Source organism: Carcharodon carcharias, chromosome 30, assembly GCF_017639515.1.
Source record: "Carcharodon carcharias isolate sCarCar2 chromosome 30, sCarCar2.pri, whole genome shotgun sequence".
Taxonomy (NCBI): Eukaryota; Metazoa; Chordata; class Chondrichthyes; order Lamniformes; family Lamnidae; genus Carcharodon; species Carcharodon carcharias.
In genome coordinates, this window is record NC_054496.1 from 15,955,204 (window position 1) to 16,243,561 (window position 288,358).

Sequence of the window (288,358 nt, forward strand, 5' to 3'; positions counted from 1 at the left end):
TTGAGCGCAAACATAAAGGCTGGCGTTCCAAAATGGAACTCGGGAGAGCCTTGTTTACCCAGAAAGTGGTCAGAACGTGAAATTTGCTACCACAGGGAGTAGTTGAAGCGAATCTTGTAGATTGTTGAATGTAGGCGGTAATTGATTGGGATGAAATCGAAACATAAGGAGAGCATTTTGTTAATAAAAATCTTCAATTTTTTAAAGTCTTAAAGCGAATAAATAATGGGTCAGTGTTGTCAAAGTAGTCAGTGCCTGCACAAAATTGTATAGCTTTCTTCTGTGTTAGAAGAATAGGATGGGTTTTTGATTTGTGAAATGCCCACATGCTATTATTTGGCAAAAAAATAGAACTATATGCAGCAAATAATCTTTGAACCGGGAATGTGGTTTGATATTTTTAGATAATTTCTTAATATCTGGCATTTTATTTTTAGAGGTCAATTTATTTCAATCTCTACAACAGAAGAGGAAATGCTTTATTCAATGAGAATGTGCACTGTCAGCAATGGAGTTGGCTTTAGTATCTGGCATATAAGTTTGATTCCTGTCAACTTGATTAAACTGATGAGCATTTTTGCATCGGCCTCAGAAGGATTGATAGTTTGAGTCCCGCGTCGAGGGCACAAATTAGGCTGGCAGTCTGTTGTCGAGGAGGTAATACAATGTTAGAGATTTGCTCCTTTCTGTGAGATGGTGATTTATAATCTAGGCTGACAGTGCATTATCAAGGAGGTAATACGTTGTTCAAATTGTGCTCCTTTTGGTGAGATGGAAATTCACAACTATTACAGGCGATGTTGAAGAAACCATAGCATTATCCAGTGCCCAGGTTAACATTGTACAAAAAACTGGATCTTCCTCTGTTGCTCGTGAGACATTGCTGATGCTAATTAGCTGTATTTTCTGCTATGTGTAAGTCACTGCATTCAAAGTAGCTCATTCCTTGAGTTAATTCACTGATAAAATGTTGTGTAAATACATTCTTGATTGCTTACGCCCCAATGTGAGACTTGCACGATTATACAAATCTGGGCAATTCTTTTGGAGACAAAGCAGTCGATGTGTTTTAATTCAGATTGAGCAGCAGATTCTCTCTGATTTTGCCATTTTCTGTATCATCAGATGTTACTTTACCTGTCGTTCCCTGTGACAGTGTTTTGGATCTCCAATCAAGCAGAGTATTTTGAGGAATATGTAGTCAAAAGAAAGGTCAGTGAATGACAGGCTGTATTTTGCAGTCATTCAAAAGATGACATTGAAACATGTAAAAGTATCGGCATTTGATGTGATATGTTGCATAGCCATCTATGCCACACATCCAGTTTTGTGTCAGTCATCCCCCTCAAGAGAAAGATCGAACGTCGAGTAGCCCACAACCTTGTACATTTCCAGGTGGTCGCATTGGAAGTAAAGGACACCTGGGGCATGATCTTCCTTCTGTGGGTGGGAAACAAGCTTGTTTCTAGATCCTGAACCTACCCGGCCCATCACCCCCTCTCCACCTGGGGAGAAACAGTCACTCATTGAGAGTTTCACGGGGCTGCCCCCTTAATTGGCCTGAAGACAGGCTCACTATCCAATTAAGGTTGGCAGGTGGGTTTTCAGAGCTGGAGGGTCAATCAGAGGCATTCCAGCTTGAAAGGAACAGCAGGCTGCAATTGAGAGTGGCACCTAAACTGGCTCCATTGCTGCCTGTGGGAACCTGGCGGCTGACTGGAAAATCCCCCTTGACCTTTAATAGGTCACTAGGCTCTTAAGGTGCACATGGGGAGTAGCCCTGCCACTGGGTCCCAGCTGCCTGGGTCCAAAGCTCTGATTTTTTTTTTAAAAATTAATTTACGAGATGTGGCCAGCATTTGGGATTGAATGGTTGTGGAAGGGGTGCCAGTCAAGCGGGCTACTTTGTCCTGGATGGTATCAAGCTTCTTGAGTATTGTTGGAGCTGCAGTCATTCACGCCAGTGGAGAGTATTCCATCACACTCCTGACTTGTACCTTGTAGATGATGGACAGGCTCTGGGGAGTCAGGAGGTGAGTTACTCACTGCAGGATTCCTAGCCTCTGACCTGCTCTTGTAGCCATTTATATAGCTTGTCCAGTTCAGTTTCTGGTCAATGGTAACCCCCCCCCCCCCCGCCCCGCCCCGGATGTTGATAGTGGGGGATTCAGCGATGATAATGCTAATGAATGTCAATGGTTAGATTCTCTCTTGTTGGAGACGGTCGTTGCCTGGCACTTGTGTGGTGTGAATGTTACTTACCACTTGTCAGCCCAAGCCTGGATATTGCCCAGGTCTTGCTGCATTTGGACAGGGACTGCTTCAGTATCTGAGGAGTCACGGATGGTGCCAAACCTCTCCATTTTCTCCCAGTATACTGTCTTTAAAATTTATCACTTTGACCAGGCGTTCGGTCATCTGTTCAAATATCTCCGAGTGGCTTGGTGTCAGTTTTTATTTGTTAATGCTCCTGTGAAGTGTCTCAGGATGTTTTGCTACAATTAGAAGCACTATAGAATTGCAAGTTGTTGTAATTGGGCCAGAAACAAAACGCTAGTCCAGAGGCAATGTAACTCGCTACAGCAGAACCATTATCAGCACCTGCTGTGTGAGAAAATGGGAGTTGTATCATCTAAAGTGGTTGATCTCAATGTTGAGACCAAAAGGCTGTAAAATGCCTAGTCCAAAGATGCATGACTGTTCCTTAAGCTGTGATAAACCAGAATTGAAGGCCAGGGACAGAATAGTTTGGAGAATTAAAGGCAAGTGACTTGAAGCTCAGTGTCATCCTTGTGGTCTGAACGTAGGTGCTAGGTAAAGGAATCACCCAATCTGCGTTTGATCTCCCCCTGGTGTAGTATGGTGATATATTACAACAACAACAATTTCCATTTACGTAGTGCTTTTTAAGTAATAAACTGGCTGAAGGTGTTTCACTTTCTAATCTGAAAATGTTGACATGTTCAAAGAAGGTGATATCAGGGCTGATGTACAGTCAAATAGAGAGGTTATAAATGGCATCTTAAAAAAGTGTAAGGTATGGAGAAGGATTTCTAGAGTTTGGGCTCTAAATTCATTCTTCTGCAAAAAGCAAGTGGCACAAATCATAAGGTCACTAATTTTCACCACTTCCTCTATCCGCCTCTCCATTCCAGCCTCTTGCTGGGCTTTGAAAAACAATGGGAAATTATATTTTCTTTGTGAGGGATACATTTACTATAACTCTGCAATGTACATTCTGTATTGTTGAGCAAACCTTCCACTTTGTATTTTTCAGAGAGAGATCTATCCGCCAGAAGAGAAGATGCGTGTAAGTATCTGAACTCCTGAACCAATGTGTCGCATAAATGTTTTGGGCCATACTATCACCAGGTTATAAATGAACAGTGAACATTTCAGCCCACTTTTCTCATAAAATACTTTTTGCATTTACAACAGCAGTTGAACTTTTTGATTATACTTAGTATTTTGAATGAATGTTCCGTTCTTGTACTTGGCATTTACCTTCAACAGCTGCAGATTGGTTGCTTTTTCGTTAAAATAGGGTTGCTTTTCACATCTGCATTTAACTTTTGCAGCCTATCCCTCACATTAATACACTGGCTGAATTAAGAATCAGTTTATTTTTATTGCTTTGTACCTACTTACTCCAGGTAAAGGAGTTTCTCCTGAATTTCTTATTGGATTTATCGATGACTACCTTATGTTCACGGCCCATAGTTCCAGTATCCCTCGCAAGTGGAAACATCTTCTCTGCGTTTCCCTATCAAATTCTGTCACAACCTTACTCTAGCAGCCACCCCTCAGATTTCACTTTTCTAGAGAAAAGAGCCCTAGTCTGTTCAGTCATTTCTGATAGGTATAACCTCTCAGTTGAAGAAAAACTTTTTACCCTGGCTCCCAGTCCTGAGCAACATTGCCCCTCCCCCTGCTCATCAGGAGGGTAATTGCCACAGGTAAGCTATTGGAGAAGGTCTATTAAGGACCTCCTTAACCTACCAGCAGTACACCTTCCCTCATGCTAACCCATATGGTTACTCACCATGCCAAGGATTAACAGCTGAGGACCTTTGGTAGGAGGGTTGTCAGAAGAAGACATCCACCAGAAACCACAGTCTCATCGTAGACCCCACTAATCGACCACCTGGCTTTGATCTCCCATGACGACAATGGGCCCTTTAAACAGTTTCCAGACTGGTCAAGGCCTCTATGCAGCCACCCAAAATCAATGGAGTGGCCAAGACTATCCAGGCTGCAGTTGTGGTGCCATCCAAATAATCACTCACATTGTCGAGGTGTGTCCGCTGACTAAACTTCAGGGCGGGCTTAAAGAACTCCATCTAGCCATCAACAAGGCTATTGTTTGGCTCTGTGACTATGCATATGCTAAATAAAATAAATGAATACCAGAGAGTGATGTGAATGTGGAACTCGTTACCACAAGGAGTAGTTGAGATTAGTAGCATCGATGCATTTAAGGGGAAGTTAAATAAACACATTAGGTAGAAAGAATAGAAGGATATATGTTGATGGGGTGAGATGAAGAGGGCTGGGAGAAGGCTCCTATGGTGTATAAACACCACATGAATCTGTTGGGCTGAGTGGCCTGTTACTGTCTTATAAATACTTGGTAACTTTGTAAAAGCTTATGGAAATCGATGGAAAGGAGGAGAGTTGAGATTCTGGTAAATAATCAAAATGGTGAAATGAGGCTTGATTTCAAAACCATGAAAGTAAAGAGCATATTTGGGGCTTGAGGGAATGAGAGGAGTTTCAATGGTAAAATAGTCATACTAGGATCAATAAAACAGACAAGAAAGGTTGTGACGCTGTAATCTCATGAAAAGAAAGGTAGCCTCAGGTATCAAACTGTTGTTATCTCAGAATGGTCCAAGAGGAGTCTTCTCAAATAAGAGAGCAATTGTCAAGTTTTTACTGGAGTGAGACTTCAGAGGGGTAAGGCAATTAGGTAGAAACAAAACATTTCAACATTCTTATTTTTGAAATGTATAAGTTAAAACTTTCCTAACAGCAACTCATTAGGCCTTTCCAAGACCTGCAATGTAGACAGGTTAGGGGGTGGACAGGAGCTTGGGCAGATGGAATTACAATGTGGAAAGTGTGAAGTTATCCATTATGCAAGGAATAATAGAAACATATAATGTTTTTTTTAAATGGGCAGAAACTAAGAAATGTTGATATTCATAGGGACCTGGGTGTCATTGTACAGAAAGTTAACATGCAGGTACAGCAAGCAATTGGGAAAGCAAATGGTTTTGTTACCCTTATTACAAAGCATTTAGAATATAAGAATGAAGAAATCTTAATGCAGTTGTATAAGACCTTAGTGAGAAAACACTTGGAGTGCACAGTTTTGATCTTCTTACCTAAGGAAGGATATACTTGCCTTGAAGGGAATGCATGGAAGGTTTATGATTATTCCTGGGATGGAGATATTGTCCTGTGTGTAGAGATTGAGTAGACTAGGCCAATCTCTCCTTGAATTTAGGAAAATGAGAGGTGATCTCATTGAAACATACAAATTTCTTAAGGGACTTGATAGGGTAGTTGCTAGGCAGATGTTTCCCCTCGCTGGGGAGACTGGAACCTGTGATCATAATGTCAGAATAAATAGTTGGCCATTGAGATATGCAGAAATTTCTTCACTAAAAGGGTTGTGCATCTTTAGAGTTCTCTACCTCAGACACCTATAGATGTTCAGTCATTAAGTTTATTCAAGGCATTGGCGTCATCCTTCCATCTATGTAAGATGATGGACATGCGGCAAATCAAATCCGTTGGGGATGTGGTTGTTTCATATGGTGCACTTTTGCTGATTGCTGAAGAGACCAATCCATGAGAGGCAGGTTCAGCCACAGGTGCCACATACAAAGTGGTTATCAGGTGGTGTTGTGGGTTGTTTTCGATGTTGGCACCTGTTGTCAAGCCTCTGTAAGTATTGACCATCACGGCGGTGCACAGCGGCCCACAGGTGTCACCATTTCCCTTTTTTTTGTCAGCTGTTGACTCCCAGGTGCAAGAATCGATGTTTGTGGCCTTCATAATCATGCTTTCAAACATCTTTGAGGCCAGGAGCCTTGGGAGACGTGTTGGTCATCTGGCTCCAGCTACCTTGCCATACAGAAAATCCTTAGGTATGCGACCACCTTTGATCCTGCAAACGTGCCTGAGCCAGCGACATCGCCTCTGCTTCACGAATGCCAGCATTCCTGATTTTGTCCTTCCATGAAGTGCCCAGAATGTACCACAAGCAGCAAAGTTGAGAGTTGTTGACCTTCCTTTCTTGGTAGCTCATTCAAGACAGATCAATATACTTTTGGATACCAAGGGAATCCAAGGATATGGGGATAGTGCAGGAAGACAGATTGAGGTAGAAGATCAACCATAATCTTATCGAATAGCAGAGCAGGTTCGTGGGGCTGAATGGCCTGTTCCAGTTCCCATTTCTTAAAATCCAATGACTAAAAAATAATTCTGTATTCGGTAGTCCTCAGCAAGAAGAGTGACAGAATTTTCAAAGAAGGCTTCTGCAGAATAATGTTCTACTTTCTAATTTCCTATCTAACATCCCTTGGCATTCATTTATTTTCATTATCACTCTAGAAAAGGCAACAACTATCATTCTTAGATTGACATTGTTGAACTTTCACAAGTAAACTAGATTCCTTCTTGCTGAGATTTTGTTTTATTGCTTTGGGAGATGCAATGATCTTCCGTGCATCAACAATATTTCATAATATAAAAGCCACCCATTGTGGTATTGTATGTTAATAAAAAAGCATGCACCTCTTTAAACTACTGCACAACTTCAGAGTTGATTCTGATATTGCTTTTTTTTCTCCTTGATTACAGCGGAAAGAGTTGGAAGACTTCAAGGAACGAATGAGGGAGAAGCGAGAACAGAAACTACTGCATCACCTAGAAACCCAGAAAATGCAGGAAAAGTGAGCGTCAATACTGCAGAAGCTGCCTGCATTTATCACCAGATCTTCAATTAATTCAAGTGTTGGAACTTTGAAAGACTATTTTTCTCTCTGAGAAGCTTTATTAGCTGTTAATTATTATATAAAAATCATTTTGTATATGATGACCTGATCTTAAGTTATTTTTTACACAATGAAACTAATGAGTAGTTATAACTGATGTTGGAAAACAATTGGTTTATAGAATCTTACATATACCTTACCCATCATGAAGCATTTGCGCTTTTGACCACATTGTGCTTTTTTGAAATTTGCATTGGTACATTAGACTCATTGGCATACCAACTGAGGTAATTGTACATTAATGCACTGAGGAACTTGTTTGTGGTAAACAGGCACTATTTGAGCTTGGGAAGCATAATTCAACTGGCAGTTGTCCTTAGACCATTGTCCTTTGCTGAACTTAACTACCTCTGGTAAAAACAAAAAAACTGCGGATGCTGGAAATCCAAAACAAAAACAAAAACAGAATTACCTGGAAAAACTCAGCAGGTCTGGCAGCATCGGCGGAGAAGAAAAGAGTTGACATAACGTCAACTCTTTTCTTCTCCGCCGATGCTGCCAGACCTGCTGAGTTTTTCCAGGTAATTCTGTTTTTGTTTTTGTTTTTAACTACCTCTGGTATTGATCAGCATTTACTTGCTATAACAGTTTGATGTTGATGCAACATTTAGACCTCTTAGTTACCTTGTACTACTTTCGTTCCAAGTCAAGGCTGATTGGGTTGTATGCCATATGCTTGCTTTATCTCAAGCCATAACCCTTGTAGCATCTGCCAGTGACTGCTGTGCTTATCTATATAATTGTGGCAGAGTGTCTGAAATTATAAAATGGTAAGGTTTTCTGAATACAAAGATTTAGAGTCAATTTCAAGGTTAAATCATTTGCGATGGTCAGTCAGTTGCTGATTCACAGCGATTGTCACTCCCTCACTGCGCACGATTACTGGAGTCCAAAAATAACTTCTTAAAAAGCAATCTTAAATTGAATAGCTCCTTTTTATACGGACATGCAATTCCAGAAAATTGTTGAACAGTATGAACTGTGAGTGAACAATGAGTAATAGAATTTTTTGGAACCACTTCTTAAGTCAATAAGAAGGGGATGGAGACAGGAAGGAAGTGATGTGCGTATAATGAAAAATGCACTTTGTTAATAAGGGCATGGAGTTAATGACCATAATTGATCAGGGAAATGTAGACTCATTCAGGGAAACAAGAGGAATCTATAGTTCAAACAAGTATAATTATGTTACTATTAATTTCACTTGCGCTGTGACCTAGAAGCTAGGTTATAAGAAATGGTGATGACAAAACAGCGTTTTAGCTAAATATAAAACATTTTGGTTTTGCTAAAAGGAATCTACATTTTAAAGAGGTGTAATTATTGTTTTTATCTTTTCTGTTAAAGATCTGATTAACATTTTATGAATTAAATGGTCCAAGAGGCTTTACATTAATTCTAATTTCTACCACTTACGTAGGTGGCTAGAATAACAAATTAGTGACCATTACCTCTGTTGAGCAGTGGTTTCCTCAGTCTGGTAAGTGACAGTGTATTGCCCTTTATAATGATACACTTAGACAAGAGTATTGACATTTTGTGCCAATGTCTTATTTAAAGCAGTGAATAAAATATTGTGTTAGTTATCAGTATGTTCTCTCTATGAAAGGCTCAGGAACATTTCCCTTATGTGGAAATGATGGTTACTGGTTCTTAGAGAAGATTAGACAGAACTACTATTTCCCACTTGATGATTGGCGCAATAACTTTTGCATTGATTGCCTGGTTAACCTACAGGCACAAACATCAAGGCTTGGCATTTGCATGTGATAGCAGCTTTCAAACTTCTTTATGTAGGGAAGAACTCTACAAATATGGATTGTTCCAAGGGACCCCTCCCCTGCAGATACTGACACTCCCAGGCATCGCCATAATAACTATATTGTAGGTTATTGTAACAAACATTTGTTAGAGTTACAGGAACTGAAGTACTGTGCAATTAAATCAAATACATATAGATTACATGATTTTTGATGCTGACGATGCTATACCAGCATCCCTGAGATCTCCTGACAGGAGCACTATGCTGCAAAGACCACAGTTTAGAAATCTAAGATTTATGATAAAATGGGCCACAATATAAGCATCAGATCCAGAGATGGACAGTAAAGCAGCACCAGAAAAGGACAGTCCAAAACCAGTAGCCACCTGGTTGTGGATGTGTGTATGCTCTTATTTCCTCACCAACTCTTAAAAATTATTTTAGGAATACAGCTAATTGTGGTCACCTTTAAAACACTTTTTTGAAAACAAGAAATGTAACGTAGAAATCATGGAAGGCACATGCAGCTGTACTTCTGTCCTGGGTGTGATTTCAGCCCCGATACAATGGGCTGAATGGCTGTAAGATTCTGATTCCATAAAAGTCTTTGATACACCCCTTTACTCTTTTCAACTTTGGTGGTATTTTCTTAAATGAGAAATTGGAGAACACCTGTTTTTCTGTATAGTTAAGGACCTACAAATAAAATTATACTCAGAAATAATAAGTTTCAAAGCAAATTACTGTGGATGCTGGAAATCTGAAATAAAAACAAGAAATGCTGGAAAAACTCAGCAAGTCTGGCAGCATCTGTGGAGAGAGACAGAGTTAATGTTTCAAGCCTGTATGACTTCAGAGCTGGAGAAAGGTAGAAATATGACGGGTTTTATGCTCTTAAAGAGAGGGCATGGAGCAAAATAGAGTAAAACAGGCTAGGGATAAGTTGGAGCGCAGGAGAGATTAAATGACAAAGATGCCATGGACACAAGACAAAAGGGTGGTAATGATAGTGTTAAAGACTAAGGCAGGTGCTGTTAGTGGCATAAAGGTCATTCTGACATGTGTTAATAGCAGAACAAGGATCAGCACTTTCTGCAAGCAAAACATGAGAACAATTTACAAACTGGCCACTGGGGTAGAGGAAAGGGGTTGGAAGAAAAAACAAAATGGAGGACAGCTCATGATCTGAAGTTGTTGAGCTCAATGTTAAGTCCAGAAGACTGTAAAGTGCCTAATCAGAAGAGTGAGGTACTGTTCCTCCAGCTTGCGTTGGGCTTCACTGGAATATTGCAGCAGGCTGAGGACAAATGTGAGCATGGGAGCAAGATGGTGAATTGAGATGACAAGCAAAAGAAAGGTCAGGAATGAAGGTGTTCCGCAAAGCTATCACCCAGTTTGCGTTTAGTCTCCCCAGTGCAGAGGAGACCGCCTTGTGAGCAGTGAATGCAGTAGACTAAATTGAAAGAAGTGCAAGTGAATTGCTGCTTCACCGAGGAGGAGTGTTTAGGGTCTTGGATGGTGAGGAGCTAAAGGGGCAGGTGTTACACCTCCTGTGATTACATGGAAAGGGGGTGAGATGTTGGGGGATAGAGGAGTGGACCAGGGTGATATGGAGGGAACTATCCCTACAGGAGACTGACAGGGGAGTTGAGGGGAAGATGTGTTTGCTGATGGTATCATGCTAGAGTTGGCAGAATTGGCAGAGGATTATCCTTTGAATACAGAGGCTGGTGGGGTGGAAAGTGAGGACAAGGGGAACCCTATCGTGGTTCTGGGAGGGAGGAGAATGAGTGAGAGCAGAAGTATGGGAAATGGGCCGGATACAGTCAAGGACCCTGTCAACCACAGTGGTGGTCAGGAAAAAGGAAGACATGTCAGAAGTGCCATTGTGGAAAGTAGCAATATCAGAACAGATGCAATGGAGACGGTGAAACTAGGAGATTAAATTGGAGCTCTTACAGGAAGCATGGTGTGAGCGTATGGTCATTGATGTATCGGAGAAAGAGTTGTGGGACTCAAACAAAGAATGTTCCACATGCTTCCCAAAAACACTGGCATAACTGGGGCTGTGCATGGACCCATAGCCATTTTGGAGGAAGTGAGACAAGTTAAAGAAGAAACGGTTCAAGGGAAAACAATTTCAGCCAGCCGGAGGAGAGTGATGGTGGACGGCGGTTGCATGGGCCTCTGTTCAAGGAAGAAGTGGAGAGCTCTCAGACCGTTCTGGTGGGGCATGGAGGTGTAGGGCGTTGGACGTCCATAGTGAAGAGAAGGCAGTTAGGACCATGAAACTGGAAATTGTCAAAATGACATAGGGTGTCAGAAGAATCACGAAGGCAGGTGGGAAGAGACGGAACAAGGGGAGAGACAATAGAGTAAAGATAGGAAGAAATGAATTCTGTGAGGCAGTAACAGGCTGAAACGATGGGTCAGGACAATGCTCTTTGTGGGTTTTGGGAAGGAGGTAGAAGTGGGCTGTGTGGGTTTGGGAAACTGTGGTTGGAGGCTGTGGAGGGAAGATCTCCAGAAGAGATGAAGTCAGTGAGAATCACGGAAACAATGGCTTACGTTTGGTGGTGGGGTCATGGTCCGGGGGAGGTAGGAAGAAGTGTCTGAGAGTTGGCGCTCACCCACTGCATGGTAGAGGTCAGTGCGCCAGACAACAGCAACGCCACCCTTGTCAACAGCTTTGATGATAAAGTCAGGGTTGGACCTGGGAGAACAGTTTCAAAACAATTTTTTTGGTGGGCTAATTGCAGGGGGAAAAAAAATAGGCAGCCTCCTATTACTCAGTAAAAGGAATGTTACTCCTCAAAGAGAGGATTAAGGGATGAAGTACAATTATTCATACTTTAAAAGGTTGTGGATTGGAGGAGGAGGGATGGAAAGGGGATAAAGTAGAATAAAAGAGCTTGCCTTTATGAAATTCCTTTCACATGCCAAGGAGTGCCTTATGGACGATAGGTTACTTTTGAAATGTACTCACTATTGTCATGTAAAGAAAATGAAAACTATTAAAGAATTGCATTTACATTGCACCTTTAACAATATCAGAAGGTCCCAAAGTGCTTTACAGCCAATGAAGTATCTCTGAAGTGTAGTCACTTTTAATGTGAGAAACGTGGCGACCAAAATTTGCGCATGGCACGTGCAGCATTGAGATACACAACCAAATAATTTGTTTTAGTGACGTCGGTTCAGAGATAAATATTGGCCAAGACATGAGGGGGCAACTTTGGTTGTCTTTGAGATAGTGCCATGGGATCTGCATGTCCACTTGAGAGGGTGGATGGGGCCTTGATTTAATGTCTCATCTGGAAGGTCATGCCTCAAATTGTAGCGTACACTCAGTGCTACACTGTAATCTCATTCTTGATTATATACACCAGGCTAGGAGATTACTGCTTTGTGTTGAATACTAAGACGACATTCTTTGCGTTCATTAGCTGGGAATATGTACATATTAGCATTGCTATAAGATTCTAGATTTAAAATACATGCAAACGGCTGAAGATTGTGTTGATTGAATAGTTTTATATTTTTTGAAAATCACACCTATGAATACAAACACCTAAACAACTGTGTAAGTCTAAATTGTATTTAATGATTCTTTTAATTGGAATTATTGTCACACAAAACATTCATTTGACTGCTTCAGTGGCATTGGTTAATTAAACCTATACAACAAAATGTTGATCGGCATTTATTTGGGCTGTGCGCTGTTAGTATTTACTACAACGTCTATGGTTGTTGGAGGCTATATGCAAAACAGTTATCATTGGCAGGCTCAGAGAAAACCTTTGGTTGGTGGTGGACACCACAGAAAGCAAAATATGTTATAAACTTCTTCAATGTTATACACTGGACTGTTAGACATGTTGAATATCTGAATATGGTGGCTCTGAAAACAATTTAAAAATCACATATTATTTTCCTAACGACTATCAAACATAGGAGGTCGGTTAACTCAGCTGGCTAGATGGTTAACATGGGGTGCAGAATAATGCCAACAACATAGGTTCTTTCCCTGTATCACTGAGGTAGCTCTTGAGGCCTGCCTCCCAGCCTTGCCCCATAAAATTATGGCATTAGCCTGATTGAGCAACCTCAGACATTAAGTACGGTACATGAGAGAGAGATCAATCATACTCCTCTATCTCTTAATGTAAAGAGGGCTTCCAAATGGGGCAGAAGAAGCAAAAAGTTGTTTTATGCATTCTAGCTCTTGCATCTTCAGTATATTTCTCCCTCCATATTTCACAACTGACGGCAAGCAACCTCACCAGTCATTTACAAGTGATATATAATAATGGATTGCTGGAATTTGAGACAGTAAACTCATAACCACAGAACAGAAGGAGGCCATTCAGCCCATCGTGTCCACGCTGGTCAACGAAGATCTGACTACACTAATCCCATTTTCCAGCGCTTGGCCCATAGCCCTGGAGGCTATGGCAATGCAAGTGAATATCTAAATACTACTTATGAGAGTTTCTGACTCAACCACCCTTTCAGGCAGTGAGTTTCAGACTCCCACCACCCTCTGGTTGAAAAGATTTCTCCTCAACTCCCCTCTTAGCCTTCAATCTCTTACCTTAAATCTATGCCCCCTGGTTATTGACCCCTCTACTAATGAAAAAAGTGCCTTCCTACCCACCCTATCTATGCCCCTCATTGTCTTATACACCTCCATCAGGCCACCTCTCAACCTTTGCTGCTCCAAGGAAAACAACCCCAATCTATCCAATCTTTCCTCATAGCTCAGACCCTCCAGCCCAGGCAGCATCCTGGTAAATCTCTGCACCCTCTCCAGTGCAATCACATCCTTCCTGTAATGTGGTGACCAGAACTGCACGCAGTACTACAGTGGTGCCCTAACCAGCGTTTTATACAGTTCCATCATAAACTCCCTGTTCTTGCATTCTATGCCTCGGCTAATAAAGGCAAGTATCCCATATGTTTTCTTAACCGCCTTATCTACCTGCCCTGCTACCTTCAGCGATCTAGGGATATGCACACCAAAGTCTGTCTGATCTTCAATACTTTTCAGGGTCCTACCATTCATAGTGTAATCCCTTGCCTTGTTAGCCCTCCCCAAGTGCATTACCTCACACTTTTCTGGATTGAATTCCATTTGCCATTGCTCTGCCCACCTGAGCAGTCCAATAATGTCCTCCTGAAGTTTACGGCTATCCTCCTCACTACTTATCACCCTACCAATTTTTGTGCCACCCGCAAACTTCTTGATCGTACCCCCTACAGTGATCCAATCCAGATAGAAGAACGATGCCGAAACCAAATCAGGCTGCTGACCCTGACAGCATTCATTTGAGAGAGCTCAAAGAAATGAAAGTTGTGCTGTACAAACCCCTTGCTCACATATTTAATAGCTTGGCCAGGCCCCTCCCCATCTCTGTAATCTTCTCCAGTTCTACAACTCAGATATCTGTGCTTCTCCAGTTACAGCATTTTCAGCATTCCCAATTGTAATCACTCCGCCATTAGTGGCCAAGAGGTCTGGAATTCCCTCCCTAGACTTTTCCGCCTCTCTATCTCATTTTCCTCCATTAAGATGCTCCACAAAGCCAACACCTTTGACCAAGCTTTTAGTCATCTGCCCTAACATCTCCTTGTGGCTTATATTTTGTTTTGCAATGCCTCTGCCTAGTAGCTTGGAACATTTCATTACGTTGAAAACATTTCAAATACAAGTTGTTGTCCCCATTGTCTGGAGGAAGCCTCTGGTGGTGTAATATTCAACAAGGGCAATTAATCAGATTAAATACAGGTCCACACACATCCAGTTTCTGACTCTGGTTATTGGCAAGTTGTGAAAAGGGATCATTAGAGATACCCTTTTTGTTCATCTGGACAGAGAATGGGTTATTACAGATTCTCAATAGAGCTTCTGGTAAAGAAGTACATGTCTCACCCAGCTAGTTGAATTATTTGAGGAAATTACTAAATTGGTGGATGCAGGTGGTTTAATTAACATTATATGCTGGAGTTTCATAAAGCTTTTTGACAAAAGTGCCACACAAATGGCTACTGTTTCTTCATCACTTCACGCACACTTCTTTTCCTTCATGGGAAAGGCATTAGCAGGCAGCTTATCAACCTGTTGAAGCATGTCATGAATGCCCCTTCTGTGACCAATGAGTCCTTGAGTGGAACTTGAACCTGGAGCTTCTAGCTCAGAGACAGGGGCTCTACCTTCTGAGCCACAAGAACTCCTAACTTAATAAGAAAGAGTCTTTAGTAAGACAAGATTGGCAGATTTTGGATTGAATAAGGAATTGATTGCATTCTTGGAGGCAGAAGGTTTTTATTTATTATAGGTGTTCTATATGGCCACTAGTTATTTGTGGAGTCCCTTGGTGAGGATCGATGTTAGGGCAGTTAGTCCTCATCACCTTTGTTCAAAATACTGACAGTATCTGGAAACTGACTGAAGTTCAGAAACGATACAAACATTTGTACAGATTAAACAAATTAGATAAAGCCTGTGACAGGCACAGTCACGATGGACCAAATGGCCTCCTGGCGTGTTGTAACATTCTATGACAGTGAAGGCTGCACCAGTCATGTCCCAGTTTTGCATAGCACAGCAACAATGACGTCTAGTTGCTTTGTGAAGACCAGCCATACCCCTAACATTTGAACAAAAACCTTCATCCAGTGCTTTTCTCTCTGCCTGGAAAATATGGATAGAATTTCACCATTGGTACTTTTAAAGCAAAATTCAACTTCCAAACAACAATAATTAAGTGCATAATGCATTCCTATTTTTAGTCATTTTTCAGAGAGAATCTTATTTATGCAAATACTGGTGACATTGAAAGCGATATGTATAGGAAAGGTTATTAAAACTTGCAGTGTGAAGGTGCCAGTTCAACAGCAATAGACAATCATTAATGTAGAGTGTTCTAACACTTATTTTAATTGACTGCAATAATTAAACTCTCTCACATTTTGAGACATTAACTCTTCCCAGCCCCTTACCCTCAGGAAATGCTGAGAACTTTCGCAGCTATTCCATTTTCCCCATATTTATTTTTAAAAAGTAGAGCTTGCATTTATACAGTGCCTTTCACAACCCAGAAGCTCCTTCCAGTAAATGAACTGTAGTCACTGTTGTAATGCAGGAAATGCAGATAGGATCGAAGGAGGCCATTCAGCCTCAAGCCTGAGCCACCATTCAGTTAGACCATCTGTATTTTCATCTACCACCTTGGTTCTATAACCCTTAACACCTTTTTTTAACAAAAATCTATCAATCTCAGCTGTAAGATTTTCAGTTGACCCCCATTCTCAATAGCTATTTAGGGAGAAAGTTTCAAGTTTCAGTCCTGCGAAGTGTGTATTGAATGCAGTAGATTCGGTCAAAGGCTTTCTAAATAACCATGAATGCTGCATCCTTATCTGTCCTGGAACTATACACCCCGCCCCCCCAACCACCCCCAACTGAGGAGGGCACCACTAATACCATATGTGTATAAATGGTGTCTTCAAACTAAAAGCAGCATTTAAAATTAGACAAAATAAGTTAAATGATAATTATCAGTGAGTTCCCAGGCCAAGAAGGAGAGCAGTCAGCTCCAGTTTCCACATCTGGTTGCTACAAAGTACACAGGGGCAAACATCTGATGAAAATGGGAACTGGCTTAGGCTTGATGCCCCATAGAGTCGAATAGCTTCCTGGCACTCTTTGCCTTGACATTAAATTAAAGAACAGCTATTTGTTAGGTGGTAGAAGGCTGCTGGCACTCGCCAGCAAGATTCAACACAGTCAAGGAGAGAACATGTCCAGGAAAAAAATTATCTGATGCGAATTATCTTTGTAACACTTCTATCCATGTGTTGGTGCCTCGAAAGTAGTCAGTATGCTTTAGACAGAACACAAGTAAAACTTGCTTATTATTGGTCAAATATGAAACAAAGATTTTAAATTTATGGATTCTCTTTGATGTTCAAAAAAACTCCAACTTAGTGTTGGCTTTGTATAACATCACAGTCACTGTGGTTGGACAGCTGCTGCATTATTCATGGACAATTGTCTTTTCACTTGCATTTTCACAAACAAAATTGTTAAATTGATCAGTCTTGAATTATCCACCATTTGCACTGGGTACAGGTGCGGACAGACATCAGAGGAAAAAAATTCTCTTCCTTCTTTGTATTATAGGTGACTCTTAAAGAAGTTATTGAAATAATATTAAGATGAATTAAATATTTTTAAATTGATATACAAGCTAGAACTTGTTCGTTTCTAAGTTAGACGAAGAAAACAGCTAAATAATTCTCCATAAAAGTTTCAAGTTAAAAGGATATAATTTTAAAAACCTTGTATCAAAAGCACGTAAAAGAAAGAAAGACTTGCATTTAAATAGCAGCTTTCCTGATCCGAGGACATCCCAAAGCACTTTACAGCCAAATAAGTACTTTTGAAGGGATGGTTGCCAAATTTGCTGATGACACAAAGATAGGTAGGAAAGTAAGTTGTGAAGAGGACGAAAGGAGGCTACAAACAGATATAGATAGGCTAAGTGAGTGGGCAAAGATCTGGCAGAACGAGCATAATATGCGATTGACACCCTCAGCCAGCCAGCCCCTCAGCTCCATCCAGGTCCTCCCCTCCAACCAAGGGGACACCTCCTCCATTGAACAGCTGGAAATTTACAACCTGGAAGACCCGTCACAGCGCTTACCCACACCCTCCACCAGAGGAGAAACACACACTTCGGTGTGAGAAGATTTACCAAACTAATACCTGGAATGGGCGGGTTGTCTAATGAGGAAAGTTTGGATAGACTAGGCTTGTATTCACTGCAGTTTAGAAGATTAAGATGTGACTTGATTGAAACCTATAAGATCCTGATGGGTCTTGATAGGGTGGGTGTGGAAAAGATGTTGTGGAAGAATCGAGAACTAAGGGTCACTGTTTTAAAATAAGGGGTTGCCCGTTGAAAACAGAGATGAGGTGAAATTTTTTCACCCAGAGGGCTGTGTGTCTTTGAAGCTCTCTTCCTGAAAAGGTGGTGGAAGCAGAGTCTTTGAATATTTTTATGGCAGAGGTAGATTGATTCTTGGCAAGCAAGGGGATGATAGATTATCGGTGGTAGGTGGGATGCCAATTTCAGGTTACTATCAGATCAGCCATGATCTCAGTAAATGGCAGAGCAGGCTCGAGGGGCTGAGTGGCCTACTCCTGCTCCTTGTTCTTATGTTCGTAAGAGCTTCGCCTAGCTCATTTCACTCAGCCCTCTCAATGAACATCAGAATGTGGAGTTTTTAAATACATCGAAGTTTCAGTTGAAAGCTGGTAATAGAAGTCAGAGGCTAATGTTTTGACAAGCTGCAGCACCCAGTCCTTGCTTATTCTCCAGCTGAGATCAAAGTGTTAAAATGCCCCTAGTCATTTGTAAATTAGACTAGCAGACATACATTATACCTTACCTGCATGAAGTAAATCAGGTTAAAACTAATCTTCGGACATGCAATGCAAAGCCTGCCTGTCACAAATGCAAGTGAGAACAAGCCAAGTTTACAGAAGAAATAATTAATTTTCCTATGATTATGTGACAAGAATGAAATGAGTCACCTTAAAAGGTTCTCATCCCCATTCCAATCACTTACAAAACGAGCAGTTGAACTTCAAAGTCTTTATTCCAGTTCTTAAAGGCTGGAATTATTTCCCTGGCTTTCACAAAGTGATCATTTGGCCGAGGCACAGTACCCAGTGTGAAGCCTCATTAGACAGGAGTGCAGGTCACGGAATTAGCCCAATAGAATCGTGGCCCTGTCCCTGACTTGCCATAGAGTGATTTACAGCACATTCAGCCCTCTGAGCCAGCTCCCTGCAGACCAATCCAAGCAGTCCCACTCCCCCACTCAGACCCACAGCCCTGAAAGTTTATTTCACTCAAGTGCCCACCCAATTTCCTTTGGTAGATGACCTATATGCATCCCTCATTTAGCCTCGTCTAGTGAGGCTACAGGTTGGGAACAGAGCCTCAGGAATTACCCCATGTGTATGCTTCTTCGATTTCACTACAATAAAGGAACAAAGTGACAGCGTTAAGCTGATTGCCGTTAAGCCTGCGCAAATTTGTTAATTGTGACAGCCCTTGATTTATTCAGTATCAATTCCTCGCTCATTGTCTATATCTCTTGCTTAGTACTTTTTCCAAGTAGCCTTTGATTTCCCTTCAATTTCCTTCTTGGCCAGTATATCCCACATTCTCACAGCCCTTTGGTACAAAGAAACTTTTCCTGGATTTCTGGAAATTCTCAGTGAAACTCTTGTTGAATTTGCTTGTGTCATGACAGAGCAAACTATTCCCAGTAACTACAGAGTTCCATATACAAGTCCCCCGAGCCTGATCTGCCATTCAATGCCATTGATCTACCTGAAATGCACTTTCCCACCCTATACCTATATCCCTTGATTCCTTTAGGGTCCAACAATTTAGCAATCCCAGTCTTGAATATAGTTAATGATTGAGCATCCAGAGCCCTCTGGTGTACAGAATTCCAAAGATACACATTCCTCTGAATGAAGAAATTTCTCCTCATCTCGCTCGTAACGGTCGACTCCTAGTCTCGAGACTACCCCAGTTCTAGACTCTTCAGCCAAGGAAAACGGCCTTTCAGCACCTACCACATCAAGCACTCTAAAAATTTTATACATTTCAGTGAGATGATATATTTGATTATATCTGAAGATATTATTTTGTACTTTGATTGGTATTCATTATTTTCTGAAAGCCATTTGACAAACTGTATAGGGTAATAAACATGGCATAAATAATACTTTCAGTGCCATACTTTATAAGTCAAAAATGAATATGTTTAAAAGAACATTTAATTGGAATTCATTTAAAGGTCTACTCAAGGCTCTCTCCAATTGCGAAGGAAAACAGGTTATGAAGTGATAATCCAGGAGCGATAGTAAAACCATGCTTTCTTTCTCTGAAGAGCTGTTAGAACTCAAATAGCCAAGCAGAACCTGGTTGTTATACCCTTATATCATACAACCAATGTCCACACTTTCAACCTGCTCCTATATATACTCCTTGGAGTACCAAATTAGCTAATAAACAAATAAAATTAACAGCCCCAAAACACCCTTGTAATATAGAGACAAAACTTTAAAGGAAACTAATCAAATTAAAGTAATGTTTCCAGGGATGCTGATACACTCCAGTCCCTGTAGCACCCACCAGTCCTAGAAGGCCTCAAACATACTGGTGGACCCCACATGCCTGCAAATATATAGACTCTTTGAGTAAACCAATGGAACAAAAATAAACTAATTAACAAATGAACTAATTAAATTGACAGCTATATATATATATATATATGTGTGTGTGTGAGCCCCCAATTAATGCCCTCTGTTAATTATTTGGGGAGGCAGTAGCGTAGTGGTATTGTCACTGGACTAGTATTCCAGAGACCCAGGGTAATGCCCTGGGGACCCTGGTTTGAATCCCACCAAAGCAGATGGTGAAATTTGAATTCAATAAAAATCTGGAATTAAAAAATCAAATGATGACCATGAAACCATTGCTGATTGTTGTAAAAACCCATCTGGTTCACTAGTGTCCTTTAAGGAAGGAAATCAACTGTCCTCACCTGGTCTGGCCCGACATGTGTCTGAAAGAGGGCAATTAGAATGGGCAATAAATGCTAGCCAGCGATGCTCACATCCCATGAATGAATTTTTAAAATGGTATACATCAAGGTTACGTATATACAGTCGGAGGGCATTCATTCAATCATTACTTGAGCACATATAAAGGGACATTACTCCTCCCCGCCTTCTGATTTATCGATTTTTAGTGTAATTTGTTGATTTTGTTTCTCAAAAGAGTATAAAGAGACATTTATGGACAATGGTGGTGGGGAGTAGAGTTAGGAACTACATATTAGTAATGTGAATAAATCTAAAACTGAGTAAATTGACTTCTGGTCTCCTCCTTCACCAACCGGCTGTCAAAAGTTTAACACCCACCACCTGAATATAATTAACCCCAGTTGATATACATTTAACACAACTGACTATTATTATTGCCTGTAATTCTTCAGAATTAAGGACCTATTGTGCAATTTATTTCACAGCCATTTTCAAGAGATCCACTTTTCCTTTTGTAATACCGTACAAGACATTGTGTAAAGTTGACACTGATACATATGCAAATACAGAGTGAGAAAAGGCAACTTGTTCATTAAAATGTGTACAATCTTCACTGATTGCTTATCACAAATTTATTATATAAGGTGGATGAAAAGGCGGAGTAAGAAAATAGTCATCAAACCCAACCCTTCCATAGACAATGGACAATCTACGCCTTCAGGCACTATACTTCATTTTTCCTTGATCTATGAAAAATAAAGGAAAAGCCAGGATTTTCCAGCCCCATCGTGTTGGTGCCCACTGTGGGAGATTTGGCCCAGCCTAAAGTCCATTGACTTTCAACAGGACTGGACAATCCTGGCAGGAGACGGGGCTGGAAAATCCTGCCCAAAGCTTCTCCCTGACCCGAACAAAATTACAATCTCCATCCAGCCACTACCTATCTGCTATGGTACTTTGGCTGGTTGCTTTCTACCAAGCTACTCAGCTCTAGTCTCATCGTCACCTTGAACCAGACATGGATACACAAGAGGGAAGAGTAACTGCCCTCGACATCAAAGCTGCATTTGACTGAATAGGACACCAAAAAAGGCCTGGCAAAATTGATCAGTGGGATCAAAGAGTAAACCCATCATCCTGGAGTTACCATCAACCTAAACTTGAACTGGACCAGCCAAATCTATGCTAAGGCTACAAGGGAATGGCAAAGTTTGGTTACTCTGCAATGAATGGCACATTTCCGTCTCCTCAAAACATCTCCACCATCTACAGTCCTCAAATTAGGAGTGTGATGGAGTATTCACACTTGCCTGAGCAGGTGCAACTTCAACAATATTCACAAGGTTCAACACCAGAGTAGTCCGCTTAATTGGTGTTCCTGCCCCTTGGTTTAATTTCCCTCCAATCCACCACTGGTGCACCCTGGCTACATTAACATTGCTTCAACAGCACCTTCCTCCCCTCAACCTCTGTTGCCAAGAACAACATGAGCAGCAATGTTGTGGGAGCACCTTCACCCTCAAGCTTCCCTCCAAGTCATATACCATCCTGACTTGGACATACATCACTGATACTGGGTCAGAATCACTACCTAAGGGTGTTGTTGGAGAACCATCAACACAGCAGTGTACCATCTGGGGTTAAGAAGAATGAGAGGTGATCTCATTGAAACATAAAAGATTTTGAAGGGGGCTTGACAGGGTGGACACTGAGAGGTCGTTTCCCCTGACTTGGAAACCAAAAACACGGGGCACAGTCTCAGGTTAAGGAGGCACTGCCATATTGTCAATGAGGTCTTTCAATAACCAGGAACATTCCTGGTATTTTTGGGCAGTTGTTCTCACTTCCTCTGTGTGTCTCCTGCAGGCAGTGGTAATCACACTGCAACTCATTGCATAATGTAGCGAGGATGTTTTGCTTAGCTACAGCGAACCCTTCAATGTTAGCAAATATAACAGTCAATGCCGGCCTTGAAAAAGACCCCTGTTTCTGACATCGACGACTTCTGTCTTCAGGCATGATGTTGGTACTTGACCAAATCAGCGGTATGAAAATGTTGTATACACTACTTGCTGTGCGTGGTGGTGGTAGAATTGGTTGAACCAGGGCCACAATGTGAACGCTTCTATCTTGGCCCCTATTTAGGACTAAGATGAGGAGAAATGGGGAAATAGTGGGAAAGTGGAGTTCAGGATGAATATCATTAACGATCTTACTGAATAGTGGCGCAGATTCTAGGGGCTGCATGGTCTAATTCTGCTCCTATTTCTTTGCTCTTAAGCATTTCAAGGACTGAATCCACATTCACTTGTTCATGGTAACTAGGAATGGACAATAATGGACAATAAATGTATCCTTGCCTGTATTGTCACAGCAGCACAGAATGAGGTGCCTGAAGAAGGGTCATACGGACTCGAAATGTTAACTCTGTTTCTCTCTCCACAGATGCTGCCAGACCCGCCAAGTTTTTCCAGCATTTTCTGTTTTTGTTTCAGATTTCCAGCATCCGCAGTATCTTTCTTTTATCGAGGTGCCATATGTTGTTTGATTTTCTCTATCAATGTCATCAACAAAAACAAGTGAAGAACTTGTTGCCACTTTCCTTAACAATTTAACTTCATTCATTATTTTAAAGAAAACATTCGGTTTTTGCTGTTTTGCAGACTGAGATTTGGTTGAAAAGTACAAGGTACCAGCGTCAGTTTCATTACTTGGACCAATCCAATCTACCAAGATTCAGGAATATAGCTCAGGTGCAAAGGAATGAAGAGCAAATGACAAAGTTAAATTATATTTGCAAAAAAAAAAAAATTAGGTTTGCAATCTTCCTGTGATACCAGCAGGTGGGTTGATGTCTCCACTTGCAGACAAGTCCAGAACTAGGGCTCATAATTATAAGATAGTCACTAATAAATGTACTAGGGAATTCAGAGGAAACTTCTTTTCCCAGAGTGTTGAGAATGTGGAACTTGCTACCAATGGAGCGATTGAGGTGAATTGTATTGACGTGTTTAAGGGGAAGCTAGGTAACTACATGAGGAAGAAAGATTTAGAGGGTTATGCTGACAGGGTTGGATGAAGAATGGTAGGAGGAGGCTCATGTGGTGCATAAACACCAGCATGGACCTGTTGGGCTGAATGGCCTGTTTTTGAACTGTTACGGACAGGAGGGGGGTTAATTTAAACAGCACTAATTTCTCCTCTCACCACCCATCTCTGTAAATAGCAAGGTGCTTTTATTTGTTTCCATCTTTATAAGCAGTAATGTATTTCCCCAACCCTTTGGCTTTTGTCCGATCCAAGTTTCTATTAGTAACCCCACAGCAAACTCGAGATAGGATGAACTCAAAGGGATATTTTATTTGCACACTCTCAAAGTGCAGGAAGGAGGGCCCGCACTCCACTCAGACATTAAAGAGAGAGACAGAGAATAGAAGGTTTTACAGTACAGAGACCATAAAGAAAATAAGTTCCAGAGTCCAGAATGAAAGTCCAATGAGACAGTCCTTCATGGAGGTCAGCAGGTTGAAAACTGATGATGTAGAATTCAGTTTTCTGGTGGCATTGATTTCACAAGATGAGATGGGCATGGAGAGATGAATCAGTCTTGGAGGTGATGGCTTAGAGCTTCCTACAGAAGCAGGTGCTCAACGTGGGCAGAGCTCCTATTGTGCGGCCTGCCAGACAGATGTAAAAGCAGCAGATTGAGCTACATTTCAGCAAGGCAATGTTAGTTGTTCCACAAGCCAGAGGCCTAGGCCACATGACCCCCACCTCTCTACCAGGTCTTCGAGAAAGGATGTATACTCATCATCTGGAATTTGGCTGGGTCTCAAAGACTGCTAAATGTCCCAGCCATTGTGAGATGAAAGGAATGCTTGCGGGGCCTTTTGTCTTAGCAGACCCTCTGTTTCCTGCTGGCAAGCCTGGCTTACCAAATATAAATGGTCTTTGTATAGCTCCCTTTTAAATTGGGCTGTGCAGCCCCCAAGAGATTGTTAGTGGCTCGTCGGAGATAATGAGGTGTGAATTTTCCCAATACTGCAAAGTAGCTCCTTTAATTCTAGGGTCACAAACAGACACAGGTTCAGCCATTTTGAGGATTGTGTTCAGCCAAGGTCCAGTGTTAAAATTTAGAAATAGCAATGAGTATATATATAAGAGAGAGAGGGAGAGAAGAAATCAATATTCTGCTAGTTTCATGAAATAGTTTCAGAGAAGATGGAAAGTTCTCTGCCTGTAGGCAGTTGGCACCAAAGTGGTGGGTATTTTCTCATTGACCTAAAGGCTAATTCAAACATCCTCTGATCCAAAAAGTATTGGGAGGGGAGGAGTGAGGTAGAGTTAGAACTTCACCTTCTGCAAAAAACCCTCATTGGTTCAATCAAATCAAGCAATGACTCTGATATTTTCCACAGTGATATCTAGGAGCCTTTCTGTTAAGTGAATATTTAAGGTTAACTAGGTGTGACAATCTAGTTAATCTTTCACTTCTTAACATTTATGTTTAACGGACTCAGAATAGAAACTTGGTTTATGAGAACTAAAGCACCCATGATTTTACAGCGCTACCATCAAGTGCATTAAATTAATTTGCTAGTTACTGAATGATTCATTGCATAGTTAGCAGCCAGATAACACTCTCTGCAATACTAATTATGCTTTGGATTCGTCAGTGGTAGCTACTTGGCTTTGGTTTTATTGCCAGTCACAATGTGAGGAAGAGCAGAACTGAGGTTAAACAGGATTTAGAGAGGGTAGATTTGACCAATGTAGCTTAAGCTCATACAACAGACCTTGACCAGAGCAGGGGGGCGGGGGGGTGGAGCAGAATCAACATGGGGAAGAATATTGATTCTCCTCTCAGAATGATTACCGAGGTGTCAGAAACAGGGCTGGGAGCCAAAACTTCATTCTACTCAGCAGAAATCAGCCAGTTGCACCCATTAAGATGAAGGATGTCCATGCTGAGGAACTGAACACTTTCCCACCTTGTCAACCATTGTCAACACAGTACCCTCTCATCCCAGTAATCGGTTTGAGCCAAGACACCAAGTAAGGTTCTGTCTACTTGGCCCTGATCAAAAGTCTTGGAGGTGGTGGTGGTGGGGGAGGGAGACTTTAACACTCTGACCTGATTTTTTTATTGGGGGGGCGTCAGGAGCCCAACATGGGGACTAGCTCCATGTCCCAACCCTGCACAGTGTGTTATGGGTATGCCCTTAGTGGTTTTGAAACTGGAGCAAATTATGGATGTGGATGGGTTCCCGACGCTAAAGGGACAATGGGAAGCCCTCCAGTAATTCCAGATTGGAAGCTCCACCAACCGAGTGTAAGCTGCAGATCTGAAATTGGACACAGTGAGGATGAGGGTCTTTGATTTTTAAAAGGGCCACTGCCACCCTGAACCCACCAGTTGGTTGGTTTGAGTGAGGAGTAGTCACAAATATAAAAACAAAAAAACTGCGGATGCTGGAAATCCAAAACAAAAACAGAATTACCTGGAAAAACTCAGCAGGTCTGGCAGCGTCGGCGGAGAAGAAAAGAGTTGACGTTTCGAGTCCTCATGACCCTTCGACAGAAGGGTCATGAGGACTCGAAACGTCAACTCTTTTCTTCTCCGCCGATGCCGCCAGACCTGCTGAGGAGTAGTCACGTTGTCTGTGGTTAGTTGTATTGAGACAGGAGGGTTGTCAGGTTAAGTGGGGGGTGGGGGGGTGGTGCGCAGTAGTTGTGTCAGGTCAGGTCGGGGGATATGGGGGAGATGGGTGGTCAGGGGGGTAGTCAGGTGGTCAGGGGGGGCTACTCAGGTAGTTGGATCGGTTTTGGGATGTAGTTAGGTGGTCTAGAAGGTAGTCGGGTGGCCGGGGGGGATGGGGGGGTGGGGTGGTAGTTGGGTTGGGACAGGGGAGTAGATGGGGGCTCAGTATGAGTGATTGGGGGGGGGGTCAGTTCTGTAGGTACCCAGGAGTTAGGCTAGGTTTTAATCTGTCTAAAGTTCCCTGGGTAACTATTCAGGTAAGTACATCGGAACTGTCCGAAGCTTCTGAGTCTAACTCAGAATCAGAGACATTTGCCTAGGGTCCTGGGGAGCAGGGGAATTGTCCATCCAAAGCTGAAACTTCCTAGGCAATTCTCACATGTAAGCAGACATGGGCAGTAGATTTTACTCTGACTCTTGACAATTTTTAGGGAGTTTTTACATTATATGCCCTGTAGTAAGCTAACAAAGTCAAGACGCCATTTTGTACAAACACTGTGCTAACAAAGCCATTTTGTATTCTGTACTTTATATTCATTCACATGTATTAATCAAAATTACTGTATAATTAGTAACCAGCCAGCAACAGATGGTCAAAAAGTAGTGAGCCTCAGGGTATCATTGAAGAATAAATAATTAATCAAGTAGTTACCAAGGCTGGTTAATTCTAATATTTGAAATGTAAAATATTAATTTGCTACTGGAAGCACTGTCAGTGGGAACATTCAGATACCACGGGGAGCATGGGCTTCACTCGTCCTTGGACATCTGGGGTAGGTGCAGGAGAAATAATGAAGACTTGTCCAAATTCAGATGCAAGAAAGATCATGGACCACCTCATTGTTTCACTACCCTAAAGTGCAAAAATGGCCAAATCCAATAAAATTAACCTAGTAACAACAAAATGGCCAATTGGCTAATTACAACAGGCCTGACTCGAGATGGGGTAATGCTAATTCAAGGGCTACGGGTAGGTTTCGAGAACCATTTTGCTGCTTGCAAATTAGTCAGGGGGGCTACTGCCATCCCTCAGCTTGACTGGCAAGCATACCAAAACCAAGTTGTGGAGGTACTGAGTGCTCAGGATTTTAGGAAATCACTATTGGTTTGGGAACGTGAGGAAGATTTACACTTCTACCTGGGGTGCTCGCCCGATTAAGTTTGTGAAAGTCGGTCGTGTATTTTTTTTAATTCATTCATGGGATTTGGACTTTGCTGGCTGGGCCAGCATTTATTGACCATCCCTAGTTGCCCTTTCATATGTATACCTTTTTCTTTTAAATAAACTTTGATATTATTTGCTGTTTCAGTGTCCTGTCTTGCCTTATGGTTCAGTGTCCTTTGTGCCAAAGTGTTTTAGAGGGTCAGTTTGGAATGGAATAATTAGGAGCATGCAACCAAATTAAACTGAATCTAAATTTTAATTATATACCCCTTTAAAACTGACACACATAGGTCAACACATCAGGGCTTCTATAGGGTCCCGATGGACATCTCAGCTGTAAGTTTAGTCTATGACAACCTAGAGACCTTAAGATTTGGGTCCATATTTCTAGAAAATGCACATTCCTGGTGGTTGTTAATGATGCAGAATCTCAGAGTAAGGGGAATTTATCTCCTCCTCACCACAAATCGCTGGACAATTGACCCATGAATAAACACACCATCATTTTTGGTGGCAAAATCTATGTTATTGCCTTTTAATGTTGTGTGCTAACATTAAATATGACTTCTTTGATACTATGTTATAGATTCATCGAGTTAAGCCCTGAAGCTTTCATTTTAAAGAGGAAAATATTTGACTGTCTAAAAACTTTTTGAAGTGCAAAATTTAATTGAGTTTAATTTAAACATCCACTCAATTGAAAAGTGTCATTATTTAATATGATTCATGCAAATAAAGCCTTTGGGATGATCCAGGTGTCGCATATCAACTAAATTGCCAGAGGGTGAAAAAAATCATTAGGATTATACAATTATCAGTATCCATCAAGACAAATCACTTTAAGTCAGAGCAGAAAATGTTTGAAATCAAACTGTACGCAGCAACACTTAATTAAGGTTTCATGTAATTAAACACAAGGGAAGAACAGGCTCCGCAGCATAACAGTGCAGAACAGCTCCTGATTGCGTTCTAAACAGGGATGCTTCACAATCATAGAATCGTACAGCATAGGAGGCCATTCAGCCCATTGTGCCTATGACGACCCTATGAAAGAGAAGTTCAATTACTCCAAACTTGCCAGACCAAATGTACTCCATAGATGCAATGAAATATCAGAAAGATAAAAAGCCAGGAGCTACTTTCTTATTCAGGCCAGACAGAAGTATTTGCTCCAGCTAAGAAGTTAGTGACTCACCACTAGCATGGTGATCTTATCCAGTCAATGTTTGAGTAATACAGCTTAGCATAGTAATTGTGGTTCTTCTTGTACAAACACTTCATGCACTTACCCTAAGTTTCCCTGTTCAAAAGAATTTTGGTGGATCTATGATGCCATGTGTTGACATTATGGAGTGTAACTGAGGTAGAGAGGACTGTGTGCCTGGAGACTAGGTTGCCAACTCTGGTTGGGCATACACCTGGAGATTCCTTACTTGATTTTCTGCCCCCAGCAACCCCACCGAAACAACTTTTTACCCAACCTTTAATATTTTTATAATTAATAAACAAAAGTATTTAAACAAAAACAAAAACACAGTTATTGTTTAATTACTCTTGGCTGTTGCTCACAGCAATACCTAGGAGATTAATCTTTAATTCCTGGAGGCTCCAGGGCAATCCTGGAGGGTTGGCAACCTTACTCTGCAGTCCCTGCTTGGCTTCAGTCGAAAACCTTTTTCGTGGATGTCTCAGAAAACCTCTAAAGTCTCAGCAGTCCTTCATAGTGCAAAAATCCATCAAAAAATTGAGCTGGCTGAAGGCAAACTGGCCTTTTACAATTCATCTGCCTTATGGATTTGAAACCAGCCATTTGAACAAAGGATCTCTCCATTGTATCCTGGTACCGTAGAACAGTTCCGCCTCGGCACCACTGCTCCAACCGCCTCCCCCTCTCACTGCAATTTCTAGATGAATTAAGTGTCACCAGAGATAAAGAAAGAACTTGCATTTATATAGCACCGTTCACAACCTCAGGATGTCCCAAAGTGCTTTACACCTTTGGCATTCTTTGAAGTGTGGTGACTGTTGTGAACACCCACATCCCATAAATTAGTTTTTAAAAAAGGAACATAGGAGCAGGACTAGGTCATTCAGCCCAATGAACCTGGTCTGCCATTCAGTTAAATCATGGCTGATCATCCACAGCAACGCTACTTTCCCACCCTATCTCCATACCCCTGATGTCATTAGTCTCCAGAAATCTATTGATTTCTGTCTTGAATGTGCTCAATGATTGAGCTTCCGCAGCCCTCTGGGGTAGAGAATTCCAAAGATTCACCACCCTCTGAGCGAAGAAACTCCTCCTCATCTCACTCTTAAATGGTTTGCCCCTTATTCTGAGGTTATGTCCCCCTGGTTATGGGCTCACCAGCCAGGGGAAACATCCTGACCACGTCCACCCTGTCACACCCTGCAAGAATTTTGTAAGTTTCAATGAGATCACCTCTTGGTCTTTGAAACTCTAGAGAATACAGGCCCAGTCTCCTCAATCTCTCCTCATAAAACAACCCCACCATCCCATGGGTTAGTCTGGTGAACTAGGAAACATAGCCAATTTGCGCAAGCTAGCATGGACAATAACGAGATCATGACCAGATAATCTGATTCAGTGATGTTGATTGAGGGATAAGTATTGGGCTGGACAATAGTGCTGTGGGAACTTTGATGTCTACCTGAGAGGGAAGATGAGGCCTCGGTTTAACCTGTCACACAAAAGACGGATGATAGAAAGACATGATGTGTGATATTTGAATCAAATCATTTGTTTTTAGATTAAATACAGTTTCTCTGCTTTGGGGCATTCTCTTAAGTGGTGCATTATAGACTGGTTGATTATCGAGGCAATTCTGCTGCTCAATTATTTTCCCTGAGTGTCGTCTCTAGTTACACAAGAGACAACAGGAAGCTACACATAATTTAACAATTTAAATTCACAATTTTAGTAAAAGCACTAATTTGAGAAGAATATTAGGTTTGTTAAGAGCCCTGACAGAAACATATGGAAAAGAATAATCCAAATGAGTTAGAGGAGTGGGATCTGGAGGAATAATTGGCTCCACCTGGTTCCCTAATGTCCTTTAGGGAAGGAAATCTGCTGTCCTTACCTGGCCTGGCCTACATGTGACTCCAGACCTACAGCAGTGTGGTTGCTTCTTAAATGCCCTCTGAAATGGCCTAGCAAGCCATTCAGTTCAAGGGCAATTAGGGATGGGCAACAAATGCTGGCCTTGCCAGCGACACCCACTTCCCATGATTAATTACTAATCATTAAAAGTAGCAACACAGATTAATAAGGCCATTAGAAAGGAAAACAAAGCACTGGAGTCGCAAAAGGGTGTGGAGGCATTAGAAAGGTCTAAGAAAATTACTAGGATGATACCAGAACTGAGGGGTTATAACTATCAGGAAAGATAGAACAGGCTGGGACTCTTTTGTTGAAAGGAAAAAACTTGAGGGGGTGACCTGATCGAGGCCTGTAAGATTATGAAAAGGTTTGTTAGGGAAGACGTGGAAAAGATGTTTACACTTGCTGAGCAGACTGAACTTAGAGACCACAAATATAAGGTAGTCACTAATAAATCCAACAGGATAACACGTCTTTACTCAGAGAGTCATGAGAATGTGGAATTTGTGACGACAAGGAGCAGCTGAGGCAAATAGCTTTAGATGCACTTAAGGGGAAGCTAGATAAATATATGAGGAAGAAATAAATAGAAGATTAATGCAAGGTGAAGTAGGCTCATGGGGGGCCTTAAAAAAACAGCATAAACCAATTGGCCACACTTCCAGGACGGACGCAAATGGAATACCTTTCATGGCCTTGCACACAAAGGTACATGGAACAAGAAACCAAGAAAGACCAAGAAATCTATTCAAAACAAAAATGCTAAGAGTAACTTGTGCCATGAAGGGAAACGAATGAAGCAGCCAGTCTGGTGCAGAACAATTTTGGCTCCATTATCGCAGCTGAGTTGACAGTCGAGAATTTAGTAATCAAAGTATTGTACAAAAATAAGGTCAGTACGTTTGACTAGAATGCTATGATCTAATGATTCCCTACGCAATATAAGCTATTTCACTTGATAACTGCTGTTGGTTTTAAATCCCTGGGTGCAATGTTGAAGGGTCGTTCGGACTCGAAACGTTAATTGTGTTCCTCTCCGCAGATGCTGCCAGACCTTCTGAGTTTTTCCAGGTATTTTTGTTTCTGTTTTGGATTTTCAGCATCCCCAGTTTTTTGCTTTTATCTAAATATTTTAGATATTTGGATTTGAAAAGGCGAACTGTCCCCATACACCAAATGCTGCTCTTCATCTTTCACACTTGTTTGCAAATTGCAAGGTCCACCTATTTGATGTCACAATCAGATTAAATGTTCAAAGCTCACTTTGTACAAGGCAATAAGATCCAGTTGGCGACACTTGCACCTTCCGAATCAAAAGGTTGTGCACTCATAGGCAATCAACATGCTTCAAAACAGATTATCTGGTCATGAACCCACTACTACTTGTGGGAGCTTGCTGCGCGCAAATTGGCTGCCAAATTTCCTACACTACAAAAGTCACTACACTTCAAAAATACTTCATTGGCTGTAATGTGGTCATGAAAAACATTATATAAATGCAAGTCTTTCTTTTTGCATTTTTCCATCTCTTGCAGTGAAGCCAGTGTCCAATGTGTAGTTCCTAACCTTTATTACAAAGCATGAGACTATTTCTACAGCCCGATATTACCTCTATGCAGAGGAGGGTGTTTGCCTTTCAGAACTGAGCATATGATCCAGGCTGACAGTCCAGTGCAGTCCCAAATAGTGTAAAATTGTCCTATAGATGAGACTGTAGAAGATCCTATAGATAAAACTGCAAAAGAAATGTCAAACAGACATCCAATCCTCCATTCAGGTAGATGTTAAAGATCCCATGGCACTACTTAAGAAGAGCCAAGAGGTTGTTTGGCTAACATGTCCTCAATGAATGCCAATCATAGATTCATTGTTTATTCATTTTGTGCCTATATGTGTGGTAAAAGCAAGTGCTATACTACAAAGTCACCCATTATAGTTGAAGCACTTTCTGGGATCCTGAAAGAGGATAAAGCACCATAAAGATGTGAGCCCTTTTCATTCTTTAATAATTAAGAAATCCTCAGATCATTATTTTCTGATTTTGGCCTGTTTCACCCTTTGCATCTCTCACCAGCAGCACTCAATTTCAGCTGGAGAGGCCAGAAGGGCAACATTGGCCCGAATGCCCAGTCCCAATTGGCATTGGGCTTCACGGAGGGGTGGAGGGAGGACAACATGGCGAGAATGCCAAAAATCGGTTTCACGCTGTCGTGAAACCACTTTGCGAAGATCCGCTCCACCAATCAATGGCGGGCTGCATATCCCACTGCCACACATCGGGAGCATAATTTCAATATTTTAGAATCTCATTACGAGCCCTGCTCGCTGGAATCATCCCCCTTGCGCTGGATCATCTGGGCATGTCAGTGTGATTGCACACTAGCGTGATTCACAACTGTACATAAACTTGGGACTTCGAGGTCTGTTTGCCCACCTTGCTTCAGACAGCACTCGCAGTCATCAGCGCCAGGCTTCACAGGCAGCACCACATCTCTTATAGGGAGAGCTCACGGGCGGGTCTCTACCCACCAGACCAGCTGTAAGGCGGGGGTGGCTTTTCAATGGCTGCAGGGCTAGGGCTTGCTGGGGGAAGGAGGAGAAGTGGCCTCAGGCAAGGGAAGAGGCTGCAGGGCGAGGGCTGTACTGGGGAAGAGGGGTTATCCCAGCGAGTGTGAGGGGGCACAAGTTAATCTGTGTAAGTGGCCTCAAGATGGTGAGGGCTGAGGAGGCAGTCACCATAGGAGATGAGGCCAGATGGAGATGTGAGAGTGAGTGGTGAAGTCCCTTGAGCTGGCAGTGAGTGAGATGCCAGTGAATGTGTGATGGGCTTGTGAGTGTGAGAGTTTAGAGTGATAAGGTGGCTGCCTTACCCTGGTGGCATCGATGGGATCATTCAATCATTTTCTGTACTAGATGGCCAACCTCTTGTGTGCAGCGTTGGCACTGACCACTTCTGCCCCCCAAGCAGGAGTGCTGAGGCTGATGGGCCTCCTGCGGCCAGAGCAGAGATAAAGGATATCGCAATGGGCCTCCACAGTGTCCAGAAGGCATCTCAGGGATGCGCCACTAAATTAGAGGGCGGGGGGGGTGGTGGGGTTGCACTCCTCTTGTCTTTTGGGGCCAGCTCTTCACCATCAGTTTCATGTCCGCTCCCGAGCACACTGATCACACACACGGGATGAGTGAAAAATTCAAGCCCAGGATTTAAGCCCAACAGTCAAGGTTGACATTCAATGCAGTACTGTCTGAGGTCTCATTTTTATCATAGGATGTTACACCAAGGATCTATCTGCTCGTTCAGGTGGACGTGACATGACAAGTGTCACTATTTTGAAGAAGAGTAAGGGAACTCTGCCTGGTGTCCTAGCCAATATTGATCCCTCAATCAACATCATGTGGGAGCTTTCTGTGCGCAAATTGATTGCCACATTGCCTACACTACAACATTGATGACACTTCAAAAGTACTTCATTGGCTGTGATGTCCTGAAGTTGCGAAAGGTGCTATATAAATGCAAGTCTTTCTTTTTACACCTTTTGCATTGAAGTCAATGTCAAAGTGTAGTTCTTAGACTTTATTACAAAACATGGGGGTTTTTTCTACAGGTCCAGTATTACCTCTATCCGGGAATGATGTTTGGTTTGGGACGCCTGCATTTTACTAGATAATGGTAGGCAGGACCCCTTTTCACTGAATTTGCTCTGGGCATTGGGCTGGCTCAAGGTTCCCATGCAGTTGTATGAATTATGCAGTCCTTAAGCCAAGTCAAATTGCTACGGGATGTCTTAAAGAGGTGCTATGCAAATACAATACAAAATACACTCTTTAACTGGTTTTCAAGGTCATGAAGGAATTGAGCAAATTGAGCAGTGAAGGTGTTTGAACACCAGGGACATTGGTTACAAAGAGAGAACTTTAACACCTGTCTCCATTTGTCAAGCACTTTTTGGCCAAATAGGGGTGCAGAATGTGTTATAGGAGACTGCCATTGAAGTTGACAGGAAGAAAGAACTTGCGTTATATAGCACCTTTTACAACTTCAGGACGTTTCAAAACACTTTCTAGCCAACAAAGTACTTCTGAACTGTAATCTCTGTTGTGATGTTGGTCACGCAGAGGTCAGCTTGCATGCAGCAAGTTCCCACAAACAGCAATGAAATTATGATCAGATAGTCTGATTTAGTGACATTGGTTGAGTGATAAATATTGGCTAGGGCACCAGGAACAGTTCCCCTTCAAAATAGTGGTCATATTTTTTACATCAACCTGAGAGGACAGAGACAGGCCTTCGTTTAACATCTCATCCAAAGGACAGCACATCAGACTACTCTGGAGTATTAGCCTAGATTCTGCGCTCAAGTCCCGACAGTGGGACTTGAACCCACATCCTCCTGATTCAAAGTCTAGAGCTCGAGCTGTTGCTTCTTCTGGCAGGAAGGAAAAAAAAGCAGCTTATTATCTAAATGGTGAGTGCAGAGCTCTGAGATTCAGAGGGGTGTCCCAGTGCATGAATCACAAAAGGTTAATATGCAGATGCAGCTAGTAATTAGGAAAGCTAAGAGAATGTTATTGTTTATTGAGGGGAATTGATTACCATGGAAGGGAGGTTATGCTTCAGTTATACAGGGCACTGGTGTGACCACATCTGGAGTACTGTGTACAGTACTGGTCTCCTTATTTAAGGAAAGATGTAGATGCATTAGAAGCAGTTCAGAGAAGGTTTATCAGACTAATACCAGGAATGGGAAGGCTGTCTTCTGAGGAAAGGTTGGACAAGTTAGACTTATATCCACTGGAGTTTAGAAGAGTAAGAGGCGACTTGACTGAAACATGTAAGATCCTAAGGAGTCTTGACAGGGTGGATATGGCGAGGATGTTTCCTGTTGTGGGAGAATCTAGAACTAGGGGTCACTGTTTATAAATAAGAGGTCACTCATCAGAGACAGAGATGAGCAGATTTTTTTTCTCTCAGAGGGTCATGAGTCTTTGGAACTCTCTTCCTCAAAAGGTGGTGGAAACAGAGTCTTTGAATATTTTTAAGGCAGGGCGAGATAGATGCTTGATTAACAAGAGGGTGAAAGGTTATCGGGGGTAGGCAGGAATGTGGGGCTGACGTTACAATCAGATCAGCCATGGTCTTATTGAATGGCCGAGCAGACTCGAGGGGCCAAGTGACCTACTCTTGCTGCTAATTCGTGGGCAGAATTTTCTGCCTGTCGGGCAGGCGGTGCAGAAGTGGGCGTGGGCAGGTGTGGACCCAATCGTTGCCCCAGGTCGGGTCCGTGCCGCCATTTTACTTGGGTGGGCCAATTAATGCCCACCCAGCGTGACACGTGCCTGGAAGTGCTGAGCGCTCCCTGTGCGGTCGGGGGGGGGTGGGGTGTTGCCTGAGTCGGAAGTGTCTCTTTCGCGCATGCATCTGAAAGAGCGCAGAAATCTCCCTGAGGCACAGAGAAAAATGCAAAGGCCACCTGGGCTCTTCGCCTACCCGCCAACATTAAGGTTGGACGGGCAGCTCAGGTAATTGCTTAAATGGCTTTTTAAATGGCCTTAACAGGCCTTTGACAGCTCGGCCCGCTGAACTGAAAATCTAAATGACACACGCCCGATGTCATCCCGTGTCATTTTACACTTCGGCGAGCGGGCCCCAAACCCACTTGCCGAGCCGAAGATTCTGCCCCCTATGTTTATCACAAACAAACCCATCCTATAACGAGGATTGGTAAAACAATAATGCGGGTTCTTTATTTGAAGATAAGACTATACAAAGACAATGGTAACCGGGAGGCTATGTAGACACGTCTGACCCGTGGGACTGCTGCTATATTCTGACTACAGAATCATGGGATTATAAATCACATCCTATTTCATGGTGGATAGCGATGGACAGCAGTTTAAGAAACACCCCTTAGAGGTACATGTATCTCTACCATGGCTGGCAGTGTAACAAGGGACAATAGGATGCATTTCTGGAGAGGGGAGGAAGTGGAGAATATGGTAAGTGGAGCACATTTTGAAAAATATTAGTCCAATTTGTTGTTGAGTCTAATGACCTTGTTTTGTAACCTAAGCAAGCAGAAAGCAATTAGGAAAGCTAATGGAATGTTATCATTTATTGCGAGGGGAATTGAATACAAGAGTAGAGAGATTATGCTTCAGTTACACAGGGCATTGGTGAGACCATATCTGGAGTACTGTGTACAGTATTGGTCTCCTTATTTAAGTAAGGATGTAAATGCGTTGGAAACAGTTCAGAGAAGGTTTACTAAACTAATACCTGGATTGGGCAGGTTGTCTTCAGAGGAAAGGCTGGACAGGTTAGGCTTGTATCCGCTGGAGTTTAGAAGAGTAAGAGGCGACTTGATTGAAACATATAAAATCCGAAGGGGTCTTGACAGGATTGATGTGGAGAGGATGTTTCCTCTTGTGGGAGAATCTATAATAGGGGCCACAGTTTAAAAATAAGAGGCCACCATTTAGGACAGAGATGAGGAGGATTGTATTACTCTCAGGAGGGTTGTGAGTCTTTGGAACTCTCTTCCTCAAAAGGCAGTGGAAGCAGGGTCTTTGAATATTTTTACGGCAGAGGTGGATAGATTCTTGATTAGCAAGGGGGTGATAGGTCATCAGTGATAGGCGGGAATGTGGGGTTGAGGTTACAACCAGATCAGCCATGATCATATTGAATGACAGAGCAGGCCTGAGGAACCCACTGGCCTAATCCTGCTCCTAATTTCTATGATCGTATGTTCATATTCCTTGTGCTCCTGTTGGCCAGCGTTCCCTGCAGATGTGATTGAATCAATATTCTACCCTTGTCTTTCATAGTTGATTGCAGTGAATTCACTCAAAAAGAATGGTGGAACTGGTACAATTGCGTACTGATTTTTCTCATTTCTCTTTCTGGGTAAATGATTCCAATAAATTTTTGCCAGGTGGCAAAAGATATTATTTGTGCGAATCAATCATTGCACGATAAAATTGGATCTTGCTACAGGAAGGCAATCCAACAGATGATTTGTACAAGGTGGTTTCATGTTGCTGCACCACCTGCTTCATTGCTGCAAAATTAATTGACCGCTGAAGTAACCAAAAGGCTTCATCAGAATTTCAAACGTGGATTGTGTGGCTTATTTGCACCAATTGTTGAAGCAGAGAGTGTTAATCCTTCTGGAGAATGTGGGGAGCTCTTCATCACAGCCCAGCAACAGCTCTGTCGAATGTTCTAATCTAAAAGGGGTGACCTCCCATCTGCTATTAATGCAGGGTGTAGAGGCATTGTTGCTGGTTTAGCAATCCTGAGGCCTGGACTAACAGTAATATATAAGACCCTGAGGGGTCTTGACAGGATGGATGTGGAGAGGATGTTTGATCTTGTGGGAGAATTTATACTAGGGGCCACAGTTTAAAAACAAGGGGTCGCCTGTTTAGGACAAAGATGAGGAGATTTTTTCCTCTCAGAGGGTTCCCTGTCTTTGGGGAACTCTCTTCCAGAAGGCAGAGTCTTTGAATATTTTTAAGGCAGAGGTAGATAGATTCTTGATATGAAGGGGGTAATAGTCCAGCTGGATGTGAGTTCAAATCCCGCCATGGCTGCTGGAGAATTCAGTTTTTAGAAATTAAAAAGGTACCGCTCATGAAGGATTTCAAAGCCTTTGAGAGGGTGCGGAGGAGGTTTATCAGAAAGACTCCAAGGAGGAGGGAGTTTTCTTTTTTATTCTTTCACGGGACATGAGAGTTGCTGGCTAGGCCAGCATTTTTATTTCCCATTCCTCATTGCCCTTGAGAAGGTGGTGATGACCTGCCTTCTTGAACCCGCTGCAGTCTGTATGGTGTAGGTACACCCTGCTGATAGGGAGGGAGTTCCAGGATTTTAACCCAGCAACATTGAAGGAACAGTGATATAGCTTAGCTACAAGGTTAGGTTGGAGAAGCTGGTATTTGTCTCCTTGAACCAAAGGAGATTGAGGGGAGATTGGAGAGAGGTGGACAAGATTATGACGGGTTTAGATAGGTAGACAAACAGAAACTGATCCCATTAGCTGATGGTACAATGATTAGGGGGCACAGATTTAAGGTTTTGGATATGAGAAACAGGGGGATTAGTTGTTAAGTACACGACTGCCTTTCATCAGAAAAAGCCACTGTTTCCTTTGGTTCACTGTGCTCGCCCTTTTTATCAACTTCACTATTGGCAACAGACTGAATCAATAGCACCATCTGCTGGGATCTGGAAATTGGGCAGTTAAACTTCATCACTTTCTCCCACTAAAACTGTTTTGACAATATTATAGAATCATAGAATTACTGAACAGTTACAGCACAGAAGGAGGCCATTCACTTGTCGTGACCTCTGCAAGAACAACTGGCCTAGTCCCACTACCTTGCGTTTTCTCCATGCCCCTCTGAACCTTTTCTCTTCGGATAGTTATTCAATTCTCTTCTGAAAGCCATGATTGAATCTGCCTCCACCACACTCTCAGGTAGTGCACTCCAGATCCTAACCAATCGCTGCGTGAAAAGGCTTTTCCCCATGTCATTCTTTTGCTTTCACATTAAAATGGTGTCCTCTAGTTCTTGAGCCTTCCACCAACGGGTACAGTTTTTACCTATCTACTCTGTTCAGGTTCTTTATGGTCTTAAACACTTCTATTGGATCTCCTTTCAACCTTCTCTTTTCTAAGAAGGACAGTCCCAGCATCTCCACTCTATCCATATAACTGAAGTCTCTCATCCCTGGAACCCATCCACATGAATCTTTGCTGAACCTGTACATCCTCTCAAAGTGTGGTGTCCAAAATTGGACACAATACTCCACTTGAGGTCGAACCATTATTTTATAATGGTTCACCATAACTTCCTTGGCTTTTGTACTCTAGACCCTCTTTATAAAGCCAAGGATCCTTATTAGCCTCTTTCTCAACCTGCCCTTTCAACATCAATGAATTGTGTATGTATACCGCCAGCCCCTCTGCTCCTGCATCCCCTTTACAATTCTACCCTTTATTTTATATTGCGTCTCCTTGTTCTTCTTACCAAAAGGTATAATTTTCACACTTCCCTGCTTTAAATTTCATGTCCTACGACTCCACCCATTCCACCAACCTGTCTCTTTTGAATGCATTCACTGTCCTCCCCACAGTTCACAACACTTCCATGTTTTGTGTCATTCACAAATTTTGATATTGTGCCCTTCACACCTACCTACATTCACATGTAAATTCTGATCGCTAATGCGAGTTGACATTGACAATTTTGGGTACTGATGCGCTTTTGTGATTTGGAAACTGCAGCTACTTGGCACTGAAGAACCTTTCTTGCTGGTACAATGTAATTCCTCCAGTCTGAAAATCCAAAATCCGAAAACATCAGATGTCTGGAATTTCTTTGAACCGGCCCACACATCTCACTGACGCAACTCGCGGCACTGCAATAAATCACAAAAGGATTTGATTGGCTTTCTGGTTATTTCAATGGTCCTGTTTCTACTGTGTACAGCACCACATCTGAATTGGGAATGGGTAATTGTTGCTGAAGATAAGAGTAATGGCCTTTGACTGTCTCAATGGGAAGACTGCAGGAGAGAGAGTGAGACAAGAAGGCTGAGGGAGGAAGAAAAGTCGGCTAATTAATTAAGAATCAAAATTGTGGTCAGGCATTCTAATGTATTCTAATGCAGAAAATCTCAATATCGAGAAATGCCTTAGCCCCAAACATTCCAGACTGAAGAGGTTACGGTGTATTTCAGTGAGTACTCAGTTATTTAATATGCTTCCAATAGGTTAAGAAAGAATTAGTCTTTGTACATGATACAGAGAGCAGTATTCACTATTCACTTTGGGACGTTTTACTTCATGAAAGGAGATACATCAAGATATGTTGCAGAAGAAGATGTTCCTGTTTTGAGGCTGTGGTCTACTCTATTTATATCACCCAGCAGATTAAAACATCAATTTCACACACAGGCAATCGTACATACAAAGGGAACACTACTCCTGGCTAAAATCATTCAGTAAAGCTCAGGCTGAGGAAACAGTCAACATGTTTGAACATGATTAAAAATCCACACACATTTATCTTGTAAAGAGAATGACTTTAGTTAAATATTACACAAAATCTATTGTACATATGCACACGCAGACACACACAGTCACAATGATGTGTCTTGTGCATGAGTGATATCAATCTCTAATTTCATGAGCTGATCAAACATATATTGAACTGTTTAAAAAGGACTTTTTAAAAGCAAGAAAATCCATTGACGAAAGCTGGCTGCCAGAAGTCACCTGATGTCTGGTATTGCAAGTGATCAGTTTCTGGCAAGTTCCAATGTGAGTTACACTTCAGACATGCCACAACACCCTCATGGAATTTTACACCTGCTGATGTCAGGAACTACTTTGAAAGGATTTACTGAGAACTGTACAGGACCTCACATTTGTATTTCTATAAGGCTACTTCTAAAGCGGAGACAGAAAATCCACTAGGACAATACCTAGATGGAAAGGTTATAGATCATAGAATAATAGCCGCAGTCATTTCCAACTTGAGCTAAACAAATACCTTCTGAAATTATTATGGGGAGAGAGATGTCATGTGACTGCATAACCATTTTTGAAACCTCTTTAATAAAGCACGTAAGCTGCTAAAACACTTCCTCGCGCAGGGCACCATATTTAAGCAGCTGCTGTGCACACACTTCTCAATGCTTGCAGCCCAGGAGTGCTCCGGTGAAGACATGTTGCCAAAAGCCAAGATGAGTGCCGCCTGCCAATTCAGTGACGCATCCCTGGGATGCCTTCTGGATGCCTTAGAGGCCCGCTGTGAAGTCCCCTATCCCCGCTCTGGCCACAGGAGGCCCATCAGTCTCACCACTCCGGCTTGGGAAGCGATGGCAGAGGTGGTCAGTGCCAATGCTGCACACAAGAGGTCAGCCATCCAGTGCAGGAAATGGATGAATGATCTCATCTGTGCTGCCAGGGTAAGGCAACCAGCTCATCACTCTAAACTCACACACTCACAAGCCCATCACACATTCACTGGTATCTCACTCACTGCCAGCTCAAGGGACATTACCACTCACTCTCTCACACACACACCCTCACATCTCCATCTGGCCTCATCTCCTCTGGAGACTGCCTCCTCACCATTTTGAGACCACTTGCACAGATCAACATGTGCTTCCCCCCCACCCCCACAAACACCCTGGGATACCCTCCTTCCCCAGGACAGCTCTCGTCCTGCAGCCTCTTCCCTTGCCTGAGGCCATTTCTCCCCCTTCCCCAAGCAAGCCCCAGCCCTGCAGCCAACCCCGCCTTATGGCTGGTCTGGTACACAGACACTTGCCCATGAACCCACTCTAAAACTGACGTGGTGCTGTCTGTGAAGCCTGGCGCTGATGACTGCGAGTGCTGCCCGAAGCAAGGTGGGCAAACAGACCTCGAAGTCCCGAGTGAAGTGCAGCTCGCCAAGTGCATGTCACTTATGTACAGTTGTGAAACACCTTGGCGTGCAATCATGCCAACACGCCTGGATGATCCAGCGTGGGGGATGGTTCCGGTGAGCAGGGCCTATAATAAGATGCTAAAGTATTGAAATTAGGTTCCTGACATGTCGCAGCGGGAAACGCAGCCCCACCCATGATGGGCAGAGTGGACGATCGCAAACTGGCTTTACGAATGCATGAAACCAATTTTTGGCCTTCTTGCCACATTGTCCCTTCCTGCCAGCCCGACACAAACGGGGCCGGAAAATTCCAGCCAAAGTGCTGGAAAATCTCTTAGCAGGTCAGGCAGCATCTGTGGAGACAGAAACAGAGCTAACGTTTCAAATCCGACATGTCTCTACTTCGGAACTGGTCAAATTGGACTCAATGCGTTCACTCTGAATATTTCCAGCACTTTCTATTTTTATTTCAGATTTCCAGCATCTGCAGTATTTTGCTTTCATTAAAATTACAAATATGTCCAACTTCCCACTAATGTAAAAAATACACACATAACTTCCCCAGACATGCCCAAAAAGAAATAAAATGTTAGCGTATCAGTTGTTAAAACTTTGCTGAGTGGAAAAAAAAAGGTAGTCAGAAAAATTATTCATGGATTGTCTAAATGTTTGTTCACCGCTAGAGAGTCATTTTCCACAGTGGCTGCTGGTACTTTGGTTTCTCACTGAAGCAGTCGCTCTGCAGTTGTGGCTGTTTTTTTTTTTCTCTCTTGAAGACAATGGTATTGAGTTGGAGTCCTTCTTTAAGAACTCTCAGTTGGCAGCAATGAGGTCTTCTGGTGGGTTTTCAAACCACAAACAGGGCTCAGCTTTGTTGAGAGAGGTTTTGGAGGGAGGTGCAGGGCGGTGGGGAAGGCTGCCCTTTCTCCTACTGTACCTTTGGCAGTCTCTGTCTGTTGGTTCAAATACAGTACATTTTGCATCCAAGAGCAGGGTCACGTGACCTCTCTCTCTCTCTAGTATCAATCTGCGGCTTATCTTAGCCATTGTCTCTGAGAGCTCTGTAGACTCTGTTTCTCCATAAGTGGCTTGTGGCTTCACAAATGCAACTTAGTAGCTGCTGTGGGCCAGTGTCCTTTGTTTAGCACAAAATGTTCTTTTCAAAAAGTTCTTTACGTATATATATGTATGTGTGTGTATATATATATATATATGTATGTATATATATACTAATTAATATTCTGTATAGCACATCTTCATAATAAGTTAGATGGATTTTGATCTACAAGGAAGTCAAAAGTTAAGGGGGGAGGCGGGAAGAAAAGTGGAACTTCTGATCTTATTGATTTCCAGAGCAGGCTTGAGGGACCAAATGGCCTATTCATGCTCATATTTCTTGTGTTCCTCTGTTCAATCAAATCTCCCCTCAACCTTCTCTGCTCTAATAATGACACCAGCACATGCACAGTCCCTTGTTATAAATGAAGTCCCTCATGCCTGGCACCATTCTAGAAAGTCTCCTCTGCTTAATGGCCTTCTACTCCCAAGATAGCTTAAAAAAAAAGATTCTGCTCTTGCTCATTGCTATTCACCAGCCTTTTCTCACATTAAGTGCTTGAATTGCCTTGAGCTGAACTCAAATCCTAACCCTGTTCTCCTGAGAACTATTGTCTCTCGGTCATTAACTATTATAGGAAAATTAATTACAAAATTTAGAGTTTCTGAATTGTCAGATATGTTTGGACGAATTAACCCATTTTGCCCTGAGCAGAATGGACCTTTTGTGTTTGTTTTACAGATATAACTTCAAGTGGAACAAGATCTGCAGTGGCTTCAAGAACTTGTGAATTTATCTGCAGACTTTCAATGTCACAGCATAGTCATGGACTAAAGGCTATGTGTTTTTTTAAAAGAAAACTCAGAGGAATTTGGCCTAAACCCATTCAGGCCACTTGTTATTCCCAGAAATAAAAGGCCAGGATTTTCCATTTGTCAGGCGAGCTTGGCGGGAGCTGACCGCCGCCCCCAACTGGCTCCGCACCGCGATTTCGCGCGGGCAGGCCAATTAAGGCCAGCCCTGTGTGGATCACGAGCAGTAGCGCTGAGCGCCACCTGTGCAGGAGGGAGAGTTGGGTCAGTGCTCTTCCGCACATGCGGTGAAAGAGCGCTTCAACCTCCCTGAGGCAGCTCCGTGTCTCAGGGAGATGGAAGCGCTTTTTAAAAAAATAGCTAAATGCATTAAGAATTTAATGAAACATTAAACATCAAGTGACCGTGTCACATGAGATGGGACATGTTATTATTTTTCGAAGAAAGTTTTTATTTAATTTGTAATAGCTTTAGGAAACCTCCTCCCGCTCGTGGATGAGTATTCCTAAAAAACGTAAAGGCCGCTTGGCCTTTTCGTTTGCCCGCCAACTGTAAGGTTGGACGGGCAGCGTAAAATTCAGCTTAATTACCTTGTTAATAGCCTTAATCAGCCTTTCAATTATCCGCGGGCGCCTGAAGAACGAAATATTGCGCAAGTTTGCGATGGCGTCAGGACGCTTGGCCAATGTCATCGTGCATCATTTTATGTTCCGGTGTGTCGGGTATGTGTCCATACACTGAATGTAAAATTCTGCCCAAAGTGTTTGCGTATGGAAAATCTGATGTGTAATTTAGCAAGTTACTTCTGAAAAATTCTGATTTCATCTAAGGTACAGAACAAACAAGTAAAAGATGTTAATGCTTGGAATCAAATAAAAATGTTTGACTTCTGTTTTCAAGATATAATCAGAATATTTTATTGGACTGTAAAATTTCTTCAGGGCTCATAAATGTAACGCAATAGTAACTAGTGGGATGTGTGAAATTAGAGGAGAGGAAGTAAGTGAGGGGACAAAATAGAGAGAGGAAAACACAGGAACAAATGGGAATTGGAATAATCTATTTTGGGTCTAATTCAATGGAATATCTCAATCTGATATATTCTAGCAAGAGGAAAAAGTGTAGATGAGGCTAGTAAACTGGTAACTTTCTCTTGGTGATGCTTGTGTCCTAGTCTATGTTTCTCTTTAAGAATTGTATTTGATTTTCTGGTCACCACCTGAGGCACAGGACCATACTTGGAGAGATAAGAAAAAACTTTGAGATCTTTTGAGAAGATCACATGAGGGTCAAGAACATGTGGCATGACATTTGGGACACTGCATATGTGTGCAGATGAGTTATGTGTGAAATAATTAATATGCAGGAAATCAGTTCAAAAAGGGCTGGTCCGAAGATTTAGAAGTACTTGGAGAAATGCACTGAAGGACAGGGCTCAGGCATGTGCACTACTTGACAAACAGTATGGCATGAAATAGTGAATGTAGCCAGTAGAGTGAGACAACACCTTTAAATCATCAAGGCACTGACACACACTTCATAGAGAAACTGACTTTAAAACAATCAGGATAGAATTAAACACACTGATACCTGTCAAAGTGAGCAACATTAGAGTAAAAGGGTGAAAGGTTTGGATTGAAACAATGAAGGGCCTGGGAGTAAGTACATGTAGTAGGAAGTATCCACAAGATGGATACAGATGAAAATGAGCTGGAGAATCTTTTAAGTCAACGCATGTTGATATTTTAATGTTATTGAGTAAGGTAATCTGCAGGTGGGGAGTGTCAGGCTGAAAGGAGCATCAATTGACACTGACGTTATTCAGAGATCATATTCAAGTTACAATGGAAAATGAAATTTAATATTGGAACAGGATACTGAGATGAACATTCAACAGTGGGGAGAGGAACATGCTAAGTATTTATATTTGCTAATGTGAATTTACTGTGTCACAGCTAACACCCTAAAAATGAGGCATGGCTCCAAATGGTGTCCTATTTCGAAACCCACATGCTGTTTTAAACCTACACAGATATCAGGTGTTGGGGATAATATTCTGTTTCCAGTACCTGTACATAATATCAACGAACTCAGAGTTAACTTTGGGATGCAAGAGGAAGCACTAAAAGTAATAGTTCAGTTAGGACACCCTATACCCTCTCTATCCTTAAATTTGAGGTCCATAAATAGAAAGAACTACCTCATCTCAGAATCACTTGATAAAGAGGCAACAAAACAATGAGGAAAGAGGAATTAGAGAGTTATGAGCCCAATACAGCTGGGAAACCGTCATGAATTGGTTAAAAACTCTATCCACAATATTTGTCTTCTTACAAGCAGTGACAATTATTGGGATAATACTGAGACTCTGCTACCTGAGACACCTCACCTGGAAACTGTGGAGCTGCACCATTGATTTGGGCTGGGCTGCTGTGAAAAACAGATAGATTTGTTGTGAGGCATCAAATGCCAAGCATTTTAGCCTCAAGGTGGGGGCATATTTAGGAAAATTGATGTTTAATGAGTAGTTTCAGCCTGGATCACACAATCAAAGTATATTGATCAATTAACCTTATGGTATACTATCCTTTTAATCTGTAACCAAAAGAAGACTCCAGAGATAAAAACAAAAAACTGCGGATGCTGGAAATCCAAAACAAAAACAGAATTACCTGGAAAAACTCAGCAGGTCTGGCAGCATTGGCGGAGAAGAAAAGAATTGACGTTTCGAGTCCTCATGACCCTTCGAAAGAACTTCTGTCGAAGGGTCATGAGGACTCGAAACGTCAACTCTTTTCTTCTCCGCCAATGTTGCCAGACCTGCTGAGTTTTTCCAGGTAATTCTGTTTTTGTTGTAGAAGACTCCAGCATTTAATATCATGTGGCTCTGCTTAGCTTCATTTAACAGAGAAAAGCACCACAGGATTTTAGATACAATGAGGTAACATACTAATGAGTTAATTACAGAACAACTGCTGAAGACACTCCAGTTGCACTTATCTCCATGTCACAGAAACACCTTCAAGATTAAATGGGCAAGCTTACATCCCCTCACTCATAGAACCTTATCAGAACCTGGTGCTATCAGGACAGGAAAGTTAAGAGGGATTTATTGCATAGAGAGGAGGGAGACAATAACAACAGCTGTGTTCTACATTAAGTTAGTTTTAATTTGTAGTGTTTTAGAAGAAAGCAATTACATTTGGCTCAATGTATTTTTTGTATTAAGAGCAACCTTTGTAACAATATGTGACTAGTTTTGTAACTGTATAATTATTTTAGACTTTTATCACTCAAGACTATGTATTAATTGAATGTATAAGGAGACTTTACTATCTTACATTTTGAACACTGATTACTGCTATGCGCTTATATTTTACGCACACTGTATAACTTTTAAGTATTACCTATTTTGTAATCATTTGTATTAGTACTTTGCAATAATGTGTATTAGGCCTACTTAGTTTTAAGGTTAAAAGAAGCTTCTGCAAATCATTATTTTGTTTTAAAAGTAAAGTATCTCATTCCAATTACCAACAAGCACAGGGAGAAAAACATCACCTAGCAGATAGCCTGTAAAGACAGTTACTGATAAAAGTTCTGATTTAATGAGGAACCTGTGCCAATTAAGCAGAGTCTGAGACGATAAGCTCAACGTATCATTCATGAGGACACGACAGCATAACTCCCCAATCCTGAAGAAATGGTCAAAGGAAGACATAATAAAACATCCTTTAATCTTAGGAAGAAATTATTAAAATAACAGAAATAAACTTTAATGAGGAGGGTAGTCCTACAGTTAATTAGCATATTAAGAAACCAGTCAGATAATAGTGAGAAGTGATATCAGTTGATGACTATCACCCTTGGGGATCAATCACAGACTGATCACGCACCCCTTAAGCCTATTAGAATTTAGGCCACTCAGAATACAAAAGCATCATTGATCATGCTGTGGGTTGTGGACTGACCAAAGAGAGAAAGAGAGAGAGATAGAGAGAACACCTGTTCTTTTCCAGCATTAAATTGGTCAGAACCAGAACCCTGAGACTGGTTCTCAGTCAACAGCGAACTCCGTGGAGCAGGATGAGACGTGCTCACATTTCTTCTTCCAAAAGGTACACAGAGAGAGCTCTGTGATCAGCAGCCTGAAGGAAGAAGATGGCTCAGTAAAGTCATCACAGTCCCACATTTTGAGGATCAGCAAATCCTTTTATGCCGGATTATATGATGTGAAGCCCACAGACAGCACGGCCTCCCAGTCCTTCCTGTCCTCTATCACAGAGGTCTTAGACGACAGTACACGGGAGAGCCTGGACAAACGCTAACTCCTGATGAACTGACTGAGGCCCTTGAGTCCTTCGAGAAGAATAAAACTCCCAGAAGCGACAGCTTGCCGGCGGAGTTGTATTCGGCTCTGTGGGATTGGATGGGCCCGGACCTGCTAGAAGTGTACGAGAGTATGCTCCTGGCCGGCAGTATGTCAGAATCCATGAGGAAAGGTATTATCACCCTCATCTACAAGCACAAGGGGGAAAGGGAGGAAATTAGAAATTGGCGACCCAGTTCACTGTTAAATGTGGACTATAAGATTCTGTCCAAGGTCATCACCAATCGGGTCAAATCCGCTCTGGAATTGGTGATTCAGCCTGACCAGACCTGCACTGTGCCGGGCAGCAAGATCTCTGACAGCCTCGCGCTGCTCAGGGATACGATTGCCTATGTACAGGACAGGGATGTGGACACCTGCCTCATCAGCCTGGATCAGGAGAAGGCCTTTGACAAAATATCGCACACCTACATGGTGGATGTGCTCTCCAAAATGGGGTTTGGGGAGGGAATTCGCAATTGGATCCAACTGCTCTACTATAACATCAGTAGTGCAGTCTCAATCAATGGGTGGGAATCAGATAGCTTTCCTATTAAATCTGGAGTCAGGCAGGGCTGCCCTTTCTCCCCTGTCCTGTTTGTGTGTTGCATAGAGCCCTTTGCTGAGTCCATCAGGAAGGATCCGGGCATAAGAGGAGTGACGATCCCAGGTAGTGGAGGCACTCAGATCAAAGTCTCCCTGTACATGGATGATGTCGCCGTTTTCTGCTCGGATCCGCTGTCGGTGCACAGACTTATCCACATCTATGACCAGTTCGAACTGGCCTCGGGAGCCAAGGTAAATCATGGGAACAGCGAGGCCATGTTCTTTGGGAAATGGGCTGACCGATCCTTTGTCCCCTTCACTGTCAGGGCTGACGGCCTGAAGGTGCTGGGGATATGGTTCAGAGGGACCAGGGCACGTGTTAGAAACTGGAAGGAGCGAGTGTCTATGGTGAAAAGGAAACTGGGCATGTGGGAGCGACGCTCCCTCTCCATTGCGGGTAAGAACCTGGTCATATGGTGTGAGGCACTCTCGCTGTTGCTGTACGTGGCGCAGGTCTGGCCCATTCCACACTCCTGCATGCTGGCGATCACCCAAGCCATCTTCTGCTTTATCTGGAGGTTGAAAATGGATCGTGTCCGCACGGACACGATGTACAAGCCTCTAGATAAAGGGGGAATAACGTGCCCAACATTACCCTCATACTGATGGCCACCTTGGTGTGTGGCTGCATCAAGCGGTGCGTAGACCCTCAGTATGCAAACACCAAGTGTCACTACATGCTGAGGTTCTACCTGTCCCCGGTGTTGCGAAGGATGGGTCTGGCCACGCTGCCACGGAACACTCCAAGTAGTTGGACCGTGCCGTACTACCTGTCCCTTGTGGGAAAATTTATGCAGAGAAACAGCTTTGACCACAAGTCCATCAGGCAGTGGTCGGCACATAACGTCTTAAAGGCCCTGAGGGAAAAGGAGAGGGTGGATCCTGTGGGATGGTTCCCTGAGCAGACTGACAAAGTCATTTGGCAGAATGCCTCATCACCAGAACTTTCCAACAAGCACCAAGACGTAGCTCGGCTGGTGGTGAGAAAGGCCCTCCCCATCAGATCCTTCCTACACGCCAGGAGTCTCACCCCCTCTGCAAGTTGCCCTCGAGGTGGCTGTGGTGGGGAAGAGACTGTTGTTCACCTCCTTGTAGATTGTGTCTTTGCGAAGAAGGTCTGGAGAGAGATGCAGTGGTTTCTGTTGAGGTTCATCCCGAGCAGTTCTGTGACAGAGGACTCTGTGCTCTATGGGCTGTTCCCAGGGACACACACCGAGACAAACATCAATTGCAGCTGGAGGATCATCAACTCGGTGAAAGACGCTCTTTGGTCTGCCCGAAACCTGTTGGTTTTCCAGCGCAAAGAGTTGTCCCCGACCAAGTGTTGCAGACTGGCACATTCCAAGGTCCAGGACTACGTGCTGAGGGACACAGTTAAGCTTGGGGCAGCCACCACAAAGGCGCAATGGGGAAGGGTCGCTGTCTAAGACCCTTCTGTCACAGTGCACTGGGGGGGCTGGGAACTGTAAAGAGCCCCTCAGGCTGTACAGCTTAAAATGAATGTCTGCCAATGATTGTAATATTCATTGTTTGTACTGATACACCTTGTGATTCATGTTGTAAAAGTTGAACCTGATTGTATTTTTGTAATGGTGATTTTGAAATGGTTCCAAATGTTTTTGAAGATTTATGAATAAAGTATATTTTTGCAAAAAAAAAGTCAACAGCGAACTCTGTGTAAGATCAAGAATGGGTTTAATGACAACAACAACCTATATTCATAAAGCACCTTTAACATAAGAAACCATCCCAAGGTGCTTCATAGGTGCCTCATCAAGAAAAAATAAACATTGCGCCACATGTGGCAATATTAGGGCAGACAGCCAAAAACTTAGTCAAAGAGTTGGGTTTTAAGGAGCTCCTCAAAGGAAGAAAGAAAGATAGACAGACAGAGAGGGAGTCCAGATCCTAGGGCCCAGGCAGCTAAGTCATGGTCATCAATGGTGCAGCAATTAAAATCAGGCATGCTCAAGAGGCCAGAATTGGCAGAGTGCAATGATCAAGGTTGTAATTTAAGAACCTAAGAAATAGGGGCAGGAGTAGGCCATTTGGCCCCTTGAGCCTGCTCCGCCATTCTGTCATATCATGGCTGGTCTGTGTGTGGCCATAACTTCACTTTCCTGCCTGTTTTTCCCATATCACTGGACTCCCTTGGAGATCAAAATTCTGCCTTACTTAGCCTTGAATATATTCAATGACCCAGCCTCCAGTGATCTAGAGAATTACAAACAATGACTCACTGAGAGAAGAAATTCCTCCTCATCTCTGTCTTAAATGGGAGGCCCCTTATGTTTAAACTGTGACTCGTGGTTCCAGATTCCCCCAGACAGGGAAACATCCTCTCAGGATCCACCCTAACAAGTGCCCTTAGATTCTTACATGTCTCAATATGAACACCTCTTATTCTTCTAAACTTCAGTCAGTACAGGTCCAACCTGATCAGTGAAACAGCCCTTTTCTCCCATTTTCAATTTTTTATATCTGCATAAAGAAAAATGCCTTTAAAAATTACAAAAAGAACAATATTTTTTAATGTTCTGATGATTTTTCTCCAGGGTTGCACACAGCAGCGTCCTGGAGTTTGATCTTCAATTCCTGGGAGACTCCTGGCCAGTCCTGGAGGGTTGGCAACCCTAACCGATGTGATCTTATCAATAAACTGTGCAGTTGTAGCAAGACTTCCATTCTTTTATACTTCATTCTCCTTGCTGGGGGGCAGATTAGAGAAATAGGGAGAAATGAGGACATGTTCATGGGATCTTGCTGTGCTTAAACTGGCTGCCCATACTCACCGGCAACTAGTGACCATGCCGTAAACTATCATTGAGCATGAGTGCCTAAGTAATCTGGCTTTCCTTAATCAACTTGCATTTGTCCATGTGAATATTAATTTTGGCTCTAATTATTGTTTCTATTGGTGTAGCAGGGCAGTGCATCACAAGGATGGATGTGCTGGCCGACCAGTGGCAAGAGTGTGGGTACAAGTCATGTGATGAAACCTCCAGGGATACATTAAATCACTACAAAAACAAAAATATCTGGAAAAACTCAGCAGGTCTGGTAACATCTGCGGAGAGGGACACATTTAACGTTTCGAGTCCGTATGACTCTTCAACAGAACTAAGGAAAAATAGAAGAGAGGTGAAATATAAGCTGGTTTAAGGGGGGGAGGTGGGGGGGGGGGGACAAGTAAAGCTGGATTGAGGGCCAGTGATAGGTGGAGATAACCAAAAGATGTCATAGACAAAAGGACAAAGAGGTGTTGAAGGTGGTGATATTATCTAAGGAATCTGCTTGGCAGCCCTAGAATGAGGCTGTGCTTGTGAGATCTTGCTGTGCTTAAGCCGGCTACCCATACTTACCTTCAACTAATGACTGCACTGCAAAATATCATTGACCGCGCATGCCCTAATAGTTTTCCCCACCATGCAGCCACTGTGTGGCATGTTCAGGGTATTTGAAGGCCCATTCCAATTGAGGAAGATGTGAGAGGGGGCAATAACAGGCCACAGTGAACCGAACAGGAATGGATGACGTCATTCGATAGTTGGGCAATGAGGTCACCCAGAAATTGGCGGTGACGTCATCCGCAATGACGTCACAAAGGGAAGCGACGCACCTCTATCGCGAGAGGCGGAAAAGTCAAGATGGCGCCGATTGGGTTGAAGGCAGTCGTAGGGGAAAGTAAGTCCATTTTCGCTGGCGTTCGTCCTCCCTTTCCCATCCCCCTCCCGCCCAAACCTTCCCCAACCCGGATCAGAGCGAGCTCGAAAAATTTTCCTTCCGGCTCCGGGGAACGTGCGAACCATAATAACACGTTTAAGATCAAATTGACAGCGATCCTTCCGACTGCTCCCCGCCGCCGCCCGGGCAGATGGGGATGGGGATGGGGAGGCGGCGAGGCCCCGCCCGCGCTCTCCTTCTCGTCGCCGATTGGTTCGCCCTCCTGTCACACCTTCTGCTCTCCTTTCTTGATTGGCTGCTGGGGCTGTCGATCAAACCGGGCTTCCTGTGACACGACCTGCTGCAGAGGGTTGGGACTGGCTGAGTAGGGGAGCTTTAAAAAAATAAACTCTGGGGTGTGGTTTTTGGAGCTGGAGTTCTGTTATTTGCAAATTATTAATTTATATACATAACATATAAATAAATACAAACAGGGTTTGAGGCTTAATAGGTTTTTTTTAAAAGTTTTTTTTTAAAAAGAGGAAGGTGTTGGAGCTGCTGTCCAGTGTGGTTCCTGCTAAAATTCTTTAATTGTTTATCTGTCAAGAGCTGTTGGGTTAATGTCGCTCAGGAAGTTTCCTGCCTGGCGGAACTTGTGAAATACAGCTTTTATATTTTAGTTTTTAATAACATTCTGATTCTCAAGAGGGGAAGGAGGTATTAGCCTTTTGGGGGGAGCAGGGTGGAAAGAATAAGATGTCCTCCTGATGTAAATTTAGTGAAGAATAGCACCCAGTGTATGCGTGGCTCTGGTTTTTTCCAAGCTGTTACCCAGCTCACAGATCAAAAGATTCTTGTTTTTTTGTTGCGTGAGTTGGCTTTTTTGGTAAAGCCTAGTTGTTTCTAACTGGTAATGGAAGTTTGGTAATAGTATTCAGTGCACAAAATGTGTAATGTTTTCACATGGAGTCTTTTGAAATGGTTTTCTGTATCTGTATTGGTGAAATTTTTGTGCTGCGTTCGGTTAAAGTTAGAATATTAGTTTAAGGCTTGAATTATCCTTATGTCCCATTTTGCTGTAAAGGCAGCTTACTTATTACCGTCATTTTGAATCAGTTTATGACATGCCACCTGATCTGTTGTTCCATATCTTTTTGAGGTACTTGCAGTGGAAGAACTTAATATTCCTCTGGCATTTGTATTTAATTTCTAAATTGACTCTGCCTTAATTTTTTCTTAAAATTGGCTCAACTCCACAAGCTGGAAGTTAGGATGGTTTCATACAAGTTCATTTGAGAGTAGAATCTAGGACAAAAATCCTGTAACTCCCTTCCTAACAGCACTGTGGGTGTACCTACACCACATGTTCTGCAGCGGTTCAAGAATGCAGCTTATCACTACCTTCTCAAGGGCATCTAGGGATGGGTAATAAATGCTGGCCCAGCCAGTGAATGAATAAAAAAAATGATGCAAAGCTAGTTAAATGAGTTTAAAAGAACGAACCAGTGTGTTCTTACATTTTCATGTGTGCAACATGTATATTCTATGTGCCTTCTACTGTGGGAATTGTGAATTTTTTTTCAGCAATTATCCCCTACACTCTGGAATTCCCTTGCCCAGGATCTTTATTGCCATCAACCTCATTTACCTGCCTTCTAAAGTATCCTTAAGATCCTGTTCTTTGTTCATGCTTTTTCTTCTTCCCTTCTCTTTCTTTTTCCTTTCTGCTTGCCCTGCACTCTTTGTCCACCATTTTGTGCCATACTCTGAGATGTGTTCTCCGTTCGTGAATTCCAGGTAGGAGTCACAGCACCAGTGCCACAATCAGTTCTGTATTCCGGCAAGGAGGGAAATGCTTTTAAGCAATCAAGTTGGAGATGTGGTTAACGAGGTGCCCAAAGAATTGTAATTTGCTTCTCTCCCTCTTTAACAGCACTGTGAATAAAGTGAATAGTTCAAACAAGATGTATTGGCCTATACTTCACATTATTCAAAGCACTCTTGAAGTGAAAGTGGCAGGAGAATTCCATGTTTGGTTTTGAATGCACTAAAGTGAAGAAATATACAATATCTGAGGGAGGTCGCCCTGCACCACTTGGTCATATGTGGAATATGTTAAACAAGTGCTCAGACAGTTAAAGATCTCTTGTGGAATGTTATAAATTTATTCCAGATTACCCTTTAATATTTTAAGGAATCAGAAAGCCCTCCTGACGCGACCGAAAAATCAAAACATTGCAGGTCAGAGAGTGGAGCTTGTAGAGTTAAATACCTGTAAAGTTGCCACCTGGCAGTTAGGGCATGATTCACAGCTACAGGCAACCACAATATAATGGGACCTTTCCATCGTGCTTTGCCATTGTTGTACTTGGGTGGATAGTGCGGTATAATTGCAGCCTCCAACACTCGGCAGGTTCAGTGAAACTAACTGGGCCAGCTCATTTGTTTAATTTCTACTTTGCATGCTGTGATACCAAGAGACTAATTTAGCAATAAAGTTTCTGAAGCTTTAGTATTTTAATTAATATGGATCCTAATGCACTAAATCAAAGACCTGCAATGCAATTTTGATAAATTTTAAGCACTTTACCTATGCACACCCTTTCTTTCAGTTTTACCAGTTTTCTCTTTCCCCTATTTTTATGTAATGCGTAATTGTGCTGATTTTGTTCAGTTTAAAATTTTTGATCAGCTAACTGTAGAGATTCACAAAGGGCATCAAATAACTCTTTTTGGAAGATATGGACATCAGTATCTAAATTATTATCGGACTTTGAAATGTAAATTAGCAACCCGATTGATTCCAGCATCACAGCCTACTGAATGTTAGGCAGAAAAACACTTTAGGAGCAGTTCAGTCCACACCGATTTCAATACTTCGAGTTGTTCCTGATCTAATCCCACTCAAGTTCTTCAGTTCCTTTGGCAGCTGTGGAGAAATTGTTTGTTAATGGTGGCTGCAGTTAGTCCAGGAATGGCGGCCAAAGCCAAAAGGGGCTTTGAGAACTTGGTTACTAGGGAGTAACTCTCAGGTATCAGGTGAGTATCTAGTATCATGAAGTCCTTCCTGTAATATAACCAAAAGTGAACACATTGCTCCAATGGGGGAGAGCCAAAACCCCTTATAGGTTTAGTGCCATGTTCTGTGATTCGTCTGCTGTATTCTATGAGCTGAACAACTTTTTCCTGTTTGTCTTATTTGTCAATATTCATGGTTTTGAAACACTGTTCACCAATACTTTGAAACATTTTTCCTGTGCTTTATCCCTTTTAGATGAACAGTTCTGTTTATTTTTCATCACTAGTGTGCACTTGTCAACACTGAATTTTATTTGTCATTTCACAGCCCAACTTCCCATTCTATCTACATTTCCCTGTATTTCATCAATGTGCTCCTGATTTTGTAGAGCCCTTTACCTCTCAATTTTCATTGAACTGTTTTGTGCTAACTCAACTCCAAAGTTATTGGTAAATAGTTTGAACAGCAAAGGCCCTTGCACTAACCCTTCAGTTTCATCACTAAACACTTTCTACCAGTTCAGTGCAGCTGAATGAACAGCTAATGTCTGCTCCTTTGCAACTAGTTACAAGTGCATTTTGTTTACTGCCCAGCTAATGTCTGCTTTTCTACCTAATAACCAACTTGCTGTGCTGTACTGTTTCAAAAGCCCTGCCTAAGTCAAGATAAACGCTAACAATAGAGATCCTTTTATCCTTATGCTCTGGTTCCTACGGTAATTTGAGCCAAATGCACTTTCTTCCACAACCACTCATCAAATCTATTCTGGTTTCCCCTGATAACCAAATATGACTAGCTGTTTTGAAATACCCTTCTTTGGGATAGCATCTAACATTTTACACATGAAAAGTTGTCCACATTGTAATAGCGAATACACTTGTAATGTACTTTATTGGCTGCAAAGTGCTTTGGGATACCCTAGGATCATGAAAAGCACAATAAAAATGCAAGTTATTTTTTTAAAGCAAGTTTGTTGTGTCCATTTATCTTGCGTGGAAGATGTTGCCATAGTAATAACATCAGAACAGTTGTGTTTCAGGGACTTGGTTTACTCTCTTTCACTTGCAGTGCTAAGAAATGTAGAAAAAGAAAACTGATTTTGTGACAAGATTTTAACTTAATACAAGGTATCCTCTCATCCTTCAGTAACTCGTGGCACAGGGACACCAGAGAAGAGGAGATAATTTCTCATGGTCAGAGGGAAGGAAAAAGGATCATGAAAAAACAGCCCTAGCAGAGTAACAGGAGATGTTATAGTCCTGGGAATCAAAGACCCTCCAAATAAGTGGTATTACAATTGCATAGCAGTTAGCAACATCAAAGAATTAGTGATTTCCATGCTTCAACAAATGACCAAAGCTTGCATTTTAGTGTCTTTACCATATTTGTATTGTGATGTATTATAGGAAAAATTCCTCTTAAACTGATGTACTTTAATGTTGTGTTTGGCTGTTGTGAGCTACTCAATTTCTCACCTTTTTTTTATTCACTCATGGGATGTGGGCATTGCTGGCTAGGCCAGCATTTATTGCCCCATCCCTAATTGTCCTTGAGTAGGTGGTGCTGAGCTGCCTTCTTGAACCACTGCAGTCCATGTTACAATCCAGATTACTCCCATTGTTGCTACCAGTACCAGTGACAGACCTATCATTGCCAATATTTCACTCTTAATGGTCCAGATAGCCTTACTAATTTTCAAGTGGATTTTTAGTGAAAATTTCACCATCATTACTCAGATCTCAGTGACAGGATTGATGTAAACTGTAGGACAGTGAAAAAGGATATTTTCAGGAAGTTGGAGAGATGGTTTCATGATAATCTTGTCACAAAAATCTGTTTCCTGTTTCTTCACTTCTGGGCATTGTGAGTGACAAGCTAGTAAATGAAGTCCCTGAAACATGTTCTTGAGCTGCTTATGATTCTATAAACATTCCAGTGCCATTCACCTGTGCAAGATAAATGGCTATGTCAGTTCTATACAACAGTGCTGTCTACATACTTGTCAATTATGTAATTAGTCAAGCAATTGGGTAATGTTTTGCATTTTTCCCTTATTACTTTGCAATGAATGTGCTAGCAGAGAAGAAATATGAAACTGATTTTTGTGTAAATAACTTTGTTCTACCTCCTTTTTAAATTGTTTTTGGGTTTTTTCCTTTTAAGGTTCATACCACCCCATAATCAATATTTAATATGAGAATCCTGTCACAATGAATGTCACTGAAGTATAATAGCTTTTGAAATTTCCCCACTAGGCCCACTTAAACTGAGAAATGCTGTCAATATAATTATAGTTTTTGTCCTTTCTTGCTCGAGTTCTCCGAGAATCAAAGGCGAATAAAATAGTGTTTATGTAGCTGACTGTTACAGGGCTGTTACTGATTTTAGAAGGAGTTTGAAGTGATGAGTTAAGAGAATGCACAATATCAAAGCATATTGACTTGTGTGATTCTTTTCCTTCTCTAATATTTTTGTGCTGTCTGGATTTGTTTTGATGTGTTTATAAATATTTGATTTTGGCAGAAAGTTGAGGAAGGTATCTCAAAAGCCAGACCAGCCCACATTCCATCAGAGTTAACATTTCCTGGTCAAAACAGACAATAGGTGTTACTGCTGGTCAATATGGTGTGCAACCATTTTTGACCATGGTGTCTTCATTCTAGTTTTGGAGAGGTATCGCAGGATGCATATATGCTGCTTGCTCCAGTTCAGCTGTGTGAGCCAAAAAACAGTGAGAAAGAATACCTCATGGAATTCGTCTCTTGTGTAAACCTTTTCATCCAAAGTGACTGAAGAGAACTGTGAAGTTTTTGTAAGTTCTATTGTTTGTAAAACTGGCCAAGCTGAAGTTTTATAGTGTGACCAAATCTACTATTTTTCTATTCTTGATAGCCAAATATATAAATTGGTAATTTCTAATCTGGCAGTCTGATGTTTGGCAGTCCAAGTGATCAAAGCTGGTGGGTGTTACAGATGCTTTCCAGTTCAAGCCTTAGTGGTAAAAATGATTTATTATGCTCTCCTACTCTAAATATCTTGTGCACCAGTTTTGGTTCATGGGAAATGTGTATTTGCCTACAAACTTAGAGTGAGCACAAGTTGAGAGAGCCCAAATCATAACATTCTGCTCTGCAGAGGAAGTTTTGCTCATCTGTGCCTAATCTCACCTGAAATGTTTCACTCCTCCATCTGGCGACTACAGTTTAAAACAGTGTAAACTGTTGACAGGTGGATCGAGGGGTAAATGGGGCAGTTCTAGAAGTTGAGCAGAGGTAATGATCAGCTTTTCTATGTGGCAGCAAGAGAATAACATCTGTTACGGTGTTACGATTAGACTGGTCTTTGTTTCATGGGGAGTTTTAATACTCCTTACACTTGTGGGTAGCTTTATTTTCCAATTTAATGAGTTTTCCCATAAGCATTGTGTGTTTGTAAGGAGTGATCGATTTATGGAGAAATGGTCACTTCAAGTGATTGAGTTTAGAGACACCTGTGTTTGGATCACAAAGAAGGGTAAGCTTAAAGCACTCTGAGCAGCTTCAAGCGGCAAAGTACTTTTGAGGAAAAAGTACTACCAGTTCTGAAGATGAGTCACATTGGACTTAAACGTTAACCCTGTTACTCTTTCCGCAGATGCTGCCAGACCTGTAGAGTTTTTCCAGCACTTCATTTTTATTTCACATTTGCAGCATTTGCAGTCCTTTGCTTTTATTTTTGAGGATTACTGTGCTTTAATTGATATTTTTGCCGAGAGGTGTGCTTTTTTTAAAAAAAAAAGCACACTCTTACCTTGCCCAGACCGGCATTCTTGAATGCAGATGATCTGCATTGTGTGCATTCCTGTCACTCGTTTGCCTCTCCCTATGTCCTCAGGAGCATAACCATGACGGATATGAGGTTTAATATTGTCGAGGTTGGAGTTGGGTTTTTTTATTTTTGGGTTATGTAAGCTAAATGGAAGAATATTAGTTTTAAGTATTTTCAGATTTATATTGTTGCTGCTAATCAGCATCAACCATTCTTCACTTGGTTGTGATTTCTTTTTGCCTCCCTTTTTATGGTAGTCCTTTCAAAAAGTCTTGCAACATCTAGAATCTGGGTAAGGAATTTTATTTTTTGGTCCATTTATAAAAAAAAACTGGGTATCCTACAGTTTTACCAGAATAACTTTATTTCTGTGCAGTAGCACTAAAGTTACTGGTTGTAGTTTGCATAATAAAATAAAGTATATGTGACTGCACTAAATCAGAAGGACCCCTCATCTAACCTCAATTAACTGGTCTTAAGTTTGACAAAAGCCGAGTGGCTGTCTTGTAACTGCTGGTAGGGAGCAGTTGCAAGACAGCCCTAATGTCTGAAGATTTGCTTAGTAACTAGATGAAAACTATAAAACTTACTTTTGGGCTGCTCTTCACGTTCTCCAGTATGGCTAGCACATTCATAATGGTTACTCAGCCATTGCTTTTTATTGTTTTCCACACCCATCCAGCCCATTGGAGTTTAGAACATAAGAAATAGGAACAGGAGTAGATCATTTGGCCCTGCGAGCCTGCTCCACCCGTCAATAAGACCGTGGCTGATGATCTTGTTTTGATTTCCACATTCCCATTTAACTTCGATAACCTCTGATTCCCTTGCGTAACAATAATCTATCTACCTCTGCCTTAAAAATATTCAGTGACTCCCACTTCCACCACCTTCTGAGGCAGAGAATTCCAAAGCTGCACAACTCTCTGAGAGAAAAAAAATTCTCCTCATCTCTGTCCTAAAAGGGCGACCCCTAATTTTAAACAGTGCCCCCTAGTTCTGGACTCAACCACAAGAGGAAACATCATTTCGATGCCCACCTTGCGAAGACCGTTCAGGATCTTGCATACTTCAATCAAATCACACCTCACTCTTCTAAACTCCAAACCCAGTCTGTCCAACCTTTCCTCATAAGACAGCCCACTCATTCCAGGCATCAATCTAGTATACCTCCTTTGAACCTCCTCCAATGCATTTACATCCTTCCTTAAATAAGGAGACCAAAACTGCACACAGTATTTGAGGTGCAGTCTCACCAATGCCCTGTATAACTGAAGCATAACATCCTTACTTTTATGTTCAATCCCTCCCATAATAAAATATAGCATCCCATTAGCCACCTTAATTACTTGCTGTATCTGCATAGTAACTTTTTGTGACTCATTACACCTAGATCCCTCTGCACCTCAGAATTATGCAGCCATTCTCCATTTAAGTAACACTGCTGTTTTGTTCTTCCTGCCAAAGTGAACAACTTCACATTTTCCCACATTAAACTCCATTTGCCAGATCTTTGCTCACTTTCTCAATCTATCTGTATCTATCTGCAACCTCCTCATGTCCTCTTCCTGCCTATCTTTGGGTCATCTGCAAATTTAGTTACCATGTCTTCACTCCCCTCAACTAAGTCATTGATGTAAATCGTAATAAGCTGATGCCCCAGTACAGGGACTCCACTTATCACATCCTGCCAATCAGAAAAAGACCCATTTATGCATACTCTCTGCTTTCTGTCAGCCAGCCAATCTTTTATCCATGCTAATATGTTACCCAGGATACCATACGCTTTTATTTTCTGTAATAATCTTTGATGTGGCACCTTATCAAATGCCTTCTGGAAACCCAAGTACAGTATGTCTATAGGCTCCCCTTTATCCACTGTACATGTTACTCCTTCAAAGAACTCCAATAAATTGGTTAAACATGATTTTCCTTTCACAAAACCATGCTGACTCTTCCCTATTGCCTTGAGCTCTTCTAAATGCCCAGCTATAACCTCCTTAATGATCGATTCTAATAACTTCCCCGTGACAGACGTCAAGCTAACCGGCCTATAGTTTCCTGTTTGCTGCCTCCCTCCCTTCTTGAATAGAGGAGTTATGTTTGCTACTTTCCAATCTGATGGAACCTTTCCATCTAGCGAATTTTGGAAAATTAACATCAGTGCATCAACAACCTCATTAGCCACCTCCTTAAAGACCCTAGGATGGAGTCTGTCGGGACTCGGAGACTTGCCAGCCTGCAGCTCCCATCAGTTTGCTCAGTACCATTTCCCTAATGATTTCAATTTCACCAAGTTCCTTTTTCCCGTTCACCTCCTGATTTGCAGCAATTACTGAAATGTTTTTTATATCCTCTATAGTGAACACAGAAGCAAAATATTTGTTCATTTCTTCCGCCATTTCCTTATTATTTACTATTAACTCCCCACTGTCACTCTCTAGAGGACCAACACTACTTACTCTTTTCCTTTTTAAATACCTGTAAGAATGGATAGCAAGAGTTTATACATTTCTAGCTAACTAGTTTGCAAAATAAGATTGGGGTCTGTCATAAGGGATACTGGGTGTCCCAGGAATAACCCAAGAGTAGCTTTGTGGGACACCCTTGTATTTAGGAATCCCATCGCCACAGCAGCAGAAGCCCCCTTCCATTTCATCTGCATACCATCCACAGACCTGCAAATCCAGTGCTGCCTCCAGCATAGAAGCCCCAGAAAAAGACGTGTAAAGAGGGTATCATATGCAATCTCTATTCTCCTGGTGATCTCCAGGATGGGTGATTTTGGGGTTGGGGTGAAGGTTTAGGGACGTCTGTTGATGGATCACAGGTGAAGCCAAGGTTATGTTTTGCTGTGATGATTCATGACTGCCTCCCTAACACATTTCATCTGGGCATGCAAATGATTGGTAACTGAATAGCTGATTTTATCTTGTTATTCCATATACCCCATCCTGTTGTTTGAAAGAACTGGATTCTGTCATCAGGGTCACTGTTGTGGGTGGCTATAATTCAAAGTCAAGAATCGTTTTGCTGCTAAGCAGGAGCTTTGAATAGGTCTGGTACAATTTCTTGTAACTTCTATTAAAGTCAGTGTTCTGCAGATGGTCTATTTCCTCTTCACACTCCAGTCATAACTTAAACGTGATGAAGAATAAAGTATAAAGAGGGAATGAGTGAAATTATAGTTCAGCCTTTTTCAATAAATGTGTTGACCAGATTGTAGTGGGCTGCTTCTGTCCCCAGTATGCCATTGTTTCTGTTATCCTACCTATTCTTTCAGTTGAATCGCTGTTCATCAGATTAAATGTAGGTAGGATACAAGAAGAGCTGCCATCCAAGCTTCCCATTAGAAATAACCAGCTTCAGAAATCAGTTACTTGTTCAAGGAACCACTGTTATTGCTTGTGCTTCAGTTGAGTCTGTTATAACATAGAATTGCAGTGAATCTAATGTGGTTTGCAGCTACTTTTCTGTTTACTTGGTTTGTGTCGATAATTTTATTAAGGACACCGGCTTAAGGATATTGCAGAGCCCAATTAGTTCCCTTGATATAACTGAAGTTTCTTAAAGACTCTGGACTGATAATGAACTCGACTTCTTTTTCACTGAACTTGTCTAAACCATGTTGTTACCACACCACCGAATTCCTCCACCTGTCATCACAATTTTTATTCCTGTTGTGGACTTTGTGTTTTACGTTCTGCATGGTGAGATTTTACTTTAACCCTTTGCATGTTACATTTAATTAGATATTTATTTTGGGTACCTCGCTGATGTTAGACTACGTGGTTTTCAAATACTGTGGCAAATTTGACATTGCATTCAGTTACATGTTGTCACTTGACCATGTTAGATTAAATTTTGACTCCTTTGGTTTTTTCTATTCCCCTGAGAAAGTGGATTCTTGCTGAAATACAGTTCTTGGACGTTGGCTGGCCAGCCTTCAGTGCTTTGCCCAAACAGTCCGCCTTTATTGTGAACTTGGGTGGTGGGTGTCAGTGTGATACTTGACCGTAGAGGACATTATAACTAGACCTAATCCTCCTGGTCTCACCTGACGAGCACACTTGCACTTTGCAAAAGTGATCACTGAGCAGCAGCCAAAAATGGGAAGGGTAGGAGCAAAGGAGGAAATAAAATCTGCCAGAGTATGCTGTGACCAGTTATAACTGCCCAAGTGCTGTGCAGCTGAGATCCACTAATGCTGCTCTGCGATTTAAACCTGAACCCCTATTTTGTGCACCTTCGAGCTATTTAGAGGTGCTATAATTGGCTGATGCTTTGGGAAAAATAAACAAGTTCACAAACAGAGCCATAGAGTTTTACAGCACGGAAAGAGGCCATTTGGTTCATTGTGTCCACGCCAGCCATCAAGCCCCTATCTACTCTAATTCCATTTTTCCAGCACTTGGCCCGTGGCCCTGTATGCTGTGGCATTTCAAGTGTTCGTCTAAATACTTCTTAAATGTTGAGGGTTCCTGCCTTTACCATCCTTTCAGGCAGAAAGTTCCAGATAATCCCCACCCTCTGGGTGAAAAAAAAATCCTCAAATCCCCTCTAAACCTCCTGCCCCTTACTTTAATTCTATGCCCACTGGTTATTAACCTCTCCACTAAGGGGAAAAACAATGGGATCTAGGTGATTTGAAATGTGTTTGGGAATGTTGATGCAAAAGAAATAGGATAGTAGTCCATATTCTAATGTGTACAGTTTATTTAGGGCTATTAATGACATCCAGCACCTTACAGTATGCAGGAGCCTCAACTCGACTGAGAAATCAAGGAGCAAACTGCTAATTTAAAGCAGTATAGCCTAAGTGACAAGAGCTGTGTGCTTCCACCGTTCTGCACAGTTAATGTCTTTGTGTATTGTAGCCTCTTGGACTTTGGCCCATGACACAGGAAATTGCAAGAATAAAAATGTGTCTGCATCAGCAGGTCCTGAAGTGGCTACATGCACATAACTGGGTGTGCACTACTCAAGTTTTTTGTAGGACGAATGCTGTTTTGGCAAGTGTGAGGCTATACCACAGGTGTTAACTGAAATAGAGAGGATGTGCAACAGACTAGAATTTGAAGAGAGGCGGAGACTTGGGAATGGAGGTGGTTGCAAAGATAGCGAGGGGCGGGATGGAGGTTGGCGAGGGGCGGGGTGGAGGTTGGCGAGGGGCGGGGTGGAGGTTGGTGAGGGGCGGGGTGGAGGGGGGGGGGCAGGGTGATAGATACTGACATTTTGTCCAGGATAGGCTGCAGATGGAGAATTCTGAAATTTAGCTGCAGATTGGGAGGCAATGGAGAATGGATTTCAATTCCTTATAAAACCTCGATTATGTCACTGCATGGAAATACCCCTGTTGAATTCCAAAGCAGTTTTCTCTCCATTTTGATGAGGCTTTTGTTTTCATGTTGGCAATAAAATAGCCTGATGTAAAATGGCAAAGCATGCTGACTAAAGGCAGTAACTAAACCAGAGTGGGCAACTTTTTTGAATTCCTGATACACCCCCCCCCAATATGTTGATTCTGGTGAGGTAAAAATCCCTAGGAACCTCTCTCTACCTGCTCATAGCCCACATACGATGAATGAGGGGCTGAGCTAGTGAGTTTAAGTAGGCCAAGGCTGCCCAACCCATGAAACCCAAGCCACTCTGGCCTTTTATTTCTTTCCAGCTAGTTTGTCCTGCTTGAATTTTGTGGGCCTGGATGGCTTCATTTGTGGGCAAGCCCTAAATCAGAATCCCTAGGTTTGTTGGTACTTATAGTTAGGATTTAAAAAAAAATATTTGTTCATGGGATGTGGGCGTTGCTGGCCTAGCCAGCATTTATTGCCCATCCCTAATTTCCCTTGTTCAGGGGGCATTTAACAGTCAACCACATTGCTGTGGAATATGCTTCCTTAAAATGCTCAGCCAAAAAAACTCAGCTAGGTTCCTGATGTGAATATTAAACTGAAATAGTTGCATGTATAAATTGAGTTTTTTTTTAGGTTTCCAGTGTAACACATTCTCATTCTCAGCGTACATGTGCTTTTGATGATCATTCTACTGATGGTGTGTGATATCTTCAGTTCATTGTTGCTGCTGCAGCGCATGGTGGTTCCATTTCTGTGGAAACTGGCAACAATTATCTTAATCACTTCTGAATGTTTGTGATTGCCTAAGATTGCTCTTGTCTGAACAGCTTGAAAATGTTAGAGGCATTTTCAGAACACTTTTATGGATAATTGCATCTCAATACTTCTTATCTGACTGGTATTTAAAACAGTGTGACACCATCATCCTTTAATGGAACTGCTGAAATATTGAACTGCTGCAAAGGAGACAGGCTGTTGTCAGTATTAAAACGCTATCCCTGTTGCAGGAAGGGTAACAGATCCTTGGAAAGGGTATGTTGAAAACTCAGAATTATATGGCCTGTTTCTGTGCTGAATAAATCTGGCCCAATAAATCTCCACAGCAGCCCCCTCCTACCTTACATCATTTTAACCCTCTCTGCATTTCCTTCTATTCTTACTCATGTACTTTTCTAGTTTCCCCTATATTACCAATATAAATCCAGGGTTGAGAGCTTAAAGACAAGATAAGAGCATTCAGACTTTTCCTCACACAGGAGGTTAAGGGAAGGACTAAAAGAAAGTACTTACAGGCCATTGATGGTAATGACCCATTGGCCCATATGGAAGTGCCGAAAGTCAGCCTGCCTATGACACCATACATGTGCTGTTGATGGTTTAATGCCATTGCTAATTTCCAGTTGGAGGCAGCTACTGATCCTCTTTCCTAAGTAGGGTTTTGCTGCTTCTGATTGGCATCAAGTTATTTGGGTTTGCCCTTGACTATGAGAAATGGAATTTTAATGTTCTTTCTGCACTGGGATATTTTAGAAGTGCTCAAAGCTTTGTTTTGGGTGGTGTTTTGGTTCAAAAACGGATACATGTCAAGTCAGAAGTTTCCACTGTGATGATTGGCATACAAGAAGTCAAGCACTACCTTTAAAGAGTTACTTCAGAAGTTAGTGTAAGAACGATGTGTGTTTGTTTTCAAGAGGATTATTAAAGTTTGTAAATACTGTAACAATCCAGTTTGATTTTCTGCTAACGTTCAATAAATTGGTCTGGTGGCTTGAGGCACAATCTGTGTATATATCCTTCTAACTACCAAAGACAAGATCACATAGCACATGACATATTCCAGTGAGCCAGATACATTGTGCAGCGTTCTCTATTTGCCACATTTACCTGGGTGTGGAACAGGTCTTATTTATATAACATCCTTAACATAATGAAATGTCCCAAGGCAATTCAAAGGAGCATTATAGTGTGACACCAAGCCGCACATAACATTGGGTCAGATAAACTAAAGCTTGGTTCAGGAGGTAGGCTTTAAGGATCATCCCAAATGAGAAAAGTGGAGCAGGAATGTAAAGAGGCATAGGGAGGGCATTTCAGAGTCCAGTCAACTATAGACATGGCCACTAATGGTGGAGCAACCAAAATTGGGGATGTGGAAATGGGCAGAGTTAGATGAGTGAAGACATCTCAGAAGGCTGTGGGACCTGAGGAGATTACTGAGGTAGGGAGGAAGGGAGAGAGAGAGAGGCCATGGAGGAGCCCGAAAACAAGGCTGAGAATTTTAAAATCAAGACGTTGCTTGACTGGGAGCCAACGTAGGTCAGTGAACACAGGGGGTGATAAGGGAATGGGAGTTAATGCTAGTTAAATCACAGGCAACAGACTTTTGGTTGAACTCAGGCCTAGAGGGTAGAATGCTGAAGATCAATCAGGAGTGCGTTGGAATAGTTGAGTCTAGAGGTAACAAAGGCATGAAGATGGTTTCGGAGGCAAATGAGCTGAGATAGGCGAAGTTGGGTGGTGTTTTGGAGGTGGAAAGGGCGTTCTTAGTGATGCACGATTGAGGTCAGGAGCTTATCTCTGGTTTAAATGAAACACCAAGATTGTGAACAACTAGCTTAATCTCAAAGTGCACGCAGATTCACGCACATGGAAGGCCCACTTGTGGAAGCAGCTAGCCCCATTGAACCCAAGAAAAATACCTAGATTAAAAGCACAAGAACATAACAGGTTTGGATTGTTTCCCAAACAGCTTGCTGTGTAAATTCAAAATTTGCACCAAATTAGTGTGAATTTGGATCACCAAAAACATCTTTAAAAAAACTTTCATGAGGTTTTGGTGTCATTGGTAAGACACCATCTCTTGAGATGATCTTGAGTAGATAGTGGTGAGCTGTTGCCTTGAACCGCTGCAGTCCATGTGGTGTAGGTGCACCCACAGTGCTGTTAGGGAGGGATTTCCAGGATTTTGACCCAGTAACAATGACGGAACAACGATATATTTCCAAGTCAGGATGATGAGTGGCTTGGAGAGGAACTTGCAGGTTGTGGTGCTCCCATGTGTCTGCTGCCCTTGTTCTTCTAGGTGATAGAAGTTGTGGGTTTGAAAGGTGCTGTCGAAAAAGCCTTGGTGAGTTGCTATATAGTACACACTGCTGCCACAGTACCTCGGTGGTAGAGGGAGTGAATGTTTAGATTGTTGAATGGGGCACCAATCAAATCGGCTGCTTTGTCCTGAATAGTGTTGAGCTTCTTGACTGTTATCCCAATAAGTAGAGAGTATTCCACCACACTCTTCCTTGTGTCTTGTAGATAGTGGACTGGCTTTGGGGAGTGAGTTTTAACTCGGGAGGTGAGTTACCTAACTTAGAATTCCTAGCCTCTGACCTGCTCTTGTAGCCACAGTATTTAAATGGCTGGTCCAGTTCAGATTCTCGTCAATGGTAACATCCCAGGTGGTTGATAGTGGGGGGTTCAGCAATAGTAATGCCATTGAATGTAAAGGGAGATGGTTAGATTCTCTCTCTTTGAAGATGGTGAGTGCCTAGCACTCGTGTGGTGCAAATGTCACATGCTACACAGCTCGAGCGTAAATGCTGGCCAGGTCTCGCTGCATTTGAGCTGGAACTTCTTCAGTATCTGAGGAGCTGGATATGTTGCTGAACATTGTGCAATCATCAGTGAATATCATCAGTGAATATCCCCACTTTTGACCTTGCAGTAGGAAGGTCATTGGATATGGTTGGGCCTAGAACACCATCCTGAGGAACTCATGCAGCGATGTCCTGGAACTGAGGTGATTGACCTCCAACAACCACAACCATCTTCCTTTGTGCTAGGTATGACTCCAACCAGTTTTCACCCTGACTCCCATTAACTTCAGTCTTACCAGGGTTTCTTGATACCACACTTGGTCAAATGCTGCCTTGATATCAAGGGTAGAGACTCCGCCTCTGGAATTCAGCTCTTTTGTTCATGTTTGGGCCAAGGCTGTAATGAGGTCAGGAGCTGAGTGGCCTTGATGGAACTGATATGGCAAGTGGAAATGCTGAATAGGGATAGTAATCATAAATCATTTCAATAGACGTGTTAGGTCAGAACTGAAAAGGGAAAAACTTGTGGCCTGTATTTTGGAAATTGCATTTTAAAATCTAGAGTCTTTAACTTGATCCTGTAGTTGAAATGGTTGCTTCTCCATTACCCTTTTTAGTTGGTAAAATACTGGAAATTAAATTAATCTTTATGTAATAGACATATGTGTGAATAAAATGGCGCTAAACTGAAGCTAGAGAAGGCCCTGGGAGGCTTCATTTGTGCAATATGTGTTATAGTACATACAAAGGCTATATAAACCCAGCAATGTACTTTACCAATTATTGAGTTTTAAATAAAGACTGCTGAGAGAAACTTAAGTGCACCTCACTTGCAATTTTTTTTTTGCCCTTTAGCATTTTTGGGTCAGTAGTTCTTGCCTGCTCATCTGTCATTTGTGTAACTTGTTATATTTATATTTTGCTTGAAGACTTTAGCTGATCGAGGGCCTGCTTTGTTTCCTTTTGTTTAATGTCACACACGTCCTTGATGCATTACCATGTAAAGGCAGGAAAAGAAACCTTCACCCAGGACTTCAATATTTCATAACCTTAACTGGAGTTTTCCTTCTTTCACAGAAATTTTAACTGGAGTGATCAAGAATCTGAAGAAGGAGGGAGAATGGAAGGTATGTGAGAGCTGTTTGGATCTGAATAGTTTAGCTTAGAGAAGGAAGAGAGATGGTTACCTTCAAGCAGCATTTTTTATTTCTCATGTATTTGAGCTTCTCCAGTGGTTCAAAGGCCAGATTTTGAAGCTGGTACAAGAATTGTTTGAACCTTGTGGGTGATGATAGGCAGTTGTCTTTTCCTAACCTTGCTGTGTCATCCTTTGAGTAACTTGGTGCTTGAATTACAGCAACGCTTCTACTGGAATTATGTAAAATATAACTGAATTTGTTCTTTTAAAATGCAAAGTACCCAAAAAGTTCTTGGTGCCAAACTGGGGGGCCGGTGGGGAGGTGGTGGTAAGTGAGGAGTGCGAGCTGTGGTCAACTCCATCTATTTATTTATCATCTGGAGAACGAATTTGAATTAATCTTACAAGAAGGTGACTTTCAAATCTGATAAATGCAAGTGGAATAAGTTAAATAAAATGTCTGCACTCTTGGCTTGCACATATGGGTGTCAGGACAGTGATAAATCTTTTACAATCAATGACTAGGTGGAATGGTGTGTCATAAAGGATATTTAAATGATTTATGGTTCTTGCACTTTCCAAAATCTTGTGATCATACTCTGGATGAGATGCTGCTGCATAGGCTTAAGGAATCCATGGCTGGAAAAAAAAAATGGCTGTAGAAATCGTCGCTTAGAAGAGCGGAGGGAAACCAAGGGCGGAATTTTACACTGGCAGAATTTTCCGGTCCTGCCAAAACCAATGGACTTTGGAATGGCTCGCTGCGTTTTAAAGCTCTGTCCCCACTGTGACAGGGGCATAAAATTCCACCCCAGGTACTAGTTAGGATTGGAACGGAGTAGATCCTGAGGGACTGTCCAAGAAGAGTTGTTGTTAGGAATCCCAAGAATCCAAGGAAGATCACGCAAAATTGCAGGCAGGCAGAATTGAAACAAGTAAGTTAAAACAGGTTAAGTGCAAGGCATTACATCGAAAGAGAATGAAAGGCACTCATTCGGTGAATTGCTTTGAATGAGAGAGGTGAGCTGAAAGACCTGCCAACGAGTGTGTGCTTAGTTTGCCCAGTCATATAGGCAGTACTCTGAGGCAAAACACACTGAGCTATACTACTAAGTCAGTAGAGTTTAATGTCTGAGGCATTGCTGCAAAAATGGCAGGGCATTCTGATCAGTGTGATTGCAAAGGAAACCTCGAAGCTCAGGAAATAGTACAAAAGACTCCCTACACCCCCATCCATACACCCACCCACACTAAACACGAGTGCCAGGAGATTAAATGATGCGAATGGGCATGAAAACCTCAAATTTAGCTCCTTGTGAGATTGATAATAAGGGTACTCTAGAGATTCATTAAATACCAAATGGAAAAGAAGAGTCAAATTAATGAACTTTTTAAGTGCCGGACAAAACTAGCCAAGAGCAAAATTACCATGAAACAGTTTATACAGTGATCAACTTCAGCATAGTGTAGAAAGGGGAAAAAATCCTGATATATTGAAAACTGCAGGAGGAAGAAAGTCGATGGACCAAATGACTTCCCTCATTCTCGTTGATCTTGGATGTTTAAGGCTAACTCTGGTGATTCCTCACACACAAACTAGTGATGATGCAGCTTTTGAAAGTGGTGGTAACTTGTTTAAGAGGAATTGGAGAAGCTGAAGCTGTACATTCCAGAGAGAAAGAATGAGAGTTAAGTGGGGGCGGGTGGGAGGAGGGAATTTATCAATGTAAAATATGAAATGATGTAGACACGGTAACCTCAGAATATCACTTCAAAGTTGAGTTAGACCAGCAGGATAAAGAATGTCAAAGTAAATTAGTTGAAAACATTTGAAAACTGACTTTAGAAAGAACTCCTTTAATGAAGATGATAAATGTTTGGGCTAAGGCAGCATCCTGGAGATGAAAACATAGGAGATTTTCTATTGCTACCCCACACAAAGACAACTCCAATTATTATTCACTATAAACTGCTTCCCAATATATATTTTATCCCTTGGCAATTTGTACCCATGTCCCATTGCCCTTGTACTTAAATTTAACAGCAAATGTTTAACACCCACATTTGGCATCACCTAACCACTGCTTTTTAAAAAATATTTCTTCAACTCCACAATATCAGCCTTGTTTTTAATGCCTTTTCCAAAAAGTATAAAAATTAATTCAATGTAACTTTGCCTAAACCTCTCCCAGGTGCTGCTTGTGGATCATTTGAGCATGAAGATCTTGTCCTCCTGCTGCAAGATGTCGGACATAATGGCGGAAGGCATAACCAGTAAGTAAAGTAGAGCTTTAGTGCAACCATTTATTTGAACCCTACCCAGAAGGGATTGGGTGGAAATTGAAAGTATCAATATAGATGACTGGAGTTTCAATTTAAGATCGTATATGAGGATCAAAAAATTCTGGTAAATTGTAATTCACAGAATCTTTACAGTGCAGGAGGTGGCTATTTGGCCCATTGAGTCTGCACTGGCTCTCTGAAAGAGCTCTCTACCTCGCCCCACCCCCCTGTCTTATCCCCATAATCTTGCACATTCTCTCTTTTCAAATAGCAATCCAATTTCCTTTTGAATACCTTGATTGAACCTGCCTGCACCACCCTCTCAGGAAACTCATTCCAGACTCCAACCTCCATCTCAGTGAAAAAATCTTTCCCCGCAACACTTTTACTCCTTGTGCCAATTATTTTGAATCTGTACCCTCTAGTTCTTGATGCTTCCTTGAGTGAGAGCAGTTTCTCACTATTTACCCTGTCCATGCCCCTCAGGATCTTGAATACCTCTATCAAGTCTCCTCTCAGCCTTCTTTTCTTTAAGAAAAGCAGCCCCAACCTCTCCAATCTATCCGCATCGCTACAGTTCTTTATTCCTGGAAGCGTTTTTGTGAATCTCCTCTGTTCTCTCTCCAATGTCTTCACGTCCTTCCTCAAGTATGATGCCCAGGACTGAACACGGTACTCCAGATGAGGCCTAACTAGTGTCTTATACAATTTCAACATCCCTTACTCTTGTGCGCAATGCCCCTGTTAATAAAGCCTAAGATATTATATGCTTTATTAACTGCTCTCTCAACATGCCCTGCCATCTTCAGTGACTTATGTACATATACACCAATGTCCCTCTGTTCCTGCACTTCCTTTAGAATTTCTCCTTTTATTTATACTGTGTCTCCATATTCTTCCTGCCAAAATGAATCACCTCGCAATTCTCTGCATTGAACTTCATCTTCCACTAGTTTGCCCAATCCACAAACAGTCTATGTCCTTTTGAAGTTCAAGACTATCCCCACACAGTTGACAATGTTTCTAATCTTCGTATTATCTGCAATTTTGATATCATGCCCTGAACACCACAGTCTAGGTCATTAATATAAGTGAGGAAAACAAGAGTTGCAGCACTGACCCCTGGGGAACTCGTCTACAGCCTTCCTCCAATCTGAAAAACAACCATTTATCACTACTGTGTTTCCTGTCACTCAGCAAATTTCTTATCCAAGTGCCTACTTTCCCTTTTATTCCATGAGTTAAAATGTTGTGTGGCACTGTATCAAATGCCTTTTAAAAACCCATATACACCACATCAACATCAGCATTGCCCTTATCAACCTTATCTGTTACCACCTCAAAAAAACTCCAGCAAGATATTTTCCCCTCTTACTTTTTAAACAAAGCTGTAAGTATTGTATGCATTTGTTAAAGCCAGTTTGCAGAGAAAAACATCAGGATTAGCTCTCTTGGCAAAAATAAATACTTTATTGCTGTGAATGATTTAAAAATACCATCCCTAATTTGAGAGTGAAATCTGCTTTTTTTCCCTCCTTGCTTGGGGCCTAGGTTGTGCAAGGTGTTTGCAGCTTGCATTACATTTTCGCATAGCAGACTAATATATCTAAATATCAGCAAAATACTGCAGATGGAAATCGGAAATATAAACAGAAAATGCTGGAAAATCTCAGCAGGTCTGAGAGGAGGGGAGAGGAGGAGGGGAGGGGAGAGAGAAACAGAGCTAATGTTTTGAGCCCATATGACTCTTCTTCAGACTAATATATTTGCCACCTGTGTACTGCAGTGTTAATTATCATACAGCAATACTTGAAATCCTGTTAGAGCATTGCTCTCACTTTTTATTCCAGTTGTTGAAGATATCAACAAGAGGCGGGAGCCGATTCCCAGCTTGGAAGCCATCTATTTGATTACACCATCGGAAAAGGCATGTGCTGCAAGTATAAACGCTCAGATCACCACTGAGCTCATTATGGTTGTGTTTGTCAAAATGTTCAGTAATCTTTTTGGTACTGGGTGTGGCACACATCTATTGCAATGCAGATCTCCTACGTTGCTGAAGAATGCATCTCCAGTCCAGTTGAAGGAAAACCACACTGGTCTCCTAGTGATTGGATTGAGAGCATCTGATGCTAGGTTTGATTTGTATTGCAACTATTCACATTCAAGAGGTTCCTTTTTATGTTGATTGCTACAGCTGTAGAACCTCCCCATTTATATTGTGGGAGAATTCCATATCACCACCAGCAACTTTACATCAGCTCTGAGTAAAAATACAAAGAACATAAGTAAATGGCACTACAACTGTGGAAAATTAGTAAGCGGTTTATTAAATGAACAAGTAGGGGCTAGTGGAGTGGCATGCCTTAAATCCCTTTTTTCTGTGTTGAATTTAAGCTCTGTTCAAACCTGTTCTGACATTCTTTTCTTAAAATATTGTCATTGCCAGAGCAAATTCTGGCTCTTTTTTTTAAAAAGAGCAAATTGAAAAATAGACATGATCTTCCAGTGTAGTCTCAGAATAGCAGAGACTGTGTTAATATTTGTCTCTTAAAAACTTAAAGACACTAAAAAATGCTAGCCCTGGTTATAAATGATGCATTGCTATGTGAGCCACTTCTGTTACCTGTACAGCTCTAGGAAGGACTTCTTTGGCTGCAGTTGGTGGCTATATCAGATAATTAAACCAGTAATCCCAGGACTAGAAATTTGGCACTCTACAAGTGAGTCTGAAATTCCCATCTATATGTCACCACCACCCCCCCTCTCCTCTCTCCTCTATTTTTAAGACCACCTTTGACCTACTTTTTAGTCACCCCCTCATATTTTCTTTGACTCAGTAGGTTTTAATCTGATGGTGTGTCTGTGAAGAGCCTTGAGGTGTTTTCCTATGTTAAAGGCACTATAAAAATGTATTTTTGTAATGTATTAGTAAATCTGCTTTAACATTTTTGGAAAGACCCATAACGATGGGCCTCTCCCTTTCACAGATACTGCCATGTTTGCTCACTGGCTGCTGCTGGCTGTGTGAGATCTGCATGTCAGGAGCCAACTCCATTATCACAGGACTTCAGTGCAATATAAATTGGTTTAAAGGTGTTTGTCATGCATGCTTATATGTGGAATTTGCAGTATCCAAATTCTTAATGATCTGTCAGTTAGCTTCTTTTCACAGAAAAGCAATGGTCAAATACCTGCATGAACAGATTGAAGGTTAATTGTAGAAGTTTAGGATCAAATCTACCACAGAAAAGTATGGTTTACAAACCAGTTGGGATTTTAGAAAGGCAGCAATCAAAGCTGAATAATGTAGATTGCAATATTTGATATCTTGGAGCTTTTATTTGATTGGTCTTAGTAAGAAACTTGATTATGGCTTGCTTTCTTGAAAGTTTTCAGAGGTTTTTACATTTTGGTTGCATCTCCCCTGTAAGTGGTGTTCAATGATAGCCCCGTGCTACATAAACCCCACATTTACTTCTCCTTTTGTTGCAGCTTCGAGTTGTTAAATTCGTCGTTTGTGGGTAGAAGGCAATAAAAACCTGTCTCCGTGCATCTTGTGGGGCCCTCGAATGTGGTTCTCCAATATCGTCTGGCCTCCAGATGTCCCCTGTTTCTTCTTAGTAAATGCCAGCAGGAATGCTGTATTCCAGCCTCCACAGCACTCCTCGGTGTAGAAATGCTTCTGTGCTCTCAAGTGTTTAAATAAATTGGGGTGGAGCAAATCGCAATGCAAGTTTTCACGCCTCTCTGATCGGGTCAGGTTTGAAGGCCTGGATGGTCTTTATTGGTTTTGCCCTTCCATTAATGATGCAATCCAAGTTAACTGCCTAATAGTGTAATTTTGTAGGGTATGTACCCTTTCTACTAGATTTTCATTTTTTTTCACTGTGTACAATAATCTTGTTTTCTGATCCTGGGTGGAAACTATTAAAACTTGTCCAGTGAGTTTACTTTTTGCACTATTGTTGTCAACTTCTGACTTTGAGTCTTGGACCTTTAATAGTACTTCCCAGTATAAATTGCTACTTTACCTTGTCCTGGTTATAGTGAAAACCCACTTTTCCTGGGTACCTAGATTTGCCCTCCAGTAGAACTCTCTTGTCCATGGACCTAGTATGACGGAAGGGGCCTTACACTCAAGGCTCATCCCTACCAGGATACAAATGCAAAATTGCCTTGTAGATGATTAACCTGACTGTTGCCTGTCTGGAAGCCTCTGCCCTTCCACAACAAGCCTTGCAACTTTTTTTTTAAGTGAGGGATAACATCTTGGTCAAGTGTTTGGAGTGAGGGTATAGGCAGATTTACTGGAAATTCCCATCTGCTTTAGGCTCCAAGAGTTTTGGATTGTCACAAGCCCTATTGGGCATTTCCTTTTTGATTTGTGACCCTGTTGTTCCCTTTATTTTGCTACCTCTTCTCTGTGCTGAGCTTTATTTCAGTCGCATTTAGCAGATCATTTACCTTGGTCAGTCTACATTTGTTTAGTGGAAAGACAAGCTTAATGTTTTGAGTTCAGAGCTGAAACATAATTGAAATTAAAATGTAAAATTCTGGAAATAAACGACATGTCAGTCAGCACCTGTCAAAAGAATGGATGGATTTTGTAAATTTCAGCTGTCAGGGATAGTTCTGCCCTTCAGAAAGATACTTGCCAAAAATCTCAATGAACCTGTTGAATTTTGACAAATTGACTGTCTTCAAGTTGGCTCCCAATCCACGAAATTACCAGATTTATTGAATTCAATTTCATACCATGATGGGTTTGAATTCTAAGCCTCTGGGTTGCTGGTCTAATACAATAAACACTAAACTAGTGCCCCACTGCTTCACATTCAGTAGTGGAGTGGTTGCCCATTGTATGTATAAGGGTTGTAAGTTACAATTTACAGTATGCCTATGTATTTCTGTTTTATTTTTGTCCTAGGTGATTTATTTGTTCTTTTTCTTTTTTCTTTCCCAGTCTGTGCGAGCCCTGATTAATGACTTCAAAGATACACCAACATTCATGTACAAAGCAGCCCACATATTCTTCATTGATTGTAAGTGTTGATGTTTCAGGTTTTGTTCTCAACATGAGCAAATAGAAATTGGTCCTGGAGTATTGGAACAACCAATGCCATTCCAAATGCTGTGCTTTCTTTATACATGGTTCGGACCCTTTTGAAAGAGCATTTGGAAGAATGTGTATGATTTCCATACTTCTGCATGAGATCCAGGAAACATATGCTGCGTGGTTTAATTTATTTAATACAGCTATTGGAAACTAAGTGGCTGCTGAGGCAGCAATTAACAATTATAAGAGAATAGGATAAGAATTTGAAAAGGATATGGTGTCAAGGTATATGGGATTAGAGTAGATGGCTCCAAGTGAATTGCTGCTACCTGTAAAGCTGAATTTGGCTGGACAGCCTCCTGGGCTGACTTCTATGATGTATTCTTTGTGCCTCTTGTAATTAAGGTAAGGTCTATTTCGTGTACTGCATTCAATATGAGGCTGCTTTGACATCTTACCATTATAATACCTGTTTGGGCCAGCTTGCTTCTCTCCAAGCCTTCATCCAGGTACAAAGTTGTCCAGTTAGATTAACTTGTGTTAAATCTATGTACAATGCGAAAATTGCATGTCACCTTTTTTTCTTTTTTGCCCATCTCCCACCCCCACCCCGCCGCCAAAGACTTGCAAGTACTGTCTTCATCCTTTATACTGGTAGATTGGAAATTGAGAAATAAAAACTTAAGATGATTGTACATTTTGGCACTCTGTCTCATGCCACAGGGTATTGGCAGTACTAGGTTTCCCACATATTTTTCAACCTCAAGAGGAAATATCCAGGAATGATTGCCCAAATATTTTCTTAATCTCTGACATAAAGGTGGAGCTGATACTTATCTAGAATTAGACCTCTACTTTAACCTCATCCTGGGATTGTTTATACCTCGGAGGGGCTCTGCCTGTGGGTGGAGTGGATTTCAGAAAGAAAATGAGAGAAACCTAAAGAAGGCAGGTTTTATTTCAAATTATAGCAAAATGAAACCTTTTTAAAAAGTATGATGCCCATTTTTCATATTGAATAGTTCAATACAAGTTACACCATCTTTGCACACTCTATGTAACTGGCCATGGCCCCTACTTGTAAGTTAACTATTGCGAAGACAGATAATTTATCGAAAAAGTTATGCTGAGCATTGATCAGTCTGGTTTGGTTTCAATCCCAACTCTTGCTCCCCACAGCCTGTCCAGAGTCACTGTTTACCGAGCTTGGAAGATCACGGTGCACAAAAGTAGTCAAAACCCTCAAAGAAATCCATGCGTCTTTCCTTCCTCTTGAATCCCAAGTGAGTAATTGCAGGAAACCTGCTTTAATAATGCATCATTTGACCTTGTACAGCAAATCCTGATGCTGCAGTAAATATGGATGAATGGCAGTTGCATTTTACCATACTAATGATACAAAAGACTTTTCAAATCAAGGTGAATAAAAAGAAAATCTGACTTGCCTTTACAGTTTCTTCTCTAACAAAGTTTAAAAACAGTCAAAATTGTGCTAATTAACTTAAAAAGGAATTATAAATCTGTTCGGGAGACTGTAGATTAAAAATAAAACCCACTTTTACTTGAGAGAAATTTTGATTTGACTTTTTTTAACTTCTAACTATACTTTGTTATACGCTTTTACTTACCCAAAACTGAACACTTTCAAATATCTATAAAATAAAAAAAAAACAAAAACAGAATTACCTGGAAAAACTCAGCAGGTCTGGCAACATTGGCGGAGAAGAACAAAGTTGATGTTTCGAGTCCTCATGACCTCCCCCCCCGCCACCACCACCTTAAACCAGCTTATATTTCACCCCTCTCCTATTTTTACTTAGTTCTGTTGAAGGGTCATGAGGACTCGAAACGTCAACTTTGTTCTTCTCCGCCGATGCTGCCAGACCTGCTGAGTTTTTCCAGGTATTTCTGTTTTTGTTTTGGATTTCCAGCATCCGCAGTTTTTTGTTTTTATCTTTAAAATAAACTTGCGTTCTTGAGGCCAGAGGGCTCTCCAGTGTTTCAGGAATGAAAAGATTACAGACTCATGGCAGCTCCACAGATATTGCTGCCTTCTAGGGCAATCCGCTTATTAAAGTTGTTAACAAGTGCCTTTTGACATGATAAATCTAATCCCTTGAGCTGCTTTATTACAGTAATAATTTTGCATTGTTAAAATAGAGAAAATTTAATCTATTTCTGTGGCAGGCTGGATAAATACAAATATTTTTGTTTTAATTTAATAGCTTAACTTATGTTCTGTCAAAAGTACATCTTCGTGTTTCATATTTTTCTTGAATAAAATACTTATTTCACAACATACTTGTCTATAGTATAGCTTTTTTGTGCCCAATGCTGGCATTCAGTGACTGTGTGTGTGTGTGTGTGATCTCCATAAGGTGTTCTCGCTGGATTCTACAGATTCATTCTATCACTTCTTCAGCGCTCACACTGCAAATGGCAATAGTACCCTGCTGGAGGATCTGGCTGAACAGATAGCAACATTATGTGAAACCTTGAAGGAATATCCAGCTGTGAGATATAGAAAGTAAGTCTGTTCGTAATTCACATTTGAGGTCAGTGTACAGTTTCCCCTTATTGACATACCCATGTGATGGGCCAAGGTCTGTGCAAACCTGGAACATTCTCTATCTCTTTCCCCCATTGTGCCCCTCACCACCTCCCAAAAAAAATTGAGTCTTGTTCAAAACTGAGCTTGCTGGGTTTTTGTATTCAAGGCTATGGAACCAAGATGTAGATGAAATTAAGATACTCATTGGTCGTGCTCTAATTTAGTGGTGGAAGTAAAGAAGGAATGCAGTCCGATTGGCCCCTCACCTTCCCACCTGCATAAATTACAACTCCTCTGAACTTCTACTGCTCAAACCCTGCAGAAAGCATTGGAGTAGTTGTGCTGAAGGTGATAAAGCTATGAAAGAGGGTCTTGGCAGTGGATGTGTGGAGCTAGAGGAGGTGGTTTTTCTAATGAAGAAGACATATTGTTAGAAGTAGTTTCCTTTCTCCTTTAGCTAGCAAAGTTAGCAAAACCTGTTGTAATTCAGGCCAATAAAGTGTCTGAAGTTATACTGCTTAAATCCTTTCCCACATTGTTCTCACATCATTTTTGCTGGCCTTTTTGGTTTCTGGTCCTCCAATTAAAAATCCATCTTGTCTTTAAATCCTTCGATAGCTTCCAACTCTCATCCTTTTGCCCCATAATTGGTGATTGTGCCTCCAGCCACTCTGAAATTCCCTCTGTCTCTCCACTGCCCTCATACTTTAAAAAGTGCCCTTTAAAGCCCAGCACTTTGAGCAGGCCTTTGGTCACCCCTATCCAATCTCTCTTCTGGCTGTATGCATTTTCTTCATATTCTGTGAAATGCATTGGAACTTTTTTAAAGGTTATAGCAGTTACATAAATGCAGAGTAGTAGTTGCAGTCTCTCCCCTCAAGCCTCTGAATCTAAAAAAGCGAGCACCATGAAAGAAAATACAAGTTTTCGTTTTCTCCTACAATTATGTTTTTTTTTCCAAAATAGTGTACCTTTTTTAAATTACAAATTGCAATTTGAAGGGCTTATCAATGCAGTGGACTATACAATGTCCTTTCATCGAAGTATGCAGCACAGGAGGAGGCCATTCAACAGACTAATGCTGTGAAAGTCTCCTCAAAGGTCTGTTGGGAATTGAGCTTGGGCAGTTATTAGCTGGCTCCCAGTGGCTGCAAGCCCACAGCACAAAAGCTTTCCATATAAATTGGTAATATATCATGCTCAGGGAAATGGCATGTGTAGGAAATTGAAAACGTGCACTGATGCAGCAAATGGGAGAAGTGATGCTCTCCAAAGCTTGGAAGAGGAGAAAGCTTTACATTTCACCCCTGCTCTGTTTGGCCTGTTTGTGTTTGCTGATACTGATAGCGTGCTAAAACTGTTCCTCAGGAATGGTATTCCTTTGGAGTGCACCAGAAACTGGTGCAGTTGCGTCGCAAATTAAATTCTGGGGATTTAATAGTGACATTTAACAATTGTGTGCCTAAAGTACTGTACCCTTCTCAATTCCACTCTCGATCTTTGGTTGATTCAGTGACACTCTTGGGTTTAATGTTAACCCATCCTCCCCCAACCACAGCCACTCAGTCCTAAGATGTGATAAAGCATGTCATTTGAGGTGTGAATTTACCTTCTTCTTATGCTTCTAGGGGCCCAGAAATCAATTCAACATTGGCAAATCTAATTCACGACAAACTGAATGCATACAAGGCTGATAATCCCAGCATGGGGGAGGTGAGCCACATCATTACTGATTCAACTGTCATTTATGCACCTTATTGTTTTAATTTTGCTTTTTCTTTTTGCTGACATCATTTGTAAAATCATCAACACTGGAGGGCAAGTGGCAAACAAGAATGAGAACATCAGGTTTAAAGGAACACATGAGAACTGGCCATCAAAGCAGGGCCTGGTACTTGAACATACGAAATAGGAGCAGAAGTAGGCCATTCGGCCCCTTGAGCCTGCTCCGCCATTCAATAAGATCATGACTGATCTGCTTGTGTTTTGAATTCTGCATTCCCAACCACCCCGATAACCTTTGATTCCCTTGCATAACAAGAATCTATTTACCTCTGCCTTAAAAATATCCAGTGACCCCCACCTCCATCGCCTTCTGAGACAGTGTTCCAAAGTCACACAACCCTGGGAGAGAAAAAAAATTCTCCTCATTTCTGTCCTAAAAGGGCTACCCCTAATTTTAAAACAGTGCCCCCTAGTTCTGGACAGACCCACAAGAGAAAACATCCTTTCCATGTCCACCGTGTCAGGACCATTCAGGATCTTGTATACTTCACTCAAGTCACCCCTCACTCTTCTAAACTCCAGTGGAAACAAGCCCAGTCTGTCTAACCTTTCCTCATAAGACAACCCACTCTTTCCAGGTATCAATCTAGTAAACCTCTGAACTGCCTCCAATGCGTTTGCATCCTTAAACAAGGAGACCAAAACTGCACACAATATTTGAGATGTGGCCTTACCAATGCCCTGTATAACTGAAGCATAACATCTTTGCTTTTATGTTTAATTCCTCGCACAATAAAGGATAGCATTCAATTAGCTGCCTTATTTACTCGCTGTACCAGCATACTAACTTTTTGTGACTTATGCACTAGAACACCTAGATCCTTCTGCACCTCGGAATTTCTGCAGCCGTTCTTCATTTAAGTAGTACTCTACTTTTTTTATTGTTCCTGCCAAAGTGAATAACTTCACATCTTCCTACATTAGACTCCATCTGCCAGATTTTTGCCCACTCGCTCAACCTATCTATATCTGTCTGCAACCTCCCTATGTCCTCTTCACAACATACTTTCCTACCTACCTTTGTCATCTGCAAATTTAGCTACCGCGCTGTCACTCCCCTCATCTAAGTCATTGATATAAATTGTAAAAAGTTGAGGCCCCAGCACAGACCCTTGTGGAATTCCACCCATCACATCCTGCCGATCAAAAAAAGACCCATTTATGCATACTTTCTGCCAGCCAGCCAATCTTCTAATGCTAATATGTTACCCCCTACTCCATGAGCTTTTATTTTCCACAGTAACCTTTGATGTGTCACCTTATCAATTGCCTTCTGGAAATCCAAGTACAGTACGTCTACAGGCTCCCCTTTATCCACAGCTCATGTTGAACGGTCCTTGTACTAAATCTGTTGGGCGTTATCTTTTTTTGGATGTTGTGGGCGTTTAAATTGGAGATAAGTTTTTATCCTCTTGGAATTTAGTATAATTTTCACTTTAAAGTACCTCTTAAAGCTGCTTTAAAAATGTTGTATGCTGAAGCATGCCTTTGTGTTTGGGAGATTCCTCGTTATTGCCATTAAGTATTGGGATTGATGGTCGAGGAAAAGGAGAGGCACTGAAGAGTAATGGGTGTGTTAATAACCTTAATGGAGTGACTTGCTGAGAGGGCTTTACTGTGTTTGCACTGTGAAGAAGCTGAACTAGCAGTATAAAGCCATTGACTCAGGATGTCAAAGAAATTATATTTTCTGCTTTTAGCTCTGATTCTAATCTCAGTTGCCTATGCAAGTTCAGCAGCTGCTCTGAGCCAGAGTTTTTCCATCAAATATTACTGCAGCTTGCAATTCTTTTCTAAACAGAATTTTTAAATGACCTGAGTTTGGATTTATCCAGATAGATCAGTCCAGAGCTGTTGTGCTAAATTTTACAGTTTTAACACGAGTTATTATGGCTTGACTGACTCTCGTTTACCACTGAGGGCAGTTGTTGTGCCGAGTGTCCGTGAGATTTGACCTGCAACCACTGTCTGATGGTTTCAGCGGAACAATTCCCAGAAATCAAATACCTGGACAAGGAGGGTGAAGCAGAATAAAAATGGAAATATCTCATACCTCAAAGTATATAGCTCCTCCTCCTCTTCCTCCGCACCCTTTAAAATGCCGAGTTTCAGGAACTCCTACTGCCCCCACCCCAGTCTGTCTCTCTCCCGCGCACCCCCCCCCCCCCCCCCCCCCCCCCCCCCCCAAAAAAAAAAAAACCATAGTCTATTGGGTAAAGCTTGAGGAGGAAAACCAGCTAAGGCCCTTGCTAATGACTTGCTTTCCAAAAATACATGTTTGAAACTTGACACTAGGAACCAACAGGATTGGATTCTGATGTGATGCCCTTGGCAGTTGAATAGTCAGTGCACTAGTATTTTGGTTGGTAAATGAAGAATGGCCACTTAGCAGAGGACAGTCACCTGTGAAATGTAACCCAACAAAAGTCAGATGGGAGTAATTTGTTTTGTACTTCTCCCCATCTTATCTTTCTTGACTTCTGATTTTGTTTTTTAATCCATTCTCAGCTGTTGCTGCAAAATTCGAATGTGGTGAATAATTGGCCATTTTGACAAATAACTTAATGACTTATTAATGATGTCACAGTGACTTAACTCCCAACTTTGAGAATATTTTTAAGTATTCCTTTTTATATAGATGGGAGAAAATTAGGAGCTTTGTTACACCTGGAAAATAATCTTTTCTTAAAATAAAGAAAGCCAGGGCGGTGACCTGAAAGCTGAAAACGATTATAATTACAGGTCTATCTCAATTACCCAGATTTGCCCAGACAGAGGGTTTAATCAATGTTGAAGCTCATGAACAGTGAAACACTGCAATCATGCTCCAGACCACCTGGGAGCAATACCGTAGGAGATCAGCGAATAATTTTTAGGAAGTAGACTTAACCTTGCAGATTGTGTTAAAAAGTTGTGTGCGAAAGTGCTCTGGAAAGCCTATGAAGTGAACATGATGGGGCATGGTCTTAATTTATCCATCTGCATTGCAGTGTTTCTTACTTTCTTTTTAAACTGTTTTCTTTTCTCTCTTCCTTCTGTCCCTTCCTTCCTTGTCCATTTCCAGTTTCCTGTCCCTTTTCTTCCAGAATGCGAACAGTCACTACATTTCAGCCAAGGGTAAATAAGCACACATTTATTTCTGTGGATGTTACTGTGTGAGTCTCTTTTTGTCCAGCAGATTCAGGAGCAGTTCTTGGTAATAGCTTTCTACATACATGTTAAATGTAAGTGGTATCAGTTTGCACATTTTGCAAAGCGTGTAGTCTCCTTGTAAAAGTGACAGCCTTGCACTTCGCTCGTTTGGGACTTTTAAATTGGGTATTCTCTGAAGGAATAGCAGCAGAATAGGAGGAAAACATTTATTTAAACATGCTGTGCTACTTAAAAAAAAAATGTCCTGGAACATAATTTGTCTTTTTAACTTATTTGAAAAACTTTCATGAGTCAAAATAGATGTTTGAGACATTGAGAGATCAATTACTGGGAGGGCTAAGAAAGATGCTCCTACAAGGAGACGTTGACTCCAATAATAAATGTCCAATATGGATGTGGGATATGAATTACAAGAAAGAATTTGTATTTAAATAGTATCTTTCAAATCCCCTCACTGTCCCAAAGAGCTTCAAGGTCAATTAATTATTTTTGACGTATAGTCACAACTGTTGTGTGGGCAGCTGGTCCAAAAACCAAGATAAATGACCAGTTATGCTGCATTGCTGATTGTTTATGGATAAATGTTGGCCAGGACACTAAGCAAGCTTCTTGCTTTTTATCAAATAGTTACATTGCACACATTACATCCACATAAATAGGCAAAAAAGACCTCGGTTTAACATCTCATCTGAAGGTCAGCACCTCTAACAATGCAGCACTCTCTCAGCAATGCAGTGAGCTGCTGCCCTAGATTACTTGCCCAAGTCTTAGTTCGAAGCTTCTGCCTCAGAGGCAATTGGGACACTTTTGTGATGACGGTTAAATGAGATTTAAAGACATTAAAATCATTTTGAAACATGCAGGGTTCAGAGATTAAAAGCACCCGAAAGTAACACTAATCTCTACCAAAACAGCACCCCGAGCCAGAACGCACAATTGAGCAACTCTGACTAAAACCAACCGTTGAGCACCTTCACAACACGGGTTGTAATTTATTCCATAACCTAGCCGTGGAAGAGAGTATCTAATAAATATGTCTTTGCTGTTGCTTGAATGTTTATGTACTTAGTTCAATGTATTATATAAATGGAGACTTAGTGAAGATGTAGCTAGCTAATTAATTGGATTCATTACTTTATTGCTGTGTGCGTTACTAGCTGACATTGTCATTAATCACAGACCTACATGCTGTGTTTAACTGAATATCATGTTGAGAAAGATTTGAATTTACTTTCTAGATGCAGTTGGAAAATATCCCTCATGGCAGATAGCAGTGTTACAAAGTTAAATAGGTTTATTTCTGCTGTCCCAAAACTTTCTTAATTTCCTGATGCTGATAATATATCTATCTTGCTGAATCCAGAAATGATGATACACCTATTAGTAATGAGGGTTTCAGCAGGCTTCTGGAGATGAATGCTGAAAGCAATATTAAAGGGCAGTCACCTAGGTGCCATTTTATTCTGATTATGCATACAACCATACAGGCCAGCTACTTGGCCTTATATCGCTTCCTCCCCTTCCATCCTCCTCAACACTGCTGCTCCCACACATCAGACAGATGCAATATAGTTGACTCCTAAATGCCCTCTGAAATGGCCTAGCAAGCCACACAGTTGTGTCAAAAGCTACAAAGTCTGTAAGAAATAAAACCGGACAGACCACTCAGCATCGACTTACAGCAACAGCAAACTCAGCCCTGTCGACCCTGCAAAGTCCTCCTTGTGCCGAAATTGGGAGAGCTGCCCCACAGATTAGTCAAGCAACAGCCTGACATAGTCATACACTCAGAATTGTACTTTACAGATAATGTCCCAGGTACCACCATCACCATCCTGGGTATTTCCTGTCCCACCGGCAGGAAACTGAGTTGGCTGAAGACTGGCATCCAGAGGAGGCGCAGATGGATCGTCCACTCAGGACTTCTGGCTGAAGCTTGTTGCAAATGCCTTATCTTTTGCACTGATGTGCTGGGCTCCCCCATCATTGAGGATGGTGATATTAGTGGAGCCTCCTCCAGTGAGTTGTTTAATTGTCCACCACCATTTGCGACAATGGCAGGACTGCAGGGCTTAGATCTGATCCGTTGGTTGCGGAACCACTTAGTTCTGTTTATTGCATGCTGCTTATGCTGTTTGGCACGCAAGTAGTCTCGTGCTTTAGCTTCACCAGGCTGGCACCTTATTTTTAGGTATGCCTGGCGCTGCTCCTGACATGCCCTCCTGCACTCTTCTTTGAACCAGGGTCGATCCCCTGGCTTGGTGGTAATGGTAGATGGGGGGGAATATACCAGGCCGTGAGGTTATAGATTGTGGTTGAGTACAATTCTGCTGCTGCTGATGGCGACACTGCCTCATGGATGCCCAGTCTTGAGTTGCTAGATCTGTTTGAAATTGGCCCAGCAGAGATGGTGACACAGTGGTATACAGTCAGGAAGAAGTTGCGCTGGAAGTCTCAAAGTTGACTCCGGACCCCATGAAGTCTCATGGCATCAGGTCAAACATGGGCAAGGAAACCTCCTGCTGATTATCACGTACCCAACTCCATCAGCTGATGAATCAGTGCTCCCCCACTTGGGGGAAGCATTGAGGGTGGCAAGGATGCAGAATGTACTCTGGGTGGGGGACTTCAATGTCCATTACCAAGAGTGGCTCAGTAGCACCACTACTGACCGAGCTGGCCGAGACCTAAAGGACACAGCTGCTAGACCAGGTCTGTGGCAATGTTGAGGGAACCAACAAGAGGGAAGAACATATTTGACCTCATCCTCTGCCACAGATGCATCTGTCTGTGATGGCATCAGTAGGAGTGACCACCGCACAGTCCTTGTGGAGACGAAGTTCCGTCTTGACACTGAGGATGCCCTCCGTTGTGTTGTGTGGCACTACCACTGTGTTAAATCAGCAACAGTCGTGTCACTATATTGCAGCAAAGCAGGTGAAATTCCTTCCTGGTGTCCTAGCCGATATATATCCCTCAGCCAACATTTCCCCAAAAAAAGGTAGGTTCTTTGGTGATTTAACTCATTCCTGTTTTCGGGAGCTTGCTATTGCACAACAGGCTGACATGTTTCCTATAGAGCAGCAGTGACCACTCTTCAAAAATTTGTTAATGACAGTAAAGCTCTTTTTGGAAAGTCCAGAAGTTGTGCAGGAAGTATTTATCAGTGCAGATCTTTCTTGCTTAACTAGCCTGTAGCATTTACTGTTTGAGGCTTCTGAACTCATAATGGTGTCATGATCGAGGTAAAAGACAGTGTCTGTAATCTATCTTCAGTGAGGAAATCAATGTCTTGAGGATAGGACAGTAAAATGTTAGGTAAGGAGGGAGTATTCCCATTGTGGTTTAATTACAAGTGCATATTGTAAATGTTGCCATACCTTCACCAAAGAGACCCCCCCAGCTTTACAAACCTCTTTATTAAAAATTGAACAGTTGTATAATAAAACATTCACTTAGCTCCATCTGGTGTTCTACCATTTGAATAGCAGGCGGGGAAGAGTGTTCCACTGAATGTTCTACATCTGAGTTCTTCCGAAAAATTTCTAAATCTGACAAAGTATTTTAGATCGATCTTGGTTCAGAGCACAAGCTTACATCTGAGGGAGGTGGATTTGAGTTGCAATGTAAAGTGGAAGAGTCAGTTCAGACTTGTGGAGATGGAAATCTTCAATTTGTGTATGTAAAGCCGTTGTTAGGTTGGTAATTTAATGCTCTTAATAAGAGGAAGTAATGGGCAAGACTGTATATCTGGAGGTGCCATTAACCTAATCTTGCTTTGGGAAAAACTTGTGTACCTACACAGAACCCTGGTTAATCATATCGCAGTGTTATACATTGCAGCTATTTCAGTTTACACCTTAAAAATATTTTCTAACTCAACTATCATCATCATGTGTAACTTATTTCCACAGTCCATCTCTGCTAATTTCAGCATCCAGTTTACACACTGTGTTTTCTCCCTTCACAGATTATGGTATATCTAAATAAACATTCCTTAGATTTGGTGTTGCAATCTAGTAAAGACATTTATCGTAGAAACGTTCATGAAATATTTTCGCTTACTGATTTGTTTATTGCTACCCTACCAGAGGAAAAAGTCACATTTTGGTGCTTTTGAGAAGTGCAACCAATTCTTTATATTTTCCTAAGCTTCCATTTTAAAATAAGATACTTTTGGATTTCAGTAAAGCAGACTCCTGCTGCTTAGGTCAAAAAACGCTCATAACCTATAAGAGCACAGGACACAAGAACTAGGAGCAGGAGTAAACCATATAGTCCATTGAACATGCGCTGCCATTCAATATAATCATGGCTGATCTTGGGCTTGAACTCCAGTTTCCCACCTGTTCCCCATATCCCTTGATTCCTGAGAGACCAAAGATTTGTCTATCCCAACCTTAAACACATCCGACGATGGCGCATCCATCCACAGCCCTTTTGGGGTAGAAAATTCCAAAGGTTCACAACTCTTTTGAGTGAAGTAATTTCTCCACATCTCAGTCCTAAATGATCAGCCCCTTATTCTGAGACTCTGCCCCTGTGTTTTTGATTCCTGACCAAACCTAACTTGAACGGGAGTAAAGGTGAGTAAATGAATTTGCTAAGCACTAGGTAGAGATTGAGCATTTCCCTGTACCATTGTACTGAGTGATGATTTACTGTGCAATAGTGCCCTCCACCTGGAGGTTTTGAGCATTGCAAAACACAGTCACTTCTCTAACCTGTAAGGAAGTATTCTACTACAAATGGCCTTCTATTGCAGTAACATTGACTCTACAAAAAATATAATCTGGATATTAGTTTTTTAACAGAAACTCATCTTGATCAGCACTTCTATAGAATACAAATAGATAAACAACTCTCTTTGTAAACTGACTTTATTTTTCTTTGACTGCTTTTCCATTTCATAGAAATAGCATTTCCTAATACAAAGCAATTTTTATTCAGTCTTATTTGAAGTAGTCCTGCGTTCTGGGAATTGCTTCGAGTCCCAGCTGCTGTCTTAATGCTGCCAGCAGGATTTCAGTCGGGTGCGATGGTAACCCTTTAAAACAGTGTCCACACAAACTGTCAAAACATCCAGCATTTCAATTGTAAACCTCATCCAAATTTGACTGGCATCTGAAGCTCTGTAACAGGGAAGTGGGGTGTTTGTGGTTCCAGGTATGTGGTGGGGGGAAGCATCCACTTCATGAGTTAAGCTGTTGGTTTGCATGCCACTCTTTCTTTACCATACCGATACCAATAACTCTGAGCCCATAAACCATAAGGACACTCGGTAGGATTTATGCAATACATTGTGACCTCGTGTCGTTGTATAGACTGGGGTTCTCTTTTGGATAGATGAATCGAGATGGGCCAAACGGTCATAATCTTGTTGCTAATTTTTATATTTTTTTCACTCAAACTTCCAATCTTTTGTCTAGGGGCCTGAAAAGTCACGTTCACAGCTGCTGATATTGGACCGGGGCCACGACCCTGTGTCACCAATCCTGCATGAGCTGACCCTCCAGGCGATGGCCTATGATTTGTTACCAATCGATCAGGATATTTACTCGTAAGTTTTTTTTTCAATCCACTCCAAGAAAAGAAGTTATGTTGAGGCTTCATCAAAAGCTTTCCGTGATCCTCGTTCTGTGGTACATTATATTGAAAGTTGTAACAGAGATGTAAAGGAGTCCCATTCAAATTGAGAATGGTACTATGTACGGTAATGGCCAATTTGAACAGAGCATTTAAAACTTTTAAAACCTGGCAGTCAGAAATCCTTGCCCAGTATTCCAGAGTTCCACTTGAGGCCTTGGAGAAGTTTTGTTCCTGGTTTATTGTGTGTTTCAGAGGGCATTCAGTGTTAATAGTAGTTATTCATGGCTCCATTGTAAACTAAAATTAGACGGTTCTTTTTGATTTTTAGTTACTAATTTTACTTTTTCAATGTAAGAGAAAATGTCTTGGGTGATTGTTATCCCTGAAAGTAGTGTAGATGTTGAAGATATAGCTAGTTGGGTGGGAGAAGAAAAAGCAGGGGAATTACATCCATATTAAAGAGATCCATTATGATTTCTTTGCAGTATTTTTGGGTACACATGTGGAGACCTTGTTGCTTTGTTTTTCAGGTATGAAACTGCAGGAGTTGCGGAGTCTCGGGTAAAAGATACACTCCTTGATGAGGATGATGAGCTCTGGCTTCAGCTGCGCCACATGCACATTGCTGACGTCTCCAAGTATGTTATTGAGTGGTTTGTTATTGAGCGATTTAACACTTATCTCTTGGTGTTAGATGTGGTTTGATGATGACTCTCTCACCCCTGAGTCAGAATATTGTCAGTTCAAAAAGATAAAAACAAAAAACTGCGGATGCTGGAAATCCAAAACAGAAACAGAAATAGCTGGAAAAACAGCAGGTCTGGCAGCATCGGCGGAGAAGAGCACAGTTGACGTTTCGAGTCCTCATGACCCTTCAACAGAACTAAGTAAAAATAGGAAAGGTGTGAAATATAAGCTGGTTTAAGGGGGAGGGGGGGGTTTGTTGGGACAAGCAGCCAGTGATAGGTGGAGATAACCAAACGATGTCACAGACAAAAGAACAAAGAGGTGTTGAAGGTGGTGATATTACCTAAAGGAATGTGCTAATTAAGAGTAGAGAGCAGGACAAGCAAGGTACAGATAGCTCTAGTGGGGGTGGGGTGAAATAATACTAAAAGGGCATAAAAGGTATAGATAAACAATTGGTGAAAATACATTTAAAAATAATGGAAATAGGTGGGAAAAGAAAAATCTATATAAATTATTGGAAAAAACAAAAAGCAGGGGGAAGAAACGGAAAGGGGGTGGGGATGGAGGAGCGAGTTCAAGATCTAAAATTGTTGAACTTAATATTCAGTCTGGAAGGTTGTAAAGTGCTTAGTTGGAAGATGAGGTGCTGTTCCTCCAGTTTGCGTTGAGCTTCACTGGACCAATGCAGCAAGTCAAGGACGGACATGTGGGCATGAGAGCAGGGTGGGGTGTTGAAATGGCAAGCGACAGGGAGGTCTGGGTAATGCTTGCGGACAGACCGAAGGTGTTCTGCAAAGCGGTCACCCAGTCTGCGTTTGGTGTCTCCAATGTAGAGGAAACCGCATTGGGAACAACGAATGCAGTAGACTAAGTTGGGGGAAATGCAAGTGAAATGCTGCTTCACTTGGAAGGAGTGTTTGGGCCTTGGACGGTGAGGAGAGAGGAAGTGAAGGGGCAGGTGTTGCATCTTTTGCGTGGGCATGGGAAGGTGCCATGGGAGGGGGTTGAGGAATAGGGGGTGATGGAGGAGTGGACCAGGGTGTCACGGAGGGAATGGTCCCTACAGAATGCCACCAGGGGAGGGTGAAGGGAAGATGTGTTTGGTGGTGGCATCATGCTGGAGTTGGCGGAAATGGCGGAGGATGATCCTTTGAATGTGGAGGCTGGTGGGGTGATAATTGAGGACAAGGGGGACCCTTTCATGTTTCTGGGAGGGAGGAGAAGGCATGAGGGCGGATGTGCGGGAGATGGGCCGGACACGGTTGAGGGCCCTGTCAACTACCATGGGTGGAAAACCTCGGTTAAGGAAGAAGGAGGACATGTCAGAGGAACTGTTTTTGAAAATGGCATCATCAGAACAGATGTGATGGAGGCGAAGGAACTGAGAGAATGGGATGGAGCCCTTACAGGAAGCGGGGTGTGAGGAGCTGTAGTCGAGGTAGCTGTGGGAGTCGGTGGGCTTGTAATGGCTATTGGTGGACAGTCTATCACCAGAAATTGAGACAGAGGTCAAGGAAGGGAAGGGAAGTGTTAGAGATGGACCACGTGAAAATGATGGAGGGGTGGAGATTGGAAGCAAAATTAATAAATTTTTTCAGGTCCCGACGAGAGCATGAAGCAGCACTGAAGTAATCATTGATGTACTGGAGAAAGAGTTGTGGGAGGGGGCCGGAGTAGGACTGGAACAAGGAATGTTCCACATACCCCATAAAGAGACAGGCATAACTGGGACCCATGCAGGTACCCATAGCCACACCTTTTATTTGGAGGAAGTGAGAGGAGTTAAAGGAGAAATTGTTCAGTGTGCTCCTCCATCCCCACCCCTTTCCATTTCTTCCCCCTGCTTTTTGTTTTTTCCAATAATTTATATAGATTTTTCTTTTCTCACCTATTTCCATTATTTTAAAATGTATTTCCACCCATTGTTTATCTTTACCTTTTATGCCCTTTTAGTATTATTTCACCCCACCCCCACTAGGGCTATCTGTACCTTGCTTGTCCTGCTCTCTACTCTTAATTAGCACATTCCTTTAGATAATATCACCACCTTCAACACCTCTTTGTTCTTTTGTCTATAACATCTTTTGTTATCTCCTCCTATCACTGGCTGCTTGTCCCAACAACCACTCCCCCCTCCCCGCCCTTAAACCAGCTTATATTTCACCCTTTTCCTATTTTCACTTAGTTCTGTTGAAGGGTCATGAGGACTCGAAACGTCAACTGTGCTCTTCTCCGCCAAAGCTGCCAGACCTGCTGAGTTTTTCCAGGTATTTCTGTTTTTGTATTGTCAGTTCAAGCTGCACTCTAGGTACTGGATACAGGCTGGCACTCCAGTGCAATACTGAGGGAATGCTGCACGTCAGAGGTGTTGTCTGTTGAATGGGATGTTAAAGTCAGGACCTATCTTCTCTCTTGGGTGGACATAAAAGATCTCATGCCACTATTTTGAAGAAGAGCAGAGGAGTTCACCCCAAAGTTGTGCCAACATCACTAACACAGAATATACGATCACTATTGTGCTGCTGTTTGTGGAACCTTCCTTTGCAACTGTGAGACTATACTTCAAAAGTACTTAATTTACTTAAATTACTTTGGGATACTCTGAGATCATGAAATATGCTATATAAGTGCAGGTTTAGAACAAGGTGTGTATTTCTTCTACTCAGGATAGCAGATTCACACACATTATCATTATTTCCAGCCTAGTCCTGACTTCTACCAAACAGATTGTCAATATATAATAACCACTTCCTTTAGCCCCTAAGGAATGTAACCCAGAACAATAAGTAGTAATTATTTAGCACACATCAGCTGTGTTAAAAAATGAGTGTAGTAAAGAGGTTTTGTAATAAGAATAACAAAGAAAGACACTTGTTTACAGAGCACCTTTCACACCACCGGATGTCTCAAAATGCTTTAAAACCATGGAAATACTTTTGAAGTGTAGTCACTGCTGTAATGTAGTAATTCTACACACACAAGCTAATTCCACTAATAGTAAAACTGCAACCTAATTCTCAGAACTTTCCTATGCCCTCCTATTTCGAGTTGATTTCCTGTAGGGAATACAGTATTGCAATGGGAAAAAATTTGACAAAATCGCATTTAATTAATTTTACACATGAACACACTGAAAGGCAGGTGTCTCCTTCAGGTTCATCCTGGTGTTCACTGATAAGCACTGCCATTGTCACCTGATGTGGAGGGATTGGGGGGAGATGGGATATAAGTAGTTTGTTACAAAGCTGGGAAGTACGGAAAGTTGTCATTGAATTCTTAATCCAGATTCTCAAGCTTGCTTAAAATATCATTCCAGTTTGTATAATTTAAGACATTTTTAAAATCTGAGTAGGTTAATCATGCAAAAGTTTAGATTGCTCTGTGGAATCCTCCTGCTTCAATTGCAGTGCAACCTCCGTTTATCCCCCATTTTGATCACCAAAATTTTCCCAGGGCAAAGCCTTGTGTCTCGACATTTTGTTGTACAACAACTTTTGTTATTTATGTATCATCACTTTTCTTTGAATAAAACTGCAAAATGCTCTTTTCTCATCTATATTGCACTTTCCCATGTTCATTGTATGAAAGATTAGAATTTGGGGACTTGATTATTCTGAGGGGGTGCCATTATGTACAAATTAATGTAAACAATTTGTGTTTATAAAACACTTTTTAACATAGAGAAACTTAGCAAGCCATTCCAGAGTTGCGTTTTTTTTTTTAAAATACTTAATAATGGGAGAATGAAGTGACAGCTAGGCTTTTAAAGGCAAGGATTGAAATAGAGTGGCACCTGGGTTTGGAGGAGAGGGCAGGGAGAATGAACTCTGCCGTGGGCGAGCTGAAGAAATGGACGAAATGCTCAAAAGGCTAAAGTTGGGAGGATTGAAAAGTGCTCCAGGTCTATTCTGATAGTGTGACAATAACTGTTTATTACAGACTTCGCAAACAGCATCCACAGCGCTCCTAAAACGATGGAAATGTAACCTCTTTGGAGTCCTGTGCTGAGTAAATTTAAAATGTTACAGCTCAATGCATCATACAAATGGAAACGTGCAGACTTCTCTCCTGAGAGTTTGCTTTGTAATCAGGTTCTGCAAGGCTGGGCCGTTAGTATAAATACATCGTTTAACCCTACACTGTTGTTCTGTTAATAGATTTGCATATTTCCATACAAGAGCCTGCACCATATATCTACCTTGCATGTTTTTTTTCCCCTCCTAACACACAGGAAAGTAACAGAGTTATTAAAGACATTCTGTGAAAGCAAAAGGATGACGACTGATAAGGTGAGCAGCGTTTTCTTGAGTGTTCACGACAGTTCACATACCTCTCCACATAACACACTTCCTTAATTATAAATCCAATTCTAAAACCCATTTCTTTCACTTTTTTTTGTTGAGGGGGCAGTTTTACGGTAGAACATAAAAAACAGGGAACTACAGTTAGAGAAAGAAAGGTGTGCCACGTGCAGTGGAAATACTTGCATCTATATATAATGTACCGAAGAGAAAGATATGCTGAAAGGTTAAGATGAGGTAAATGGAATAGGAGACTCATGTGGAGTATAAATAACAGTACAGACTAGTTGAGTTGAATGGCCTACTCTGTATATGAGCTGCAACTCCATTTTTGACTGGATTTTCTTTTGCGTCTTTCAAACCTTCTCTTCTGCTAAGCTTATATAAAGAAATATTACCTAATTTTAAACTTAATTCTTTACTGTCCAACGTTACTCTACATTTTTGTAAAGGTAGGTTATTCACACCAGTGTTGAACTTGCTGAGGTGGCAGTAGATACGTTACTGAACGTGGTGACATTCTGAAGCAATCGGCTACATCAAAAATGCCTCTGAGTTTGTTTTCGTCAATCAAAGAAACATAATGTTGTTTAATGTTTAGTTGGAATATTGGAGGCAGCAGTGCTGGCTAACAGGTGCTGATACTCCAATGTTCTGACAGTATATGCCATGAAGTTTGTCCCATGACATTTCTACCCACTGTCAAAGTGGCATTGCTGCCAGACCCATGTGTATTTCTCTCTGTCTGATCAGTGCAACGTCACCACATTACAAGTTTTGGTATGTGCAGATTTAGCATTGATGCATTATAAAATTTCCCCTCTCTACATAACATTATAGGCTAAGTATGGATGAGGAAGGCCATTCAGCCCATCCTTTTTTACATTCATCCATAAAGATCCTACGCTTACCCATTCTGTTCTCTGCCCCCTCCCCCAATCCCATTGCAGTGTCAATTGTTTTCTTAAGTTAGTCAGGATATTTACTTCCGCTATTCTCAAGTCCATATACCAATCACTCATGGAGAAGATGTTCCTGATACCTGTATGAAATTTACTGTTAATTTCAATTTTAAAATTTAATTTAATTTAATTTTAACCAGTGACGCCCTCACTATTGTTCTTGCAATTGCTTTAAAATAATATTCTGGAATGATCCCCTTACAAAGATCATCTGAGGCCCCTTTTCCCATTGAAGACCCAAACTTCTACCAACATTTTCTCGTAACTTGGACCTTTCACCTTTGCTATTTTGAAATCAAGATCATTGCACTAACTCCTACAGCAGTGTAGGACCCCGACGCCCATCAAACTTGTGGCAGTCATCAACATGATACAAAGTCTTGTAACAACCTCCCAGAGATGAACTGGCATTGAGGGAAAGGACTAAAGATGAGCAAAAGTGTACTGAACTGTGACAGCAGCTCTGTCAAATAATTTTAGTAGCAGCAACTAACCACTATATCCAGTTGTGGTGTATCAATTAAAATATTTCAACATTCTGTACCGTAAATTACTGACTGTATGATTTCACTTCTTCAATGGGGGCCTGTTTACTCCATACCTTAATGAAGCTAGACCACAGTTGTTTAATGTTAAGGATTGGTTTTTTTTCTGCAGGATTTTCTGTTTACTTTCAACATAGCTACGGTCTGTGACAGACAGAATCTGGAACCAGGTCCTCAGTCTAATGGGCTGCCGCAGGGTTCTAATGTCCATCTGATTAAAAGCAGTCTCAGCTGGTGAAGAGCATCAGTTCACCAGATGTGGCGAGTGTATTGGACAGCACTGTTCTATATGAATTCATTCTTGACCAAATACTTCAACATTATGGAACTTGTCCCTGATCTCCTACAATACACTAACTTTAGATGAAGCTTAGCATCACCTAAGCACTCTCAATTTATTATTTCCTTTTCCCCAACTGCTGATGTATTGCTTGGTTAATCTTGACCCAGGCTTATCAACATTGAAATTTGGGTGGGGTGGGGTGAGTGCAGAAATCAATACATAAATGTAAAGGAAGTTGACTCTTTACCCTGCCGTTTTGAGTGGGCAGGCCAATTAAGGCCCGCCCAGTGGCCTGTCTGACAGGAAGCACTATGCCCTTCATGTAACAATGTCACACAAGATGGGACATGTTAATAAGAAGCACATAAAGTTTATTAAATTTTTTAAAAACGGACATGAAACTTCATCCCGCCTGTGGATGAAGTTTCATGAAATTTTGGAGCCCGCTGGGGCTCCTGGCCTGCCCGCCAGCCTTGAGCTTGAACAGGCAGGGTCTTTAACAAGGTTAATTAGCCTGTCAATGGCCGTAATTGGTCATTGACAGGTCGGCGGGCGGACAGCTGATTTTGCTGTCCACCTGCCTTCTTGAAGATTTAAATAGACTGGGATGACGTCGGGGGTTCCTCCCAACATCATCCCGTGTCATTTTCCCCTCGGCAAGCGGGCCCCGCCCCCAAATCGCCAAGGGGAAAATCCTTCAGTATATGTTTCTCTCTTTTTAATATGTAAATTCTTTTGTTCTATATGTCTTTGAAAATGTATTTTCCTCAAAAACTATCATGTTGCCAATATTGTCAGTAACTTTGGGAAAAATAAACACCCTTCTTAGCCTTGGCTAGTTGTAAACAGACTAAAATCCCATTGAAATCCGAATCTCTTTTATCTAAAAATGCAAATTCCCTTACATGCTAAGCCAGCATCTGTTTTACCCATTTGAATGTCAAGCACCAAGCTTCTTTTGATGATTCCAAGATTTCAGTTACTTGACTCCAAATGTAATTAAACCACACAGACCCAACTATAATTACACTCATACATAAACCTACTCCACAATAAATGAGAAAAATATTATGAAAATTATTATACTTTTGTCACACAGGTGTGGACAGGATCAGATTCAGCTGTGAAGCTCACCTACCCTAATGACTGTCAAGAAGTCCAGCACTTCATGTTGAGGCTGTAATGTGAAGAATGACTGTTTAGCCTACAATACCTTGAGAAGGGAAGGGGAGAGAACTGAAGTTTTTTTTTAAAGTGCCAAAAACGCTTGTTTTTTTTTACTTTCAGGCTAACCTGCGGGATCTTTCTCAAATACTAAAGAAAATGCCTCAATATCAGAAGGAGCTCAGCAAAGTGAGTACCACTATAGTTTGCCATCTCTGTGAAGAGGGTAGAGAACAAACGAGCACATGTATTTTTAGTTCAAAAACACCAACAACCAGAGCTAAAATATTGGAGGAAAAAGAGTTTAAGATACCCAATAAATTGCACCCTGTTGAATAAACTATACCAGTTAGCTTGATGTTTTTAGTAGTTAAAAGGGCAAGTTCTGAATAAAGAAACAACCCTATTTATATTTGATAAATGTACACTGTCTACAAGAAGCAGTGTAAATTAGTTATGATTAAGGGTTATGCAGTACTATGTAATCTGACTGAACCCTCAGTAGTAGGTGGGAAGGAAGGAACACAATTCAGTTCAAGAACTTGTAATTTTTGACTGTTGGACTTCAAGATCTATTTCCCTTGCAATTAATTTTAAATTAAGGATAAGGATTGATGAATCCCTGTTTTATGTACAGTAGTCCTGCTAGTGTCTTATTTCTCAGTTATTTGCATCCCTGTGACAAGAGTGCAGCTGTCCTCGTGATAATGTCCCTCCTGTTGTTTTTCCTTCTAGTACTCCACACACTTGCACTTGGTTGAAGACTGTATGAAGCACTTCAAGGGCTCAGTTGAAAAGATGTGTAAAGTTGAGCAGGTCAGTGCATAGAATGTGTGCACCAGTCTGGAGTCAATACTAGTGGCAGGTAATATTTTGGTCACTGATTCACAGTGACAGTAACAGTGATATTTGAAGTCTTGTTAATTGATGCCTTTCAAAGTGTGTCTCATTGTATTTTGACATTTCTGGGATATATTCCAAACTGCTACAAAATTGAATTTTTCTTTGCAATTGCTCTGTATAGAAACCTGTTGTTATGTAGAATATTTGTACATCAGATTAATAACACAAACTTGTTTCCTGCAAACAGGACCTTGCTATGGGGACTGATTCAGAGGGGGAGAAGGTTAAAGATCCCATGAAAATAATTGTGCCAATCTTACTGGATACTAGCATCAAACCCTATGACAAGATCAGGATTATCCTTCTATACATCTTCCTCAAAAATGGTGCAGTATAACTTGTGCTATTTTTATATTAGTTCAAATAGTTTTGCACTGCTCAGTGGTCACCAATTTTCACCCGCTTTACACAACAGACCAGTCACACTGTAGTTTTAGCATTGAAGTTACAAATCTTTCATTTTTGCCTCAGTGTAAAGATGCAGCATAGTTTTGAAGTAAAGTAATTAAGTTGACAACTGGTATCATTTTGGCAAGGTTTGAGATCACTTCAGTGAGGACATTCGGCTTTGTGGCAACATAATTTAAGAAGTGGGCTGGGGAACTTGAGTGGTGGGATAGCTTAGAATTGGCCTCTTGCCTTCACATCCTGGGCTTAAATCCAACCAAATTAACAATTTGCTGGTCCAGTATGAACCGGAGTTGGGCAGTCAATTCCCTCTGTAGTGGTCATGAGCCTCCACTAACAGTTGGCCCAGATTCTCTGCTAATTGTCCATGTCTTTGCAACGAAATGTATTATGCAGTAAGTAGGGCAAAGAGGCAAGTGGGTGCTCTTTTGAGGTCGGGGCTGAGGCACGTTGTAGGGTAAGAATAGGTGGAGCCATAATCTGCATTGTGCTGAGCAATGCTAACCAGGGAGTGCTTGCTGTTGACACTGGTTGCCTGAAATAGACAAGCATTCCTTTCCGTAGAATCCCATTAACTTAAGCACAAAAATTTATTATTATTATAGCATTTTAAATAAAAGATGAACTGATGTGATTTGACGAACGTTTGCTAAGTAGTAAGGTGGCTCTTTGAGCTTTTAAGTAGAAAGTCTCTTAAAAATCTGACTATCTGAAGTCTCATTTAAACTTGAACATATTGTATGTTAAGTCACATACCCCAAGTTATTAAGTTTAATGCAACATCCTCCATTTGTAACTGTCCAGTCACACTAATTTCAGCATTGGTGTGTTATCAAGGTCATTCTCTAGCTGAGTTAATTGATCTCAGTGTTGGGCTTAGAGCCTTTGGGCTTTGGAGAACATTAACATTAGTTGCTAATCGCTGTCCAATTACCCCTGCTGGAAAGTCATTGTCTAGGTGTTGGGCAAGGACAAGTGTGGGCTTGATGGGGGTGTCTTCCCCATGCAAACAGCCTGCCAGTGTCTCTCATTGAAACGTGGAGGATTCTGAGGGCTTGACAGCATAGATGCTGAGAAACTGTTACCCCCTCACCCCCAACTAGAAAGTCTAGAACTAAGGAGCATAGTTTCACAATAGGGGGCCAGCCATCTAGGCTGAGAGGAGGTGAATCTTTGGAATTATCTACCCCAGACAGGATGACTAACTCTCACGGGGAAAATTAAGGGAAACTCTGGCATTAGAGCATGTTGCCAAGAGAGAGGGGGAGTGTTTGCTGCTAGAGTTGTGAGAGTTACTGCAGTTGCACAAGATTTACAGGACAAACAGTGTCCCAGATGCATGCAACCCAAGATACCGGGCTCAGTTTTGGGACAATCCCATAAAATAAAGGACAGTTGTCACCCTGACCCCAGAGGGCTGGGGGTGCTCAATCAGTGAGTATAGTCAAAGGTTGAATCACTTAGATTTTTGGGCAATAAGGGAATCAAGGGAAATGGGGATAGGGAGGGCAAGAAAGGTAGGGTTCATATGAAAGACCAACCGTGATCTTATTGAATGGTGATGCAGGCTTGAGGGACCGTAAGGCCTACCCCCTCTCCCTTCTCTTATATACAAAATCCACTGTTGTGAGACCAATGTGAAAAATGGCTGTTACTGGTTCTTGTGGAAGCTTTTGTGAGGTAAGGGGGAAAGGTATAAGAAATATTTTCTTTATTACTGTGTTTATATTATCTAATTTCCTTTGGTTGAACCTGTTCGGTTTGGTCATTTCAGGGATCACAGAAGAGAACCTCACCAAACTTATACAGCATGCAAATATCCAGGAAGACAGCAATATAATCCGAAACTATCAGAATCTGGGTGCAACAATCATAGCTGGGGTATGCATCACTTAAATTGACCAACTTCCTTATTTTAGTTTTGCTTTAAATGTGTGCAGAAACCTGGAAGGTAGTAATTAATTTTCTTGAGCAAAGGTATAAGAATTTAGTTTTCCATATGTATAACTGTAAGGCAGTGCCAATAATCACTATCTGAGTTCAATTGTAACAAGTGTGTTCCTGAATTGTGGTAAGGTTTTATGGTAATACCTAAAAACATAAAATGCTGGCAATACACAGCAGATCAGTCTGCATCTGTCCGGTCAATGACCTTCCATCAGAACTGGAAAAAGTTAAGAGATATAACAGGTATTTAAACAAGTACAGAGGCTGGGGGAGGGGGAGGACAAAAGGGAAGGTCTGTGACAGGGTGGAAGGCAGGAGAGATTAAATAACAGAAGGGATGATGTTGCAAGGCAAAACGGGGTAGTAATGGGCCAAAAGATGGGCTAGGAAGATGTTAAATTGGTAGTAATATATCTGATTTTCCTACATGTCCCGTGTTCAGCCACATTGTAGACGTTGTAAAGTGTGATTATTGTGCTACAATTTAGGAACACACTTGGTCGCTTCACTGCGGTATTAACTTATACTGCATCAGCTATTTGTGAAAGTTGGGAGGTTAGTGAGTGATGCGTTAGAAAATTTGAGTTCAGAGGTGACTAAAGTACAAATAAAATTTTCTGCTGATTTGGGTATGAGGTGCAAATGGAGGATGTTGCAAAGGTGGACGTTTCATTTGGTGATGAATAGAAGGAAGTGGGATTCAGAAATCGGGTCCTGGTCGAACACACGGTCTGGCAGAAGAACAGAAAATGTCATTGTACACTGAATTGATTTTTAAGTGGCAAAGAAATGTAGTTTTAGGGCAAATGTGGAAATGTTTTGGATATATCCCTCTGGATTTACTTCAAATCACAAAGATTTTAAGGGATTTTAAAAGTGGAAAAAGACCAAATGTTGGCACCTGAAATTAGAGAAGTTAATGTGTACTTTTTTTTTAAACTTCATTTTAAGAGCGGATTATCTTCAAAGTCTAAACCAGAAAGAAAATTACGAACAGAATCAACTTACCAGCTCTCCAGGTGGACTCCAGTCATCAAAGATATTATGGAGGTACTGTAGTGTGAATAAAATGTGGGCCTCCGATCTACAGAGGAAACTGTTAATTTATGATTGCCACATATTCACCAGTCAGGGAAAGTGAGCTGTGTTTCTCTGTTTTATTCCGTGCCGATACCTCAAGGTTTCATAAGCGTGAAATATATTTCTTTTGACTAGCAAAATTAGAAGGAGGGAATGCAGTGTTAATTTGTCTATAATAGAGAATGAACAATTCTCTGGAATATTAAAGCTGTAAAAATGATGGCAGAAGTGGTGCAGTTCATAATGTCTCTATTGGATATTGCACATTACTATATGAAGTTTACGTATTTAAAATCTCGATTGAAAAATGGATTGTCCTGTACTGCAAATCATCATCCATTGATTTACAACAGTATGCATTTTTGATGTAACAACTTGTAATTCCTACAGGAAGCTACAGAAGAAAAGCTTTGCAAAAAGCAATGGCCGTTTGTGTCGGACCCTGCCCCAAGTACAGCAACTCAGACAGCCGTGAGGTATGTGAGTGATGAGCTCCCTGCATCCAGTCTGCTGGGGCTGAACACTCTTGAGCCAATTTGGCAATTTCTCATCTTCTTTGAAGAAAATGGGTCACTTTCTTTCTGTTTAAAGTCACTGTACATATTAGAAAGGGTATATGGATAGTATAGAAATTGTTACTCATCTCGTAATCCATAGGACGAGTTCAAAACCCACCCTGGCAGTTTGAGAATTTAAATTGAAGCTTTAAAAATCCGTAAATTTTTAAAAAAAAACTGATTCCACAAAGTGACCATGAAGCTGCCTGGTGTAAAAATCCAATTGGTTCACCAATGTCCCTTAAGGGGAGGTACCTGATGTCTTTGCCTGATCTGGCCTATATGTAACCCCCAGTGCCACACCGATGTGGTTGATTTTTACCTGCCTTCTGAAGGTACCTTCTTCTGAGCAAGCTACTCAGTTGCATCAAACCATTACTCTGGGCAGCTAGGATGGTCAATAAACGGTCACCTTGCCAGTGTCGCCATCAGCCCAAAGTGATGTTTACTCCTCCGTTTATGAGGATGAGATTGTTTGCATGTTGTTACCCCGGCACTGAGACTCCATAAGACATAGGAGCAGAAATTAGGCCATTCGGCCTATCAAGTCTGCTCCGCCATTCAATCATGGCTGATATGTTTCTCAACACCATTCTCCCGCCTTCTCCCCGTAACCTTTGATCCCCTCTTGCAACCCTGAGACACCCTTTGTTAATCGCACATGGGAAAACTTTAATAACGTGAATTTTTGTTACTTCCTCAAGCGCCCGCTTTGGTCATTGGCACAAGAACAAGACTCCAACAGAGTATAGAACTGGGCCCCGGCTCATTGTTTTTGTTATTGGAGGGGTTTCCATGTCTGAGATGCGCTGCGCATACGAAGTAACAAAGGCCACCGACAACAAATGGGAGGTGTTGATTGGTAAGTTTTGTCAGCTTTGTTACTTCCTGTACTGAGTTTCGACCATCATTTGCCCCGCTAAAAATACACTGAACCTCAGTGCAAAACATATTGGCACTCGAACTTATCTAATGGGCACTGTTTAAAACGGAGTGAATATTGACATTGAATTGGAGGTAGGGTGGGAGTTATGGTTTTAATTTATTTATAAACTACAGCAAACAGTCTCCGAGTTGGTAACTGAAACTACAGCAAACAGCATCACCTGAGTACGGCAGGATTATTTGTCCAGCCCAATGCAGTGAGTTAATAGTTAATTAATAAAAGTTGCATCCGTGAAATTAGTTCTAGCTGCTTATAGCAGTTGTTGCTCCAGGCTTGATTAATGGGAGCATTCCTTCATCAAGTCCATTCTGGTTGGTATTTGTATCACTATAGGCAACCTATTTAAAATGGTAACACCCCCTACACCCCGTGTTTCTTTGTTAACTATATTATTGCTTTTGTCCATTTACCGCTTTATTATACTCATAGAGACAACCATGAAAGATTTGACATTGGCAGAGTTAAGTGTGTAGAAAATAGCTAGTGTAGATTTTAGATCATTTTAAATTTATCCAGATGGAGCTTGCAAAAACCTGCAGGAATCAGATTGGAATTTGGAAGCACCATTCCTGATTTTGGGGGTGGTGGGGGAGGAGGAGGAGGAGGAAAAGACAAGTTTGACACTTAAGGCATTAAGTGTATGAAATGAAATTGGACAGCACTTGTTCACCAAATGATAAATGGTTTTTGAAGTAAGTGACTTGGGAATCCCATTGCAGTGGCTGCTGGAATTGGGTCAAGAGCAATTGAATTCAGAAGAACAAAAGGTTTAAAGGCTTTGATGCAAATCTAGTAGAGGCATTCTGATCCTGTGGATCAGAGAGCTGGTTTCTGAGGCTAATGGCTTTTTCCTTTGCCTGAAAGCTTTCCATAGGAGAGCTCTTCTTCAGAAAGGTCAGCTTAGGTAAAACATTCCACAATTTGATCAGTACCAGAACAACATGTCCACCTTTTGCCTCCACCACAGGCTCCACTCACATCCTGACTCCTGAAAGATTCCTGGACAGTCTGAAGAATTTAGACAAGCCTCTGGAGACTCAAAGCTGAAACTACTGTTGGATGTTGCCAACCCTGCCGCCAACCTGTAATTTTCCAACTGTGATTAAATCCACAAAAAGGTGGAATAGTGACTCTAAATCAACTGGTTGTATGTTAAGCTCACAGAATTAGATGTAATTATTTATTTATCTTTAAATTGAAGTTTACAGTTATCTCCCTTCTTTACTTGTCAAACATGGGTGCATCAATGCTAATTTACTTGCCACTTAGTGAGTTGCACATTCTTCTCTTCTGCCCGCAACCCATTTTCTCCCCTTGAAGATGCAGATTTTTGACTGGGCTGTGATTTATAAGATGCTGCCAGCCCTCCGGTTCTTCAATCCTACCCTCATCTGATGTTTGTGCTTTCACGCACCCTTCCAACAAAGAGAATTTCTTTTTAAATAAATTAACTTTGGCAAGTTTGTTGTCATCCAGAGACATGCAGATTAGGGAGCTCCTTGGCTCTGTCCCTGGCCTGCATCAAGTTTGTTGACCTCAGCCTGGATAGCACATGGGAGGACAAACAATTGACCTTTAACACCTGGGCTAGGAGTGAGGAGCCAGCCTAGTTATTTCCTCGTCCTCAAGCTGAGATGAGAAGATTTAGTATAGGCTAGAGTTTGTACCTCGCCCCTTCCTAGTCTGTCTGCCTCTATATCATCATAAACCTGTTGAAGCTAACTCCTCCCATTGCCATTAAAACCTTTTAACCTGCAGAAACTCATCCCAAGAAGGACCTTGCAGCACCTTTGGTATAGTGGAGGTGCTGATTCATCGGATGGAGCATGAGTTACAACAGTTGCAAAGAGCCAGTGTACAGTAAACAGTTGAAGGTGTAAAGATGATAAGATGCACCGATGCTACCAACTAGCTTGTGAAGTGCTTTGATTTCAAGCTCAACCAAAGCTGCCACCTGGTTGGTTGTTCCTACTCCTGTTACACCTGAGGTTAAAAAGCCTTCCTACCCGCATATAATCGCATAGCATTCCTCTCGACCAATGGAAACATCCCATGTTATTTTTACATTATAAATTTTAATGCACTTTGCATTGTTTGTAAACTGGAAGCAAGGACGAAATCATAAAGGATTGTATATTTGTAGTGTGTTGCATAATCTTTTACTTTACCTCTTTGCTTGCAGTTGTTCTGCAATCCGAATAGGCAATTAAACTTGTATTTTTAATTATTTAGATTCGATAGGTTGAGATGAAGGCCCTTCAGATCCGTTAGACCTGATCCTGCAGAATAGCAATGCTACAGCCTTCCCATTATTGCTTTATATAGGCATATGGACCTCTGCTTAACATTTACTGAATGACTTATATTAAATAATGAAAAATCAAATTTAGGACAAAATTATGTTTTAAGATCAAGCCTCGATGGGACAGATGTTGAGTTTGGCCACCACAATCACAATGAGCAGATGTTAATCTGAGGCCAAAAAAAAATTGCAGATTACATGTAACAGCTTTCATACCCATAATATTTTCCATCACCAGTAATCCTTCATAAATTGACAGCCTGTTGGATTATGGTGATTTACATATCTGTTGATGGCACTTCACAGTGTTGGGTTTTCTGACTTATTCAGGATTTTGTGTGTGTTGTCTTCCGCTCCCCCCTTTAGAATGGGTTCTGTCCATCCCCCGGCACTTTTTTCTGCAGTGAGCAAGTCATCTACTATTTCCTTTTGAGGCTGCTTAAAGGAAGTAGACGAGGGGGGCCAGGACAAACTTGTGCTCTCAACTTTCCTTCTTTCCCTCCCTAAGGGGAAGGATCCAACTTCCTCTCCCTCCCCTTGCCCCCTCCACCTCCTCCATTAACACTGCCAAACTCAGGAGCTTGCTGTACGTGGAATCATGGTATAAACTTACATCCTCCCACTGGATGGCACCATGCATCACAGCAGCAGGCACAACACAGTATCCCATCAACGTAAAACAAGAGATGTTGAATCAATTTTTAGATCACATAACCTAGTAAAGCTCACTAGTATATCCAAAGATATTTACATCTGAACACTTATTACCTCAAGACAAACAATTACTGGATAAATTTCTATTACTAGAATGAAATTTTGCCTTTAGGGAGTATTTCAGTTTGCATTCATTTGTTAGTAAGCTCCCTAGAGAGTATGGTGCCTGGAGAATTCTCTTCTCCCCTATCCTCAATCGAATCCAGTTTTCTGAGATAACAGTCCTGTGTTCTCGATCAGCCATAGCAGTCTCTGGTGTTGCACAATTTTGTCTCTTTTGTCTTTTGACACGAAGGCGACTCGTTGCAATAACTGCATTCGCCGAACTTCACACCGAAGGGATATTACAACGGTTGCAACACAAAACTAGTCTGGCGAAAGCGTTTGGGAACTCCACCTCCCCTGGATCTCCTCAGGAGAGTGGCGATACCGTTTGGTCCCTGCTACACCTTAATTCTGTGTGTCGGTGTAGATTGCATTGAATTCACTTTTGTTTTTGAAGCTTTATTGCACTAATTAAATGCAGCCTCTGCACAAGTTTCTATCACCAGACTGTATATGGGAATTTTTGAATTTTTCAATGCATGTTTGTAAATTTGTTTTAAGTGAAGCTGTTTGCAAATGCATTAGTCAACATTGAGATTTATTTTTAAAATGATACATAGATGGTTTGGTGGAACCTTCTGGCCTTGGATAACATTATAATGCAATCTTTGTTTAAAGTATCACTGAGAATACCTTGTGTGCTACTGTTAATTTTTGTGCATTTCTCTATGCTTATGACCTGTGTTCTGTTTAGTTAAAATGTACCTTTTGAATTGCAGAACATCCCCCCCCCCCCCACCCCACTCCCAATCTCAATTCTGAAAGGGACGTTGAACAGGATGGCACATGCACTCTGGGCCCTAGAAAGATTGTTCAGATTTGAGTAAAGGAAATTTCTGAAACATGATATTTTTACCTCCGAGCCTTTTAAGGAAGCCAGTGGTAAGCCACCTGATGACTTACATGCCATTTACAGTTCAAGTCACATTTGGGCAGAACTGTCATGTCTGGACAAATACAAGATTTTCTTTGGATTGTGCGCTGTGTCTGGCTGTCAATCGCATACTGCCCGCCAGGAAGAAGCTCTCCCACGTGTGCTTACACACACACACACACTCCTTTTCTGAGGGGGATACTTAAAACATAGTCCACTTTCTCATGATATTTAAACAAGTTCTGCAGTGAATTTCTAGGTTTACCAGGACCTTTGTGCACTTTTAAAATCCTAGCTTCACACTGGTATATTCCATATGGTGCCATGCCCTGTAATGGTTCAGCCCCACTCCCAACCCCCTCCTCTTGCCCCTCTGCTTTCCCCAGGTGTCCATCTCACACCATTTGGCTTCGTTACATCTCCAAATCTAATCAGTACTTCATTCTCTCTGTGGCCCTGCTACCACATTACATTGGTGTATGTGGTATAACTGCAGCCTTAATATTAACTAGGGTTTCTGGTTATAAACCTGACCTACTTAACGAATTGGTCTGAGGTCAATTATTCTTTATGAAGTGCCCACTCTCTTGCCATGGAACAGTTCATCACATGATTGGGGAGGGGGCTAATTAACTTTATTTTCTGACCTATTTGAATCTTTTGTTATCCAGCATGTAATCTGCCTATAGATTCAATGGATTTAATTTCATTGTGTTTATGATTTATCTAGATGGCAAAAGTTGATGTAAATATTTCCTCTTTAGTAGTAGCCAGAATAACTTCCCTATGTATATGCATTGAATAATTAAAGTCCTATAAACTCTCTCAGTTTATGGTGTGTGCGCAACCTATCTTCATGTAATAAGTTACCTTTTTGGTATTTACTTATTTGATTCCATCTCCTGTAGGCTATGTATTTATAGTTTTTTTAAAAAAGTGATCTTGCATTTGTGTAGTGCTTCTGCCAGTTCAGGATGCCTTGAAGCATTTCATGTCTAATTGAAGTGTGGTCACGGTTGTGTGGAAATGTGGTCCCAACTTGTGTGCGCACACCTCCGATAAATGTCCAGATAATGTGACTCCCTTGGCACCACATCCCTGCTCTGAAAAGCCTCTTCGAGGTCCTGACTCTCCCTGCAACTCATTGTTTTCCTTTATCTCTGCTGTCCTGTGTCCACTTGTTGGCCACTGAAGCGACCAGAAACATCTCTGTATGAAGCTGAGCTGGGATTTATTGGCCATTCCTAGATGCCCTTAAGGTGGTGGTGAGCTGCCACCTTGGACAGCTGCTGTCCCCATGCCATTGACATGATCACAGTGCTGTTAGGGACTCCCTTAATTTTCAGCCAGTGGCAATGAAGGAATGATTATATTTCCAAGCTAGGATGCTGTGAGACTTGGAGGAGAACTTGGAGTAGGTATTGTCCCATACAACTGATGCTCAGCCTTCTAGGTGATGCAAGTCATGGGTTGAGAAGGTGCTGTTGAAGCATAGGTGAGTTGCTGCAGTTCATCTTGTAGATGATGCATACTGCAACCAACCACTCTGCTCCTGTGGTGAAGGTGGTGGACGGGGTACCAGTCAAAAGGACTACTTTGTCCTGGATGGTGTTGATCTTCTTGACTGTTGGAGCTTTTTTTTCCCATTTACAGGATGTGGGTGTTGCTGGCTAGGCCAGCATTTATTGTCTGTCCCTAATTGTCTTTGAGCTGCAGCGTTGAACTGCTGTAGTTCCTGTGGGCACCCTGTAGGTACACCCACAGTACTTATCCAGGCATGTGGAGACATTAAGTTCCTGAATTGTGCCTTGTAGGTGATAGGCTTTGCAAGTCAGGAGCTGAATCATTACCCAGCCTCTGACATACTCTTGCAGCCACAGTATTTATGTGGCTGATCCAGTTTCTAGTCAATGGTGATCTCCAGGATGTTGACAGTGGACGATAACTGTCAGTTGGAGATGGCTAGATTCGGTGAAGAAATTGGTTGCATGACTCTTGTTTATTGCAAATGTCACTTGCCCAACCCTGGATGTTGTACAAGTCTTTCTGCATGTGGGCGTGGCTGTTTCATTTTCCGAAGAATTACGATTGGAACTGAACACTACAATTATCAGCATACATCCCCAGTTCTGACCTTTTGATGGAGGGAAGGTAATTGAGGAAGGTCATTGATTCCTCAAGGTGGTTTGGCCTAGAAATCTGCCCTGAGGAACACCAGCAGTGCTGTTGCATCATCTAATGAAACCCCTTTTTTCAGTGATATCCATTATATAATGAGCTGTCTAAAACTGCACTGGACTTAACCACTGACACACAATTTCATTATTTTTTTTATTCATCAAATGTAAAGAGTATATTGTTTATAGACCAGGAAACACCAAATTAAACACCCTAGCAGAAATGAGCTGTGTTTTGAAAATTAGGTGGGTGTGCGGAAGGAACAGACATACTGCTTTAAGCGTGTGTAGGTTGACTTGAGCTCTCCCCTGCTGTTGGAATAGTGCAATGGCATCTTTTGCATCCTCTGATTTTAAAATCTCATTCGCGAGACTGCACCACCGACAGTGCAGCACTCCCTCAGTACTGCACCGAGAGGGGCTTCTAGATTTTGTGCTCAAAGCTCTGGAGTGGAGCTATGTATCTGTGAACCTTGAGTCGGAGATAGGACTACTACAAACAGAACCATGGCCAATATCAAGTGACCTTTGACCATCTCCTTACCGGCCTTGTGTTTTAATGGAGTAGCTCTTTGATTTTTAAATGAGATCCTTGAAACTTCAGCCTTGCAGTACAATCCAGACAGGGTTTGGGATACATTGAGAGCACCATTTAATTGCCTTGCAGAAAATTGTTAGTTCACAAAAATAGACCAATTACAAAGCAGGTGAGAATAATTGTCACACTTTTAATTTATAAAGCCATGACATGCTATGAAGGAAAGTGGTGATGTCATAATAGGATAAGCAGTTACATTGCAAAGCAATAGAGAAACCTCGAGTTAGTGCAGTGGTTTTCAGAATGGCCATCCTGATATTTTTGTTGCTAACGTTAAAAAAATGAAATTGGCTTATATTTATCTATTTATTTGGAACTTACTAGATGGTTGGTGTTACCCTGGTAAGCATGAGTTCTGATTGTTTCGGGTTAATGTTTAGAATGTGTAGGGGAGCTGCAGGTCAGTGCAGCAGGACAGTTCTATGGCCTGATGTTCCACCATAATGTGCCTAAGGTATCCTGAAAAGCAGCAAAATACGGCTCCATATCCCTTCAGATCAAGTCTCCCAGTTTAAAATCAGGGAGACAGATCGTCTGCCCTTATTGACCAGCTACCCGCGCCCCCTCCCCCCCCCAAAAAAGGATAAAACCCATAAATATGTCTCCAGTGCATTTGAAAAGTTTTGTATGTTCATTACCTAGACTTGCTGTGAAAATAAAAGAGATCCTTTAAAATATTTTTTCCCAGAAATATACTTTATTCATAAAATTTGTAAGAGTACATTACAATTACAAAAGTACATTACTCCAAACGAAAGGTTATAGAAAGTGCAATAAAATTGAACTTTTTTCAATACAGCATGTTCTGCTCTGAGGTGCCTCAAAGCAATTGCAATACTCTTGATATTTACCATATACGTTCCACGTCAGACATACAGCTCAAGGGTGAAACGTTTAAAATTGAATATTATAGAAAATGCAATTGAGTTAAACTTTTCTCCAGTCAGCATGTTTCTCTCTAAGGTGCCTCAATACAATTTCAATGTTCTTGATATTCGCAATATATGTTCCTAGTTAGGCATTGAACTGTGGGATTCTACAACATGTCCAGCTCCTTGGTGTACTATGGCTGAAAGGCCTTGGACAGTGACCGTTCATTGTGCTTCTGCGGTGGCTGCCCCAAGCTTTAGTGCATCCCTCAACAGATAGTTCTGGACCTTGGAATGTGCCAGCCTGCAACACTCAATCAATCAACACTGGAAGACCATGTTTAGGCAGGTTAAAGAGCATCTTTCACTTGAGTTAATGGTCCTTCAGCTGCAATTGATGTTTCTCTCGGTGTGTCCCTGGGAACAGCCCATAAAGCACCAAGTCGTGTCATGGAACTGCTGGGGATGAACCTCGACAAAAATCACTGCATCTCTTTCCAAATCTTGGCAAAGGCGCTTTCCAGCAAGAGGTGGCCAACCTTCTCTTCCTCACCACAGCACCTCGGAGGCAACGTGCGGAGGCGGTGAAGCTCTGGGTGTGTTGGAAGGATCTGACAGGGAGGGCCTTTCTCACCACCAGCCAAGCTGCATCTTGGTGCTTGTTTGAAAGTTCTGGCGATGAGGCATTCTGCCAAATGACTGACAGTCTGCTCGGGGAACCATCCGAAGGGACCCATCATTTCCTTTTCCCGCAGGCCTCTAGGACATTACCTGATGGACCTGTGGTCAAAGGTATTTTCTGTATAAACGTTTCCACGAGGAATAGGTGTTATGACATGGTCCAACTGTTTGGAGCATTCGCGGCTAGACCCACCCTTCACAACACTGAATTTTTTTTTTAAGTAAAATGTTTTCACCATGAACAGCGCTTTCTTTAGAATTTCTATGCAAATAAAAAATAATCACATTACACAAGCAATATGTCTGACCATCCAAGCCTGATCCAATTCCCATCTTACATTCAGGACTTTTTCTAGCAGAAGATGACATGTGCGGCAGGATTTTCTGCACCCTCCCGCTGCCACGATCTCCCGGTCCCGCCACAAGTCGGCGGACTTCTGGCTGGGGCGCAGCCTCACTCGAGGCGGGGCTAGAAAATCCAGGCCTAAGGCCGCTTGTTCTTCCTTTAACCACCACCACCACCACCACCACCCCCCCGCCCCCCATCGTCCCTGCCTAATTTGTGCTATTTTTAGAAAACACTCCAACTGTCCTGGCTGAGATTAACCAATGCCATTGGGACCTTATGTCTACACAGTTTAATTACACACTAGGCAGTTAACAATACATGATCATTCAGCTGGTGTAGTTGTGAATGTATTAGCTTTGAAGCGAGTGTAAAAAGTGGACACGAGGTCCTGAACCTACCAAGTCTCTGCTAAATCTTTACAGGATGTGGTGTGCCAAATATAAAATATGAAAACAACTTTGCCAGAGTGATGCGTCCTGGAGAGTTCCCATGGCAAGTCCAATTGCAGTTTAACTGGAAGTATTTATGCGGTGGTGTTATTCTGGATAGATGGTGGGTTTTGACAACAGCACATTGTGTTTTCATGTTGTAAGTATCACTGTATTTTGGGACTTTCATAGTTTTTGCTTGCTGAGTTTTATAAGCAACCTGCAACAGTTACCAAGCGACAGCAACCAGCTTCTAACTGAATGTAAGATTACCTAATTAGATCAATTCTAGGGTCTGGACTCAGGGAGAAACTGTTCCCATTTGTGGTAGGATCAAGATCCAGAGGTCACAGGTTTAAGTTTATTGGCCAAAAAACAATGGAGATGTGAGGAAAAACTATTTCATGCGGTTAGGATCTGGAATGCGCTGCCTCTGAGTGTAGTGGAGGTAGGTTCAGTTGAGACACTCAAGGGGGAAATTGGATTGTTATCTGTAAAGGAAGAATGTACAGGGCTAGGTAGAGATGGTGGGAAAGCAGCACTAGGTAAATTGCTCCTTTGGAGAGCCAGCCCAAACACAAAAGGCCAAATGGCCTCCTTCTGTGCTGTAACCATTCTACAATTCTATAAAGGAAGTAGTTCAGTAGGTAGAAGATTATATTTCTGCTCTGCTTTGGTTGTGGCCTTAATGGGAAACTTGAACACGGTCACCGCTTCAACAGCAAACAACTTAAAAGATGTCTCACCGCACATTGATTGGGAAATAGCTATTGAAGTGTAAACATTCCCTTCATCATCCCTTATAACACGTTGTGTTATCATATAATACACCTGTTACAAAGCAGTGTATCTTCTGACTTGTCATGGCTAAGGACCTGGGAGCTCTTTTTTTTATTCGTTCACGGGATGTGGGTGTCGCTGGCTAAGCCAACCTTTATTGCCCATCGCTAATTGTCCTTGAGAAGGTGGTGGTGAGCCGCCTTCTTGAGCCGCTGCAGTCCACGTGGTGTAGGTACACCCACAGTGCTCTTAAGCAGAGAGTTCCAGGATTTTGACCCACCTCACAACATAAAAAAGATAAAACTTGCATTTCTACAGCACCTTTTGTGAACTCAGAACATCCCAAAGCACTTTAAATTTTACCTTGAATTTGACATAAATGCAGAAATTGGTGGAAATACTGGACAGGATTGACAGCATTAGTGAAGAGAGAGAAACGAGAGTTAACATTTCAAGTCAATATCCGCTCACATCTCGGTTGTTGTAACTTAGTTCAAATTTTCGCCTAGTTGGCAGTACTTTGAGTCAGCATCTATTTCCTCGTTTAAGTAAATGAAACCAAGAGAGGGATGAGGTTCCACCAAGCACTAATGGGAAAATTCTCTGGAAAATAGGTAGGAGGTAATGGTGGCTGCAGCACTTACCATATGCTATTTGGAAACCACATTAGTGCTTTTGGACATTAACAAAACCCCAAATTAAAATGGAAAATGTTGAAAATCCACCAGCTTCATCTAAGGGTTAGATTAATGGCTCGGGTGTCAAGGCCATTCATCTCGAACTGGGTTCAGAGATAAGAAAGTCTCTTTGCCGACTGAACAAAATGAGGAGCGTAAGAAAGAACAGGCAAGAACTGTGTAGACTATCTCTCGTCACAATGGATTTTTAAAGTGGTTGAACAGCGCTAAGTGATAAGATCATCTTAAAACAGACAGTGAGAAGGAATCCGAAAGGTAAAAGAGGTAAAATCTGCTCCAAATTGCAGGGAGTTAAGTGGATGATAGATGGAGGAAGTGGATGGGAAAAGGCGTTGGCTGAAATTGCTCAGTTCGGATATTAGTTGGACTTGCTGTTTCTCGAACCTCTCACTTCAGGTTTTCAGCACCTGCAGTGCGTGCGTTTTTACTCTTCGCTGAAACCCTATTTCAATACTTGTTTTTCACGTTCCTCAGCAGCTCCGGGGAACTCTATCCAAACCTAGTCATCGTCGCCGGGACCCTTCAGCTGGACGACGTGCAAATTATTTATAACGTTCACAAAATCATTTTGCACGAATATTTTGTCTACGATTTGTTTGGGGTTAAAATCCCAGACAACGATATTGCTCTCGCTCTGGTGAGAGAACCATTTATTTTCAATAACCTGGTGTCACCAATCTGCCTACCGGATGACCGACACTTTGACATGGACACTGTGGGAAATTGCTGGGTTACTGGATGGCAATTGAAAAGTGCAGGTAATTAATTTGAGTTTTATTTCAATTATGTCCGTTTGTTTCCCCTCTTTACACCTCACCCACCATTGGCAACTTAGTCCAGTGGTGCATTTGCAGGAAATGTGCAATAGTGATATGGAGTGGTGTCCCTATCAAACATCACTCCCTCCTTTAGTAGCAGAGTGTCTTTATCTCCTAGTGCTTTCTAGGCAATATTGTATATAGGAAATAGTCATGGTGGATGTTAGTATCAGAGAATTTGATGAGGTGGATACAGTGGTACCACTTCCTTGGACACCATGGGATGTAACCCTAAAACTAGATAGAGCTGAGCCAGTCAGGGGTGATGTCAGGAGAACTTGGAGTGTTGCTGAAAAAAGAAACATGTCAAAGCTTTGCATCTTGCACTCATCAGGACACTTCACAAGAATACCAGTATAAGGGGAAAACAACAATTCATACTGTATGTGAAGACAGCACTGATTGATGGCAAATGGACTCTGCTTGGTAGAGACGTTGCCATGGAGAATGCACCAATGATGGTGACTGACAGTTAACTGTCAAGCATTGTAGCTTGGGGTGGCTTAACCTGGGTTTGAGTCCTAGCAGTGGTGCATCGACTCTGCTGGGACTTAAAACCCAGAACGCCTTCTGCCGCTAGAAGTTCAACATGCTATCCATTATGCCAAGGAGTTTTCCATATGTGAACGTGCAATTGCCATTAGTGGCACTCGACTTTAAACAAATTACTTCATTCAAAAAGGTACTGGATACTTGGAAAAGAAAGTTGTAAAAGGGTATGGGAAGAGAACAGGGAAATGGGATGGTCTAAAACCAGCCTGGGTTAGGGGCTTAAATTCGGTCTGAAAGGAAGCCATTAGTCTGCGTAAATCTATACAAGGCTGTTCTTATTACAACATTATGATTTTTCTTCTCACACGTTTGAACTCAGTTTCAGAGAGTCAGGCTCAGTGTTAAATACAGTTGATTTTCTTGTGGATTTGACCCTGTTTGCTTTGTGTGTACAGCTCGAGGTCCCATGCCTCCAATTTACCACATGGTAAAGCAGAATGTAGGGCATCAGACGCTTGCAACTTGCAGGAAATTCTACCCTGAAAACTTGAGGAAAAACGTGATTTGCGTGATGAATTGGGATAAGAAACAGTCTCTCTGCTTGGTAATGTTTTATTCAATGCTTGCCATTCTATTATCTGAGCGCTATGGGTGGAGTACCTCAATATAGAGGTGATCCTGAGCACTTCTCACATTTTGTATCAGACATGATAAACAGTTTTTCTACATTTGGAAGAGTGAGGGGTGATCTCATTGAAACATTCTTAAGGGGCTTGACAGGGTAGGTGCTGGGAGAATGTTTCCCCAGGGTGGGGAATGTAACGCTGCAGGCCATAGTCTGAGAACAGGGGTTCAACCATTTAGGACAGAGATGAGGTGAAATATCTTCACTCCAAGGGTTGTGAATCTTTGGAATTTTCTATTCTACAGGTCTGTGGAATATCAGACATTGAGTATATTCAAGTGAGAGATGGATACATTTTTGCGTATAAAGGAATACAAAGATAGCGTGGGAAGACGCAGCTGAGGTATCGGCCACAATCTTACTGCTTGGCAGAGCAGGGCTTGAAGGGCCAAATGGCCTACACCTGCTTCTTATGTAATTCTCCTCCTCATGTAGATTGTGCAACTGTCTCCAGTAGATCAGCAGTTCCTTATCCCAGTGACAATTTTATTTTTATGTGTGAACCTAGGATGAGGAGTTTTGGCGGGCTATTTGTAAATTGGGTTGGATATTGGAGACATCAGAGGCCAATCTTATCTGCATTTAATAATCACATCCAGCTTTTGCAGGCAAAAGGCATCAGGAGTCCATATCCTACTTGATTTGGTTTTCTTTCTTACCCCAGAGTACTGAGGCAGATTGTAGTACCCATCCTGTCACCACAGCCCAGGGTGGGAAATGCTGGTTTTAAGGGGGTTTGTCAGGGTCTGAGGTACAGAACATAAAAAAATACACAGAACAAGAAAGGTCATTCAACCCATTCTTTTCATTGAGCATGTATGATCTTTGTCAACCTTGGATCTTCTGAAGGGAAGTTCTATATAGGTGTTCCCTATTATGGATTCCAAAGATGATCGAGGAAAATTCAACAGTATTCATATATCCCGACGTGTGGATGATGGGAAAGAATCTGATGTGATTTCCACTGCCCCACTTGTTGGTGTTCATTGTGTAGACTCCTATATGGTGGAAGCCCACAGGTTGGGATGGGTTGTCTGTTGAATTGTACTCAATAGGGTCAACATTTAAGGGGCTTCGCACAGTATTATTGGTTCCAGCTCTTCTTTTTTCCTAGGGAGGTTACGGAGCCCCCTTGAATGTCAGGACAAGCGCACGAAAATTTGGATTATAGCCGGGGCAGCAAGCTTCTGCAAACAATCGTGCAACTACGCCGCCCTATTCACCAGGTACTCTCACTACCTTAACTGGGTGCAAACAAGCACCATCTTAGAGGGGAGGCCGTTCTTTCCTGTTGGACTTCCCCCTAAACCTACAGTACCTTGCCAGAAAATTAGGCACTCCATGGACAGGAGCTCAAGAAAGAAATCGACGGGGAAATAGGAACAAAGAAGGAATTGGAAAAAGAAACGACCGCACAAGGTCATCTTTGGAAGCAACGCGTCAAACTCGCAGCGGGACCCCTGGCGAGCCCTTACCTGTCTTATACAACTTGTGCTGCTACTCAGGAAACTAAACTGAAAGGTGCAATGAAGCAGAGGTGATTGAATACTTAAAGATTGCACTGTCTCATTATAGTACTGGACAAGCCAACCCTGTTGTCTTGAGTTCAGGTTCCACCATAGCAAGTCTTGAATTCAATAAATCCGGTCATTTGTGGAAGTGTCTCCCTTGATTATCCATTCTGGAGTAGGTCTCAAACCTTCCGATTCAGGGGCAGGAGTGTTACTCACTGACCCACAACATAACATCTTCCAATATTGGGACAGGAGAGGGAGTAAGAATCAATAGGTGGGGCATATGTCTGGAAGGGGTATTGAGTTTGGAAGGAGTGAGACCATGAAAGAATTTGGAAAACGCGGCCAAGAGTCTTAGAGCGGAGTTTTAGGGGTGTGAGGGAAGGGATTGGGACACAGCTTTTAATATGTGAGAACGCAAGATGTGGAACTCTCGCTGATTTATAGATTTATACAAGGGAAAAAAGAATTACATTTGAAAATCATCATTAATGATGATTGATGAATAAACCATCACTGTAGTTAGCAAGTAAAAATGTAACGGCACATCAATAGTTTATAATTGCAGAAGAGTATGCGAAATGAAGGGTAGTCTTTCATTGTCAAGTCTCCCAAGTGAAATATGTTTGGCAGGCAGAACCCAGTTCTACTTCCCAGGGACTTGAATTCACCGCATGAATAATGCCAATAATTTGCCTTTAATTAAGCAACCTAGTTCAAAGAGGCCAGAGGGATCACATTTAAAGGGAATGGAAAGAAGTAGGGTGGAGGAGTTGAGGGGTCTCCTCTGTGGATTTCCTTGAGCTAAGTTGTTGAAATAAAAAGGAAGACTTGCATTTAAATAGCAACTTTCGCAATCTCGGGATGTCCCAAAGCACTTGACAGCCAACAGAGTACTTCTGAAGTGTAGCCACCATTATAATGTAGGAAATACAGCAGCTTATTTGCACACAGCAAGCTCACACAACAGTAATGCGATAATGACCAGATAATCTGTTTTTGTGATGTTGACTGAGGGATGATTATTGGCTAGGGCACTGGAGAGGAAGCTTCCCTGCTCTTTTTTTCAAATAATTCCATTGAATTTATGGAAGTATTATGATGTGGAGAGTGTAATTTGGGTTATTTCAATCATTTTATGAATGAACATTTAAGAGTTTAATGACCTTAGGTCCCTTTTAAGCTGAAGATCCTCTGTTAACTAACCAGGTCATGTTTCAAGGAGCACTTTGCAATAATTGCCTCCCCAGATGGCAGAATAGACTCATTAGGTTGTAACTTAAATTCTCATGTCTCAGGGCACATGAGGGGATTGAGCTTTTCATTCCCTTGTTACTTGGTTCATAGAAGTTTGGGTATTTCCATGAATTAGTCATTATGGATTTAACTATTGGTACTGCTTGAAATTGCGATTGCTAAATGCATAATTTTTCAGTGAAGCATATGTGACCTACTTTTCTTTAGAATTAGTGTGTGTGTGTGTGTGTGTGTGTGTGTGTGTGTGTGTATGTGTGTGTGTGTGTGGGGGGGGGGGGGTGGTGGTGGTGGTGGTGGTGGGTGTGGTGGGTGGTGGAGGAAGAACATTCAACCTTCAAGGGATCAGAGCACTAGAGCATACGCAAGCAAACAGGATTTCCCAGATTACCGTACAAAGTTGCTTGCCATAGTCACATCACATTAAGGCAACTTTCGTTAACTGCAGGGTGAAGCTGTGGCGGGTGGCAAGCCAAAGAATGAGATAGTAAAGGATGGCAGATATCCACAGAAACGTAAGGTAAGGCCCGGCAGTGTGAGTGATGCTTGTGGGACTGCACTTTACTGTGATTCACTGAAGGGGTGGAGGAAATTGGTGAAACAAGTACACACAAAAAAAAGGGGGGAGATGGTGGTGTAGTGGTAATGTGATAATGTCACTGGGCTAATAATCCAGCTGCCCACGCTAATGCTCTGGGGACATGGGTTCAAATCCCACCAACTGCAGCTGGTGGAATTTGAATTCAATTCATAAAATCTGAAATTGAAATCTAGCCTCAGTAGGTGGTGACTATGAAACTATCAGATTGTTGTAAAAGCTCAACTGGTTCACTAATATCCATACCTGATCAGGCCTACTCATGACTCCAGACCCACCAGCAATGTGGTTGACTCTTAACTCCCCCTCTGAATTAGTCCAGCAGGACACTCAATTCAAGGGCAATTTAGGGATGGGCAACAAACTCTGAGATGGCCAATTTTAAGAGCAAGCCTTGGAATAGGTCAGAGAATTCTGTCAGTTCAGTGGCAGGATGGGGCTGGGAACCCACGAGGTCGGAAAGCAGACAGTTTGGAAAATAACTGGAGCCCAGCGTTTTAAAAATATTGACATTTAGATAATCCAAACTTTGTGTCTGACTCATTTGAATTTTCAGGTGTGTTAATATCAAACGGAGTTTCATTTCTGTCCAAAGCCCTATAATTTTCCATATGGACCTGTTCAATGTGACCAGTTTCATACCTGGATTTAGGGCAGATTGTTTTCCAGTTGTAGAGTAACAAGTTATATTTCTAACTTTGTGAATTAAATTTGATTGTGATTTTAACAAGCACAAAATGTTTAACTAAGCAATTACCATAGAGATGGAATATTCTGACAGCAACCAAAGGCCCCTTATAACTGATAAGCAGCTCTACCTGCCCTAAAGCTAATGTAATTTCTATTGTAATGTATTTTCCATCCTAGCAACTTTTTTTTCATTCATGGGATGTGGGCATCGCTGGCAAGGCCGGAATTTATTGCCCATCCCTAATTGCCCTTGTTCAGAGGGCGTTCATGAGTCAACCACATTGTTTGGGGTCTGGAGTCACATGTAGGGCCAGACCAGGTAAAGACGGCAGATTTCCTTCCCCAAAGGACATTCGTGGACCAGATGGGTTTTGACGACAATCAGCAATGCTTTTGTCGTCATCATCATCAGACATTTTAATTCTATATTTTTATTGAATTCAAAGTTCAACATCTGCTGGGGTGGGATATGAACCCAGATCCCCAGAACATTAAGATAAAAGCAAAAAACTGCGGATGCTGGAAATCCAAAACAAAAACAAAAATACCTGGAAAAACTCAGCAGGTCTGACAGTATCAGCGGAGAGGAAGACAGAGTTAACGTTTCGAGTCCGTATGACTCTTCAACAGAACTAAGGAAAAATAGAAAAGAGGTGAAATATAAGCTAGGTTATGGGGGGTGGGACAGGTAGAGCTGGATAGAGGGCCAGTGATAGAACAAAGAAAAGTACAGCACAGGAACAGGCCCTTTGGCCCTCCAAGCTTGCGCCGATCATATTGCCCGTCAACTAAAACATTTTGCACTTCCGGGGTCCGTATCCCTCTATTCCCATCCTATTCATGTATTTGTCAAGCTGCCTCTTAAACACAACTATCGTACCTGCTTCCACCACCTCCTCTGGCAGCAAATTCCAGACACTTACTATCCTCTGCGTAAAAAACTTGCCCCGCACATCACCTCTATAGCTTTCTCCTCTCACCTTAAATCTATGTCCCCTAGTAATTGACTCTTCCACCCTGGGAAAAAGCTTCTGACTATCTACTCTGTCCATGCCACTCATAATTTTGTAAACTTCTATCAAGTTGCCCCTCAATCTCCGTCGCTCTAGTGAGAACAATCCGAGTTTCTCCAACCTCTCCTCATTGTTAGTAACCTCCAGACCAGGCAGCATCCTAGTAAACCTCCTCTGCACCCTCTCCAATGCCTCCATATCCTTCTGGTAATGTGGTGACCAGAATTCCACGCAATATTCCAAGTGTGGCCCTACCAAGGTTCTATCCAGCTGCAGCATGACTTCCCAGCTTTTATACTCAATACCCCTGCCGATGAAGGCAAGCATGCCATATGCCTTCCTGACTACCTTATCCACCTGCGTTGCCACTTTCAGTGACCTGTGGACCTGTACACCCAGATCCCTCTGCCCGTCGATGCACTTAAGGATTCTGCCAATTACTGTGTAATTACTGCCAGTATTAGACCTTCCAAAATGCATTACGTCGCATTTGTCCAGATTAAACTCCATCTGCCATTTCTCCGCCCAAGTCTCCAACTGATCTATATCCCGTTGTATCCTTTGACAATCCTCTTCACTATCTGCAACTTCTCCAACCTTAGTGTCGTCTGCAAACTTACTAATTAGCCCGGTTACATTTTCCTCCAAATCATTTATGTATACCACAAACAGCAAAGGTCCCAGCACTGATCCCTGCAGAACTCCACTAGTCACAGCTCTCCATTCAGAAAAGCACCCTTCCACTGCTACCCTCTGCCTTCTATGATCAAGCTAATTCTGTATCCATCTTGCCAGCTCACCTCTGATCCCGTGCGACTTTACCTTCTGTACCAGTCTGCCATGAGGGACCTTGTCAAAGGCCTTACTGAAATCCATGTATCTAACATCCACTGCCCTTCCATCGTCGATCATATTTGTCACTTCCTCGAAAAACTTGATCAAGTTAGTGACACACGACCTCCCCTTCACAAAACCATGCTGCCTCTCTCTAATATGCCCATTTGCTTCCAAATGGTAGTAAATCCTGTCACGAAGAATCTTCTCCAATAATTTCCCTACCACTGACGTAAGGTTCACCAGCCTGTAATTTCCTGGATTATCCCTGCAACCCTTCTTAAACAATGGAACAACATTGGCCATTCTCCAGTCCTCTGAGACCTCACCCGTAGCCAGTGAGGTTACAAATATTTCTGTCAAGGACCCAGCAATCTCCTCCCTTGCCTCCCTCAGTACTCTGGGGTAGATCCCATCTGGCCCTGGGGACTTATCCACCTTAATATTCCTCAAGACGCCTAACACCTCCTCTTTTTTGATCTCAACATGATTCAGGCTATCTACACACTCTTCCGTAGACAAATCGACCACTAAGTCCTTCTCTTTGGTGAATACTGATGAGTAGTATTCATTTAGTATCTCTCCCATTTCTTCTGGCTCCACACACAGATTCCCACCTCTGTCCCTGAGTGGGCCCACCCTTTCCCTGGCTACCCTCTTGCCGTTTACATATGTATAAAAGGCCTTGGGATTTTCCTTAATCCTGGTTGCTAATGACTTTTCATGACCCCTTTTAGCCCTCCTGACTCCTTGCTTAAGTTTCTTCCTACTTTCTTTGTATTCTCCACGGGCTTCATCTGTTCCCAGCCTTCCAGCCCGTACAAATGCTCCCCTTTTCTTTTTGACTAATCTCATAATATCCTTCGTTATCCAAGGTTCCTGAAACTTGCCATGCTTATCCTTCATCCTAGCAGGAAACATGCCAGTCCTGAATTCTTATCAACTGACGTTTGAAAGCCTCCCACAGGTCAGTTGTTGATTTGCCCTCAAACATTCGCCTCCAGTCTAGATTCCTCAGTTCCTGCCTAATATTGTTATAATTAGCCTTCCCCCAAATAAGCACCTTAACCCGAGGACTCCTGTTATCCTTATCCACCAGTACCTTGAAACTTACTGGATTATGGTCACTTTTCCCAAAATGCTCTCCTACTGAAGCTTCGACCACCTGGCCGGGTTCATTCCCTAATACCAGGTCCAGTATTGCCCCTTCCCTAGTTGGACTATCCACATATTGTCTCAAGATGCACCTTACAAATTCTGCACCATCCAAACCCCTAGCACTAAGTGATTCCCAGTCAATATAGGGAAGGTTAAAATCACCCACCACAACAACCCTATTGCACTTACATCTTTCCAAAATCTGCCTACATAACTGTTCCTTAATCTCCTGCTGGCAATTGGGAGGCCTATAGTAAACCCCAACATTGTGACTGTACCCTTCCCATTCCGGATCTCTACCCATGCTGCATGAGCCCACCGAGGTGTCCTCCTGTCGTACAGCTGTGATATTCTCCTTAACCAGCAGTGCAACTCCCCCACCTCTTCTACATCCCTCTCTATCCTGCCTGAAACATCTAAATCCTGGAACATTTATCTGCCAATCCTGTCCATCCTTCAACCAAGTCTCTGTAATAGCAATAACATCATAGTCCCAAGTACTAATCCAAGCTCTAAGCTCATCTGCTTTGCCTGTTATACTTCTCGCATTGAAACAAATGCATTTCAGACCCCCAGTCCCACTGTGTTCAGTAATTTCTCCCTGCCTGCCCTTCTTCTTAGTCCTACTGGCCATATTCACTGGTTCCCAGTCCTTTATTTCACCTGCTGACCTATTGCTCTGGTTCCCACCCCCCTGCCATACTAGTTTAAACCCTCCCGAGTGACACTAGCAAACTTAGCCAGGATATTGGTGCCCCTCCAGTTTAGATGCAACCCGTCCTTCTTGTACAGGTCCCACCTGCCCCGGAAGAGATCCCAATGATCCAGATATCAGAAACCCTCCCTCCTACACCATCTGTTCAGCCACGTGTTTAGCTGCACTATCTTCCTATTTCTAGCCTCACTGGCACGTGGCACAGGGAGTAATCCTGAGATTACAACCCTAGAGGTCCTGTTTTTTAACTTTCTGCCTAACTCCCTGAACTCCCGCTGCAGGACCTCGTCACTCTTCCTGCCTATGTCGTTAGTACCAATGAGTACCACAACCTCTGGCTGTTCTCCCTCCCCCTTCAGAATGTCCCGTACCCGATCAGAGACATCCTGGACCCTGGCACCAGGGAGGCAACATACCATCCAGGTGTTTCTTTCCCGACCACAGAAGCGCCTATCTGAGCCCCTGACTATAGAGTCCCCTGTGACAATTGCTCTTCTGTGCTTTGACCACCCCCCCCCACAACAGTATCCAAAATGGTATACCTGTTAGAGAGGGGGACAGCCACAGGGGATTTCTGCACTGACTGCCTGCCCCTTCTAGCGGTTACTCATCTATCTGTCTGTACCTTGGGTGTGACCACGTCTGTAAAACTCCTGTCAATGACGCTTTCTGCCACCTGAATGCTCCTAAGTGCATCCAACTGCTGCTCCAACCGATCCACGCGGTCTGTGAGGAGCTGCAGTTGGATACACTTCCTGCAGATGTAGTTGTCTGGGACACTTGAAGCATCACAGATTTCCCACATCCCATAGGTGAATCACCTCACCCCAGCAACTGCCATTGCTAGAACTATTTAATAAATCAATTTAAATCTAATAACTGCTTCTTGACTCCTTATTAACTATACGTTCCCTAGGGCTAGATTTCTACTATAAGTGCTAACTTCTAAGAACAGTATTTGCCTGATTCTGGTCCAGATACCCTCTACTTATAGTTGGAGATAGCCAAAAGATGTCATAGACAAAAGGACAAAGAGGTGTTGAAGCTGGTGATATTACCTAAAGAATGTGCTAATAAAGTCTGGGTCTCTGGAATACTAGCCCAGTGACAATACCACAATGCGCCACGTCCTCTCCAGAGAAGATCAAGAACAACTGTATCACAGGAGCAGCATCGCTTGGAGTTTGCCTCCAGGTTGCCCATTATTCTGAGTTGTCATTCCTTCATGCACAATGGGTCAGCAACAACTTCCCTTTATATTTTCGCTTCATTCTTTCATGGGATGTGGGCATTACTGGCAAGGCCAGTATTTATTGCCCATCCCTAATTGCCCTTGAATGGCGTGACCTGCTCAGCCATTTCTGAGGGCAGCTAAGAGAAGAATGAGAGGTGCACTTAATTGAAATATATAAGATTCTGAGGGGCCTTGACAGGATAATTGCTGACAGGATGTTTCCAGTCTTGTGGGAATCTAGGCCTAGTGGGGCACCGTTTAAAGATAATGGGCCTCATATTTAAGACAAGAGATGAAGAGGAATTTCTTCTGAGTATTTTTTTTAAATTTTCATGAGATATGGGCATCGCTGACAAGCATTTGTTGCCTGTCCCTAATTGCCCTTGAACTGAGTGGCTTGCTAGGCCATTCCAGAGGGCAGTTAAGAGTCAACCACATTGCTGTGGGTCTGGAGTCACATGTAGGCCAGAGCGGGTAAGGATGGCAGGTTTCCTTCCTCAAAGGGCATTAGTGAACCAGATGGGTCAGGTCATTAGTATGTGGAACTCTCTTCCCCAGAAAACAATGAGTCATTGAATTTATTCAAGGCTGAGTGAGACAGATTTTTGATAGACAGAGGGGTCAAGGGTTATAAAAGACCAAGTGGAGTGGAGACCACAACCAGATCAGCCATGATCTTATTGAATGGCGGAGCAGGCTCGAAAGGTCAAAAAGCCTACTCCTGCTCTAAGTCCAACGCCACTATTACTGAGACGAGATTTCAATTCCAAATTTATTAACTGAATTTAAATTCCACTAGTTGCCATGGTGAGATTTGAACCCATGTCCCCAAAGCATTAGCCTGGGTCTCTGGATTACTGGTCCAGGGATCTCCCCAAGTGCTTTAAAACATAGCAAAGCATCTAAAGGTGCTTCTTAGAAGAGTTATCAAACAAAATGAGCAGTCAAATATAAGTCACATAAAAGGTATGGGACAGATGACAGAGATAGGCTTTCAGTCTTAAAAGGAGAGAGAGAAGAGATTATAGAGGCGGAGAGATTTAGTGAGGGACTTCCAGAGATTAGGGCACAGCCACAGGTAGGGAAGAGGCAGGTCCCAAATCCACCTGAGCCAGATTGGGGATTGAACCCCATGCTGTTGGCACCAATCTGATCCACACTGGCCAACAAGCCTGACTCTTTTTATATTCTTTCAAGCGTAACAAAATAAAAATAAACAACTAATGAAAGAAAACTAAAGAACCACCTCTTAAAAGGGGGAGGTTGAACCAAATTACTCAAAGAAGTGACCACAGCAGGACTTGAACTCAGTTATCTAATGGCATCATAATTCTCACTAAAGTCAGATGCCTTATTCATTAGGCCACATAGTCACCTGATTTGCTCTGCTCTTTTGAACACCAATAAAAATAAACTAACTAATTAACAGCCCCTTAAAGGGGCAATGTAATAAGTAAAATTTACAAAAATAAATAAAAATTACAAAAGAAAACCTATCTAATTAAGCAAATATGTCATTCCCAGGGCTGGTGATGCACTCCAGCGGCCTTGGTGCCCACTGGTCAGTGCAAGCCTCGAGTGTACCAGTGGACACCACGTGCTCGCGCTCCAGGGACACTCGGCTGCAAACATAGCCACGGAAGAGGGGCAGACCGCCAGGTCAGACGACCCCCTCAATCGCCCACTGCCTGGACTTGTTGACGGCCACCTTGGCCAGGCCCAGGAGCTGGCTAACAAGGAGGTTCTCCCTCCCTCCGCACCGCGTGACCAAAGACCAGGAGCGTGGGGCTGAAGTGCAACCAGAATTTGAGGAGCAGCCCCTTCAAGTAGTCAAAAAGGGGCTGCAACTTCTGGCAATCTCTATAGACATGGAACACAGACCCCTCAAGGCCACAGAAAATACAGGTGTCCTGCAAGTCCGTGAACCATCTTAACCTCCTATTGCACAGAGCTGCTGCTCGCAAAGCCCTTCACGCCAGGTCCTGACTCTCTTTGTACTCTTGTGTATGACTTTAAGCAATTGGTCAAATTAAAAAGTTAATGAATTAAATTAATGTGATAGCACCTTAAAGGGGCACTGTGACAAAAGACAAAACCTTAAATGAAACTTATTAAATTAAAATAAAATGTCACCTTGAGTGCTGATGATGTACTCCAGCCCCCACAGTGCCCACCAGTCACAGAAGGCCTCAAGTAAACCAGTGGATACCACATGCTCTCTCTCCACGGACACCCAGCTGACTCTCTTTATATTCTTTTGAACATCGGTAAAACAAATTAACCAAGTAACCAATTTTTTAAAAAAAATTGATAGCCCCTAACAGGCACTGTAACTAAGGAAAAATTTAAAGGAACCGTACCATATTAAACCCAAACATGGTTTTGGGGGCCAGTGAAGCACTCCATCCCCACTGGTGCCCACTGGTCACAGCTGGCCTCAAACACAGCAGTGGACCCTGCATGCCCCCTCTCCAGGGATACCCGGCCTACTGTCTTTATATGTGCTCTCAGTCCTTAATAAAATAATGCCCTTCACCCGTGTGTCAATAACAACATAATCAACCAACCATTAACACTGTTTTCCACAAGGAAAAATTGAAACAGAGTAAGGTAAATATTTAAATAAGAAGATGATAAAGAGCTATGCAGAGGGAAGCAGAGCAGTGGCACATGTATGGGGTTATTCTAACAAAGAGGTGGCTAAAATACGATGGGCTGAATGGCCTCCACCTTTGCCGAAAACCTCGACAGTTCAATAACCTATGTGGATAAACCTGCGGCTAATTATAATTATGATAGAGTCACTGTTGCTGCCGAGTTGAATATCTCCTCAATGTAGCCCATGCTCACAGCATACATTTCTAATTTCCACGTCCCATTAATGTAAGTGCTGCAAAGCCAGGATTTACAGAGTGTTTACCCTAAAGCCAGGATTTACTAAATCTGAATACAAAAGTGAGGATTAGCTAAACATAGAATTAAGATGGGATTTAATGAGTCAGAATGGGCAGAGTTTACACAACAGCTGACTGTTTCTCTTAAACAAATATTGTAATAAGATATGATATTGAAACAGCAATGTACAGTTAACATCAGTAGGCATTTTAAGTTTTTGAGTGTAGAATTATTTATTATGGAGTCAGGATTTTCAGTGCAACTTAAAGAGAAATTGGTGATATTTTGGGTGATATTTCATTTCAGCCTTCTCAATTTTGAGACGGTACCACTCAAAGTCAGCGAAGTTTGTGCTGAGGTAATATTTGTTGCAATGGAAACATCAGCATTGTTTTTATGGGAAAATTTAACTGCTTCTGTTTCCTTTATTTCTTCCCCAATTGCGTTTCATCCTCTCCTAAAGCTATAGGGAAGTAATTTATATTGATCTGCACAGGTAATGCACATGGACTTCCAATTGTCACAACTCACTAGGGATAGTGCACTCCTCCCCAAGCCGTGACAAATGTGAGAAGTTTACTCAGATCACCGAATTACCCCAACCCTGCCTAACTGTTCAACTTAGGTTAAAAGAATCCGAGCACCAAGTTTGTAAACTTAACAAGTAAATAACTGTTTATTAAACAAATTGTCTGCAACCAGTGGCAAAAGAAAGAAAGAAATATGAACTGCTAACTTTTAACTCTATAACTTAAACTCTACCCCTTCTTAAACCCCAACACACAAACACACACACACATACACACACACATGACACACAAGACATGGATTTTAAGAGTGAGATGAAACAGCTCATTAGCACCAATCCAGAATTCAAGATTAGATGGGTTAACTTTGATTTCTTTCTCCAAATTTCTTGCAGGAAGACAGTCTGTGGTTCTCAGATTGAAACTCGCTTTTAATGTCTCTACTGGTGATTTTTTTTCTCCTTTTCTTCCTGACTGGGGTTTCTCAAAGAAAGTAGGATACAGCGATATGAGGAATAGCCAGCCAGCTACTATGGCAGGATTACTGGAGTCTTAGAAAACACAGGAGAGAGATTTCTGGTCTTTCCTCTTTTCAGGCTAGGAGCTGATTCACTGCACTAACCTCACACAGAACCTGGCCAATTGGTCAGGAGCCAATCAAAACCCTGGCGCTAGGCAGTTCCCTCTTAAACCAGGTCTCCATTCCAGCACCATTCTGTCCAACCTGGCACACATTGTTCCAAGAGAGAGCAACTTCATAGATTTTCTTCTTCCTGCTCCATTGGACCACTTTTAAAATATGGCCATGGTAGTTTTTAAAGCCACAGTCCAAGAAAAAAATAAAATAGGCTATTTACACAACACAGAGTGAGGAGGGAGTGGGTATGGAGGGAATTGGAAAGATCTCGGAGGAAAGAGGCTCTGCAGCACCAGAAGTGGTGGGACCGTGTAATTACAGCATGACAAGTTTACATAGGTATTTTCTGCTACATATAAATATGGACATGGGGCTTTATGGTGAAATATAAGTAGGGAAGCTGGGGTTAAAGATGCATGCATCAGTAAAGTAACAACTCAGGTTAAAAAGACTATCAGAAAATGCGAAGAAAGGGTTTATTTCTAGAGAAATATAATTGAAAAGCAGGGAAGGTAGATGCTGTATGGAAGCTTGGTTATACCTTACTTGGGATACGGTGCTCAGTACTAGTTCTCATATGACAAAAAAGATACTGGAGAAGGTGAAAAAAGATTTACAAGGATGATGTCAGAACTGACAAGTTTCAATTATCTGGATAGACTGAATAAGATGGGATAAAAACAAAAAACTGCGGATGCTGGAAATCCAAACCAAAAACAGAATTACCTGGAAAAACTCAGCAGGTCTGGCAGCATCGGCGGAGAAGAGGGACTTTTTTCTCTGGGATTTTAAAAAATGATAGTCACGAGTAAGATGGTCTCAGAGTAAGAGATAGGCCATTTAGGAACGAGATGAGAAGGAATTTCTTCACTCAGAGGGCTGTGGAGGCTCAGTCATTGAGTATGTTCAAAGCAGAGGTTGATAGATTCCTAGATGCCAATGACATTAAGGGATATCGGGATAGTGCGGGAAAATGGCATTGAGGTAGAAGATCATCCATAATCTATTTAAATGGCGGAGCAGATTTGAGGGTCTGAAGGGCTTACTCCTGCTCCTATGTTCCTACAAAGCCCAATAATGAATTCAAGAGAAACTTCTTTACCCAGAGAGCGGTTCGAATGTGGAACATGCTACCGCATGGAGCAGTTCAGGAGAACAGCATAGATTAATTTAAGAGGAAGCTGGATAAGCCACATGAAGAAGAAAGGAATAGAAGGATATGCAGATAAGGTTAGATGAATTTGGGTGTGTTGATTCCTGTGGAGCATAAATACCAGCACAGACCAGTTGATCTGAATGCAGTTTCTGTGCTGTAATTTTTTTCTAACGTGATGTAGTAAGGACAGAATGCATTAATTTTTTAAATGAAGACTATATTAGCAGCAATACTTTCTGATCCAATTATCCCTGTACTGTAGCCACACCTCACCTGAAGACTACACAGTCATGACTCCCTGTGTGCAATGCCACACAAGAGCAACGAGTAGACAAAGGTGTATTTGCTGGGGCCAATTGAGGATGAAGACTACTTTGTGTTGTTCTTAGCGATGCTGCCAATATCCTAAAGCACTCAACTGTGGCTGAACACTGAGCTGCTGTAGAGAAGGAATTAAAGGAGGTGAGCGATTTTAGAGAGAACATGGCAGGAGCTGGGGAAAGACTTAGGGAGGTGAAGGATTTGGGAAGAGAGTTCTGGAGTGTGAAAGTATCTACAAAACTGGGAAAGATTGACACCTTCTTTCACCACTGCTGGTGCTAAGAATCTTGTACCTAATTACCTGGTAAGCTGTCAGTCAGAATGTGTGAGCACTGCTGGGGTGACTGCCTCTCATTGAGAATAGCCTGTCTCATCCCTGAACTCCAAACAGAAGCTGAAGGATTACTCTACAAAATAAGGAGGCTGTGCAAATCTTACTGTAAGGTAGACGTAAATACTTCACACTGAAGCTACTTCAACCCCAGTTACCTTAGCTTTGAAGGCAAACTTTCATAAATCTCTATTTTGGTCCATTTTATGCACAGAACACAGACCAGTTTTGAGTCTCCTGCATTGGACTGTACCTTGCTAAATTCAGTTATATGGCATGAAGGGTACAAAGTGTCTAAGCATGATATTAGTGTTGGGCAGGACTGATAAATCAGCTGTCTTTTCCCTCATCTCAATACCAAAAATTGCACTCAACTCAGAAGGTGTAACAAAAGGAAAAAGCGGTAGCGGTGTGCACAGTTCACTCAGGGAGTCTGAGTAGCTGTAGCCACATGTACTAGCATGCAGTAGCCCAGAGTTATAGGTAGTGATGGTAGAGGCTCCAACATTCTCTCCATCACGTGGCTGATCAGGAATCTCTCCCGCTCTTACCGCCTGCTATTAGCGTGTGTTGGAAGGATTTGTGAGTTGATAATAAACCTGTTTGGCCGCATTATGAACGCACCTTCCTCGGTAATCAGGTAGGGTTGCCAACTGATGAAATGTGTTCCTGGAGGATTAATCACTTGACTTGCCCAATACTTCAGCCATTAGTCGGCCAACACATCCATCCTTGTGACGGACTGCCTTCCTAGGCCCTTGGAAAGCAAAAATACTTATTACCCAATTGGATGATGCCCAATTGGATTCCCAATGGGAAACAGCCTACCGCCCCCCCCCCCTCCAATTTTCAATATTTTTACACCTGGCAAAGAGAAATGTTCAAAGGAAATGACAAAAAAAGTATTTTTTTTAGTGTCCATATGGTTTTTCTCCAGAATTGTACAAAACAGCATCCTAGAAACTCCAGGCCAATGCTGGAGGGGTGGTAACCTTGCCATCAAATCCTAGAGTTGGACTTGTATCCAGTGCTGTTAAGGTCAGAGTCAAGGATACTACCATTGCACCACAAGACTTCCTCCAAAGGAAAGGAAGTACTCACGTATTAATTTTGAATTCAAAATTACAACATACTAGGGTGGATTCTGAACTCTACACCTGTTTCTTTCCCCTCTCAAACTCCCAATAACTATTGATCCCTTTTCATTGTTGTCAAGACTCTGGATAATTATAGAAGCAGATGATAAAATACTCCTCAGGACACTATAGTTTCTGTGCTATTAAGGTCCGGGCCTGTTGTTCATTGTGGGCTTCAACAAATAGATTGAGGGGCGCATTATAGACAAGTTTAGTGAAAACCAACTTCACTTACCAGGTTCTTTTTATATTTAAGCCTCTGACAGAGGGTAGCTCAGGGAGGTTTCTCTTTCTAAATAGGAAGAAGAAAAATAGGCAAAAACCACTCCTCAATGAATGCATTGTAACTGACAGTGGATTACATACTATGTGCAGGCACCTTGGTTTATGCCAGTATTAATGCTCTACATGACCCTCCTTCTATATCCCCTTCAACTATCAGTCTAACCTTCTATTCCTTTGTTCCTCACCTGTTATTCTAGCATCGATACCGCTCACCTCAACTATTCCCCCTGAGAGCAAGTTCCACATTCTCACCACTCTCTGGGTAAAAAGGTTTCTTCTGAATATCCTATTGCAGATATTAATAACTTTTTTATATTTATTGCCCGTAGTTTTCCTCATCTCTCATATGGTCTATCAAACCTTTCTGCAATCTTAAAAGCTCGAACAGACCATGCCTCAGCCTTCTCATTGAGAGAAGAGACATTATAGCTCCTGTGCTGCAAGGGTGTAGGATTGTTGGTCATTGTGGACGTCAGCAAGAGATTAAGGTGATACATCAGTCTTTAAAGATAACTTTAGTGAAAGCCAATAGCCTCTACACTTAGAGGCCCTGGTCAATTTTTCCTGTCCTATCAACGGGAGTGATAGTGGTGTAGTGGTAATGTCACTAGACTAATAATCCAGAGGCCCCAGGCTGGTAATCTAGGGACATGGGTTCAAATCCCAGGAATTTAAATTCAATTAATAAATCTGGCATTGAAAGGTCAGCCTTGGTCATGGTGACCAATAAAACTGGTTCACTAATGCTCTTTAGGGAAAGAAATTTGTCATCCTTACCCGGTCTGGCCTACATGTGTCTCCAGACCCACAGTGATGTGGTTGACTCTTAACTGCCCTCTAAAATGGCCTAGCAAGCCACTCATTTCAAGGGTAATTAGGGATGGGCAATAAATGTTGCTCTTGCCACCAGCGCCTCTCATCCCATGGAAGAATAAAGAAAATAAATCTCCCCTGTGAACCTCCTCCACTAAGATGGAAATCAAAACTGTGCACAGTACTCTATAATCATGGTCTCACTTACTAGCTGTTTATTACATATCTGAAAGAGTTAATCACTTTTTAGCTTATCAATTGTGCGTCGGAGATAAGCTGCCTGCCGGATTAAACAGGTTGGGTGTTTACCAAAGATTCCTTAGGCTTGTTATGTGAATATGGGCTGCAGCATTGTATAGAGAGGATTGGAGGATTTATAAGCCTGTACCGGAGTGGGTTTTTTTGCATTGAACTAAGATTGTCAGTTGTAGGATCTGACTAGGTCTGCATGTATCTGTGATACCGGTGCCTCGGTAGTGCAGGCTACACATCATTATTGCTGGAGGTGCAATAAGGTGAGCAGGAGATGAATGACATCCCCCGAAAGACAATGATGAAGATTTATTGAGCGGCTCATTGCTGAAGAATTGGAGGGGATACTGTGCACAACCTCTGTTCGGTCTGAAAAGGCATCACCTCTGTGAGCTGCGGCCCATCTCTCCCAGCAATGAGCCATAGCGGTGAGATGCTCCAGAATAGTCCGCCCACTAATAATGTTGATACAATCAACAGAGTTGATGTTGAGACTGACTGCAAGGAGGAAACACCTAGTGCCATTGACAGTGAATTGGTAAGTATTTCAATCTGTATCACTCCTTTCTCTCTTCAATCTGCATAACTCTTTTAATAGAAATAGTAGGCAAGATGGGCCATCGAGCCTGCTCCTTCATTCAATAAGAGGCTGATCTTTTACGCCAACTCCGCTTTCCTGCTTTATCCCATATCCTTTCATTTCCTCAGTACCTAAAAATTGATGGATGTCAGTCTTGAGTGTGGCCAATGAGCATCCACAGCCCTCAGGAGTAGAGAAACCTTTGAGTGAAGAAATTTCTCCTCATCTCAGTCCTAAATGGTTGGCCCCTTATCCTGAGTCTGTGAACCCCTAATTCTAGACTCTCCAGACATGGAAAACAGCCTCTTAGCACCTACACTGTGAAAAGCCTTAAGAATTTTATACACTTCGATGAAATCGCATCACATTTTTCTAAACGGTGGGAAATATAGGCCTGTTCTACTCAATCTCTCCTCATAGGACAAATCCCTCATTCTCAATCCATAGTGAACTTTTGTTTTGCTGCCTCCACAGTAGGTATGTTCTTCCTTAGATTAGGAGACTAAATCTGCACATAGTAGCCCAGAAGCGGTCACACCAAATAGTTCGATCCATAAAACTCCTTTGGTTGTTTCTTGGCTGATGTTTTTCCTCGCATAGGTTTCAATAATTAGCATTTTAAAATTCAGTGCTCATGCCACAGATTGTGCACGCTGTTGTGTTTTGAATCGAGAAAAGCTGCTCGTAAAGGTTCCTGAAACAAATCTAAATATCCTCCCGTGTTTTTTTTTTGTTTAAGACCCTGATTCTTTCTTTCTGCAGAGAGCGTACCCACCTCCTTCCCCTCCCTGGTAACTCACCCAAGTGGCTATCCTTCAGGTGTGACCCACTCAACATGCACACTCCTTGCTGCTTGTTTTTCCACAGGAATCCTGCAAGCAGGCTCCCAGCCCTTTAAAAACTTCCATATGGGAACACAAAGCACGAGGCAAATATCACGGGCTGAATTCTACGCCGGCAGGATTTTATGGTCCTGCCGAAGTCAATGGACTTTTGAGCGACTTGCCGCATTTTACGACCCCTCCCCCACCACACCGAGGCCATAAAATTCTGCCCTGTGACACAGTCATAAGTGCAACCATAGCACCAACTTTCACAGTGGCCTAATTATACCTTAAATCTGTATTTATTTTAATCAGGATTAATAATGCATTACCAAAATGGAATTGCGTAGTATGGCTTGATGCCCTTCATGAAGGGAAATTTTGTTATAAGTAAGCTATTGCAGATAATTTGATTGTCTAAATATCTTGAGCAGGTCATAAAATTCAAAATCGGGTCAAGGACATTCAGCCCATTTAACGTCATTCTAGCTCTCTTAACTCTTCCAGAATTGCATCTCGCTGCATCTGACCTCCAGAACCCTGTCCGAACATTTGTCACTCTTTGATTAAGAAAGATTTTCCCAATATCTCTTTAACTACTGGTAAAAGCCCTAGCTCTGGATCCATCACATCAGAAGAAAGGTTATCTGACCCAGCTGCAGGTGTGCCCTGGACCAGACTGGAAACCCCAGATTCTCTTTCATTCATGTGTGTGCTGCAGCAGCTCCTAGCAGGACCTTCTCTCCACCCAATCTAGACCTCTTTCACTTGATCATGGTGCTCACATCCAGCCCCCTACACACAACCTGCTACAGGTTTAAAAAGTTAAAAGATACAAATTCAAGAAAACCATAGGACCAAAGATGCTTGTGGCCCAGAAAGAGCCTCACTGCTCCATCAGGTGGATATGAGAGGTCCTCTGGCAATATTTCAAAGAAGAATAAGGAAGCTATCCATGGCGTTTGCCAATGAGCTATAATATTTAAGATTCCAAGGGGGCTTGAAAGGCTAGATGCTGAGAGAATGGGCTGAATGGCCTACCCCTGCTCTTATTTCTTAAGATCTTATTTATCCCACAATCAACATCACAAAAGCAAATTCCTAGTTATTTTCACACAGCTGTTTGTGGGAGCTTGCTGTGCATAAAGTGGCTGCCGCGTTTCTTGCATTGCAACACTGGCTACACTTCAAAAAGTACTCCATTGGCTGTAAAGTGCTTTGGGATATCCTGAGGTGTGGAAAGGCGCTATATAAAACCTAAGTCCACACTGTGTTTTTCTCACTGCTGCAAGTATGTCCAGACTCTTTAAGCAACCCATAACCAACCCCAATAACCTGCACTCTCCCAGTAAAGGAATATGTGCGATGGGCACATGGAAACAGCAGGAGATATCCACAGAAGGAAGGGGGTGGGGGGGCAGAGAAAGAGTGACATAAAGAATTAGGGAGAAATGAAAAGATACAACAATGTGAAAAGGTGAGAATTAAACAGGAAGGAAGAGTGGAAGAGAAGGAAAGTGAGTTATGGGAAAGGTTATATTCTTCATTTTAATCATCTTTGAAGTCAACTATTATATAGAATGTATGGTACAGAAACAAGTCATTTGGCCCAGCTGGCCCTTATGGTCCACATGAGCTTCCCCATACCCCTATGTCATCTAACCCTTTCTGTTCCTTTTCCCCTCAACTATCTATCTAGCTAATTCCCCTTAAATTCTTTCTGAAAACGCGTTCAGGACAGTGCAGTCCTCCTTACTGGGATGACATTGTGCTGGTAATTTATAGAAGTGACCTCAGTGAGAGCATGGAACAGGGAGAAAATCAGACCTAACTATAGGTACTGAGGGTATCCAGAAGGTAAGGGGAGGATCACAGTATTGCTGCTGACTGCGTGACGAAAGGACATCTGCTTGACTCCCACTCTGCTAACTTCCCAAGTCCAATGTTGGCCTTTATTGCAAGGGGACTGGAGTGCAAAGGGAAAGGAATGAGGCTAAAATTATACAAAGATTCCATTTAAAGTACTGTGTTGTGTTCTGAGCGGCTGCGCCTCAGAAGAAAACACACGAACGCAAGAGCTAGGAGGAGGAGTAGGCCATTCAGCACCTTGAGCCTGCTCAGCCATTTGATAAGATCATGGCTGATCTGACTGTGGCCTCAACTCCACTTTCCTGTCTGGCCCCCATAACCCTGGACTCCCGGTCGATCAAAAATCTAATTAACTCAATGACACTCAACATCCACTGCTCTCTGAGGAAGAGAATTCCACAGACAAACGACCCCCTGAGAGAAGAAATTCTTCGTAATCTCTGTCTTAAAAGGGAGACCCCTCATTTTTAAATTGTGCCCCCTAGTTCTAGACTCCCCCACAATTGGGGAAACACCCCTTCAGCATCTACCCTATCAAGTTCCCTCAGAAACTTATGTTTCAATAAGGTTGCCTCTCATTCTTCTAAACTCCGATGAGTATAAGCCCAACCTGCTCAACCTTTCCTCATAAGATAACGCCTTCATCCCTGGACTCAGCCGAGTGAACCTTCCCTGAACTCCTTCAATTATATCCTTTCTTAAGTAAGGAGACCAAATACTGGCTTTGGTAGGGGTGTGCAGCGCAGATGCACAAGGTAGATAGCTGGGGCTAAACAGATGGCATAGATATTACAGTCTTGTATACCCTTGAGACTAGATGATTAAGGGGTGATTGAGTTGAGCTACTTAAGATGATTAATGGAGCTGATGGTGTAGCTAGAGAGCAACTATTGCCTCTGGCGAGGGAGTCCAGAATTTGGAGCACAAACTTAAAATTACAGCCAGGCTATTATGCGGTGATGTCTTACATCATACAATGGAGCGTGGGATTTGAGAACTCTTGTCCCCAAAAGCTACTGTGGAATTTGAAAATTCCAAAACTTGGATTGGCAGATTTTTTTTGAGTATTGCTATTCAAAGGGTTAAGATACAGGTCAGCTGTGACCTAACTGAATGACGGAACAGGTTAGAGGGGCTGAATGCTAGCCAACTCTTTTTTTCCTAAGGGAGGAGGCTTCATGCTGAGGTTACAGGATCTCCCAGGAGAAGGAGGGAAAAAGAAGATGGTAGAAGGGGAGCTTTAGGTTTGGGGGTTGGGGGAGGGCCACTGGGGGGAAGGTGCTCACATCTCTGAAAGCTTTGGTAACTGGTAACATATTGAGGTATTTTTGGCCACCTACAATGGATGGGCCTGGCATTCACATTGAGGACGAGTCAGAGCTAATAGGCAGAGCAAGGCGGGGGTGGGGGGGGAAATGGGAAACTTTTTCAACAATAGAAGTTGTCATAAGCAATTCTTTTTTAAATGCAATAATCTAAAAGGTGGATGAGTTGAGGTGAAAGTCATAGGCCTGAATTTCCGCTCCCAGATCAGGAGCACAGCGTTGGGACAGTTCCCGACTCGGCAAACCCAACCCAGGAAAATGCGCCCTGGAAGGCTGGGTTGTCGGTCTGGAGTGGCGGAGGTTGTTAAGGGGTATGGGGGCCTTAAAATAGGAGTCGTGGCGGGCTGGGTGCAGAGGCAGGCTGGGCAAAATGCCGACCTGAAATAAACAATCAAACCAAAAAAGCCTTCCAGCCCTCACCCCTCACACCCCCACATGCCTCCATGCCTTACTCATGCCAACCCATAACACCTCATACCTCAACCCAACCCCCATGGACCTTCATATCTTCCATACCAACCTATGTCCTTCAACCCGTGCTCCATGCCTCCATACCCTCTATGTCAAGCTAAGCCCTTCCATCCACCCCACCATGGCCACTCAAACCCTTCATGCCAACCTATGTCCCTCCACCCACCCTCCAAGGCCCCTCATACCCTCCATGTTAACCTATGCCCCTCCACACAAACCCTCCATGGCCCTTTATAACCCATGCCAACTTAGCACCAACTCATGCCAACTCATCCAGTATCCACCATGGGCAGACCTCAGGACCCATGCTGAGATTAAATAATGTTCTTAAGTGTCTATTGATGAATTCACTATTTTAGAAAACACTCTCATTGATTAAGAACCCATTCACTACATTTAAATTCCTTTAATCCCTTATGAAATCAAGCATTTGTATTCAAAGAGTTTATCACCATTTGAAGCTGTCAATCACCCTGAACTGACAGGTGCCCTACTGTGATAACAAAAGATTGTAAAATCAGTCATGCAGCACTAACCTTGTAATGATAACCCTCAGTCTATGTCAACAGTGAAACAGCAAAAACTGATTTTTGTAATACTGCAGGCTGTTTTATTTAGTTTAAAGGGCAGAATATTTAAATCACTTGACAGCTTAACAGTTCTCTCAACAGTTCCACTGAGTTTATCCACTTTTTACACATTCAACTGTACTTTTAATAACCTGGAAGGAGACTTTATATCTCCCAAAGGACACCATACCTTGCCCAAAGGTGTCCTGGGACCACATCCAATAGGGTACCCTACCTCTCCAATAGGGTACCCTACCTCTCCAATAGGGTACCCTACCTCTCCAATTGGGTACCCTACCTCTCCAATAGGGTACCCTACCTCTCCAGTAGGGTACCCTACCTCTCCAATTGGGTACCCTACCTCTCCAAAGAACTCCAGCAGATATAGACCTTCTCCTACTTTGAATAAAGTGCCACACATCATGTTTTAGACATACCACTAGCCAAAATCAGAATGAATGAGGCAACTGCACTTTAACATTGTGAACCACGGATGATTGAATTAGAACCTGCCCCCAATCACCGCTGCAAGGATGATGGGAGCTGCACTCAGGGGCGGGACTTCTGGATCCAGACCACCACCACCACTTTCACCAAGGTGGAGAACCTCTCCATCTGCGTGACAATTCAGGCCCTAATTTTAATGAAGGAACAAATAGATAAGATATGCTGATAGAGTCAGATGAAGAGGGATGGGAGGAGGCTCATGTGGTGAATTAACACCAGCATGGACCACTTGGGCAAGTGGCTGCACTTGGTGTTTATACTGAAGTAATGAATTCTGCAGGACTATTCACCGATATACCGTGTGGGCCTAACCCTCTCTGTGTGAAACTCATTGACATCTCACGCTACATAAATAGGAATTCTATCAAAGCTGAAAAATTAAATATTTATAGCCAGTAGCTTGAAGAAATCCTACAAGCACTGGGGATTAAGTTTGCTATATTGGCTTTTAATTCCATCGTCAGCCTTGAAATACTCATTTGTCAAACAGCTTGAATGTTTCCCTCAAGTCTTCCTCATCTTGCCTGTACATGTCTTTTTTTTTATTCCTTATTAATTCCCCGTTTAATTTTATCCCCTTCCACTCCTGAAGGTGCTGGTCCATGTTTCTGGCTATGGGTCCAGTTGCTTCAGCAGCCAGTGCCTTGTGGCTATTCTTCCTGTGTGTGCCTAGACTGTGAACGTTGACAGATAATTTCATCCTGGGAAGCTTCACTGTCCTCCCCGATGTCCAGCATTTACCGGAAGAAGTCTCAGATGGGAAGCCTGAATGATTTTCCACTCCACTTGACCCAGGACCATTGAGTTAGCTGCTACAAACAGATTCAGTCCAGCTAAGCCAAAGAAATGTGTGGCTCAGGATCACTGTAATCTACACACTGAGCCATTGATTATCCTTATCCTTGTCTTTAAAAGCCTCCATGGCCACTCCTTTTCTCTGTAAACTCCTCCTGTCCTATAAGGCCATCTGTTCCTCCAACATTTAATTCTGATGCTTCCCTCCACCTCCCCCGCCCCCATCACCATTCACTTTCCCACCAATTTTGGCCCATCCTCTAGAAGACCCTCCCTACACATCTCCACCCCTACCTCTCCTCCTTTGACCAAGATGTTGGCCATCTCTTCTAATCTCTCGTCTTTTGGTTCTGTAACTTTGGGACAATTTTCTACGTGACAGGTGCTAGTTTTGTTTAATATATAAAGTATGAATGGAAGAATTAGTGGCAAAGCTAAATTTGCAACCTTTTTTGTAGATTAAGAAGAAGGTGTCAGGGTGCTTTACGAGTGGGGAGGAAGGTCAGCTACAGAATGCAAGGAATGGCAGCAAAACAGTCAAAAAGATAGGTTTTCAATCATTTCTTGAAGGAAGGAGAGATCCACTGAAGAGATGCACCAGAAGAGTGTTTCAAAGGATGAAGTATGAGAACTGAAACTGGAATATTAGAGATCGTAAGATCATAAGGAAAGGAGCAGGAGTAGGCTATTCAGCCCATTGAGCCTGCTCCGCCATTCAATAAGGTCATGGCTGACCTAACAGAGGCTTTAACATCACTTTCTTGCCTATTGCCCATAACCCTTGACTCCCTTGTCGATCAAAAACCTGTCTACACAGCCTTGAAGATATTCAATGACCCAACCTCCACTGCTCTCTGGGGAAGAGATCTAAGCTGAAGTGGTCAACTTCAGGAGAGATCCTATTAGAATAGGATTACTTGCTCCACAAGGAGTTTCTAACATCCCAAATGAAACTCTCGGAATTCCAGTTACATGTCAGAAGGAATGCCAAATGAGATGACACCCAAAATCAAACACTACACCAGTCTCTCTGAGAGAGACTGCTTATTTGCAACCTTAATATACATATTAGTGAGTCAAGCAATGCACTTATTTTGTGCATGAAAAATCCTTGGAGGAAGTACTTTTTGCTGATGCCCAGAATTACTGTCTAAACAGGACAACAGTGGGACTTATTTGCAATAGGCGCAGTTTGGAGGGGCTGAATGGCCTACTGATGTTCCTATCACAGAATCCTAGGGCTATTTGATAAATGCTCAGCACCTGTTATTTCTTCCCCCCCACAGGAAATTGATCCCAATGAGGCAGAAAATGAAGGGTTCTTCGACATGGTGAGTCATGCTCAGAGTAACCGAATGGATGACCAGCGATGCAATCTTGGACGAAATGAGACACCTTCTAAAAAATCAATTATTGACATAAACAGTAAGTGCAGTGCAGGAACCGTACTGGCAATGTCACACAGAATGACATTCCCTAGAGCTGGCATACTGGGTTGGCACCTGAGGGCACTCATTGAATCCAGGTAGTTTGATGGGGTCATACGAACGAACATATGAATTAGGAGCAGTTGTATGCCATTTGGCCCTTCAAGCCTCCCCTGTCATTCACCTCAATTCCACAATACCGCCAACCCCCTGGTAATCTTTCATCTCCTTGCTTATCAAGAACCTAGCTACCTTTTCCTTAAAAATATTCAAAGACTCTGCTTCCACCTCCTTTTGGGGAAAATGTGTTCCACAGACCCATGATCCTCTGAGAGAAAAAAAATCCTCATCCCTGCCCTAGATGGGTGACCCCTTATTTTTAAACAGTGACCCTGAGTTCTAGATTCTCCCACAAGAAGAAACATCACTCTCCACATCAAAGCAGTTGTCCTTTTCCCAGTTCAAGGGTTGTAAACAAGCTGGTCACAGTGTGGCCTCAATTCAATTCAATCGGCCGAGCTCCACAAGCAGTGTTTGGAGATAGTTCTGATCGTATTATTTGAAGCAACATAGAGGGAGCTGTGCTCCATGTGTGCCTGTGTCTGTGTGCGTGTGTGTGTGTGTGTGTGTGCCCATGTGTGTGTGTGTGTGTGTATGTGCCCATGTGTATGTGTGTGTATGTGCCCATGTGTGTGTGTGTGTGTGTATGTGCCCATGTGTGTGTGTGTGTGTGTGTATGTGCCCGTGTGTGTGTGTGTATGTGTGTGTGTATGTGTGTGGGTGTGTGTGTGTATGTGCCCATGCGTGTGTGTGTGTGTGTGTGTGTGTATGTGCCCGTGTGTGTGTGCGCATGTGTGTGTGTGTGTGTGCATGTGCATGTGTGTGTGTGCCCGTGTGTGTGTGTGTGTGCCTGTGTGTGTGTGTGTGCCTGTGTGTGTGTATGTGCCCATGTGTGCCCATGTGTGTTTGTGTGTGTGTGTGTGTGTGTGTGTGTGTGTGCCTGTGTGTGTGTATGTGCCCGTGTGTGTGTATGTGCCTGTGTGTGTGTGTGCCTGTGTGTGTGTGTATGTGCCCATGTGTGTGTGTGTGTGTATGGGCCCGTGTGTGTGTGTGTATGTGTGTGTGTATGTGTGTGGGTGTGTGTGTGTATGTGCCCATGCGTGCGCGTGTGTGTGTGTGTGTGTGTGTATGTGCCCGTGTGTGTGTGTGTGTGCCCATGTGTGTGTATGTGTGTGTGTGTGCGTGTGCGTGTGCGTGTGCGTGTGTGTGTGTGTGCGTGTGTGTGTGTGTGTGTGTGCCCATGTGTGTGTGTGTGTGTGTGTGTGTGTGTGTTTGCTTCACAACTGATCTCTAAGTGTCTGTTGCCGAAATATGGAAGTGGCGCTTCCTCTTATGGTTCATTGGCTCTTGCATTTATTTTGAATTCCTTTGTTTTAACACCCAGTTGCAAACTTTTTGTTTTTTAAATACTCAAGTTAAAATAAACATCAAGGAAGGACTCCTTCAATTCACCTTCGGAGTTAACTTGAATCTCTCCCAAAAAGCACTTTGCAAGTATTGTCTGTGCTGTGCCAGTGCAAGTTGCATAAGGTTTGTTAATGGAACACACTTGATAGCCTGAAAGCAAAATGCTGCAGATGCTGGAAATCTGAAACAAAAACAAAAAATGCTGGAAAAACTCAGCAGGTCTGACAGCATCTGTGGAGAGAAAGACAGAGTTAACGTTTCGAATGTGTATGACTCTTCTTCAGGGTTCTGAAGAAGAGTCATACAGACTCGAAACGTTAACTCTGTCTCTCTCTCCACAGACACTTGGTAGCCTAATTGTCCAATGCTTTCTTCCTTATCTGTCATGTCTTAAACACAGTGCATTGTCTCAACTGTCTAATGATGCTGTGCCTGGACACACCACTGTGAGTGTAATCTTAACTCCGCCTAAATTAATGTGACTGTCAATCAAATAAATTCAATTCCTAGTCTGTATGGCTCACTTTGGCAGTACTTGGGCCTATCAAGGGGAGGTGCTTAAATTCCTCTTAAAACTTTCTTTTTCTTGTTTTTGATCTGTCTGTTCATGCATCCTGCACTTAAATGAGTTTCTCGGCTTTTATCTGGCAGAGTCTAACTGTGAGCGCCCAATCAATGAACTCCTGGACCTGCTCGCTGACAAACAGGGCCAGCGTTTAGATGATCAACGTGTGACCTGTGACAACTTACCCGGTCTCCAGATGTCCGAGTGCTATACACGGTCCACTGATAAAGGCAAGAACGAGTTTCTCAGCAGAAGTGTTTCACTTCCAGATATACGAGTATCTGCGGTGCCAGTCAGTTGTAGCTCAAGAGTAGTTAGGCCCAGATTTATGAACGAACATGGCAATGGATTCCAGTCCCAAAAATGATCTGAGTAATTTCAAACAAGACCTTTGAAATGGCCAACCCTTGTGACAGAATCGTACAGCACAGAAGGCTGAACATTCAGCCCATCATGTCTGTTGCTGGCTCTTTGAAAGAACTATCCAATTAGTCAAATTCTTTTCTCCTATTGGTGCCTGCATCTGACAAACACTTGTCAGGTGATGTATTAGAAGTGGATGTGTTTAATAAGAGACTAGATAAAGACATGGGGGAGATACGGTTAGAAGAATATGTTGATGGGATGAAATGAAGAAGGGCAGGAGGAAGTTCATGCCAAGCACAAGCATGGACTCACTTGGATCAAATGACCTGTTTCTGCGTTGTACATTCCATGGCTGGGATTTTATGCTGGTCCAGGTCCCTGCCATTCCCTCCCCTCTCAATGTGAGTACAGGGTGCAAGCTCACCACCACTCTGCTGTCTTACCGCGCAATCACTGAATGTCTGTCAGGCTGGAAGCGAGTCTTCTGCCCTGATCTGGGGAGGAAGTCCCGCCTCTAAGAGCTGCCAGGCTTTCTGGTCCCAGCACTGCCACTGGCAGTGGTGACCATTGCTGGGACTGCATCCAGTCCCCGGTGGCACTCATCAATGGAGGCAGATGGCTGGCAGACACCAGTGAGCAGGGTGATAAGGTGGGGCGGGGGGGATGGTGGGGGGGGTGCGTCAGGGTGGACAGGCCATGGAGGGGAGGGAAAAGTCAAGGGGAAGGACCTTGGGAAAGGGCTTTCAATGGGCCCAGGGATCATATAAAGGAGGTACCCCTCCCAACTTTCCCACCACCAACCTGAGCAGTGAAAGGTGCCGAGCTTCACATTTGGATGCGATCCTCCAACCACACAGGCTTATGTCCCAGAAGTGATGGGTAGAGACCCTTAAGTGGCCAGTTAATAGCCATTTAACGCCCTCAATTGGCCCACAAGCTAGTGGGCATCTCAACGTCTTCTCGGCATGGGCAAAATGGCAATGGGGGCCGGCGGGTAGATATCGGGAACAGCACCCATAGCGTCACGCCAGTCAGTACCACCCCTCTCCTGGACCCTGTTGATATTGTCCCAGTGTGTGAGACTCTTGGCCTGGAGCACAATTTTGTAAAAAATTACCCCTCTATTTAGAGACCATCTTCAGTAGGAAGAATTTCCTTAACAAGTAGGATAGGAGAGGCAAGGTGCATCTGGGGACCTTCAAGCTGATGATGGATGTCACCATGAGGGTATTAATGAATTAGAGGGATGAATGTACCATGGCAGCAGAAGATCAAATCGGCAGCAGCATGCCCCAGTTAGAACGAGTGGTTCATATGGAAGGGGGCGTTTGATTGAGATGTACAAAATTGTGAGGGCCTGGATAGAGTGGATGGGAAGGGCCTATTTACTTTAGCAAAGTGGTCAGTGACTAGGGGGCAGAGATTTAAGGTGATTGGTCGAAAGATTAGAGGAGAGATGAGGAAAAACATTTTCACTCAGAGGGTTGTGGGGGTCTGGAACTCACTGCCTGACAGGGTTGTACAGGCAGAAACCCTCTAGTCATTGAAAAGGTGTCTGGATGTGCACCTGAACTGCCGTAACCTGCAGAGCTGCAGACCAAATGCTGGAAGGTGGGATTAGGCTGGGGGACTCGTTTTTCAGCCGGCGCAGACACGATGGGCTGAGTGGCCTCTTTCTGTGCCATAAACTTTCTATGATTCTAAATCACCTTGTTGAGTTGAATGGTCTTTTCCCATTCCACACTCTCTAACATCCCCATCAGCACTGAATGTAGTTGAAGTTGATAAACTCCTGGTTATTATAAATAATGGAACCTCTCAGCTGGTATCTGTACTGATAATTGCACTCAGGCTCAGCAACTCTTTCCATTCAGCCCAATTAATAAAGTCACCCAACACTTGGCGTAAGTTAGCAGAAGTATTCATAGGATTGTAAGGGTGTATGGAGTGAGAAAAAACATTCATTCATTCCTTCCATGAATCATGCACACAGACCATGATCACAAACTCTATCTAACTCACTCAATCTAGTGGGAGAAAGCTAGTTTCCTTCTTCCCATTTTAAATCAAACGTAGCTGTAAGATACTAATCTAGACCACTCAATTTGCATTATATAGCCAAGGAGGACTTACATTTATTTAGTGCCTTTCATAGCCTCAAGACATCTCAAAATGCATCACAACCAATGAAGCACTTTTGAAGTTATTATGCAGGAACCCGATAGCCACTTTGTGCACAGCAAGCTCCCACAAACAGCAATGTGACAATGACCATATAATTTATTTTTGCAATAAATATTAGTCAGGACACCTTGGAGAACTCCCCTACTCTTCTTCAAAATAGTGCCATGGAATCATCTACATCCACCTGAGAGGGCAGCTGGGCCTTTGGTTTAACCTCTCATCCAAAATTTAGCACCTAAGGCAGTGCGTTATGCCCTCAGAAGTAGGTACAGAATGGTCTGAAGGCTCTAGGGCTCAAACCCACAACCATCTGGCTCAGAGATGAGAACAAGACCCACTGAGCCACAACGGACACTTCACTATCTTTGTAAGCACCTGATCTCATGCTTATTTTGCTCATCTTCAAAGCCTTCGTTCCTCCTGTTAGACCATCCATTAACCAAAATACTTTTTAAAGGTGTTGATGAATGCATCAGTAACAGGAAGCCAGATAAAACAATGCTGCACTTATTAACAGTGCTCTGTATTTTTTTTTGAGAGATCATGGTGCTTTACCTACTTAAGCGTTATGTGAGACATCATAACTTTGTCCTAGTTAATCTATTGTGACTTTAGAATCAGTCATTCAATCCTGTATTGTTTCAGACATTGAAGCTGAATGAGCAAGTCAGGGTTGGATTCCAGTTGAACCTGACGAAATTGCAGTTGACCTGACTAATCGAGAGTGTGTGAGAAACTGCCAGAGGAAAAGCAAATGGACCATAATACTGAATCATTTCCCTTAAATATTAATTTTTGTGAACACTCCTTGTTTGAGGCAAACCTTTTTTGCTCTCTGTTGTGGTTTTGTGACCCAGCTAAACTGAGGCAGACATTTGACTGTATTGGCCTGGTCTTCCCTCTTGTTAAACTGCACCACCCTGATACGTTCAAACCTCTTTAAGAATTGTTTCAAATATGCTTAGAACTATCGTGTAATAATACAAGTCATCATTTATTAATTGTCATTGAAACAGAGTGTATCGCTCTGACTGTGTTTTCATTGAGAATTGGTACAAAATATTAATAAAGATATCTATATGTTGCATGTTTGACATATAACTGATCTTCATTTGCCTATTTTCTCTTCAATGTTTCTTCACTTCCATCCCACTCTCTTCAGCCCTAGTGAATTTTAATGTAGAGTACATTTCATGTCAAGAAAACTCCAATAATTTGTAGTTACTCTCCATTATAAAATGTCTGAGATTTGTTCTTTTATTCATTCCTGAAATGTGAGCATTGATTGCAATGCTGGCATTTATTGCCCATCCTAATTGCCCTTGAGCAATGTTCTTGAACTGCTGCAGCTCAAGTGGTTGATATACTCAGAATGCTTTTCTCATTAGCAGTTTAATACAACTGAGTATTGCTGAAAAAAGAGACATGCTGTCAAAGCTGTATGTCTTGCACTCATCAGGACATACGCTTGCCAACCAATCAGCACCCTCTCCTCACGCTGTATAAATTGTTCTCTTTGATATTTGGTATTCTTGTGAAACTGTCCTGATGAGTGCAAGACAAAAAGCTTCAACAGCATGTCTCTTTTTAAAGACATACTCAAGTTCTGTACTACCAAGTGACTACAACTGAGTAGCTTGCTACTCCATTTCAGAGGACAGTTAAAAGTCAAGTACATTGCTGTGGATCTGGAGTCACATGAAGGCCAGACCAGGGAAGGATAGCAGATTCCCTCCCCCGAAGGAATTGGAGAAACAGTTGGGTTTTCCCGATAATACACCAACTTCAGGGCAAGATGTGTTGGTACCAGTTTAAACCAGGAAAGCCAGCTCTTAGAACAGAGTTGTCCTGACTGTTTTTTCAATCTTTGAGTTGACAAGTCAGATATTTCCAAAATGGAAATTGGGCACCAAATCTTGATTTTAAAATGGAAAATCTATATTCCCACTTAATTCTCTCCATACTATGTTATTGGTTACGTAGTTCATTTGACAAAACAGCCAGCGCCATCAATAATTTTAGTGATTACAAAGCAACTTGTTCTAGCAGCAAGGCACTAAATACAAAAGATAGACGTTACTCCCTATCTGTCAAAGAACAGGTGACCATGTGTCGAAACAGATTGTTCCTTGTTTCTTTGTTCCTGTTCTGTCCTTCCATATCTTCAACCCCTTGCAGCATCCACATGGCGATGGCATCATCCACCTTCAGCCAATCAGTGACAGTGTGGCCCTATTAACTCATTAATGGCACATGCTTCTCTTTGGACTGACTTTTTTCAGCAGTTTTGCAGCAGACACAACTTTAAAACGTCTCGTAAGTCAGTTTAGGGTTACAGCTGTTAAGGTTTTTCACCTAATTTTCATCATTAACAAAGAAGATAAGATGTTGTATAGGGTTAGATTCTCACCTTCTGCGCTTGGGTGATGATCTTGATGATGGTGGAGTGGAAAACCCATTTGTTGTTGAAGCTAAAACAAATCAATGATCTGAGCCAAAGTATTTTCTTTTCCAACAATATACTTTATTCATAAAATTTGTAAAAGTACATTACAAAACATTTCTATGTGAAAAATACAGAAAGTGCAATAAAATTTGACTTGTCTCATAGAGTACCTTCCACTCTTAGGTGCCTCTACACAATGGTGATACTCGACAATATACATTCCATGTCAGGCATGGAGCCTGAGAGCAAAATATCTCAAATTGAAAATTACAAAAGATGTAATAACTTCATACAGCATGTTCCTCTCTGAGGTGCCTCAATACAATTTCAATACCCCTGATATTTACAATATACATTCCATCCCATACAGCTTGAGGGGTTTTACACAGTTTCCAGATCCTCAGTGCACTATGGCAGAAAGGTCTTAGACTGTGACCTTTCCCCATTGGGCCTTTGCGGTGGCTGCCCCAAGCTTTAGTGCGTCCCTCAGCATGTAGTCCTGGACCTCGGAATGTGTCAGTCTGCAACACTTGGTCGAAGACAACTCTTTGCGCTGGAAGACCAGCAAGTAAAAACATCACCCACACAGTGACAGTGAGAATGACTCAAATAACCTTATCTGTTTCTCACCTCCAGTTTTCTCCATTTATTTTAGCAACAGATTAACAGCCGCCATATTCACCCCATCATATCCTCCTGTCAATCACCTTGCTGAGATTCATCTTCCTGCTGGTTTCTGTAGCCTCTACCAAACCTCACAAAACATGGAATGGATTTCTGAAAAACATCTGGAATTAATATCTACGGCCACTTTAACAGACACAACAAATTATAAAGTTTGGATACACGTATCTAGGATTTCTCAGCATTTGATTCTGAAATGAGCTTGCAACCTCATATTCATGCCAACACTAATACCGCCTATTTCAACCTCTGCAACAAAGCCGCATTTCATCCCTATCTTTAGTTCACAGCCTACTGAAATCCTCATTCATGCCTTTGTTACCTCTAGGCACAACTATTCCAACGCACTCCTGGCTGCTCTTCCGCGTCTTACCGACTGAATTTGAGGTCATCCAGAACTCAGCTGCTCATGCCTTGATTGGCAGCAGATCCCAATCCCCTATCAGCCCTGTGCTCGCCAACCTACGTCAGGTCCCAGTCAAGCATCTTTTTAATTTATAAACTTACACCCTTGCTTTCAAATCTTTCTATAGCCTTTCCCCTCCCTACCTCTGTAACCTCCTCCAGCCCCACAAGCCTCCGAGATATCTGCATTCATCTAAATCTGGCCTTTTGAGTATCCCCAATTTTAATCACTCCACCATTGGTGGTCAGACCTTCAGTTGCTTAAACCCCAAGATCTGGGATTCCCAGCTCCCTACACCTCTCTACATCGCTTTCCTCCTTTAAGAGACTCCTTAAAATCTACCTCTTTGACCAAGTTTTCGGCCATCTATCCTAATATCTCCTTATGTGGCTTGGTGTCATATTTTGTTTTATAATGATCCTGTGATGCATCTTGGGGCGTTTCAGCACGTTAAAGGCGAAATATAATAGAAGTTTTAAAAAATATATTATTGCCTTTATTGCCCCTTTTCCTTTCATTTTGCTTTATTTATATCGCAGCTGTTGCTGCTATTCAGTGAGTTCCCAGTCTCAGCCATGCTCGAAAGAGCTGGGAGTAAAAGAGTTTTGGCTCACAATTTACACCCTGCAGACAATTCACGTCAATCGACATGCAATAGATATTAACATTGATACTTTTGCAAAAAATACTTTCACAATAATGATGGATTCCATGTTTTCTCCATCAGTTAATATCAAACTTTATATATACTCCATAATATATAAAGAATGAATAATTTATTTAATATGCCAACTATTGGCTCCATAGTAGAAAAAAACATTTATTTTACAAGAGCAGGGGGACATTAAATCCACTGACTGGCCCCATGCAACACCATTGTTACTCATTAAAAACTGTCAATCATTATATCTAAACCAATTAAGTTTCAGTATTTTGCCTAAATTAATATTTTATCCAGTCACACAAAGAGGGGCGGGGAAACTGGAATGCTCCAATAACTGTACAAAACCTAGTGTCAATCAGACCACTTTGTCCAATAAGGACTAAGGGGGGCCGGTTTCATGCGCGGAACGCCGTCCAATCACAAGGTTCGTTGAGCTATCCAATCATCCTCTGGCATTGAATGCCAATCACGACTGCCTTATCCAAGAGAGTCAAAGAGGGCGGGGCTATAATCCATTGGTTTATTCAAACGTCAATCATAGCTCCACCCAATTAGTACTCAGAAGAAAATGACGTTATACGGCCCAGCCGCCAATCAGCGCGATGAGGGGCGGGACCTGGGGATCAGTCCGTCTTCCTCACGCACCCTCGGCGCTGGAAGCGGCCGCTTTATGAAATGAGCAGCTTATTAGGGAAAGCCGATGTTATTTTTGTAAGTAAACCACGAACAGTCGGTTAATAACTCCTAATCCATCGTTCCCAATCGGCTGAGCCAGTTTCCGTGGGTAGGCCTCAGCTGAAGCCTCGGGCTCAATTTGTTGTCAGCCCGGCTGCAGCCTCCGGGGCCATTGGCAGCTCCCTGGATTGACCCCCAGGTTTTTTTTTAATTTAATTCGTTTTGGACTTAATTGAATAAAATAGCTTGAAAAAAATGTTGACGCAATATGCCAAACACACACGACAGAGCCAGGGGACTATCAGTGTGAATGTGTCAGGGTCTTTGCTGCCTCACTGGTCAGTACTGGCTGGGGTAGGGAACCCAGTTATACTGTCACCGCAGGGTTGACCAGAGGCAGTTTCCCCACCCAGCAAGTTAGGGTGGCTGCTGCTACCCAACAGTGTGAAAGGGAGAACTTGCATTGATATAGCACCTTTCACAGCCTCAGGACACCTCAGAGCGCTTTACAGCCCGTGAGGTACTTCGTTGCCGCGCGATGGAGGAAACGCAGCAGCCAGTTTGCGCACAGCAAGCTCCCACGAGCAGCAATGTGATCGTGACCAGGTCGTCGACATTTTTGTGTCACGCTGGGTGAGAATCGACCAGGAGACTGGGTAGAAACCCCCAGCTCTTGAAAATAGTGCCACAGGATCTTTTATCTCCACCTGAGAAGGCAGACTCGGTTTGGCATCCCATCCAAAAGATGGCACCTCCGACAGCTCAGTGCTTCTTCAGTAATATATGAGAGTGTCCGCTTTGCGTTTTGCACTGAAGTCCTGAAGTGGGGCTTGAACCCAAAGGGCAACATTAGTGACTGTGCTTCAAAAAGTAAAAAACAAAAAAACTGCGGATGCTGGAAATCCAAAACAAAAACAGAATTACCTGGAAAAACTCAGCAGGTCTGGCAGCATCGGCGGAGAAGAAAAGAATTGACGTTTTGAGTCCTCATGACCCTTCGACAGAACTTGAGTTCGAGTCCAAGAAAGAGTTGAAATATAAACTGGTTTAAGGTGTTGGGTTAAACCAGCTTATATTTCAACTCTTTCTTGGACTCGAACTCAAGTTCTGTCGAAGGGTCATGAGGACTCGAAACATCAACTCTTTTCTTCTCCGCCAATGCTGCCAGACCTTCAAAAAGTAACTCGTTTAATGGGATTTGCTTTGGGAAGTCCTGAGAGGTGATAAGCAGATTGTTCTTGTCCATAGTTTATGCATCATCTCTGTGGATTGCAGTGCTCAACTTACATGGAGGTACTGCCATAAAGATACTGCTCTTTTTTTAAATTCTGCACCGAATGTTGAGCAATGGCCTTCATTCTTTAGATTCTGCGAGTGTAAGCAGTCCAGTTAATGATGACTACCAGCAGATGTGGACATCAAGGAAAAAAATTTACTAAGCAAACTTAAGTTCTGATGGCAGTTCAGGTGCCTCATTGGGCTGTTAAAGTGTACAATCAGGATAAACTTAGCACAGGGGCAGAAGGTGGTATAGTGGTAATGTCACTGGACTAGTGACCCACACTAATGATTTGGGGGTAAGGGGTTCAAATCCCACCATGGCAGCTGGTGGAATATAAATTTAATGAATAAAAAAAAACACCTGGGATGTAAAGCTAGCCTCAGTAATAGTGACCATGAAACTTTCATCGATTGTTATAAAGACCCGTCTGTTTCACTAATGTCCTTTAGTCTGGCCTTCATGTGACTACATCAAGGAGATGATGTGGATGCCCTCTGAAATGTTCAGTTCAAGGGCAATTAGGGATGCTTGTATCCCGTGAAAGAATAAAAAAAAGCTACCACATACACAGCATAGGAGGTCATTGGCCACCCTTTGTCTAATGTATATAAAGCTGGGTGTAGGTTGTTCAGGCCAAGTCTTGCAGCTTGTGTTCTCTAAGTAGTTTTGGGGTGTAAAGATTGTACATTTTTATATACCAGTTAGTTACAGTTTGGACCTGGCTGCTACACACAACGCAAAGGAAACACACTCACTGAGTATATCACGTATAATTCCGAGCACCACTAATCGATAAGCACCAAAATATCTATTACTTTTAGAGGGGTGTTAGAAAGTTTTGCAAAGAAAGTTTCAAAGGAGCTTTTTCATAGGTAAATCAATAACTCTCAGATTAGCTTTGTTTTACCAAGTTGCTGTTGTTTGCGCTGGCATAACAGATGTTTAACATATTGCCAGTACATAGTCTTTGCCCAAGAGCTTGATTGACTGGTGACTTTTTCTTGTGTCACCTTGTCTTCACTCAGTTCACTTATCTGAATCTCTTTGGCAGGAGGAAGATGATCTGCCTTATGAAGAAGAGATCATTCGCAATCCTTATTCTGTTAAATGCTGGATACGCTACATTGAGTATAAACAGTCTGCGCCCAAACATGTGGTGAACATGATCTACGAGAGAGCTCTCAAAGAACTTCCTGGCAGGTATTGTGAAAACTGTTCCCTTCAGGAGCAGTGTTGTTTTCTGATTACACGGGGGGGGGAATTGAGACTCCTAAGATCGATAGCTGAAAAAAGCTACTGGCTTACTCAAAAATATTAGTCATTTTTGCACAGATCAAAGTTTTGCATCTTGCATGCGTCCGTCATACATTTATGAAAAGTAACCTTTGCCCTGGAACATGACATTTCCAGTAATCCTTGACTGCAGTAGTATCGTAACTAGAATCAGATGGATTTGCCTAACTGGAGCAGTTGCTTCAGAGGTGTGCAGATAGCTTGCCAGGGAGCATTGCAAGCAGGTTCCAGAACAAATGTCAACTGAGATCAACATCATGGGAGATATCTCACTTTTAGAATAAAAGTGCTTGCATGTAAGTATAGTTTGGAACCAGACCACTTGACCCATCTGGTCAGTGCCACTGTTTATGCTCAGTACGAGCCTCCTTCCACCTTACTTAACTTAACCCGATCGGTGTATAGTTCTATTCCTTTCATCACCTGTTTATCTAGTTTCTCCTTATGTTGTTCGCTCAACTACTCCTTGTGGCAGTGAGTTCCATATTCTAATCACTCTCTGGGTAAAGAAGTTACCCTTGAATTACTTAATGGATTGGTGATTATTTCATGTTTATGACCCCCAGCTTTAGACTCCACCGCCCCCTGCCCCACATGGGAAACCTCTTTTCTATGTCCACCTTATTATTGTAATGAATTAAAGGGGAAAAAAATGGGATCTGAAATAAAATTGGAAAATGTTGCAAGTCAGTCCACATTAGAAGAAAGATTGGGTTGCATTTTGGGGATAGATCATTTGCCAGTTCATACTGTCACAGGTAGAGTTTATGTGTTTATTGTCCATGATCAAAGTTTTTTTTGTGTGTGTGAGGTTACTGTGTGTTCTTACTCTGAATGTTTTGTCCCAATTAAAATAATTTCCAGCAGCAAGCTTTTGTGTTTTTAAAAATAAAGATTAGTTATCAACGCACACTTGCCTCGGATGTTTAAAACGTGCACACTACAATACACACAAAGGTTGGATACAGATGAGGAAAGAAGCAATACAGTTAGCATCTGATATTATTTCAGTCTCTTTTATAGCAGGCCTATAGTTTCTTAGCTAAGTTAATGCTTTAGCTAGAGTAGAGGTCTGGTAAAATCAGAGGATTCTCAGTAAGCTGCGAGGTTTCCTGTCGTTAAAATGGTCAGGTCAGCTCTCAGGTGAACATGAAGTTGGAATAGATTGTTGGGGGGGGCGTGGGGGGAGAGAGTCCCTTTCCCTCTTTATAGCTGTTTTATCTTGACTGCATTATCTTGCAGCTGATTCAATGGCCTTTCAGATGGTAGCTCTCATGGTGTTTCTCTCATCCGAACAGCTTTTGCTGTAACTTTTTAAAGTAGGCACAAGCATTGCTGCCTTACCCATATAGGTCCAATACCTATACAAGCCCATATAGGTTTCCCTAATAAGGTAGAGGTTTGGGCCAATACACATCCTGTGTGGTGGCCTTTCAAACTTTTGAGTGTTTTGAGGGAAGGGGCCATCACAGTACAATGAAAAGTCGAAGAGACTCATTTCATATTCGTCTAACACCCATTAAGTATTGACATCTCTATTGTCCATGGTGAGACAGGAAGACAAATTGAATGGTATTGTAGCAAATGGAATGTTGGCCTCTATTCCAAGGAGTGTAAAGTAGGGGTAGTGTTGCTACAACTGTTCAGAGTCTTAGCAAGACCGCACCTGGAGTAGGAACATTGGCAATAAGAGCGGCAGTAGACCATTTGGCCCATTGAGGCTGCTGCACCATTCAAATAGATCATGGCTGATCATCTACCTCTTACGCCCTTTTTCCCACTATCCCCATAGCCCTTGATGTCATTAGTATCCAGACATCTATTGATCTCTGTCTTGAACATACTCAATGATAGAGCCTCCTCCGCCCTCTGGGACAGAGAATTCCAAAGACTCACCACCCTCTAAGTGAAGAAATTCCTCCTCATCTCAGTCTTAAGTGGCCTGCCCCTTATTCTGAAACTGTGTCCCTTGGTTCTAAACTCACTAGCCAGGGGAAACATCCTATCCACATCTACCCTGTCACGCCCTGCAAGAATTTTGTAAGTTTTAATGAGATCACCCCTCATTCTTTAAACTCCGGAGAATACAGGCCCAGTTTCCTCAACCTCTCCTCACAAAACAATCCTGCTATCCCAGGGATTAGTCTGGTGAACCACTGTTGCACTCCCTCCATGACAAATGCATCCTTCCTCAGATAAGGAGACCAAAACTGTTCACAGTAATCCATCTTTACTCCTGGACTCAAATTCCTTTGCAATGAAGGCCATCATACCATTTGCCTTCCCAATTGTTTACTGTACCTGCATGGTAGCTTATAGTGACTCATGAACAAGGACACCCAGGTCCCTTTGGGCATCAACACTCCCCAACCTCTCACCATTTAAGAAATAATCTGCCTTTATGTTTTTCTACCAAAGTGGATGACTTCACACGTATTCACATTATCATCCATCTGTCATGATCTTGCCCATTCACTTAGCCTGTCCGAGTCCCCTTGAAGCCTCCTTGCATCCTCCTCACAACTCACTTTGTGTCATCAGCAAATTTAGAAATATTACATTTTTCCCCCACATGCAAATCATTTTTCTAGATTGTGAACAGCTCTGGCCCAAGCTCTGACAATTGCAGTACCCCACTAGTAACAGCCTCCCATCTTGAGAATGACCCATTTATTCCTACGCTGTTTTCTGTCTGTTAACCAATTCTCAGGCTATAGCAATATGTTACCCCCAATCCTATATGCTCTACTTTTGTTTACTAACTGGTGTGGGATCTTATTGAAAACCTTCTGGAAATCTAAATACACTACATCTATTGGTTCTCCTTTATCTATGCTACAAGTAACATCCTCAAAAAAAACTCCAACAAGTTTGTCAAGTATGATTGCCCAATCATATCATTATTTTCTAAGTTTCCAGTTATCACACCACTTATAATAGATTTTAATATTTTCCCGACTACTGACATCAAACTAACAGGCCTGTAGTTCTCAGTATTCTCTCTCGCTCCCTTCTTAAAGTATTGTGTACAGTTTTGGCCTCCTTACTTAAAAGAAAGGATACAATTGCATTGGAAGCAGTTCAGAGAAGGTGCACTCAACTGATTCCTGGGATGAAGAGATTATTTTATGAGGAAAGGTTGAGCAGGTTGGGCCTATGCCCACTGGAGTTTAGAAGAATGAGAGATGACCTTATTGAAACATATAACAAATGGCGGCAATGGTATAGCGGTATTGTAGCTGGGCTAGTAATTCAGAGACCCAGGGTAATGCTCTGGGGACCTGGGTTCAAATCCCACCGTGGCAGATGGTGGAATTTGAATTCAATAAAAATCTGGAATTAAAAGTCTAATGATGAGCATGAAACCATTGTCGACTGTTGTAAAAACCCATCTGGTTCACTAGTGTCCTTTAGGGAAAGAAATCTGCCGTCCTTACCTCATCTGGCCCTACATGTGACTCCAGATCCACAGCAATGTGGCTGGCTCTTAAATGCCCTCTGGACAAGGGCGATTAGGAATAAATACTGTCCCAGCCAGCGACGGCCACATCCCATGAATGAATCAAAAAAAAATAAGATAGAGGGGACTTGATGCTGAGAGGAAGTCTAGAACCAGAGGACATGAATTAAAGGTTTAAGATGAAGATGAAAAGAATTTTTTTCTCTCGTTAGTCTGTGGAATTCTCTTCTCTGGAGAGCTGTGGACACTGGATCATTGAATGTAGTTCAATTTTTGATTGATAAGGGAGTCAAGGGTTATGAGGGGCAGACAGGAAAGTGGAGTTGAGGCCACAGCCAGACCATGATCTTATTGAATAGCAGAGCAGGCTCGATGGGCTGAATGGCCTCCTGCTCCTAGCTCTCATATGTGTTTGTGTGAGAACAGTGATGGAATTTACTTGGTCAGAAGCTTTTACTTAGGAGACCTGGGTTAAAAAGGTTAACCTAGACAGACAAGGTGTCAATCAGGACACCAGATCTCACTTATTTCCATGCACATTATTTTCTCTCGCCTTAGGTAATAGTCCCTTCCTGGAGTTTTCTCATCCCCATGTGAAACACTTTGCATTTCACTTACTACACATTTTCCCAATTCACAAGTACATTTAAATCCTCTCCTAACTTATCCCATTCAACGCTGAAATAAACCACCTTCATGAACTTTGTATCTTTCAGCAAATTCAGGCATTGTGCGCGTGACTCCTAGCTCTAGACCATTAACAAAGATAGTAAATAAAATCTGTCAACATCCACCGAACCAATGAAAGCACGTACAGGGGAGAAGAGAGAAAGTTGGGAGAAACTGTTTAGAGTCTAGCGTTTTCTTCTGGCATGTCCCAAGGATTTTGTGTATACTGATAGAGTCTTGTATGTTAATTCTGCTTCTAATTCTTCCGCAGTTACAAGCTGTGGTACAATTACCTGAAACAGCGGCGGAAACAGGTGAAGGGGAGATGTGTCACAGACCCTGCGTTCGAGGAGGTTAACAACTGCCATGAGCGAGCCCTGGTTTTCATGCACAAGGTGTGTATTGGTTTGCCCTAACTTAGTGGATAAGGGAGCATAGTGTTGATATTACACACCTAGTAACCCAGAGGCCTGGACTAGTGATCTAGTGACATGACTTCCGATCCTAATAGGACAGCAGGGGAATTTAATTTCAGTGAATTAAATAAATCTGGAATCAAAGTTAGGATCAGTAATGGTGAGTGTGTAAAGCCCAAATGATTTACTAATACCGTTTTGGAGAGGAAATTTGCCATCCTTACCTGGTCTGGCCTGCATGTGACTCCAGGCCCACAGAAATGTGGTTGATTTTTACTTTCCCTCTGAAGTCGCCTAGCAAGCCACTCAGTTGTCAAATAGGCTGCTCACCACCACCTTCTCAAGGGCGTTTGGCAATGGGCAGTAAATGCTGGCCTTGCAAGCAATGCCCACAACTTGTGAATGCATAAATACTAGCACTATTCTTCCTCCCTGCACCCCTACCCACTGCCCGCACCTCCAAAAATGAAATCTGTTGTTTTAATCATTTATCAGCAAACCACTATCAATAATAAGTGAAACTATAATGTAGATGAGGTGTAGGCAGCTCCTTATAAACAATATCTCAAACTGATGGGGATCCTTTCCAGTTGAGGTTTAAACGCCATATTCAGTCCATCACTAATATTGCTTTCCTCCATCTCCATTTCTGCTGTCTCACTCCAAATTCCACCGAAATCCTCCTTCACTCTCTCGTTACCTATAGACTTGATACGTCACACCAATATGACACTATGACCTGAACCTGTTTTATAGTGGGTTTGATGAGTTTAGAAATATGGTGAAGGTTTCCCAATGGCGTTGCGTACAAAGACACCAACTTGTGTTATACTGATCCATAAACAACCCCCAAAGGGTTGAAGCATCAGTTCTTTGGAGTGGATTGTGCTCAATTAGCTGATGTCAGTCACAGAGATACTAATTGGCCTTAGTGCCCTTGAGCTATGGTGGTGGCAGAGATTAAGCTTGGATTCTCACTGACTAATTGTCAATATGTGTATTTCCCAATTGAATACAGGACTGAGCTTCAGTGTCGTGTCCCCACGATTGAATAGTTTTGTCCTTGTCCAAATTTGGCTACCGGTGTGAGATGTTAGTGGAAGAGGGGCCCTCCAGAAAGTCAGATGGTGCAGGACAGAACCTGAGCCAATTTTTACAGGGTTTTAAAAGCATGTATTTACAGAATCCACATTGCAGACATGCACCTCCTAACCCAACAAACATTGTTTCAACCTGCTCTTATCTTTTAGGGCACAAGTGAAACCCATTTAATGCCTATCACTTGCATTCAACTAAATACAATGAAGACAGACGACTGACTATACTAGAATGAGTTAGCAACTTCAGGGCAAGGAGGAGGGCAAAATAAAACAATCAATACTTTCTTTTAAAATTTTCAGATGCCGCGTATTTGGCTGGACTACTGTCAGTTCCAGGTTGACCAGTGTAAGATAACGAGAACTCGCCGCACCTTTGACAGGGCCCTTCGGGCCCTCCCTGTCACCCAGCATTATCGCATTTGGCCCATGTACCTGAAGTTCGTCCGCCTGTTTCCGCTGTCAGAGACTGCAATCCGAGTCTACAGGCGCTACCTGAAGGTACGAGAGTAAACGTGGCATTTCTGTTTGCCTCTGCTCGGGTGTTTTATTGGAACAGTTGATCCTTTTCTAGTTGATCTTCAGAATCGCTGGTTAAAGCAGTCTATGGAAGAGTGCTTACTAGTTGATCTTTTGTTATTTGATTATTTGGACCAACCATATAAATACTGTGGCTACAAGAACAGGTCAGAGGATGGGAATTCTGCAACAAGTAACTCACCTGATTCCCCAAAGTCAGTCCACTATCTACAAGGCACAAGTCATAAGTGTGATGGAATACTCTCTAATTGCCTGGAAGAGTGCAGCTCCCACAACACTCAAGAAACTTGACACCATCCAGGACAAAGCAGCCTGCCTGATTGGCACCCCAACCACCACCTTCAACATTCACTCCATCCACCACCGACGTACAGTGGCAGCAGTGTGTACCATCTACAACATGCACTGCAGGGGCTCACTTAGGATCCTTCGACAACAGCTTCCAAATCCATGACCCCTATCACCTAGAAGGACAAGGGCAGCAGATGCATGGAAAAGCCACTATCTGTAAGTTCCCCTCCAAGCCACTCACCATCCTGACTTGGAACTATATCGCCATTCCTTCACTGTCGCTCGGTCAGAATCCTGGAACTCCCTTCTTAACAGCATTGTGTATCTATACCATAGGTACAGACTCTGGTTCAAGAAGGTGGCTCACCATTACCTTCTCAAAGGCAATTAGGGATGGGCAGTCAATGTTGGCCTAGCCAGCGATGCCCATATCCCATGAATGAATAAAAGACAAATCTTGGGATGTGGGAGACTCCAGCAAGGCTACGTTTATTGCCCACCCTGGATGCTCTTGAGAATGTGGCGGTATGCTTTCTTGAGCTGCTCTAGCCCGTGTGGTGAAGGTGCTTCCACGGTGCTATTGGGGAAGTGTTCCACAATTTTGACTCTGACAATGAAGGAACAACAATTAATTTCCAAATCAGAATGATGTGTGACTTGGAGGCGAGCTTGCAGGTGATGGTATTGCCACATACCTGCTACCCTTGTTCCTTCTAGTAGATGGAGACCATGGGTTTGGGAGATGCTGTTAAAGAAACCTTGGCAGTGCAGCCTTGTGGAGAATACATTCTGTCTGGTGGTCAGCAGTGGAGGACGTGAATGATTAAGACATTGAGTAGAATGAGCTCTGGCGTTTGGAAGGAGAGATAACCTTATTGAAACATGTAAAATTCTTAGAGGATTTGACAGGGTAAATGCTGAGAAACCATCTGCTCTGGCTGGAGAGTCTGGAGCTAGGAACCATAGTCTCAGGATGAAGAGCTGGTTATTCTGGACTGAGGGGAAATTTCTTCTCTCAGAGGGTCGTGAACCTTCGGAATCTCTACACCAGAGAATCATGGATATTCAGTACATTCCAGGTTGAGGTTATTGGGTCTTTGAACTCGAAGGAAACCTATGTTTATAAGGATCAGATGGGAAAGTGGAGTTGAGGCAGAAGATCAGCCCATAAGACCATAAAACATAGGAGCAGAAGTGGGACATTCGGCCCATCGAGTCTGCTCTGCCATTCAATCATTACTGATCTGTTAGCCTTCAATTCCACTTTCCTGTGTTTTCCCCATAACCCTTGATTCCTTTACTGATTGAAAATCTGTCTATCTCAGCCTTGAACATACTTAACAGCCCAGACCCTACAGCCCTCTGCAGTAAAGAATTCCTCACATTCACTACCCTCTGGGAGAAGAAATTCCTCCTTATCTCTGTATTAAGTGGGTGACCCCTTACTCTGAGATTATGCCTTCTGGTCCTAGCCTTTCCCACAAGGGGAAATAACGTTTCATCACCTACCCTGTCAAACCCCTTAAAAATCTTATATGTTTCAGTAAGGTCGCCTCTCATTCTTCTAAAGTCCAATGAACTCAGGCCCAACCTATTCAACCTCTCATAAGAAAATCCCTCCATACCCTGGATCAACCTAGTGAACCTTCTCTGGGCTGCCTCCAATGCCAGTATATCTTTCCTTAGATAAAGGGACCAAAACTGTTCACAGTATTTTAGGTGTGGTCTCACTAGTGCACTATATAGTTTTAGTAAGACCTTTTTTTTTAGTACTCCATTTCCTTTGAAATAAAGGCCAACATTTAATTTGCCTTCCCTACTACTTGCGTAACTTGTATGCTAGCTTTTTGTGATTCATCCAAATCTCTCTGTGCTGCAGCTTTCTGCAGTCTTTCTCCATTTAAATAATATTCAGATCCTCTTCTTCATGCCAAAGTGCATAACCTCACATTTTCCCACATTATATTCCATCTGTCAAGTTTTTGCCTACTCCCTTAACCTGTCTATATCCCTCTGTAGACCCTTTGTGTCATCCTTACCACTTGCCTTCCCACCTATTTTTATGTCCTCTGCAAACTTGGCAATAATATGTTAATTTCCTTCATCCACGTCATTAATATATATATTGTAAATAATTGTGGCCCCAGCACTGATCCCTGTAGCAGTCCACTAGTTACAGGTTGCCATCCTGAAAATGTCCCCTTATCTTGACTCTCTGTCTTCAATTAGTTAGCCAATCCTCTATCCATGCTAACATATTATCCCTAACACCATGGGCTCCTATCTTATTAAGTAGCCTTATGTGCAGTACCTTATCGAATGCCTTTTGGAAATCTAAATGTATTACATCTACTGGTTCCCCTTTATCTATCCTGCTTGTTGCCTCCTCATAGAATTATAATAAATTTGTCAGGCATGTTTTCCCCTTCTTGAAGCCATGCTCACTCTGCTTGATTATGTTATGTATTTCTAAATGCTCTGCTATTACATCTTTTATAATAGATTCTAACATTTTCCCAATGACGGATGTCTTGATTTGATGTTGATGTTGATTGGCAGTGCAGGCTTGTGGCAGGGTGGCGTATGGCATACTCCTGTTCAGATTTCTTTTGTTCCCACGCATTCACTGAAATGCAGCAAGATACGGATTTGTACATGCTTACAAACGGAGAGCTGCAGAGATCCAAAAATGCTTTGTAGAGTTTCCTATAATCTAGGGCCATATCTATGAAATTCCAAAACAAAAACAGAATTACCTGGAAAAACTCAGCAGGTCTGGCAGCATCAGCGGAGAAGAAAAGAGTTGACGTTTCGAGTCCTCATGACCCTTCGACAGAACTTGAAATTCCCCTTGTTCAACAACCCTTAAACTCTCCATGGGGAGGAAGGAATAGATTTGATTAGCTGTGTTTGCTGTGCTAGCAAAGTTGAATCACTGGCAAATGTTGGCACAGATGCTGTCCTTCAGATTGACAGATCATGGCTATATAGTTTTTCACTGTCCCATATTGTAAGTTTTTGATCTCACTATTAGGGAATACGTGAAGCTAAAGTTGACTTCTCAACAAGAGGGTAGGCCAACTGTAGTCATTCACTTGCCAGCAACAGGCTTTATTGCGTCTTTTTCAATAACCCAAGTGTAAATTGGCAGCCTGTATGCTCCTTGGTAAGGAAACTTCATTCCTGAATGAATACAATTCCTTGATATTATTCAAAATCCTTCAATATTCACAGCTGTCTCCTGAAAACGCTGAGGAATACATTGAGTATCTCCACTCCATCGATCGTCTGGACGAAGCTGCTGTCCGGCTCGCTGCCATCGTCAACGATGAATCATTTGTCTCAAAAGAAGGAAAATCAAACTATCAAGTAAGCCAGTTTTTAGTCTAGCCAATTATCTAGCTGCTTGGTAGTACAGAACTTGAGTTGCTGAAAAAAGAGACATGCTGTCGATGCTTTTCATCTTGCACTCATCAGGACGAACACAAGAATGCCAAATTTCAAAGGGAGCAACAAATTTATACTGATTGAAAAAAGGAGTGCTGATTGGCTGGCAAGTCGACTGATTGGTTGAGGCATTGCCATGGAAAATGCACCAGGGAACTATTACCCCTCCACATTTCTGGTTAATTCAGAAAAGGCGCCATGCCTGGACATTTTCCTTTTGCCTGCAGTGGACAGGTCCATGCCTATGAGTATATGTAGCTTCCAGCATAAATTTCCCCCTGAAATTTGGCATTTTTGCATCTGCCCTGATTAGTGCAAAAGGAAAAGCTTTGACAGCATGTCTCTTCAGGAATGCATCCACATTATTGCTCCTTTATAATGCCAGGTACACCAAGAAAATGGTTTGCTGCAGTGCTAAAATGGAAAATAATTCCTTTGTATTGTAGGAATATGTCCAAATTTTGGTGTTTCACGATTGTCTGCCATTTTGTTTTCTGGGATAGGAGGGCACTTTTGTCTCCACCAAGGCAGATAATGGAAATTTCACTGCATGACCTAACATTTGATTAAATTCTCAACCCCGCCTTCTGAAGGCACTGAATCTTACTAGTCTTTTAGGCACCAGCGACCCTTCAGTACCTCCATCAAGTAAGCGTTTGTCATGTGAATTGAGACATTATATTTTAAAAGGTTACACACCAGAGCTCACAGCTGAGCTCTGACCCTCTGTTTACTTGTGTACTTTCCACTAGGAGGTTATTTGGACAGCTGTCAATAATGAAAGCCAGGGTGATAACCCACACCCTGATCCTTAACTCCCTCAACCCACCAATACGCTGGGCAAAATGAGCTAACCGTGTACAATGAGAAATTGAAGCTGAAATTTCTTTACCAGTGTTGCTCAGCATCATTCAATCACGCATGTATCCAATAAGGCATCAGGATACTTCTGTTTCCTTCATTGTATTTTCTTTCTAGTTCTGTTCTGCTTCTCCGACCTTCAGTTCATTGATCCCATTGTGGAGCTGATAGTTTTGTGACCTGCTAGCCTGAACCGTTTTTAATTATCGATTTCCCATTGCTATTTGTGGAGAGTAATGTTTGAAATTAATGTTTGTGCACTTCTTGTAATGGTGCAAGCATGCACATGGTTCACAATGAAAGACTGATCAGGATCTCTCCACACATTGAACAATTACTAAATTGGGTCCCTCCCTCTGCCCCCTCCCCCATCTCTCTCCATTCCTCCCTCTCTCCACTCATACCTCCACCCCCCTCCTCGCTCCCCCTCCCCACCCTTTCTCCCCCCCCCTCCTCCCCCAGCCACACCCCCGCCCAACCCCTCTCTCTCTCCTCTTCTCCCTGCCTTGTGACTCGCAGATTATGAAGAATGCAATGTTGGGTGAGGACAGAAGCAAATTCTAATTTTCTGTACTTAAGAACAAAGCGTTGAAAAAATTCTTTGTTTTTCCACAGCTGTGGCACGAGCTCTGCCACCTCATTTCTACAAACCCAGATCAGGTGAAGTCCCTGAACGTTGGGGCCATTATCCGGGGTGGTCTGACCCGCTTCACGGACCAACTAGGGAAGCTCTGGTGTTCCTTAGCTGATTATTACATTAGAAGTGGTCATTTTGAAAAGGTATGGGCTCCGAACTGAACAAGAAACTCCACTAATGATAAAACATTTCTGATTCTAATCATTCTCAGCAAAAAAATTCAATGTTAAAAAAAAACACTTTGCAATTGCTTTTTGATCTTTTTTGTTTTGCGTGTTTTCAGATCTAAAACTTTTGTTTTGTAAGTCATTGGTAGTGTCATTGGACACTCATGAGGAGCTACAATTACCAACCAGGCGGGTGATTGTAAACTATGATGGAAAGCTGACTAGCCCAAGTTACCTTGTTACTTAAATCCTGGAGTTAAGAGCATTGACACTATCACAATTAAAATGAAAATTATACTCCCGGGGAACCTGTAACATAGTATTACACAAATCGTAGCACTGTCACAGGCCATTCAGCCCAACTAATCCGTACTAGTGTTTACACTCCGGACAAGCCTCCTCCCACCCTAATTAATCAAACCCGTCAGCTTATCCTTCTGTTCCTTTCTCTGTCATACTTATCTTACTTCCCTTTATAGGCATCTATCCTTAGCTACTACCCCTAGTATCAAGTTCCACATTTGAACCACTCTGTATAAAGAAATAAAAACAGAAAATGCTGGAAATACTCAGCAGCCTGGCAACATCTGTGGAGAGCAGAGTGGAGTTAGTGTTTCAGGGCTGCGCTCCTGTCTGCACAGATGCTGCCTAACCTGCTGAGTATTTTGAATATTTTTTGTTTTTATTTCCGATTTCCAGTATCCATAGAATTTTGCCCTGGGGAAAGAGGTTTCTCCAGTATTCTTTAAGATCTTCTTCATGTTCCGTCAATGGCCCGAAGGCAGGTTTAACCCACAGTGCCGTGATCTCCACCATGGGTAGAACAGAGAAGCACGTCTCGCGTCCACCCCAGCCTGAACCAGGATCAAGTCCCGTGCTGCTGGCACCAATCTGACCCTCACCGGCCATCTAGCCATCTGAGCCAATTCCGCCCCCCTCAACCCCCTCTTCAAGGAGTCCTGAGTTGCCGTGGCAACATGCACTTTTATGTGTGTGTTGTAGTCTGAAGCTATGGACAGTGATGGTAGAGGCTCCGATGTCACATCCGATGTCACAGGCTGATCAGGAATCTCTCCCGCTCTTACCGCCCGCCATTGGCGTGTGTTGGAAGGATTTTACAAGTTGCTACTCAACCTGTTTGGCCATGCTATGAACGCACCCTCCTTGGCCATCAAGTCCTGGAGTGGGACTCAAAGCTAGAGCTTCTGACGCAGAGGCAGGGATTCTACCCACTGCACCACCAGGCCTCCATTCTTTAAGATAAAGAATAATAAATTCAACATATTTGTGGCCCCTAGTTTTGGACTCTTCCCACATCTTTTCCATGTTTATTCTATCAAGCCCCTTCATAATCTTAAAGACTTTTTATCAGGTCAGCCCTCAGCCATTTCTTTTCTGGAGAAAAGATCCACTGCCTGTTCGATCTTTACGGATGGTTTTTAAACTGGCGTGACAATTGCGCAACAGTTGTGAAACGGAGACAGTACCCATCATCATTAGTGTTGGCTAGGAGTCCTCTATCAGTGGCCCCAGTCCCTGGTTCTACTGTTGCTTTATGCATAGTTAGCAGTGAAGCCTCTAGATTAATGATCCTTCTCATTGTTAGGTTTGCTTATTCTTCTTGCGGTTTCCTGGGCAGTGCTTACTTTTCAAACAAGATAGTAAATAGGATGAATCAGAATTCGAGCTTTTAACACTTTGAAGGAATATTGAGGACAGACTGGCACGTCACATAACATCGTCAGTGGCACCACCAAAGTTGAGATCTCAACTTGGTGATGCTCCCATTTTGACCCAAGCTGTCCCATCTTAGTCAGCAAGTGGGTTCTGAATGGACATCCATTGAATAAATCTGTGCTGCACTTTTTCCATGTCTATACGTGTCCAAAAGTGGAGTGTTCTTGTTATTGGAGGATTATCCCTGTACTACCTATTGTGATCGGTTGGAGTCTTTACAGGCCCCTTGTTATGCACATGTGCACCCCATCTGTTCACCCTTATCCTGGGTGTACATACGTACCCATCCCTTTGCCTTAATCATAGGTACATGTGCACATACCTATGCCTTCACCTTTATTCTGGTGTATATACTCTCGCGCTCTCCTTCTCTCTCATTGGTTTGCACCGTTCTGATTTTCAATGGGCAAACAAAAGAGCTACCTCTGCGATTTCTTGTAGGCCAGAGACGTGTATGAAGAGGCGATTCAAACAGTGATGACAGTTCGAGATTTCACTCAAGTGTTTGATAGCTATGCGCAGTTTGAGGAGAGCATGATTGCAGCCAAGATGGAGACGACAGCAGAAATGGGGCAAACTGAGGAAGGTAAAGTTACTTTTACTTTGCATTTTTTTTCTTGTTTTTATTTAATTTAATTTAATTTATTTTCACCCCCCCTTTGCTCTCACTGACCCCTGCTGGTTGACAGTTGCACTGACCCTGGCAAGGTGTTGATGTCTCGTCGGTTCAGCCTTTCTTCAGCCAGGACCCCATTGTGTCAGTGTTGACAGGTAAATATCACAGGACCTCGAGTCTTGTCCATACTTGATACCCATGCTTTCCAGGATGTTATTGCCATCAGGAACCTGAGCTGACTTTCCGCCTTTTACAATTCAGAGTATTGAGGCCAGTGAGAATCGTACAATACTAAAGGAGGCCACTCAGCCCATCATACCAGTGCCAGCTCTATGAAAGAGCTATCCAATTATTCACACTCCTCCGCTCTTTCCCTGTAGCCCTCCAGATTCGTCATTTTCATAAGAACATAAGAAGGAGTAGGTCATGTGGCCCCTCAAATCTGCCTGCACCATTCAGTACCTGGAATCTAATCCAGAGGCCCAGTCTCATGCCCTGGGTACTTGAGTTCAGATCCCACTATGGGGCAGCTGGTAGAAATTAAATTCAATTAATAAATCTGGAATATAAAGCTAGCCTCAGTAATGGTGACCATGAAACTATCAAGGATTCTCATAAAGACCCATCTGGTTTACTAATGCCATCCTTACCTGGTGTGGCCTTCTGTAACTACAATGGGGTTGGCTCTTTTTCTCTGAGCTAGCCTGGCAAGCCAAGGACAGTTAGGAATGGGCAGTAAATGCTGGCCTTGCCAGTGACATCCACATCCCATGTAAGAATAAAGGAAAAAAAATAAGATCATGGCTGATCTGACTGTGGCCTTAACTCCACTTTCCTGCCTGTTCCCCGTAACCCTCGACTCTCTTGTAGATCAAAAATGTAATGTAGTCTTGATTATATTCCATGGCCCAGCCTCACTTCTCTCTGGGGAAGAGAATTTGCAAAGATTAGCGACTCTAATCCTTAGAAATGATGATTAGGGACCCCTTATTTTGGAACTGTGGGCGGAATCATCCCAGATTTGCACCATGTGCGGTAGCGGCAAGAAAACGTAGCCGGCCGCAATGGTGGCTTTTCACGCCATATCATTCCAAACTCACCGCGTTAGTTACGCATACCCAGGATGCACGCCGCTTCCATAGCAGGCGGGCTCCAATTCGCCTGCCATGCTGTCACCTCATCGCTTCATCACGCCAGGCCACCACAATTAAAGTACAGCCATGCTCAGTACTTCCAGCCCAGGACTTCAGCAAAGAAGACGTGGCCCCAAAAGGCAAGAATACTGCAGCCCTTGAGCGCCTTTTGGCGAGGAACACAGCCCGCCATCAACGGGCTGAGGCCTGCTGTGATGTCCTCTACCCCCGCTCTGGCTGCAGGAGGGACAGTAGCAACATTACCACTCCGGCTTGGTAGGCAATGGCAGAGGTGGTCAGTGCCAATGCTGCACGGAAGAGGTTGGCCATCCAGTGCAGGTAGAGGATGAATGATCTCATCCGTGCCACCAGGGTAAGGCAACCATCTCCTCACTCTAAACTCACACACTCACAAGCCCATCACATATTCACTGGCATCTCACTCACTGCCAGCTCAAGGGACATCACCACTCACTCTCACACACAAACCCTCACATGTCCACCTGGCCTCATCTCCTCTGGAGACGGCCTCATCTCCTCTGGAGACTGCCTCCTCAGCCCTCACCATATTGAGGCCACTTACACAGATCAACATGTGTCCCCCACACACACCCCCTGGGATACCCTCCCTTCCCCAGTACAGCTCTCGTTCTGCAGCCTCTTCCCTTGCCTGAGGCCACTTCTCTTCCATCTCCAAACAAGCCCCAGTCCTGCAGCTGGTGAAAAGCCACCCACTGGCTGATCTGGTGGGTAGGGACCTGCCTGTGAGCCCCCCTTAAAAGTGATGTGGTGCTGCCTGTGAAGCCTGGCGCTGATGACTGCGAGTGCTGACCGAAGCAAGGTGGGCAAACAGACCTCGAAGTCCCGAGTGAAGTGTAGCCGACCAAGTGCACAGCTTATGCATGCTGTTGTGAAACATGTCGGCGTGTTTTCCAGCCGACGTGGGCGGACGATCCTGGAGGGGTGGTTGATGAGCCCCGCGGGCTGGCATTATAATGATATGCTAATGTATTGCAATGGGGCTCCCAATGTCCAATGGTGGGGAACGTGGCCCACCATCAACGATCGCAAGCTGGTTGCACGGTGAAGTGAAACCGATTTTTGCCATATTGTCCGCTTATGCCACCGAACGCGCCCGACACCATTGGGCACGAAAATCCCAGCCTGTGCCTTCTAGTTCTAGATTCCCCCAAGAGGGGAGACATCCTCTCAGCATCTACCCTGTCCAAGGCCCTTCAGAATCTTATTATTTCAATAAGACCACCTCTCATTCTTCTAAACTCTAATGAGTGTAGGCTGAGCAGGCTGGGCCTTTCTTCAGAAGACAATCCCTTCATCCCAAGAATCAACCTGGTGAACATTCTCTGAACTGGCTCCAGTGCAAGTATATCCCCCAATTAAGTAAGGAGACCGAAACTAAAGTACATGCAGTACTCTAGGCGGAGTCTCACCAATGCCCTGTGCAGTTGTAGCAAGTCTTTTCAATAAATATCCAATTCCCTTCTGAAAATTATTTAATCTGCTTCCAGCAATTTTCTGGCAGTGCATTCCAGATCATTGCAGTTTGTGTAAATACAATTAAAAGTTCTCATTTCCTCTCTGGTTCCTTCCCCAGCTAATATAGACTTGCTCAGATAGACGGCAGTTAAACCCATTATCTACAGGGTCACTACATCCCTTGTTCATTCGCAAATTTAGGCTGAGGAGAGTTCATGAATAAATAATTGAATTCCTACCTAATTTGCAAATATTACAGATAATTGAATATTATTCTTTTTATTTCATTTATTCTTTCACGGGTTGTGGGCTTCGCTGGCTGGGCCACCATTTATTGCCTGACCCTAATTGCCCTTGAGAAGGTGGTGGTGAGCTGCCTTCTTGAATCGCTGCAGTCCATGTGGTGTAGGTACACCCACAGTGCTGTTAGGGAGGGAGTTCCAGGATCTTGACCCAGTGACAGTGAAGGAACGGTGATATATTTCCAAGTCAGGCTGGTGAGTGACTTGGAGGGGAACCTGCAGGTGGTGGTTTTCCCATGCATCTGCTGCCCTTGTCCTTCTAGGTGGTAGAGGTCATGGGTTTGGCAAGTGCTGTTGAAGGAGCCTTGGTGAGTTGCTGCAGCATTTCTTGTAGATGGTACACACTGCTGCCACTGTGCATCAGTAGTGGAGGGAATGAATATTTAAGGTGGTGAATGGGGTGCCAGTCAAGAGGGTTGCTTTGTCCTGGATGCTGCTGAGTGTTGTTGGAGCTGCACTCATCCAGGCAAGTGGAGAGTGTTTTGTCAGATTCCTTGTGCCTTGTAGATGGTGGATAGGCTTTGGGGAGTCAGAAAGTGAGTTACTTGCTGCAGAATTCCCAGCTCTGATCTTTTGTAGCCAGAGTATTTATATGGATAGTCCAGTTCAGTTTCTGGTCAATTTCCCCAGGATGTTGATCGTGGGGGAACTTAGCAATGATAATGATAATCGGACTAATTTGCTTGATCAAGGAATTATATCAGTTAGTTTTTTTTTTGCACAAAAGTGAATATTCTAAATAAAGTCTTTATGCTACAAGGACTTTCCTGTATACGAACATAAGAAATAGGAGCAGAAGTAGACCATTCGGCCCCTCGAGCCAGCTCCACCATTCAATAATATCATGGCTGATATGTTTGTGTTTCGAGTTCCACATTCCAACCTACCTCCAATAACCTTTGATTCCCTTGCCTTTCAAGAATCTATCTACCTCCACCTTAAAAACATTCAGTGACCCCGCCTCTGGAGGCAGAGTGTTCCAAAATCGCACAACCCTCTGAGGGAAAAAAATTTCTCCTCATCTCTGTCCTTAAAGGGCAACCCCTAATTTTAAAACAGTGCCCCCTAGTCCTGGACTCACCCACAAGAGGAAACATCCTTTCCACGTCCCATCTTGTCAATACCGTTCAGGATCTTATATACTTCAATCAAGTCACCCCTAACTTTTCTAAACTCCAGTGGAAACAAGCCCAGTCTGAACATCCTTTCCTCGTAAGACAACCCACTCATTCCAGATATCAGTCTAGTAAACCTCCTCTGAACTGCCTTCAAAGTGTGTCTGTTATTTAGTGGGAATACATGAGAGTACATTTTTATCTCTCATCAATAGTTTGCTGTAAATTTTTCACTATATTTGCTCCGAATTATTATTTCACACCTAGGGCTTTTTCCAAAAGGGCACCTGAGTTATGAAAGCCCATTCACACTCATTGCGCCAGTTGCAAATTGATCTGAATCAATATAATGTTCTGTCCCTAATTTAGATAAATTTATGGCACTGAAGGAGGCCATTCAGCCCATCATGTCTGTGTCAGCCAAGAAAGAGCTATCCAGCCTAATCCACTTTCCAACACTAGGTCTGTAGCCCTGCAGGCCACCTAAAGTGCGTATCCAAGTATTTTTTAAAATGCGATGAGGGCTTCTGCCTCTGCCATCATTTCAGGCAGTGAGTTCCAGACCTCCAGCACCAACTGGCTGAAAGATTTTCTTCCCAATTTCCCTTCTAATCTTTTCATCAATTACTTGAAACCCGTACCCACTGGTTATTGACTTCTCTGCTAAGGGAAATGGGTCCTCCTTATTCATTCTATCCAGGCCCCTTATAATTTTATACACCTGAATTAAATCTCCCCTCAGCCTCTTCTGTTTCAAAGAAAATCAACCCCAGCTCACAGCTAAAATTTCTCATTCCTGGCAACATCTCCGTAAATCTCCTCTGCACCCTCTCCGGTGAGATCATATCCTTTCTTCAGTGCAGTGACCAAAACTGTTTGCAGCACTCTAACTGCAGCCTAGCTAACATTTGTATAGCTAGAGCATTGTTTTATAGAGTTCCAACATCCGTTTGAGCTATCTTTCATTATGGGGTTATTCCTTGATGCTAATGTGAACAGTGAGGCTTTCACTGGGTCCTGTGTGATGTGGCCAGTGCAGTAACTCATACTTCCATTTTTAACAGATGATATCGATCTGGAGCTGCGATTGGCTCGGTTTGAGCAGCTGATAAACAGGCGTCCCCTCCTTTTGAACAGTGTGCTGCTTCGCCAGAACCCACACAACGTACACGAGTGGCATAAACGTGTCAAACTGTACGAAGGAAAGCCGCGAGAGGTGAGGAACTCTATCCTTGGAATCATCAGACTTCATTCCCTCTTTAGACTAAACCCCACAGTATGAGTCCTGAATGTTAGACAATGGTTGCATAAGAAAACAGTACCTGTTTAAAAATGCAGAATAGGTTTGTGCACATAATACACCTGCAATCTGTTGACAAATTTATGTTACTTCCAAGTTGTCACTGAGCTGATTTCAGTTTGTGAAACTAGTTGTGAGGTAAGTGACCCATTTTACTAAACCATTCTACATGCTAGTCCTCCATTCTTCCTCATTTCTGATGAAATCAAGATCTTCATCGTGTTCTAAATCATTCCACCCCAGTTTTTCAGTGCTGAAACTTCATACCTGTCTTGTCTTTTTCTTTCCACCTGCAGCATGCAGCCTTTCAAACTTAGCAATTAGTGTCACCTCCTCATTGATCTAGCCTTTTCTGCCTGTGGAACGGGGAATCCTCCATAGTGGCCCAACTCCTAGGTTACTCAGTTTAACAGAAGGTTATCTGCGATGTAAATACTGATTGCATCCAATATCAGTAAAAGGTAGTAATTGTTCTGGTCCAAAAGGTGCACAGCTGAGTTGATTTGAAAAGGTAGAGGCAAGAAAACAAAGAATTTAATCACTAGTACTGAGATGTACCTGTATTAATAGTGGTATAATGTGTCTTCTGTGATGGACATTATAACTGTCCTTTGAGTTAGAGCTGTTTTTATTCTTCATGAAGAATACTTCATAGAGGAAAATATACACACACAAATGCACAGTAGTTTCTAAGCACTTCCAACTTGCATTTTTGCAAGAGGCAAGTGGCCAATTGCTAAGTTGCCTCATGATCTCCATGTCCCTGGCTGTTTTCCAAGGCCCCCTTCATAAGCAGCTTGAATAGGGGATTGGAAAAGACGAGTGCCCATGCGGAAAGCAGATGGTCGGCATGTCTAATGTAAATCACAAGGGAAGGCTGGTGATCTGCTCAGAGTGCCTGTTAATGTCATTCGCTGGCCAGCTACATAAGTTAGTTGGCATCACAGACATATCATAACAGCAGTAGACCATTTAGCCCCTTGAGCCTTCCCAGCACTCAATGAGATCCTGGCTGACACTCTTCTTTCTTGCAACTTTCTTTAGGCTTGATGCTGCGTTCGTCTCTGATATTTCACTTGATATTGGGAGCACCATCTCAATTGTGACACGGTGCGATGCAATTCCAAAATGCTATTTTAATACATCTTTTATTTAATACATGATTATTTAATACATAATCCAACAACTATACTTTACTTTTAACGGGTAGGAAATGAAGTGTTTGCTCTGATGTAATCTTCGTTTTTCTCCATTACAGATCATAAACACATACACAGAAGCTGTGCAGACAGTTGACCCATTAAAAGCTACTGGAAAACCACATTCACTCTGGGTTTCGTTTGCAAAGTTTTACGAAGAAAATAGTCAAATTCAGGATGTAAGTTGGACCTTTATTCTCTCTTAAAGCTTTAGAGGAAGGGGATTGTGAACGGGTTTGATCACTGTCCTTTCAGCATAGGATTCAAATTTGATGGAGACTGATGGGATGAAAGTCTGGCTGTAGGAGTCATTTGAGGTGATTGGTAGAAGGATTAGAGGGGACATGAGGAAAAACTTTTTCACCCAGAGGGTGGTGGGCATCTGCAATTCACTGCCTAAGCTGGTGGTTGAGGTTGCAATGCTCATCTCATTTAAAAGGCAGCTGGATCTGATTTTGAAGTGCTGGAACCTGCAAAGCTACAGACCAGGCGCTGGAAAGTGGGATTAATGCTGGTAAATGGGATTAGGTAGGTAGGTAGGTCAGATGTTTCTCATGTCGGTGCAGACTCGATCGGCCGAAAGGCCTCTTCTGCACTGTGTGATTCTGCGAAAATGAGCGGCTAGTTTCTTTTTTCGGCTGGCGCAGACACAATGGGCTGAATGGCCTTTTGCTGCACAGTAACTTTTCTGTGGCTCTGGTTCATTTATAAGATGAGTCTCAATCCAGTTCCTAATAAGGGTGAACCTACACAACCAAACGGTCCCTAATTAGGCACTAACTGAGTCTCAGTCAGGGGCCTCAGGTGACTGGTAGGGAAATGAAAAGATTTAGAAGACTTGTGCAGTAGCTGTTTTTGAAATTTGGAACTGAGATTCCTTAATGTGGGAGAGTAGAGGGACCTTGGAAGTGCTTGATTTTGACCCCAGGTGCTTAAAATGGGAAGACCAACCTTTCCCAACACTTAGGATGAGCACAGGTGGATGGGGAGATGTAGCAGTTGACATAAAGAGGTTCCTATATTCTCACTTTACAACAAAATCAGATTATGGCAACCCATTTTAAAGTAGATGGTGCTTATTCCAGAAAGCCAGATAGGATAGAATTGGAGCCAATCTTTACAATCTACATAATAATTTGTTGGCAAAGATACTCATTATAAACATGCACCTCCAAATCCAACCACCAGTTTGTCTGCCCTTTTTAAAGGGGCACAAGTGGATCCCCAGTTAATGTCCACCACTTACATACAATTAAACACAATTAATAAACAATTAACAGTACATAGCAGCATTTTATTATGTGCTGAGGATTGTAAAATGCTTCTCAACATTTAGCACCTTTACATTTTTCTCCCTTTATCTCCGAAAGGTGCTGAACTCTTGTTGGTGTTTGATTCGATGGATACCTTTGTAATATAGTGAGCCTTGCCAGTGAGTGTTGGTTGGTCATGAAGAGTGCAGTCAAAACCAGTCTTACCCCTGCCTGACATTCAAGCACTCATTGCGTCCCTCCTTAACTTGCCCCCTCCCTGTCCCACTGACTCCCTCACTCACCAGGTAACTGTCGGATTTGTACTTGTTTTTTCTCGGCCCTCTAGCCCACCTGTAACTCTTTCGAGTACAAATCCGTTTCCATCTGTTTCAGATGAAGTTACATTGTTTCATGGTTTGCCAATGTAAGATTTGAACTCTTGATCTTGGGGTTACAAACCCAGTACCATAACCACTTGGCTATTTAGGCCAAGCCTATAGCCCACCTGTACTAAGGCCAGTTAAAGCAAACTGTTATCTAGCACCACAATGGAACCAGGAACCCTCCAATGTAGGGGACCTAATGCTGCATACACACAGTAGCGGAGCTTTTACCAGCTGGACAACTGGGGCCAGTCTTTCTTGAAAAGGATAAGAAATGTTCATAGAACAAGCTGAATCTGCTTCTGTTTCAGGCTCGGACTATATTCGAGAAAGCCACAAAAGTAAATTTCAAACATGTTGACGACCTCGCCGGTGTTTGGTGTGAATACGGGGAGATGGAACTGCGGCATGAAAACTACGACGAGGCACTTCGACTGTTGAGGGTATGCCTTTGAGTGTCCTGCTAATCGTTTTCACAGAATTGTTTCCAGATGTGGTTTTCCATCTAAGTAATGTGTCTTAATTATTTTTTGCTTAGGGGTAAAGAAGCATTCTCATTTAGGTTCACAGCCTTTCCCGAATCTCAAATTGTGGGCAGTGTAAGGGTAGGGGATAGCGATTGTGCCTCACTTTAGAGGGGGATGGTGGCAAAGTGGCAGTGCCGCTGGATTGTCATCTGGAGGCCCGGGGCTAATGCTCTGGGGACACACGGGCTCAAATCCTACCACGGCAGCTGGTGGAATTTAAATGAAATAAGTAAATTTAATGAACTAAACCAAAAAAAAATATCTGGAATGAAAGCTAGTAAAAGCTCAGTAATGGTGACCATGAAACCATCACCAATTCTCATAAATAGCCATCTGGTTCACTAATTCCCTTTAGGGAAGGAAATCTGCCATCCTTACCCGGTCTGGCCTACATGTGACTCCAGACCTGCAGAATTGTGGCTGACTCTTAACTGCCCTGTGAAATGGCCGAGCAAGCCACTCAGTTCAAGGGCAATTAGGGATGGACAACAAATGCTGCCCTTGCCAGCGACGCCCACATCCCACAAAAGAATAAAAAACTTGCTTTGCCTTTGATGCAAATGAATTGAAAATTTTATTAAGCTGAACAATAATTCCACATTGCAAGGCACAGAGGTTAGCAGAGAAATGGATTTTTAAGCCAAGCAGATTTTGGGGGGGTTGGGGGGGGGGGGTACCCCTTCGAAGAGCCATATTAATACCGAGACAGAAGATCTGAGATTCTGCCTAGCCCCATATCCGACCCAGACGTTTCTTGTATGTGTCTGCTGTGCTCGGAGCACAGGTCAGGTGATTATTGAAGATCTCTGGGTTTACGCTTCAGAGATTTTCAGACCAGTGGAAAAACTGTCTGGCCCAAAGCTGGACAAACGCCAGCCCAGCTTTGATTTTTGAATCATGGAGGCTTTCATCCCTCTCCTCCACCCCACCCTTCAGCTTTAGTGGATGGTGCTGCAGATTACACAGTTGAGTCAGCAGATGGCAATATCAAACTATCTGGGAGTGCTCCTTCCACTGAGAAATGGCCCTCTGGACTCTCCTGCTGACTTTCCTGCTGCTGATTGTTCACCTACTGGCTTTACAACCTTTTGTGATATTTTGTCTCCTGCAAGTCAAGTATAAACAAGCCTCCAATACAGCCAAGCAGAGTCTGTTTTTCAGTCAAATTGCAACCGTTTTTTTAATTTTAATAAGATGAAATGTAACTAAAGTATAGACTAGTGCAAGTGGTTAATGGAAGACGCTGAGAGCGGACTCAGTCTGGGTCACTGCTTGGGTAATCGGAGCCATCGCTACTTGAAATATTTCACTGCATCACTTATTTCTTCTTGTGTGCAATTGTGTCTATGTGTCTCTCCGTCTGCCTGCCTCTCTGTCTGTGTCCCTGTCTCTGTGTTCCTGCTTGTCTGTCTGTGTCTCTCTCCCTGTCTGTCATTGTGCCTGTCCCTCTCTGCCTGCCTGAATGTCTGTGTGCCTTTCCCTGGCTGTCTGTGTGTCGCTCCCTGGCTGTCTGTGTGTCTTTCCTTGTCTGTCTGTGTGTCTCCCCTGTCTGAATGCACAGAAAGAGCAGAGGGGAAATTAAAACCTTTATTTTGTACTTTTTGCCTCTGCAGAGAGCTACAGCAGTACCGGCAAGGAAAGCTGAGTACTTTGATTCAACAGAACCCGTCCAGAACAGAGTATACAAGTCACTGAAAGTCTGGTCCATGTTAGCAGATCTGGAGGAGAGTCTTGGCACTTTTAAGGTGTTTAAAGAATAAATTTAGTCTTGGACTCCTTCGGTTTCTTGCTTTGCACACCAGAAAAGGTGTTTAAATTTGGCTTAATTGTGCAATTTATTATTTTTACTTTAACCTATGGTGTTGGTGTGAATAGATTGGGATCCTGCTTGCCTGCCATGAGCTGGTACCGATCTTGCTGCCAAACACAAAGTGGCAGCCCAACACCAAAGGGTCTCCGCATAAAGTTTCCATTGCCAACTACAGATCTCATTCAGGGGAGGTTTGAGTATCCCTGATGTCATAAATGCCAGACCGTTTGAACTTGCCACACTCCTGTCAGTCTCCCCTGGAGTACGAGACAGTATCACTTCGCTGTTTAGACTGTTGGTGGTCTTCCTGTGACAGAAGTGAATAATGTACATCATAGATTAAGCATAAAAAATAATTGAAAATGGAACACGAGGGCAGAAAACCTCATAAAGCAAAACAAAAGCATTTGAAACAAAGCTGACTAGGAGCAGGACAAATTTTCCTTTAATGGAAAAAGAATGTCGTTGATCTCGTGTTAGCATCATAGAATGGAGGCCATTCGGCCTGTTCTGTCCATGCCAGCTCTCTGCAAGAGCAGCTCGCCCAGTCGCATACCCCCGCCTTATCCCCATAGCTCAGAACAAAAGTTTACTCTTCAGATAATTATCCAAATCTCTTTTGAAAGCCTCCGTTGAACCTGTTTTCGCCACTCTCCCGGATAATGCATTCCATATCCTAGCCGCTTGCTGCGTAAAAAGCTATATTGCTAGGTGTGGATTAACAAAAGGAAATGTGTTTATTTTTTGTAATTATTGTTTGGTTAATTGTGTGTTTTTTGTAATTTTTATTTTCAAACTAGTCCACAAAGGCAGTGTACGACAGAATTATAGATCTGCGAATCGCCACACCTCAAATCATCATCAATTATGCAATGTTCCTGGAGGAGCACACCTACTTTGAAGAAAGTTTTAAGGTGAGCCACCGCTTTTCTATCTGTTTGGCATCTTTGCAGCACTGGGTGAAGGAGTTTCAATCTTGTAGCTGGGTTGGTTAAGTCTGTAATGATTTTTAAAATTACGTATAGAAGGTTATTCTTTTGAAGGTTCAAGCACTGTTGGTTTGCAAGCCAAAATAAGAGAATGTCCAGACACCTGCTGTGCAGGGTCCTTGGCATCATAAGACCATACAGCCCGAGACAGTGGGCAGAATCATCTGCTGCCATTTGCGGGAGAGGCAGAAATCAGTTTCATGCTAGCGTGAAATCACAGCAGGATCATCTGCAGGTGTCCGGGATCGCGAATCCCACTGGAGGCCGGAGTGAACCCGCTAACGGGACGCAAAGTAAGGCCCACTGGAATCGTCCCCCACCCCCCAACCACCACGCCCGATTTACTGTTAACGTCGGCTGAAAAACGCACTGGGGTGAGAACACATCTGGACAAGCGTGATGTGCAGAAGCCGGGACTCACCGTTAGAGCCTTGCTCAGATCGCGGATATCTGCGGAGAAAAAGATGCCAGAGGCCTACAGCTACCGGACCCTAGAGGAACACGTGCATCGCATGCTGGGTGGACGCGGCTCCACCCTGAAGCAGCTCCACGGAAGGTGGGAGTCTCCACACAGCAGCTTCAGCTTTGCTGAGACTTCAGAGCTTCACGGACTTCACCGTAGGCTGGCACAGATGATTAGTTAATGTGTCGGTGGGGAGGGGAAGGTCTAGGTGTGAATGGGAGAGGAAGGTGTACTAGGGGTTTGAGGGGGGGAGGGCAAGGTTTTGGGGAGGGTTGGGTGAGGTTGGGGAGCGGGTGCAAAGGTGTTGGGGGTGTGAGGTTGGGACGGGGAAGGAGGGTGTAACGGGAGAATGGTGCGGTCGGGGAGGAAGGTGTAAGAGAGGCAGCTCAGAGGGGCGAAGATGTCCTTGGGGGAGGAGGGAATTCGGAGGGGGGAAGGTGCCTGGGGGAGGACAGAGTCCGATGGGAGGGAAGGAGGAGTTTGGAGGGGGCGTTTGTTCAGTGGGGGTTGGAGGGGACTTCGCAGGGGAGGGGGAGGAAGGTGTAAGGATGGAGGATGGAGTGAGCTGGAGGAAGGGGTGGGGTGTGGAATGTCCAGTGAACTGAATGTGTGAGGGAGGAGCCTGTGGAGTCAGACTGCCTCCTGGGGAGCGAACTCAGGGTGGGCATGGTAGGATGGAATGGTGAGTGCGAGACTCTCGGGTGGGAAGGTGAGGTTGCTTTGGCACCGGTAGCGAGGGTGGTTGGTGGTGTGTCACAGAGACAAACACGGACCCTGGGGGTCGGAAGGAGAAGGTCGGGGTGGTCAATGTGGATAGGGATGAGATTTTCAGGAAGGTAGGGAACGTGTACATTCACCTGGACATTCCTGAAGGGGAAAGGTTCGGGCTGTAGGGCAACAGTAGGGAGGTCGAAGGTGATGTCAGGGTGGTGGCCTGTGATGGGGAAAGGACGTGGGTGACTGGGGGAGGGGAAAGGACAGGGAAGCTGATCAAAAACTTGACTACGACCATGGTTTTCAAAGTGAAAGTGAGCAGAGCCTCGTGTTGGACAGGCACAGGGTGCTGCATGGGAGAGCAATCAGTGTGTGGGCGGAGATGTAGGTCAGCTCCGATGGACAACTGAAAGAGAACCCCAGTAGGCAGCATCGAAAATGGCCAAGATAGGAAGATGAGTGTGACGGATGAAGGCTTCGTGTGGGTGGGAGAGTGCTTGCATGAGGCTCTGAAAGGCCCTGCCACAGACACTTCTCCCTCCAGAATCACTCCTGGTCTGGCTATGTGCAGCTGCTAGTGGGGGGGGTGGGGGGGGGGGGGTGGGTGGAGTGGTCACGAAGCCTGTAAATGAGCATGAAAGACAATATTACACGTTATTCAGTGAAAGTGAATATATTTTCAGATCATAAAGTGACTAAATGTACTCACCTGTACAACCACTTGTGATCGGAATTTCTTAACTTTTCTAGGCCTACCACTAGATCTAGGTGCTGCCCTGACATCTGCAGCAGGGGTGGAGACAGCCTGTTCAGTGGTTGGCCCTGTTGCCTCTGATGACTTTGGCTTGCTTCCTCTGGAGAGCCAAGGTCTTGAAGGCCCCAGCTTGCTTTGGCTGTCCGCCGGTGGGCCAGCTGCTCCCTCTGCAGTGACAGAGGACGAGGTTAAGGGGGTCACAGGCAAAGGGGACTCGGAGGGAGCCGACAGCTTCTGAGATTCCTGAGTGGATGATCCAGGGGTATCCAGCTGCCGCTGCTCCTCCCTTCGGGTGCCTGAGGGCCCTGTCCTGACTGCTTGAAGGGAAGGAGCACCTGGAAGGATGTTGAGTTGCCGCATTTCCCTCTCGTGTTGCCACTGCAGGACCTCACCCATGGCTAACACAATGGAGTGCAGGTCTGTGCGCATCTCCATGTTCTGCTGGACCAGGGTCTCCATGGCGTCCACCATCCTTCCCCCATGGAGACCTCCATGTGCGCTCAGATTCGTGTGCCACTCTGTTGGCTTCCGATAACTCAGCGTGATGTGCCCCCCATCTTCTGCTAACTCTCCATGATGAGCTGGAAGGTGAGACAGACGCCGCTTCCCCGGCAGTCCTCTGAGTGCCGGGGAGCTCGGCTGAACCTGCCTCCTCCTGCTGTGGACACTTGTCCGTGTGGTGGCCACCAGATTGTGAACCCGAGCCTGCTGTAGATCTAGGTCCCACCAAGGTGTGTGTCTCTGTGCTGGTGCAGGGTGTGGGTAAGCGCAGTGATGGGTCTTCCAGGCTGCTTATTTCCAGCTCTTCAATGGAGGAGGTGTCCTCTTGGTTGGAGGCGAGGACCTGGACAGGAGCTGAGGGACTGGCTGGCTGAGGGCGTCAGTCGCTTGGTAGGGTTCCCTATGAACCAAAGTAGAGTTAATTAATGCTTGGCAGCAGAGTCAAAAACAGGCGAGCGCACTCTCAGTTGCGTTGAGAGAGGGATGACGTGGTGCAGGATCCTCACGTGGGTTTTCGCTGCCAACCTCACCGTCTCTGCAGGCACGGTCTGTAGGCTACGCTCTGGTGTGTTTTAAATATGGCGCCGGGAGTGAGGAAGCAGCGGGCAAATCCAAGCCCGCCCACCGGCGCTCCGGTGTGTTTCTCGTGAATGCATTATTAATGAGGCAGAGGACACGCCAGGGAGAGACGCTAAAACCCGCCATTGCGCTTGGCAGGTAAAATGTTGTTTTTCATGCCTGCAGGTGCAATTCCATCCAGTGCTTTTAGGAATGGGGGTAGAAAATTAGAAGGGAAGAAATATGGCGGTACATCTATTGCTGAATTCACAGTGTTGGGTTGCAGTAACAATTGTGTTAAAGCTCGCTGCCTCAGACTAGTTGGATTTGATGCCTCTGTTAAAATACTTCACTTCACTGCCTCATGGCTTAGAGTCTGAGGCCTGTGCAATGTTCAGACTGGACCACTTTTTGGTCAGGCTGCATCTGGGGCATTGTAATTGCAGCTTTGGAATAAAAGCCGCCCAGGCTCTGAACCAAATCGAGGCACAGGAGGATGTAAACATCACTAGTCCAGTTTCATTGTAGATTTACCTCTCCATTTTATAGTCTTTATGAAGTTTGTATAAGAGGAAGAACTAATAATCAGACACCCAAATTGCATTTTAAATGTCAATACACATGATCCAGAAAATGACAAAGCAAATTAACTCTGTATGCCTCCAGTATTTAAACGTCATGTCTTTTGCCTTTGTGCATATTTTTATTGCCGTATCCTAGCAACTCTTTTCAATTGAAAGTAATAATGATTTAATGATGCTTAGTTTGACATTACTTTCAATGTCATGCTTGATAGATCCTGTAAAATTTGCACTTGCTCCTTGGTATGTTGATGGGTAAATCAGAATAGTTAGAGCCGCACATTTTAAGCATGTGATGTTTGCTCTGCTCCCTCCACCCACTGATGGTGCAATGCGCAAATGTGCTGCCCAGCATTAAGCTGAACCACGGCGATCAGGAAGGCTACAGTTTTGACTCCTGCTTCAAACCGTGGAGGCTGACCTCAGCTGGTGAGGTGAAGGAGATACTATAGTTGACCTCAGTGCCTCTGCCACAACAGCGCAGCACTCCCTCAGTACTGCTCTGGGAGTGTCGGCTTAGACTTTCTCCTCAAGCCTCTAGAGTGGAATTCAAGCAAACGATCAAGAGGTGAGAGTGCTACCCACTAACTCGCAACTGGTGGGAAATACACTTTCCTAAATCAAGGTCATCTCTAACTATTGCATCAATGCCACCCTTGATGAACAGTGCTACCCCTGCATCTTTACCTAGCTTCCTATTCTTTTTGAAGGCCATGTACCCCTAATATTCAGGACCCAATTCTTATCATATTGACTCTTCCCGATTACCTTGAGATTTTCTAAGCGCTCAGTTATAATCTCCTTAATGATTGATTGATTCTAACACCTTCTCCATGCAGATGTCAAGCTAACTGGCCTATAGTTTCCTGTTTTCTGCCTCCCTCCCTTCTTGAATAGAGGGGTTATATTTGCTACTTTCCAGTCTGATGGAACCTTTCCAGAATCTAGCAAATTTTGGAAAATTAACACAAGCGCACCTACTACCTCATTTGCCACCTCTTTTAAGACCCTTGGATGAAGTCCATCAGGACCCGGAGACTTGTCAGCCCGCAGCTCCATAGGTTTGCTCAGTACCACTTCCTTAGTGATTGTAATTTCAACAAGTTCCCCTCTCCCTTCCACCTTCTGATTTACAGCTATTACTGGAATGTTTTTTGTATCTTCTATAGGGAAGACAGAAGCAAAATATTTGTTCATTTCATCTGCCATTTCCTTATCTACTATTAACTCCCCACTGTCAGTCTTTAGAGGACCAACACTCCATTTACTCTTTTCCTTTTTAAATACCTGTAGAATCTCTTATCCATTTTTACATTTCTAGTTAACTTCCTCTCATATTCTTAATTTCTTTCCCCGACTAACCTTCTGGTCATTCTCTGCCATTCTTTATATTCTGGCTAATCCTTTGACCTGCCACTCATTTTTGCATGGGTTATATGCTTTTTCCTTAAGTTTGATGCTCTCCTTAACTTCTTTAGTTAACCACAGATGGTAGGTCCTCCCCATAGAATTTTTCTTTACAGTAGGAATATACTTATTCTGAAATATCCCCTTAAGTATCTGACACTGTCTCTCTATTTATCTATCCACTAGCCTAGTATCCCAGTTCACTTCAGCTAGCTCAGCTTTCATGCCCACATAGTTGCCCTTATTTGAGTTTAAAATACTAGTCTTAGACCCACTCTTCTCCCTTTCAAACTGGATATAAAATTCAATCGTATTGTGGTCTCTGCTACCTGGGGGTACCTTCACTCTGGGATCATTAATTAATCCTGTCACATTACACAATACCAAGTCCAATATAACCTGCTCTGTGCTTGGTTCCAGAATGTGTTGCTCTAAGAAACCATCTCAAAAGCATTATATAAACTCATTCAGGCTACTTCTGCCAACCTGATTTTCCCAGTTTATATGTAGATTAAAATCATCCATGATTATTGCCATCTCTTTATCACACGCAAATAATACTACTTCTTGTATACTTTGTCCTACGTCGTGGTTACTGTTAGCAGGATTGTAGACCAGTCCCACTAGGGACTTCTTTCCCCTAGTATTCCTTATTCCACCCAAACCAATTCTACACCCTGATCTCCAAAAACAAGGTCATCTCTAACTATTGCATCAATGCCACCCTTGATGAACAGTGCTACCCCTGCATCTTTACCTAGCTTCCTATTCTTTTTGAAGGCCATGTACCCCTAATATTCAGGACCCAATTCTTATCACCCAGCAGCCACGTCTGCGTAATGGCTATCAAACCATATTTACTTATTTCAGTGTGTGCCATCAATTCATTTACTTTTCTATGAATGCTACACACATTCAAATACAGAGCCTTTAGCATTGTCTTTTTGTTATCTTTGTAACATCTAGTCTTGTCTGTTGGTGTATTCTCAGGTTTTATTCTCTGTCCCTTCCTGCCATTCTCTGACCCTCATTTCCCATATTATTATTTTACTCTCCTGCCTTGACTCTACCCCTGGATTTGCTACATTTACCTATGCTTGATCCCTCACCCCTCTTGTTGAGTTTAAAGCCCTCTCTACTTCCCTAGCTATGGAAATTGGGTTAAAACTTGGATTTAGACCTTGAATTAGGTTGCAATTTTGTATAATTGTTTCTTTTATTTAAAATCTGCTCTTCAGTGATTTTCGCATATCATTCAAACAGCTTTTCTCTTGCTGCCTTTTGTTGTCAATGCCGGGGAAGACAAATGTGTCAGTGCTGATTAAGTTGCATTGCCATCATCATACTCTTCTCTGGTAACATGTAGCAGGAGAGTCCAATATGTTGCCTTGGGCCATAGATAGCCTATGAAGCTGAGTCAGCTCAGATCTACTTAAACCCCTGTTTCTTTTGTTGGTTTTTAATTCTTCCATGGAATGTGGACATGGCTGGCAAAGCCAGCATTTGTTGCCCATACCTAATGGCCCTTGATAAGGTTTACTCTGATTTGGTTTCCTCTGTTTGAATTCTGCCTGTCTGGAATTTGGGGAAGGGCAGCATTTTGCACTCTTGACTAATTGGTGGATAATTCCTAAATCCGAACATCTTTAGGCGCATGGATTTTATTGTGTGGCCCATGAAGCTCCATGATCCATAGCTATGTGGCCCATTAAAAAAAACTTTTTATTCACAGCTCAAGTAATGATGGGAGCACTTTTTAAAATTCATTCACAGGATCTGGGCGTTGCTGGATTCTCATCCCTAACCGCCCTTGAGAAGGTGGTAGTGAGCTGCCATAGTCCATATGGTTTAGATGCACCAATAGTGCTTCTAATAGTTAAGGCTGGGAGAGTAAGTGGTATGTTGGTGTGTTCCAAGCAAGTTCCCATTATCCAGATGGCCATTTGGCACATCTAACAACCATCGACATTGGCTCGATGTAATCTGTGGATAGCTGTGCCCTGGTAGCAACCTTTCTGATTGCTTCATTCCCTAGTGTGTATGAATATCTCACCTCCACTTTCTCATGGGCAATTAAGGTTGGGCTGTAAATGTTGTCCTAGCCAGCGACACCCGCATCCCATAAATGAAATTTTAAAAAATCTATTTCCCAATCGCTAGGTGTTCAAACCAGAAAAACGACCTGTTTTGGTTTTGGTTAGGTTTATCATGATGCAATGGAACAGCTTATTTTACTTCCGGGCTGCACCTGCCCACCAGTTTTGCATTGAGTGTTGCAAAGAGATTCTGCTAATACTATATGCAAAAGCCAGGAGTGTACACAATGGGTTCATTGTTGCACCATGTTACTGACTAATGATCGCTGGCTAAACCAAAAATTAAGCTCCAGAGTTGCCCTTTGCTCTCATTCCTCTCCCAGTTCGTGAATCATTTGCCAAAATCTTATTAATATTGGTCATGTTCTTTCCTTGACATGATCTCTAGAAAGTTTCCCCCTTAAAAATTTTAGACCAAAATTACATAAACTGAGGCTGTAGTTTCTGATCTTTCACCTCAGCTATGTTGTCACCCACTCGCTATGTACAAGGTGAGATGTTGGGTCCTTCAAACACTTGTTACCGCTGCCTGACGAGCTGCCCTGTACCATTAAATATTTGTGAAGCGATGGGCGGGTTGGGCCCGATAGCTGAAAAGCATCTACCCCACCAGGACCTGTTTTCTCAACTCCCAAATAGCCAGTGTTGCAGAGGAAGACCAAAAAAAAAACACTCCAAAGACCCTCTGAAGCTCTCCTTGAAGCACTGCAGCATTGACGTGAATAACTAGGCCTGGCTTGCTATTATCGTTCAAAATGGCGACAACTTGTCCGTCAAGTCTTGAGTCACAGCGTCTTAATGACAAGGTGGAGCGCTGGTAGAAAAGGAAACAAATCCTGCACTCCAGATCCCGCTACCTCGTGGGGCATCCTGCCCCAAGTACTCCGAGAATCGGCCTGTTCAGTCGCATGAAGACCATGACTGAAACCCGTGACCCTGAGTAGGAGTTGTCTTTGAGCCGAGGGACAGCTGACGAGGAGTGTTGGGCTGTCACCTTGGATAAGCTGACATCCTGACAACCTGGTGTAAAACTTGGAGCATTTGTACACCAGTGAAATGTAGATGATTCAGACCACTGCAATTTATGCAACCATCTTTATATGTAGAAACCAGCGTGCTCGAGGCCAACCAGGTCACTAGCTGAGAGGAAGGATCCTGTAACTACACATAAACACGCCAGGTTATACAAAGCCAGTGTTCTAATCAGATGATTTGGCTGAAAATGCAAAACTAAACTAATACCTGACCATCATGACTCCCTGAGGTTAGATTACAGCTTGCACATCATGCCCTGGCATTTGATATTTTATAATCTAATCTCTGGCCGCTTTCATTGTGTGGGGTGGGTTTTGGGGTGGGGTGGGGGGGGGGTTTCATTTCTATTTTTGGTTCATATTGGTTCTGGTATCAGCTAATTTCCACTCATTTCTGTATCATGTATGTGGATGGCAGTAACAGAAGCCAAATGACGTGCAATTGACCAGCCACGTATAACTAGGCAGAACATGTAAATCCCTATCAAAGAGTGGCAGAGTCCAGAACAAGGGGGAAAATAACCTTAAAATTAGAGCTAGGCAAGATGTCACAAAGTGTATTGGAAATCAGGAACCCATTCCTCCCCCAAAAAACTGCTCAGTCTAGCTCAATTGAAAATTTCAAAAGTGAGATGGATAACTTGTTAGATGGGAGTATTAAGGGCTATAGAACTATGGCGGGTAATTGGAGTTGAGATACCGTTCAGCCACGGGGTAATCGAATCACAAATTAGGCTTAAGGGGCTGAATGCGCTATATTTGCAATGTTGAGGAACGAATTATATATAGTGATAAAGGCTTTAAAGGTGTGTAATACAAAGCGCTATAGTGTGGTCAAGAAATACTTTTCTGCATGTTATTTATGAGTAGAACAGACCATTGGGCATCATCACCAGGCAGGGTCCACCTCCTCCATCCCAGCAAAGCTTTTCCAATTTACCACCTCAATTACTTTAGCCAAGCCAGTTTACGCTCCAGTTCAGCAACTTACAATGTTCCAGTGAAGCCCAACAGAAGCTGGAGGAACAGCACCTCATCTTACAATTAGGCACTTTACAGCCTTCTGGACTCAACATGGTGTTCAACAATTTCAGACCCTGAACTCTTGTCCTCCATTTTGAATTTCTTTCCCCAAGTGCCAGTCTGTAAGTTGTTTTCATGTTTTTGCTTTCAGACAATGCTGAATTTATCGCTGCTATTAACACATTTTGCTTTCAGACAGCACTGACCTTCATTCTGCTATTCGCACCTATTCTGGACCAATCCTATGTTTCTTTGATACTATCATTACCTTTGCCTTTGGTTCCATGACATCTTTGTCATTTAATCTCCCCCACCCTCTTAATTTACTTTTGACCTCTTTTGCTCCACCTGCCCCTTCAGTTCGAAGGAAGAGTCATATCGGACTTGAAACGTTAACTCTATTTCTCCCTCCACAGACACCAGCAGACCTGCTGAGTTTTTCCAGTATGTTCTATTTTATGAGTTACCTTTATAACCCTGTGAGCATGAACCTTTCTTGGTTGTTGGAACTGCAGGCTTGATGCTAGTTTCTGATTCTCAGCACAACATCCATTATTTGATAAAATCATAGTGCCTGGAAGAATAGCATTCTGATTCTCATTGAGACTCAGAAGGAGGCCATTTAGCCCACTGAATGGATAAGCAACCCAATTTGACAATGCCCCTTTATGACGAGCCAATCAGTTCTTCAGGTTGTTGTAAACAATAGTTTCTTTATTAAAACATGAGCCCGGGAGCAGTATTTTATATTGGCTGCAGTAGACTAGAAAATATAAGGGTTGTTCCTAAAAATGACAATTATTCGTAAGAACTTTGCCTGTGCTGGACTGGAACAATGGACTTTCAATCTGTTTGTAGGTTAATTTGAATATTATGTTCCTATTTATATAAAACATTTCTTTCCCTATGCTGCCCCAAACTTTTACGCCTCCTACTTTCACTATAAGTGTATGTTGCAGATGTGGTTCCAAGTTTTTGTACAATCCGAATCGAGGCCTGCTCAAACCACCTGGCTTAACAGTAAGTTGTAACTTTTTGGGAGACGAGGGTGCCTGGGTTGCAACTGGGGGAGACACTAGCAAAGTAATCCAGAGGCCCAGGCTAATGCTCTGGGGTAGCAGGTTCAAATCCCACCTCTGCAGCTGGTGGAATTTAAATTCAATTAATAAAATCTGGAATTGAAAGCTAGCCTCAGTAAGGATGATCATGCAACTATCATCGATTGACCCATCTGGTTCACTGTTGCCCTGTAGGGAAGGAAATCTGCCAATCTCACCTGGTCTGGCCTACATGTGACTCCAGATCTGCAGATGCGGCTGACTCTTAAACTGCTCTCTGAAATGGCCTAGTAAGCCACCCAGTTCAAGGGCAGTTGGAGATGGGCAACAAGCGCTGATGTTGCCAGCAGTGCCCACATCCCATGAAAGAATAAATTAAAAGAAAACATTGTGTGTTTATTTTCTTCCATTCTGTTTGGGAGTTGCCCTCGCATTGGCATCCTCCACAGCAGTGACCTCACCCAAGATTAAGAAGTCATCATGAGGAGGGCCATTCTGGAACACAACAGATTGATATGTTTGGCATATTGTCATCTGGCAGTCAACATTTGCCAATGACATAGAGTGGCCTTCATAAATATTGTCCAAACCTCTGTTGCCCGTATCCCAACTTGCACTAAGTCCTGTTTACCCATCACCTCTGTGTTCCCAACCTGCATTGGCTCCCGGATAAGCGATGCCTTGATGTTAAAATTCTCATTCTTGTTCTCAAATCCTTCTGTGGCCTGGCCCCTCCCTGTCTCTGTAACCTCCTCCAGCTCGACAACCCTCCCAAGATCATTGTGCTTTTCTAATTCTGTCCTTCTGTGCATCCTCCATTTTTATTATTTCACCATTGGTGATCATGCCTTCAGCAGCCTAGTCCCTAAGCTCTGGAATTCCCTCCCTAAACCTCTCTACCTTTTAGGACGCTCCTTAAAATCTGCCTCCTTGACCAAAATTTTGGCTACCTATCCTCATATCTCCTTATTTGGCAAGGCTTGGTGTCAAACTTTGTTTGACACTACTCCTTTGCAACACCTTAAACTTTTACTATGTTAAAGGTGCTAAATAAATGCAAGTTGCTATTGTAAGTATTGTATTGCAGCCCACAGCCCACTCGTGTGACAGGATACAGCATCATGGTATTTTCATAGTACATTGTTCCACACAATCAGCTCCTCTATGAAGGTACCTCTGGATGATTTCAGTAACATATGCTGTGCACGCTTCTTCTGTACTGTTTAATTGTCTCCCACTTTCTCCCTCCCACCCTAAAGTTGACCTCCATAGGGGTGTGTGTGCCAGCGCATGCCCAGTACCTCTTCCAAATGACCTTCACCTTTTCTCTAGAGAAGGCTGAGGGGAAACACCCAACAGACCTGTTTAAGATTATCAAAGAGTTTGACAGGGGAGGACAAGCTGGGGGAAGTTAAATCCAAGACAGTCACTAATAAATCCAGTAGGGACTTCAGCATTAATGATTTCACCCAGAGAGTGCTGAGAATGTGGAACACACTACCACATGGAGTAGTTGAGGTGAATAGCTTAGATGCATTTAAGGGGAAGCTAGATAAACGCAAGAGGGAGAAAGGAATAGAAGGATGTGTTGATGGCATGAGTGAAGAGGGATGGGAGTATACTCGTGTGGAGCATAAGCACCAGCATGGACCAATTGGGCTGAATTGCCAGCTTCTGTCCTGTACATTCAGTGTAAACCTATGTTTTAGCCTGTATGGTGAGTTTGGTCAGGCTTTGACTGAGGTGGCATCAAAGCAGGCCAGTCTTGCTGTTCCATGGATGGACACTTTCTGACAGAGGTCAACGGATAGCTCAACGCCTTATGTCAACTGGGTGGCAATCAGATACAAGACCAGCTGAGCTTTCTCACTGCAGAGTGTGATACCATTTGCAGTGCCTCAAACTTTAAGATCAGTTACCAACGTACAGAACAAGGATTAGGCTAGGAACCTAGTCTATCTGGCTCAGTAGCTCATAGTTCATCTACTAACAAAGTGGAAGTGTCTCTTCCTTCTATATAACCAACTATGCTTTGTTTTGGCAGGCTTACGAGAGAGGGATTGCCCTATTTAAGTGGCCCAACGTATACGATATTTGGAACACTTACCTTACGAAATTCATCGATCGATACGGTGGGAAGAAACTGGAACGAGCGCGAGACCTCTTTGAACAAGCTCTTGATGGATGCCCACCGAAATTTGCCAAAAGTCAGTCCTTACAAACTTGACGTTTTAACTCTGTTATTCAAACTCCGATTTTCAGTGAATGATGCAAGCACCTGTGAAAAGTGTTTCCAGAGGATTTTTTCCTTTAGCTTTTGTTATGCTCGTGACAAATTCTTTAAATGTGACCAAATTCTCGTGGGCTTCAATCAAAACTGACAGGGCAGTTTGCTTTTTCATTAAAATGAGCAGTTTTGCTTGTATAAAAAAATATAAATTAGCTGTAAGATTTGGATTAGCTACACTTGGTTGTTCCATTACTGAATTCACACAGTAAGCCTGGCCCCTGGCAATAGCACTGATTCTACGTACCCAAACATGATTTAAGAGCTCTGAAATGTGTATTAGATTCCAGCAAAGCTTTTGAAATATGCTTACAATCTGCATTGTGCATCTTCTGAGCCGTGAACTGTTCATGGCTTCACCTGTGACAGGTAATCAACTTCCTCATTTTGCCTTACATTTGGAACTGTTCCAGTACCACGTTGTACAGATGAAAAAGCTTCTAGCCTGAGAGGGTGACTTCATTCTTCAGCCCTCTCTCTTTGTCCCAATCTTGTGCCTCCATTTTATCTGCATTCATTTATTAGGAACAAAATTAGGCTATTCAGCTCCTTGAGCTATTCTGCCATTTGACAAGATCACTGTATCTTAACTCCGGCCACCTCCCTCAGCTCCATCTCTTTTTATAACCTCATCTAGCAAAACTCTTACTGATCTCAGATTTAAATATTAATAATTGAGCAAGCACTTACAGCTTCTTGTGGAAGAGAGCCCCACTCCATTACTGCCCCTTGCATGAAGAACTGTTCCCTAATTTCTCCCCAGAGTTGCTTCGCTCTGATTTTATTTATTTTTTTAATTCATTCACGGGATGTGGGCTTCGCTGGCTGGATCAGCATTTATTGCCCATCCCTAATTGTCCTTGAGAAGGTGGTGATGAGCTGCCTTCTTGAACCGCTGCAGTCCATGTGGTGTAGGTACACCCACACTGCTGTTAGGGAGGGAGTTCCAGGATTTTGGCCCAGCGACAGTGAAGAAACGATATATTTCCAAGTCAGGATGGTGGAACTTCCAGGTGGTGGTGTTCCCATGCATCGGCCGCCCTTATCCTTCTAGGTGGTAGCAGTCGTGGGTTAGGAAGGTGCTGCCTAAGGAACCTTGGTGAGTTTCTGCAGTGCATCTTGTAGATGGTTTATGGTTGTCTTTTTCTTGAATTTCCTTTCTCATTCCTCCTAATTTGTAAATCATCATCTTCCATTCTCTGCACGAAGGCACCTCTGGCTTACAGCGCCACGGCCTCCATGAGTAGAGCAAGGCCACAGGTGCTGAATCCACTCCAGCCAGAACGAAGATCAAACCCTGTACTGTTGGCACCAATCTGATTCACACCAGCCAGCCAGCTCCCTACAATGGAGTCCAAGTTGCTGTGGCAACATGCTCATGTATGTTGTAGTCTGGAACTACAGATAGTGACGGTAGAGGCTCCAATTATCTTTCCATCACATAGCTGACCAGGAATATCTCCTGCTCTTAGCACCTGTCATTGGCATGTGATGGAAGGATTTGAATGTTGATACTCAACTTGTTTGGCCATGTTATAGATGCCTTCCTTGGATATCAAGTCCTGGAGTGGGGCTTGAACCTGGAGTTTCTGGCTCAGAGGCAGAGATACTGCCCATTGCGCCACAAGACCTCCAATCTCTAAATATGGATAGCTATTTCAAAACAAAGACCATGTGTTTAATGCGGCGCTGTTGATACTGTTCTGTTTCAGTTTACATTCTCTTGCTTACCACCCCCCTCCTTTTTTACCTCTCAGTTTTTCACTTCCAATTGTACAAACCTGTAGCGTCTATAGATGGTGTCCCTTTACACATTCACCCACTATCCTGGAAAATCTGAAACTGTGTCAGTTCATTCCCACCCTTGACGGAATATCGTTTCCTATACCCGATTCCATTTTCATTTGTGCTTTGATAGTTAGAATATACATGTCCATTTGTGATTATGCAGATCTTCAGAGCAGTCAGTCTAGTTCTGATTGGGTATTTAGATCTATACTATCCTGCCCAGTTTTTGTTAGCTGCGGTATAGAATGGTACAAGAACACAGTATTTGGGTGTCGCATAATCCAGGCCTGATTACTATTTAATCAAACATTACACGCTAATCGTGGGTTGTCAAAGTATGCGTTCGTCAGTGAGAAATTTGTACCTTGCCATTAGTATCCCAGTGCAATTTTTATCTTCCAGGTCATCCCAAATCTTTGGAATCTATCATGGAGCCTTAAGGGAGATTAGAGAGGAAGTGAGTGTTTTCTCTCACTTTTTGGCCACTTATTTACTAAAACCGATTATCTGGACATTATCACGTTGCTGTTTGAGGGAGTTTGCTGTACACAAACGGGCTGCCATGTTTCTCAAGTTCAAACAGTCACCACCCTTCAGAAGTACTTTGTTGGTTGTAAAGTGCTTTGGGACATCTTTAGGTTGTTTAAGGTGCTATATAAATGCAAGTCTTTGTGTTCCCACCCTCAAGCTAGACCCTCATGTTACTGGGCCCCAGTTCATGATGGATTTAATTTTGGAGGCAGATGATGCCTTCAGTAAGAGGACTGCACTATGAAATGAGGACAGTTCAGGGGTCTATAACACTGTCTGTGTTAAGGAGAAGAGATCTACCTTGTATTGTTCTGATTTAATCCTTTATACATTGTATATATGTTATAAACATAACCATATGTAAGTAAACGCACTGCAACTCTGCAGCAGGTTGCACAGCATCTTGTAGACAATGGCAGGTTAACAGAATCACCGAACCATTTCCTAGAAATTACAGCACAGAGTGGGCTGGTGCAGCATCGTGTTTTAACCTGTTTTCCTTCTCTTAGATGCCTATTGGCTTGGTGCATATGCCTGACGGTAATTAATTGTAGATTCCCAGCATTTGTATTTCTGTACTAAGATCAAAGCAAAATACTGTTGAGTTTTTCCAGCATTTGCTGTTTTTATTTTATATTCCCGTTTCGGCTGTTTGAGCAGGAGAGAGGGCTGCACACAAACAATACCACTATTGATTATTCAGCTATAATCTTTATCCTTTGCAGCTATCTACCTGCTGTATGCTAAGCTGGAGGAAGAGTATGGCTTAGCCCGACATGCCATGGCTGTGTACGAACGAGCAACGAAGGCGGTCGAGACTTTGGAGCAGTATGAGATGTACAACATCTACATTAAAAGAGCAGCCGAAATCTACGGGGTTACCCACACGCGGGGTATCTATGAGAAGGCGATTGAGGTACAGTAGGTTTCTGTTCATTTCTCACCCCCATTCTGCTGTGATGCCTGGGATGTTCTGTAAGGCCTGTCCAAGCCAACATTTGTAGGTTCATGTCATTCAGCTGAAGCCCAGAGGGTGCGGGCAGTGTTTAGGTGGAGCAGAGCTTCTATTCAAATATCACAGCCACGGTGGAGCAGGATGGTTGATTTCTGGCGTTTCAGCTGATAGGAGGGCACTGTGGAAGTAGCTGCATTGTAACCATGGCAACTGAATTTTATTGAATAGGTTGTACACTAGATTGCAGATGTAACGTTGGCTTTTATTGCAAGGCGGCTGGAGTATAAAAGTAGGGAAGTCTTGCTGCAACTGTACAGGGCATTGGTGAAACCCCACCTGGAGTACTGTATATAGCTTTGGTCTCCTTACATTAGAAGGGATATACTTGCATTGGAAACGGTTCAGAGGTTCATACCTGGTTCAGAGGTTCATTCCTGGGATGATGTCTTATGAAGAAGAGGATTTTTTTTTATTCCTTCATGGAATGTGGGAAATAACTGGCAAAGCCAGCATGTGTTGCCCATTCCTAATTGCTCTCAAACTGAGTGGTCTGCAGAGGGCAGTTAAGAATCAACCACATTGCTAAGAGTCTGGAGTCACTTGTAGGCCAGACAAGGCAAAAGGATTTCCTTCCCCAAAGGACATTAGTGAACCAGATGGGTTTTTACGACAATTGGTAATGGCTTCCAATTTGAATTTAAATTCCACCAGTTGCCGCCAAGGGATGTGAACCTGTATCCCCAGAGCATTAGCCTGGGATTTTGGAGTACTTGTCCAGTGACATTACCACTACGCCACCAGCTCCCTGCTGTCTTTGGAATTCTCTCCCTCAGAGGCTGGGTCATTGAATATATTAAAGGCTGAATTAGATGTTTGATTGGCATGGAAGTCAAGGCTTATGTGGGGCAGTCAGGACAGTGGAGTTGAAGCCACAATCAGATCAGCCATAATCTTATTGCGTGGCAGAGCAGGTTTGATGGGCCAAGTGGCCTACTCCTGTTCCTAATTCTTATGTTCTTATGTAGATTGGACCAGTGATTTTTTTAAGATTTGGTATAAGAGTGAGTCTTCTTATGGCCACAACCTGAGTTAAGAGTGGTCAGAGGAAGGGAATGACCCAGGGACTCTCGCACCAGTGCACCGATATCAACAGAAGGCCCCAGCTGCTCTCTCTTTCATCATCGTGGTATTTGAATGGAAGCTCTACTTAAATCTAATTGTTGCAAGTGCACTCCCAACAGTGAAAAAATGCAGTACCTTTTAAGTGCTTTTCAAGATATCACACAAAAGATACGGCAGAACTCTGATAAACAGTTTAGGAGTGTTGATAGGGTGAGGTGTTGTGCGGGATTAACTACCTGTGATGTGGGAGTGTTCACAGTGCACACTTGCCTGAGCATTTGTGAGGAGGTTTTCGACTGCGGTCTCAATGAAGTTATAATTTTGGATTGTATTTATAAGGTAATTTTCTTTTTGTTACAGGTGTTGCCGGATGAGCATGCCCGGGACATGTGCTTGCGATTCTCTGATATGGAATGCAAACTGGGTGAAATTGATCGGGCCCGTTCCATTTACTCTTACTGCTCCCAGCTGTGTGATCCCAGGGTAGGTACTCTTACTGCTCCCAGCTGTGTGATCCCAGGGTAGGTACTCTTACTGCTCCCAGCTGTGTGATCCCAGGGTAGGTACTCTTACTGCTCCCAGCTGTGTGATCCCAGGGTAGGTACTCTTACTGCTCCCAGCTGTGTGATCCCAGGGTAGGTACTCTTACTGCTCCCAGCTGTGTGATCCCAGGGTAGGTACTCTTACTGCTCCCAGCTGTGTGATCCCAGGGTAGGTACTCTTACTGCTCCCAGCTGTGTGATCCCAGGGTAGGTACTCTTACTGCTCCCAGCTGTGTGATCCCAGGGTAGGTACTCTTACTGCTCCCAGCTGTGTGATCCCAGGGTAGGTACTCTTACTGCTCCCAGCTGTGTGATCCCAGGGTAGGTACTCTTACTGCTCCCAGCTGTGTGATCCCAGGGTAGGTACTCTTACTGCTCCCAGCTGTGTGATCCCAGGGTAGGTACTCTTACTGCTCCCAGCTGTGTGATCCCAGGGTAGGTACTCTTACTGCTCCCAGCTGTGTGATCCCAGGGTAGGTACTCTTACTGCTCCCAGCTGTGTGATCCCAGGGTAGGTACTCTTACTGCTCCCAGCTGTGTGATCCCAGGGTAGGTACTCTTACTGCTCCCAGCTGTGTGATCCCAGGGTAGGTACTCTTACTGCTCCCAGCTGTGTGATCCCAGGGTAGGTACTCTTACTGCTCCCAGCTGTGTGATCCCAGGGTAGGTACTCTTACTGCTCCCAGCTGTGTGATCCCAGGGTAGGTACTCTTACTGCTCCCAGCTGTGTGATCCCAGGGTAGGTACTCTTACTGCTCCCAGCTGTGTGATCCCAGGGTAGGTACTCTTACTGCTCCCAGCTGTGTGATCCCAGGGTAGGTACTCTTACTGCTCCCAGCTGTGGTGATCCCAGGGTAGGTACTCTTACTGCTCCCAGCTGTGTGATCCAGGGTAGGTACTCTTACTGCTCCCAGCTGTGTGATCCCAGGGTAGGTACTCTTACTGCTCCCAGCTGTGTGATCCCAGGGTAGGTACTCTTACTGCCTCCCAGCTGTGTGATCCCAGGGTAGGTACTCTTACTGCTCCCAGCTGTGTGATCCCAGGGTAGGTACTCTTACTGCTCCAGCTGTGTGATCCAGGGTAGGTACTCTTACTGCTCCAGCTGTGTTGATCCCAGGGTAGGTACTCTACTGCTCCAGCTGTGTGATCCCAGAGTAGGTCTCTTACTGCTCCCAGCTGGGTGATCCCAGGGTAGGTACTCTACTGCTCAGCGTGTGTGATCCCAGGGTAGGTACTCTTCTTGCTCCCAGCTGTGTGATCCAGGGTAGGGAACCAGGTGTGTCAGGGTAGGTCTCTTACTGCTCCCAGCTGTGTGATCCAGGGTAGGTACTCTACTGCTCCCAGCTTGTGTGTGATCCAGGGTAGGTACTCTTACTGCTCCCAGCTGTGTGATCCCAGGGTAGGTACTCTTACTGCTCCCAGCTGTGTGATCCCAGGGTAGGTACTCTTACTGCTCCCAGCTGTGTGATCCCAGGGTAGGTACTCTTACTGCTCCCAGCTGTGTGATCCCAGGGTAGGTACTCTTACTGCTCCCAGCTGTGTGATCCCAGGGTAGGTACTCTTACTGCTCCCAGCTGTGTGATCCCAGGGTAGGTACTCTTACTGCTCCAGCTGTGTGATCCCAGGGTAGGTACTCTTACTGCTCCCAGCTGTGTGATCCCAGGGTAGGTACTCTTACTGCTCCCAGCTGTGTGATCCCAGGGTAGGTACTCTTACTGCTCCCAGCTGTGTGATCCCAGGGTAGGTACTCTTACTGCTCCCAGCTGTGTGATCCCAGGGTAGGTACTCTTACTGCTCCCAGCTGTGTGATCCCAGGGTAGGTACTCTTACTGCTCCCAGCTGTGTGATCCCAGGGTAGGTACTCTTACTGCTCCCAGCTGTGTGATCCCAGGGTAGGTACTCTTACTGCTCCCAGCTGTGTGATCCCAGGGTAGGTACTCTTACTGCTCCCAGCTGTGTGATCCCAGGGTAGGTACTCTTACTGCTCCCAGCTGTGTGATCCCAGGGTAGGTACTCTTACTGCTCCCAGCTGTGTGATCCCAGGGTAGGTACTCTTACTGCTCCCAGCTGTGTGATCCCAGGGTAGGTACTCTTACTGCTCCCAGCTGTGTGATCCCAGGGTAGGTACTCTTACTGCTCCCAGCTGTGTGATCCAGGGTAGGTACTCTTACTGCTCCCAGCTGTGTGATCCCAGGGTAGGTACTCTTACTGCTCCCAGCTGTGTGATCCCAGGGTAGGTACTCTTACTGCTCCCAGCTGTGTGATCCCAGGGTAGGTACTCTTACTGCTCCCAGCTGTGTGATCCCAGGGTAGGTACTCTTACTGCTCCCAGCTGTGTGATCCCAGGGTAGGTACTCTTACTGCTCCCAGCTGTGTGATCCCAGGGTAGGTACTCTTACTGCTCCCAGCTGTGTGATCCCAGGGTAGGTACTCTTACTGCTCCCAGCTGTGTGATCCCAGGGTAGGTACTCTTACTGCTCCCAGCTGTGTGATCCCAGGGTAGGTACTCTTACTGCTCCCAGCTGTGTGATCCCAGGGTAGGTACTCTTACTGCTCCCAGCTGTGTGATCCCAGGGTAGGTACTCTTACTGCTCCCAGCTGTGTGATCCCAGGGTAGGTATCTTACTGCTCCCAGCTGTGTGATCCCAGGGTAGGTACTCTTACTGCTCCCAGCTGTGTGATCCCAGGGTAGGTACTCTTACTGCTCCAGCTGTGTGATCCCAGGGTAGGTACTCTTACTGCTCCCAGCTGTGTGATCCCAGGGTAGGTACTCTTACTGCTCCCAGCTGTGTGATCCCAGGGTAGGTACTCTTACTGCTCCCAGCTGTGTGATCCCAGGGTAGGTACTCTTACTGCTCCCAGCTGTGTGATCCCAGGGTAGGTACTCTTACTGCTCCCAGCTGTGTGATCCCAGGGTAGGTACTCTTACTGCTCCCAGCTGTGTGATCCAGGGTAGGTACTCTTACTGCTCCCAGCTGTGTGATCCCAGGGTAGGTACTCTTACTGCTCCCAGCTGTGTGATCCCAGGGTAGGTACTCTTACTGCTCCCAGCTGTGTGATCCCAGGGTAGGTACTCTTACTGCTCCCAGCTGTGTGATCCCAGGGTAGGTACTCTTACTGCTCCCAGCTGTGTGATCCCAGGGTAGGTACTCTTACTGCTCCCAGCTGTGTGATCCCAGGGTAGGTACTCTTACTGCTCCCAGCTGTGTGATCCCAGGGTAGGTACTCTTACTGCTCCCAGCTGTGTGATCCCAGGGTAGGTACTCTTACTGCTCCCAGCTGTGTGATCCCAGGGTAGGTACTCTTACTGCTCCCAGCTGTGTGATCCCAGGGTAGGTACTCTTACTGCTCCCAGCTGTGTGATCCCAGGGTAGGTACTCTTACTGCTCCCAGCTGTGTGATCCCAGGGTAGGTACTCTTACTGCTCCCAGCTGTGTGATCCCAGGGTAGGTACTCTTACTGCTCCCAGCTGTGTGATCCCAGGGTAGGTACTCTTACTGCTCCCAGCTGTGTGATCCCAGGGTAGGTACTCTTACTGCTCCCAGCTGTGTGATCCCAGGGTAGGTACTCTTACTGCTCCCAGCTGTGTGATCCCAGGGTAGGTACTCTTACTGCTCCCAGCTGTGTGATCCCAGGGTAGGTACTCTTACTGCTCCCAGCTGTGTGATCCCAGGGTAGGTACTCTTACTGCTCCCAGCTGTGTGATCCCAGGGTAGGTACTCTTACTGCTCCCAGCTGTGTGATCCCAGGGTAGGTACTCTTACTGCTCCCAGCTGTGTGATCCCAGGGTAGGTACTTTTACTGCTCCCAGCTGTGTGATCCCAGGGTAGGTACTCTTACTGCTCCCAGCTGTGTGATCCCAGGGTAGGTACTCTTACTGCTCCCAGCTGTGTGATCCCAGGGTAGGTACTCTTACTGCTCCCAGCTGTGTGATCCCAGGGTAGGTACTCTTACTGCTCCCAGCTGTGTGATCCAGGGTAGGTAATCTTACTGCTCCCAGCTGTGTGATCCCAGGGTAGGTACTCTTACTGCTCCCAGCTGTGTGATCCCAGGGTAGGTACTCTTACTGCTCCCAGCTGTGTGATCCCAGGGTAGGTACTCTTACTGCTACCCAGCTGTGTGATCCAGGGTAGGTACTCTTACTGCTCCCAAGCTGTGTGATCCCAGGGTAGGTACTCTTACTGCTCCCAGCTGTGTGATCCCAGGGTAGTACTCTTACTGCTCCCAGCTGTGTGATCCCAGGGTAGGTACTCTTACTGCTCCCAGCTGTGTGATCCCAGGGTAGGTACTCTTACTCGCTCCCTGCTGTGTGATCCAGGGTAGGTACTCTTACTGCTCCCAGCTGTGTGATCCCAGGGTAGGTACTCTTACAGCTCCAGCTGTGTGATCCCAGGGTAGGTACTCTTACTGCTCCCAGCTGTGTGATCCCAGGGTAGGTACTCTTACTGCTCCCAGCTGTGTGATCCCAGGGTAGGTACTCTTACTGCTCCCAGCTGTGTGATCCCAGGGTAGGTACTCTTACTGCTCCCAGCTGTGTGATCCCAGGGTAGGTACTCTTACTGCTCCCAGCTGTGTGATCCCAGGGTAGGTACTCTTACTGCTCCCAGCTGTGTGATCCCAGGGTAGGTACTCTTACTGCTCCCAGCTGTGTGATCCCAGGGTAGGTACTCTTACTGCTCCCAGCTGTGTGATCCCAGGGTAGGTACTCTTACTGCTCCCAGCTGTGTGATCCCAGGGTAGGTACTCTTACTGCTCCCAGCTGTGTGATCCCAGGGTAGGTACTCTTACTGCTCCCAGCTGTGTGATCCCAGGGTAGGTACTCTTACTGCTCCCAGCTGTGTGATCCCAGGGTAGGTACTCTTACTGCTCCCAGCTGTGTGATCCCAGGGTAGGTACTCTTACTGCTCCCAGCTGTGTGATCCCAGGGTAGGTACTCTTACTGCTCCCAGCTGTGTGATCCCAGGGTAGGTACTCTTACTGCTCCCAGCTGTGTGATCCCAGGGTAGGTACTCTTACTGCTCCCAGCTGTGTGATCCCAGGGTAGGTACTCTTACTGCTCCCAGCTGTGTGATCCCAGGGTAGGTACTCTTACTGCTCCCAGCTGTGTGATCCCAGGGTAGGTACTCTTACTGCTCCCAGCTGTGTGATCCCAGGGTAGGTACTCTTACTGCTCCCAGCTGTGTGATCCCAGGGTAGGTACTCTTACTGCTCCCAGCTGTGTGATCCCAGGGTAGGTACTCTTACTGCTCCCAGCTGTGTGATCCCAGGGTAGGTACTCTTACTGCTCCCAGCTGTGTGATCCCAGGGTAGGTACTCTTACTGCTCCCAGCTGTGTGATCCCAGGGTAGGTACTCTTACTGCTCCCAGCTGTGTGATCCCAGGGTAGGTACTCTTACTGCTCCCAGCTGTGTGATCCCAGGGTAGGTACTCTTACTGCTCCCAGCTGTGTGATCCCAGGGTAGGTACTCTTACTGCTCCCAGCTGTGTGATCCCAGGGTAGGTACTCTTACTGCTCCCAGCTGTGTGATCCCAGGGTAGGTACTCTTACTGCTCCCAGCTGTGTGATCCCAGGGTAGGTACTCTTACTGCTCCCAGCTGTGTGATCCCAGGGTAGGTACTCTTACTGCTCCCAGCTGTGTGATCCCAGGGTAGTACTCTTACTGCTCCCAGCTGTGTGATCCCAGGGTAGGTACTCTTACTGCTCCCAGCTGTGTGATCCCAGGGTAGGTATCTTACTGCTCCCAGCTGTGTGATCCCAGGGTAGGTACTCTTACTGCTCCCAGCTGTGTGATCCCAGGGTAGGTACTCTTACTGCTCCCAGCTGTGTGATCCCAGGGTAGGTACTCTTACTGCTCCCAGCTGTGTGATCCCAGGGTAGGTACTCTTACTGCTCCCAGCTGTGTGATCCCAGGGTAGGTACTCTTACTGCTCCCAGCTGTGTGATCCCAGGGTAGGTACTCTTACTGCTCCCAGCTGTGTGATCCCAGGGTAGGTACTCTTACTGCTCCCAGCTGTGTGATCCCAGGGTAGGTACTCTTACTGCTCCCAGCTGTGTGATCCCAGGGTAGGTACTCTTACTGCTCCCAGCTGTGTGATCCCAGGGTAGGTACTCTTACTGCTCCCAGCTGAGTGATCCCAGGGTAGGTACTCTTACTGCTCCCAGCTGTGTGATCCCAGGGTAGGTACTCTACTGCTCCCAGCTGTGTGATCCCAGGGTAGGTACTCTTACTGCTCCCAGCTGTGTGATCCCAGGGTAGGTACTCTTACTGCTCCCAGCTGTGTGATCCCAGGGTAGGTACTCTTACTGCTCCCCAGCTGTGTGATCCCAGGGTAGGTACTCTTACTGCTCCCAGCTGTGTGATCCCAGGGTAGGTACTCTTACTGCTCCCAGCTGTGTGATCCCAGGGTAGGTACTCTTACTGCTCCCAGCTGTGTGATCCCAGGGTAGGTACTCTTACTGCTCCCAGCTGTGTGATCCCAGGGTAGGTACTCTTACTGCTCCCAGCTGTGTGATCCCAGGGTAGGTACTCTTACTGCTCCCAGCTGTGTGATCCCAGGGTAGGTACTCTTACTGCTCCCAGCTGTGTGATCCCAGGGTAGGTACTCTTACTGCTCCCAGCTGTGTGATCCCAGGGTAGGTACTCTTACTGCTCCCAGCTGTGTGATCCCAGGGTAGGTACTCTTACTGCTCCCAGCTGTGTGATCCCAGGGTAGGTACTCTTACTGCTCCCAGCTGTGTGATCCCAGGGTAGGTACTCTTACTGCTCCCAGCTGTGTGATCCCAGGGTAGGTACTCTTACTGCTCCCAGCTGTGTGATCCCAGGGTAGGTACTCTTACTGCTCCCAGCTGTGTGATCCCAGGGTAGGTACTCTTACTGCTCCCAGCTGTGTGATCCCAGGGTAGGTACTCTTACTGCTCCCAGCTGTGTGATCCCAGGGTAGGTACTCTTACTGCTCCCAGCTGTGTGATCCCAGGGTAGGTACTCTTACTGCTCCCAGCTGTGTGATCCCAGGGTAGGTACTCTTACTGCTCCCAGCTGTGTGATCCAGGGTAGGTACTCTTACTGCTCCCAGCTGTGTGATCCCAGGGTAGGTACTCTTACTGCTCCCAGCTGTGTGATCCCAGGGTAGGTACTCTTACTGCTCCCAGCTGTGTGATCCCAGGGTAGGTACTCTTACTGCTCCCAGCTGTGTGATCCCAGGGTAGGTACTCTTACTGCTCCCAGCTGTGTGATCCCAGGGTAGGTACTCTTACTGCTCCCAGCTGTGTGATCCCAGGGTAGGTACTCTTACTGCTCCCAGCTGTGTGATCCCAGGGTAGGTACTCTTACTGCTCCAGCTGTGTGATCCCAGGGTAGGTACTCTTACTGCTCCCAGCTGTGTGATCCCAGGGTAGGTACTCTTACTGCTCCAGCTGTGTGATCCCAGGGTAGGTACTCTTACTGCTCCCAGCTGTGTGATCCCAGGGTAGGTACTCTTACTGCTCCCAGCTGTGTGATCCAGGGTAGGTACTCTTACTGCTCCCAGCTGTGTGATCCAGGGTAGGTACTCTTACTGCTCCCAGCTGTGTGATCCAGGGTAGGTACTCTTACTGCTCCCAGCTGTGTGATCCCAGGGTAGGTACTCTTACTGCTCCCAGCTGTGTGATCCCAGGGTAGGTACTCTTACTGCTCCCAGCTGTGTGATCCCAGGGTAGGTACTCTTACTGCTCCCAGCTGTGTGATCCCAGGGTAGGTACTCTTACTGCTCCCAGCTGTGTGATCCCAGGGTAGGTACTCTTACTGCTCCCAGCTGTGTGATCCCAGGGTAGGTACTCTTACTGCTCCCAGCTGTGTGATCCCAGGGTAGGTACTCTTACTGCTCCCAGCTGTGTGATCCCAGGGTAGGTACTCTTACTGCTCCCAGCTGTGTGATCCCAGGGTAGGTACTCTTACTGCTCCCAGCTGTGTGACCCAGGGTAGGTACGCTTACTGCTCCCAGCTGTGTGATCCCAGGGTAGGTACTCTTACTGCTCCAGCTGTGTGATCCCAGGGTAGGTACACTTACTGCTCCCAGCTGTGTGATCCCAGGGTAGTGTACTCTACACTCCCAGCTGTGTGATCCCATGGTAGGTACTCTTACTGCTCGCCAGCAGTGTGATCCCAGGGTAGGTATCCTTACTGCATCTCCAGCTGTGTGAACACCAGGGTAGGAACTCTTTGACATGTCCCCCCAGCTGAGTGGATCCCAGGAAGGTACTCTTACGTGCTTCCCCGCTGTATGATCCAGGGTAGGAACTCTTACTGCACCCATCTGTGTGATCCCAGGTCAGGTACTCTTACAGCACCCCAGCCTGTGTGATCCCAGGGTAAACTCAAACTGCACCCCAGCTGTGTGATCCCAGGGTAGGTACTCCTACTGCTCCCAGCTGTGTGACCCAGGGTAGGTACTCTTACTGCTCTGCTCCAGCTGTGTGATCCAGGGTAGGTACTCTTACTGCTCCCAGCTGTGTAATCCCAGGGATGGATACTCCTTACTGCTCCCAGCTGGGTGATCCCAGGGTAGGTACTCTTACTAGCCTCCAAGCTGTGTGATCCCAGGGTAGGTACTCTTACTGCTCCCCAGCTAGTTGATCCCAGGGTAGGTACTCTTACTGCTTCCCAGCTGTGTGATCCCAGGGTAGGTACTCTTACTGCTTCCAGCTAGTGTGATCCCAGGGTAGGTAATCTTTACTGCTCCCACGCTGTGTGGATCCCAGGGGTAGGTACTCCTTCACTGCTCCCCAGCTGTGTGATCCCCAGGGTAGGTACTCTTACTGCTCCCAGCTGTGTGATCCCAGGGTAGGTACTCTTACTGCTCCCAGCTGTGTGATCCCAGGGTAGGTACTCTTACTGCTCCCCAGCTGTGTGATCCCAGGGTAGGTACTCTTACTGCTCCCAGCTGTGTGATCCCAGGGTAGGTACTCTTACTGCTCCCAGCTGTGTGATCCCAGGGTAGGTACTCTTACTGCTCCCAGCTGTGTGATCCCAGGGTAGGTACTCTTACTGCTCCCAGCTGTGTGATCCCAGGGTAGGTACTCTTACTGCTCCCAGCTGTGTGATCCCAGGGTAGGTACTCTTACTGCTCCCAGCTGTGTGATCCCAGGGTAGGTACTCTTACTGCTCCCAGCTGTGTGATCCCAGGGTAGGTACTCTTACTGCTCCCAGCTGTGTGATCCCAGGGTAGGTACTCTTACTGCTCCCAGCTGTGTGATCCCAGGGTAGGTACTCTTACTGCTCCCAGCTGTGTGATCCCAGGGTAGGTACTCTTACTGCTCCCAGCTGTGTGATCCCAGGGTAGGTACTCTTACTGCTCCCAGCTGTGTGATCCCAGGGTAGGTACTCTTACTGCTCCCAGCTGTGTGATCCCAGGGTAGGTACTCTTACTGCTCCCAGCTGTGTGATCCCAGGGTAGGTACTCTTACTGCTCCCAGCTGTGTGATCCCAGGGTAGGTACTCTTACTGCTCCCAGCTGTGTGATCCCAGGGTAGGTACTCTTACTGCTCCCAGCTGTGTGATCCCAGGGTAGGTACTCTTACTGCTCCCAGCTGTGTGATCCCAGGGTAGGTACTCTTACTGCTCCAGCTGTGTGATCCCAGGGTAGGTACTCTTACTGCTCCCAGCTGTGTGATCCCAGGGTAGGTACTCTTACTGCTCCCAGCTGTGTGATCCAGGGTAGGTACTCTTACTGCTCCCAGCTGTGTGATCCCAGGGTAGGTACTCTTACTGCTCCCAGCTGTGTGATCCCAGGGTAGGTACTCTTACTGCTCCCAGCTGTGTGATCCCAGGGTAGGTACTCTTACTGCTCCCAGCTGTGTGATCCCAGGGTAGGTACTCTTACTGCTCCCAGCTGTGTGATCCCAGGGTAGGTACTCTTACTGCTCCCAGCTGTGTGATCCCAGGGTAGGTACTCTTACTGCTCCCAGCTGTGTGATCCAGGGTAGGTACTCTTACTGGCTCCCAGCTGTGTGATCCCAGGGTAGGTACTCTTACTGCTCCCAGCTGTGTGATCCCAGGGTAGGTACTCTTACTGCTCCCAGCTGTGTGATCCCAGGGTAGGTACTCTTACTGCTCCCCAGCTGTGTGATCCAGGGTAGGTACTCTTACTGCTCCCAGCTGTGTGATCCCAGGGTAGGTACTCTTATGCTCCCAGCTGTGTGATCCCAGGGTAGGTACTCTTACTGCTCCCAGCTGTGTGATCCCAGGGTAGGTACTCTTACTGCTCCCAGCTGTGTGATCCCAGGGTAGGTACTCTTACTGCTCCCAGCTGTGTGATCCCAGGGTAGGTACTCTTATGCTCCCCAGCTGTGTGCTCCCAGGGTAGGTACTCTTACTGCTCCCAGCTGTGTGATCCCAGGGTAGGTACTCCTTAACTGCTCCCTGCTGTGTGATCCCAGGGTAGGTACTCTTACTGCTCCCAGCTGTGTGATCCCAGGTAGGTACTCTTACTGCTCCCAGCTGTGTGATCCAGGGTAGGTACTCTTACTGCTCCCTGCTGTGTGATCCCAGGGTAGGTACTCTTACTGCTCCCAGCTGTGTGATCCCAGGGTAGGTACTCTTACTGCTCCCAGCTGTGTGATCCCCAGGGTAGGTACTCTTACTGCTCCCAGCTGTGTGATCCCAGGGTAGGTACTCTTACTGCTCCCAGCTGTGTGATCCCAGGGTAGGTACTCTTACTGCTCCCAGCTGTGTGATCCCAGGGTAGGTACTCTAACTGCCTCCAGCTGTGTGATCCAGGGTAGGTACTCTTACTGCTCCCAGCTGTGTGATCCCAGGGTAGCGTACTCTTACTGCTCCCAGCTGTGTGATCCCAGGGTAGGTACTCTTACTGCTCCAGCTGTGTGATCCCAGGGTAGGTACTCTTACTGCTCCCAGCTGTGTGATCCCAGGGTAGGTACTCTTACTGCTCCCAGCTGTGTGATCCCAGGGTAGGTACTCTTACTGCTCCCAAGCTGTGTGATCCCAGGGTAGGTACTCTTACTGCTCCCAGCTGTGTGATCCCAGGGTAGGTACTCTTACTGCTCCCAGCTGTGTGATCCCAGGGTAGGTACTCTTACTGCTCCCAGCTGTGTGATCCCAGGGTAGGTACTCTTACTGCTCCCAGCTGTGTGATCCCAGGGTAGGTACTCTTACTGCTCCCAGCTGTGTGATCCCAGGGTAGGTACTCTTACTGCTCCCAGCTGTGTGATCCCAGGGTAGGTACTCTTACTGCTCCCAGCTGTGTGATCCCAGGGTAGGTACTCTTACTGCTCCCAGCTGTGTGATCCCAGGGTAGGTACTCTTACTGCTCCCAGCTGTGTGATCCCAGGGTAGGTACTCTTACTGCTCCCAGCTGTGTGATCCCAGGGTAGGTACTCTTACTGCTCCCAGCTGTGTGATCCCAGGGTAGGTACTCTTACTGCTCCCAGCTGTGTGATCCCAGGGTAGGTACTCTTACTGCTCCCAGCTGTGTGATCCCAGGGTAGGTACTCTTACTGCTCCCAGCTGTGTGATCCCAGGGTAGGTACTCTTACTGCTCCCAGCTGTGTGATCCCAGGGTAGGTACTCTTACTGCTCCCAGCTGTGTGATCCCAGGGTAGGTACTCTTACTGCTCCCAGCTGTGTGATCCCAGGGTAGGTACTCTTACTGCTCCCAGCTGTGTGATCCCAGGGTAGGTACTCTTACTGCTCCCAGCTGTGTGATCCCAGGGTAGGTACTCTTACTGCTCCCAGCTGTGTGATCCCAGGGTAGGTACTCTTACTGCTCCCAGCTGTGTGATCCCAGGGTAGGTACTCTTACTGCTCCCAGCTGTGTGATCCCAGGGTAGGTACTCTTACTGCTCCCAGCTGTGTGATCCCAGGGTAGGTACTCTTACTGCTCCCAGCTGTGTGATCCCAGGGTAGGTACTCTTACTGCTCCCAGCTGTGTGATCCCAGGGTAGGTACTCTTACTGCTCCCAGCTGTGTGATCCCAGGGTAGGTACTCTTACTGCTCCCAGCTGTGTGATCCCAGGGTAGGTACTCTTACTGCTCCAGCTGTGTGATCCCAGGGTAGGTACTCTTACTGCTCCCAGCTGTGTGATCCCAGGGTAGGTACTCTTACTGCTCCCAGCTGTGTGATCCCAGGGTAGGTACTCTTACTGCTCCCAGCTGTGTGATCCCAGGGTAGGTACTCTTACTGCTCCCAGCTGTGTGATCCCAGGGTAGGTACTCTTACTGCTCCCAGCTGTGTGATCCCAGGGTAGGTACTCTTACTGCTCCCAGCTGTGTGATCCAGGGTAGGTACTCTTACTGCTCCCAGCTGTGTGATCCCAGGGTAGGTACTCTTACTGCTCCCAGCTGTGTGATCCCAGGGTAGGTACTCTTACTGCTCCCAGCTGTGTGATCCCAGGGTAGGTACTCTTACTGCTCCCAGCTGTGTGATCCCAGGGTAGGTACTCTTACTGCTCCCAGCTGTGTGATCCCAGGGTAGGTACTCTTACTGCTCCAGCTGTGTGATCCCAGGGTAGTACTCTTACTGCTCCCAGCTGTGTGATCCCAGGGTAGGTACTCTTACTGCTCCCAGCTGTGTGATCCCAGGGTAGGTACTCTTACTGCTCCCAGCTGTGTGATCCCAGGGTAGGTACTCTTACTGCTCCCAGCTGTGTGATCCCTGGTAGGTACTCTTACTGCTCCCAGCTGTGTGATCCCAGGGTAGGTACTCTTACTGCTCCCAGCTGTGTGATCCCAGGGTAGGTACTCTTACTGCTCCCAGCTGTGTGATCCCAGGGTAGGTACTCTTACTGCTCCCAGCTGTGTGATCCCAGGGTAGGTACTCTTACTGCTCCCAGCTGTGTGATCCCAGGGTAGGTACTCTTACTGCTCCCAGCTGTGTGATCCCAGGGTAGGTACTCTTACTGCTCCCAGCTGTGTGATCCCAGGGTAGGTACTCTTACTGCTCCCAGCTGTTGACCCAGGTATGTACTCTTACTGCTCCCAGCTGTGTGATCCCAGGGTAGGTACTCTACTGCTCCCAGCTGGTGTGATCCCAGGGTAAGGTACTCTTACTGCTCCAGCTGTGTGATCCCAGGGTAGGTACTCTTACTGCTCCAGCTGTGTGATCACAGGGAGGTACTCTTACTGCTCCCAGCTGTGTGATTCCCAGGGTAGGTACTCTTACTGCTCCCAGCTTTGGATCCCCAGTGTATACTCTTACTGCTCCCACTGTGTGATCCAAGGTAGGTACCTTACTGCTCCCAGCTGTGTATCCCAGGTAGGTACTCTTACTGCTCCCCCGCCTTGTGATCCCAGGTAAGTACCTTACTGCTCCCACTGTGTGATCCAGGGTAGGTACTTTAACTGCTCCCAGCTGTTTGATCCCAGGTAGGTACTCTTACTGCTCCCAGCTGTGTGATCCCAGGTAGGTACTCTTACTGCTCCCAGCTGTGTGATCCCAGGGTAGGTACTCTTACTGCTCCCAGCTGTGTTGAATCCCAGGGTAGTACTCTTACTTCTCCCAGCGTGATCCGGGTAGGATACTCTTACTGCTCCCAGCGGTGTGATCCCAGGGTATGTAATCTTACTGCTCCAGCTGTGTGACTCCAGGGTAGGTACTCTTACTGATCCCAGCTGTGTGATCCCAGGGTAGGTACTCTTACTGCTCCCAGCTGTGTGATCCCAGGGTAGGTACTCTTACTGCTCCCAGCTGTGTGATCCCAGGGTAGGTACTCTTACTGCTCCCAGCTGTGTGATCCCAGGGTAGGTACTCTTACTGCTCCCAGCTGTGTGATCCCAGGGTAGGTACTCTTACTGCTCCCAGCTGTGTGATCCCAGGGTAGGTACTCTTACTGCTCCCAGCTGTGTGATCCCAGGGTAGGTACTCTTACTGCTCCCAGCTGTGTGATCCCAGGGTAGGTACTCTTACTGCTCCCAGCTGTGTGATCCCAGGGTAGGTACTCTTACTGCTCCCAGCTGTGTGATCCCAGGGTAGGTACTCTTACTGCTCCCAGCTGTGTGATCCCAGGGTAGGTACTCTTACTGCTCCCAGCTGTGTGATCCCAGGGTAGGTACTCTTACTGCTCCCAGCTGTGTGATCCCAGGGTAGGTACTCTTACTGCTCCCAGCTGTGTGATCCCAGGGTAGGTACTCTTACTGCTCCCAGCTGTGTGATCCCAGGGTAGGTACTCTTACTGCTCCCAGCTGTGTGATCCCAGGGTAGGTACTCTTACTGCTCCCAGCTGTGTGATCCCAGGGTAGGTACTCTTACTGCTCCCAGCTGTGTGATCCCAGGGTAGGTACTCTTACTGCTCCCAGCTGTGTGATCCCAGGGTAGGTACTCTTACTGCTCCCAGCTGTGTGATCCCAGGGTAGGTACTCTTACTGCTCCCAGCTGTGTGATCCCAGGGTAGGTACTCTTACTGCTCCCAGCTGTGTGATCCCAGGGTAGGTACTCTTACTGCTCCCAGCTGTGTGATCCCAGGGTAGGTACTCTTACTGCTCCCAGCTGTGTGATCCCAGGGTAGGTACTCTTACTGCTCCCAGCTGTGTGATCCCAGGGTAGGTACTCTTACTGCTCCCAGCTGTGTGATCCCAGGGTAGGTACTCTTACTGCTCCCAGCTGTGTGATCCCAGGGTAGGTACTCTTACTGCTCCCAGCTGTGTGATCCCAGGGTAGGTACTCTTACTGCTCCCAGCTGTGTGATCCCAGGGTAGGTACTCTTACTGCTCCCAGCTGTGTGATCCCAGGGTAGGTACTCTTACTGCTCCCAGCTGTGTGATCCCAGGGTAGGTACTCTTACTGCTCCCAGCTGTGTGATCCCAGGGTAGGTACTCTTACTGCTCCCAGCTGTGTGATCCCAGGGTAGGTACTCTTACTGCTCCCAGCTGTGTGATCCCAGGGTAGGTACTCTTACTGCTCCCAGCTGTGTGATCCCAGGGTAGGTACTCTTACTGCTCCCAGCTGTGTGATCCCAGGGTAGGTACTCTTACTGCTCCCAGCTGTGTGATCCCAGGGTAGGTACTCTTACTGCTCCCAGCTGTGTGATCCCAGGGTAGGTACTCTTACTGCTCCCAGCTGTGTGATCCCAGGGTAGGTACTCTTACTGCTCCCAGCTGTGTGATCCCAGGGTAGGTACTCTTACTGCTCCCAGCTGTGTGATCCCAGGGTAGGTACTCTTACTGCTCCCAGCTGTGTGATCCCAGGGTAGGTACTCTTACTGCTCCCAGCTGTGTGATCCCAGGGGTAGGTACTCTTACTGCTCCCAGCTGTGTGATCCTAGGGTAGGTACTCTTACTGCTCCCAGCTGTGTGATCCCAGGGTAGGTACTCTTACTGCTCCCAGCTGTGTGATCCCAGGGTAGGTACTCTTACTGCTCCCAGCTGTGTGATCCCAGGGTAGGTACTCTTACTGCTCCCAGCTGTGTGATCCAGGGTAGGTACTCTTACTGCTCCCAGCTGTGTGATCCTAGGGTAGGTACTCTTACTGCTCCCAGCTGTGTGATCCCAGGGTAGGTACTCTTACTGCTCCCAGCTGTGTGATCCCAGGGTAGGTACTCTTACTGCTCCCAGCTGTGTGATCCCAGGGTAGGTACTTTACTGCTCCCAGCTGTGTGATCCCAGGGTAGGTACTCTTACTGCTCCCAGCTGTGTGATCCCAGGGTAGGTACTCTTACTGCTCCCAGCTGTGTGATCCTAGGGTAGGTACTCTTACTGCTCCCAGCTGTGTGATCCCAGGGTAGGTACTCTTACTGCTCCCAGCTGTGTGATCCCAGGGTAGGTACTCTTACTGCTCCCAGCTGTGTGATCCCAGGGTAGGTACTCTTACTGCTCCCAGCTGTGTGATCCCAGGGTAGGTACTCTTACTGCTCCCAGCTGTGTGATCCTAGGGTAGGTACTCTTACTGCTCCCAGCTGTGTGATCCCAGGGTAGGTACTCTTACTGCTCCCAGCTGTGTGATCCCAGGGTAGGTACTCTTACTGCTCCCAGCTGTGTGATCCTAGGGTAGGTACTCTTACTGCTCCCAGCTGTGTGATCCCAGGGTAGGTACTCTTACTGCTCCCAGCTGTGTGATCCTAGGGTAGGTACTCTTACTGCTCCCAGCTGTGTGATCCCAGGGTAGGTACTCTTACTGCTCCCAGCTGTGTGATCCCAGGGTAGGTACTCTTACTGCTCCCAGCTGTGTGATCCCAGGGTAGGTACTCTTACTGCTCCCAGCTGTGTGATCCCAGGGTAGGTACTCTTACTGCTCCCAGCTGTGTGATCCCAGGGTAGGTACTTTTACTGCTCCCAGCTGTGTGATCCCAGGGTAGGTACTTTTACTGCTCCCAGCTGTGTGATCCCAGGGTAGGTACTCTTACTGCTCCCAGCTGTGTGATCCTAGGGTAGGTACTCTTACTGCTCCCAGCTGTGTGATCCTAGGGTAGGTACTCTTACTGCTCCCAGCTGTGTGATCCCAGGGTAGGTACTCTTACTGCTCCCAGCTGTGTGATCCCAGGGTAGGTACTCTTACTGCTCCCAGCTGTGTGATCCCAGGGTAGGTACTCTTACTGCTCCCAGCTGTGTGATTCCAGGGTAGGTACTCTTACTGCTCCCGGCTGTGTGATCCAGGGTAAACTCCTGAATTGGCAAATTGCTTTCACACTTTTATGGAGCATTAGTGAGATTTCCTTCTTCCCATTGTTGGTTTAGTCTCACATGCTTGATAGAAACCTGTGTTCCTTTTTTAACTTCAGTAGTGATGTCAGCTTTAGAGCGCAGGCACCCCTCCCCAGTTTGTACCACAGCTGAGCTCAGCAGACTGAGTGCAGAGCATGCCATGGTGTTATAATCATCCTGGTCTATATGCTTCTCTACGGGGTCTTGATTTTTGTTGCAGAGTTAGGGGTAGTGCCCCTGCCTCTGCTCTGAGTTTGAGTACACCCCAAGACTTGATGGCCAAGGAAAGCGCCTTCATAACATGGCCAATCAGGTTGATTATTAGCCTGCAAATCCTTCCAATACATCTATGGCAGGTGGTAAGAGCAGGAGAGCCAACTGGTCAGCCATGCGGAGTGGCGCCCCTCAAGCTATAGTCCCTGGCTTCAGGCTTGGGACCTGCGGAAACAGGTGTAAGCATCAGATATCGATGACCCGCATCGTCCTTGCTTTCTCCCCTCCTGCCCCTCAAGGCATCCAGTCCTCCTGGGAAATATTCCTTGGACGCCATTCTGGCACCTCAAGTAAGTAACCTGCCCTTGTGCGTGTGAGTGGCAGCAGGTTAATTGGCCTTGGATAGCAAGCACGCTATCCAGCAGAGGAATTTGAATGGCAGTTGGAAATAGGAACCTTGAAAAGCCTGTTTTCCTTGTCTAGCTCAGGTATTGAAGTCAGTTTTGGATGCCCCTACCCCCAGTTTCTTCCGCAGCTGAGTTCAGCAGACTGAGGACAGAACATACCGTGATCTTATGATCTCCTGGTCTATATGGTTGCACCTCGTGTTGACTTTAGCTGCAGAATTGGGGGGGGCGGTGGGGTATATGTACACAAATCATCAAAGGTGACAAGACAGGTTGAGAGTGGTTACTAAAGCATATGGGTTCCTGGGCTTTATAAATAGAGGCATGGAGTACAGCAGCAAGGAAGTTATGATAGACCAATATGAAACACTGCCTCAGCTGGAGTACTGCATCCAGTCCTGGGCACCACACCTCAGTAAAGGTGTAAAAGCATCAGAGAGGGTGCAGAAAAGATTCACGAGAATGATTCCAGTGTTGAGGAGCTTCAATTATGTAGATAGATTGGAGCAGTAGGGATTGTTCTCTTTGGAGAAGAGAAGGTTGAGAGGAGTTCAGTAGAGTTGTTCAAAATCCTGAGGGATCTGGAAAGATAGGGAGAAACTGTTCTTATTGCTGGAAGGATCGAGAAGCGGAGGCACAAATTTAGGTTAATTGGCAAAAGAAGCAATGGCGACATGAGAAACATTTTTCCACAGTGCATGGTTAGGACCTGCAATGCTCTGACTGAGGGTGTGGTGGACGTAGATTCAGTCGGGTTTTCAAAAGGGAATTGGGTCATTATCCAAGAAGGAAAAATTTACAGTCTGCAGGGAGAAGGCAGGGGAAGTGGAACTAGGTGAATAGCTCTTGCAGCAGCCAACATGGACATGACAAGCCGTATGGCCTCCAGCTGTGCTGTACCTTTCTAGTTTAAGTTGTGGGGGTGAGCGATTGATTTTTTTTTAATATATAGAATTGATTCCTTTATTCGGTTTTTTTTAAAGATAGTTATGATTCAATACATTGGCAGTTTTCAGTTTCCAACAGGTTTCCTATTTAACTCTCTGTTTACTTTCAGATAACACCGTCATTCTGGCAGACCTGGAAGGAATTTGAGATCCGACATGGTAACGAGGACACCATTCGTGAGATGTTGCGGATTAAGCGTAGCGTGCAGGCCACGTACAACACCCAGGTCAATTTTATGTCCTCGCAGATGTTGAAGGCCTCCACTAATGCTACAGGCACAGGTAAGCTGTCCAGCAGTCGGATGTAAAGTGGCCAAGTTATTGAAATAATGGAAACAAGCGATAGTTGTCACTCCTCAGACCACAAGAAAGTTGCAAATGATCCAGGCCCTGTGACCCATTTTCTACTTCATTCATCCAGGCTGAACCTATAGTCTCCCTTTTGCAATATCCAGTTGGGTCTTTAACAGTGCTGGTGTTCTTTAACAGTTCTGGTGTTTTCACCCCTGCTGCTTCTCAATTAGGGAGACTTTTCCACATGTTGCAACAAAGAACTTACTGAGATCAGTCCTGAATTTGTCATTAACTACTTTGCGGCCTCTTGGCCTTCTCCCACTAGTAGTTTCCCAGATTTACCATTGCATGCAGTTTACACAATCTTTTACACCTCCCAGACATCACCTCTCAAAGATAAAATGGCCCAACTTCCTTCAGACTTTCCTCAGGATACAACTGAGTGGCTTGTTAAAGTATTTCAGAGGCCATTGCAAAGCAACCACATTGCTTTAGGTCTGGAATCACATATTGACCAGACCTAGGTAAACATTTAATTCCCTAAAGGACATTAGTGAACCAGATGGGTCACCATGATCAATACTAGATTTTCAGTTCAGGATTTATTTAATTCATTGAATCTGCTTTTCCAAACTCCTGTGGTGGGATTTGAACACTTCACCAGACCATTCATCGTGGCCTTTGGATTACTAGTCCGGTAACATAACCATGATGCTTCCGTGTCCCGTCAAGCTGGTTTGCATGTTGAAGAGCTGCCCTATAACGTGTAGAAGGCACACTGTTTTATTATTGCAGAACTCACTGGGGATAGTGCACTGTAATATCGACTCACTGGGGATAGTGCACTGTAATATCGACTCACTGGGGACAGTGCGCTGTAATATCGACTCACTGAGGATAGTGCACTGTAATATCGACTCACTGGGGACAGTGCGCTGTAATATCGACTCACTGGGGATAGTGTGCTGTAATAGTGACTCACTAGGAAAAGTGCGCTGTAATATCGACTCACGGGATAGTGCGCTGTAATATCGACTCACTGGGGACAGCGCGCTGTAATATCGACTCACTGAGGACAGCGCGCTGTAATATCGACTCACTGGGGACAGCGCGCTGTAATATCGACTCACTGGGGACAGCGCGCTGTAATATCAACTCAGTGGGGACAGTGCGCTGTAATATCGACACTGGGGACAGTGCGCTGTAATATCGACACTGGGGATAGTGCGCTGTAATATCGACACTGGGGACAGTGCGCTGTAATATCGACACTGGGGATAGTGCGCTGTAATATCGACACTGGGGATAGTGCGCTGTAATATCGACACTGGGGATAGTGCGCTGTAATATCGACACTGGGGATAGTGCGCTGTAATGTCGACACTGGGGATAATGTGCTGTAATATCGACACGGGATAGTGCGCTGTAATATCAACACTGGGGACAGTGCGCTGTAATATCGACACTGGCGATAGTGCGCTGTAATATCGACACTGGGGACAGTGCGCTGTAATATCGACACTGGGGATAGTGCGCTGTAATATTGACACTGGGGATAGTGCGCTGTAATATCGACACTGGGGATAGTGCGCTGTAATATCGACACTGGGGATAGTGCGCTGTAATATCGACACTGGGGATAGTGCACTGTAATATCGACACTGGGGATAGTGCGCTGTAATATCGACACTGGGGATAGTGCGCTGTAATATCGACACTGGGGATAGTGCGCTGTAATATCGACACTGGGGATAGTGCGCTGTAATATCGACACTGGGGATAGTGCGCTGTAATATCGACACTGGGGATAGCGCGCTGTAATATCGACACTGGGGATAATGCGCTGTAATATCGACACTGGGGATAATACGCTGTAATATCGACACTGGGGATAGCGCGCTGTAATATCGACACTGGGGACAGTGCGCTGTAATATCGACACTGGGGATAGTGCGCTGTAATATCGACACTGGGGATAGTGCTCTGTAATATCGACACTGGGGATAGTGCGCTGTAATATCGACACTGGGGATAGTGCGCTGTAATATCGACACTGGGGATAGTGCGCTGTAATATCGACACTGTGGATAGTGCGCTGTAATATTGACACTGGCGATAGTGCGCTGTAATATCAATCCCCACTGTTCTCTGAGCCACGACAAATGTGAAAAGTTTGACCAAACCACCAGATTGCCCCAATTCTTCTTAACTGTTTAATTTAGGTTAACAGAATACAAGCACCAGGTTTGTAAACTAAATAAGTAAATAACAGGTTATTGAACAAATTGTCTTTAACTAGTGGCAAAAGAAAGAAATATGAACTTCTAACACTATAACTTAAACTCTACCCCCTTCTTACATCCCTCTACACACTCTCACTCATTCACACTCAGACATACACACACCCACACACACACACACACACTCACTCACTCACTCACTCCCTCCCTCCCTCCCTCCCTCCCTCCCTCCCTCCCTCCCTCCCTCCCTCCCTCCCTCCCTCCATCCCTCCATCCCTCCATCCATCCATCCATCCATCCATGGATTTTAAGAGTGGACTAAAACAGTTCAATAGCACCAACCCGGGGTCGACTGGTTGATTTTGATCGATGTCTTCCAAATTCCTTTCAGTTCTTGTTGATAACACGAGGTGGTCTTCCAGTACTTTCAGTCTTTAGTTCACTGGTTGAGAACTTGCTTTTCAATGTGCCTAACAATTATTTTCCCCTTTTCCTTTTTACAGGAGATTACTCAGAGAGAGAACAGTTTATAGAAATATGAGGAAAAGAGATTTTAGGTATTTTCTCTTTGCAGGCCAGGAACTTTCTGCACTGCTACCACACAAGCCCTGGTCACATGGCCAGGAGCCAATTAAAACTGTGATGTCTTGGTCCAAGACTCCTTTCTGGCACCATCCTGTCTTTCATGGCACACTCTGTTCCAGGACAGCAACATTGTATATATATCTCATCCTGTTTCAGTAGACATGTCTTTCAGACTGCAGCCACTGTAGTTTTAAATCCATAGTCCAACAGAAATAGAGAAAAATAAAAGGTTATATTCTTTGCACAGTACATTCATTCTCAGAACACCTAACACTGCAAAATTACCCACTTTCCCTCCTTCCCTATGGGCTATAGGCTCCTAAAATCTTGACTTCACGCTAACCACCGCTTCTTGAGTTTCTGCATCACCTCTCATTTAACTTTTTAGATGCCTCCTTCGATGCAAGCCTTGACCTTTCACCCAGATTGCTCAGTGATTGCAATCTTACCTAGTCCAGCTCTTTCCATGTAGACTCTTGTGTGGCAGTGTAGGCCATAGAGCTAGCTGTGCGGCATGTCTGGCCAGAATTTTGCGGAAGTGTTAATGAGCCTGGTATTTTGTTTTGAAAGCTGTGACTCATTAGAGACAGTCTCTGAACGAAATAATAGGTTTTGAACTGTATAAAACTTTCTGGCAGTGTTGCCTGCTCTCTGTCTTGAATTGCTGGAATAAACTAGCTTGTTGTTATCTTTTTTAGTGTGAATAAGTACTATTACTTGTAGTAATGCCATATTGGGGTTGGAGGGGGGGAATCTGAAAGGAATAATAGCCCAAGAGTTTGCCTTTAATCAAGAACTTACAGTCCAAATCATTTGCTTAATCTGGTAAGAGTAATGTGTAGAAGAGAATTAAAAACCCTAAATCATTTACAAGATGAGTATGGCGTTTTCAATAAGATCAGCTTTTTCCCCTTACATTCATTATTCAGTGTCTGATCTTGCACCTGGGCAAAGTGGAATGGATGACATGAAACTACTGGAGCAGAAAGCCCAACAGCTGGCGGAAGAAGCTGAGAGGGAAAAACCCAAACCCAAAGACAAAATTCTGTTTGTCAGGTATGCTGTGCCTTGGGCAGAATTGGAAGCGATTCTTACTAATGTTACATCTTACAGTTCGGCTGGGTATCCTGAAATCTAGCTTGGATGAGATGAGCGGTCGTGGGCTCATCCTTTCCTCTGTCAGTATCCCCACTGACCTAATATAGAGGGTCTTGGAGTTTGACTCCAAGTCAAACCTTTGTGCCCCCCTCCCACCTTCTAACCTTTCTCCCCAAGCCCCTCGGTTTCTTCCTAAACACCTGAGTTCAGCTCAGTCCTTATTTCCAACCACAAATGGCAATGAGCAAGTTTATGATTGTGGAATGTAATACAAATGGACTGAACTGAATGGCTGCAGAACACAGTACAATCTTCACTAAGGAAATTTTCCATTAATTTCTCTTTTGAGACGCTGTCTGGGACTGAAATACAGTTGGCCCCAAGTACAAAACTACAGGGCCACAGCAGTCAATTTCAGTCTTGAATAAATTTAACGGATTGCAACCTTGCTTTTGCTCCAGATAGCCTATTCTTGGTCCTTTAGCGTTAACATGCGTAAAGTCTAAAGAGCTCTGAGTTTTTCTCCTGTCTTGACTTGCACAATCTCGTTTACAGGAGTGATGCATCTCGCACCGAACTCGCCGAGCTTACAAAGCAGGCCAACCCGGATGAGATTGATATCGATGATGATGATGACGACGATGAGGAGGGTGATGATGAACCAGATGGTATGTAAGGATTAACGGACCTTAACCACGTAATAAAGATGCACTCCCACTTTTGAAGCATCTTTGTAAAACCTGTAACAAACCTTCTAAACCCCCTTTTATTTGCTTTGCAACTCCTTCACTGCCTTCAAAAGCTTCCTCGAAATCTTCCCTAACTTTTGTCCTAGTTGCTGTCCAGTGCCTCTCCCTCTAACCCCTGGTTTGTTCTGAAGTGTTTTGTTTCAGTACCTTAAAAGCATTGTATAAGTTTGCATTTCTGCAGCAAGATCCTGATTTTTTTCTCTTGCTGCAACAGTGGTTGTGGATTTTGAATTAGCTGGTCTATGTCGTTATATTACTGTATGTAATAATGTGCAGTTACCATTTAAATAGAAGCTCTCCATACTTGTCCTTCACAAAAGTTACATTTATTTTTTTTTGTGTTATACTGAGACATACAGATCAGGAAGATTCCTGCTTTGATTTTTAGTCTCTGTTGTGTTAGCTGATCTCGTTGAGGTAGAAGTGTGACCACTCTAGTTGGCCTCAGTGCCCCAGGGTTAGTATCCACTGATCCCAGCCAGAAACGTTATGTGGATAGACTGTAATGCCTGTGTAATTGCAGTGCTGAATGCCCAGTAATGCTCCCCGAGCATTGTATCACATAGGATATTACCAGTGTCTCTGGTGATGGTATGTTACAGTTCACTCAGGAAGGCTGAGTTACTGTGGCAACGTGTATTTTTTACATGCATGTTGTCGTCTGGAGCTATGGAGCTATGGTAGAGGCTCCAATGTTTCCATCACATGGCTCACCAGGAATCTCTCCCGCTTTTACCGTCTGCTGTTGGCATGTGTTAGAAACCTGTGTTTACAGATTGATACTGAACCTGCTTGGCCACATAATGAATGCATCTTCTTTGGCCATCAAGTCCTGGGGTGGGGCTTGAAACCAGAGCTTCTGATTCAGGCTGGGACACTATTCACTATGCCACAAGACTTCCTTAAAATAGCAAGTAGAACTGTGAATATTTCACTTTTAAGTAAGCCTGTGTATTAGATTGTATTTTAAATTGGAATTAATATCACTAATCAAACAGACACTGCTGTAGCTTTATATCTGCAACATTGGTCTTTCTGGCACATTGTGCAAGCTGAGCATTTACGGAACAGCTTAGGGAGCCAGATAATTCTCTGGACTTGCCTAATCAGTTAAGAGCTTAGTGTTGACATCTTGATGAAAATGATTTAAAATGATTTTAACCACCTTTTTATAAGGTACCTAACCTTTTTTTTGCTTACCTATTTGCAGAGGTGCCACTTGAGCAGAAAGCTGTCCCCTCGGCAGTGTTTGGGGGTCTGAAAGATGACTGAACAGTAACTCGATGCAGAATAATTACTCCCTATCATCCATCACCTTTGATAGCAGAAGCTGCTGTTTGGAATGCAGATACCCTGTACGTGCTGTTTAAGGCACATCTTAGCTGGTTAAGAAGCTGGACTGATGGAAGGATTTATTTCTTCCCCTTCTGTTTTGAATTCCAATTCCCCCTCCTGGTACCTGTGTATTACCAGCCAATGGGCACTGCCTTCTCTTCTGTTAAGCGGTATTTATATAAATGTATGGCTAGAGCTAGTTTCTTTAAGGACTTAAAGCTCATTTCTATTACATTAATAAATGAGAATTCTACAAAATACACAACTGTGCCGTGCACAGACAAACCCAATAGTCAATTTGGGGTGGGTGGTTGCAGTTTCTATACTTTGTGTGGGGGGCAGTCAAGACCTTTATTAACTTCGTATTCCCTTGTCCGCCTTTCCATACTCAAGGCCAGTGTTTGTCATTTTCTCCCAAATATTGACAATCTCACAAGGTTCGTCATCCTGATACTTCTCAAGGACAGTCCATGACATAATATAAGCAATACTGTCACTGCAGAAAATATCTGATCCATCAGAATGACATCCAGAATTCTCATGACGTTCTGAGACCCCCGTGCTGTGCACTGATAAACCCGACAGTAAATCTGATATGGCAATTCAATCTGATAGCCCGTGTTTCTGTTAATGTTAAGGAAAAACTTGCAATTGTATAGCGCCTTTCACTTGCTCAGTTTGTCCGACAAGCTTTACAGGCAATGAAGCACTTCGAATTGAAGCCCCTGATGTAGGAAATGGAGCAACCACTTTGCAGAGAGCAAGTTCCCACAGACAGCAGTGTGGTAATGACAGGATAATCCGTTTTAATAAGTTTCAGAATTTATAATATACTGCTGTTGCCACAATTGTGGTGACATCTGCATACTGACTAACCCTGACCAGCCTAGTATGTTCAGGATGCTGAGGTAACTCAAGTGAGCTGAAGCTCAGTGGGGAGTACTCTAAACCTCTAGGGTCAGAAGGTCTTGGTGGCAAGCCCCCCCCTTAGAGACCAAAACACCCAGTGCAGTACTGAGGGAATGCTGCAGTGCTACAGCTGTGTTACGAATGAGCCATTAAACTGAGGCCGTCTGTCACCTTGGGTAGACATGAAAGATCCCATGGCGTAACTCGGATAAGAGCAGTGGAGTTCACCCTGCAGTCCTGTCCAATATTTATACCCCAACCAACATCACAAACACATGATCTAGTCGTTAACACATTTTTGTTTGTGGGGTCTCGTTGTCTGCACATTGGCTGCTGTGTTTTCTACAGTACAATGTTTACATTTCAAAATGTTCTTCATTGGGTGTAAAGCACTTTAGGACAATCTATGTGAAAGGTGCTCTATAAATGCAAGGGTATTTTTATCTAAGTTTCAAGCTGCGCTTTTTAAGCATCAGTGTGGGAGAGCAATGCTATTGGGTGGTTCCCTAGTCTAGTGTTTGGAGGCCATGAGGAATGAAAGCAGCCACTGGCTTCATACTGCTATCCCCTTGACCAGTCAGCCATCAGATTTTAGAGTCAGTACATTTAATCACAGTGAAATTTGCACACACGCAGGACCTTAGCCAACTGTTGAGATCTGTAAATTTCTTGTACTTTGTTTTATTTGTTCATGGGTGTCGCTGGCTATTCCAGCATTTATTGTCCATCCCTAATTGCTGAGGGCATTTAAGAGTCAACCCCATTGCTTTGGGTCTGGAGTCACATGTAGATCAGACCAAGTAAGGACAGCGGATTTCCTTCCCTAAAGGACATTAGTGAACCAGAAGGGTTTTTACAACAATCAGCAATGGTCACCATCAGCTTTTTAATTCCAGATTTTTTTTTATTGAATTCAAGTTTCACCGTTTGCTGTGAGGGGATTCTAACCCAGGTCCCCAGAGCATTACCCTGGGTCTCTGGGATACCTGTCAGTAACTATTACACTATGCCACCACCTTGCCCCAAGTCTTGGATGTTACACTCAGCACGTGTAAGTAAGAACTACTCGCCATTACCTTGTATTTGGCTGTCCAAAGTATGTTTGCCACGTGTATTTACTTCTCCTCATTACTTCGTTGTCCTTTGAAGGATTGCAATGCATTAATATTTCATTCCAGACATTTACCCATGGCCAGTAGTTAAAGGGCTTCACCTAAACCAAATCTGTCCATCTCTCAGTGAAACTCTGAGATGCATGTATGTACAACCGTACAACCACCTTGATAATGGAAATCTGGAACTTTCTCCCACAAGAAAGCTGTAGAGGCTAGGTCAGCTGAAAAACTCAAAACTCAAGAGAGTTTTGTCAGATAAGGGCATTGAGGGATAGTAGAGCAGAGGTAGGAAATTGGAGTTGAGTTACAGACCAGTCATGGTTTCCATGAGGGGCTGAAGGCATGAATTGGCACTAAGTTGGCATAGGGGATATGGGAGCGGGTGGGTGGGGTGTATGGAGTGAGGACTCGGATTTGTGTTATTATTTATTTGAACACTGTATCCCCGAAGCTCCCCCCCCCCGCCCGCCCAACCGAAATTCCGACCTGCGGACGAACATTTTGAAAGGTCAGGTTTGCCAAGTCGGGCAATCTCCTGACTCAGCAAACCCAACCCAGTGGCAAAAATCCCGGCACTGAGGTTGTTTCCGCTTATCGGGGAGCCCTATAAAACAGGTGCAGTCTCAGAACGAGACTTGGGTTGTTTCGAACTGAGATGAGGAGAAATTCCTTCGCTCAAAGAATTGTGAATTTTTGGAATTCTCCGCCCCAAAGGGTTGTGGATGCTCCATCGTTGAATATATTTAAGGCTGGGATAGATTTTTGGCCTCAGGAATGGGGAGTGGGCAGGAAAGTGGAGTTAAGGCTGATGATCAGCCATGATCGTATTGAAATGGTGGAGCAAGCTCAACAGGCCACATGGTCTACCCTACTGTGCTCCTATTTCTTGTGTTCTTGAATGGTCGCCTCCTGTTCCTAAGTCTATGATGAGTGAAGGGCAGGGCAGACTGAATGGCAAACGGGACGATGCAACAAAGCAAGAGCAGTAATTGAGACAAGTAAAGAAACAAAATATGGGTCTAGCCAAGGTGGAAATGACTACTGTTGAATAGCCGAAGGGGGAAGGAAACATGGCAATCCTGGAAGTTCGTTAAATGTTATCACTTTTTTTATTCAATCAGGGATTTCACTGCCAAATCCAACATTCACTGACATCCCTAATTGCCGCCTTGAATACAACTGCGCCTTACTGGGCCGTTTCAGAGTGCAGTGGGTTGGGAGTCACAAATAGGCCAGACCGGGTAAGGATGGCAGATTTCCTTCCCTAAAGTGAATCAGGTGGGTTGTCGTGAGAACCTGGTGGTTTTGTGGTCACCATTACTGATACCAGCTTTTTATTCCAGACTTTGCAGGTACACGAGTGATAAATTTGCATCGTCATGAAGCACTGTTGAATTATTTAAGTGAGCTATTTTAGGAACCTTTTCTTCACTCAAACTGGCAGTGATGCGAAGCTGCCCAAATCTAATTTAGCTGGCTAATTTCAGACGAGGAAATAGTTTCCAACTACCCCCATAAATTTTGTGCTCATCAAGTTAAGGGAATGGACCCCTGCCTTAATCGGTGCACCGAGAATTAAACAGGTATAGCATGAGTTAGATTCAGATTCAAAGGCTCCCCGAGGTTTGCCTCAACCAATAGTGTGACATTTTGCCAGTTTCTGCACCATTCAAGTTGGAATAACCTGCCCAAATGATTAAGGTGGGTGTTAAGAGTTCCCATGGCACTACTGGAAGGTTAAAGACTTCACCTGATGTCCCTGGCTGACATTCCTTCTCTAACCAACACCATGATAAAGGAATCACCAGGTTATTCAGAACTTGTTGGACCTTGCTGTGTGCAAAATGGTTGCCATGTTTACTTGCACAAAAACAACAACCTGCATTTATAAGGTGCCTTTAATGCACTTCTGGAGAGCACACTATTGAACAAAATGTGATACCAAGGCACATAAGGCAATATTAGGGCATGTGACCAAAAGCTTGGTCAAAGATGTAGGTTTTAAGGAACGAGGGGTGGAAAGGCAGAGAGGTTTAAGGAGGGAATTCTGAAGCTTAGGGCCTAGACAGCTGAAGGCACGGCTGCCAATGGTGGCATGATAAAAAAATCGGGCTTACACGAGAGATCTGAATTGGGGGAGTGTGGGTTACGGAGCAGTGGGAGGTTAGAGAGATGGGGAGAGACCAGTCCAAGGAGGGATTTGAAAACCTGGATGAGAATTTTAAAATTGAACATTGCTGGGCTTGACACTAAAAGAAATTTGTTGTAGATGGAGTAAGGGTGGTGAAAAGGAGAGAAAAGAAAGACAGGGAAGGAGTAATATTTAACTCCCTCTGGGAGCATGCCCAAAGAGGGTGTTGGCAACCACAGACTTCCATTGGATTGATCCATGATTATGCTTGGCAAAGTACTACAGTGGTTTGCCATTGCTTTCTGACTAGGAAACACTCCCACCCACCTTCAGGCATAATGGAAGGCTGATAATCAACCTGTTTGGCTATGCTATGAACACACCTTCCATGGCCATCAAGTTCTGGAGTGGGATTTAAACCTGGAATTTATGGGACTGAGGTAGGGATGCTACCCACTGCACCACAAGACCTCCTTGATATTTAACTACCAGTGGTTAGACACAAAACTGCCAAGTCAACTAATTCAGTTCATCCTTTTGCTTTGGGTCCAAGGTACAAGAAAGGTTCAGCTCCTTTCTCTCCTTTCGAAGGTGCTACTTATGGATCCTGGGTGCACTCAATTCCAGACCATAAATCTGCCAAGGTCACTAATTTGTAAACCCAATCTGTTCTTGTGCCCTCTCCAGTTAGTGTATTAAGATGCAAAACAATGTGTGAGCCAGAGACAAAGGACATGCAATCACACTAATTTGACTTGGAGACTATACTGAATCAAAATTGACCAATCGCCTAAAGCAAATAACCTTTTAAAAGCAAAATACTGTGGATGCTGGAAATCTGAAATAAAAGCAGAAAATGCTGGAAAAACTCAGCAAGTTTGGCAAGCATCTGTGGAGAGAGAAACAGTTAACGTTGAGTCCGTATGACTTCTTGGACTCGAAAAGTTAATTCTGTTTCTCTCTCCACAGATGCTGCCAGACCTGCTGAGCTTTTCCAGCATTTCCTGTTTTTACTATTTTAAGAGTATAACCAGAGGTACTTTTGAAATAGCTTTCTCTAGGACACTGGACCTTTACACAGAACAGTTCCATAAGTTCTGCAGAAGGTTGCATTGGTACATGGCCAATCCCATGGCTGGTTCACACCAATAAAACTCTAGTGGTTGCCTGCACTCTTGAAGCAAAGTTCCTGTTTTTTTTAATTGCAAGGAAATGTAAATCATATTTCAAAGGTAATGTCAAGGAGGTCAACTTTTGTCGATAAATTACAACACTGCAACTGCAGTTAAAGCCAATGGGTGGTTGTACTTGAAGACTGAAACCATTTATGCAATGCTGACTATTAGAACAGCTCCAGGCTGCTGTGCAACTGGGTCACAAACATCATTAGCATTTTAGCAATGTGCAATATCAATCGCACCATTCAGGTGTCCATTCTTCTCCCAAGTGAAAATGTTTAAGGCTCAGTTACGAGTTCCATAATGGCCAAGTAAAACCTGAACACCAACCCTACCCCCCCCCCCCCCCCCCCCCCCCCCCCCCACCCCCGCCACAACAAGCTGCATTTATGGACGCCCCCTTCCAGTTTTTTTCCTCAACTTTCTGACCCATGATAACTACCAACAACGTCAGAGATCTTCCAGTACTTCTCAAATGGTAGAATACTTGCCCTGGTTGTAGCCCAACCTAATTCTTACTTCACTTTATGTCCTTCTCCCACACACATTTCAGCTCAAATCATCGACTAGAGATTGGGAATCCTGGCTGATTTCCCTTACCCTAAGCATACTGGTTCATGATAATAGCACATCTTCAGCCATGCGTTAATACATTATCCCTCCTGCTCATGGCTGGGGAAGTAATCCTAATATTACCAGTTCCTCAATCAATTTCCAAATTCATGGTGGAATAATAGTTTTGCAGTGTGATTCTGTGTCCATCAACCACTGAGTTGACACTGCCTGAAGTAATTATATAGAAAACTGTACATGGATGAGGGACCACAGCATCAACAAAATGTTACCTATTATAAATAAATTGTCTTTAATTTTTATTCTTTAAATGTTAAGAAATTTGAAGAGAACTACTTGGTGGCATCACTGCTATGTTGCAATTGTAAGAAAGTAGAACGGTTTTCATGCTACTGAACTAAAGAAAAAGAGATTTATACAGAAATTACAGCACAGAAACAGGCCAATTGACCCAACAGGTCCACATGAGCTCCCCTACCAGACTTCATCAAGGTTATCAGCAATGCTTCCTCTTTCCCCCTTCATGTCCTTATCCAGCTCCTCTGTAAATGTATTTAAGTTATTTGCCTTAACTATTACTTGGGTAGCTTGTCCCACATTCTAGCAAGAAGAATTTGACTGCTTAACTTTCTCCTCTTCCCCACCACCCCCCCCAAATCACTCCCTGCAGGCCTCACCCACACGGTTACTCTTCATGTGAAGGGCGAGGCAGAGTTTAATGCTTGGAATGGGATATGTGAGGTAAGATGGAGAGACAGCAGGACTTAGTCCTCAGCCAATATCTGCACACATCCTTTCCCTTTGCAGCCACTGGGTGGCAAATGAGGGGAAACATCTGGATGATTTTCCCGGCCCTGTGGCCCAGGGGTGCTGAGCCAATTTTAGGGCCTCACCAGACACTATTTGCCACCCATTCTGGTTCAGAATACGAAAGTGTTGTGGTGGAGCCCAATTCATAACTTGGTTGGAAATGGGTGCTTGATCAAAATGACAGCATCTTAAACAGAAATCTCAAGAGCATAGAAATTGAATTAGGGGAGATGGTGGTGCAGAGGTAATATCACTGGGTGAGTAATCCAATAGACCCAAGCTAATGCTCTAGCATATATGGGTTCAATTCCCGCTGCAGCAACTGGTAGAATTTGAATTCAGTTGATGAAAATGAGGAATATAAAGCTAGTCTCAGTAATGGTCACCATGAAACTATCTTCTGCTTCACTACTGCCTCCTTTTCAGGGAAGGCCATTTTTACCCAGTCTGGCTGACTGACGCATGACTCCAAACCCACAGCAAATATGGTTGACTCTGAAATGGTCTAGCAAGCCACTCAGATCAAGGGCAATTAGAGATGGGCAACAAACACTTTCCATGAACAAATAAAGAAAATTCTATAGGCGCACCGTGTTTCAGCTAAAAAGAGTTGTATTTATATTGCACCTTCTGCAACCACAGGACTAGTAATCCAGAGACCCAGGGTAATGCTCTGGGGACCTGGGTTTGAATCCCACCAGGGCAGATGGTGGAACTTGAATTCAATAAAAATCTAGAATAAAAAATTTAATGATGACCATGAAACCATTGTCAATTGTTGTAAAAACCCATCTGGTTCACTAATGGGAAGGAAATCTGCTGTCTTTACCTGGTCTGGCCTACATGTGACTCCCTTCTATCAAGACAGGTGCCACGTGCTATCTGACCTTCCAACTCCAGGTCAGCTGACCCCCCTATACAATACAGAGTACCATATACTGGAGTCCAAAACCACGATCAGCTATTAGCATGACAGACTGTGCAGTTCAAGAAGACAGCTCACCACCGCCTTCTCAAGCACAATTAGGGTTGGGCAATAAATACTGTGCTGGTCAGCAACACACACATTGATAATGAATTAACAGAGTACATTTGGTGTAGAACTCTCAAAATCTGACATAGAAGCAGAAACAGTCATCAGCATCTGGGGGAAAAAAAGTGCTTCACAACCATTGATCTATTCACTCTGGGGAGGGCATGTCGATGTGGGATGGGTTTGGAGGTGGAGGGGAAGGGTTTAATTTTGGCAAGAGTTCCATGTCACTTTAACTTCAGCAAAAGAGCCAGGAACCACTAAGTCAGCATTGGCGGAGAAGAAAAGAGTTGATGTTTCGAGTCTTCATGACCCTTCAACAGAACTGGGTGAATCCAAGGAGAGGGGTGAAATCAGCCATCCTTGCCTGGTCTGGCCTACGTGTGACTCCAGGTCCACACTGCCTTCCGAAATAGCAAGCTGCTCAGTTCAAGGCCAGTTAAGGGTGGGCAAATGTTGGCCTTGCTAGTGATGCCCACATCCCATGAAAGAATAAATAAAATGTTTTCACCCTGAGGGTGGTTCATTTTAGGAACTCACTTCCTAAAGAATGCGAGAGGCAGAAGCCATCATCACAGTTTTAAAAAAAAATACCTGAATGTGCACTTGGAGGTGCCATAAACCAACAGGGCTATGGACAAAGAGCTGGAATGTGGGATTAGACTGGGTAGCTCTTTCAGGGCTAGTACAATCGCAATGAGCTGAATGGCCTATTCTTCCAAGCGTCCGTACGTTATTTTCCGGAATCCCACCATGGATTTTGTACATCAAGATCATCCTCTATGGAGGAATGCGTCAAATACTGTTGCTTTATTTAAGTTTGCCGAGGTTGGTTTAGAAAGATCAGAATTAAGGCAAATGCAAACAAAGATACTTCTTGTAAATTGGTAAATTATTTTTATTAAATTTCCAAGATTTTTTTCTCATGTTATGCCCTCTAACATTACATATTCCAGGTCCCACATCTGTAGACACATACATCAGAGTCCATTTTAAATCCAGAAGTAAAATCTCAAGTGCTGCACCCCATACAATGTTACATATTGGGTTAAAAATAAAGATCAGAATTTTAGTCCAGGCCTATTTGGTCAATTTACTGCTTACCACCCCAGTTCCCCAAGGGGCTTATCAACATTGCCAGTGAGTGATGTATCCCAATTGGGCAATGAAGGGTATCTTTTTCCACTTATTTGTTTCTAGTAGACTCTGTAGATATTCCACTGTTGAACGTTTGAAAAGCTTCCAACGAAATCCAAGACGACCAGCCCCACAAGAGAAATTCCTGTGCAAAATCCACTTTATCATCTGTAAAATTGACACCATGTTGGGCTCCATCAAATTCAACTTTGGTAAAGTCCAAGGCTGATATCACCCTGGTGGCTACAAATCAGTGAATATCCTAGTGTCATACTGCAGAAAGTTCTACCTATTCTCATTTCTTGCTCTCTAGGGTGAGTCCTGACAGTTGCATCTGGCCAATATCGAAACCCACACAAATGGGGAGATGGTAGGTGGCAGGGGAAAACACAAATGCTAAATGGGAAAGGTGGACACATTCACAAACATCTAGTGCTGTTGCAAGACTCAAATGTGCAAATGCTTTGCATTCCTTCAGGATCTGCATCAGTGTTCAAATGTCTCAACTCTACCTACCTCCTGTAACTGCAACACTCAACCAATTACTCTCCTCACTTGACTAGTCAAATATTTAGGCAGTGAAATGGAGTTGGTCAATGCCCTCCACAGTGAGACTTGACAAGCCAATGGCCCCCAATTGTCTCATCCAAGTGGAGGATGCCTCCTTGTGGGCAAAACAACATCAGCAGCCCAGCCAGTCCATGAACTATTACTCTGCCCAGAAGAGCAGACTATCAGTATAGGCAAAATACACTTGTGTACAGGAGCTATAAAAAAAAAAAATTCCTTCTATTGGCTCCAAAACAGCAAGTAGAACCAAAATCTAATTGTCTGATTGGAGATGTAAAAATGTCCAACTAAACAGTCAGAGCAAAAAAACTAAATGTTCACATTGTAATTCCCATACAGCCCAGTTCACCTTTTCAACAGTATAGTGCCAAACAGAAATTTTAAAATTAAGAAATGTGCCTCAATACTTCAAGGATTCTTCATTATCCATCAACTTATTTTTTTTATATATATATATATATATAGACACTGGTGTAAAAAGCAATCGTCAACAGCTTGCACTCTCCTAATTTCTCCAGTTTCTTCCCACCACCCTCCTCCCCCAAAAGATCGATTATGCAGTTCACTCACTAGACCAACTAATGAGTCAATATGGTTCCTTTAAAAGGAAACTAGAGGTGTTCCAAACAGACAGGTGAGACTGAAAGTAAATAGCCGATGGGTTCAAGTGACAGTTAACTGAGCAAAGCGAATGTCTAACACATCACTAGAAGCTGGGAATGCAGTGAGGCTGCGAATTCAAATTCTTAATTTGAACTCTGCTTTCTCTCACGCTAGAATTTGTGGAGTTAGCAAACTTTTGGCAAGGTTTCAGTGGAATGCTACACAGTAGCAAGAGCACCCAATTTAATTTGGTGTGGGAGAAGGGGAAAGAGAGAGGGTGGAGGGAGGGGAGACACTAAGTAGTGCACAGAAAGCCCAAACAAGTTCGCTCCTGAACATGAAACAATTACAGCAGTATTCAATGGTGGCTGCAATGGGCCATTACCCCGCTCAACAGCTGGGCCAGGAAAATCGGGAGTGGGGGGAAATAAAATCACAGAGTACAAAGATATGATCAATGTATAAATTGCGGACGCGTAAGATTCTGCATTCAGCCATGTTCAACAACAGGACTGGGTCAAAATGCTTTAGAGTTGATCAAATCGTTAAACAAATTGGGATGCACTGGATCTGGGCGCCTTAGTCCTATTGATTCCAGACTGGATGTGGTGTCAATGTGAATCTGAGCTTTGCATGAAGCACACGTCACTAGATCTTCCGAGTTCCCTAAATGGCGTAGGTGCAATGTTGAGTAACTACAAAAACAGAGAAATGTTCTTCTGAGGTCCCAAGTCTGCAAATTGCAAACCCCAAGGTGGACTAGAATCATTGGAAAATCGCAAAATAAATTTCTGTCTGGCTCAGATCCCCACCTTTTCTCCAGTGGCAAGGTGTGGCTTACACCTGAGCAACTGAATAGATCACCATCTCGATCCCAATCCAAAAGAGATCCCAAAAGTCAGGAGTCAGAAGAGGAAATTCACCAGTTGTAGACCAAAACCACCTAGGATTGATATACAACAGCTTCCACTTGGAAGTGATTTCACCAATGCAAACCTCAGGAGCTAGAGATGATCATATTAGGTGCAAACCTATAGCTCAGCACAAGTGTCCCAACAGTTGAAGGTCCAAGATTTCGCTTTGCCCTAGAGAGACTCAACCCGGGCAAATTAAACTCTGATCAAACCCGGCCAAATGCAAGCAGTGGAGGGGCCATGTAATAAGCACAGCTATGCTGGAGCTTCACCTTAATCCCACTCCAGCATTCCCTTTACACTGAGACAGTGTAGGTGCGAAAACACACAGCTTATTAAGCTATCGATTCAAGATACTTATTCCATTCCTTCGACAAAGCAGGCAGGTAGGAATGGCATGTTGATTATTTGAATAGTTAATAAAATCTCAACTCAGATTGCACTTATTGGACACCAAATACTGGAACAAGGTATTTGTAGTAACTTGCAAACATAACTTCCAACTCCCAATCATTCTTTCCAATAAGTGACAGAGTACCTTAAATATTTCATCTATACAAACAGCTAAATCATTTAAATAGCTCCAATATATACAGACACAACATTTCGATCAGTAGTAACCTTCAGTAATTTAGCCTCAAAAATTTATACATCTAGTTTATTTTTATTTTTTTTTTAAAAAAAGTTTTGACCCTTCGGAAAGTCTTGCCAAGTGCATTTCCTCTTTAGTGCTTTGAATTTCAGACCACCCCCCTCAAGCCTCTCAGCTCCATCATCTGGAACATCCATTGGCGCAAACTCCACAGGAAGACAGGGTGGTAAAACCCTTCCCAAACTGGTTCACTCCATGTGACGCACTTGCTTGTATGGTTATCGGGTGACTGACGGTAGCATGCAGAAATGGCGAGACAACTCTGGCATCCATCCATGAAGAACAGTAGAAAAGAGAGAGAGAGAAAAAAAGCAAATGGCAGGTTGGCAAGCCAGGATGCAAAACTCTTGACCCGTCCGTTTGTACAGGGCAGTGGGGGGGGGGGGGGGGGGGGGGGGGGGGGGGGGGGGGTGGTGGGGGAGTGGTGGTGGGGTGGGTGGGGGGTGGGGGGGGAGTGTGTGTGGGGGGCAGGCAGGGGGGGGGGGGTGGGGGGGTGGCTGGGAGAGAGAGCCCATCATTTAGACGGTCCTGGTTTTTTGGGAGTACCCGGCCTCTTTGTCTGCCACAAGTGCCCTTGGATGGTGACTGCGTCGACACTGGCAGACAGGGTCTTGCTGGGGATCTGGGTGAATTGCTTCCGGTCAGAGTTGTACTTGTAGATGCCCTCGATCATGTTTTTTGTGATGACTCTGGGCCCGACTCCCGCCACGCGATGCATGTCCTCGGAGTCGGGGGAGAAGGCGTACACAGCCCGAAATTGGCAGCTGTTATCACGGAACAGGATCAGGTAGTGATTCGATTTGCTTTTCTCTACTTCCTGTCAGCAAAGGGGAAAGAAAGCACCGGAGAGTGAGAATTGATAATCAACGCCAACTCCTTTTGAAACTCCCATTAAATTGGGGAACATGCAGCTTTATAAAATAATAACCTTGGGGGATATGGGGAGGCTCCTCAAGCCTGTTCACCATTTAAGGAGATCAAGGCTCAGCTGCGACCCATATCCCTTAATATCTCTGGCAAACAAAAATCTATCAATTGCAGGTTTTTAAAGTGACAGTTGATCCAGCATCAATTGCCACCGGTGGAAGAAAGTTCCAAACCTCTACCTGAAGCGTTTCCAAATTTTACTCCGAAGGTCTGACTCTAAATTTTAGACTTCACCTCCTAGTCCTAGACTTCCCAGACAGTTGAAATGGTTTCTCTCTCCATCTACCCTATCTATTCCCGTTAATATCTTAAAATTGGATCAAATCGCCCCCTAATATTCTAAATTTCAGTGAATAAAACCTCTCCTAATTTAACCCTTGTTGCTCTGATTGGATTCTGGTAAATCCAACACTGCAGTCCCTTCAAGACCAATAATCCTTCCCAAGGACAAAGTAGGCCCGTGTTCTGGCCTGTCCTTCCAAAGAATAAAAGAGAGGCCTATTACCTAAATGGTGAAAGATTGCAGGGCTTGAGATGCAGAGGGATCTGGGTGTCTTAGTGCATGAAGCGCAAAAGACTGGTATATGCAGGTACAGCAAGCAATTAGGAAAGCTAATAGAATGTCATCATTTATTGCGAGAGGAATTGAATACAAAAGTAGGGTGTTTTAATAGACTAATCTTTTAGCTTCTCTTTAGCTCTGAAGAAGAGTCATACCGGCTCAAAATGTTAACTCTGTTTTTCTCTTCAAGGATGCAGTTAGACCTCCCGAGTTTTTCCAGCATTTTCTGTTTTTGTTACCAGACTAATGCCTGGATTGGGTGGGTTGTCTTTTGACGAAAGGTTGGACAGGCCAGGCTTGTATCAGCTGGAGTTTAGAAAAGTAAGATGCGACTTGATTGAAACCTAAGATCCTGAGGGGACTTGACAGGGCGGATGTGGAGAGGGTGTTTCCTCTTGTGAGAGAATCTAGAACTGGGGGGGGGGGGTCACTGTTTAAACGTAAAGAGTCACCCATTTAAAACGGAGATGAGGCAAAATTTTCCCTCAGAGGGTCACGAGTCTTTGGAAGTCTCTCCCCGAGAAAGCGGTGAAAGCAGAGTGTTTGAATATTTTTAAGCCAGAGGTGGATAGGTTCTTGGTACACAAGGGGGGTGATAGCTTATTAGGGGTAGGCGGAATGCAGATGTGGTCTCACCAATGCATCTGGAGTACTATGTACAGTTTTGGTCCCCTTATTTAAGGAAGGATGTAAATGCGTTGGAAGCAGTTCAGAGAAAGTTTAGCAGGGGCCTAGTAGCCAACTCCTGCTCTACGTCCATATGTTCATATTCTAATTACTGTTAGTTTACACACCCCGAAGGTAAAACAATGGCTATTTATTGTTCTGAGGGAAGTTTGTTTGTGAGGTCTTCCACTTTGAGAGACCCCAAGTTAACAAAATCAGCAGCAAATAACTAGCTCTTTCCTTTAAGGAAAGCTACATTTCAACAACTGAAAACATGGCTGCCAAAGGTGGTGTAAAAGAATTTGGAGAGGCTAAAAAGTGCCAGAATTGGAGGAAGAGAGAGACTTTGGAGGGTTATCGGGCTGGAGATAGGGAGGGATGAGGCCAGAGATGGGCGAGCAAGACTTGGTGCAAGAGCTTTACATGATGTAAAGTTAACGAAGGCTGGAAGACGAGGAGCCACAAACAACAGAGTTCATGCAACAATGGAATGTCAAATTAATCGTTTCAATTCCGAGATCAATAGGATTGTTGCTGGACGGGGTAAGGAAGGCAATGTAGGTAAATGGAATTAAAACACACATCAGCCATGGTCTTACTAAACAGATCAAAGAGCTGAATGGCCTCCTGTTGTTCCTAAAGGAGCTAAATAAAATTTTAATAAAACTGTTTGGGCAGGAACTGTAGATTAAGGGACACTGAAAATAAGCCGATTAAAGATACTTTAATTAATACTGGCAAAAATGCAAACAGGCACACTATGTCAAGCTGCACTGCTGAAAAATCCCACCATTGCTCAGAATCATACCGTTTTGTAGTTTTGCTGTCTGCTATGAGAGCTGGTAAATAATTGACTTCACTAGAGGATTTCTGAAGCCCTGTAGTGCTGACAGGCTAACATTGCAACAGTAGGGGACAGTGCAAAAAAAAAAAAAAATCCAACTATCGCCGCTTGTCTGACTGCTGGACAGACAACTGCACCCCAGTAAAGAACAGGAACCCCATTAGCGCTCATGCGCTGGCACGCGGCTCACAGTCTGGCCCTTTAAACCCCAACAGCACGATCCCTGCACCCGCACCCTGGGACAGCTATTCAAATATTATGTAAACGTGTTTCGAATCCCCACCCATTTTCCTGAAGTGGCTTCAGTCATTTGCGTTTTGCAAGTTTAGCCGACTGTTCAACGCCGAGACGGAGAGAAACACACACAAAGGCCGGTCAGAACTGTATGCAAAGCAGTGCTTTGCATGGATATCACATATCGAGTAGCTGCCAACTTTATCTGAAGGATCATCTGTGAAAAATCCTCGGTGCCCGCGCGCCCATGCATTCCCCAGATGCCTGGTTCATCCCCTCCTGCTCCCTCCGGGTCACCACAGCTTCTCAAGGGCAAAAATATCAGGCGAGACCGTGGGGCTAAATCGCAAAATCTTGCGTTGGGCTTAATAACGCCCAGTTTGCACTTGGGAGAAATTTCTCTGCTCATCTCCCTCAAACGCTGGACTCGAGAGTCTGTCCCATTCACTCCCTCCCTCCCTGCCAAACGGTGGGTTTATTGCTGCCACGAGCAGCTCTTATTAAACCTTTTCCACGTTTTCTGACAAGTTGATGGAAAGTGCAGTTAGGGTAGATCATCGTCCTATTGGAAGGCGGAGAAAGCTCGAGGGGCTGTGCGGATTACTCCTGCCCCCATTTCTTACTATCACAAAGAGGTGGTCATTCGGCCCATCAAGCTTTCACTGGCTCTTTCAATTAAGAGCCATCCGATTAACCCCACTCCCCCTGAAAATTTCTCTTTTGAGCATATACATTCAACTCCTTTGATGAAAGTGATTATTCTGTCAGGCAGTGCGTTCCAGATCATCATGACTCTCTGCGTTAAATAAAAAAAGAATTCTCATCTCTCCCCCTCGATCGATGTGTCTGCACTGCAGAGAGATATGAACGGAAGCCAGACAAACCTTACCTCCAATATTTTATTCTTCTGGGGCTCATTCACCCTCCCTGCCAGGCAGCAGCGAGTGATTGCATTCTGTATAATATATTTATTCGACTTGGCGCTGGGCTCCTTGTACAGCTTGGGACCTGCAGAAGGAAAGATCATTCATTTCTTAGCCCAGCTCAGTACAGAATCGAGCTGGATGGTGAAGGGAAGAGGTTTTATTTCTGGCCTACGTCGAGACAGCCAACTCCCGGACGGATAGAATAAAAAGGGGCCGAATGGCCATCCTGATCTCTAAACTATCTCGTGATCCCATAGCAGTAATGGTGGAATAAAGTTGGACTCAGTGCCCCAGAATGAGGAAAAGGAGGTGGGCTGATCACCGAGAGGATAGATAGTCAAGCCGGTCAGTAACGTGACCACCCCCGCCATGGTGCAGGGGGTTTACTCACAGACAGTGAAGGGGTGTTCATACAGCACACACGAGGCGGCCACTCGGCTCATCATGTCTGTGCTGGCTCTTTGAGCGAGCTATTTAATTAGTCCCAACTCTCTTGCCCTTTCCCCACAATAATGATAACTTCTGCTCTTCAAGTATTTATCCAATTCCCTTCTGCAAGCGCTTCCACAACCCTTTCACAGAATGTACCCCAGGTCACCATAATGCACTGTGCAAAATAACACCCACCCCCCCCGCCAAAGTTTGCAACATGTGGTTGGCAATAAAAAGAGTTCCTCCCAGATGACCCTATCCAAACTCACTTTGAAAGCCTGATCTCATCCTATCCTTTGCTGTTCTATGAAGAGCAATCCCAGCTTCTTTTGGTCTATCAACATGGCTGCTTGACACTTCAAGGCTGCTGGCACCCAAGGGGCCAACTCCAAACCTCCCTTGTGCTGCAGAAGCCTCAAGCTGCAGGCCCCAAGGTCCTGACTAAGGGTGGTGATAATGTGTGTATATACACTCACTGACATCATAGCACTTGTCCATATTTATCTCTGTGGAAAGCAATGAAGGCTGGGATATCCCAGAATTCCATGCAATAGTGCAAGCCCACAACTAGGCCAATTTAAGCTACAGAACCATCCAAGCCGGGTGAAGCATCTGCACTCTCCAGATATTTTTCCGACTGGAACCACAGAACGATACAGCACAAGAGGCTGCCATTTTGCCCATTGTGTCCGCGTAGCCTCTCTACTGATCAACTCAGCTGGTCACCACCTCCCCCCACCTCTCCCCCGGAGCCCTGCAAGTGCTTATACAATTCCTTTTCGAAAGCCATGATTGAATCTGCCTCCACCACCCTCTCAGGCAGTGCATCCCAGATCCTAAGGACTCGTTGCATTTAAAAAAAGATTGTTCCTCACATCACCGTAGACCTCAAATCAGCGAGCCCTGGCTCTCGATCTCTCCACCAACACGGAGGGTTTCTCCCTACCTACTCTGGCTAAGACCACTCAATTTTGAGCACCTCTATCAAATCTCCTCCCAGCCTTCTCTTCTCCAATGGACCTGCAAAACTGAAGTTCCTCACCCTTGGAATCACCCCTCTCAACCTTTCTCTGCACCCTCTCTAAAGCACTTGAGCTGTGGCGAGATTGTGGGTTTTGGAGAGTGGGGGGGGCGGGGGTGTAATCTCATGGTGGGAGAACGCCTAAAGCATGTGGCATTCCTCGGAACAGGACAACAAATCCACTCACCTGTGTACTCTGGAATCGACGCTGGTGACGAGGCAGTCGAGGCGTTCTCCCAGTCCTTCTCGCCATTGTGATTACCCGCCAGTCGGTTTGGAGATGGGAGTCCTGAAGGAGAATCTGCCCTGTGGGGTGGAATTGATACAAAATGCTAAAAGGTGACAGGAAGATCAACGCGTTCACAGTTTTGTAATCAATATTTCTGGGAGCGGTCCGACACCCAAATTCACCAGCTTTGTCCGGCACAGGGATAAACTGGCTTTGGCTCCCGGCAAACAAGCTCTACTATTGGAGGTTTTCCAATCATAATAGGTTTAGAAATGTGGAGCTTGCTACCACAGGGTGTAGTTGTGGCAAACAGCAACAATACATTTAAGAGGAAGCTGGATAAAGAATCGAAGGATATGTTGATAGGATTAGCTGGAGACGGAGGCTTGTGTAGAGCGTAAAGAATGGACTAGGTGGGCAAAATGGCCTCTCTTGGGGCTCTACTTTCTGTGTGATTCTGTGTAACAATGCCAATGGCGACTTATGAAGGAAGTGGTCCACTGCTATTATCCCGATTGGGAAACCGAGGGTCATTAACTCTCTGAAGAGTCATATTGAACTCGAAATGTTAACTCTCGTTTCTCTCTCCGCAGATGCTGTCAGACCTGCTGAGCTTTTTTCCAGCATTTTGTTTTTGTTTCAGATTTCCAGCATCTGCAGTATTTTGCTTTTATCTACATCTTCATTAATTGGTTCACTGTTTGTCCCAAGAGCACACATTCAGAAGCTGAAATTTTGGTAGGCCCCAGTTGAAGAGAGCACAAAACTCCATGCCTACACCTCCAGTGACCCTCCAAACAGCTCAACAGGGAACGTGCTACAAGCAATTCATAAATCTCAGGCTTCCTGTGGAAGGAGCTCGCATTTAACTTGACCTCTTCACAACCTTAGGTCATCCCAAAGCACTTTGCAGCCAATGAAGTGCTTTTGAAGTGTCATCACTGTTGCAATGCAGAGAACACTGCAGCCAATTTGTGTAGAGCAAGATCCCACAAACAGCAAATGAGATGATGGATCAATGGCATTTAGTGAGGCATTCTTCAAAATGGGGCCACGAGATACATCCACTCAGGAGGGCAGGCTTAACAGGCACTGCTCAGTGCAGTACCACACCGGAGTTATCAGTCGAGATTGTGCGCTTCAGTGGGATTTGTACCCACAACCTTCTAACTCAGATTCAAGATTGCTTCCAATGGATAAAACATAACCATAGCATGCTGCCTGTCAAAATGCCACCACAACACAGAAAGTGTCATTAGAAAGTTGAAGACCTGATCTTTCCACTGTTGATTGATGGGGACAGTAGAGAAAGAGAGAGAGAGAGAGTGAAAAATTGGAGTGGGGCGGAGAAAAAAAAGGGCTACATAAAGCACACTTTTATAATAAAAAGCAATAATGGATTAATCAATATCATAACAGCCTTTATACCACATGCAACTCAGGGAACACCTCCTATTCCACAATATGAATCATTAAACATTTGACCTTCAGTACAATTTGTTGAATATTCACAGTGGACAAATGTGGAATGCAGATTCCCAGCTCTGACGCTGACTTTTACTGCCAATGACTGCACCACCTTAATGGCCCCTCGATTAAAAATGCTCTTTTCCACAGTTCCATTTAGCCAGCCAACTCAGCAACATAAATGGAAACCAGATCATCAAAAAAAAAAATCAATATTTTTCAGTCCAAAAAGCCCACTCCCACAAGGGGTTGTCGGATTTGAAAAGCAAATCCCAATGCCACGTGTTAATTAGTGCTCTGGTAAACCACCACACCAAATGTCTCTCCATGTTGTGACACTACAAATTCATCACTTGCTTCGAAGGTTACCCCATGTGGTATAAAGTAATAATCGCTTCGCTCACATTGAAATAAGATGTGCACACGGGCAATCTTTATCCTCTAATCACTAAATGCAATCTAATGCTATGCCAATCACAACGTCCAATAGTCAGGGCCCCCTGGCTTATGATTTCCATCACGTTTTTTCTGTGTTTTGTCATTATGTGGGATTCCAGGACTTTCGGGACCACATTCTGTGATTCCGCTCCATTTTGCCATGTGTTGAAAACCACAAACCAATGGCCTTGCAAATAATGTATATAAAATTTGGCCAGCCGTTTTAACACCGCAATATCACAACACCACAGCAACCCGAACTACACACATCCTTTAACTGGAGGAATTATGGGTTGTGTATAGAACAGAAATGAGTGAAAAAATCCTGAATGTACACAGTATTAAGCAGTCCCCACGTAAGCCTCCACCATCTGCTTAAGGCCATGTAAACACTGGGATTTCTTTTTCTGCATTACTGTTCAAATATACCTATTCAGCCCGTCTACTGCACTGGAAGGGAAGCAATAGGAAATATTAGACAAGCAACACATTATTTAGGCATTAAATTATGACAATTTATTCAACACAGGCTGTTAATCGACATCATAGAATCTTACAGGAACAAAGAGCCATTCGGATCATTGTGCCTGTGCTAACTCTTTGATAGAGCCAGCAGATTACTCCCACTACCCTGCTCTTTCCCCTTAGCCTGCCGAATTTTCTCCCCTTTGTACATTTATCCTCAAGTTACTGTTAAATCTGCTTCCACCACCTTTTCAGCCAATGTTTTCCAAATCATATAGTGCTCCATAGAGAAAAAAAAATTACTCCTCATTGCTCTTCTTTTTTGCTAATTATCACATGTGGTTACTGAGCACTCTACCATTCCTCTGCAAATTTATATATAGTGCAAAGTGCAGCAACCTGTACCCTATCCCACACCAAGTCCAATGTACCAATTATCACCTCTGAATCACGTGCTTCTTGCACCCTAGTGTATTACACTTAAACTCCTCTTCATCCTCCTCAAAATCCCTCCATGGTCTCATCCTACCCTAACTTTACAACCTCCTTCACTCTCGTGTCCTCCCCCCCCATCCTTCAGTCAGCCTTCTGTGCAACCATTGGCGATGTCACCTTGCTCTCTCTCAGAATCCCTCTGCCTCCCCTTCTCTCCACACCTTTTAAAAGTAAACACCTTTTTGATCAAAGATTTAGTCACCTCATCTTCCATTGGCTTGCTTTCCATTTTCCTACCCACCTGCCTATTGTGAAGTATTTTGGGCTATTCAAATTAAATGTCAAAGGCACTATACAGGCACAGTATCTTTACAGCGCAGAAGGAGGCCATTCAGCCGATCGAGTCTGTACTGACTCCCTGAAAGAGCATTCCACCTAGTCCCAATCTGCTGCCTTATCCCTGTAACCCTGCACATTCTCTCTTTTCAGGTAGCAATCCAATTCCCTTTTGAATACCTCAATCGAACCTGCATCCACCACCCTCTAAGGAAGTTTGTTCCAGGCTCCAACCACCCTCTGGGTGAAAGAATATTTCCTCACATCACATTTACTCCCTTTGCCCTTTATTTTGAATCTGTGCCCTCTAGTTCTTGATGTTCTCTGCAGTGGAAATAGTTTCTCACTATTTACCCTGTCCATACCCCTCAAGATTACATATCTTGAATGCCTCTATCAAGTCTCTTCTCAGCCTTCTTTTCTCCAAGGAAAACAGTCCCAACCTCTCCAATCTATCCGAATAGCTACACTTCTTACTCCCAGGAATCATTCTTGTGAATCTCCTCTGTACTCTCTCCAATGTCTTCACATCCTCCCTCAAGTATGGTGCCCAGAACTGGACGCAGTACTCCAGATGAGGCCTAACTAGTGTCTTGTACAAGTTCAACATGACCCCCTTACTCTTGTACTCAATGCCCCTATTAATAAAGCCTAATATACTATATGCTTTATTAATTGCAGATAGGCCTTGAAAGTAGCACAAAAGGGTACGAGGCCAAACCAGTGAAGGGCAAATTTAAAACCAATGTTAGGAAGTCCTATCAACAATGTCTGAATAAAACCTGGAATAGACTTCAGTGTAAGGTACTGGAGGCAGAGACTTTGGGTGCCCAATTTCCTATAGATAACGTAAAGTGGGCCAGTTGGTCTCGGTCATCCATATCTATCTTGTAAACCCATAGATTGTTAAAGGATGGATCTACCATCCCTGGTTACACCTTCCTGAAGGCTCCAGTCACTCATGAACAAACAGCAGTAAAGAGATGATATTACCTTGGACTTTTCTTGACTGAGAGACTATTGGCAGAGTCATTGGCCATCGTGGACAGTGAAAGTGTAGACCGAGAGTACACTTTATTCAGCCTGGAGCCTGAAAGCAAAGAGAAAGGTTCTGGTCATGCGTCTATAATCATTCATTTAAAACCTCTTACTCAAAAGTGCTGAGGCAACATTGCTGCCTCTACCACCAGTGCAAGTTTCGCCTGCATCGCTCATGCCATTTGAGCTGCTTCGGTTGCTGTGAGGCAAGTTACCAAGTTAATGCCACAGAGGTAGAGGGGGCAGCCTCTCCCAGATCTGCTTGTGTGTCATTGCAACAGGTCCCAAGATGGAGCCTTGCATAGAGCAAAGCGAAGAAGGGGGTCTAAAGATTCTTTCACAAGGATATTATATTTAGTGCAATGATTTTGCTTAGAACGCACTATAGAAAATATTGAAAAGTATAGAAACCGAACACCAAGTCAATACATATACAGAATTACATAGAATGCACAGCACAAACAGGCTATCCAGCCCATCTGGCCTATGCCAGTGTTTATGCTCCACATGAGCTTCTTCCCACCCGACTTCATCTCGCCCTAACACCATATCCTGCAATTCCTTTCTCCATCATTTCTCAGCTTCCCTTAAATGCACTGATACCATTCTCGCCTCAATGTGGAAGCAAGCTCTACATCCTCAGCAAATCCCTGGGTAACGACGTTTCTCCTGAACTCCCTATTGAATTTATGAGTGATTATGTTGTACATGAGGCTCCCAGTTCTGGTCTCAAACCCTTTCATAATCTTAACGACCTCCAGCCCTCAGCCAGCTCTTCACAGTTCCATCCTATTTAATCCCTCCTGTTGGGTCTCATCTCAGTTCCACTGTCAGCCTCGTCAATTTTGTTTGCATCTTCGTCAGTGTCTCCTTTTCATAATACGGAAGCCAGAACTGTACGCGCTGCTCTATTTACATCGATCAAGGTTTCCAATAGGTTAATAGCTGGCATAGCCCCAATGGGCCAAATGCTTTCAACCCCCCCCTCCCCAAACTTCGGAGCTACCATGACTCCTCCTGATTCACATCTGTGCAGCACTTAAGGGTACAAATTTATTCTTTCATTGAAGTTTGTTCAACCTCATGAAAACTCTCAAGTTGAAAAAGATATTAAATGCGAGCTGGAGTGGGGAGGGGGAGCATGGAGTCCGGCAGCGACCTTTCACCTTTGGGATCAACGTTCAACCCAACCCAGGCTAAGTGGGGTGAAAGGCACCACACAGTGACAAAGGGGCCTACGTGAACTGTCAGTAGAAATTAGGTCTACAGTACAAAAAAGCTTTCCTGTAATTCTGTACAGTAATGGGTTAATGGATATATTAACCAGACCGTGACGATATTAATGATGTAACTGTGACATCAGTGGTCAGATGACCAAGAGGCTCCAAGGGCACTAGGCACAGAATAATGTGTCCTGAAAACCATATGCTTTCCAGGAGGTATTGGTAAATAATATTAACGATACATTGTTTGAAGTTAAACTATACCGACTACCTCAAATAAAAACAGAATACGCTGAAATATCTCAGCAGCACCTGTGGTGAGAGAAGCAGAGTTAACATTTTACGTCCATATGACTCTTCTTCAGAGCTGACTATTTCAAGTCTAAGGGGAGGATAAGGCCTCATTAAGGGTCAGTAAGATTAGTAAGCACAGTATCAGTAAAACCTCACTAACGATTCGAAACAAGTTCTGCACTCAATTGACACCAAAAGCGCTCTCAGGATGACTGGTATTGGCAATAAAAAAAAGTCAAAAATTGGGAGCCATTATTGGAATAGAGTGGGAGGGAGGGGATTTTTTTTTACTGATTGCTCTCTGGATACACTAGGGATATCTGTAACGGTAAGATTCCCATTTCTCATTGGGAAAGCACAAGATAAATTTAACAGGCTCAAGGGGCTGAATGGCTTCCTCCTGTTCCTATTTGATACTCAGTGTGCCACCACAGAACAACGTGCTATCCTTTTCTTTCATGCTTAAAACCTCATCGCATATCAATGGAATTTTGCATTAAATACGTTAACTGTTCATCCACCATTGGCACAATGCAATTGCACAAGACTTTTTTTTGAGAATTCGGCAGGTTTGAAAAAGGGGGCAGTAAAGTCCATGAAAGGAAGAGCACTCCTCTCGATTTTAGGTTGGTATGTATGTCACAATTTCCTTATTTAGGCATCACCATTCTGTCAGATTCCAAGGTGGTCTCTCGATAGGAGCCACCTGTCACACACACAGCTGCAACTGCACACTTCTGACACTAGATGGGGCGTTACATCAAACTGTGGCATTGAAAGAAGGACTTGCATTTACATTGTGCTTCTCACAATCATAAGATGCCCCAAAGACCTTTTTAGCCCAGCAAGTATTTGTGAATCATAGTAATTTGTGTAATGTAGGAAACATGGCAGCCAATTCATGCACAGCAAGATCCCACAAACAGTAATGTGATAATGACCAGCTAATTTACCTTTGCAATGTTGATTGACGGGTAAATGTTGGCCAGGACAGCATGGGAGACCCATTCCTACTCTCAGTTCACATAGGACCCTCCGAAACAGAGGCTCCTCTTTGAAACAGTAGCAAGGGACTTTTACTCCATCTGAGAGAACAGGCGGGGCTTCGGTTTAATGTTTCATCCACACACAAAAAAAAATAGCATCCCTGACAGTGCAGCACTCCCTCATCACTGCATTGGAAGTGCAAGCTAACATTGTGGGCTAAAAACCCTGGAGTAAAGCTTAAGCCCACAGCCTTTGACTCAGATGAGTGTATCATATTGCAAGATCTGAGCATTTAGTTATCGTGCACCCTCTGCTGGGGAGGTGTAAATAAAGTTAGTGCAATAATGGCTGCCTGAAGCTGAGTTAATGTTGGACAATGATGAGCCTGGGATGCAATTTTCTCTTACATTTCATTTGCGAAATGGATTGAAGAATATTGGGACACACTTTTGGAACTTCTAAAGCTGATTTTGAGGAGGTTTGAGCAGTTTGATAAGATTGCTCAGCGTGTACATTGAACGTAGGTACACAGTGAGTCAACATGATACATAATTGAAAATATAGCACCAAAGGCATGTTTGGGGACAATGGGGGGGGAATTCAACCCTAACAAAGAGGACTGGTATAATAATTACACACGAAGATTACACTTATGGCTGAAAGCGAATAAAATAGGAGGGAGTGGGGATAAAGTAAATGTCTTCCTCACCCTGATGGGGCCAGATGCTTCTGAGGTAGTTTTTAACCTATGTTGTCTGAGACACCCCAGGTCGATGGAATATGCTGAAGTTAATGAAATTCTAGAACGACTAGGAATGAAATTGCATGCGAGTCCCATTCCATGAAAGGAAGCAGTTGCCAAGTAAGACTGTTGCCGATTATATTGAGGGCTGGGAACAGATGAAGCCCGTGGAGAATATAAAGAAAGTAGGAAGAAACTTAAGCAAGGAGTCAGGAGGGCAAAAAGGGGTCATGAAAAGTCACTGGCAACCAGGAAAATCCCAAGTCCTTTTATACATATGTAAAAAGCAAGAGGGTAGCCAGGGAAAGGATAGGCCCACTCAGGGACAGAGGTGGGAATCTGTGTGTGGAGCCAGAAGAAATGGGAGAGATACTAAATGAGAACTTCTCATCAGCATTCACCAAAGAGAAGGACTTAGTGGTCGATTTGTCTAGGGAAGAGTGTGTAGATAGCCTGGAACATGTTGAGATCAAAAAAGAGATGTTAGTGGTCTTGAAGAATATTAAGGTGGATAGGTCCCCAGGGCCAGATGGGATCTACCCCAGAGTACTGAGGGAGGCAAGGGAGGAGATTGCTGGAGCCTTGACAGAAATCTTTGTATCCTCACTGGCTACGGGTCCCAGAGGACTGGAGAATGGCCAATGTTGTTCCATTGTTTAAGGGTAGCAGGGATAATCCAGGAAATTACAGGCCAGTGAGCCTTATGTCAGTGGTAGGGAAATTATTAGAGAAGATTCTTTGTGACAGGATTTACTACCATTTGGAAGCAAATGGGTGTATTAGTGAGAGGCAGCATGGTTTTGTGAAGGGGAGGTCATGTCTCACTAACTTGATCAAGTTTTTCGAGGAAGTGACAAAGATGATCAACGATGGAAGGGCAGTGGATGTTATATACATGGATTTCAGTAAGGCCTTTGACAAAGTCCCTCATGGCAGACTGGTACAGAAGGTAAAGTCGCACAGGATCAGAGGTGAGCTGGCAATATGGATACAGAATTGGCTTGGTCATAGAAGACAGAGGGTAGCAGTGGAAGGGTGCTTTTCTGAATGGAGACCTGTGACTAGTGGAGTTCCACAGGGATCAGTGCTGGGACCTTTGCTGTTTGTAGTATACATAAATGATTTGGAGGAAAATGTAACTGGGCTAATTAGTAAGTTTGCAGACGACACTAAGGTTGAAGGAGTTGCAGATATGAAGAGGATTGTCAAAGGATATAACGGGATATAGATCGGCTGGAGACTTGGGCGGAGAAATGGCAGATGGAGTTTAATCCGGACAAATGCAAGGTAATGCATTTTGGAAGGTCTAACACAGGTAGGAATTATACATGGCAGAACCCTTAAGTGCATCGACGGGCAGAGGGATCTGGGTGTACAGGTCCACAGGTCACTGAAAGTGGCAACGCAGGTGGATAAGGTAGTCAGGAAGGCATATGGCATGCTTGCCTTCATCGGCAGGGGTATTGAGTATAAAAGCTGGGAAGTCATGCTGCAGCTGGATAGTACCTTGGTTAAGCCACACTTGAAATATTGCGTGGAATTCTGGTCACCACATTACCAGAAGGATATGGAGGCATTGGAGAGGGTGCAGAGGAGGTTTACCAGGATGCTGCCTGGTCTGGAGGTTATTATCTATGAGGAGAGGTTGGAGAAACTCGGATTGTTCTCACTAGAGCGACAGAGATTGAGGGGCGACTTGATAGAAGTTTACAAAATTATGAGTGGCACGGACAGAGTAGATAGTCAGAAGCTTTTTCCCCAGGTAGAAGAGTCAGTTACTAGGGGACATAGATTTAAGGTGAGAGGAGAAAACTATAGAGGAGATGTGCGGGGCAAGTTTTTTTACGCAGAGGGTAGTGAGTGTCTGGAATTCGCTGCCAGAGGAGGTGGTGGAAGCAGGTACGATAATGGTGTTTAAGAGGCGGCTTGACAAATACATGAATAGGACGGGAATAGAGGAATATGGACCCCGGAAGTGCAAAATGTTTTAGTTAACAGGCAATATGATAGGCGCAGGCTTGGAGGGCCGAAGGGCCTGTTCCTGTGCTGTACTTTTCTTTGTTCTTTGAATTAAAGAAACTCTCATCACTGTGGGTATGGCGCAAACTTAGAAACCAACTTGACAGGAACATTAATAGGAGGCCTAATGAACAATAACATCCAAGCCAAGCTTTTGAGCATAGGCTTTTATCGGAAAGAGGACTGTGCCAAAGCCATAGCCATTGAGATGGCATAAAGTTGCTGGTCAGAAGTTCATGGTGAAAAACCAGGGCAATAAAGGAGGAGTTTGTGATCAGAATGGTTGTAAAGAGACTAGGTGAATTCACATAGCTAAGGGTGAAGATTAGAGTGAGACTCCATCAATATCATGTAGATAATTTGCTTGACAGGGGAAATCTGACAAAGGGAGAACATAAGAAACCTCCTATAGTCCAAATTCCTCCTACAGCCTAAAGTGAAAATCAGAAAGAAAGCAAAAGCCACAAAGAAACAAAAACTTTGCCAGTATCACAGAAACCACCAGCAGAGGAAAGTAAGTCAAGGTCTTTGATTAAGACAAATCAATGCCCGAGTCCCAAATATTGGCTGGATTTTCCAGCCCCTTCATGGACGGGACTCACCACGGGACAGTCGACAGCTCAGCCAAAAGTCGGTTGACTTGCAGCAGGACCAGACGATCCTGGCAGTGTGTGGGGCCAGGAAATCCCGTCCATTAAGGGGAGTTGGTTGGTTATCAAAGTCAAAGTTCCGGTTCGACATAGATGTTGAGAGAGTAGAGTCATGCTAATGGAAACGGTAGGAGATATCCAGGCAGAAAGAGAAAGAAGCCAGATAGGTTCATTGAAAGTATTGAGGAAGGAAGAAGAAATAAATTGTTCTTTTCGTTACTTCTTGCCAAATGATGGTATTTTCATTGAATATATGCTGAGGTTAAGGGAAAACAATTTTTTTTTTTAAAAAACACAAATTATTCTGGTCATGTATGCCCTCACTCTGATTACAGTAAAAACAAATATTCAACCCAACTTGTAAAATTCTAGACATTGTTGATGTTGGTTTAGTCATACTGTATTCTAGCAAATGATGTACATGTACCATGTCACAGCCCTCCTTTAGTACTCTACTGAAGTGCAAGCTGACATTGTGGGCTCAAATAAATAAAAACAAAATACTGCACGTGCTGGAGCTCTGAAATAAAAACTAAGTGTTGGAAAAACCCAGCAGGTCTGGTAGCATCTGTGGAGAGGGGAACAGAGTTAACGATTTGAGTCTTACCTCACTCTTAAGAGTCAAACTGGACTCGAAAGGTTAATTCTCTCTCTCTCTCCATGGATGCTGCCAGACCTGCTGAGCTTTTCCAACACATTCTGGTTTCACTGTGGGCTCAAGTCCTGGAGTGGGGCTTGAATCTATGGCCTTGGACTCATTTGAGGGCCCTGACAGCTGAACAGAGGCCGACCACATCCGAGGGAAATTTACTTTGTCCTGGTTTTTCATGTGTGATGGCGTTGGAGCTCCACCAGACTATGAATAAGCAGCGTAGAGACTGTCCATGAGGGCCAGTCTCTCTCCGCCGCCATTCCTTTCGGAACAGACATGAAGTGAATTCTTTTAGGGCATTTCACACCCACCGAGCAGACCCTTCACAGGGCTGCGAGTCAGCACAGAATCATCACGAAAGACCGATGACTTGGGCCGAGGCTTCCTCCCTTTGCTCGCTGAGGTCTTTGCTCTCAGAACCTTGTCCAGGTCATCCATTATTTTGAGCTGCTGTCGCCGGAGGTACTCCTGCTTGATGAAGTTCTTCTCCACTTTCTCTTCCTCCACTTGTTGCCTTAAAAGGTGAACAGAAAAAACAATTTAGGCCAATCTTTTTTTTTAAAAAAAGTTTGCACTCTCCTGAAAATGATCAAAGCCATTCTTTGGCATGTCAACATAGCGAGTGCCTTCACGCTGTTAAACCAATCCTGTCCTCGTTTCATGTCCACCCATGAAAGATTTTTTTTAGCAGAGTTGTCGGATATCAGTTAGAATTGAGAACCATGGTTGGATTTAGTGTCCCTATTTTAGTCCACTGTTCCAACAATGGCCAGTTGGGCCATTATAACCACACCAACCCCCTCCACTTCTCTGTCTCTCCGCCTCCCCCACACACCTTAAACCAGCTTATATTTCAACTTTTTCTTGGACTCGAACTCAAGTTCTGTCGAAGGGTCATGAGGACTCGAAACGTCAACTCTTTTCTTCTCTGCCGATGCTGCCAGACCTGCTGAGTTTTTCCAGGTAATTCTGTTTTTGTTTTGGATTTCCAGCATCCGCAGTTTTTTTGTTTTTATGGCCAGTTGGGTGTCCAGTGTAAAAGCATTCAAGATCTACAAGGCTGATACCCATTTTGGGATGTACCCCATATCAAAAGGTAAAGCCCACTGCTAGTTTTATAGAGAGTCAGAATCCCAATGAGAGGAATTGATGTTTACAATGTGAAACAGAAACCCTTGGGAGACTTGCTTGTAATCTTTCTCCATAATACGTGGAAAGGCAAAGGTTGGATTCAAGTTGTGCGGCACTAGTTTTATTCTGCCTCACCTGGTCTCCTCTTTTTTTTGCTCCTTTTCGGCATCCAGCCACATTCGGCGCCTCCTGAACTCTTCCGTCCTTTTCTGCTGCTTCTCCATTAAGGTGGCTCGTCTCAGGGCCATCTCTTCCTCAGCCTTCACCTCGTCCTACAGGCACATTGAAAACAAACAAGAAAAACCAATGGTGCAAAGTCTTCTGTACATTTTTACAAAGTTCTAAACCTTGGTTCAACTCTACAAAAAAGTTTAAGACTCAGTGTTGGGCCGGACATGTTGGCTTGAGCGGCCAATTAAACTGGGGCACTCGTAATCCAATTAAACAAGAGGATCAAACTTGTCCAAATTGTCAATAAATTTTGCTACTATTTCCTACGGGCAAGTTGATTAAACCCTTCAGGTTTACTAAGTACACTGAAAACTCCTAGGGAAAGAAGAATGACTTCATTCACTCCTTCTCCAGATTAACTGCAGTAATAGGGACCTAAAGTTGGATAAGAGAACCTGAACAGATACCATTTTAAAAAGTGCAGCAATATCACAGGAATGTCACCACACCATCTTGCCCCAGATTACAAGTCCTGAAACGCTCTACCTAACACCATTATACGAGAACTATGAGAACAAGGACTGCAGCAATAGGCGGAGAAAGCCTCACCCCAGCCTCATCGGAACAACTTGGGACAGATAATTAATCGCCAGTGAACAAAACGTGGGAAAAAAAATCCATCTACAATCAAAAAAGAATCTTACTCAACAGAAAGGTTCCAATTTTCCAAATCTGGTAGGTACCTCATTCTCTTTAGCTAAGTAAAAACGACCTGTGGGCCAGCCATTCTTGAGGTCAGTGTAAGAGAATAAAACAAGGAGCAAGGATTGTCCAACCTGCATCTTGCAGTCTTTGAGGCACTGCCTATCTGGTCAATGAAGCTCAAGTAATTAGTTCCAACTTGCACCGAGTCTCTTTATTAATTTGTTAGCAGTTTTATGGACCTGGGGTTATGAAATCACAGAATCTTAAGGGCACAGAAGGCAGCCATTCAGCCCATTGTGTCTGCACCGGCTCTCCAAATGAGCATCATGACCTAGTGCTATTGCCCTGCCTTTTCCCCAAATGGCAGAAAATGATCCATGGAATGAGGAGGCTGGTGAGCTGGAAGGTGAGGACAAGGAGAGCCTTACTGTGTTTCTGGAAGGGAAGGGAAAGGGCGAGAGAAGTGCAGAAAATGTAAAGGCTGTTCTCGCCACAGTTAACTAATCAATCCTAATCAAACCACTAAGCACCACTGCTACCTGTAGATTAAAATAAGCATAAATTGACACTGAAATCTTGTAAGATAGCATCAGAACACCTTTTTGGGAAAATGGAATGACCAGTGAAGGCAAGTCTAACTATTCTGCAAAATTATGAATTTGGGATCGCACTTTAAGGATATGGAGAGGAATTTTTGACAGAGCATTCCTGCATTGGCTACACTATGGATCACTGGCCTTGGTTAAGGAACATACCTGGTTTGAGGCACAGCAGAAAACAAATCAAGAGAAGGCACCCAGGTGGGTTCTTCCCTCCCTATTCCGAGTCCACTGGTAACCAGCTAACATGGCAGGAAACAGGCCTCGATTCTACTCACCTCCCACGTCTTATACTCCCACTGCCACCTGACACGAGGTGAATGGAAATTGGAATTTACTCTTTATGCCACCTCTGAACATCTCCAATGGGTAAATTATTTTTGGATAAATTATTTTGATCAAGATGCCTGAAAGTGCATCTTTGCCATGAGATATAGACTCTTAAAAAAAAGGTTTCAATCAAAAACTCCTTGAGGCATAGCCAAATTCCACAACCTTGCAGTGATTGGACAATTGCACTGGATGACTTGCACACCTATATGTCACCCATTAGGATGCCAACCTGTGGTTGGACATATCCCGAATTTTTTTTCCCTTTTATTATTCTTTCACAGGATGTGGGCGTCGCTGGCTAAGCCAGCATTTATTGCCCACCCCTAGTTGCCCTTGAGAAGGTGGTGGTGAGCTGCCTTCTTGAACCGCTGCAGTCCACGTGGTGTAGGTACACCCACATGGTGATCTCCAGTCTCCGACCATAACCACCCCACTCTCCTGCCATTGGTCGCTCAGCAGGTCTATCCTCACCTTAAAGCGAGTGAACTCTATCTTCGCGATTGGATCATTCTTCAGTGTGGGTCAAATGCCCATTTTACCCCATGTCCAATATTTTTTTGTAACAAGTCAACAAATGCCTTCAAAGAAAATTTTTAAAATAAATCTATTATTAATGCCTCTGTGGTTCCTTTCCTGGGTGTTGCTTGCCCTCCTTGTTATTTCACATTTCTCCATCTCCCATTCCTTCACCGATCCAAGTCCAAGACTTTCCCAGTTCCCACCAATGGCAGTTATTTGCATTTCTATTGCATCTTTCACTTTACACCCAATGAAGTGCTTTGGAAGTGCAGTTGCTGTTGTAATAAAGGAAACATCGTGGCTAATTTGAGCACAGCAAGCTCCCACAGACAGCATTGAGATCATGACCAGCCAACCTGTTGTTTAGTGATGTCGCTTGAGGAATAAGTTTTGACCAGGACGCTGGGGGACAGCTGAAGTAAAAGCAAAAAATGCTGGAAAAACTCAGCAGAGTCCCTACGACTCTTCTTCAGAGGTATGAGCCGCTCTGAAAAGTCATAAGGACTTGAAACGTTAGCTCTGTTTCTCTCTCCGCAGATGCTGCCAGACCTGCTGAGTTCTTCCAGCATTTTCTGTTTTTATTTCAGATTTCCAGCATCCGCAGTATTTTGCTTTTAACTGGGGGGATAACTCCTCTGCTCTTCAAAATAGTGTCACGACTCACTGGGGACAGCGCGCTGTAATATCGACCCACTGGGGACAGCGCGCTGTAATATCGACCCACTGGGGACAGCGCGCTGTAATATCGACCCACTGGGGACAGCGCGCTGTAATATCGACCCACTGGGGACAGCGCGCTGTAATATCGACCCACTGGGGACAGCGCGCTGTAATATCGACCCACTGGGGACAGCGCGCTGTAATATCGACCCACTGGGGACAGCGCGCTGTAATATCGACCCACTGGGGACAGCGCGCTGTAATATCGACCCACTGGGGACAGCGCGCTGTAATATCGACTCACTGGGGACAGCGCGCTGTAATATCGACTCACTGGAGACAGCGCGCTGTAATATCGACTCACTGGAGACAGCGCGCTGTAATATCGACTCACTGGGAATAGTGCACTGTAATATCAGCCCCACTGCTCCCTGAGCTGCAACAAATGTGAAAAACTTTGATCAAACCACCAGATTGGCCCCAATTCTACCTAATTGTTTAATTTAGGTTAACAGAATGTGAGCACCTGGTTTGTAAACTAAATAAGTAACTAACTGTTTATTGGACAAACTGTCGTTAACCAGTGGCAAAAGAAAGAAATATGAAGTGTTAACTTCTAACTCTAACCTAAACTCTACCGCTTCTTAAATTCCTATACACAAACACATACGACGCACAAAAACATGGATTTGAAGAGTGGGATAAAACAGATCAATAGCACCATTTCCGGAATACAGGATTCAATGGGTTGATTTTGATTGATGTTTTCCAAATTCCTTTCAGTTCTCGTTGATGGCACGAGGTGGTCTTCCAGCCTTTATTTCACTGGTTGAGCACTTGCCTTTCAATGTCTCTAACAGTGATTTTCCCCTTTGCCTCTTGACTGGGGTTTTCAGGGAGAGAGAGCAGGTTAAAAGAGGTATGAGGAGAAAAGGCCAGTTAGCTATTATTGTGGAATTACTGGAATCTTCCACATACAGGTCTTGTTCCTCTCAAGCTAGGAGCTATTTTGCTGTATTGCTTCTCACATGAAACCTGGTCACCTGGCCAGGAGCCTATTAAAACATTGTTGCCAGGCAGCTCCCTTGGAGCAGGACTCCTTTCTGGCACCATCCTGCTTTCATGGCACACTCTGTTCCAGGACTGCAACTTTGTGTATATCTCTCATCTTGTTCCTGTGGACATGTCTTTCAAACTGCAGCCACTGTAATTTTAATCACTTGTCCAACAGGAAATAAAAAGATATGTTCCTTACAACAGTCCAACAGAAATAAAAATATATGTTCCTTACAAATGCTCTGGGATTGCTTACATCAGTACGTGGGACCTGGTTTGAAGTTTCATCTGAAAAACGTCAACTCTGAAAGTTCAGTACTCCCGCAGTGATGCACTGGAGTGTCAGTCTACATAATTTCACTGAGGTTCAGTGGCTAGCACTCCTGTCTCTGAGTCACAAGATTCTGGGTTCAAGTCCCACTCCATGGCTTGAGCACAAAAATCAAAGCGCTCACTCTGTTGCAGTACTGAGGGAGTGCTGCACAGCTGCAGGTGCTGTCTTTTGGACGAGGCATTAAACTGAGGCCTGCCTGCACAGATGGATGTAAAATATCCCATGACACTATTCGGAAGGGCAGGACATTCTCCCTGTGCCCTGGCCAATACTTATTGGCTCAATCAATATTGCAAAAATAGATTACCCGGTCATTATCACATTGTAGCTTGTGGGATCTTGCTGTGTGCAAATTGGCTGCTGCATTTCCTACATTACGGAAATGACTATGCTTAAAATATATTTGATTGGCTGTAACGCGTTTTGAGGGGCCCAGTGGTTGTGGAAAGCACTATATAAACGCAAGTCTTTCTCTTTTGTGTTTTCAAGTGTGGGATTTGAACCCATAATCTTCTGACTCAGACATACGAGTGCTACCCACTGAGCCAAGGCTAACAATGATATTGTTGTAAAAAATATTCCTGCTCTATGAATAGAGCAGGTCCATTAGTCAACATTCTTAACAAAGCCTTCATTAATTTGCCACTGATTTCCACTTTCTATTAACCAAGCCAAAATTTTCATTTTGTTAGTTTAGTATTACAAGATAAACCGCTTAAAAATTAAATACCATACAACAGAAACCCCATTGAGAGCAACATTATTCGTATAAATAATCAGAGGACAATGATTTAATATAAGTGGTAAAAGAACGAAAAGAGAGAGATGATGAGAATTTGATTTTTTTTTATAGAAAGTTAGGATCTGGAATGTGCTGCCTGGAAGGATGGTGGAAACAAATTTAATAATTTTCAAAATATACATTTGAATGGGAAAAACTTGCAGGGCTGTGGGGAAAGCAGAGACCGGGACAAATTAAGCAGTTCTTTCAAAGCGTTCGCACAGCCATGATGGGCCAAATGGCCTCCTTCTGTGTTGTATTGCTTTACAACAGTGACTGCACTTCAGAAAGACATCAGTGCGGTGCAGACCAATAATGTGCCAAGTTTATTCTTAAAGCAAAATAGAATGAAACAAAAGATTGCCCATCGGAGGCTAACAGATATGATCCATGTCACTTTGTTCCCAAGGCCCCAATGCTCTCTGGTCAGGAGCTGGTCTCAGCCCCAAGAACTGGTCATCCAAGACAGAGATGGCGTGTGTAAAAACTTTCAGTTGCTGACCACACCCCAGATTGCCTGCGATTCAGAATTTGGTTTTTATTTGTGACTGTAATAGGTTAATGTTTCTGGCAATCTGACTCAAATGGCATTTTCAATCTTTGTTAGTGCTTACAGGACTAGTCTGACCAACACCTCGTTTGTGCTGAACATGTATCATCCTACCATTACTGAGTGTGTTAATAATGTTGTTTTACAACAATGGTCATTCAGTATATGACACACCTTTGTCACACCTTTTGTTGAAAACATACTGCTCAGCCCATCTAGTCAATGATGATGTTTACCCTCACGAATCCTAATCCCCTATACCCACCCCACCCCCATTTCTCTTCATTCACCTATTTTATAGCTGTGCAAGAGATCGTGTTTCATTCATGCACATTACCGTGAATATGGCTATGCATAGCTTTTTAAAAATATATCAGAATCGGCCTTTATCCTCTACAATCTAGCCTGTTGCACAACCTGGATCTTAACTCCTCCACCGTTGGTGGCCATGCCTTTAGCTGCTTGGGTCTTAAACCCTGGACTTCCCTCCCTAAACTTCACACCTCTACCTCCTTCTTCACTTATAAGATGCTCTTTAAAACCTACCTCTGACCAAGATTTTGGTTACCAGTCCCAATATCTCCTTGTGTGTAAACCAGATGGAGAGCATTGTACATCCAAAATATAGCCCGCCTATTTTTTTTTGTTTGTCAGGAAGATATAGTAACACGCGTGTGTGTGTGTATATATAAGAGTGTGTGTGTATATATAAGAGCGTGAGTGTATATATAAGAGCGTGAGTGTATATATAAGAGCGTGAGTGTATATATAAGAGCGTGAGTGTATATATAAGAGCGTGAGTGTATATATAAGAGCGTGAGTGTGAGTGTGAGTGAGTGTGAGTGTGTGAGTGAGTGTGAGTGTGTGTGAGTGAGTGTGAGTGTGTGTGAGTGAGTGTGAGTGTGAGTGTGAGTGTGAGTGTGAGTGTGAGTGTGAGTGTGAGTGTGAGTGTGAGTGTGAGTGTGAGTGTGAGTGTGAGTGTGAGTGTGAGTGTGAGTGTGAGTGTGTGTGAGTGTGAGGAGTGTGTGTGAGAGTGTGTGAGAGTGTGTGAGAGTGTGTGTATGTGAGTGCGAGCGAGTGCGAGCGAGTGCGAGCGAGTGCGAGCGAGTGCGAGCGAGTGCGAGCGAGTGCGAGCGAGTGCGAGCGAGTGCGAGCGAGTGCGAGCGCGTATGTGTGAGTGTGTGAGTGTGTGTGTGTGTATGTGTGTATGTGTGTGAGTGTGTGTGTATGTGAGTGAGTGAATGTGAGTGTGTGCATGTGAGAGAGAGTGAGTGAGTGTGTGCATGTGAGAGAGAGTGAGTGAGTGTGAGTGAGTGAGTGTGAGTGAGAGTGCGTGAGTGAGAGTGCGTGAGTGAGAGTGCGTGAGTGAGAGTGCGTGAGTGAGAGTGCGTGAGTGAGAGTGCGTGAGTGAGAGTGCGTGTGTGAGAGAGTGCGTGTGTGAGAGAGTGCGTGTGTGAGAGAGTGCGTGTGTGAGAGAGTGCGTGTGTGAGAGAGTGCGTGTGTGAGAGAGTGCGTGTGTGAGAGAGTGCGTGTGTGAGAGAGTGCGTGTGTGAGAGAGTGCGTGTGTGAGAGAGTGCGTGTGTGAGAGAGTGCGTGTGTGAGAGAGTGCGTGTGTGTGTGCGCGCATGCGCGTGAGTGAGAGAGCGTGCCTTCATTGAATTAAAGGCAGCTGGTCTGGGTGCTTTGATGTATCAGAGGATAAGCTAGGTTTGAAATGTTAAGTAGGTAAACTCGGGGAAGGTTAGAATGTAAGGTGTAAAAGGACATTTGCATTGTTAAATAAACTAAACTAGAAGTCAAAAGAGGGAGTGAAATATTACACCTGGTCAGGAGAAGTTAAGAAACAGCGTGTTTATTTTTTTCCCCCAAAGATTACTGGTAAAATTATACTATGATAGATATTATCAGTAGAGAGGTAAAGGTCCAAAGACATAGTGAAACAGTAGAAACTTGCATTCAAAGGGGAAAATATGTATAAAGGAGAGAAGGCTGTGTGTCAAGCCAGGCAGTCTAAGATCTAACAAGGGTGAAAAGCCTTCAGCCTCTAAGCCTCAACTTGCTGCCTACAAAGAATCAAAATGGAGAAAAGGCTCACGTTGAATTTGACGGTCCAGGTTATTGTGGCTCTTTTAAAATCTGTGTTTTTTTACTTTTGCCATAAGAGAGGTGTAACCAGGAGTCAGATTAACTAGGGGATTTAGAAGTTATTATAACAGTAATTTGCAGACATGTGTGTGTGCTTAAAATCATTTTTCCTATTAATAAATGTTTAACTTAGTTTTGTAAAAACCTATAAGGCTCTGTAATCTTATTATTAATGAATTCAAAACCCAGATTGTGAAACATACAAATTGCAAAAATAGTTGTGGTAGTTGTCTCAAGTTTCCCTCTGGGGCTTGAACAGCTCAGCATTTACCTTCGGCTGTACCATTACATGTTCATGAATTTAGATAGATGGGAGATTGGACAGGTTTTATAACCAACCTGCGACCCTCAATGGGCCATACACTGGCAATCCAATACATCCAAGTGCTGTAACAACAACTTGCATTTATACAGCACCTTTAATTCAGTAAAACATCCCAAGACTGTTATCAAACAGAATTTGACACTGAGCCACATAAGGAGATATTCGGACAGGTGACCAAGGTATGTTCAAAGAGATAGGCTCTAAGGAGCCTCCTAAAAAGAGGGGCACAGACATCAGCAGGTTCAAAAACACATTTAAAAATAATCCTGTGCCTGACACAAGAATTGGTACTTTTAATTTGCTGAGGCAACTAGACTGCGTTCATGCTGGGTGTCCGATAAGTTCCCTGGTGTTTCTAGTAGAAGAGGTGCGATTGGTGATGTGACAAGGAACAAAGCAAAAGTTCACCAACCTTGAAGAAGAAACCAACAGACCTCTGCTCAGAGTCCATTTGGTCAATCGTGGAGTCACTGACGTTCTCTAGTCGATCCTCACTTTCCTCAGGGCCTTTTAAGGAAGACAGTGGTATCTCGATTAAACTAGTCCTTTTAATAGACGTGGCATTGTCCTTTTTCCCACCTTCAGGCTGCTCATCTGCCTGTCCACCTGTCTTTCGAGATACTATTGGCCCCACAGGCCGGAGATTACCTTCATTTTCAAGGTCAAAGGGCGGTTCATCAGGCTCCACCACTGAAGGTTCATTTGGCTGGCCACCAAAGCTTGCATATGGTCCAACTAGCCTTTGCTTTGGCCTGACATCAGCGTCTAGCTCTTCATCATCCTCACCAAAGCAAATGGAAGACTTGGTTTGGACTGTCACCTGGCTCGGCGAGAACTTTCTGAGGTGAGGTAGGGAGTCTACATTCTGTGGCGGCGTAAGGACACGTGTCAAAGGCGTTATCTTCAGCTCAGCAGGCCGCGAGTGCCTTGGGCTCTTTGGCAGGGCCGAATTTGCCTTCTTCTGGCTGGACTGGGGCGAGCGTGTTCCAGAAGAAACCGGTTTGCGCGAGGGTGAGGGCGAGGGGGACGAGAACTCCCCAGATCGGGACGGTTGAAAATCGCGCGTTGGCCTTTGCGAGGGCGGTTTGTGGGCAGGGATTACCCAAGCATGCATGTTTTTCTTCTCCATCAATGTTTCCTGTTGCTGCGCCAAACGCTGCATGTCTATCTGCAGGGAGGACAAGGCCGAGTTCAGTTTTGCGACAGCATTGTTGTACTCCCCAATATCCGTGTCCACCTCTGGCTCTTTCGGGGATTCGGATACTCTCAGCTTTGCATCTTTTTCTCCATTGTCCTGGCTAGGGCTTTCCTCATGATCTTTTTCTGGTATTTTGCTATCCTTTCCCTTAAATTCCGTCTGCGTTGGGCTTTCAGTTTCGTTCTCATCGTCGTCATCTTCAATTTTTGACAACCTTTCTTCCAGGGATAACTTCCTTCTGTCTTCATCTGCTGCAGCCCCATTTTCTGGCTCCCCACTTTCCTCTTTCTTTTTCAACTGCAAGAACGCGCTCTTTCCTAACCTCTGCCGGTGCTTGGCAAAAATGGCCTCGATTCTCTTCTTCTGAGCCTCGATCGCCCGCCGCTTCTCCTCTAGTCTAATTCCCAGTTGAGTCATCTCTGATGCCAGGGCCTGGTTTTGGCTGGGGCTCTCATCGGACTTCTGAGCCCAGGACGCCATTTGCTGGTCATTAAGGTCCGAGCTATCAGGTGTCGTCTTTTGAGAGCTGCTGGATTTGGAGTCCAGCGGGTTAATCTTCTTCATTTTCCTCTCAGCAAAGCTGGTCATCTTCACGCCCGAACCGGAGGAGGAGGCCACGCTTTCGGCCTGCGAGCTGATGGAACTGAGGCAAGACGTGCATTCATCTTTGCTGACGTAGTCCTTCTCCTGAGCAGGCCTCGAGCAGTCGTCCACGTCAGAATCCAAACTGTTGTCTCTCAGGACGGAATCGTCATCCCGAGAGAAGTTACCATCTTCCGACAGAGCAGCTCCACTACTCACCTGTTCCCCATTGGGTGCAAGAACCCCAGACTCCCCGTCTGCATCTGTGGGCTTGTATGGAGGGTTGACGTCAAATTTGGACTGGCCGGTCTTGGATTTCAGAAAACCTTCAGTCAGGTCAGGCCTATGGAGGAAAAAGCCATCTGGTGCTCCTTCAGGGCGCAGTCTGGGTTCAAGTTTATCAGTATTGTGAATTATTTTCAATGCTTCTTCAATTGTTGGCAACTCAGTACAATTATTATGATCATCGATTACCCCATTTTCAACAGGCCTGTGGTGTTCTTTCTCCGTCATCTTATTGGACAATTGTGACCCCTTTCTAGGTGTCCTCGGCGACATCACTGGCCCATTCTCATTTGCCAGTTCCTCCTTCCCTAGGTAACCAGCAGTGTCTTCTGAAGAGTTGCACACAGCTCTCGGTAAACAGTTTTGAGATCGATAGGCGTTGGTGGTGAGGCTGTCGGAGCTCACAGACCTCATTAACCCGACAGGATTGCCCATGACAATGTCCACATCGCTGTCTAGGCCAAAGGGAATGCTGAAAGACACTGCTTGTGACAATGGCCTGCACAACAGAAAAATTGACATACATTAAATGGCAGGTTAAAGATTGGATATTACTTTAAAACGTAAGACAAGATTGGATGCAAAATAACGATTGGGTTTTGGCTATAGAAAAGTAATCAACATTTAGGAAGTATTTCCAGGTGCGGTTGTGAAAACAAGTTACTTGGAATTAATTACGAGAGAGTTTGACACTATGGATGACCAAAGATGGACCGTGTGTCATTCTCCTCTCTTAGCTGCCTTGTGATAGTCTTTATAATATCAAAAAAAAAGGTAACTGAAACACAGATGTTAACAGCACAGAAAGGAACCCATTTGCCCCTCGATGTCTGTGTCAGCTCTTGGTCAGAGCAATACAAAGCTAATGCCACTGTCCTGTTCTTGTTCTCGGCCAGGAAACAGCATTAAATCATGGCTTGTACTCATTTGGAAATTCCCCAAAACTTGCGCCCAACAGTTGACACTTCGTGTCCGAATTGCGCAACAGGAAAATTTACTCACGACTTGTCAGGACATGAGTGAGAGGAGCAGGACCTGGTTGTGTAGCCTTCCAAGCCTGCTCTGCCGCTGAAGGTGATTCGCAGTTAATCAGCTCCGCGTTCCTGCACCGTATCCCTCAATCCCCTGTTAAGAGTTCGTATCTGCTTGTAACAGGCGAACTTCACCCCTAAACTGACAGCAACGAATTCAATTCTTCATTTCAAAAAGAACAAAAAAAAAATATGGTCTGGAAAAATTCTCCTGCGCTGAATTAATAGCCTTAATTTAGAAAGTCACAACTAAAATTTATGGCTACGCCTGTGCCCTATTTTCTCTTATACCCTAAAGTAGGCCATTTCTCATGGGGCGCACTGAAGCTTAGCAACCCTCCATAGCAACAGAACGTGTCAAATTGCAACACGACCATCGAGCATTTGGTTCACTTTTGCTGGAAGAGAGTATCCAAATCAATGTGTGTGTGAAACAGTGCTGCAGCCACAATTTCTTTACCCACTGAAACACTGTTGAACCCAGTCCTTTGCCCCATTACCCCATCAGCGGACAGCGACAGTGGCTACCGATGTGGTGCAACTGGCAGTATTGCGCGTGCACAGTTTAATTGGAAACCCGCTCATTGTATCCGACACTCGCACCACCAGCAAGTAAAACTGGAAATGGGGGTGAGGGCAAATAGAATAGAGTGAGTCTTCTCAACGTAGGTTCCTTGTTCAAACTGGAAATGGAAACAAGGATATGTTCTTGAAATTATGCAAAGTGCTATATTACTTAAATGGCAGCCTCAGCAAGAGCAAAATGCTCAGTGGTAGAATTTAACTTGGGGCCCACAAAACAGGGCACTTGGAATGGGCTGCATCACACTTGATCTTTGCTATCACTTGCTCCTGTATCCAAAATTACCTCTTTAGTTGCTTCTTTGTCCACGCCTTTCCAAAGGAATCGACCTGTGACATTGAGGTAGAGTGATTCAGAGCACCTGAGAAGAAACACACAAGGATGGCTTTTAAATCTTCAATGTAATACAGCAACAGCTCAAAAGATTTATCTTTTCTCCTTGCCTCTTTCGGTTAGGTACATAGACATTGCAGTTATTCCATTGTAATTAACCCTCTGCTTGCCAATGTCCAATTTGACGACTTGGTATACGTTGGAGGTAATAGCCACAAAGACCTCCAAATTTGGCCTCCTCTTGTGCTGTAACCAATCTGTGAAACGATGGCTGTCTGAATTCAACCCCAACGCATTCCTGACTGATGAAAACTGCCAGAGGATGGGACTGCCCTGTGAAGAGGTCTCACTCTTGGCTGATGTGAGATGGATAGGGTAGTGTCAAGCTGCTCTCCATTTACTCTGCCTGTTCTCTGGAAGGACAACCACCTCTCTTTTTTTTCTCAAAACCCCTAAATTGGCTCAATTGTAACAGTCCGGTGAAGAGGTAACAAAACAGGCCCAATAAAATGGAGGCAAATAGCTGGAATGTGAGCAGGGGAAGTTCAGGGTTTTGGAAATCAACCACAAGATTGGAAGGTGCCAGGTCTAAATGCATTCAGGGGGAAACTGTAATTAGCCTCATTCAGGAGGCTAAAATCGAAATGCTCTGTAGGGTTGGTAAAAGAGGGAAAGTATTGACAGAAGTTAACACATTTTCGGACTGCTCGTGATAGGTGGGTGAGTGGGATGATCCACTGGAATAGTTTAATTATCTTAGGGACTTTGGAGTTTTACTGGTCCTATCCCAGCATTCAGAAACCATAGCTTATAAAAAAAGGACTGCACTAGCTTTAAGCAAAACATGAGTTTTACATGTTCAGAGAGGTTATGATAATTGTGCCAAAGCACACAAGCTCTGCTCCATTCCTGAGTTTTTGGCTTCCTCAGAGTTTCTTCAAGGTAATAGGTATTCTTCAAGGGGTAATAATTAAGAAAAGAAATAGCTTTCAGGCATCAGCATCCAGCATGATCGTGTGAGGATCTCTTATCTCAACATAATAAACGTGGGTCTAGTTGAGTTATAGTTTTCCATCTCAGGATTACTGATTTGAATCTTCGATGGAGAATTAATCACTATCACATCAGATTGCATTTATTTTCATTCACACCCTCAAAAGGTGCTGGGTAATAGAGTATAGGCCGACCATACTGAATTGTCAGAAAAACAAAGCTTCATTTGAAATTATACCACAGAAAGGAGATTACATTTTCTGATATTACTGTCTTTTGGATGCGATGTTAAATCGAGGCCACGTCTGCCTGCTTGGCTGGAGAAATCCCATGGCACCATCCCAAGGAAGAGTTAGGAGAGTTATCCCTAGAGTCCTAGCCAACCCTTCAGTCAACATCATAAAAAACAGGTTATCTGGTTATAATCAGACTGTTGTTTGCTTCGAGCAAATTGGCTGCTTCCGACATTATAACAGTGACTACACTTCAAAAATGATTCATTGGCCGCAAAGCACTGAGACATCCAGTGGTTGAAAAAGTGCTAGATAAATGCACGTCTTTCTTTTCTTTAGAAGTCAGAGGAGAGAAGTAGATACACATTGTGTACTATGTATCATGCACTATTCAGCTTCCTGGGGTATTGTACATGGGGAGATGATACTAGGAAGCAATAATTAGATCACATGATGGAAACATAACAGTCCCTCCAAAACCATGATCAAAATGATTGATTTTAGTATTTCCCTAAAACAGCCTATGTCAACATGTCACACTGCAATCAGACCTTCCTACCAGTGGGGGTGCTGCAACTCCTCCAAAGGGTAGCAGACTGCAATTACAGCCTGGCACGTTCTATGCAGGCAATTTTCGTTCAAAACGTGGCCAGAGGGATTTGAAGGGAAGTGAGTGCAGATGTGGAGCATTTTTAAATAACACAATATGGGTGATATCATATGACAAACATCAGGCCTGGAAAAAAAATGGACCAGGCTCAGAGGTGAAAAATAAAAGATATCATTATCAGGTCATTTAACTGTGCTTTTTTTTTTCATTTGTTCAATTATTGTGGGGTGTGTTCTGTGGGTGTGGAACTATAACAGTAGGTCATAATTATAGAATAATAGCTAGCTAACAGCAAATTATAAGGTAATTTAACTGAACTGCTCTAATGACAAACTGCAACCACGAAGTAGGTTATAATCGCCAACATGGAGGGATGGAATTACTGTACTACACTCACCATCAGGAGCTTTTCCCTTCCACCCCATCAGTTGTTTAAAATCAAGTTTCTTTTCTCAATGCAAAAGGTGCAGTAGCAGCGAGAGAGCTGGCACACTGCGGGAGAGGCAGTGATTAAGACCATTTTTAATTGTGGCTCAGCACATCTCTGGCTCCCGATTTGTGGGATCAGATCACTTGCAGGGTCGGCCTGGATTAGTTGGTAGCGCCAGCTTCCAACCAAGTCAGAAGGTTAGAGGTTAAAGCTACATTGCAGGAATTGAGCGCAGAATCTCAGTGGACACTTTGGCTCTCCACTGAGGCAGCGCTGCAGTGGCTGGAGCAAGGTTTGAATCTCCAGACTCGGAGGCAGGAGCGTTACCATGGAGACAAGGCGGACACCTGGTAAATTGCTATGTCGACATTTCCCATTCAATTTTACTATGTCAACTGTCACCATGTAGTTACAAGCAGCTAGGTGGCGCTATGGAATAACTTTCTGAAATCACTCCCAACCCCATCATCTACAACAAACATCATACACGCAGCCAACATTTATCATCGAGAGAGACAAGAGTTATATTGTTAGAATAAACTTTACAGTGAATGTTCTCAATAATAGGATAGGAGAATGACTCAGCAACGTCATTATGTTTTCAGTAACAAGTGTTATCGAGCATAGGAAGCTTCCGGATCATTTCAGCTTGAATTGGGGAAACGTTTGCATTTATGTAGCACCTTTTTGATCTCGGGAAGACCCCAAAGCACTTCATAGCTAATCAACAAGTGTAGTTGCTGTTCTATTGTAGGGAAATACAACAGCCAATTTGCCCATAGAAAGCTCTCGCAAACAGCAACATGACTACCAAATCAATCTGTTTCATGATGTTGATTGAAGGATAAATATTGACCTGGCCACCAGGATAATCCCCCTGCTTTACAACACATTGTGTCATGAGATATTTTTACATCCACATGAAGGGGCAGATGGGGCCTCAGCTTAAAATCTCATCTTAAAGTTGGCACCTCCAACAGTGCAGCACTCTCTCAGTGCAGCACTGGCTTATCAGCCTAGATTACATGCTTAAATCTTTAGAGTGGGACTTGAACCTACAATTTTCTGCTTCAGAGGCCAGAGTGCTATCCACTGACCCAAGGCAAGAAGCCAACAATACAATTCATAGAATCGGTCTTGCTTAACTTGGCTAACAGGTGACCATACAGGTGGACACTAGTAGTGATCAGAGAAAAAGCATTTTGAATTATTGAACCGAGAGTAAGACACCCAATATTCTACAATATCAGAGCAATGAAGTGCATTTTAACTCTTAGTTATGAACAAAATGGCAGCATAACTTCTCCCAGTTACGAATAATTGCAAACTGAAGCTCTTGGAATAGGAACAGTTATATATTCAGCCAGAAACATTTAGGATTAGGATGGCATGAGCTGTTAAACATGGATTCTTTATTATCTCTTCCTAGTAGACTCCCTCTGCTGGTACATGGTAGTCTTAAGCAGACAAAATACATAATGCAATTTTCAAAACACTACAATTTCAGAGGCACTTCTTTACACAGAGGGTAGTGGAACCCTGAAACGTTCTTCCCCAGAAAGCTGTGAATATTAAGGGTTAATTGAAACTTTCAAGACTGAGATCGATAGATTCAAGGGATATGGAGCTAAGGCAGGTAACCAGGTTGAGGTACAGATCAGCCATGATCTAATAGAAGATCAAAACAGGCTCGAGGGAGAATGAAGGCCCTCTTTCTGGTTTTATACAAGAGAAACAAACAATTATTTCAAAACCGAGAAATGCTTGAAAAAGAAATGACATAAGATGTTCAATTTAAGCAATTTTAACAACAGCACATGAGGCCTTAATTCAAAATCTAAATCACACAAAATTACGAGGTCACCAGTTGGGAAGTAGTGCGGGAATCTTGGATACATTTACAGAACCGGGCTTATGTGTGCATAACTTGCCCTAGCTACAAGTCAATCCATTAACCTTTAGCTGAGAATGAGGGAAATCAGTTAGAGAAAAACTGAAGCAAGTGTGTTCCTAGTCACAATCTATGGCACAGTACTGTATGAAAAACTGTATGCTATACTGTATGAAAAACTACATTTCATGACCAGCAAGGGAAAAGTACCCAATAGTGAACAGAATTATTTCTGGTCAGCAGTGTTATAAATAACCTGTGTGTGGGCACGTGGAGTATTATACCCCCAAGACCGCCAAAGCTTGCCTTGTTTAATGCTTCCCCAACCTTCTGAACAGGAAGTGTAGGCACAAACCTTAGTTTTGATTTATGGGCCATTACGGACTAGAGTTGCCAACTCTGGCTAGACGTATTCCTGGTGCTTCATTATGTGACCACCAACTGCTTTCTTTTTCCATTCAAATTTCTTTTTAAATAAACTAATAAACCACAGAATTCAAAGAGACTGGCAAAGCTATTTTGCCGCTGTTGGGAAATTAATCTTTCATTCCTGGAGGCTCCAGGGCAATCCTGGAGAGTTGGCAACCCTAATTTTGGACCTCTGATCCCAGGAAAGCAGTAGCCAAAGGTGTCCCATTACCTGAGCTGCTTCTTCGGGGGGAGGTTTGCTGGATCACAGGCAGGAAGGGCTGCTTCAGCAGGAAGGCTGGCAGTCGACTGAAACAAGCAGAGAGTTTAAAAATGAGTGAGCGCGATTAACCACTGCCATGACAAAGGTTTCACATGATACTACTGTCTGTTAAAAGATAGGCTATTGATTTGCGAACCACAGTAGCTGTGGCCGGGCCACATAAGGAGATATAAGAGGCAGAAGCTCAATCAAAAATGTAGGTTTTAAGGAGCATCTTAAGGAAGGAGGGGGGTGGTGGGTGTGCTGTAAATAGGCAGAGAGGTTTAGGGACAGAACTTAGGACCTTGGCAGCTAAAGGCACGGCTATGAACAGGGAAGCCATTAAAATCCAGGATACGCAAGAAGCCAGAATTACAGGGGTGCAGAGACCGGAGGGTTGAGAGGCTGGAGGAGGTGAGAGAAATAGGGAGAAGGCCAGGCCACAGAGGGATTCGAACACGTCAGTTAGAATTTTAAAGTCAAGTTGGTGCCGGAGTGAGAGTCCATGTGGGTCAGCAGCCACAGGGGCTGATGGATGGGGTTAAGGAGGGCAGCAGAGTTTTAGATGAGCTCAGTTTTAGAGGGTGCAAGTTGGGAGGCCAGCCAACACAGCAGTGGAATACTTGAATCTATTGTGACTACAGTATGCGCTATATGCAGGATTTATACATCAACACGACGAGCTTCATTCAGCTGCATCTTCCTCCCTTGTGCCCTTCACCATAGAGAAGGGCGAGAGCAGCAAGGTTGTGTGAATGTCATCGCCTCTCACGTTCCCCTCCAAGTCAGCTTGATCACATCATTGTCAATCCTTCAAGTGTCACTGGATCAATGTCCTGGAATTACTTACCCAGGTTAAACCCTCGTGGAAACATCACCAAGGAGGCCACACCACCTTCCCAGGGCGGCAAATATCAGCCTCACTCCCATCGGATTCAACTCCGATTTGGAACACCGAAGGTGATTTAAAATCATTGCAATGCCCGTGTTTATTCAAGAAAGAAACTGGATTCATTGAGCCTCAAAAGCAACATCAGGTACCAGTCCAGTGCAATGAGATTGATCAAAGCAACTGGTCACTGGAGGAACTGAACGTGACAGGCCTCAGTGACAAAATGTTGAGAAACAGATTAACAACAGCTCAGGAGGCCTTCATTCAAAATTTAAATCACACAAAATTATGAGATCGCCAATTGAGATATAGTGCAGGAATCTTACATACATTTATAGAAGGACTTGCGCATGCATGACCCAGCCCAAAAGAGACTGGTCTAGGTAACGGGGCCTTTTTATGACTCACATCTGCTTAAATCAAGAAGCCAGCTTTCAGACACTTCATATTTTCACTGAGCTCACTGCAAACATGTAACTTGATACACATCTGTTTTCACAATAACACTTACATTGAAATAAAGTAGTGAGCAACAGCAGGTCATGGGTGAGTTGCAATCTTCAAAAAAACACAGCCTATAGGAATTACAGACCCTCCAATACCCCATACCCCCCCCACCTAATTAACGAGACAACTGTATTTCTTTGACACGTAGCCCAGAACAGCCCAACTGGTAAAAGACACCTCCATGTTCAGGCCTCACGTCCTTCCTAACAACCACCCCCACCCCCCAACGCCTTTTATATTCAATAAGTTAAACATGGCTGCTGAACATTGCCACTTCCAGTTAGAACTGTGGACCTCTGGAAATTTTCAAGCCAAGCCTCATGTTCATTAAAAAAAAAGACTGGTTTCCAAAATGTTACTTGTTTGATTTATTTTCATTTCTGCCCATCCAGATTTGACTAGGACTCAGGATTTGAAGCAACATGATGAATACATCAGGATTAAATAAATACCGCCTCCCTCGCACCAACATTGGCTGGATTCCACCTCATATTTACTCTAATAGAGACCAGAACCGTTTGCTAACACAGGGGGCTCCTCCCCACCCCCACTTGCACACGTGGAATCTGAACCACGCAAAATTCAAATGGAGGAGACCAGAATGACAACTTTTCACTGCACTGTCATACGAAGGGACAATAAGCACTTGGAGCCAAATGCAAAATAAAAAAAATGGCTCCTTGTCTTAAAAGTTACAAGTCTTTACAGACCTGTACCTTGTGAGTTTTCAGTTACCATTTTTTTTTTTTTACACAAGGCACATTTTTTTTTTCCCCTCAACCCCACCACCCCACCCAAGGTTATAAAAAAAAGGGAATTAAGCAAAATTCTGCAGATTATGATAGTAACATATTGGAAACACACAAAGTTGCAGGACCATGGGGGAGTGATGGTAATTGGATAGCCCCTTTCAGTCACAAAGGGACGAATGACCTCCTTCTGGGCTGTATAATTCCCTGATGGAAAACCCTAGGCTGCTGGTTGTGTGCTTAATTCCCTGCCTTAACAAGTGCAAGTTAATACCCGTGCGCCCCCTCTCTTGTGCTCCAATGTGGGAACTTACAGGGATTCAGCAGTATATACAAAAGATATGAAATTCTACCCCACTGGATTGACCAGCTTACCTGGTGTTCTCAGCCCCTGTGGGGGTGTTGGGTCCACTTCCAGAAGCATCTGCAACAGAATTGATTAGGTTGGTTCTTGCGTATTGCAAAATCACATACACTGCAAAGGTCATGTTAAGGTGGGAAAGGTCACCTAATGACCTAGATTTGGGAGGAGGGGGTGGGGGGTGGTGGGGGGGGGGGGGGGGGGGGGGGGGGGGGGGGGGTGGCGTAGAGGGGGTTGATTTTCCAGTACATCAATCCCATTGTCTGATGCATGGAAAAGACATCAACATATTTCAGGCCCCTGATCCAGTTAACTGTTCATTTGAACATATGGGCCTCCCTCCAACTCCCTCATCCTATACAAACAGGCTGGTCACCTCCAAATAGCTGTTCTGCCAAAGCACTCTTTCGTGGAACACTGCAGTGCGGGGTGTTGAGAACATAAGAGAAGCAGTAGGTAGGCCTAGCAAGCCTGCTCCGCCATGAATAAGTGACTTATCTACCTCAATTCCACTTCCCTTCCTTATCCTTGTACCCCTTAATCCCCTAGAATCAAGGCATTGGCACAACAATGGCTTTATAAAAAGTAATTTGGTTCATTTTCACCTCAAGTCCAGGGAAACGAGCAACCGGAGGTGAGAAAATATTTTAGCTTTTTGTATCCAGCATCACCAAGCCAGCTTGAGCGTGCATTAGATGCAGGTAAAGCGCCCTCTATTCTGCAATAATAGTCTCTTGAGTATTGCTGAAAAAAAGAGACATGTTGAAGCTTTTCAACTTGTACTCATCAGGACACTCGCAAGGATACCAACATAAGGGGAAAACAACAATTTATACTGTACATGAAGAGTGCTGATTGGTTGGCTCTAAAAGGATGTCAGCTAGATGGGTTTTTACAACATTCGATGATAGCTTCACGGGCATAGTTACCAAGTTTCACAGCCATAGTTACCAGCTTTCAGAAAGTTTATAATTGAATTTAAATTCCACCAGCTGCCATGGCAGGATTTGAACCTGCATCCCCAAAGGATTAGCCTGGGCTTCTGGGTTACTAGTTCAGTGACATTACCACTATGCCCCCATCATGTGGTATATGATTAGCCAAAATGCCATCTTCAGTACACGGTGTTCTCATGGTTGATACAAATAAAGTTGGATGAACGCAGAACAGGAGTAGGCCATTCAGCCTTTCAAGCCTGTTCTTTCAATCGGCTGATCTGTGCCTTAACTCCATTTACCCACCTTTGATGCCTTCATGGAATAAAAATCCATCAATCTCAGCCTTTAAAATTTCAGTCATTTCCCAGCATCACATCATTTTAGGGAAAAGGGTATTCCAGATTTCCAATGCGCTGTGTGGGAACTCCTGAATGGCATGGTTCTCATTTTCAGATTTTCCCCATTATTCTGGGCTCTCCCATCAAGGAAAAAGCTTGCTGCTATCAACTCCAAACAAACCCTTTCGCCATCTGCAACACCTCAATCAGACCACCCTTCAAAATGCTACATTCAAGGCTTTTGCAATCCGTCCTCATAATTTAACGCTTTCAGCTCCAGTATGACCAACTTGGTGTCAGGGGTTAAGCCAACGAGGATACCTTGCTGGAACGGGTTAGCAGTATGACTGAGGTCAGTGGACGGAGCGTGAGCCTGCGAAGATAGCTTGGGGGGGTGTGGGGGTGCGGAGGGGAATGTGGTTTGAGATCAAATGGATTCAAGAGGCTTCTTCACTTAAGCCCATTCTGTAACCTTGTTGAAAATAAAGTGCAGCCTGAAAAGAGTTCCTGTATAGCACACTGGACGCTCCAATCTAACTTCACTTTGATGAATCTATCTACACAGTGAAAGGTTTCTTAGCATCAGCTTTCGGCAAAGATCAACCAAGTTTTTTTATTGTCAGGGTAAGATGATGGGTGGAGTTTTCCTGCACCCGCCCCCCCCCACCCCCACAGCAATGGTTAAATTGGTGGGCAGGGGGTTGGGGGGGTGGGGGGGGGGTGGAAACAATGCGGCGGGAGCTGAGGAATTGGCGCCCTGAGGGTGGGTCACCACTCCCACCACAGGGTCGGCGCCAAACCATTTTGTGTCCTGTCAGTGGGACGCAGGTGAAGGCCCAACAGGAGTTACCCCCACCCCCCCGTCAGATTACCCGCACTGCCAGCGGGATAATTCGCTGGTCCGGAACAACGTGTCGGACCGACCTGCAAGGCAGCCTGGGGCAGCACGCAGAGATCAGCAGGGGAGGACTGAGGCCTCCATGTGTAGCAGGGTGGGGCGGGGGGGAGCATCTACATGACGTGGATATTCTAACTTCAGGACCTTTCAGGAGGTGGATCTCCTCCTTCAACTGTGGGTGAGTTGATGCCTTTTAAATATGGGGCACCATCCAGCCCGCCCCTCAAAATATCAGGAAACCCCTGAACGCATAATTAATTAGGCCAACATCACGCGATATAGCGTGAATTCCCACGGCAGGAATCTCTCTCCATTCCGGCTTAGCTCTGAAATGGAAAATTCCACCGTTGTTGGCTAAACAGTCATTTTTTTAATTAGATCATGAAGTAACCATTACCCAACATTGACTCAAGGAGTGTTTTTCCAATTAACAACCAAACTGAACATCATTGTAACATCATATTCTAGTAAAGGAATGCTACTGTCACATATCCTCAATAAACCGCTGGGAGTACAGTATACTATATGCCACATAGATGTCCCCTACCTACCCTGTAGTTTTTGCTTTGAACCATTTGAATTTGTTACCGTGGCAGCAGCTGAAGGGTAACATTAATTCTAATTCCATACCTTCCAGATCCGGAATCTCTCTCGGCCGGACAAATTCCGGCTTCAGGACTTCAAACCACCAGAACAGCTCAGCTACAAACGTCAGGATGTTAATCTGTCAGGAAGAGAGAGAGAGAGAGAGAGACAGACTTGTCAGTCACGTCATGAATGAAAAACATCTTTCTAATCTTTTCCATCACAGCATCAGACAAAGCACAGAATGAGAAATGGTTTATTGGCCTACCAAGCCTGCCCCTCCTTTAGGCCATGTAGGATCTACCCTTTTAATTGAGGGAAAGTGACAAATGCTTTCTCCTTAACTCTCTTAAAAGGGCAATTGAGCAAAACTCCAGATTAATCCCCAGAACGCTGTGATTTAATGCCTGGCCTTTAGCTCTCCAGAGACCGACTCCTACCTCATCAGAACAAGAAACATCACGTTCCTTTGTGACCTTGACAAAGATGCTGTTCCAAGTTAACATAAATGCATCATTATCTGTGTTGGCCATTCTTAAACAGTTGAAGTCTCGGAAGAAACTGGAACAACAACCGAAGATTAGATTTCTTGGGAGCTGCCTGCACTGTTACGTTTCAGAATGAAACTTTAAACTGACGCCCCATCTGCTTCTCAAGCAGGTGTACAAGATCCCTCGACACAACTTGAAGAAGAGCGGAGAAACTTGCCTGATCGACATTTGTCTCACAAGCAACACCACAGATTAACCTGCTCGTTCATCCTGTTCCTATTTAACAGGCCTGGCTGTGGGCGAATTAGAATCGTAGAATGGTTAACAGCACAGGAGACCATTCGGCCCATTGTTTCTGTGCTGGAGCATCTCTTCCAGCTCCACTCCTCCATAGCTCTGCAAATGGAGGGCCTAATTTGCCTATTGTAATTGTGACTGTGCTTCGAGAGTAGTTGTCACGTTTGGAGTGTCCTGATAACATGAAAGGCTCCACACAAATATAGTTCGTTTCATGTTGCTAATTCAAGGTTGGCTAGAATTTAAATTGCTCTCTCTCTCTCTCTCTCTCTCGAGAGAGAGAGAGAGAGAGAGACGGATGAGGAGCTCAGAAGGCCAACGAAAATATTAACTCAAGGACATAGAAACTAGGAGCAGGAGTAGGCCATTCAGCCCTTCAAGCCTGTTCCGCCATTCACTATGATCATGGCTGATCATCCAAATCAACAGCCTGCTCCCGCTTTCTCCCCATATTTTTTGATCCCTTTCGCCCCAAGAGCTATATCTAACTCCTTCTTGAAAACATACAATGTTTTGGTCTCAACTACTTTCTGTGGTAATGAATTCCACAGGCTCACCACTCTCTGGGTGAAGAAATTTCTCCTCATCTCAGTCCTAAATGGTCTACCCCATATCCTCAGACTGTGACCCCTGGTTCTGGACTCCCCCACCATCGGGAACATCCTTCCTGCATCTACCCTGTCTAGTCCTGTTAGAATGTTATAGGTTTCTATGAGATCCCCCCTCATTCTTCTGAACTCCAGCGAATATAATCCTAACCGGTTCAATCTCTCCTCATATGTCAGTCCCGCCATCCCAGGAATCAGTCGGGTAAACCTTCGCTGCACTCCCTCTATAGCAAGAACATCCTTCCTCAGATAAGGAGACCAAAACTGCACACAATATTCCAGGTGTAGTCTCACCAAGGCCCTGTATAATTGCAGCAAGACATCCCTGTTCCTGTACTCGAATCCTCTGGCCATGAAGGCCAACATACCATTTGCCTTCTTTACCGCCTGCTGTACCTGCACGCTTAAGACAGTTTGCAGCTGGAAGTGGCGTTTTAGAAGATCATTTTGGAGTCTTTTTGAAAGATTTATTTGGAGTGTGCTCACCTGGAGAGCAGCACAGGACAAAAGAGCTGCGTATACTTTTTAAATTTACTATTACTATTGTAAATCTAACCTGCAGCTGACATGCGAAAAAGATAGAAAGAACCTGCATTTCTATCACACCTTTCATAACCTCAGTATGCCCCAAAACGCTTTACAGCCAATGAAATGCTTTGAATTGTAATCGTTGTCGTGACGTAGGGAATGCAAGAGATAATTTTGCATTCAGCTAGCTCCTTCCGCAAGCAGCGGAGATCGTAACCGGATATACAGGCTCAATGACCAGGGCTTCTCAGGTGGTGGGGTTTCCCTTCTTGTCATCCGGAGAGTCGGCAGGGAACACATCACCTGCCTCACAGCCGCTTCATGCTCCAGCGAGCTGCCGATTGGCTGCAGGCAGGACTTCTGCCCCTCAGCTCGGGAGGAAGTCCTGCCTTAGAGAGCTGCCGGTCAACCTGACTGGCCGGCAACGCCAGCCCCTGCTTCAGCGAGCAGGGCAGCCCCTACAGCCTAAAGACCGGGATTCCAGGGAGAGGTAAGTTTTGGGGGTCTCAGGGCAGGAAGGTCCTGGGGTTACCAGACCTTAGTTGGGTGTGGGTGGGGGTGCCCAAAGTTTAAAGAGGACTTCTGTGGAGGCCAGTGCCCCACCCACCACCCGAGGCCTGAACCCTGAACCCGATTATTTTCGGCCTCCCCCCACCCCCATACCAGGAAACTCCTTCCGCCAGCCTAAAAAAGTTGAGGCTCAAGCAGCAGATGGCTCTCAAATGGTCAATAATTAGCCATGCTCCAGCACAGGCCCAACAGGTCTCAATTGGGGCAAGTGCGGATGGCCTGGCAGAGGCCTCACTCACCCCAGTGAAAAAGTGGCAGGGGTCGGGGCAGGTGGAAACCCAGGAGGAAGCCCATCGGAGGGGTTTTACATTCACCACCACTGCCCCCACCCACCCCCCCCCCCCCCCCCGCCCCCCCCACCCCCCCCGCCCTGCCCCCACCCCCCACTGCCTCCCACCCAGCGCTGACAAACCCACCGGCAGGGGAGCATAAAATTCAGACCAACGTTTCAGGCCGGTTGCCTTCAGACAGAACGTTCTGACAAAGAGGCAACACCCAAAAAATTAACCCTGTTTCTTCCTCCACAAATGGGAGGCCCAGGCCTGAGTACTTCCGGCATTTTCTGCTTATTTCAGATTCCCAGCATGCACAGGGGTGTGTCCTTTCGTGATGTTGGCCGGGATAAATAAGAGGTGCACACGCGTCGGGAAAGTCAAGCCAATTTCAGAACTACACCTCCCCGGTTTTCAAGCTCAGTTTTGGTCTCTTGAACAGGCTCCACTTCCTGTCAAACAGGGCAACGAGTTATTTAAATGTAGGCCACATTCGAGTTAAACCTTCAAAACTAAATCTCAAATATTAAAATGTGGTTTCTATTAAGGGAAACCATCTGCTACAGGATTTGCCTCAGCATTTGGCAATTCAAACTGTGTTGACACTTAATAACATTCAGCTTCTAACCTGGAGCACAACTGAATATTTACTGGACCCAACAGTAAAGTCGTGGACGCCATTTGGTGGTACAATTGGTTACATTATACTTGCTCCCCTGATGTCCCAGTCTGTAATGATGGGGAGCTGGACGTCCCAGGATCGATCTGCACTCTGTGGCGAATCACCCGGGTTGGGATGGCCTCATGCCCCCAGCTTTTGGGAAACTTGCATCTGCTGGGGTACCTGCTCTAGCAGGGCCAGCTCTCCCACACGCCCTCAGTTGCGAGCATCAAGGCAGGACAGGAACCGACTCTGCTGTGGGTCTGCGTCCCCACATTGTGGTTTAACTAGCCTGCAATACACTCTGATGTCCAGCTTCGTCTTTTGAAGAATGGCCACTTTTGGCACAATGCCCAAATGCATGAAACCAGCCTTCAGCCAGGTATCAACTCCTTCAGGAAGGAGGCAATCTGTTTTACCTGCGGGATTTGGGTCAGTCTCCCATCAAGGTGACGTAGCCCCTCCACAGTTAGTTGCAAGAGTCCTAGTTATTGTAGGATTTTTAAAAAAAATCTTTTTATTTTCTGCTGGGCTGTGCACTAAAATTACAATGGCTGCAGTTTGAAAGATATGTCCACTGGAACAGGATGAGATATATATACAATGTTGCAGTCCTGGAACAGAGTGTGCCATCAAAGACAAGATGGCACTGGAAAGGAGTCCTGGGCCAAGGGAGCTGCCTGGCAACAGTATTTTAATTGGCTCCTGGACAGGTGACCAGGATTTGTGTGGTAGCAGAAGTAGAAAGCTCCTAGCCTGCGAAGAAAAAAAAATCTAAAATTTCCTTATATTTCTATAAGCTGCTCTCTCCCTGAAAGCCCCTGTCAAAAGAAAAAAGGGGAAATTCACTGTTAAAGAAGGCAAGTGCTCAGCCAATGAACTAAACACTGAAAGTGCTGGAAGACCACCTCATGTCATCAACAAGAACTGAAAGGAATTTGGAAGGCATCGATCAAAATCAACCCAGTGAATCCTGTACTCCGGAATTGGTGCTATTGAACTGTTTTATCCCGCCCTTAAAATCCATGCTTTGCATGTCTGTGCGCCTGCATGTGGGTAGTGATTTAAGAAGGAGGTAGAATTTAAATTATAGTGTTAGAAGTTAGCAGTTCATATTCCTTTCTTTTGCCACTAGTTAAAGACAATTTGTTCAATAAACAGTTATGTATGTATTAAGTTTATAAACCTGGTGCTCGTATTCTATTAACCTAAATTAAACAGTTAGGTAGAATTGGGGCAATCTGGTGGTCTGGTCAAACTTGTCACATTTGGCCAAGTGTCATGACTTGGGGAAAGGTGGGGCTTGATATTACTGCGCACTATCCCCACTGGCAAGGCCAGCATATGTTGCCCATCCCTAATTGCCCCTGAAAGCAGTTAAGAGTCAACCACATTGCTGTGGGGCTGGAGTCACATGTAGACCAAACCAGGTGAGGATGGCCGATGTCTTTCCCCAGAAGGACACTGGTGAACCAGATGGGTTTTTACAACAATCGATGATAGTTGTCATGGTCACCATTACTGAAGCTAGCTTTATATTCCAGATTAATGCGGTTTATTAATGGAATTTAAATCCCACCAGCTGCCGTGGTGGGATTTCAACTCATGTCCCCAGACCATTAGCCTGGGCCTGTGGATTACCAGCCCAGTGACACAGCCACGATGCTCACTGTCTCCTGATATTGGAGATGGGGCTAAACATCAGTCAGGCAGCTAATCCATTGCAGATCAAAGCACTGAGGATTAATTACTATCACTGAGGGCTCAGTATATTTAGCCAGCGCATTCCATGCAAAATAGTTGTCAGTCGGGGCCTTACAACGAGCATCCAACCAGCTGCCTGAATTATGTAGTCCCTTAATTTTAAAAAAAATGCATTTCTCAACCAGACACATGGGCCCCATGAAAACCTCGACGGTACAAGTTTAGGCTATAATCTGTATGTGGTTTCCTGTACAAGCCTATCATTTAAATAATAATGAGGCCCAGCCCCAGAGATCAAAAGCCCACACCACAGCCTGCTTCACATTAGATACAGAAAATTACCCTGCATCTGACAGCTGCTGAACGTATAGGCTCCTTTATGTTGGCATCAATGGGGCGTTTGCACCACTGGTCCCCAAGGGAAAGATCTTTTAGCGGGAACATAGGAACTGCTGGAGGCTAATTCTGCCCCTCCAGGCTGTCCCATCATGCAATTAGATCATAGCTGATCTGCACCCTAGTGCCATCTGCTCATCTTGACTCCATTTCCCTTAATGGATTTACCAAACTATAATCTATCAAGGCAAAAAGCAAAATGCTGCAGGTGCTGGAAATCGGAGGCAGAAACCGGAAAATGCTGGAAGTAGTCAGCTGGTCAGGCAGCATCTGTTCAGGTTCTGACGAAACGTGTCTCAACCCCATTTTTGAAGTTTTCAATCGATACCCACAGGCCTCAAACAGCTTTCTGGGGTTCTGGAGTTCCACCACCCTTTGTGTGAAGTGCGACCTTTCATCACCCCTGAATAGCTCTCATTTTAAAATCAATGCCCCTCCCCCCACCAGAGGAAATCACTTCTTTCCATCTCTGCCATTAAATCACCTCATGCGTCTCAATTAGACCACCCCTTCATACTCTGTACACCCGAGGTTACAAACCTAGTCGGTGAAACTGATCCTTTGCATTTTTTAGCCCCTTTTAACTGCGGTGTCATTCTGGCAAATCTACTCTGCACCCATGAGTAGATCAGGCAGATTTGATAGGAACACTGAGGCAGGCCATTCTGCCCCTTCCCAGCCCACTCCGCCATTCAACCAGATCATGGCTGATCTTTTTACCTCAATGCCATTTTCCCCACACTATCCTCATCATTAATATCTAGAAATCTAAATATCTCCGTCTTGAATGTATTCAATGACCGAGATTCCACAGCCCGCTGGAGAAGAGAATTCCAAAGATTCCCCTCCCTCTGAGCGAGGAAATTCCTCTGCCTTTAAGTCCTAAATGGCCTACTCCTTATTCTAAGACTGTGTGCCCTGGTTCTAGACACCCCCACACCCCATCCCCCATCAAGCCAGGGGAATGATCCTTCCTGCATCTACCCTGTTAATCTTTAAGTCCTGTCGGTTTTTTTTAAACTGGGCTTGTCACCCAAGACTCGGGGTTTCAGGATTGATCAGGCAAATCCTAAACCAATGGGAACAGCAGGCACTACCATCCCAAACAACAAATGCTTTCCTTTACACGGCACCTTTAACATAGTAAAGCATCCCAAGCCACTTCACAGGGCCGTAAACCAGGCAAAACCTGACCCTGAGCCAAAGGAGGAGACACTCGGCTGGTGACTAAATCCTTGGTCAAAGGGGTAGGTTTTAAGCAGAGTCTTAAAAGGAGGAGAGAGGCAGGAGTGGAGAGATGAAGAGCTTTGGCGAGGGAGTTCCAAAGTGCAGGGACAGCTTCTATAAACAGCTGGTCCACATAATATGCGAGATTTCAAAAGAAACCCATCGGTTATAAAAGCACATTAGGATATTCAAGGTGGTGATAAAATGCTACATAACTACCAGTTCTGTGTTGTGCGTCAATAATTTGATTAAAGTATACGACCGACTTGCCTCACAACCAATCGTATGACTGAAATCAAAGAAGTGAAGAGAATCATTAAAGTGCCGGCCCACTCATTGAACCAGACCACTGCCATGAGGCTTAATATCCGTAAGGCAGAATCATCTCAGTGGGGAAGAATGTTGGGAGGCAGATTTAGAGATGCTAAGGGTTGTGATTAAAGAGAAGGGAGTGAAAGGGGATGACTTGCTGTTTATTACATCAGGTCAACATCAACCTGAAAAATAAATTAGCCGGTGTTAAATAGCTAATAAAACCAGCTATCTTGCGCATCCTTCCTTCACCAGGCTCCGGCAACATCAATTATAAGAGGCGTACGTGTCCCCTATAGCAAAAAAATGCTCACTGGATACGCATCCAGCCAATAGCGAGCTTCCTGAAGTCATGTGGTGTGGACGGTCCCTCTTTTGTTTTTGGCACTGGGGAAGAACCTTGAAAAGGAAGTTAAAAACCCAAAGTGTTGGGAAAACTCAGGTCTGGCAGCATCTGTGGAGAGAGAAACCGAGTTAATGTTTCGAGTAACTGATATTGGACCTGAAACGTTAACTCTGCCGCTCTCTCCACAGATGCTGCCAGACCTGAGTTTCTGCAGCACTTCCGGTTTTTATTTCAGGTCTCCAGCATCTGCAGTATTTTGCTTATTGGAAAGAAAGTACCTGCTTCGGTACTGTGGGTGTACCTACACCACTGCAGCAGTTCAAGGTGGCTCACCACAACCTTCTCAAGGGCAATTAAGGATGGGCAATAAACACTGGCCTAGCCAGTGATGTCCACATCCCATGAATGAATATTTTTTAAAAAATTCTTGTTTGGTGGGGATTTAATTTTCTTTATTCTTTCATGGGATGTGGGAGTCACTGGCAAGGTCAGCATTTATTGCCCATCCCTAATTGCCCTTGAACTGAATGGCTCGCTATGCTATTTCAGGGGGCAGTTAAGAGTCAACCACATTGCTGTGGATCTGGAGTCACATGTAGGCCAGGCCGGGTAAGGGTAGCCGATTCCCTTCCCTAAAGTGAACTAGATGGATTTTTACAACAATCAATGATAGTTGCCACGGTCACCATTACGGAGACTAGTTTCCAATTCCAGGTTGATTAATTGAATTTAAATTCCAACAACTGCCATGGTAGGATTTGAATCCATGCCCCAAGAGTGTTGGCCTGAGCCTCTGGATTACAAGTCCAATGATGCTACCACTACACTCTGCCTGTAGTAGATACTTCTATACCCAAATTGTGTGTCACAATAATCCTGGAGTCATCAGTTACCTGACATTGCGTCTGGACTGAACACACCACTCCTATCTTCAGTATCCTGTCACCTGCATCATTGACTGTCTTCCCTAAATGCCACCAACAGGAAATGAACAGCTGAAATGGGTCTCATTGACAAACAAAAACATTGTGAGCTTGCCATAGCCAAGTGGTTATGGTACTGGGCTTGTAACCCCAAGATCAAGAGTTAACCCCAAGATCAAGAGTTCAAATTTCACAATGGCAAACTATGAAACAATGTAACTCCATCTGAAACAGATGGAAACGTGTTTGTACTCGAAAGAGTTACAAGAAAAGGATTGTTTGGATAGCTGGCTAGGAGTTGGAATACAGATGAAGATGATCAAACATGATTAGAAACATGGCAGTTAGTTCCCGAACAGTGAGGGCCACATGAATGTTGTGCCAATTGTGCTCAATTGTTCTGTTCTTGATTATGCAAGTCTGTTTACTCTTTGATGCTCACTGAGCTCGATTAGTTAAGGCTGGGTGTGGACTCAGAAAAGTAAACAAAGCTGTGGAAAGAGCTGAAGCATGGAGTAGACATTTTAAAGCACTGGGAATAAAACCTGTTACAAATACAGAAACTAGTGTCATCTCTGCATAGATCAGAGACATAAAACATACATCACCAATGATGCAAGGATAAGAGAATAGATTGGTTTTCGCTAATGTACCTTTCAAAACAGAGCGAGAAACCAAGAACATCACCTCAGCAAAGGAAATGGCTAGTAGTCAGTGGATGCACTTTCACTGTAACTGCAGCACAGTGCAAGTATAGTGCAGTGTAACTTAAACCTACAGCTGGGGTCTGGCCAGATACTAGAGCTTGGCTGGGATCTAACTCCATGCTGTAGAGAATTTGTATGCCACAGTGGAATGCACAAGCGGTCTACATGAGAACCTGGCTTGGTTGACCAAGTTTTATTAACGTATTTAATTGAACGCCAGGGGACAGAGATACTGATTATCACTCTTTAATTGCATGGCTAATGGGACCAATTTAACATATTTATAAATATAAGGCCAGGAGTTCCTGACAGCACCTACAGGGGGGCATGAGAAAGAGAACAAACACATGAAAAAGAGCATGAACAAGCAAGAAAGAATAGACATGTCTATTTATTACCTTTAACACTGGCGGGGTGTAGAGCATGTCCTCCAAGCCCAGGTGGCAGCAATTGCCCAGATATTCCTGGGTGAACTCCACAATCAATTGCAAGTTGTAAAGACTGTCAGCTACAGACATGGTCTCCTTCAAGCAAACATCTGTGAAGGAAAGTGCAGGGCCATAAGAAAAGTTAGGAACGCAATTGCTACAACCAACAAATTTAAGAGTACTTTTGTATCCTTAACTGCGAGAGAACTGGGAGGCCAATACCCAGAGAGCCTCAACTTCCACCTCTTCATCTCTCCACTTACCTGATGGGACCACTCCTGTTTCAAGCTACAGATATTCACGTTGTAGTTTCTAAAAAGGCTATACAGGAGTTCATATGTTTTTAGAGCACAGAAAGAGGCTGTTTGACCCAAATGGACGATTCTGGCAATCGTGTTCCACCTAAGACGCCGCTCACCCCACTTTCATCTCACCTTACCAGCATCCAGGGTATTCCTTTATTTGCCACGTGTTTATCCAACGTGGTGGTGTAGTGGTATTGTCACTGGGCTAGTACTCCAGATAACCAGGGCAATGCTCTGGGGTTCGAATTTCACCACACCAAATGGTGAAATTTGAATTCAATTGTCAATTGTTGTAAAAACCCAACATCAGGTTCACTATTGTCCTTACACCTGCGGTCTGTCCGCAAGAATAACTCAAACCTCCCTGTCGCTTGCCATTTTAACACTCCACCCTGCTCTCTTGCCCACATGTCTGTCCTTGGCTTGCTGCATTGTTCCAGTGAAGCCCAACGCAAACTGGAGGAACAGCACCTCATCTTCCGACTAGGCACTTTACAGCCTTCCGGACTGAATATTGAATTCAACAACTTTAGGTCTTGACCTCCCTCCTCCATCCCCACCCCCTTTCTGTTTCCCCCTTCCTTTTGTTTTTTTTTTCCAATAAATTATATAGATTTTTCTTTTCCCACCTATTTCCATTATTTTTAAATATTTTTAAATCTTTTATGCTCTCCCCACCCCCACTAGAGCTGTACCTTGAGTGCCCTACCATCCATTCTTAATTAGCACATTTGTTTAGATAATATCACCAACTTTAACACCTATGTGTTTTGTTCTGTTGTTTGTGACATCTTTTGATGATCTGCTTCTATCACTGCTTGTTTGTCCCTACAACCACAACAACCCCCTCCACTTCTCTCTCTTCCCCCCCCCCCCCCCCCGCCCACACACCTTAAACCAGCTTATATTTCAACTCTTTCTTGGACTTGAACTCAAGTTCTGTCGAAGGGTCATGAGGACTCGAAACGTCAACTCTTTTCTTCTCCGCCGATGCTGCCAGACCTGCTGAGTTTTTCCAGGTAATTCTGTTTTGGATTTCCAGCATCCGCAGTTTTTTTGTTTTTATCATTATTGTCCTTACCTGGTCTGGCCTAGATGTGACTCCAGACCCACAGAAACGTGGTTGATTCTTAAATGCCCTCAAATTGTCTAGCAAGCCTCAGAGTTCTCAAGGGCAATTACAGATGGGCAATAAATACTGGCCCAGCCAGCGACACCCACCTCCCATGAACAAATATATATAAAAAAAATAAATCACTCCACAAACTAATCATTCCCTGGGTAAAAAGGTTTCTCCTGAATTCACGACTGAACTTATTAGTGCCTATCTAACATACATGGCCCCTTTGATCTGATCGCTCCCTCCAGCCTTTTCAACATTTTTAAAAATCTCCCATTCTCCCCTCAGCTTCTCTTATCGAGAGAAAGGAGTCCTAGCCCGTTGAGTCTTTCCTGATAGGTATAATCTCTCAGTTCTGGTATCACCCTTGTAAATCTCATTTTTTGCACCTTTGCCAGTGCCTCTAGATTTGTTTCATAATCCGGAGGGCAGAACTGTTTCTGGGTCCGGATATTATCGAGGTATAAAAATGTGAACCTTAACGCATTCATCTGCAAAATTAGGTCTTATAATGCAGTACGAGAGGGGAGTTACTGATAATACATTGAACATTCATAAATTAGTCATTTTATAAAGGTAAATTTTAGGACTCTGGTCACTTCTTATTTAAATCACATCCATCCACAGGAACACTAAATAAATATTCAACTACCTATCACAAGGTTATACTGCTCTGGGTTTTATCACAGTGTGAACATGGTGGTTGTGGTACTGTACTGGGCTTGCAATGAATCTGGAAATCCATGGACTGGCACCAAGCTACCAAAGAAACGGTTATCACTGGTGTTCAAGGAAGGGAGCCTGCCACCTCTACCCTCTCCAGCCTACACGACGCCAGGGTTGCACTCTGATTGACTCGCAACATTCTCTGAAGCGGCCCAGAGCAAAACTCAAGCTCATGGTGACCCACAAACGCCACCTCAGAGCAGCCAAGGGACAATAAATGGGGCCTTGCCAGCGTATTACAGTCACAGCTGCTCCTGTCGGTTCATACTGCAGCCACACTCAAAAACTCATCTTTTGTTACATAGAACGTACAGCACAGAAAACAGGTTTGCTCTACCCAACTTGGTGACGTTGGTGTTGCTGGTTCTTATGATCTTCTCATCTCACCCCATCAGTACGAGCTCCTATTCTACATCCTGCCCAAACCCCAATGTATTGTTTATCGAGCTTCCACTTAAATACATCTATGCTATTCACCTCAACTACTCCTTGTGGGAGCAGGTTGCACATTCCTACCACTTGTCATTTTAATTCCCTAACCCACTCCCACTCTAACCTCGGGGTCCTGCACTGTTCCAATGAGGAACAGCATCTCATTTTTCAGTTAGGCTCTTTACAACCTTCTGGACTCAATAGTGAATTCAACAGTTTCAGATCATAACTATCGCTCCCATATTTTGCTGACTTTGCTATTTACATCTACTCTTAGACCCATCACTGTTTTTCCTTTACTTGACCTGTTACCATCCCCTTCTGCCTTGCACCATCATCCCTTTTTGTCAATTAATCTCCCCTTCTCTGCACCCTCTCTCAGATCGTTCCCTTTCACTCTTTCTCCTCGCCTCTTCAGCCTTTGTACTCGTTTAGAACCTGAACGGTTCTGACAAAAGGTTTGCACCAAAACATCAACCATTCTTCTCTCCACAGATGCTGCCTGACCTGTGGGGTATTTGCAGCATTTTCCCAGTTTCATTCGAACCACTTTCTGAGCAAAGAGGTTTCTCCTCTAGTCTCTGTTGCATTTATCAGCAGATATCTTATACTCATGGCCCCACGTTTTATCCTCCACCTCTACAAATGAAGACATCTTCTCTAGGCCTAATCAAAATCTGAGCTGAAGGAAGACTCTTGTTGAAATCCAGTCCTTCTCACCTTGTAAACGCAGTACATCTGGACAGTAGTGGTGGATCAGAGCTGCTACAGCACATCCATTGGCCAGGTCCTTTAGCTGAGTTACCGTGGGAAAGCAGGGAGTCTGTTTGGTCAGCACTTTGTCCTTCCTGTAGCGAATCTGGTTACAAAGGGAGGAGGGGAAAAAAATCTTAGGTTTGGAAACAGAGCAGCTGAGAGGAGGGGTGGGATTGGGGGTGGTGGTGGTGGTCTGAGGCACAATTCTACAGAAAACAAGGATTGAAATAGCCACTAGTATGGTTTAACTTCAAAAATAAGCAACACAAATGGATGAGAATAAGAATGCACTGACAGACTGGAGCCAAAGCCAATGGCCTGGTTCCCCAATGAGATACACTTATTCACACTATCCTTCATATCTACCTGGACATGTCACACACACTGAATGTATTTACTTGGGGGGGGAGAGTGAAGAGAGGGGGGCAGGCAGGGAGCTTCAGCCTGACGATACTGGAACCACCATCTTAGGTATGTTTAACTTTTAAGCTGCTCCAATGCAGTCAACGACATTGGGAGCTGGTCTGGGTCAATAAGGATGCTCAATAAACCACAGGGTTCAAATGTGCAGTTACTCCAATCAGTTAAATACCTTCCTATTTGAGTAAGCCAGTGCAAAAGCTAGACTGGACCACTTAACCCTTGCCAGATCCTGATGAAATCAGTAGTGAGCCCATCTCAAATAAAATCAATGGTATAACTCGAGCCGATTGCTGTTGATGCTATGACTTCAGAAGTTCCTTGACTGTGTAACTTATGGGAGCCTCTTTCTTATTAAGGACAAACAAAAAAAGGTGACCGCTTGTTAGCGACCAGGTTAGTGTAAGCTGCTTGGGATACATTCCCCTGAGTAAAGGCTTCTTGAGGCAGCCCACAGCTCTGAACAGGTAAATGGTTTCAGCTGCACTTACTTTAAGGAAGATTTGCATTTATATAGCACCTTTCATGGTCACTGGAGGTCTCAAAAACACTTTATAGCCAATGGAATATATATTTTCTTTAAAAAAATGTCGGTGACAGTAATTCTCTCCACTTGTGCTGTTGTAGTCAGAGACCGTTGGAAGGTTCAGAGCTGAAGGTTGAGTGTTTAAAAGCTGAAAGTTGAGTGTTTAAAAGCTGAATGATCTGCTGCACAAACACCTTTTACTTCAGCAGCTCATATGGCATGGGGTCCAGGTAAAGGAAACATGAGAGAGGCAGAGGTGTCCCCGAAGACCTACAGGCATTCCCACGACCCTTGAGCAGTTGACTGGCTGTGAACTGGTAAGACTCTGCTGCAGAGCGGAGGTTTCTCGAGCAGCGCCACTGGGCTGCCTCAAGGTGATCCTTCCCTGTTCAACTTCAAATTCAAGTCCCTGCAGAGTCAGTTATGAACTCTCACATTTCACACTGTGATCTGCTGCAATGCAATAAAACAATCTAACGCACCCCCTTCAGAACGCTCCTTGCAAAATCATTGGCCCCTTTAAGGGGAAACTAGGTAAGCACCCGAGGGAGAAAGGAATTGAAGGCTGCGTGGATAGGGCAAGGTGAAGTAAGGTGGGAGGAGTCTCGCGCGGGGCATAAACGCTAACAGAGACCAGTTTGGGCCAAATGGCCCATTTTGTTTTTGAGTTAGAAAATTCTATGTAAAAATGATACTTCAAAATACTGCACAGGGATCTCAATCATGCCGACATGGAGGATTTGGACTTAAATTTAAAAACGGGTCTCTAATCTGCTGCACAAATCTTCACCAGTTTTTTTTTTAAAAAGAAAGGATTTCGCTCAGTGTTTACTGCTGATCATCACAGGGTGCAAAGCATAATGACTGGCACAAGATTTGAGAAAGCCATCTGAAATGACCAGAGATAAATCCCTCCTGCTTCTAAGGAAGCTGCTGGCCTTCGCTGTTTTTGGCAATTGGTGTGGTTCAGTTAAATTAATTGTGTAGCAGCTTCTGGATCCAATTTAAAATCTACTGGGAGTTCTGACAAGTGCTGGGCCAATACGAACCCCTCAGCTCAGAGGCGAAAATAAAATCTCAAGGAGTTGTGAAGAGTTCTATTTTTAAACAACTCAGTGGGAATACTACAACACTTTGCATTTACATTGTGTCAGTACAAGACTCCAAGGTGCTTCTCAGTAGCAAGTTTCAATCACATGCCACCGAGCCACAAAAGGTCACATCTAGTCAAACGCTCGGTCAAGGCGGCAAGTTTTAAGGAGCATCTTAAAAAAAAGGAGAGGAGGGGAGGTTTAGTGAATCGCAAAGGTTATGGCTGAGAAAACAAAGGTATAACCATTTTTTTTTTTTAAAAACCAGGGCTGCGCAAGAGGTCACAGGTGGAGGAGAGCAGAGAGAGATGAATGGCTGGTGGAGGATAGAGAGACAGAGAGAGAGAGAGAGGTGTGAGGACATGGATAGATTTCAAAATATGAATGATAATATTAAAAATCGTGGCATTTTTAAACTCTCAGCCTCGTTGTGTCCCCCTCCCACTGACCTTTTGCTATTGCACTTTGGAAAGAGTACTCAGTGATCATAGGATCAAAGCCGGGTCAGGAATTCTGTAGTGCAAGGCTTAGAGAACCCAAATGAGTACACACTGGGCTAGCTACACCTAATAATCCTGGAGCTCAGTTTTCTAAATAAGATACCTGCATGCTGTAT

The 288,358-nt window shown here is 43.9% G+C and overlaps 5 protein-coding genes across 9 annotated transcripts in view; 4 read left to right on the forward strand and 1 right to left on the reverse strand.

Moving 5' to 3' along the window:
- The window catches only part of LOC121271333 (protein PET100 homolog, mitochondrial), a 7,782-nt gene extending 674 nt beyond the window's left edge, over positions 1–7,108 (forward strand). The window contains exons 2-4 of the mRNA XM_041177272.1: positions 1,126–1,212; positions 3,278–3,310; positions 6,874–7,108. Coding sequence (XP_041033206.1) covers positions 1,126–1,212; positions 3,278–3,310; positions 6,874–6,969 — 216 coding nt within the window. The 3' untranslated portion in view covers positions 6,970–7,108. The remainder of the gene's footprint in view (positions 1–1,125; positions 1,213–3,277; positions 3,311–6,873) is intronic.
- Positions 7,109–52,406: 45,298 nt separating this feature from the next.
- Positions 52,407–108,403, forward strand: stxbp2 (syntaxin binding protein 2). 3 transcript variants are annotated; one of them, XM_041177087.1, is made up of 19 exons: positions 52,407–52,487; positions 69,314–69,363; positions 71,567–71,648; positions 73,508–73,584; positions 76,624–76,702; positions 77,896–77,999; positions 79,095–79,243; positions 80,896–80,980; positions 89,635–89,765; positions 90,325–90,432; positions 94,716–94,773; positions 97,863–97,928; positions 98,475–98,555; positions 98,830–98,968; positions 100,825–100,931; positions 101,949–102,047; positions 102,468–102,553; positions 103,339–103,496; positions 104,548–108,403. In XM_041177087.1, the coding sequence occupies exons 1-19, from the start codon at positions 52,451–52,453 to the stop codon at positions 104,625–104,627; spliced, it is 1,776 nt and encodes a 591-aa protein (XP_041033021.1). In that variant the 5' UTR covers positions 52,407–52,450; the 3' UTR covers positions 104,628–108,403. The 3 variants fall into 3 exon arrangements, with proteins under 3 accessions (XP_041033021.1, XP_041033022.1, XP_041033023.1); XM_041177088.1 differs by lacking the exon at positions 52,407–52,487 and adding an exon at positions 56,639–56,773; XM_041177089.1 differs by lacking the exon at positions 52,407–52,487 and adding an exon at positions 65,660–65,678.
- Positions 108,404–113,365: 4,962 nt separating this feature from the next.
- On the forward strand, positions 113,366–147,430 carry LOC121271173. The gene is made up of 6 exons (XM_041176935.1): positions 113,366–113,454; positions 114,630–114,913; positions 115,921–116,069; positions 141,740–141,878; positions 143,999–144,142; positions 147,108–147,430. The coding sequence occupies exons 1-6, from the start codon at positions 113,366–113,368 to the stop codon at positions 147,122–147,124; spliced, it is 822 nt and encodes a 273-aa protein (XP_041032869.1). The 3' UTR covers positions 147,125–147,430.
- Positions 147,431–151,272: 3,842 nt separating this feature from the next.
- On the forward strand, positions 151,273–221,528 carry xab2 (XPA binding protein 2). Its single transcript, XM_041177430.1, has 19 exons — positions 151,273–151,373; positions 153,671–153,819; positions 158,313–158,436; positions 159,858–160,055; positions 163,620–163,754; positions 165,309–165,473; positions 167,676–167,820; positions 172,962–173,113; positions 174,456–174,575; positions 176,344–176,475; positions 178,173–178,304; positions 179,170–179,283; positions 191,592–191,754; positions 194,879–195,069; positions 196,591–196,713; positions 215,078–215,249; positions 219,016–219,142; positions 219,740–219,852; positions 221,144–221,528. The coding sequence occupies exons 1-19, from the start codon at positions 151,338–151,340 to the stop codon at positions 221,203–221,205; spliced, it is 2,553 nt and encodes an 850-aa protein (XP_041033364.1). The 5' UTR covers positions 151,273–151,337; the 3' UTR covers positions 221,206–221,528.
- An 11,854-nt stretch (positions 221,529–233,382) lies between these two features.
- The window catches only part of camsap3 (calmodulin regulated spectrin-associated protein family, member 3), a 210,603-nt gene continuing 155,627 nt past the window's right edge, over positions 233,383–288,358 (reverse strand). For 2 of the 3 annotated variants that reach the window (XM_041177235.1, XM_041177238.1), the window contains 13 exons: positions 285,670–285,808; positions 282,337–282,476; positions 272,942–273,035; positions 270,152–270,200; positions 267,599–267,675; positions 262,754–262,829; positions 259,202–261,353; positions 250,747–250,883; positions 249,792–249,994; positions 242,869–242,965; positions 238,693–238,811; positions 237,016–237,134; positions 233,383–233,710 (listed from right to left, as the gene is read on the reverse strand). In XM_041177235.1, the coding sequence (XP_041033169.1) occupies positions 233,408–233,710; positions 237,016–237,134; positions 238,693–238,811; positions 242,869–242,965; positions 249,792–249,994; positions 250,747–250,883; positions 259,202–261,353; positions 262,754–262,829; positions 267,599–267,675; positions 270,152–270,200; positions 272,942–273,035; positions 282,337–282,476; positions 285,670–285,808 (3,705 nt within the window). In that variant the 3' untranslated portion in view covers positions 233,383–233,407. The remainder of the gene's footprint in view (positions 233,711–237,015; positions 237,135–238,692; positions 238,812–242,868; positions 242,966–249,791; positions 249,995–250,746; positions 250,884–259,201; positions 261,354–262,753; positions 262,830–267,598; positions 267,676–270,151; positions 270,201–272,941; positions 273,036–282,336; positions 282,477–285,669; positions 285,809–288,358) is intronic. The other variant, XM_041177237.1, reaches the window with a different exon arrangement.

Bases quoted from the DNA above. Each gene is read 5' to 3' on its own strand.
- stxbp2 (XM_041177087.1), top strand. From the start codon at position 52,451: ATGGCGCCGATTGGGTTGAAGGCAGTCGTAGGGGAAA. The intron at 71,649-73,507 runs GTAAGTAAAGTA...TTTTTATTCCAG, and splicing joins AATGGCGGAAGGCATAACCA to TTGTTGAAGATATCAACAAG. The intron at 103,497-104,547 runs GTAAGTTTTGTC...CCTCCACCACAG, and splicing joins CAAATGGGAGGTGTTGATTG to GCTCCACTCACATCCTGACT.
- LOC121271173 (XM_041176935.1), top strand. From the start codon at position 113,366: ATGGGAAACTTGAACACGGTCACCGCTTCAACAGCAAACAACTTAAAA. The intron at 114,914-115,920 runs GTAATTAATTTG...TTGTGTGTACAG, and splicing joins ATGGCAATTGAAAAGTGCAG to CTCGAGGTCCCATGCCTCCA. The intron at 141,879-143,998 runs GTAAGTGCAGTG...TTTATCTGGCAG, and splicing joins ATCAATTATTGACATAAACA to AGTCTAACTGTGAGCGCCCA.
- xab2 (XM_041177430.1), top strand. From the start codon at position 151,338: ATGAGCAGCTTATTAGGGAAAGCCGATGTTATTTTT. The intron at 176,476-178,172 runs GTATGCCTTTGA...TTGCCTCTGCAG, and splicing joins AGGCACTTCGACTGTTGAGG to AGAGCTACAGCAGTACCGGC. The intron at 195,070-196,590 runs GTACAGTAGGTT...TTTTTGTTACAG, and splicing joins TCTATGAGAAGGCGATTGAG to GTGTTGCCGGATGAGCATGC.